Source organism: Podarcis filfolensis, assembly GCF_964270895.1.
Source record: "Podarcis filfolensis genome assembly, chromosome: 6".
NCBI classification, from domain to species: domain Eukaryota; kingdom Metazoa; phylum Chordata; class Lepidosauria; order Squamata; family Lacertidae; genus Podarcis; species Podarcis filfolensis.
In genome coordinates this window covers 5736294-5990911 of record NC_139609.1, presented here as the reverse complement: position 1 = coordinate 5990911, position 254618 = coordinate 5736294, and the positions used below count along the sequence as shown (strand labels likewise).

Below are 254618 nucleotides of genomic sequence, written 5' to 3'. Positions count from 1 at the left end.
TTGCCAACTCCCCTCTGGAGTCCGTTTAAAAAATCGACAGATGCTAACTGAGGAGTTGCTGCCAGCGCCCGCTGAATACGATTAACCAGGCAGCTCCGGCCCTCCCTTTGGCTGCTGTCCGTGGTGCTGAAAGCTCTCCAGTAGCTCGTTATTGGGGATAAAATCCTTTTCTAACCTCATTAGTCGGCGCTCATCAGCGGCGCGCATCCTGATCCTTCGCCTCAGTCATCGCAAATGAAGCTTTACGTCCGCTTGGCCGGGTTTTAATTATTATTTTTCTGACCTTTTACCTGGACCAAAATAAACGGATTTTCTTATTAACAGGATAAAGACAATGCGAGAAAGCGAAAGAAATGCTGGCTGCTTTGAGTCTGTGCATCCGCTACGTGCCTATAGGATCGCGCATGTTTCTTTGAAATCAAAATGCCCCATCTTTTTTCTGGCTGCACACCCAACAGCGGGTCACTAGTGTGCGTCAAGTATCTTTTTTAAGGGGGAGGAGGAAAAGCAGAGGGAAGCAGTGACCCAGTGCCTGCCGTTTGGCTCAGATACCATGGAACGTTCCCAAAAGGATGCAATAGGAAAGATTAAGTGAACAAATGAAAACTTGTCATAGTATTAAAAGAGAGAGATTAGTACGTGCACTCGCAACTCTATTATCCTCTTGCCAAATATATCAGACTTTTTGAGCATATTAAATCTGCACACCAAAGCCTGCTATTTTCTGCTTAAATCTCTATCTATGGAATAGACTACATCCCTGCTATCCCTCAAAGGTCCCTCGTGCTGTGAAAAGCCCCATCCAATCAGAATGCTTTGATTCCTCAATAAGGCAGGGTGAAAGAGCATGGCTACAGACCTCCTTTGTTTATTCCTTCCACTGTGGCATCTAAAGCCATCTAATACTGGCCTCTTCTCAATTCCCCAGTCCAGGCCAGTAAAGGGACCCAGAGCACTGGTTCCAAGTCTAGCTCAGCACTGCTTACTTAGGCATTCCTTGCAACACAGTGGGCTGAAGTGAGCCCAACAGTCATGGGCTGGTGGCTTTCCAGGTGTTGAGAGCAGCCTGTTTCTACAGTCCCTAACAGGGAGCAAAAACAGGTGTTTTTTTAATTTAGCTTCTCTTGGGCTCAATTGTCCCTAGTAGGCTAAGTTTGGCTCAGCGTGCCATAAAGTACAAGCCTGGTTTATTTTGATTGGTAGTAGTGATGTATGGAAGTGAAAGCTGGACAATAAAGAAGGCTGATCGCCGAAGAATTGATGCTTTTGAATTATGGTGCTGGAGGAGACTCTTGAGAGTCCCATGGACTGCAAGAAGATCAAACCTATCCATTCTGAAGGAAATCAGCCCTGAGTGCTCACTGGAAGGACAGATCCTGAAGCTGAGGCTCCAATACTTTGGCCACCTCATGTGAAGAGAAGACTCCCTGGAAAAGACCCTGATGTTGGGAAAGATGGAGGGCACAAGGAGAAGGGGACGACAGAGGGAGAGATGGTTGGACAGTGTTCCAAACTGTGGAAGGCAGTGGAAGACAGGAGTGCCTGGCGTGCTCTGGTCCATGGGGTCAAGAAGAGGCGGACACGACTAAACAACTAAACAACAACAACAAAGTTCTCCCAGGTCTCAAGCAATATACTTTCCTACCCCTACAATGTGAGGTGCCAGCAGTTTAATGTCCGTATGCCAAGAATCTATAGTGCTTGTGACTCTTCTAAATAGCCTTTCAGCCACTTTTAGGCCTATAATTCTGAAAGACCATCATAAAGCTTGAAGGCTCCTAAAACAGGCACGCAAAATGGAAAAGCACCGGCCATGCCAGATTGTAGCTCAAGATCACCAAAAGGGAGCTAGCAGCACAATCGCTTCTTTCCGTGATACAAAGGCAATGCTGCACATTAAGTTGGGTAGCTGGGCAATTCTTCTGGCTGAGACTGAAATCATGCCAGAGGAATGATAAATAGTTGCTGGGTACTGGCTCATTAACTCTGCCCTTTTGCTAAGGCAGAGTGGGAGAGGAGCCTCTCCAGAGACATTCCAGGAACGACCACCGTCCATTTGACATCATAGCTAGAAGCCCAGCCTGCACATAACTGACAACCAGCTAACTAGGAAGAGTTACTTTGACCTGAATTATGTCTGCCTCATTCACTAGCATCTTTTAATTTGTTTGGAGGCAGTGGAAGCAGAGAGGCTAACACACACCATAGCTTAAAGTCCCCTCCTTCCAGCGACTGAGGGGGAGCCGCAGAGCATTGCAACTATGACATAGTGAATTGAGCAGAATGGAAGGCCAGAGGTGGGAGGGCACCAAATTTTGGGCTCACACAGTGCCACTGAAATGTGAAAGACCAAGGCCTGCCCATGCCAGCTCTTTGGCAAGGCAGGAAAAATGGGAAGCCATGATCCCCTAAATCAGTGGTTTTATATATATATATTAGTAATTTCAACATAACATTTTATCAAAAAACATTTCATCCTTAAAAAAAATTCCCCTATTTTTCCCCTCCCTCCTCCCCCAAATATATCCCCCCTCCCCTCCCCCCTCCAGACTTCCCTCAGCTCCTCTCTGGTTTATCAACATATGTTATTTTCTGCATGTTACAAAACTGTACAGATTCTTAATTTATCTATCTAGATATTATCAATAAAAAGTTTGTGAATGTTTATTCAAAACCTGCCAAGGAGTCCAGTTCATTTTGTTGTTTCTTTAAGTTCTTTGTAAAGGGTTCCCATTCATCTTTAAAATCACAGTTATCCTTGTCATGTAGTTCGTGTGTCAGTTTTGCCAGTTCTGCGTAGTCCATCAATTTTTCTTGCCACAGTTCTTTGGTCGGGATTTCCTCGTTCTTCCATCCTTGTGCTATTAAGACTCTTGCTGCCGTTGTCACATACATAAAGATATTTTTCAGTTTCCTTGGCAGGTCCTTTCCTACAATCCCTAACAAAAATGCTTCAGGTTTTTTGACATATGTTAGTTGGAACATTTTCTTCAACTCATTATATATCATTTCCCAAATTTTTTTAAATTTTACTACAGTCCCACCACATATGATTGAAGGTCCCTTCTTTTTCTTTACATTTCCAACACATATTTGAACTGGTTTTATACATTCTTAAATCAGTGGTTTTCAACCAGTATACCAAGGCACCTTGGGGTGCCTTGAATGATGATCAGAGGTGCCGTGGGCAACACTGGCCTCTGTCCCTCTTTCCTTTCCTCCCTTCTCTGATGCACTCTCCCATCTCTGCCTCCCAAAGGCTTGCACAGCTGTTTGTTGCAGCAGCCCCAGCTACAAGCTCCGCAGGCGAATGGTGTCTCTGGGGCTGGCCAGGGGGTGCTGGTTGCCAGAAACTGAGGCCACCTTGGAGCAAGCATGCAAGCGGGTGATGGAACCCAGCCAGCCAGTCCACCAGTCCTTGCTGTTGGGAATGGACAGACAAGTCCCAGGCCCCTCTGGGGCAGTGTGAGGAAGCACCTCTCTTTGGGGCAGAAGGGGGCAGCTCAGAGACCGGGGCAGCAGCTGCCCAGATGACTCTCAAGGAGAGAGGAGAGGAGACTGAGGGAACACTCTACAAGGAAGGGTGTTCGAAAAAGGGTGAGAGGCTGCCAGCTCTGCAGGCAAGGGGTGACATAACTGGGCTCCTGAGCCCCACAGGGGTGCCGCAGAAAGAATGTAGTTGATCAAGGGGGCCATGGACTCAAAAAGGTTGAAAACCTCTCCCTAAATAATTGTGTATGGGGAGAAGCAGCACATTTCCAGAAGGGCAGGAAAAATCACCTGAGCCACTATCTGGGACACCCACATATAATCATAACTCCTGTTATCCTAATGGAACCACAATATCCCCCAAACCCAAGCAAGTGTAACCTAAACCAGGCATAGGCAAACATGGCCCTCCAGATGTTTTTGGACTACAACTCCCATCATCCCTAGCTAGCAGGACTAGTGGTCAGGGATGATGGGAATTGTAGTCCCAAAACATCTGGAGGGCCGAGTTTGCCTGTGCCTGACCCAAACTCTCAGCATCACTAAATGAAATTGGTCCACAACCAATCAACTACAGTGGTACCTCGGGTTACAGACGCTTCAGGTTACAAACACTTCAGGTTACAGACTCCACTAACCCAGAAATAGTACCTTGGGTTAAGAACTTTGCTTCAGGATGAGAACAGAAATCACGCGGCGGTGGCGTGGTGGCGGCAGGAGGCCCCATTAGCTAAAGTGGTACCTTGGGTTAAGAACAGTTTCAGATTAAGAACGGACCTCCAGAACGAATGAAGTTCTTAACCCGAGGTACCACTGTATAGCCTTAGTTGATTGGTTAGGTAAAGGGAAAGGTAAAGGGACCCCTGACCATTAGGTCCAGTCGTGGCCGACTCTGGGGTTGCGGCGCTCATCTCACTTTATTGGCCGAGGGAGCCAGCATACAGAGCAGTGCACAGAAACGCCGTTTACCTTCCTGCCGGGGTGGTACCTATTTATCTACTTGCACTTTGATGTGCTTTTGAACTGCTAGGTTGACAGGAGCAGGGACCGAGCAATGGGGGCTCACCCCGTCACGGGGATTCAAACTGCCAACCTTCTGATCGGCAAGTCCTAGGCTCTGTGGTTTAACCCACAGCGCCACCCCAGTTTTATTCAGTGAGGCTGAGAGTTTACGCTACATTTGTTGACTGATCTCATTTAAAGCCTACAGCCATATTTAAACCGCACCTTCATAAGGCTGAGTCATCTTGGGAGTAATGAATGAGCATATGTTGGCAGCATAATCCATTCCTAATATTTTGCTAGCCTTTCATGCCATTTGGCACCTCTAGATATGTTTAAAAATGTTGTCTAGTTGTAGTTCCTCACAGTTTAGCATTCTCTATCCTTCTCTCCTTCGCAATTTCAAATGCTTTAGCTAACACTTGTATCTTCTGCTGCCAAGAAGGCAGTGTGCGTGCGGGGGGCGGGGGAGGAGGAAGCACATGATGATAACCAGGAAATATTTCATCGTTTTTACTCCTAAAAGCCATAGGATCTCATTCTCAGCTGCTCAGGCACTTGCAGAGATATTTCCTACCAGTCAAAGCGAGTGCCAGAAAAACACAGAGAACTACTAAATCAGAATGACAGCAGTTCATAGCTGCTTTGTGCTGGTGTGAAGAAGTACAGAAAATGCAGGGTAATAAAGAATTAGAAGAAGTAAAGGTTTGGGGGGTTGCTGTCTTTTAAAAATTGGCTGGCATTCCGTGTACTTGTAGAGAGATTTCTTTAAAGAACAGGCAAGGAGGAGTGTGTTCATTTGAGATTTTGCGCATGGACGCACAAACACACATACACACAGAAGACCAGAGAAATAATGGAATAACTGCAGAGAACATGCAATAAATAACAAAATCTGGCTTACATAGAAACAAGAGCTGCCAATAGCCAGCCAGGTTTTCGGTCGCTTATGGTGGGCTGTTGGCACATTTCATATCTGTATAAATTTAAAAATGCTTTAATTTTGCATTCAGATAAAGGCTGCAATTCTGTGCATAGCTGATATGGAGAAAGTAGGCCCCCAAGTCACTTATTTCTGAGCAAACATGGTTAAGACTGAACTGCAAGGTGCTGGAACCTTTGGCTGGCTCAGTTTCTACATCAAAGGTCATCTTCTCATCAAAGGTCCCATATCAAAGGTCATCTTCTCATCACCCCTGACCACTGGCCATGCTGGCTGGAGCTGGTGGAGGCTGGAGTCCAGGAACATCAGGAGGTTCACAGGTTCCCCACCCCCACCCTAAATGAATGCATGAGTCAATATGCTCATTAGCTAAAATGTTAATACTTGACCACAATGGAATGTTTAAATTATTCTCCCAGAAGCTGCCAGTCTCTCTATGGATCTCTGAAGTTTTCAAGGTGGCTGGTTATACCATATTCTGCATTTCATTCTGCTAGTAATACCCTAAACAATACATAAAGAATTTGGGCTTTTGTTTATTGACAGGCATTTATTTCCATTAGTTGTTTATCTACCTCATCTTAAGAATCCTGCTGCAGGACAGCAACCTGATTTAAGATTTTCTGCAGCCTATAACAGCTGCTGGAGGGGTTGGGGTGGGGGAATCAAAGCTGCTGGGATCCACACACACCTACTAGGGAGAAAGTCTCACTGAAATGTCCTTCAGTGTAATCTTATAAAGAGGAAGGTGGAAGGATTCAGTGCAGCCTTCCTCCTTTGCCTAAGAGCTTCATGGCAGTAAATGGAAGCTGCCTGCTAGCAGTGTGTGGTTGACAACAGTACCCTTGAAATGTTTTCTTTATCCTGTTGAATAACCATCTAAGACTGAACCCAGTGGGACTTACTACTGTGTAAACATGCACAGGATCAGGCTGCAATGCAGAGTCTTTCCACCCTCAAACTGTTATTTACTGAAGTTCTCACCCTGGGCCAGCAGGGGGATACTGTAGATAGTTATGCAAATAAGGGATTGAAAGTGACGTTCAGTGATTGGATAGTTTTAGAAAATTGTTACAGTTACATTGTACTGGAGCTCTATATAAGCAGGCTGACTGAGCCCTGCAGTTCAGTTCTGTTCTGGCCTGTGAATAAACAAGAGCTGTTTGAAGAATCGCTGTGCCGTCTGATATGTTCACCCACAACTTAACACAAACCATTTTAATTTTGTTTGTTTGTTTGTTTGTTTGTTTGTTTGTTTGTTTGTTTTAAGGAATTGTTATCCTTCTTGCAACTCTTGCCTGTTGGTGAAAATTATCTCAGGGTGGAACTGCACCTCATGTCAACCAACAGGTCTTTGGCAGACAAGTATTTGCTGGTCAGCAGAAAATGCAGAGGGTATTTCACATCAGTAAGGGCTGTTTAACCCTTCCCCTGCCCAGTGATTCTCCCCCAAAATACCTCCACCAGTCCAGATCCTCCCCCCCCCCCAATTTTAGATTGTATGTGCATTTCCCCTCATAAACACACATTTGGAACTCTGGAAAGGTGAGGCAGCTGGGGGGGGGATTTCCTCTGTTGAAAGTCTCAAACATATTCAAGTGTAATGCAAATATTAACAGGAGTTTCTCACCCAGAGTTTTAGGCACACACTGGCCACGATACAGCTCAGAGTTATGCATCGCAAACCCCCTTTGGTTCTAACGGGACTAAAAATGTGCATACCTGTCTAGTGGGCTGGGACCTCTCCTGCCTGCTTAGGGACAACAAATCACAAAGATTTATTGAGAGATATACAGTGGTACCTCAGGTTACATACGCTTCAGGTTACATATGCTTCAGGTTACAGACTCCACTAACCCAGAAATATTACCTCGGGTTAAGAACTTTGCTTCAGGATGAGAACAGAAATCGTGTGGCAGAGGTGGGAGGCCCCATTAGCTAAAGCGGTGCTTCAGGTTAAGAACAGTTTCAGGTTAAGAACAGACCTCCGGAACGAATTAAGTACATAACCAGAGGTACCACTGTACCTTCAAGAATTCCCTTCCCTTCGGCTCTTGCATTGTCCTATCCACAATTCTTTACCGTCAAAGTCTATTCACTACCTTCCACCTCAGTAAGACGTGAATGCGATACACAGGCAAGTGGAGTCAAGAATTTTAAGGCCTGGGTGCTGATTCTTCCAATGCAGCCTCTCTGCTGCATGGCTTTCAAAAGCTACAAATACTTAGGGTGGAGGCATAGAATGAAGAGCCTTAAGTAACTGGTTTGATCCAGACCTGACCACTTACCATGAAGCTGAGTTGGTGCTTTTTTCCTGGGGAGGGGAGCTTCCGATCGCCTCTTGATTCTCATGCATCACGTATACCTTGAGAGGGAAACGTGTGTTTCTTTTCCCCGCTAACGAACACAGGCCTTAATATTTGATGAACGAAGAAGCTCTTTCCAGATCTTAGAAGGATGAGGCTAGGTTATAGAAGTGTCTTTGCCAGAGGGATGGCATAGCAGCCTCTCTTAATGGTGTGCAGCTGCCAAGAGAGGCATCCTCAAGCAGAATAGCCTGGAATTCAGGGATGCACCAACCAAAGAGATGGGGACCCTAAATCAGTAAAGCATAATTGCTCTCAAAACACCTCCCCACTTCCCACAGTCAATGTTTTTAAAGAGAGGCTTCACTTCTCACTGTTTATAGTTCTACCTTTGTTCTGGGGTCACCAGTAGTCAAAAAGGGGGAAAGGATAGCAAAGTATTGGAAGACGCAAGATTTACCCACTCTGGAAGAATGGCAGATGAAGTTGATTGACTTTATGGGATTGGCAGAAATGACTGGCAGAATCCGCGACCAGGGAGAAGAGTCGGCAGAAGAAGAATGGAAGAAATTCAAGGACTATTTACAGAAATACTGCAATACTAATGAATGTTGAAGGATGTTGGATTGAAATTAAGTGGTTTCTAGCTGTAATGGTATATAAGAATATGAAAAAAATGGTTCTTTTTTTTATATAAGTAAAAGTTTAAGCCACAATAATTTAAGATGTTGGATAAAAAATAAGGTGTTTTTTAACTGTAATGCTATGAGATAAGGATTTGCTGGACAAATAATTTGAACTGGAATACAAGAAGGGGAGGTATGAGGAGGTCAGGGAAATATGTTACTGAAAAATAAGTTGTGAACTTTATGTGTTTTTATTATTTTTTCTTTTTACTTTTTTTTCTTTGTTTGTATAAAATGGAAAACTCTAATAAATATCTTATAAAAAGGGGGGGGGATAATTGCAACTCCATTAGAACATAATGCCATGAGTCCCTTGGAGGTGTCATGGAAGGGGTGGTTGGACCCTGATGGAACCATAGCAATGTGGAATCGTAGAGTTGGACAGACCCTGTGGGTCATCTGGTCCAAAGCCCTGTCATTCAGGAATCTCAACACGCCATCCATCGTCCAACCTGAAACCATACCAGACCCCACTTAGCTTTGCAAATATGCTAACAGTTTTATTGCATGCAATCTGGGAGGGTCCCAGTGTGGTGGGGGTAGTAGGTTGCAAACCCCAAGAGATGTCTGATCCCAGGGAGACTTCCAGCCACCCTCTGAAGGAGGCTCAGGCAACCTCTCAGAAATGTCACCCATTACCCCACTTTCAGACACTCCCCTCAGCTTTTTCAGCCATAGAGCTGGGAGTAAATCTAAGCCCAAGCTGGCACCCATTCCACCTCCATCACCTGGGACACAGAGATCACAGTATGCACAAGCCTCACCTGGTCTGCTCACTAAAAGGAGTGCCCATTTGCTTGCACAAGCTCAGAACTCCAGCCACTAATAATAATACTAATTTATTATTTATACCCCGCCCACCTGGCTGGGTTTCCCCAGCCACTCTGGGCGGCTTCCAACAGAACACTAAAATACAATAACCTATTACACATTAAAAGCTTCCCTAAAGAGGGCTGCCTTCAGATGTCTTCTAAAAGTCGGATAGTTGTTTTTCTCTTTGACATCTGCTGGGAGGGCGTTCCACAGGGCGGGTGCCACTACCGAGAAGGCCCTCTGCCTGGTTCCCTGTAACCTCATTTTCTCGCAGGGAGGGAACCGCCAGAAGGCCCTCAGAGCTGGACTTCAATGTCCGGGCTGGACGATGGGGGTGGAAACGCTCCTTCAGGTATACTGGACTGAGGCTGTTTAGGGCTTTAAAGGTCAGCACCAATACTTTGAATTGTGCTCAGAAACGTACTGGGAGCCACGGACAGAGCAGGAGTAGGTTAGTTCGCCCCCCCCCCTTCATCAAGAGTTCCCAGACTCAGAAAGCTCGCAGGCAAAGGGAGGGGAGGAGATAGATGACATTGAGGGGGTTGCTATGCAACCAGAAGGGAGACAACATTTAGAGGATCTTTGTTTGATAGTGGGGGAGGGGAGTTCACCCACCTTCTCCCCAAACCAGAAGAGCTGAAAGGATTAAAATGCAACGGAAGTACAAGAGAGGAAGGACTGGACTTTGGCGCCCTTCGTGCTGCGAAAGGGGTGGGGACTCAGAATGACTAACTTGTAGCTAAGAGCGGCAGGCTCAGAGCCGCGCTCTGGATGTTAATTGTAAATAAACATACCATAAAACTGCCAGAGGCTTATAAATTCTTATCAGGGCTTGCTTGCCTGCCTGAAATCATTACACAATATGAGCACCATCCAAAAACGAATACATCTGGAAATTACAAGCTGGGTTCTGTGGGACTCCTAGGTAGGGATGGCTGAATATGTCCAGTTCCACTCTATTTTCTCATTCCTCCACCAGTTCAGTATTAAGTTCTGCTCTCCACATTTCCACATTAGTTTGCATTAAACAAAAAATAAAGCCCTCGTGAAAATTCATTGGCATTTTATTATTTGTTTATTATACTTATATAGCATCTTATCCTCAAAGGAGCTCGAGGAGGTGTGCATGTTAGTGTAATTTTCCTAGTATTTTTGCAAAGCAATTTCCTGTAATATAATGCATTTTATATGTTGGTTTCCTTACTATATGCATTCACATGCACACTTACTCTAGGTATTTGCATTTTTTGACAGATTACTTGGCTGGAGAAATGCACTGCAAAATTCAGAAAAGTGCAAATTCTGCAGGATGGCCACGCTTTGATATGCTTTTGGAAAATGCAAATGAGATAAATCTGCCTTTAAATGAGAACTGAATCAGATTTATCCCCCATCACTAACCCTAGATAACCCAATTCCTTCTCAGCCTTTCAGGCTGGAGACAGGTAAGGCTGAAGGCAGCCTGAAACAGGGACTCCTGCTCATGCACATCAAACTACCTTTATTTCTCTTGAAAAATGCTTACCTGAGAATGAATGGAATTCCTTTTCTCCCTCTCTAAAAAAAGAAGAAGCTCATTCATGAACTGGTCTGCATCTTGTCATCTTGTCAGGATCTCTTCTCGACTCTTGGTCACTGGGGTGAAATCAAATATTGATTTCTAATCACCCACTTCGCTGCTAAGTCATCTGCCTCTTCTCCCGCCAGAAACTCCTCTCTCCACCTAACAAGCATCACTGGAAATTTGCCAAGTCACTCTTTCTTCCCCCTCTTGTCCATGATTTCCCCCCCCCCCACTCTCTTCCTACTGCATCATAGGAAATAAATAGCATGCCCTTTCCTAAAACTCTATGAGTTTATTTCAGAATTCATAAATGCACCCCCTCTCTGGAAACCACAAAAGTGTCACATTTAGATTGCCCCACAGAAAGGTTCTGAAGAGGAAGATATATTGGTTGATTTTTCTTTAGAAGTAACTGTTTGGCCTAGTAAGAAATGCAATACACAATCTTCTAAGCCAGGGGTCAGTAAACTTTTCCAGCAGGGGGCCGGTCCACTTGTTTATATTTGGACAACTTTTCTGCTGTACTTTATTGTAAGGAGAAAAATAATCATTTCCTTAATAACAATTTAAACAATTTATTTAACTAAAACAATAACATTATAGCATATGTATATGTTAACTGATGTGGTTAAACAATTAAAAAAAAAAACCTTAAAACTTAAAACAAATCCTTATCTCCTGATGAATAGCCTTTGGACTATGCAGGGGTCAGCAGGGGGCCGGTCCACTGTCCCTCAGACCTTGTGGGGGGGCCAGACTATATTTTTGGGGGGGGGGAAATAAAATGAACAAATTCCTATGCCCCACAAATAACCCAGAGATGCATTTTAAATAAAAGCACACATCCTACTCATTTAAAAACACGCTGATTCCCGGACTGTCTGTGGGCCGCATTTAGAAGGCAATTGAGCCAGATCCCCCCTTAGTTTGCCTACCCATGTTCTAAGCTAAGTCATTAACCTGGGTGACCCACACCCAAATTTCGGATGAATCTGGCAGCCTTGGACAAATTGCCTTTCTCACATCCTCCGTTCCCTAATTGACCTGTCCCAAGGCAGGGACATTCTTCCATCTTTACTATAATGTAGGGAAAGGGTACCACGTGCAACACGGAAGCTGTGGACTTCCTAGATTAATTGATACAGAATTGCTACGCTTCGCATCTCACAGCTGTTTCTTGCAAGTTTTTGCTTGCTTGTTTGCTTAAACTTGTTAACACCGCCAAATGTCCAATGAGAACAGCAGAGGGGTTGGAATAATTGACCCCCCCCCTCTGCACAGTCCCTTTCCCATCGTGCCACTTCGTACCAAAAGCAGAATTAATCAAATATTCCAAAGTGCTGAGTTATGAGGGCAAGATGTCACTTTGTATATGCAGCCAAAGAGCTGGTACCTAAACGAATAGACTATCCCTCACATTAAGAACGCAGGTGGCACTGTGGGTTAAACCAAAGAGCCTAGGACTTGCCAATCAGAAGGTCGGCAGTTTGAATCCCTGCGACGGGGTGAGCTCCCGTTGCTCGGTCCCTGCTCCTGCCAACCTAGCAGTTCGACGACACGTCAAAGTGCAAGTAGATAAATAGGTACCGCTCCAGCGGGAAGGTAAACGGCGTTTCCGTGCACTGCTCTGGTTCTCCAGAAGCGGTTTAGTCATGCTGGCCACATGATCTGTACGCCAGCTCCCTCGGCCAATAAAGCGAGATGAGTGCCGCAACCCCAGAGTCGGTCACGACTGGATCTAACGGTCAGAGGTCCCTTCACCTTTACCTTTACACATTAAGAACAAAACACCCGCTTTGGAATCGGGGCAAAGGGAGAACTAAGGTACATAATTCACATGAAACCCACATGTAGCAGATGTACTGCAGTAGATCTGCAAATAATTTAAGGTACCATGCAATTCTTTGGTGCCTAAGCTAATTGGTATCAGCCTTGCTCTATCCCAGGACAATCAGGACCAACATTTCTGCCTCACCTTTGGCCAGGCTCAGGTGGGTGGCTCACGACTCTGCAAAGAGACAGAGAGGGAGTCATGACTAAACAAGAGAGAAGGGCTGTCTCAGTAAGGTCAACGCTGATCAGACAGGAACAGGCCCTTGGGTACGGCACTTTCTTTCCCTGTGCCTGCCAAGCCACAGATGTTATTTGGCTTGGCAGATTCTCATCTATCATCATTGAGAAACTTGTGGGCACAGTAGCTTAAATCAGTAACTTCAGGCAACAAGCCCTCTGGGACATGTGGTTTAATATGGCTTCAGTCTCTGCTCACATCCCAGAATGCACTACCGAACATGGTACTGGAGGGCAAGCAGGAGTCACAGAAATAGGAGGAGGAGGGGGGCTGCCAGACATCTGGGACTGACCCAGGGTGCAGAAGACTCGCTGCTTTGTACACTGTCAAGGACAAACACAACCTTTACTGAAAAGCATGGGGAATAAAGAGTGTGCAATGCTGTGACTCAGAGAAATTAAGGAGTTCCAAGTTGAGTGCTCCAGGCTGTCACTGTAGCTTCAGATTGTTCTGGGCCTTTTTCACAGCAGGCTACAGTTCACAAAGCTTTTTCTTCTAAGCTTTTAAAATGTGCGTATAAATATTACACACACTAGGGTTGCCATATCTTGAAGAGCAAAAAAAATAAAAATAAAAAAGAGCTGGTACCAGCCTGAGACAGCACGCCTCTTTCCCCAACTCGGGCTGGCAGCAGCAGCAGTGGCATGCAGAACAGCCTGAACCCAAGCCCCCCCCCCCACTCAGGTATTTCCTTTAAAATGTAAAAAAGACCCAGACAGGCATGTTGGCCTCCAAAAGAGGACATGTCCGGGTTTTCCCAGACGTATGGCAACCCTAACACACACACATTGCTCCCAGTTTGTTTCATGGAAACCAATTTCAAAAACAACAACTTAATTTCACACAAAAATCTTGAACTACACACATGATACCAGATATGGCATGAAGACAGTAACCCATTTGTGAAGTCAAATATCTCTATTTGCAAAATCAAACCCAACTTAGGATAGTCTCTTACAGCACTCTAGCTAATTTGTTGTGCATGGAACAGGACTTGCAGAAGTTCAGGGGTTTATAAAAACATAAGGCAGTTTCCTACACAACCCACACCATCTTTGGAATAACTTTCCCTCCCACCGACTAATACACTACACACACACACACTTTTGGGTTCACCTGTTTGACCCTCCTGCAGCCCTACATATTTCACTGCCTTCGGAAAAGGTTTCCTTCTATTATTACAAACCCCTTATTGCTCCCTCATATTTCTCTCTCAATACTTTCGGGCCTCTTCCTCCAATGTTTCACACATACCCTTAAAATCATCCCCATCAGTCCACCCCAATACACCTAATTTAAACCCTTAATTTACATAGCTGACAAGTATAAACATTGCAGAGGAGGCCCAGAATTCTGGCTTCCACCTAGTGACTGTGAATATTTTACTTGTCTTCCAGTAGCTTTGCAAACCGCTTGCCACTGCCTTGAAAGGAGGAAAACATTTGAACAGCTCTACTATATGCGTAATCTCAGCTATTGGGAAGGTTTGGCTCATAACGCCAATGTCATGTTGGTCCTTTTGTTTTTTTTAAACCTTATTTTATTGATTGCAGGTCACCTCCAAAATGACCATGGCTCATCAGTTACTTTTCAGCCAATTCCTGCGCAACTTTTGGAAACGGTTGGCAGGAAGGGGAAGGCATCAAATTGTGTTACAAAGCAAACCTTCCACTAATGCAAAATCCTTTGGCTGAGGTGGAGCTTATGTCACAGAGACTTCATGCCAACTGGAACTCCAGCTCCAAGCTTTTAATGGAATGTCCATCCAGATCCCATGAGCGACTGCTTCAAACCAAACCTAGGAAATGTGCAAACGTAGGAAGCTGCCTAGCGAAGCTCATGGTTGCTGTTTTTTCCCTCTCTTTCGAAGACAGTGAAATATGTGGGGCTGCAGGAGGGTAAAACAGGTGACCCCAAAGAGTTCCCTCTCTTTGCTATCCAAGACCCTTGCAAATGGAGAAGCTGTCGGCAAATCCATGTGCTCCACCAGTAAGCTGTGGGGACTCCCATGTTCAACGGAAAGTGTGCAGGAAGAGGGAACAAGGATCACTGTAGGTCACAAAATGGAGGTTATTATGCTACCTCTTCAGAACTGGGGCAATGCTGGGGCAGAGGTGCCCTCAGAAGGTACAGCAGAGCAACAGGGTCCAATACTGTTATGTACCACACTGGTGGGTCAAGTAGAGGCTCCAACATTTGCACCCAATGGGGGCTGCAATAGGGGGCAAGTGTTTATGTCTGATGGCTTTTGCCGCATTTGGGGAAGTTGTCTGTATGTTTTCTATTAGGTGGTTCTCAAACTGGGTTCTAGAGACCGCCATGACCCTGGGATCAGATTCCCATTTGTTAGGGGGTGAGATTGTGGACTCTTAGAAGGGAAATCAGCCCTGAGTGCTCACTGGAAAGACAGATTGTGAAGCTGAGGCTTCAATACTTTGGCCACCTCATGAGAAGAGAAGACTCCCTGGAAAAGACCCTGATGTTGGGAAAGATTGAGGGCACAAGGAGAAGGGGACGACAGAGGACGAGATGGTTGGACAGTGTTCTCGAAGCTACCAGCATGAGTCTGACCAAACTGCAGGAGGCAGTGGAAGACAGGAGTGCCTGGCGTGCTCTGGTCCATGGGGTGACGAAGAATCGGACATGACTAAATGACAACAGAAGGGGAACTGTCATCAAGGCCAGCCTGGCCCCAGAAGCAAGCCTGCCAGATGAGCCTGGAAGACAAAACCGGACCGCCCATGAGCCGGGGTGAAACAGCCATCTCAGGTGGCGGAAACCCCACCCACCCCACCACTGCTGGAGAAGCAACCCAGGTAAGGGAGGTTTGGGCAGTGGCACAGCAGCAGAGTATTCTGCCCCTTATCTCTGATACTAGGCAGGGAGACCTTGCTGAATCTCCTCCCCCTTCCAGGTGGGATAGTGAGGCTTTATAAGTGATACTACTTAGGGAGAAGCCCTTGCAAAGCATAACCAACCCACCAGGTGGGGAGGGAGACTCCACAAGGCTTCCTCTTGAGTTTGCCTGCACCCAGCAGCAAGGCTTTGCGAGGGCACTTCTTCAAGGGGAAGTCCTCGCAGAGCCTCACACCCCTCCTCCAATCATGGGGGCAGCAGCAGCAGCAAGGCATTTTGCTGAAACGTCTTGGGCCACTGATGCCCTTCCAACCCAAGGGTGGATTCCAGCACAGAGGATTCCAGCACAGTAGCCTTGGTACAAGGAGAGGCTAACCTTGCTTTGGCTGAGTTTAAAAGAACCCTGTAACAGAAAAGGCACCTTTCAGGAAAGGCAGAACCAAGAAAGGACTGCTCAGTCTAAGGTTCACTGAAGCAACTTCAAAACTTTGTAAAATTACTGCTTTTCTGGTGCTCTGTGGGTTTTTTTTTTTAAAAAAATATTGTGCTTGTATATATTGCTGTGCACCACCTCAATATTTTATATGAGTTGGGAGTACATAAATATTTTTTAGAAATAATTCCAGCCTTGCCTAGCATTCCACCTAAGCTCTACAGAAGTACCAGCCTCACCTGAGATGAGGTCAGCTCTTGCATCGTAACAGAGGCACCTAAAAGTCATCAGATTTGCAGATGACACCAAACTGGGAGGGGTAACTAATGCCACAGAAGGCAGAATCAGAATTCAAAATGATCATAACAGATTGGAAAACCGGGCCCAAGCTAACAGAATGAATTTCAGTAGGGACAAATGTAAGCTTCTGCACTTAGGCAGGAAGAACCAGATGCACAAATATAAGATGGGGGACACCTGGCTTACTAGCAGTACATATGAAAAGGATCTAGAGGTGAACCACAAGCTTAACATGAGTCAACAGTGTGATGGAGTCTAGTGTCCAGATCAAGGGAAGTAATAGTACCACTCTATTCTGCCTTGGTCAGACCACAACTGGAATAATGTATCCAGTTCTGAGCACCACAATTTAAGAAGGATGTTGACAAGCTGGAACGTGGGCAGAAGAGGGCAACCAAGATGATCAAGGGTCTGGAAACCAATTCTTACAAGGAGAGCTTGAAGGAGCTGGGATGTTTATCCTGGAAAAGAGGAGATAGCCATCTTCAAATATCTCAAGGGCTGTCACATGGAAGATGGAGCAAGCTTGTTTTCTCCTGCTCCGGCGGGTAGGACTCGAACCGATGGCTTCAAATTACAATAAAGGAGTTTCTGGCTCAAAATCAGAAAGAACTTTCTGACAGTAAGAGCTGTTAGACGGTGGAGCAGTCTCCCTCGGGAGGTGGTGGACTCTCCTTCCTTGGAGGTTTATAAGCAGAAGTTGGATGGCCATCTGTCATGGATGCTTAAGTTGGTTCGTTTTTGTCTCAGAAGCCAGAAGCTGGGCAATTACCAAAACTCCAGCCGTGCCCCTAGCAGACAAGAGGCAGGGTGCTGTTGCTTTAAGACCTCTTTCTGCATCTGTCCATCACTCTCCTGGACAAAGCACTGTCCTCATTTCAAGCCCGGCTAGTGGTAGGCTGGGCCCCAGAGGTAGGAGGATGATGCCCAAATCTCCTAATGGAGCTTGACAGCAGTGGGATTAAAAGCACAAGCACGCTGCCCAGAAAGTAGTGAGTAAGATCTCATCACCCAGCAATCAGCCTCTTTCTTTAAAGAGCTGAACCATAAAATAAACGTCTTGCTTGAGATAGGCAGGGGATGGGGGAGCCAACAGAATGATTAAAGAGGACTTTGCGGGGGGTTGGAAAGGGGGTATGTTTCTCTGCTGAAAAGCAGAAGAACGAAAAGAAGAGGAGACTTCGCCCTTGCCAAAATGTGTTAGTGGTCTCCTCCCCAAAGATGCACAGAAAGACACACCTGGCACAGGTAAGACTCAAATGAATTAGAGAGTAGAGACTCATCGCCCCATACGATTCAGTTTAAAATACAGTCATACCTCGGGTTACAGACGCTTCGGGTTGCACGATTTTGGGTTGCACAAAGCGCCAAACCCAGAAGTACTGGAACGGGTTACTTCCGGGTTTCGGCGCTTGCGCATGCGCAGAAGCACTAATTTGCCTTTGCGCATGTGCAGAAGCACTGAGTCGCAACCGCGCATGCGCAGACGCGGCGCTGCAGGTTGCGAACGCTGCGGGTTGCGAACGTGCTTATGGATCATATTCGCAACCCGAGCGTCCACTGAAATGGGCTTGACACCGTAATGCAAAATGGAGCTGGAGGGGGAGTACTGGCAAAATATTCAGGTGTTCCAACGCTCCAATTATGAAACGTGTATTTTGAAAGTAGAATGGGAGATATCAACAAGGCTCCAAACTCAAGGGCTTGAGGCTCAGTAGCATTTCTTGTTTTCACTCTGGCAGACATCAAAGGTCACAAACTACCAATGGTTAAATCCTAAATACCACTCCATGACTACATGAAAATATTGTGAAACACTTACTTTAGTGGCAGTGCATACACCCAGAGCCAAATTTAAAGTGGGTCACCAAGCTGATCTTAGGCCAAGGATCCCTGGCTTATTAACGTTATATGTAAGGACAATGAGACCTGGTTTGAATGAGATGGAGGAATGTGCAATGACGCAGAGGTAAAGTTCTTCTTGCTACTTCAGTGTAATTTTAAAAACTGAGCCTAGTTGGAAATGCTGTTGCAGAAAAGTGTGGCATGCTGACTCAGCCTTCCTTGAAAAGATGAACATCAACTGCAAGGGGTAACCGCTCTAATTCAGAGGTGTGGACACTGGTGACTCCTGTATAAGTCTCCATGCATATGTACTGCAATCTTTGGGACTAGTCTGGCAAAAAATATGGGACGCCAGGAACTAAGTAAGGTGATTTTTGGAGAGTTGCTGCTAGTTTCAGGGGACATCAGTGGGAGACACTTCTGGTGGTGGATGTTGGAGAAAGCATGGCCTCTGAGCATGACTATGAGGTCACCATAGGAGAGCCCCCCCTCCCCAGTGGTTGCTTCCCAAGGTAGTCTAGAAAAGATGGTCCCCGCTAGTCTAGAAGAGCTCTAGTAGTTTATGCCCCTATGTAGCCCTAGACTCCTCCTGTAATGTAGATGCATCAGGAGGTTTTAACAGTGCATAGTACTGGTAGAATCTTCATTTCTCTGCTGCCCACCTCTAGCCTCCAGCATTTTAAGGTATTTGGGACACTCAATGCATTAGGGCAGATGCCTTGAGCATCCTAGTTAAAGCTGCTGGTGTTCATATCTTCCAGGAATTTGCCTCCGTCTTTTAAAAAATGAGTCAGAGGCCTGGCCATTGCAACAGTCGCTCCCCTCTACGTACTTGGCCTCCAAATGTCCTGCTTCTTCCCATGTCACACACGGTTCCTATGAGCCATTAGACAGTTGGCAGGCCAAAGTTGGTAGCACTGCAAGTGAAAGGATACTTTTAAAATGTCACCTCAAAACCTTTTTAAAAAATACTTGCTCCATGTAATTAACAGCATATTTGGTTCAGTGTCGCCTTCTGCCCCATTCTCCCCACCCCCCGCCTCCTCCCACCACCACCTCAACACCTGCTGGTCTATCACAGGTATAGGTCAGAAGTTAAATTTATTGCCCTGCTAGATAATTAATAATAATAATAATAATAATAATAATAATAATAATAATGGGAAAAAAATTATTTATACCCTGCCCTCCCCAGCCAACACCGGGCTCAGGGCGGCAAACATCAGATATAAAAACAATTGATTGACATACAACTTAAAAAACAAGATTAAAATACAACATTGAAATGCAGCCTCCTTTCAGTAGAAACTCAAATCAAAAACTTTATTGGGGATGAAAACGTCAAGTCTTCACCAAGGCTAACTATCCAAACTGGTCTTACGTGGGCCAGAAAAAAAGCCAGGCAAGTCCCCAGTTAGGAGTTCCATCACAGGAGAAAGAAAAAAGGAAGAGAGGGAGGGAATCAAATTGGCTCCAAGCCAAAGGCCAGGCGGAACAACTCTGTCTTACAGGCCCTGCGGAAAGAAATCAGATCCTGCAGGGCCCTGGTCTCATGAGGCAGAGTGTTCCACCAGGCTGGAGCCAGTGTTGAAAAGGCCCTGGCTCTGGTTGAGGCTAATCTGACTTCCTTAGGGCCCAGGACCTCTAGGGTGTTGCTATTTGTGGACCTTAAGTTCCTCCATGGGGCATACCGGGAGAGGCGGTCCCGTAGGTACGAGGGTCCTAGGCCGTGAAGGGCTTTAAAGGTCTTTGAAGATGTCTTTGCCTTCAGAAACAACATACAGGCTGTGCTCCAAAATGCACTTACTAAGTGACCAAGCCCCACTTTAACAAACTGGGCTACTTCTGAGTAAACATGAGAAGGGCACAGTGGGGCAAATCTCTCAATAAACATGCCTAGGGTTGTACAGACAGAGGAGATACGTCCCCAGGTATAAACTGGATGTTAGAAACCTTCCTGGTGTAGAGAACCTCAGAAACAGAAGTGTACTTGTGGTTCACTGCCTGGCACACGGAGCAGGGGTCTTCGGCCTCATCAAACTCGCATACCCCCAATACAGTGGAACCTCCACTTACAACCATAATCTGTCCCAGAGGTCCGGTCATAACTAGAAACGTACATAAGTAGAGGCGCACTGTTCCATAGAAAGTACAGTGGTACCTCAGGTTACATGTGCTTCAGGCTACAGACTCTGCTAACCCAGAAATACTACCTTGGGTTAAGAACTTTGCTTCAGGATGAGAACAGAAATCGTGCTCCGGCGGTGCGGCGGCAGTGGGAAGCAGTGGTGCTTCAGGTTAAGAACAGTTTCAGATTAAGAACGGACCTCCGGAACGAATTAAGTACTTAACCCGAGGTACCACTGTCATAGAAAAGTGAATTGATCCGTTCTAGACGATGAAAAACACCCCCTAAAATAGCAATTTAACACAGATTTTACTGTCTAACGAGACCACAGATCCATAAAATGAAGGCAATAATCAAATAATTACTATAAAATAAATAAGACAGTATTGTAGATGAAAAAAATTAACATTTATTTATTTTCTTACATACACTGAAGGTGGGTGGGCTTACTTGGCTACAAGCTGGGGGTGGGGGGGCAAGGGTCAGTAAAGAGCTGATTCACTTTGGCCAGGGTCACTTTTTTTTCTTGCCGGGCCGTGTTCTTCTCTGGACTTCCTCAGGTTAGTTCCTCGGTGGGGTTTGGGGCTGCAGTGTGCCCTGCTGTGCCTGTTGCAGGCGACACCTCTTCCACAGCTTCGGGGGTGGGATGGGGGCCTCTCCCTGGCAGCTGAGGTCCCAGCGCTGATCTGCAGCTGGCCAGGCAAGCTCCGGGCTGCTGGCAAGGCCTCCATTCATATCTAGAGGAAGGTTCATAAATCGAAGCACCTACTGAAGGTCGTAACTGGAATTGTACGTAAGTAGAGGTGTACATAGAAGGCTGATCGCCGAAGAATTGATGCTTTTGAATTATGGTGCTGGAGGAGACTCTTGAGAGTCCTGTGGACTGCAAGAAGATCAAACCTATCCATTCTTAAGGAAATCAGCCCTGAGTGCTCACTGGAAGGACAGATCCTGAAGCTGAGGCTCCAGTACTTTGACCACCTCATGAGAAGAGAAGACTCCCTGGAAAAGACCCTGATGTTGGGAAAGATTGAGGGCACTAGGAGAATGGGACAACAGAGGACGAGATGGTTGGATAGTGTTCTCGAAGCTACCAGCATGAGTTTGACCAAACTGCGGGAGGCAGTGGAAGACAGGAGTGCCTGGCGTGCTCTGGTCCATGGGGTCACGAAGAGTCGGACACGACTAAACGACTAAACAACAACAACAACAGAGGTGTACATAAGTCGAGGTCCCACTGTACGCCTGAAATAGAGGTGGAACTTAATTTGCTCTCACATGGGTGGAACCTGGTGCATGTGGGTGGGGGGATGGGAGAATTGTCTCAAGCACCACTGAAGCATTACCTGGGGCCCCTCAAGACATTCTTTTTATTGAGCAGTCATGATGATTTCTGCTCATAAGGCTGTTGGGACAACCCGTTTCCAGTACTGTTGGTGTGTGCAAAGGTTTTGGGGCAGTCACACTGCTTCATTCTCAGTCAGTGCATATCCCGCAACTTCCTGCTGAAATCCCGTAACTTTGCATGCCACTAATGTTCTGATTTATTTTTGTCCCACTTCTGTTGCACTATAACCCCTCCAGACAGCAATAATGTGGCAGCATTGGGGAAGCACTGCAGAACGAACAGAAGCAGAATAAACCTACCACTATCATTGTGTCAATAATCTATCAGCCAGAAGACGTTGTTTGAGGAATAAGGAGTCATTCCAGATGACTTTTTTATTTCATCCTCATTTGCCTAAGCCATAGATATCCCACTTTTCCATTGAATGCCGGGATATGTGTCCTTTCTGGTGGTCTTGCTTTAATCTTTACAAAGGAAGGTTTTTGTTTTTTTAAGGGTACATAAAATCTCTCATTCAAGTGGCAAGGCAGGAAACCAAAAATAGTAGCTTTTCCTGAGGTGAGCAACGGAAGACGTCAAAAGGTATCTATTTATAATTCCATTCCATTTTTTACATCACTTCCTATAAAACATCTCAGAGTGATTTAACGATAGCATCGGCAATTAAAACAACTAAAACAATTCCATACATAAAAACGATTTCAGGTCCGAATTACATCAGGGATGGGGAACCTGTGGCCAGGCAGATCTTGTTGGACTCAAATTCCCATCATCATCAGCCGGCATGGCCAACGGTCAGGGATGACGGGAGGTGTGGTCCAATGTCTAGAATGCCACAAGTTTTGCATCCATGGATTACATGAGGCAGCTGGCAGCAAGCTGGGCCTTTTATTTTATTCTGTCTTAAAATCTGATATAGCAAAATGTATGTGTAGCCCCTGCTATGGTTTTCCCAGTAATGTATGGAAGAGAGAGCTGGACCATGAAGAAGGCTGATCGCCGAAGAATTGATGCTTTTGAATTATGGTGCTGGAGGAGACTCTTGAGAGTCCCATGGACTGCAAGAAGATCAAACCTCTCCATTCTTAAGGAAATCAGCCCGGAGTGCTCACTGGAAGGACAGATCTTGAAGCTGAGGCTCCAATACTTTGGCCACCTCAGGAGAAGAGAAGACTCCCTGGAAAAGACCCTGATGTTGGAAAAGATGGAGGGCACAAGGAGAAGGGGACGACAGAGGACAAGATGGTTGGACAGTGTTCTCGAAGCTACCAGCATGAGTTTGACCAACCTGTGGGAGGCAGTGGAAGACAGGAGTGCCTGGCATGCTCTGGTCCATGGGGTAACGAAGAGTCGGACACGACTAAACAACAACAACAACATGTGTAGCCCCTCCAGGCACCTGGCCTACTCAAGACAAGAGCTTAGAACTTTAGAAACTAAGGACCCCAAACTGAATTGTTTGAATCAGGGGATCACCCCCAGAGGACCCCCCACCACTACCACAATCTTCCCCACAAGCCAAGCAAGGGGAGCCCAGACTTCCTACAGCAGCAAAGGGATGAGCTGAGTGGCCTCCAGCGCTCAGCACTCAGAATTTGGCAGCAACAGCAGCACTTTGTTAAAACTGGAATGAGCTGTCATTTCCCAGCCTCTTTCTGCCGGTGCCAAATGCTTTCTGACAGCCCATTTAAAACTCAAAGCACTTCCATTTACAATATCTGCAATATAACTGCTGACTGCAACAGCAGAGGAAGAAACGAGTTAGATGGTACGAAGGCCTCTATCCTTTCCCAAGGCACCTGGCACCAAAGATTCAGCCGCTTCACTACATCCGCCCACCCCCAATCTCTCAACGTGTCTGCTACCTTGCCAAGTCCTCATACAGTCTTCTCATGCTGTTGCCAGTACACCCACCTCCAGATAGCCAGGACCGTCCCCTTGCTCTGCCATCCCAATTGCCATCTTTCTACCTCCCTCAAGATGCTAAAGAGGGCAAGCACAGAGACAGGCTTCTTTCTTCTTCTTCCTCTTCTTCTTCTTCTTCTTCAGCAATCACTCATAGCCGAGTAAGATTGTCTTCCATAAACACGGTTTTAACAACGAGTCCGTAAGTGACTGCGCAGGCCAATTCTGGATCCACTTGTCGTTCCACAGTGGGAACATAGGTTTCCGGGTGGGAGTTGATCACGGTGTGGATTCGCCAAGCGTGCCTTCCTCTTAGCATGTTTCTCCTTTGCGTCCTGAGTTCGAGTGTCTTCAAAGCCCATGACACCTTTGGTAGGGGCTGTTCTCCAATTGGAGCACTTGCAGGCCAGTGTCTTTAAACCTCTTTTGTTGACCACCAGCATTACGCTTTCCATTTTTAAGTTCGGAATAGAGTAGTTGCTTTGGAAGACGACCATCAGGCATCCAAACAACATGACCAGTCCAACAAAGTTGATGTTGAAGAATCATTGTTTCAACACTGGTGATCTTTGCTTCTTCCAGTACACTGGCATTAGTTTGCCTGTCTTCCCAAGTGATATGTAAAATTTTTCAGAGACACCGTGGATGGAATCTCTTGAGAAGTTGGAGATGGTATTTATAAATGATCCATGTTTCACAAGCATATAGTAAGGTTGGTAGTACAATAGCTTTGTAAACAAGCATTTTGCTTTCCCTGCGAATATCACGGTCCTCAAACACTCTGTACTTCAGTTGGGAGAAAGCTGCACTCGCAGAGCTCAGGCAATGCTGGATTTCGCCATCAGTGTCTGCCCTTGTGGAAAGAGAACTGCCCAGGTAGGAGAAATGATTGACATTTTCCAACATTACACCATTGAGTTGGATTTGTGGCGCTGCAGAAGCCCACTGAGCTGAAGTGGGCTTCAGCTCACTTCTCTCCTTGTTAGGTGGTGGCTGTAGGTGGCCTTATCCCAGCTAGATGTATTGAAGCCTACTGACTTCCATGGACCCTAAAATGGAGCTGTTAGTTGATTGCAGTCCAGGAGGAAGTAAGGGAACTAACTAGTGATGGACACAGCAATCCAAACTATGGTCTACAAGACGCAGCCACTGGAGACCCACCAGCACAAAAATTGGATCACCTGAACTCCATTCTGTGGCATCTCAGAAAGGCCACAGCAAACCTCGCAGCAGCCCAAAAGACACACCCAGAGCAAGCCCAATGCCACCAGGCAACCAGAGCACATTCACCCAGCAGGGACCTCAATCCCCCCATGTAAAGTCAATCACCATCGCACACATGCAACTCCCATGCCCTAGGATGACATACAGAAATTGACATGGCCCCACCAGCACCCAAAGCACACAGCACTTGCCCCTGCTCAGTGGTGACAGGTGTCCAAGGAGACTGGTAAGGCAGAAAGACAGGGAGGACAACAGGAGGTGGAGTCAGGGCACAGGACAGGCAGAGACAACTAATTCTAATTTTGTCCCTGTCTTCCTCCCTGTGGAATTCTACAAAGGGCAATACCAGGGCTGGGGAGAAAACTGACAGCCAGAGCCATCTATTGGATCTGGGCTTGATGGACCATTGGCCTGGTTCTGCAAGTCTCTTCTTGTTCATGGAGGCACAGGTCACCTCTGTGTCCAGGATCGCTGTCTACCAGCTCCATCTGGTATGCCGGCTGAGACCCTACCTTCCTGGCCACTGTCTCGCCAGAGTGGTACACATTCTGGTTATCTCCCACTTGGACTACTGCAATGAGCTCTACGTGGGGCTACCTTTGAAGGTGACTCAGAAACTACAATTAATCCATAATACGAATGCTAAAGCTCGGAGCAGCCGCTGGGACCATATAACACCTGACCTAAAAGACCTACATTGGTTTCCAGTATGTTTCCAAACACAGTTCAAAGTGTTGGGGCTGACCTTTAAAGCCCTAAATGGCTTTCGCCCTGTATACCTGAAGGAGCATCTCCACCCCCATCATTCAGCCCAGACACTGAGGTCCAGCTAGGCTGGAGAGCCTTCTGGCTGTTTCCTCACTGCGAGAAGTGAAGTTACAGGGAACCAGGCAGAGGGCCTTCTCGGCTGTTGCACCTGCCTTGTGAAATGGCCTCGCAGCAGATGTCAAAGAGTTAAACAATTATATAATTTTTAATAGACATCTGAAGGCAGATTCAGGTAGGTTGCCATGTTGGTCTGACCTTAGAGACCAACTAAGTTTGTTCTTGGTATGAGTTTTCGTGTGCATGCACACTTCTTCAGATATCGAAGGCAGCTCTGTTTCAGAAAACTTTTAATACAGTCGTACTTCGGGTTGAAGTAGCTTCGGGTTGAGCGTTTTTGGGTTGCGCTCCATGGTGACCCGGAAGTAATGGAACGCATTACTTCTGGGTTTAGCCGCTCGCGCATGCGCAGACGCTCAAAATGACGTCACGCACATGCGCGGAAGCAGCAAATTGCGACACGCGCAGACACAAGTTGCGTTCACTTCAGGATGTGAACGGGGCTCCGGAACGGATCCCGTTCGCATCCAGAGGTACCACTGTATTTGATGATGATGATGATGATGATGATGATGATGATGATGATTTGCTTTGTTTTATTTGTATTTTTATTTTTGTTGGAAGCCACCCAGATTGACTGCAGCAACCCAGCCAGATGGGCGGGGTATAAGAAATAGATTACTATTAAGTCCTTATTAACTAGTCTTCCTGTCCCTTGCTGGGTATTTCACAAATCCCCATTGCCTCTTCTGCTTGGGCCACTGATTCCACCTGGGGTCTAGGGGTGCAGAGCGTCAGCTCAGTGGAGACAAGTCCACTGGGTTTCACTGCTGGCCTGAAAACATACCATAGAAAACGATCACCATGACTGGGTTGCACATGAATGTCTCTCTGTGTGTGGGGGGTGGGGTAAAGGTAAAGGGACCCCTGACCATTAGGTCCAGTTGTGGCCTACTCTAGGGTTGCGGCACTCATCTCACTTTATTGGCCGAGGGAACTGGCATACTGCTTCCGGGTCGCGTGGCCAGCATGACTAAGCCGCTTCTGGCAAACCAGAGCAGCGCACGGAAACACTGTTTACCTTCCCGCCGGAGCGGTACCTATTTATCTACTTGCACTTTGGTGTGCTTTCGAACTGCTAGGTTGGCAGGAGCAGGGACCGAGCAACGGGAACTCACCCCGTCGCGGGGATTCGAACCGCCGACCTTCTGATCAGCAAGCCCTAGACTCTGTGGTTTAACCCACAGCGCCTCCTCTCTAGAAACCTGTCCACCAGTCTTCTCCCTTAGGGCATTCTGAGAAGTGTGAAAGGAACGCCAGACTTCCCTAGAAAAAGCAGCTTGAAAAACCACGGACGGAAGGAAGCAAAACCGGCTTCTCTAACACCCTCAAAATCCTTTCCCCACACAAGTAGCTTCAGAGGAGGCCTAGGATGGGCTGTTCACTGCGCACCTCTGTTCTAAGGCTACATCAATATAAATGTAGTGAACTACGACCCCACACATCACTGGATTCCATTAGACGCTCCCCTGGAGAACACACCTCACTAGGGGTTACCAGGCCCTGGCTTTCAGGAACAGCTGGAGTGAGAGGGAACACTCTATTGAAGTTCAATTTTTAATTCACTTTAAACATTTTTGTTTCCCCCCTGGGGAATGCCCATGCAATAATCCTGCTTGCTAAAATAGCACCTGTTACCAGCTACAGAACTAACTTGCTGCAAGTTTTGCCCATTGCTGATTGTTCTCACAATGCACCACGGTGAGTTCTGAGCATCAGTGCTGGCGTAGAAGACTATAACCCCAAATGGTCTACCGTAGAAGAGATTCAGCACCACTTTTGTTGGCCAAGGCCAAAGATGGAGGGCATTCCCACTCTCCTCTCTTTAGTGGTGCCAGTTCCAAACTGGGGGCCCAAGTGGATTCAAAGTACACAGTGACTGAGGATGGGTGAATATGCCAAATTTAAGTTAATTTTCTCATTTGCCCAATCCTAAATTCATCTCTGCACATTTCCACAGCAGTTTGCAATTAAAAAAAAGAAAAAGCACTTGTGAAAATTCACTAGCCTTTTAGCGCCAATTTCTCCCAATACACACATTTTTGTATTCAATTTTGCCTTACATAAAGGCGGCTCCCCACTTACCCGGGGTTACTGTTATGTACTGAGTTGAATAGGATCCAAAAGGCAGCAGTCTGATTGGTCCTAGAACAATAGGATCCAGAATGCAGCAGTCTGATTGGTCCACAGGAGCCACCCATTCCAGCTCCAGGTGGAAGTGAATCTGCAACCTGATTGGCCTACAGGAGAATCCCGAAATTAGCCAATCACGTGGGGCCCATTGTGTAAATAATGTATATAAAGCAGACATTCTGGGGGAACTTCCATTCCTCCTCACCACTATGAGCTGAATAAAGAGCATGAAATCCACTTTTTTTTAATTAAATATTTATTAAAATTTTCCGCATTTAATACAAAAAATCAGAAAAGAAAAAAGAAAGAAAAAAATTAAAAACACATAAGATTTACAATTCCATATTTTCAGTACCATATTTCCCTGACTTCCCCACACCTCCCCTTCTTGTATTCCAATTCAAATTGTTAGTTCAACAAGTTCCTATCCCCAATTTTTAACCTTTTTAAATTTAATTCATTTTAGAAAAACCAATTTTTAACTTATAGACATCAATATTTGTACCTCAGTACTCAAACCTTTTTCTAAAGTCGACCCAAGTTCCCTTCCACGAATTCCCCAATTTTCATATTAATAACCAAACAAAAAATAAAAAACAGATTATAATTGTACACCCTTTGGATTCCCAGACCCCACCACCCCCTTTCCCGGTTTCGATCCCCAGCAAATGTCCATCAGTCTTAATCTACTATCAGCCTGGAGATCTCACGTCCGAGGCTCTTAATTCTCTCTCAGTTCCTCTCTGCCGGTTTTTTTGATAGTCCTTAGTATTAAACACCAGATCTCGGAGGAGCTCTGTCCCAATAAGGTCCATGTTTCTTCCAGCCAGACCTCCATACTTAAAAGTAGGGCCCAAAAGTCCAATTGTCGCGAAAACTAAGAGCATGAAATCCACTCTTGACTCAGAGTATATTTCAGTTATGTTCCCGGGTACCCCATGTATACTGGCAACTTGCCATTTGCGCAGGGGTTGTATTCCATGTCACTGCACACATAGAGTGCATGTGAGCCTGTTCCACTCCCTTCCGGAGTCGGAAATGTCATGTGTGTGAGCAGTTGTGCACCAATCGAACACACGCAAAACGGTCACCGCCTGTACACGCAACCGCATATAGCAGGGAACACCATCTAAAAAGTCAAACGATGCTTCAAATCTACAAAAGCCTGCCAAACCCCACCGCAATTGTTCTTTCCAAACCTTCTTTCCCAAACTCCAACTCTCCACAGGCCTCAAAGGCTCCTGGGATTGCTACAGTTTTCCTGCTCTTTTTGTGCCAAATTTGCAGTTTAAATTAATGTATTTAATTATTTCATAGTGTTGCACAGATACACAGTCGAGCGCAAGTTAAGTAGAGAGATGCCTGTACACAGAATGAGGTACAGGGCTTTCCCCCCCCCCTCATCCCTCTGGGCACCCCATGCCCCCTAAATCTTTTTTTTTAAAAGATATTTATTAGGGTTTTACAAAAATCAGAGATTTACAGAATAAAAGAAAAACAAAAAAAAAGAAAAATACAAAAAATACAAAAATACATAGAGAAGAAAAAAAAGGAAAATACAAAATACAAAAAACAAATCCATTTTTTGATATCTTTAAGCTCATTTGCTTGTTTCCTTGACCTCCTCACACCTCCCCTTTTTGCATTCCCATTTACATAATCAATTCAGCAAATCCTTACCCTCTTTCATTTATCTTAACTCTATATCATAACATATTATAACTCTATATTTTCATCCATTTATCAATTCATTTTTGCATATTCTTATTAACTTTTGTTGCTGAATACCACTTATTGCCAATCCGAACATAATTTTAACATTCATTAATTTTACAATATTTCTGAAGATAGTCTTTAAATTTCTTCCAGTCTTCCTCCACCACCTCTTCTCCCAAGTCTCGGATTCTGCCAGTCATTTCCGCCAATTCCATATAATCCATCATCTTCATCTGCCACTCTTCCAGGGTGGGTAGATCTTGTGTCTTCCAATACTTTGCAATAAGTATTATTGCTGCTGTTGTTGCATACATAAAGAAAGTTCTGTCCTTCTTTAGCACCAATTGGCCGACAATGCCCAGAAGGAAGGCCTCTGGTTTCTTCAGGAAGGTATATTTAAATACCTTTTTCATTTCATTATAGATCATTTCCCAGAAAGCCTTAATTCTTGCCCATGCCCCCTAAATCTGCCCTGAAGGGTTGGGGCAATCCCCAGAGCAGGTTTGGGGAAGGGCACTCATTCCACTCATGAAGACCCAACTTAATGCGACATTGAATTCTGCTCCCAGTTTTGCAAAGCACTTCCCCCTAGAATAATCTGTTTTTGTATGTTATTTTCACCCATACATACTGTTTTTATGCACACTTTATGCTGGTAAAACTCTATGCATTTCTGAACACATCACTAGCCGCCGAACTGTAGTACAAAACTGTGACTTTTGAAATATGCCTGTGTGGCAATCCATATATTATTTCAGAAAGTGCAAATTAAGTAAGTTTGCCTGAAGGAGCGTCTCCACCCCCATCGTTCTGCCCGGACACTGAGGTCCAGTGCCGAGGGATTCTGGCGGTTCCCTCGCTGCGAGAAGCCAAGTTACAGGGTACCAGTGGCAGCGGCACAGGCGGTAGAGGCACAGGCGGTGGAGGCATCAGAGGCAGTGGCAGAGGCAGAGGCGGCAGAGGTACAGACGGCAGTGGAAGCGACACAGGCGGCAGTGGCATAGGTGGCAGTGGCACAGGCAGTAGAGGCACACGCGGTGGAGGCATCAGCGGCAGAGGCACAGGCACAGGTGTTAGAGTAGCGGCACAGCTGGTGGAGGTACAGGCGGCAGCGGAAGCGGACAGGTGGTAGAGGCACAGGTGATAAGAGGCACAGGCAGTGGAAGCACAAATGGCAGTGGCAGAGACATAGGAGGCAGAGGCACAGGCGGCAGTGGCAGCAGCTCAGGCGGAAGAGGCGTAGGTGACAGAGGCACAGGCGGTAGAGGAACAGGCAGTGGAGGCATTTAGTAGAGGCACAGGCAGTGGAGGCATCAACGGCAGAGGCAGAGGCATAGGTGGTAGAGGTACATGCAGCAGCGGAAGCGGCACAGACAGCAGCCGCACAGGCGGCAGTGGCAGTAGCTCAGGCGGAAGAAGCATAGGCGGCAGCGGCACAGGTGGTACAGGCATACTCAGTAGAGGTCCAGGCGGCAGTGGAAGCGGCACAGGCGGCAACAGCACAGGTGGCAGCGGCACAGGCGGTGGAGGCATCAGTGGCAGAGGCACAGGCACAGGAGTTAGAGTAGTAGCACAGGTGGTAGAGGCACAGCGGCAGCGGTAGCGGACAAGCGGTAGAGGCACAGGTGATAGAGGCAGAGGCGGTGGAAGCACAAGCGGCAGTGGCAGAGGCATCAGCGGCAGAGGCACAGGTTGCAGTGGCAGTGGCAGCAGCACAGGCAGAAGAGGCATAGCGGCAGCGACACAGGCAGTAGAGGCATTTGGTAGAGGCACAGGCGGTGGCGGAATCAGCGGCAGTGGCAGAGGCGGTAGAGGTACAGGCGGCAGTAGGAGCGGCAAAGGCGGTAGAGGCACAGGCAGTGGAAGCACAAGAGGAAGGGTAGCGGCAGAGATGATAGAGGCACAGGGGGCCGAGGCATCAGCGGCTGTAGCAGCAGTATAGGCACAAGAGGTAGAGGCATCAGTGGCAGCGGCACAGGTGGAAGAGGCCAGTAGAGGTACCAGCGGCAGCGGTACAGGCGTTACAGGCTACCCTACGTTCTCCTACAAATGGACCTTGAGCTTGTTTGGAGGTTCTAGCAGGGGAGCGCAGCTATCGTATACCCTTGACCGAAGAACGGTACACTCCTTCTATCTGGGATGGTCGTCCTCTTCCACCGAGCGCGCAGCTTCGGGAGGGACGCACATGGAGCGGTGAGGGAGGAAGGGGACACCCGCCTAGCCAGCCAGATCAGCCGAATCAACCCTGGCAATCAATGGGGTGACAGATGTCGCAGCCAGATCGCCCTCACATCCAGATCGCCCTATGCGTTACAGGCATAGGTGGTAGAGGTCCAGGCGGCAGTGGAAGCGGCACAGGCGGCAGCGGCACAGGCGGCAGAGGCAGTACAGACACATGTGGTGGAGGCATGAGCAGCAGCGGCACAGGCACAGGTGTTAGAGGCAGCAGCACAGGCGGTAGAGGCACAGGTGGTAGAGGCACAGGCGGTGGAGGCATCAATGGCAGAGGCAGAGGCGATAGAGGTACAGGCAGCAGTGGAAGCAACACAGGCGACTGCAGCACAGGCGGCGGCAGCAGCACAGGCAGTAGAGGCACCAGCGGTGGAGGCATCAGCCGCTGTGGCAGCAGTTTTGGCACAAGAGGAAGAAGCATCAGTGGCAGTGACATAGGCTTAGGCACAGGCGGTAGAGGTACCAGCGGCAGTGGCACGGGCGGTAGAGGCACCGCGGTGGAAGCACAAATGGCAGTGGCAGAGACATAGGTGACAGAGGCACAAGAGGCAGGGACAGCAGCTCAGGCGGAAGAGGCATAGGCGGCAGCGGCACAGGCAGTAGAGGCACGGTTGGTAGAGGCACAGGCAGTGGAGGCATCAGCGGCAGTGGCAGAGGCATCAGCGGCAGAGGCACAGGCAGCAGGGGCAACAGCAGAGGCAGAAGAGGCATAGGCGGCAGCAACACAGGCGGTAGAGGCACAGTCAATGGAGACATTTGGTAGAGGCACAGGCAGTGGAGGCATCAACGGCAGTGGCAGAGGCGGCAGAGGCACAGGCGGCAGTGGCAGCACCACAGGCGGAAGCAGCATAGGCGGCAGCTCCTTGCAGTAGAGGCACAGGCGGCAGCAGCACAGGCAGTACAGGCATAGACAGCAGAGGTCCAGGCGGCAGTGGCAGCAGTAGAGGCGGCAGCGAAACAGTTGCAGCGGGAGCGGCACAGGCAGTAGAGGCACAGGCGGTGCAGGCATCAGCGGTAGGGGCAGCGGCACAGGCATTAGAAACACTGGCGGTCAAGACATCAGCGGCTGTGGCAACAGTATAGGCACAGGTGGTAGAGGTACCAGCAGCAGCGGCACAGGCAGTAGAGGCACAAGTGGTAGAGGCACAAGTGGTGGAAGTATAAATGGCAGTGGCAGAGGCAGAGGCGGCACAGGCAGAGGCGGCAGTCGCAGCAGCTCAGGCAAAGAAGGCATAGGCGGCAGCGGCACAGGCGGTAGAGGCAGAGGTGGTAGAAGAACAGGTGGTGGAAGTATAAATGGCAGTGGCAGAGGCAGAGGCGGCACAGGCAGAGGCGGCAGTCGCAGCTGCTCAGGCAGAGAAGGCATAGGCGGCAGCGGCACAGGCGGTAGAGGCAGAGGTGGTAGAGGAACAGGCGGTGGAAGCACAAACGGCAGTGGCAGAGGCTTAGGCGGTAGAGGTTCAGGCTGCAGTGGCAGCGGCTCAGGCAGAAGAGGCATGGCGGCAGCGGCACAGGCGGTAGAGGCACAGGCAGTGGAGGCATTTGGTAGAGGCATAGGAAGGGGAGGCATTAGCGGTAGAGGCACAGGCTCAGCTGGTAGAGGCAGCGGCACAGGTGGTAGAGGCACAGGTGGTAGAGGCACAGGCGGTGGAAGCACAAGATGAAGGGGCAGCGGCAAAAGCGGTCAAGGAACAGGTGTTCGGGGCATCAGAGACTGTGGCAGCAGTATAGGTACAGGAGGTAGAGGCATCTGCGGCAGCCGCAGCCGCATAGGCACAGGCGGAAGAGGCACAGATGGTAGAGGCAAAGGCGGTAGAAGCACAAACGGCAGTGGCAGAGGCATCAGTGGCAGAGGCGACAGTGGCAGCAGCACAGGCCAAAGAGGCACAGGCGGTGAAAGCAAAAACAGCAGGGGCAGGGGCAAAGGTGGCAGAGGCAAAGGCGGCAGTGGCAGCAGCACAGGTGGAAGAGGCATATGTGGCAGCGGCACAAGCGGTAGAGGCACAGGTCGTAGAGGCACAGGCGGTGGAAGCACAAACAGCAGTGGCAGAGTCAGAGGTGGCAGAGCCACAGTGGCAGCACCTCAGGTGGAATAAGCAGAGGCGGCAGCGCCTTGCAGTAGAGGCACAGGCGGCAGTGGCACAGGTGGTACAAGCATAAGCAGCAGAAGTCCAGGCAGCAGTGGACGCGGCACAGGCGGCGGCAGCACAGGCGGCAGCGGCACAGGCTATGTAGGCATCAGCGGCAGAGGCACAGGCACAGGTGGTAAAGGCAGCAGCAAACGTGGTAAAGGCACAGGCACCAGCGCTTGTGGACAGGCGGTAGAGGCACAGGTGACAGAGGCACAGGCGATGGAAGCACAAGCGGCAGTGGCAGAGGCACCCTCTGCAGTGGCAGAGGCAGCAGCGAAACAGGTGGCAGTGGCAGGGGCAGTAGTGGCACAGGCGGTGGAGGCATCAGCAGCAGAGGCAGAGGCACAGGCGGTAGAGGCACAAATGGTAGGGGCAGCGGCACAGGCAGTAGAAGCACAGGCGGTTGAGGCATCAGCGGCTGTGGCAGCAGTATAGGCACAGGAGGTAGAGGAATGAGTGGTAGCGGCATAGGCACAGGCAGAAGAGGCACCAGCGGCAGCAGCATAGGCTTAAGCATAGGTGGTAGAGGTACCAGCGGCAGTGGCACAGGCGGTAGAGGCTCAGGTGGTAGAGGCACAGGTTGTAGAGGCACAGGCAGTGGAAGCACAAATGGCAGTGGCAGAGGCAGAGGCCTGTACCACTACCGCCTAAGCCTCTGCCGTTTGTGCTTCCACCGCCTGTTCCTCTACCACCTCTGCCTCTACCGCCTGTGCCTCCTCCGCCTGAGCTGCTGCCACTGCCTCCTGTGCCGCTTAAGCCTCTGCCACTGCCGTTTGTGCTTCCACCGCCTGCGCCTCTACCACCTGGGCCGCTGCCGCTGGTACCTCTACCACCTGAGCCTCTACTGCCTGTGCCGCTGCTGCTGGTACCTCTACCGCCTGTGCTTAAGCCTATGCCGCTGGTGCCTCTTATGCCTGTGCCTATGCCGCTGCCGCTCTTGCCTCCATCACCTGTGCCTCTACTGCCTGTGCCACTGCCGCCTGTGCCGCTGCCGCCTCTGCCACCGCCTTTGCCGCTGCCCCTGCCTCTTGTGCCTCTGCCACTGCCGTTTGTGCTTCTACCCCCTGTGCCTCTACCACCTGTGCCGTTGCCGCTGGTACCTCTACCTCCTGTGCCGCTGCCTCCTATGCCTTCTCCGCCTGAGCTGCTTCCACTGCGGCCTATCCCTGTGCCGCCTATGCTTTGCAACCTTCTTCGAGTGTTTGTAGCTGCCTAGAATGTGTCCTTGAACTTCAACCATGCTTCCTGATCGCCCGGATAGGGAAAGGTGTATGTGTGCTAACCTACTGTACAAAAGTAACATGTGTGCTCAGTTGGCAGAGCGTTAAGGCTCTTAATCTCAGGGCCATAGGTTTGAGCCCCAGGTTGGGCAAAATCTACCTGCACTGCAAGGGGCTGAACTATATGACCATTGTGGTACCTTCCAACTCTGCAATTCTATTATTCTAAGATCAGTTGCTCCAACCACTTTTGACCCTGTGCACCCCTCCAAAGGTCACCCAGAAGGGAAGATGACCCTGGAAAACGTTCCCCACCTCTGCTCAAGAGTGTCAGGTCGGTGTCCGTAAGCCATACTACCCTGTGTGTGTTTTAAAATGAGGATTAGCTGTATTCAGAGAAGTGTTGGCATCAACAACAGTTCCGAGGAGGTGGTAGGATGGATGCAGAGAAACCGCCCATGCTTTTCTTGGAAAGATAGTCTCTGCCGATTCTGAAAGCTTTAGGGGTTTCGTTTGTGTTTTTAAAGAACTTGGCAGACTGCTCAACTTTAATTAAATTCCATTCACCAAAGGCTACAGTGCATGTTATCTCAAATCCGTCAATAAGCTGCTGATAACCTTTGGAGAGCGAGAGCTTGGCTAAAATGTGAAGCTGCCCTGTTTGAAATATAGGATGCAGCCACGCTAGGAAGGCAGATAGACATTCTGGAAAGGAGTAATTTGAGCAAGTTGCGGATTGGTTGCAACAGCAGCAGGACAAGGGAGGCAGCAATTAAACACACTTCAGCACAAAGTGCAAGCAACACTGTGGAATGAGTACAAAGTAAGACTGACCTTCACCAACCTAAGTCTTCACTAGATAAAGGTAAAGGTAAAGGGACCCCTGACCATTAGGTCCAGTCATGACAGACTCTGGGGTTGCGGCGCTCATCTCATTTTATTGGCTGAGGGAGCCGGCGTACAGCTTCCGGGTCATGTGGCCAGCATGACTAAGCCACTTCTGGCAAACCAGAGCATGGAAATGCCGTTTACCTTCCTGCCGGAGCGGTACCTATTTATCTACTTGCACTTTGACATGCTTTCGAACTGCTAGGTGGGCAGGAGCAGGGACTGAGCAACGGGAGCTCACCCCGTTGCGGGGATTTGAACCACCGACCTTCTGATCAGCAAGTCCTAGGCTCTGTGGTTTAACCCACAGTGCAACCCGCGTCCCTCTTCACTAGATACTTTGGACTAAAACTCCCATGAACCCCACCCAGTGCTGGCTGGGGCCAATGAGTGCTGCAGTACAAAACATCTGGAGGGCACCAGGTTGGCAACTGTTGAGCTAGGAGGCACTATAATATTTTAGCCCATGAGCAGAGAAGATAGGTTTGGGTTATAGGTCAAACAGAGAGCCACCAACACGCAGCACCTTGTCTTTGACAAAGACCAACACAGTAATTATAGAGAAGTCACTGGGGTTTTTATCCATGGTGCTACAGCCCGACGTGGCAAGATGTATACCCCATCAAGCCCAGTGATGGCATCAGCCACACCCTTCCTTTTATTCTTCAGGTTGGTGCCCCTTTGCTGTTGTTTTCAGACCCCATTGTGTTAACATGTGCATATGTTCATCCATCACTTCTTCTCTTTAAAGGGAAGCATTTTGGGAAATGATTGCAAGATCATCTTCTGCGGCCCTCCTTCGTGTGCCTCCTCCTCGAGAGGTCCAGAGGGTGGCAACACAAGAATGGGCCTTCTCTGCAGTGGCTCCCCATCTGTGGAATGCTCTCCGCAGGGAAATTTGCCTTTTAACCAGGTCTTTGGTTGATCTGATTTACATCCTATGCCCTTTTAAAATGTGGCTCTTTTTTGAAGAGGGGGTGTTATTGGGTTGTTGTTTTTACTTTAATTATACATATATATTGTAGTTTTATGTTGATATTGTTCTGTGAACCGCCCTGAGACCTCCGGGTATAGGGCGGTATATAAATTCAATAATAAATACAGTGGCGCCCCGCAAGATGAATGCCTCGCAAGACGGAAAACTCGCTAGACGAAAGGGTTTTCCGTTTTTTGATCTGCTTTGCAAGACGAATTTCCCTATGGGCTTGCTTCGCAAGACGAAAACGTCTTGCAAGTTTGTTTCCTTTTTCTTAACACCGTTAATACAGTTGCGACTTGACTTCGAGGAGCAACTCATAGAACGCAGTGTACATAGTAGCCTTTTTTGAGGTTTTTAAAGACTTTGGTGATTTTTGAAGCTTTCCCAAAACTTCTTTTGCAGCCATTTGGTAAGTTAAGCTTTTAAAACTTTGGGGGGGGGTTGGATTTTGGGTTGGGGTGTTTGGAATTCAAGGACTTGGTGTTGGGGAGGGGTTTGCAAGAATCTGGAAGCTTGTTTTTTTTCTGCATTTTTCTGATTTTCTGTGACCACTGGGGCACTCTGCTGTTTTTTTAAAAAAAAATCTGGATTTGAATTTCTGTGTGCTGGGTGACTGGGGGAACAGTTGGGGAGGGGTTTGCAAGAATCTGGAAGCTTGTGGTTTTTTTTCTGCATTTTTATGATTTTCTGTGACCATTGGGGCACTCTGCTGTTTTTTAAAAAAATTTCTGGGTTTGAATTTTGAAATGCTCTTTACAGTACGTGTGACTTTAAAGAGCACTTAATAAACTCTTGTTGTACCAAATTTGGCTTTGTTTGGACTTTTTTTTACCATAGGAACGCATTAATTGATTTTAAATGCATTCCTATGGGATTTCGTGCTTCGCAAGACGAAAAATTCGCTAGACGAAAAAATTCGCAGAACGAATTAATTTCGTCTTGCGAGGCACCACTGTAAATAAGATCACACATCCATCAACACTCTCTGCAGCTGCCTTTAGGTCCCCTCCCCTTTGGAAAACAAAACAAAATACAAGCTTCTCTCAACCCTAATGAGAAAAAGGTTTGTATTAAATGTTAGGACACTTCCCAATTGGGCCATCTTTTCACATTATCTCCTGAAGTGGCAGGGAGATAATATCCATGTATGAGCAAGTGTGCACTGCTATTGTAGCTAAACCAAAAACCTGTATGCAGCAGAGAGCGAGGGAGTAGGGATGCCTTCACACACACTCTTGTTCACAAAGCTGTCATATGCATATGTGCAATAGCTATCTTAAATGTACACACCATGGCTTTACTGTGAAGTGAGTATGTATTAAATTTTCAATTCAGGTGGAAGCTGGTTTCAGGCAAAACACATCGTGTAGAGTTTTTCTTAAGAAACTACAGAGTACATATGGATTATGGCTAAGAGCATGCGTAAACAGCTCCAAACACCAGCAGTGAAAGCACACTGGAGCCAGAGTAAACTGTAATGTGTGCACAACCTTAGAGACAGAAAGAAGAGACAGGGAAACGAAGAGGAAGGAAACGAGGGTTTAGGGCACTTAAGCCTACTACTTTATCACTAGCACTGAAAAACCATCTTCCAGCTGGCGTTTCCTCATGAAAAAATGGGTCTTCCAAAAAGTTGGTGCACTGTATTTACAAGGCACCTTATAAGCTTCAGAGTAAGCTCCATTTGGGTGGCGCTGTCGGTTAAACCACAGAGCCTAGGACTTGCTGATCAGAAGGTTGGCGGTTCGAATCCCCGTGACGGGGTGAGCTCCCGTTGCTCGGTCCCAGCTCCTGCCAACCTAGCAGTTCGAAAACACGTCAAAGTGCAAGTAGATAAATAGGTACCGCTCCGGCGGGAAGGTAAACGGCGTTTCCGTGCGCTGCTCTGGTTCGCCAGAAGTGGCTTAGTCATGCTGGCCACATGACCCGGAAGCTGTACACCGGCTCCCTCGGCCAATAAAGCGAGATGAGCACCACAACCCCAGAGTTGGTCATGACTGGACCTAATAGTCAGGAGTCCCTTTACCTTTACTAAGCTCCATTTAACTGAAGTGGGATCTGCTTCTGAAGAGTTTTAGGATATTCAGATTCTAAAGGCTGCTTTTACACATGTGCGTGACTGGATGGCCACAACCCTATTACATTTTCATCCCTTCCTCTAGCAAGTCAAGGCTGCACATGTGGTTCCCTTTTGCTATTGTCTCAACAACCAAGAGAGGTAGGCTAGGCTCAGAAAGCACAATGTACAAACAGTCTCCTACTTTGGTTCATGGATGAGCGAGAGTTTGAATGTGGATCTTCTGGTCCAATCTTGACAAGTTGGTATAAGGCAGCTTCCTCCATTCCCAAGTTAAGTCACTGGTCCACCTAGCTCAATATTGCCTATAGCAAGGGTGGGGAACGTGTGACCTCCAGATGTTGTTTGGCCAGCACTCCCATCATCCTTGACGACTGGCCATTGCTGGCTGGGAGGTGAAGCCCAATAACATCTGGAGGACCACAGGCTCCCCCATCTCTGGTCTACACTGACTTGCAGCACGTCTCCAGTTACAGGGGTCCTTCCCAGACCTACAATGACTCTTTTGTACGTTAAGCATACGGCCAATGGCTAAGCTATAGTCCTTCCCTACATGGTCTGTTTCACACATCAAATACGTATGAGGCACCTCTAAGCACAGAGCAGATTGAACTTTATCCCATCTTAATTTAACGCAATGCCTGTCAGAGAAGTCAGGTCACAAATTCAGCCGCTGGACATCAAGCTAATTGTGCAGCATCCATCCATATTTGATCAAGCCCTAACTTGCAGGCAGGATATTCCATAGGAAGATGATTAACAGAGATTTGTAACATCTGCCTCAAATGAGCTAAACTATGAAAGAATGAAACAGTTCTAAACACAATTTTCCTGACTTGCTTGTAATGTTAAGTCAACTGCTTTCTCCATCTGAAAAATACCCAGCCATTTGTTTCCCATCTTCCAGAACAGGACAACTAAAACCACAGGTGGAAACCACAAAACAGCACTGAACACCCTCCATGCAATCCTTACAGTTCTAGCTCCTGGTCTTATTACTACTTGGAACATCAATATGCCAAAGTAAAGAATTCAGTTCTTCCCTGAATTAGGTTTTTTAGGTTAAACATTTTAGCATATCCTTCAGAAACCTTATGACAGCTGTATAAAGAGGGGATCATCACACCTGTGGCTGATAACCTGTACATGAGTGCCATCTAGTTGCCAGAAGCTGGAGCACAAGTAGTCCTGACAGATCAGAATAGAAGTCCATGTTGTCCCATGTTCTGCCTCCAACTGTGGCCAGCATTTGGCAAGGTCATGGCAACAGCCCTATTTAAAGGCTCAGATTCCAAAATCTAAAAGGAACCTGTCAGCCAATTTATATATTACCTGTGTTGCATGGATCCACACCACAGCAGTAGCTGTGTCTAAATCTAGTAATCATGTGTGATGGGTGCATCACATGGGACATTTCCATGGCAATGGGTGCTGACATGTTAACATGTATGTGATCTGCCTGTTGTTGTTTAGTCGTGCCCGACTCTTTGTGACCCCACGGACCAGAGCACGCCAGGCACTCCTGTCTTCCACTGTCTCCCACAGTTTGGTCAGACTCATGCTGGTAGCTTCGAGAACACTGTCCAACCATCTCGTCCTCTGTCATCCCCTTCTCCTTGTGCCCTCCATCTTTCCCAACATCAGGGTCTTTTCCAGGGGGTCTTCTCTTCTCATGAGGTGGCCAAAGTATTGGAGCCTCAGCTTCAGGATCTGTCCTTCCAGTGAGCACTCAGGGCTGATTTCCTTAAGAATGGATAGGTTTGATCTTCTTGCGGTCCATGGGACTCTCAAGAGTCTCCTCCAGCACCATAATTCAAAAGCATCAATTCTTCGGCGATCAGCCTTCTTTGTGATCTGCCTACCCAGTGCTATCTTTCCAGAAAAAAAGCTGCCAAAACCCTTGTTTTATTCGAATGTCAGTGGTGCCTACCTGAGAGGTGCCAGAACCCACCTGAGAGGTGCTGAAAAAAAGCCTTGAGCCTACCCCCATGGGATTCAAGCTTCTATATAGAGGCAGAAACTGCCCCTACAAAGTTAACATAATTTGGCTCCAAGTGAAATCTCAGGCTGAAGAATGGTTGTGGTAGTTGGGAGAGGGGCAATGTCCATGGCCTGCCTTGGAGATTATTTAAGCAGCAAACTGACAATTTTTAAGGATAATTTTATCACACTGAGGGAAACCTTTTGGCTTTTCCATCTCAGCTACCAGAATTATCTTAGGTTCTCTCTCATCCTATCTGTATTCATCCAAATAGCTTAAATCTGAGTGTCATGCATGGGGTTATCCTACTGTTTACTTGTAGTATGCTTATGCACACAGACAAAGCGCACATGCTCAAGATGCTCAGGTAACTTTTCTGACATAGGGAGAAAGAGGGTGAGCAGATTTCAAATTTGCTCCAGAGGCCATGTAAGCTATCCCTAAAGATGGTAAACACTGCCCCCAGGTGAAGGATGTTAGGAATTTTTTCTCTGCATTTGATTGGAAGCCGTAAACACTATGGTCATGAGGCGCCCCACACTGCTCCCTTAAAACCCTAAAAATTGGAGGCTTAAGGACTATCATGGGGGTGAAGTGGCTTCCAGTGAATGGAAACCACTCCCCCCACTCCTTGAGTAACGCATGCTCCTAAAGCACATCAACTGATGGGAAATTGGGAGTGTGCCTTTCTCCAGCAAAGGAAGAACCTGGAGCCCACTTTAAGCTCCCAATTCCTCCTTTAAAGTCTCACGCAACACCAGCTGCCATTTATTTATTTACTGAATTTATATCCCACCCTTCCTCCCAAAGCAGTCCAGAGCAGCAAACACATCCACACCATTTTTTTGTTTGTTTTTATTTTCCATAGGCCCCTAATCAACGGAATCAGGCTCATAACAAGGAACCTGGCCTGACACTTGGCGGGTAAAACTGTAACTTCTGACTGTGTCCTGGTTGCTGCTGGACTCTGCGCTTATACAGCCAAACCTCGGTTGTTGAATGTAATTCGTTCTGGAAGCCCATTCGACTTCCGAGGCGCAGCTTCCAATTGGTTGCAAGAGCTTCCTGCACTCAGGCAGAAGCCGCGTCAGACATTCAGCTTCCAAAAAAAATGTTCAAAAACCGGAACACTTACTTCTGGGTTTTCGGTGTTTGGGAGCCGAAACGTTCCAAAACGGAGATGTTCAGGAGCCAAGGTTTAACGGTACATCAAGTTATGAAAACATACAAACAAATCCTTTCTGAAATAGCCTGGAATAGCTCCCTTCTTTAAATGCACTCAATACTTCAAAAATATATACAGAACTGTCTAGCTACAATAAAATATCCAGTTTAAAATAGTTTGGTGCAAACATGACAATAGGACAACTCACTGATTACTTTTGGAACAACTCTATTAAGAACAGGAGAATCAACAAAGCTATACAAACAGGGGAGAAGTTAGCACTCATTGCCGCATTTAGTCCAAATTGAAACATAGGTAGAATTCCCACAGCCTTCAAGCCTTTTTTTTTTTTTTTTTTTTTTTACCAATGTGTACAAGAAAGCAACCAGCCACTGAAGTCTTGAACAGCCATCCAGCCACTCCTTGGGCTTTCCTCATATCACCATCTTCTTAAGATGAAAGGAGAAAAAGCCACCAGATGTAGCTAAGCGTGCTGAGGCTCCAAGGGCTACACTAGGGCTGCAAGCGACGCAGGATGCCGGGGAACCCTGAAGTTTGGCGGTGAACACCAAGGCATTGTGGCCTGTGCCCCCTTGGTTAGGGCAGCTGCGAGCGGTATACAGGGTTATTACTTGGGTCCTGGATGCGTCATCCACCTTCCTCTCTGAAGGAACATTTCCTGAACAGCAAAGAGAGAAAAAATGACCTTGGTGGGCTATGTCGTTCACAGGATCCGGCTGGCCCAAGACGTTTTGGCGCCTGAGGCAAAGCACAAAATGGCACGCCCCCCTACCCCCACGAAAGAAGGGGTGAGTGAAGATCTACATCAGGAATAAACATCGGGATTGGGATCTGCAGATCCTACCACCTAAAGCGGTTGCCTCGCTTTGCCTCAAGCTGGCCCTGACTGAAGAAAAACTTTACTGGGGAATGAACAATGTAGTCCCATCCCCACTTTTTATTTCATTTGTTAGTCACCTTACACAAAAACATCTCAAAGTTACTTAACAGATAAAATAAAAAACGATAAAATCAACTTTAGAAACCAAATTAAAAACAATGTACAATACAAAATTCCTAAAATGCTCACCCAGTGATACAATAAGAAGGGCAAATCCTACCCCACCCCACAAAAAGATGAGCACAGCAGAGGCTAACTTAGCCACGAAATGCCTGAGTAAATCAAAATGTCTTAGATGGGCACCTAAAAACTGATAGTGAGGATGCCAGGCATGCACATTTTTATTGGAATACTGTGAAATTGAACCATGGGAAGCAGCTCCCATGTGGGTGCAGTAATGCACCAACTGCGCCTCGATATGAGCTGCAGGGTCCTCCCACATTGTTTCAGTAGGATATGCTGTGCACAAGAAAGCATTCAAGGCACTTGGGGAGTAAGGTTTCCACACTTCTCTCTCTGCTGCAATTTTAACGAGGAATGAGGTGTCCACTTCGCCGCTCAGACTCCAAGTGGGACTCTGCGCAGACATTCTTAGGACTTGCAGTTTAATGTCAATAGAGTAGTAAGGGTACTACTTAAACAGGATTAATATAGCCAGATTATGCACTTGAACAGTTTTTGCTTTAAGCAGCCCACAAGTACCGTGTATGGCAGATGGTGATGGAAGTGGTTGGGAACCGTAGCCAGATAATTTCAGATCCAAATCTAATTTGTTCTCCTCTGCTGATTGCTTGGAATGGACAATGGAGATGTAAAACTCTTGCAGCGTTTGTGACAAAGAATCAGATGTAGCTCCAAGAGTGTTTCTTGCCTGTAGTCAAATGGACAGGGAAGAAACCTGATTTAGGGCAAAAGTAAACCCATGTGACCCATGCCACTGTCACAGGCCACTGAAAAGAACTGAGAGTTTATTTTCCTTCATACACAAACAGTACCTGCCACAAACACACCGCTATTTGGCAAACTCTGTAAAAAGCAGAGGACATGCAGTGAACACATGTACCCAGACACCAGGAAGGGCTAATCACCACAGGTCTCTATGTGTTTACACTGCGTTAACAAATGCACTTCCTTTTTATATTTTATGGGGTTTTTTACTGCTAATTCACTGGCATTTGTGGAAGCAAGCTAGTCCTTTTCTCCTATTTATCATCTCAATCCATATTTCGGCTACAAAACAGGTTCCCATGACAGAGCTAAGAACACAGAAGCAAGGGGATTGAATTTGTAGGGCACTACTGGTATAAAAAATGGGAGACAGAACAGAGGCACTGCAACCATGGTTAACAGGATTCACTCAAACACAGCTGAAAGAATCCATGGCACTGGGAAAGTAGAACATTCAGGGACTCTTTCTTCCCTTAGTTTGTACAAAATATGCCAGCCTGCACACAGAAGAAAGGTATGGCGCAAACTTAAGCAAACCTGAATACCCACCTCCCATCTTGATGTTTAGCACAACTTCCATTTGTCCCTCCTTGCCAGAAGTAGTCTGGAGGTGATGTTCCTCTTAGCAGCCAGATTGGCTTCTTCTCTATGTTAGAGAACTGGCCTCACTACCAGCTGAAAGGGGGGTCTCTTTGCCAGGGATGCAAGCTGTGCCCCCTTGCCAGAAAGTAGCCCAGGAGCAATGCTCCTGTTATGGTCATAAGATTACTTTCTTATTCACAGGAAAGTTGACCTCATTATCATTCCTCAAGGAAGGATCGTTTCTGCCTGAAATGCTTGTGACTACTTGCTGGACACTAGTTCAGGAGCTATGCCCCTCTTTGCAGTCAGTTCCAGTTTGCTTTTCCATGGGGGAAACAGCAGTAATGTGACAGAAGCTTGTCATCAGGGCCAGATAAGTTGTCAGGTAAACAAATGCTGAATCAGGCTGCTAGCACAATAAAAAAAAATGTTCAAAAGGGCTGGAAAATCCCAGCTACCTTGCAGCAGGCAAGATGGGACTGGGGGGAGCCTCCTCTCACAGAATGGGACCAAGCACAAAGCCATTTTCATAGCCTTGCCTTTCAAGCTAGTGGGAAAAGTAACCCACTCCTGGATAACTACCACCATTAAAGGAGTCAGACAAGAAGAGAATGAAAATGCAAGAGCGGCAAGGTTTGCACAGCTAGCATTCTGGGGCAATGAAATAGTTGTGCAGGCTCAAAAGCTGTAGCTCTGATCTTGGAAAGCCTCACCTAGAATGTTAGCAGAGGACTCACAGGTTCTTTTCTTGGAAGCAATGATGCTTTCAGAAGGGGTGGAGGAAATGTTCATGCCAAGAAGCTGCGTGCTCTTGGAGGGGGTGGGCAACATGCCAGTGGGGGGGCAGGGCCAGAGGTGAAAGTGAACACATGAAAATGTTGTATTTGTGAAGTGAGCTAGTTTCCACATGCACTCCTCTCTAGCCTCCATCCAGGGAAACAAGAGACATGATCAGAGTTCAAGGACACATGCTAGTCAGGCAGTAACACCCAACATGCGAAGCAGTCAGTGAAGGGTATAGCCTGGATAGAGTGAAAGAAAAAACAGACTTGCAGGTCCCCATTAGACCTCTAGGTTCTCCACAACCACGCTAAGATTCAACAAGTATGTAGGGTCTGACAATGTATCTTGGGTTATGCAACCATGCATGCCATCCCAATAATGGAATTCATCTATGTTACTTTAAAGCCGGAAATCAAGTTTACAAGGTAAGCCAACGGAAATGACTTTACCTCCATTCTTCCAGATGACTCCACTTTTCTGTTCAGGGGTTCCAGACTCAGACAGTTTCTTCTCTCAACAGGAATGGAAATATCCACATTCTGCCAAAAATGTGTCACACATTTGGTAAGTAAAAGGGCCCCCAAAAAGTGATGCTCATTGACAGTAAAAGCAAGAGGGATAATGTGAACATAGTTCAGCAAACGTACTGGCAGAAAAAAGTGGTTCAGATAACTAAGATGAAGAAGAAAAGAACTTTCTCTGGTAAGTACAATGGGAGTGGCAAGGAAGGGCTTTATCCTCCCTAAAACTGGCATCTAGCAATAGCCATAATTTATAATTTTTAAAATAAATCTATTGTGCTGGAGAGCATTGCCACTGGTCTCAGACTTTGGGATAATGAACGGGCTAGAAAGACATGGCTAAGGGATACGAAAAGGCTTTGAAACTTCACCAACAACCCACCTGACCATTTCCCTCCCATCAACACTGAACAACCACCACCTGTTGTGCCAATTCCTGGCTGTGCTGAGTCTCCTCCTTATTCCCTTCATAACTCGAAGAATGGCGGGGAAACACTGTGTTGTCAGGGGACAAAGTATCACCATTTTTCTCTTCTTCATAATGCTTGGAAGGTGTCCAGTTCTCATCCCAGATTTCATCGCACATATATACTGGCTCAAGGAGCGGCATCTCAGGGTCTGAGCGTGAGCCTGCTGTACCCTAGAAAACGATTCAGGGCCAAGTTACAGTACCGTCAACTTTTAAAAGGAATATTTTTAATTCAATGCACTTTGTTTTAAACAATTCACTTGCTGATAAAACAAAACTGTCTGCTGGAAGGAAAAGAGAGAGGCAGCAAGGTGGCCACCCAGTCCTTTTAAAGGTACCCACCCCAAACTTTTCACAAGAATCTCACCGGGCCACATGAGATGCTGTAGGACTCCCAAGAGGTACTCACCTCCATAACGGCAATATTGGCCACCACACAAAACAGCTGCCAGCATCAAGAGGCTTGTTTAACACCTTCACCACACACCCCTTTAAACTGCAGTGCAGTTTAAGTTACATGTTAGTGGGATTAGATTGTCCCAATTAAATCTTTGTTTAAACAAATAAACAAATGGAAGGTATTTGTTGAGGTCTCCAAACGAAACTAGTATGGTATCTAAGGTCAAAGCGATTCCATTACCCATATTATGTTCTAATGGGTCTTGGAGAAACTCTCCCTGCTAACTTTGCTCATGTACTTATTTTAACTGCTTGGATATACTTCACTAGATGCAACATCAATGCTTATTGAAACAGAAAAACTCAAAAATCTCCACCTGGGAAAGCACTTCATTGTAGCAAGACCCTGAATCTGGTACTTCTGGAAGGTCACAAAGAGATTCCTGCTTAAGCAAGGGCGTTTCTGCCTTTGTCAAACCAGACTGCTGCTCCGGTCCAGGTTTCAGATACAATGTGGAAAAGAATGGCTCTCTGAAATTCTGTTAAGGCAGGAGAATGAAGAATTTTATTTATTTAATAAATTTGTATACAGTTTAAAGAAAAACTCTTACCAAAGTAGTTTACAAGTCGTTTGCCAATGCAATGTTAAGATAATATGAAACAAAAAATGCAGGAATAGCAGATGAATTTTGAAAATTATCAGAAAGGATTGATGGAAGTCATAGGCTAACTATAGCCACAAATGTATAAGATGGGGTGGGATGGTTGTTTTGTCTGGAAAGTATGTTAAAACCAATAAAAAAATTATTTTAAAAAGAAAAGAAGGAATAGTTCCAACCAAGGAGGACGGTAGATAAAACTGATAGAATATGCAGAGACAGCCAAACTTACAGGAAGAAATCAGGAAGAGGAAAAAAACTAATAAAGATTGGGCTGCATTTATTGACTATTTAAAAAGTTATTGTAAACAACTTAAAGCTTTAGCAGGGTTAACTTAAAACGAACAGTAAAGAATATGTGAAGAAAGTTTACAGGAAACAAACAATTGAGGCATTTTGTGGATATGCAGAAGTAAAGATAAACCGAAGGAACCATGAATGGGGTGGGGGGAAAGTTGATTTGTTCTTATTTTGGGGTTTGTTAATTTGTATGCATTGTTGCAAAATGAAAAATGATAAATAAAAATTATTTTTAATAAGATTTAACAACCTGGAAATTAACTAAAAATAACTAGTTTGTTTTTTAAAAAAAATGTAATAATGCAACTGAATTAAATATAATAATAATCATGTGGGCTTTTTCTGGGTCACTGATTTTTAACAAACTTATAATCATCAAACTATGTTTCCCATGCTTTCACATGGTGCTCTCTTAGAAAAAAAGCATACCATGTCATTCTTTTTATCATCCTTCCAGACTTAATATTTAGTGCGCATTCTTACAGATAAAAATATTTTTTGGTTTGGTTTAGTTAGCACTAAGAACACTTGGGACATCCCCATCCCCCCTCGGTTTTCAATGGGTCATCACCACAAATCAGTTTAAGAACCTCATGCCCTTAAGAGATACTTATCCATTTTAACCTTCCCTTAGTGCCTCCGGCAAATATTTGCCCTCACCTTGGAAGGAAGGTTTTCTCTGCAGATGAATGCATGGCCCTTTAATCTCAGTGCATTGTGCAAGTAGACATCTTCGTCTGAGCTGGTGTCACAGAGGAAGAGGTAAAGGATTCCATCTATGTATTCATCCACAACTCCCACAAGCAGCTTCAGATCACACAACCTTTGGAATTCATGTATGTCACTGGCAGTCCAATTGTCCTTGATAAAGAAAGGATAAGGTACAAAGTCAAGCAGAGTTGAAAAACTAATTTCATTTGCTCTGCACATCAAATTCTATCTGATTAGTCTTAATACATCCCAGCTGCTTTTTGTGTTCTCCTTTTGTATCTCGATTTTTTTTCTAAAATAGCACTTCAAATCTTACTTATCTTTACTTTCCAAAACACATTTTTCTTATTCACTTATTCTTTGAGCTATTCCACCTTCTGAACTTTAAAATTCTGATGTTATCATTGCTCTTAATCCTTCGTGACTCTTCTTCCGCCCTAACATCTTGTGATATACAGATATAACTGACAAGCATACCCTTGGTTGCTCCTTTCACTCCAAATAATATGCAGCAAGATAGTTCAGTTGATTAGAGCATGCTGATAATGCAAAGGTTGCAGGTTCGATTCCCATGTGGGAAAGCTGCATATTCCTGCACTGCAGGGGGTTGGACTAGATAATCCTCAGGGTACCTTCCGACTCTATGATTCCCTCATCCACTAGATGTAGGGCATGAAGAGAAGCAGTCTCATCAAATACCTAACCGTTATGAGATTTCCTTCCTTAAGTATTTGGCAAAGCTTGAGCACTTTTTGGATGCAACATAAAAATGCTACAACATTGGTAAAAAATGTGCAGTAAACAAATGAACACATACGTTAAAGTTTAAAACAAGAACAGAAAACAAAAGCCAGCTTATTTTTAAGTTGTTCCCAAACATCTAGGGTAAGGTTAGTTGAAAAAATAATACATATATACATACCTCTGTAGGTCTCACCCAAGCTAAGGAACAAGGGATTGCTTGAGCAGGAAGCTTTGCATAACAAGACCTGCAACAAGAACAAGGTAATTCACACGGCCACTTTTGACTTGCTGCCCCAAGCCAAGTAGTCTTGCATCAAACTGGATAATGAACAAAGCGTTGACATTTGGCATTTCCCACGAAAGAAAGTAAGCAAGACTGAGTCCACACAAAGGTGGATTTGATTTAAATCACGATTTAAATCACTAGTCAGTAAGACTTGATTTAACTCACTTTCTTTACAGAAAGACTCATTCTTGCTGGTATCATCTTAATATTTACAACTAGAGGAAGGTTTCATTTTTTGTGTGATAAATTTTCAGAGTAGTTTTTACAGTTATATCAAAAATTACTGATTTGGTTATACTATTAGAAGTACCGTATTTTTTGCACCATAACACTCACTTTTTTCCTCCTAGAAAGTAAGGGGAAATGTCTGTGCGTGTTATGGAGGGAATGCCTACGGGTGGCATGCCTACGGATTTTCCTCTAAAAACTATGTGCGTGTTATGGTCGGGTGCGTGTTATAGAGCGAAAAACACGGTACATAGATAATTATGAAATTATTGTGTGGGTTAATAAGTTAACTGTTTATATTTGGACTTTTTAAACAATTTATTTAACTAAAACAATAACATTATAGTATATGTATCTATGTTTGTAAACTGATGTGGTTAAACAATTTTAAAAAAACTTAAAACTTAAAACAAATCCTTATTTCCTGATGAATAGCCTTTGGACTATACAGGGGTCAGCAAACTTTTTCAGCATGGGACCGGTCCACTGTCCCTCAGACCTCGTGAGGGGCAGGACTATATTTTGGAAGAAAAAAAAAAATGAATTAATTTCTATGCCCACAAATAGCCCCGAGATGCATTTTAAATAAAAGCACACATTCCACTCATGTAAAAACACGCTGATTCCCGGAACATCCGCAGGCTGGATTTAGTAGGCAATTGGGCCGGATCCGGCCCCCGGGCCTTAGTTTGCCTATTTAGCGTAAGTGGATTTTCACCCACTTATGCTAAATAGCAAGAGTCATTTTGCACTGTACTGTCTGTGTTCCCAAACGTTATTTTACTGCCTATGACAGAGGGCAAGTCAGTTTTGAAAGAACTTTGGATTTTAGGTATGAGATGACAAGATGTGGGAACTGATACGTAAGTGCTACCTTTGAAATCAGCCTTGGATGGTGTGGGTATGTGAGGGGGGGGGCAGGCAGACAGGGAGACAGAGAAAGTGAAAAGAATGTTGAGTGAATGGACGTGTGTGTGTGTGTGTGTGTGTGTGAGAGGAAGGAAGGGTGCGTGGGATTTGCGTATGAGAGCATGAGTCATCTCTGCTGAATGAGGTCAATGACCCATCTAATGAGCATCCTGTTCTTGCAGTGGCCACCTAGAAGCTTTTGGGAAGTCTGCAAGCAGGACCCGAGTGCAGCAACTCGTATCGAGGAACAGACTGCCTCTGAAAGTGGAGGTAGAACATAATCTTATCCTCCATTAATTTTTCTGAGAGCAAGAGTAGAAAAGATCCACCAGCTCTCAGCAGATAAGCATTCCCTGCCTAGCACACGATTTACTTACTTCAGAAACCTCAGCGAGGATTTCTGGGCAGTCCTCGTACTTCCAAAGTCCGGGTAAAACACTTCCACTTCCTGGTCATTGAGCACTCGATGAATGATAACTCTGTACCACCATTTGTCTTCCGAATTTTTTATACAACAAAGCTGGCCAGGACTGATTGAGGCTTCGGGCATGATGTATCGGTCAGCTACATGTTTACTAGAATAGCATCGTCTGAAATACAGGATCCAAGTGGGTCACTAACAGTACAATCCTAGGGCTAAGTAGCAGACATTTAAAGTCTTAAAAAACTTTTGAGTCTCAGATATCCCTATACCATTATTAATCTGCATTGAGATCTGCAAGAGAAGTCATCCCTGTGGTCCTGTTGATGGGACAAGTACACCATGCAGTGACCACAGATAGGGTCTTATCTGTGGTGGCTATAGAACTCCTACAACTGGCATAGAAGCAGATCCGGGAGCAGATGACAGGGTGGGGACATTTGTGCTTTGCAGGGGTTGGACTAAATTATTATTATTTCTTATTTATACCCCGCCCATCTGGCTGGGCTTCCCCAGCCACTCTGGGCGGCTCCCAACCGAATGTTAAAAACACAATACAGCATGAAACATTAAAAACTTCCCTAAACAGGGCTGCCTTCAGCTGTCTTTTAAAAGTAAGATAGTTGCTTATTTCCTTGACATCTGATGGGAGGGTGTTCCACAGGGCAGGCGCCACTACCAAGAAGGCCCTTTGCCTGGTTCCCTGTAACTTCACTTCTTGCAATGAGGGAACCACCAGAAGGCCCTCGGCGTTGGACCTCAGTGTCCGGGCTGAATGATGGGGTTGGAAATGCTCCTTCAGGTATACAGGACCGAGGCCATTTAGGTCAGCACCTCCTTCTTCTTCCTCTACAATTTCATGATTCTATGATTCATCTGATGTTCAGTTGCTTGTGTCACTGTTGCACTCTGGCAGGTAGGTAAAGGGGCAAGGAGGCTGTAATGAAAACACTAGTGTGTTTGCACTGCACTGACTTTGTCCCTCCTCTTCCGTGCCTGAGTGTGCAGAGCAATGAGGACAACTGGAGGACAGGTGAACACTGCTGACTCTCCCTATGATTACATAGACTGCTTGGGTGGCAGCTGAAAATGCACCTGTTCACCCAGGCTTTTATAGGGGACTGACAAGATGGCACCAACCCAAAGAGATATGGGAAGTTTCATTGGTTGGATGCATTAAACATCTGCTGAAACCCCATTTGTTTGTTCAGCCCTATTTTGATGTTTAGAAGGGTTTTCTGTTCGGCTGATTATCGTGCTGCTTCAATAAAATAAAATACTAAAACCATGCACACTGAAGTGTATACATCAAAGAATACCCTTGCCAAGAAACAGGGTAAAGTTTTTGCACATGAGTTTCGACAGACCACAAGCACACCCAATACCAAACTGGGTTCTCTTTTCTCCCTGCAATCCTAGCTCATATACAACGAAAAGCCCAGACCGAAATGGGTAAGTTCCCCCTCACCTCATTTCCAACATCATGTTTTCTAACTTCACTGACGTTTCTGCACTGTAGAGTCGGACGTAGAATTGCGAAGGAGAGACAATGTATTCCACAAATAGTCCCACTAAAGCACTGGTGTCCAGCTGGGGAAGGCTGTAAAGGCTTCTGTCCTGGACGGCATCTGGCGGGATTTCATTTTCCATGATCTCTTGAATAATGTGAGTATCCTCCATACCCAGGTGCTGCAAACATAAGGAAAGTAAAAGAAAGTCATTCTGATCCAAGCAGTACAACAGATTCATCCGGGCCACTCAAGAGATTTCCAGGGCTGGAAAATCCCAAGTACTTGACTACATGGGAATCCAAAACACTTTCCTAGTCTTCCAAGTCTCCATCCCAACTCCAAATGAGATGTGGCAGTTGGCTACATCTCAGTGGTAGCACTCACTGTAGAATTATCTTCCCAAGGAACTTTACCTGAAACCTACTGACAAAATGTGCATTCTTAAACTATATTATACTTTTGGTTTTTAATTTGAATTTTTTGTTGTTGTGAGTTGCCTTAAGCACTTAAATTGCAGGATGGCTTGCAAAACTCTGTTAGCAAGTAATAATTAAATAAACAAAGCTAATATATTAAACAATAAGGCACATTTTAATATCACTGGTTAAAGGAAAGCCTTAAATCTAATTTTGGTAACAAGTTAATAAATATTTGTTACAAGTTCCTATTGAATGAGTTTTAAAAAAACTAAAATAAGGAAGCGGCTGGGATCTATAGAGATGGATAACCACACAAGGGGCTTGGGCTTCTTAAGCAGAATTTTGAATTTCTTCTTTGAAAAGTCTTTCATCTCATGTCACAGCAATCTGCTTTTCAAACTCTCCTTAGTTTCAGAGTTTGCCATGCAGCAGTGGAAGGGAGCAGACTACTCTTCAAGAAAATGAATCTATAGCCCCTGAATCTACTAAGTCAGAACTTGTACAGTTCCTTATATCCTAGCTAACAAAATTCGAAACACTGAAATCAATGTAAAAATTGCTCTGACCGTCAAGACGGGAGAGTAAAAGCAGGTATTTACAGCCCTAGAGGTAAAGGATAGAAATTAGTTGCGTTAGTTGCTACGGATATTATGCTTCTTAATATATGTTTATGTGTTATGTTCTGATCTGGATGAATTCTAAGGTTAGTATAGCTCATCCATGTTTCTTGTGTGGGTGTACTAGAGTAAAGATATAAAACCTTGCTGCGATCTATAAGCCAGTAGGTCGTGGAAGCAGGTATTTTAATGGACATCTGGACTTGGGAGTAACTCACCTAGTGACCTCCTGGAAAAAACGCCTTGTAAGGAACCTTGGGGAGACCACAACTGATTTCAAAATAAATAAAATATTTTAAAGCTTGTTAAAGTCTCAATGACACACTGGGCAATAGATATAGGACACAATGTGACTTGAAGTTTACAGCATTGTTATGTACTGAGTTGAATAGGATCCAAACTGCAGCAGTCTGATTGGTCCTAGAACAATAGGATCCAAATGGCAGCAGTCTGATTGGTCCTAGAACAATAGGATTCAGAATGCAGCAGTCTGATTGGTCCTAGAACAATGCAGCAGTATGATTGGTTGGCAGGAACCACCCAATCATGCTCCAGATAGAAGTGAATCCACAACCTGATTGGCTTACAGTAGAATTCCGGAATTAGCCAATCATGTGCAGCCCATTGTGTAAATAATGTATATAAAGCAGATACCTTGAGGGGACTTTCATTCATTCCTCCTCACCACTATGAGCTGAATAAAGAGCATGAAATCACTTTGCGACTCTGAGTATATTTCACTGGCGACGAAGGTGGTTGCTTCCCCATAACATAACATAATATGGCTGCTTTCCCATAACATAACATAATATGGCTGCTTCCCCATAACAGGCACCCCTTGTGGGCCGACAGTTCAAGCACGTTATTCTTTGAAGACGAACAAGCTGAAAATGATTCACAGATGGTATTTAACTCCAAGTAGGCTTGCAAACATGTAGAAGACTGAATCAGATAAATGCTGGAAATGCAAAGAGGTGGAGGGAACCTTCTTTCATATGTGGTGGACTTGTAAAAGGGTAAAATAATATTGGGAAATGACCCATAATGAACTGAAAAACATGTTTAAAAGTACTTTTCCAAAAAATCCAGAGTCCTTTCTGTTGGGGATAATTCAGACTGAAATTCCCAGGTGTCAAAAAAAGGTTATTTATGTATGCCACTGCTGTGGCCCGTGTTTTGTTAGCCCCAAAATGGAAAACGAGCGAGTTCCCAACTAAAGAAGAATGGGAACTTGACAGAATATGTACAACTTGCAGACTTAACATATAGAATAAGAGAATAAGAAGAGCATACGTTTAGGGGGGCCACTAGGTGGCGCATCGGAAGATGGCTGACAATAACATCTCTCCGACCCACACGAGGTAATTTGGAGGCTATGATGGGGGTAATTAGCCTCCTTAACCCCCCCCCCCCAGGATTGTGGGGGGGACGGCCCTTGCCTGCTGTGCCCTATACCACCCCCGAATTTGTGGGGGTGGGGGCACTAGGCACAAAGCCCTCCTGTGGGATTCCGGCACTCCTGGACGCCGTCCCTGATTCGCACCGCTAGTTGCAAGCATCTTCAAAAGAAACAATTTGGACGAGATAAATTGCACATGCTTCAAGGAAAAAGGGGAGTAAAGACTGCTGACAGAAGAGATCTCTGATAACAAGACAAGAATAAAATATGAGAAGATACGTCAAGATACGGTATGACTGAGGGGGGGGGGGAAACGTGCCTTCCTTTTTCTTATGTGATTTAACAAGAATCCCCTCCCCTAATGAGTCAGAAACTAAGGACTTAAGCTGTGGATTTAAGGCTGTGTGGAGATAAACTTTCGAACCAAAGCAATGTTTCAAGATGAAGCTGGAAAGCTAAGAGTTTTGGAATGACGCAGTTAAAAATGCCGTCGCCATTTTGGGAGGCATTGTTGGAGCTCTTGGGTCTGGGAGGAGAAAGAGAGAAATAGAGTTGTTTACATATCGTGGATCAACTTCTCGGTGGGACTTAAGAGCGACAAATGCCAAATTTATGATGGAAAGAGCGATGTTATCTACGAAGGAGATATATGGAAACCATCTGGACTTAGTGGAGGAACGGGAAATCCACACAGGATTATTATTTTGCTTATCGGCTTAAGAAGACTAACAGAAGAGATCGTAAAGGAAAAATAGAAATTATATGAACAAAATATGATGTGGAAACACCAAGGTAAGACTGGATAGAATTATGAATTTTGTTTGGACTGATTGGGACTGATTTGGACATTAACGCAGTAATAAGAAGATGATCTGAATCCCCCTTTGGATCTTGAAGTATGGGTTCCCCCAACAAAATTTAAAAATTTGGCTTTGTAATTTGGAATTTATGTGATGTGATTTAATTTGATGTGATTGGCCAGTTAATAAAAATTATTAAAAAAAAAAAGAAGAGCATACGTTTAAAGAAGATTGGAAAATGTTTACTGAATATATGGGAAATAATTGTGTACAGCTGAAAACGCTGGCAGCATTAAGTTAAATTCAACAATGTAAATGTTGATGGAGGCAATAACGGAATACTGAAAGGTATACTTTTTGTAAAATATGCAGGGATTTATGATATGTACAATGAACCAGGGAAAGAGAAGAAGTCACATCACTGATATCTTAAGGATGTAAAATGAGTATGTTAAATTGTAAAACAGAAAAATTAATAAAAATTCTATACAAAAACAACTGATTTCAAAATAAAATAAATACAATCCACTGTTAGTCATCTCTTGATATCTGTCCAACAGTTGTAAAACATGACGCTACTTGTTAACCATGATACCACGGCAATGTCAGCCTACCGGTGTCGTCATCTTCGTTACTACACTAAGTTTCACATCTGGAGCCTTAGATTCCTCCAGAGCAAAATTCCAGCTGAGAACCTCATGCACATCTGGCGTCTCTTCATGGGCTAAAGAGTCAGGCTGGGCAATCTTATCACTTGAATGCTCATCTGTAGGAACAACAGATACTTATGTTTAGAAGGCAAACACACAACCTTCATTTTTAAAAGTCTGAATTGGCAGTTCCCAAAGTTCAAGCCCAAAGAAGGAAGTTTGCATTCAAGAATCATACATCACAGAGGCAAGGCCAAACTACATGTGACGATAGTTATATGTTTTAAAGAAACATGTTTCAACTGCCATTTTCACACCTGGGAAAAACCAACCAGAGTGCCCAGTTGGAATAGGCTCCCATTCTGAATCAGGGCAGGGTCCTGACCTGCTTTTCTGCTCAAAATTTCCCCTTTGTTGTTGTTTAGTCGTTTAGTCGTGTCCGACTCTTCGTGACCCCATGGACCAGAGCACGCCAGCTACTCCTGACTTCCGCTGCCTCCCACAGTTTGGTCAGACTCATGCTGGTAGCTTCGAGAACGCTGTCCAACCATCTCGTCCTCTGTCGTCCCCTTCTCCTTGTGCCCTCAATCTTTCCCAACATCAGGGTTTTTTCCAGGGAGTCTTCTCTTCTCATGAGGTGGCCAAAGTATTGAAGCCTCAGCTTCACGATCTGTCCTTCCAGTGAGCACTCAGGGCTGATTTCCTTAAGAATGGAGAGGTTTGATCTTCTTGCAGTCCATGGGACTCTCAAGAGTCTCCTCCAGCACCAGAATTCAAAAGCATCAATTCTTTGGCGATCAGCCTTCTTTATGGTCCAGCTCTCACTTCCATACATCACTACTGGGAAAACCATGGCTTTTACTATACGGACCTTTGTTGGCAAGGTGATGTCTCTGCTTTTTAAGATGCTGTCTAGTTGTGCCATTGCCTTTCTCCCAAGGAGCAGGCGTCTTTTAATTTCGTGACTGCTGTCACCATCTGCAGTGATCATGGAGCCCAAGAAAGTAAAATCTTTCACTGCCTCCATTTCTTCCCCTTCTATTTGCCAGGAGGTGATGGGCCCAGTGGCCATGATCTTCGTTTTTTTGATGTTGAGTTTCAGACCATATTTTGCGCTCTCCTCTTTCACCCTCATTAAAAGGTTCTTTAATTCCTCCTCACTTTCTGCCATCAAGGTTGTGTCATCTGCATATCTGAGGTTGTTGATATTTCTTCCGGCGATCTTAATTCCGGCTTGGGATTCATCCAGCCCAGCCTTTCGCATGATGAATTCTGCATATATGTTAAATAAGTAGGGAGACAATATACAGCCTTGCCGTACTCCTTTCCCAATTTTGAACCAATCAGTTGTTCCATATCCAGTTCTAACTGTAGCTTCTTGTCCCACATAGAGATTTCTCAAGAGACAGATGAGGTGATCAGGCACTCCCATTTCTTTAAGAACTTGCCATAGTTTGCTGTGGTCGACACAGTCAAAGGCTTTTGCATAGTCAATGAAGCAGAAGTAGATGTCTTTCTGGAACTCTCTAGCTTTCTCCATAATCCAGCGCATGTTTGCAATTTGGTCTCTGGTTCCTCTGCCCCTTCGAAATCCAGCTTGCACTTCTGGGAGTTCTCGGTCCACATACTGCTTAAGCCTGCCTTGTAGAATTTTAAGCATAACCTTGCTAGCGTGTGAAATGAGTGCAATTGTGCGATACTTAGCGCATTCTTTGGCACTTCCCTTCTTTGGGATTGGGATGTAGACTGATCTTCTCCAATCCTCTGGCCACTGCTGAGTTTTCCAAATTTGCTGGCATATTGAGTGTAGCACCTTAACAACATCATCTTTTAAAATTTTAAATAGTTCAGCTGGAATAGCATCACTTCCACTGGCCTTGTTATTAGCAGTGCTTTCTAAGGCCCATTTGACTTCACTCTCCAGGATGTCTGGCTCAAGGTCAGCAACCACACTACCTGGGGTATACGAGACATCCATTTCTTTCTGGTATAGTTCCTCTGTGTATTCTTGCCACCTCTTCTTGATGTCTTCTACTTCTGTTAGGTCCTTTCCACTTTTGTCTTTTATTATGGCAATCTTTGTACGAAATGTTCCTTTCATATCTCCAATTTTCTTGAACAGATCTCTGGTTTTTCCCATTCTATTGTTTTCCTCTATTTCTTTGCATTGCTTGTTTAAGAAGGCCTTCTTGTCTCTCCTTGCTGTTTTTTGGAAATCTGCATTCAATTTCCTGTATCTTTCACTATCTCCCTCGCATTTTGTTTGCCTTCTCTCCCCCGCTATTTGTAAGGCCTCGTTGGACAGCCACTTTGCTTTCTTGCATTTCCTTTTAATTGGGATGGTTTTAGTTGCTGTCTCCTGTATAATGTTACGAGCCTCCATCCATAGTTCTTCAGGCACTCTGTCCACCAAATCTAAATCCTTAAACCTGTTCCTCACTTCCACTGCGTATTCATAAGGAATTTGACTTATGATACAATCTATCTTACTGGCCCAGTGGTTTTTCCTACTTTCTTCAGTTTAAGCTTGAATTTTGCTATAAGAAGCTGATGATCTGAGCCACAGTCAGCTCCAGGTCTTGTTTTTGCTGACTGTATAGAGCTTCTCCATCTTTGGCTGCAGAGAATATAATCAATCTGATTTCGATGCTGCCCATCTGGTGATGTCCATGTGTAGAGTCGTCTCTTGTGTTGTTGGAAAAGAGTGTTTGTGATGACCAGCTTGTTCTCTTGGCAGAACTCTATTAGCCTTTGCCCTACTTGGCTGCTATTCCCCCCCCCCCCAAGGTGTTATTAAATTCGAAAATAAAAGTAGTCTATTAAGCATGCATGCTTAATGCATCTTCACACATCACAGAAAATTAGGAAGGATCTAAGACAGACATAGGCAAATTTGGCCCTCCAGATGTTTTGAGACTACCATCCCTGACCACTGGTCCTGTTAGATAGGGATGATGGGAGTTGTAGTCCCAAAACATCTGGAGGGCCTAGTTTGCATATGCCTGATCTAAGAAGAGGGAGGGAGGCATCTGAAGACCATCTCAGAGCCTGCTCAGCTGGACATTCCCCCGACCTGTGAAAAGAGCCTTGATACAAACATAGGAAGCTGCCATATACTGAGTCCATCTACTTGTTCCATCTTGCTCAGTACTGCAACTGACTGTGGTTCTCTAGGATTTGGGGAGGGGGGGGCTTTCCCAACCCTACCTGGAGATGCCAGAGACTGATCCTGGGACCTTCTGCTTGCAAGACAGATGCTCTACCACTGAGCTATAGCCCTTCTCTGCTTTGATAACTTTGATATGTTGGTATTGTTTAGTGCAATTTGTAAAAATACAGTTTAATGTTTCTTGGGATCCACCTTGGAAGGATCTGTAAGCTGGAAAGTAAAACAAGGTCCAATCTGCCAGCCTTTCTGAGGGCTAAAAGTACAAGCTGCAACCATGGTTCACCTTTGTCTCACCCCTGCCAAATAATCTGGAGCAGATCATCCCGCTTATAAGGACACTATTATCCTGAGCACACGCAGCCAAGGAGGACAAACAGCTGGTGGTTTAATTCCTTATTGACAAAAGCATGCACTTACAGCAGCTCCTAGGGGGGCACAGAATGCACACACAACACCACTTCTGGCCTCTACATAGCTGGCACCAACTTTTTCAGGCTTGTGCCCCAGTTGAACAACTGGCACATTAGTGGGACACTAACCCCCCCCCCGGCTTAAGCACCCTCATCAGACAAGAGTGCACACAAGCAACTGGCAACTTCCTGGTGAGGCAATAGCCTGGGTAATGGGCCATTAAGGGAAGCAAAGGAAGGGGCTCTGTGCCATACAGCAAATGGGTGGAGGCCTCTTCCTCAACTCGTGGGTAGTTGGAAGGACAAAGGCAGAGTGGAGAGTGTTAAGTGATGTAAGATAGAAGCTAGAAAGTGAAAAGCAACAGGCTAGGAAGCCAGAGTCAGAGCGATGTTTGATTTCTCTTTGAATCCAAGGCTGCAGCTTTGGAAGAAGCAAAAGCTCATTGGGGTGTTAATGCTGTGAATCCTGCCATCCTAGACTCATTTTGTATATATGTGTAAATAAATCTCATATTATAAAGACACCACAATCTCCACTGTGCCTCATTCCAAGGAAACTGAACCTTGGTAAGCACAGTGGTACCTCGGGTTACAGACCCTTCAGGTTACAGACCCTTCAGGTTACAGACGCTTCAGGTTACAGACTCTGCTAATCCAGAAATAGTACCTTGGGTTAAGAACTGTGCTTCAGGATGAGAACAGAAATAGCGCGGCGGCAGCGGGAGGCCCCATTAGCTAAAGTGGTACCTCAGGTTAAGAACAGTTTCAGGATAAGAACGGAGCTCCAGAATGAATTAAGTTCTTAACCCGAGGTACCACTGTACTTGGAAATTGGGATGGCATGCGATAATATATTGTGTGCCAAGTGGAAAACAATAGGGGCCTATCAACACACCTTTGGTATGAATTAGAGTCTATTGCAACCCAAATGCAAACTTGCTTTATTGAATGGCATGGGTTAAGCAGTTTGTTTGTTTGAGCCCAATCCAACCTGCCACTGTGGAAGTATCTGCAAAGGCAGTGTTCCCCACTTACCATCTCTTAAGCGCTGTGACTCAATGTCAAAGATGCGCCAGTCTTGTTCCCCTTCTTTGCATTCAATATGGAGAACATCACTAAGGGCACCAACCAGTTCCATAAGGTTTAAGAAACCTAGTTTCTTTACTGCCAATATTTCTTTAAAATGTCGCTAGATATAAAGAAAATCTGATTAATCAAAGCAAAAAGGACGCCCTGAAATATTCTTCCTTTGGACTTGCAATAGCTATACTAACAGCAATAAAAAATAGGTACTTTTTGGAAGCTAAAATGCTCTCCAAAACATTTAGCTCAAGTGCTGGTCAGGAAGGAAATGGGCAGCGAGGGGGGTGGAGAAAAGGGAAAATAGTGAATTTGGACTTTTCGTAGGAAATCTCTTTGAATCTGGTCCATAAAAACTGGAAAGCACCTCCATTTTCACCCAGAGAATATAACCCAGCAAAATTTATTGTCTGTTTTGTTCACTTTTTGTCTACGCTGAACAATATTTTAGCCTACTAAATTGAAATTCGAATCAGAGATTTTTGTTTATCTAAGCAAAAGAAAAGGAAGATTAGAAGAACTTCCCTCACCCCACCCCCAAAAGTAGAGTAAGATTACAGGGAGGCAACAATAAAACCAAACCAGGAGCAGGCAATGCTTTTTCTGCTGAGGGCCACATACACTTAGAGGTACAGTGGTGCCTCGCAAGACGAAATTAATTCGTTCCGCAAGTTTTTTCTTCTTGCGAGATTTTCATCTTGCGAAGCACGGTTTCCCATAGGAATGCATTGAAAATCAATTAATGCGTTCCTATGGAGACCGCTTGCCAGGCTGGCGGTGCGGAGAAGGGCTTTTCTCCCCACCGCAAGCCTTCAGGACAGGTACGGGAACAGAGGGAAAGGCGCGCAGCGCTTCTCCTCTGTTCCCGGGGCTTGCGGTGGGAGGAGGGTTTTTCCTCCCCACCGCCAACATTCAGAACAGCATTCTGAATGTTGGCGGTGGGAAGGAAAACCCTCCTCCCACCGCAAGTCTTCAGGACAGCCATCCGAAGGCTGGCGCGGGGAGAAGGTCTCGCCGCCCCACCGCCAGCCTTCGGAGGAGCCTTCTGAAGGCTGGTGGCGGGAGGAGGTCTCGCCGCCCCACCGCCAGCCTTCGGAGGAGGTCCGAGGACAGTGGGGAAGACGCGCTGCGCTTCCCCGCTGTCCTGGAGATTTCCCTATGGGCTTTCGTCTTGCGAAGGAAGCCCATAGGGAAATTCGTTTTGCGAAGCGCCTCCAAAACAGAAAACCCTTTCGTCCAGTGGGTTTTTCGTCTTGCGAGGCGTTCGTCTTGCGGGGCACCACTGTAACCTGTTAAGGGCGGAACCATCACTTTCCCCCCTGCTCCCCTTCTTCCCACCACCCGTTACCAAAAGACCAAAGGCTATATAATATTAAGACAGGGGGTATATAGACTGTGCACTAATGTGCTGAACCATGGTTTAGAAGAGTGTGCTTGAGCTGGAACAAGCCCAAGCAAACTGTGGTCTAAGCATGCTGAGCTATTGGCTGTCTCTCTGACTCAGGTGCCAGTATTTGTTTCAGTAGAAACTTACACAGAAAAGGACAAGAGCAAAAGCAACTTCCGAAAGGAGGAAACATACCTCAAATTCACCAGGTAACTTAGATACAAGCAATCCTTCGGGGTGCTGCACTACAATCTAAATTACAAACAACATAAAGTCAACAATTAGTTGTCATGCAGTCTAAACAGCCAATAAGAATGTTGCGCATGAAACAAACATTTACAACAATACCCCCCAACTAGCCACTTGTCTTGCATCTAAGAAAACATTTGCAAAATAAAAATATACAGGCACAAAAGTTTATTTTCTATACACAGCTACATGCAATACGATTTCCCAATTTTTTTCTTTAAAGCACCCAGGACTCAGCTAGACTGGTTAAAAAAAAGTGATTTATGTGTGTTGTATGTGTGATATAACATTGTGCAACCAGATGGCAATGCAGAGTCCTATTTTTCTCCACCTGTTTTCCGTTTAAATTCACAATGCCTTAAACTGAAACGCTTCTTTGATGTGTCTAGATCCAGCCCACGTTTTCTGGAATATAAGAGGTCAAGGAGAGGGGCACACAGGCTGGGTTTTAAGATGATTAATTCAGACATTCTTCCTTAGTTTTCAATCCTGATTTGCAAAGTAAGCACAAGCCAGTCTGCCAGCTCAGGCAAATGGTCAAATCATCATATGCCTCACACCAGGAAAGAAGGTGGGAAGCATGGCAGTGAATGTTTGCCTAAGGCTCCAGAAAGGCTCCTTTGCATAGTTTTAATTAATGACATGCCTTTTAAAAAAAAACCAACCTAAGTTCCTTAAATTATGAACACTTACAGTTCTTATTTTTTCCTTAAGTTCTGAGCTGATTGTCCCTCCAGGTCCTTTCTGGGAAAGTGCTATCTGCATCTCCTTCTCTAGCTTTGAGAAACAGATTCGACAGATATGAAGAAAGTGAAAGGAAAAGCCAGTGCATAAAAATTGGCATCCATTCATATAAATGTGGCATTTACAAGTTTTGAACACCACGCATCAATCACTTCAGATATATTAATGGTAGATAACATATCAAGATCACATGATATTGTAAAAAAGTTCCATTTTTTAAAAGTAGCAGTCTTTACATTTCCCCGCCTTTGGTGCCCTCTTCTTCCTGCTCACTCTCACACAGCCTGACCTCCCACCTACATCTAAAATATACATAATATTGTATAATTATATAGCAGGAATGACATCATTGGACAAAATAGTTTCCAATACCCGAAAGTTAGAGGAACCTACTTTTAACAACAGCTTCTGTTTAGTGATAACCCTGTCCTCCTCTGCAGGAGCCAAATGAAAAAAAAAGTTATGCGCCCAATTCAAGGTGCTCACATTAGTGTTTAAAGCCCTAAACAATTCAGTCCCTAAAACTGAAATACCACCTCCTTCCCTACAGAATCTCAGGTACCAAGATTGGCACAGGGGTCACTCTTAGTTGCTCCATCGCCCTCAGAAGCGAGCGAGGGAGAAGGTGGTTCAGCAGAGGGCATTCTCCATGGTAGCCCGAGCTGTGAAATTTCCTCCCCACAGAGGTGCATCTGGCACCATCATTATACAGCTTCTAGGGAATGCTGAAGTTGCACCTCTTTACCCTGGCTTTCCAAAGTTGAGGTGTATATTTTTGGGATCCACATTATTTCTATGGTTTTAAGTTGTTTTCACCTGTTTGTAATATTGTGTTGTAATGATGCAACCAGCCTTGGGAACTTAGGGTAAAGGGCAGGTAATAAGGTGCCCTCAACCACCAAACCACTGCATCTTCCCCAGTGTAAGTGTAGTCCATGCTGCTGCTGCTACTTTTTTAATTCACTGGACACAAGCTTACATTTTTAGTGGTACAGTGGTACCTCAGGTTACAGACGTTTCAGGTTACAGACTCCACTAACCCAGAAATAGTACCTCGGGTTAAGAACTTTGCTTCAGGATGAGAACAGAAATTGTGCTCCGGCGGCGCAGCAGCAGCGGGAAGCCCCATTAGCTAAAGCGGTGCTTCAGGTTAAGAACAGTTTCAGGTTAAGAACAGACCTCCGGAACGAATTAAGTACTTAACCCAAGGTACTACTGTATAGGGTAAGGTGTATAGGGTAAGGACTGCAGCAATAACTGCCGACTGAACTCAGTCAATCCATTGACTGAGTCAGGCAAGAAGTCTCCTGCCTTGTTTTTTCAAAGACCTCTGCAGTTTGCAGTACTTTTTCACTGATAGAAATGCAAGATAACAATTCCAAGCCTGCTTCCAAAAGGCAGCTCCTAGAGGTAATAATTGCAGTGAGCTAAATATGGAAGAGCAATCAACTCTCCACACTATCAGGGGCACCGTGTGTTTCCAGTGTCTACATCCTTATATGTTCTGCCCACACAGAGCATGTAGCACAGCAGCTGTGGTTTGGGAGTGTCTAATTTGTCTGAGCAGCAAAAAGAAATAAAAATAAAAATCTAAGTGATCCTTCAAAAAAAAATTAATTAACACTAAGAGCATTCACTGAGACTTGATTGGCCATTGTACACTTCGGTAAATGCCAAAATGACAAGCAATTTAACATTTGTATGGAAACATAAGTGTTTAAATTGAAGGTGGGGGACAAAAGCATTGTTACAATAGTGGTGACAAGAAAGGCAGCAGGGTTCATTTTTAAAAATTGTATAGCTACAGCTTTAGAACATTTGTTCATTAAAAAGATCTATTTTAGTAATATTAATATTTTAATATAAATGCCTACACAAAGCTCTTCAGTGCTAATTAAAAGCTGGTTAACAAAAAAAGGTCTGGATGAAAAGCGAAGGGATTTTGAATGGCACTACTGTAATCTTCCGAAAGTCACTACACGCATCAAAACCCCTTTTTAAAAAATAAAAAATAAGCTGAACAGAAGCATCAAGGCTGTCTACACCTACAAAAACTGCACTGTTTTTCTGATCTTCCTCTGCTGTCTGAAAAATATGGAAAAACCACAGGACCGTGTAACAAGTGTGCCCAGTAAAAAGTGAGTGAAAAAGGCATGGCAATGCCACACCAAGTGCCTACTGTGGAAGCACCCAGATCAACAAATTTTCTATGCACTCAGTGAGCGTTCCTTTGGAAAACTCCTCTTTCGTCCTATTTACATTTTCCTTGCTGTGACAGTCATTTTGATTAACTTGTTTGCATTTGCTGCAGAAGCATATTATGCTGTTATGCTGGGAGGTAACCGTGAGAAAAGGAGCTGAGCTTCTCTATTTCAGCAAGTGCAGTAGCAATTCCAACTGATGGGGGGGGGCATGCCTGCACTATTCTGTGGTCTTCATTTTTTCTCTTTTAGATATGGCAGCTATTGTGTCATGACAGACCCCACAGGTGCCTAGTGATGTGAGGTGATGCTAGAAAATTCTCTGGAGAATATTCTCCACAAGCTGTAAATTCTGCATCGTCTACACAGCTGCTTTAAATGTACACACCTCATTAATCGAGATTATTCTCGAGAATTTAACATAACTAATTATGTCAAGTGCCCATGGCAGCCATTTTGTGACAGGCAGATTCCAAATATGCCCACTGGCCCAACCAAGAAGGCTGGCGACCTCTGTCCTCACCCAGCTTAAAGCAGATCTTTTCTCATCTTTAAGAACTTAGGTTTAAAATCCTTCTACAGGGACGATGTGCACTAATTAAGACACCAAACAATATGAAATGTGTCCATACGGATTCTCATTTTCTCATAATAACTAATTAAATATTCCCTTAGTCACCTTTGGAGTGCAATGTTTCTCTTACTTACTTGTTTCATCCTCTCATCAGTTCTCACTAACGGGGTTTCCACTGGTTTCAACTCTACTACTAAAGCATCAGATTCTTGGCTTGGAGATGGATTGTGATTATCCATAGGTAGGACAGGGGTTGAAGATTTCTTCACTGCAGGTGCTGGCAGAGTAGTAGGCAAAGTCTGCTTTGTCTTATGTGATGGAATCACGGCTTTGCCTTAATAAAGCCAAGAAAGGGTTTACAGACATGATTTCACGTGACAGTTTTCTGTTTTCCCTAGGTAGGCAATGCTGGAAGGCTCACACTCATTTCCAAGAACACCTCCAAGAGCAGTGGAATCTCAATATAAGCCAACAGCACAGCACAAAACCCCTTACTATATTGTTTTATTTATCACTTGCATGTTTGAGCAGATACAAGATGACTCACTCATCAGCTCAAGTGCACAAGGATTAGAACAAGGATCACCATTTTGCTTAACTGACAAAGCAGAAAGGAAGAATGAGCTTAATGCAGAGCCTTCATGAATACTTACAGTCATGGGGGGGGCGGAGAGAAAGTACACCCTCTTTGAATTCTGTGGTTGTACATATGAGGACATAATAACAGTCATCTGTTCCTTAGCAGGTCTTAAAATTAAGTAAATACAACCTCAGATGAACAACATCAGATGTCATATTACAACATGCCGTGATTTATGTAACAAAAATAAAGCCAAAATGGGGAAGCTATTTGTGAAAAACTTACTGCTTCCATAGGAATTAAGGGGCTAAGTAGAAGACAGGTGCTGCTAATCAAATGCGCTTGCTTAATTGATCATCAGCAAGTGTACTCACCTCTATAAAAGCTGGAGTTTTATCAGTTTGCTGGTCTAGATAACACAATGCCAAGGAGGAAAGACATCAGCAATGCTCCTAGAGAAGCAGTACTGTATTTTTCGCTCCATAAGACACACTTTTCCCCTCCTAAAAAGTAAGGGGAAATGTGTGTGCGTCTTATGGAGTGAATGCAGGTGGGAGACTCTGCTCAGCGCTCCCTTTCACGAGCCACGTGGATCGTGTGTGCGGCTCTTGGGGGCCAGTGACGGGCTGCCCTTCTCCCTCCTTGGGGAAAAGCCCGCAAGCTCCGCACACACGTTCCACGCAGCTCATAAAAGGGAGCGCTGAGAAGAGCCTGGGATGCATACAGACTCTGCTCAGTGCTCCCTTAAAGAATTTTTTCCCTTGCTTTCCCCCTCTAAAAACTAGGTGCGTCTTATGGAGCAAAAAATACGGTAATTGCTGCCCATGAAACTGGGAAGGGTTATAAAGCCATATCCAATTTTAATTCCATCATTCCACAGTGAGAAAGATTATTCAAAAGTGGAAAACATTCAAGATTGCAAGTAACTCAAGAGTTACATCTCAGAGTCTACAGGCCTTAGTATGTTAAATGTTAAAGTTCACAACAGTACAATCAGAAAAAGACAGAACAAGTATGCTTTGTTTGGAAGGGTTGCCAGGGGAAAGCCTCTTCTCTATAAAAAGAATATGGCAGCACGGCTTAGGTTTGCAAAGTTGCATCTGAACAAAGCACAAAGCTCTGGAACAATGTCCCTTGGGCAGACGGTACCAAAGTGGAGATTTTGGGCCATAATGCACAGCGCCACATTTGGCGAAAACCAAACACAGCATATCAGCACAAACACCTTGTATCAGTTGTCAAGCACAGAGGTGGAGGGTTGATGATTTTAGCTTGTTTTGCAACCACAGGACCTGGGAACCCTGCAACCATTGAGTCACCATGAACTTCTCTGTATATCAAAGTATTCTAGAGTCAAATGTGAGGCCATCTGCCCGACAGCTGAAGCTTGGCTGAAACTGGGTCATGCAACAGGACAAGGTTCCCAAGCACACCCGCAAATCTACAACAGAATGGCTGAAAAAGAATCAAGGTGTTGCAATGGCCTAGTCAAAGTCCAGACCTCAACCCAATTGAAATGCTAGGGCAATACCTTTAGTAAGCTGTGCATAAACAGATGCCAGCAAACCTTAATGAACTGAAGCAATGTTGTAAAGAAGAGTGGGTCAAAATTCCTCCACAATGATGTGGGAAACTGATAAAGTCATACAGAAAACGCTTACTTCAAGTTATTGCTGCTAAAAGTTGTTCTACAAGCTACTGAATCATAAGGCTTCTCCATTTTGGATTCATTTCTGTTAAATAAATCATGACACGTTGTGATATGTCATTTGTTGTTCATCTGAGGTTGTATTTACCTAATTTTAAGACCTGCTAAGGAACAGATGATTGTTACTATGTCCTCATATGTAAAACCACAGAATTCAAAGAGGGTGTACTCCCCCCCCCCCCCGGCGGTATTTCAGCATGGTTTTCAGTTTCAAATGCTACTGGAAAATATTTGGCCATTTGGTCATAATTTTTCAGTAACAAAGCCAAGCTCTCTGAACCTCAGACCACAACCTTTCCCCAAGTTTACTCTATTTACTGGCACCTGTGACAAAAACAAATCAATTGTCTACCTATAGAAGTGAGCACATAATTTATTTGTAGATTCTTGTCCACAGCTGTGTGCAATCTGCAGTTGGGTGCAAAATTCTACATGAATAGTACACACTAAGATTAATTATTTTAATAGAAGTGCACCAACGTCTTTGCTTCACCCCACTACTCCCACTCTCATGCTTGGCTGCTGTCTGAGAAAGAGAAAGACAGAGCACATGCTCTCAGAAGGGAATTAACTCTACCCAGTGCTACTCATTTTCCAGTAACAGATAGGTTTCTCAAAGTTCCTATATTTGTGATCCCACCTCTTCCAGCCATACCACTTGAGAGGGGCGCTTATCTACACGTTGGGGCAGAAGGAGTTTGTATGTTTAATGTGGAGAGAAACCATAAGGCTGCAAGGTAGTATTGGGTAAAGCAAACACGAGTTGTAGAGTCATCTAGGGTCAGCTAGTTCAACCCCTTGCAATGCAGGAATCTCAGCTAAATGAAGGTGCCAAATAAGAGCAATTTTCCCCTAGAGCTGAATTTAAGCAAACATAAACTTACACTCTGGCAGCTTTTCTGGATTTTTCTTAATGGAGGGCTTTAGAGTCAACAAGGAGCCTGCCCTTGTCTGCACAACCGTGATGATATCTGAAGCTGCATTCAGCACTTCTAACATAGAGAAGAACCCAAAACGCATAAATTCAAACTTCCGTCCAAAGTGCCGACTAAAGGCTTTGTCAAAATCTGAAAGCAGGACAGGTGAAGATCTCAGCAGTTCCTTCAGTTCACTTTTTACCACAGCTGGCAGAGTAGGAGAAACCTGACCCCGTCGGGGCAGAGAAATTTGGGGGGGCTGAGGCAGGCCAGAGCAAGATCTGGCATTAAAAGAGAAATTTGGCTTTCCCCTGGAAAAATATGGCTTCGGTTTGCTTTTCTGTCTGGCAACCAAGCTTGCAATCAACTCAGTGGACTCATCTGGAATAGCTAAAAGACAGAAGCCCATATGGTTAAAGTTGCATGTTGACACAGAAAATTTCTCCTCTCCTCCCCCCCTCCCCTTTCTTCTTGCCATCCTCTTACAACCAAATGGTACTGCCAAAGAAATACAGCTAGTTATCATAATGCACAATATTTGTAGATTTGCAAGCATAGGTATTTTCCCAGCTGTTCAGACCAGAAGATCCTTCTTTCCCTAAGTTATTAGAGCTCCCATACCTCTCTATTTAATCTCATGTACAACCCTCCATTTCTATATTTACATCCCTGCTTACCACCATCAAGGCAACCCAACCACCCACCCCAGCCTACAGTATTTGTGATTCACGTATGTGAAGGGAAACACCCACAACCATGAAATCTGTTGAAGATGCCGCATGGTGTGCTCTCTCCTGGAGTGCTGGCTCTTGTTAGGTAGACATTACACATCAAACATGACCAAAAAAAATATGCTATATACATAGAATTGAAAGTACTTTGGATGTCTTGGGCTATGTTATGTCCAAATCTGTACCTTCTATTTGTTGTGGGAATAGCTTAGTTCTGTTAACCCTGTGAGTGAAGTCTAAGTGCATTATACCCTGCAACATAAACACATTAAAAAAATACTCTTACATGCTGATTTCATCTTCTTAGGTTTAAAAACTGATTCATATTTAAACCATGTTTGGGGAATGTGTCACCATGACACAATACGGCAGAAGAATTGCCTTTATTGTAAAACAAACCGAACTCTGCGGGGAAATGCAAGGTAATGCCCTTGACTGCTTTATGTTCAGAGGGACCTCAAAATCAAACTACAGGACATATTTATAATAGGCAACTTTTTGGCCAAGTTCCAGTCTTTCTTTTTTGAACCACCCAGCGTAAACTCCCTGTATGCCTGCCAAACATTATTCCCCATTTATTGGCATTCCCTGCTCTTGCCGACTAATCCAAAACCCACCTCTGAGGACAGTATTGCCATTTCCACTAGGGCAGATGCTAACAACATCTGGCATATCCATCACCAGCTCCATGACAGAACGGTAACCCAGGGCACGAAACGGAAGTGGTTCTCCTATCATAGACTTGTATTCTTTGTTTAACTCCATGGGGGTGAGGCCTTCCTTGACTGGTGTCAGCAGGGACCTCACTACTTTCTTCATCGAGTTCATCAGGCGTTCTTGATCGGACATGTTGACACTGGGGGAGGTGAGAAGGAAGTGTTAAAGGACAAAGAAATACTGCTTTTGGTGATGACCGGCTTAATAATCACCAGATAACGTTACTGTGAGATGGACAAGGGAGAATAAAGTACAGGTACACAAACTGAAAAAGATACACTGCTTGCCTTGGAAACCCAGAAGGATAAGAAAAAACAGGTGCTCAGAAAGAGCTGCTGCTTTGTTTTTACAACGGTAACCTTCGCATGGTTTTTAGGAGGGAGTGGGGCATATCCTGATCAGTTCTTTTTTTAATGACAGTGTTGGGATTAGTACCCCACCACAGAGCCTCAGAAGCACACAACTATAACAAACCCTTACGGTTAAAGTCTGAGCAAACTGGGTACAAGATTTATCTTTCATCTCATCTCTCTTTAACCCCATCATCCAAGCTCCCCCAAAAGCAATACTTGCAAGCATCAAGAGCACAATTCAGTCAGTCATAAACACTTTAGAGCTCTGTCATGGAAAATTGATGAATGTAATCCCCACTAAAACCTGCTGAATTTAGTAAATGCTGAGATTCTGCTAGATTGCACCCATAAATGGATATAACAACTTTGAAGGTTCTCATCTAGTGGCATCAAGATTTAGGGACTATAAAAAGGACCAGCCCTACCACTAGGCAAAGTCAACCGCCTAAGGCAGCAGCCTCCTGGCTACTCCTCCTATGTCCCTTGGCCATTTCCCTTTGTGGGAGGACAGAGCTGTGCAACTACACAACCTGTTCTAGCTACCCTCAACTATTATGTTGCCTTTGGTGCAGTGGAGGATGCTATCCTGCTGCCAGTGTTGAAGTCAAGTGCCACCCATTTAGTTTCTGTAGATAGAATGAGGCAGGGGTTGCCATCTGGCCCTAGCAAAACATCTTGGATCAGCCTTGGCTCGGTGCAATTTTAAGTTTTCACTATCCCATGGGGGAGTTTGGGAGCAGAGGGAAACGACGGTTGAATATAAACCTGGAAAGTTATCTTCTGATGACTTTCAGAAGTCCAATAAACCCTTTCCCCCCGCTTTTTTACAGGAAGGGGATGAGCTATACACAAGAGTCCATCCCCAAAGTCGGTGCCACTGCTCGCACAATCCATACCTGCCCTCTTAACAAAAACATTGCAACCAAGCCTGTCACCTCAACCTAAAATTTTTTTCCCTTCCAGTAGCACCTTAAAGACCAACTAAGTTAGTTCTTGGTATGAGCTTTCGTGTGCATGCACACTTCTTCAGATACATATCTGAAGAAGTGTGCATGCACACGAAAGCTCATACCAAGAGCTAACTTAGTTGGTCTTTAAGGTGCTACTGGAAGGAAAAAAAATTTTTGTTTTGACTATGGCAGACCAACACGGCTACCTATCTGTAACCTCAACCTAGACATACACGATTCTTGTAAGCTGTTTAATTTTATTTATTTATTTTATTTTATTTATTTTATTTATTTATTTTTAAAAAGGTGGGAAGGAATGTTTGTTTAATTAACAAGCAGGTAACGAATACGCCATCTTAAAATCAAACCAGAAAAATCCTTTCCACAAAAGCACTCCTAATGCAAGGACTCTAGACACCAAGGACAACACACCATAAAAAACCTGCATTATTCTATGCTATCCATGCAACCCTGTACCTTCCCACGTGTTATTTGAGGGAGGGATATTCGTGTAAGGAATTTAGGCCGCCCAACCAAGCTTCCATCCCACCCTTTCCCAAGGGCTAAAACAAGCCAGAAACAATAAATAGCCCAATCACGACCCTCCCTCCCCGCTGGGCTGGCCCTCTTTGGACCTGCACGCCTGCGACCCCCTCCTCACCACTTCCCTTCACGTGTAGGAGGAGGAAGCCCCTCGCCCGGGCAGCAGGGTCGCGCCCTCGACCGACTGACACGAGACTGGTCGCGTTCAGACGCACGCGCCCCGCCGACCGCCGCGCCCGAAGCCAAACTGCTCCGCCGCCCTCACTTTGAATCCCCTCCCTCTTAACGGCCACCCGAATTTATATCCGTGCCGTGTTTGTACCTCCACACGCGCAAACACGCAAGAGTAGGCCCGCCCTCTCGCAGGCGCCGCTCTTTTGAAAGGCTTCTCAAGCAGCCAGACCTCAAGGCGGCGGCGGCGGCGGCGGCCTTTTCTTCCCTCCCTCCCTCTTCCCAACGTCTCCTCGCGCCTTTTTCAAATAATCATCGAAATAAAACGAGCAAACAAGCACAGCCCACCCCCTAACAAACCACAGGCACCAGACCCGAGGGAGGAGGGCGGGAAAGGAGGGCCGCTCCCACCCTTGGGTGGCGGGCTCCGAGCGGGAATCGCCTCACGGGCGGCCGCTCCACGCGACGCCCTGGCCGGCCTGAGGAGAAAGCGGGGGAAGGAGGGGACTGGCCTGGGGGGGATACCGGTCAGTGTGTTTGTGAACTGGGCTGGGGGCTTGAGTGAGGGGCATGACGCAATAATAATAATAATAATAATAATAATAATAATAATAATAATAATGTGAAAAAGTTTGGAGCAGGTGAAGCACTGCAGCTATGCTGCCAAAGTAAATGAGTTCTCAGTATTCCATCGCCCCTCTGAAGCATTCTTTCCCTCAGATAATTCTGTTGTTTTTTTATATTTATTGAAGTTTTACAAAAACATAAGTTTACAAAATGTAAAAAGAGGTCATATAAAAAGAAAAAGATACAAAAAAAAAGAACGTAGAAAAATACATGAAAAAGAAAAAAAGGAATCAAAAGACAAACAGCTAAAAAAGAATTAAAAACAAATCCGTTTTTTGTAACTTTAAACTCATTAGCTTGTTTCCTTCTCACACCTCCCCTTTTTGTATTCCCATTTAAATAATCAAATCAGCAAATCCTTACCCTCATTCATTTTATCTTAACTCTGTCTCTTAACATATTATAACTCTATATTTTCACCCATTATCAATTCATTTCCCTCAGATAATTCTGGACAATGTAGTTTGTTAAGGGTTGCTGGGAATTGTAACTCTGAGGTGTAAACTACACGGCCCAGAATTCTTCAAGGGATGTTTTGCATGCGCTTCAAAGGCAGGATGAGGCTAATGCGGACCAAGAGGCAGAGCGACAGAGAGACACCAGCTCTATTCTCTGGTAATCCCTATCCCCACGGATAGGCAACCTAAGGCCCGTGGGCCACATCTGGCCCAATCGCCTTCTAAATCTGGCCTGTGCACGGTCCAGGAATCAGTGTTTTTACATGAGTAAAATGTGTCCTTTTACAGTGGTACCTCGGGTTACATACGCTTCAGGTTACATATGCTTCAGGTTACAGACTCCACTAACCCAGAAATAGTGCTTCAGGTTAAGAACTTTGCTTCAGGATGAGAACAGAAATCGTGCAGCAGCGGCGCAGCAGCGGCAGGAGGCCCCATTAGCTAAAGTGGTGCTTCAGGTTAAGAACAGTTTCAGGTTAAGAACAGACCTCTGGAACGAATTAAGTACGTAACCAGAGGTACCACTGTATTTAAAATGCATCTGGGTTATTTGTGGGGCATAGGAATTCGTTCATTTATTTATTTTTTCAAAATATAGTCTGGCCCCCCCACCAGGTCTGAGGGACGGTGGACTGGCCCCCTTCTGAAAAAGTTTGTTGACCCTGCTTGCCCCCAAGTGTACCATTTCATCTTTCTGACATAGCAACAGACCCGTTAATGTGCATAGCTGTCAACCTTCCCTTTTTTTGCAGGAAATTCCCTTGTTCCAGTGCCGTTTCCTGCTGCTATCCCGGATTGTTAGATATCCCATAGACTGTCCCCGGGACAGGTGAGGCTGCTGATCCCTTATTTTGGAGGCTGCTGATCCCTTATTTTCAAATCTGAAAGATGACAGCTATGGTTAATGTGTGTGCTGTTACGCTTTGTGTGCTGTGGCATGGAAGCTTGTGTGGCAGGCATGGCATTGTGCGGCTCACAGGTGAGACCTTTGTATTTTGTCAAAACATTCATTTTGACTAGGTGCAATATTTGTGGTCATGCCTTCACCTCAGCATTGCGCTCTGCACAGTGCTCAGTGCCAACTGCTTCGCTGTTTAAATTGCTTAGTCACCACCACCTGTAAGAGTAGAACTCTTTACTTTTTCTAAACTGCTTACACAAGGGGGTTTTAAAAAGCCGAGTCACTTGTGCTTACTTAGCAGAGTGGCACACATTTCTAATTACAAAGGAATTCAAGGAGGGGGCAAAAATAACACAAGGTTACCTCCTGCAGTCCCGTTCATTTTCTTCTGCACGCACCATGATGATTATTACTAAGCCAGTGCTAATTTCAAAAGCTTGAAGAGTAAACAAATACAGCAGGAAGAAGTAAAATGGGAGGTGGGGGAGGCTCAGGCCGTGATCCTTATAATAATGATTGGGGTCTTAGCCGCGTGCCTAGTCTCATCAGTGAAATATTTTTATTTATTTAAATTGTTTACAACTCTTTTTTCACACAATCCGAGAGCAAGAAGCATTAAAATACAAAAAAGCACTATTTCATGTAAATACAACATACGTAATTACATCACCCAAGTCAAAGGCCACATATCATGGTTTTATGTTTTTATGTTGTTGCAAACTGCTGTGATATATTTTTATGGTTTATTTATTTCATAAAATCTGCACACCGTTTGGTTGTAGGAAGCCTCAAGGAGGTTTTCAAAAATATAAAACAAGAAAATCAAGAAAAAAAATTGACCCTATTTCAAAACATACAAAAGTTAAAATAGTAACACAGATTAAAATTACCTCAATTTTCTAAGCACCTTGGTAAGCATGTCTAGGAAAGAATGTTTTTAGCAGGCATCTAAAAGAGTGCAGTGAATGCACCTGCTTGATCTCAATAGGCAGGAAGTTCCACAGTGCCAGTGCTGCCACTAAATGATCGAATGCGGAACAGGTATTATGTGGCACCTGTATAGTGCCGCTTCTGCCAATCAAAACAGTTGAGTGGGCATGTGGGGGGGTAAGGCGATCTTGTAGGTAAACTGGTCCCAAGTTGTTAAGTGCTTTTCATTCTAATGAACCTGGCCTGGTAGCATATCAGCAACCCATGCAGGTCTCTGAGCCCAGGTGTATGTGCTTACGAGGCCTCACTCCTGTCAGCAATCGTGCTGCAGCATTCTGCATTAGCTACAGTTTCCAGATCCAGCACAAGAGAAGCCCCACACAGAGCACATTGCTGTAATCCAGTCTTGAAGCGATCAGCAAATGAACTATTGTGGCACGGCATTCCCAGTGCAGGAATAGCCATAGCTGTTGAACCAGCCACAGTTGGTAAAAGGCACTTCTAGCCACTTCTAGCTACCTGAGCCTCCAGTGACAGAGCAGGATGCAGAAGCACCCCTAATCTGCAAACCTCCTTTTTATAATATTTTTTATTTGGCATCGGAAGACCGTCAATGCTGGTGCTACTTGTATCTGAGAGGAGAGGGCATTCTAGAGTTGAGGTATCACAGCTAAGAAACGTTGGACACTATTTCTTCTCCACATGGTTTACCTCAAGGAACTATATTCCTGACATGAGATCTGGGACCTGTAATTTGCATCAGGAACAACGACTACCCTGCTCTTGTGATTGTTCTTCAGCAACCCTTTGCAACCTGGTTTTCTCTGGCTGTTTTAGACTATAACTTCCATCAGCCCCTGTTAGCAGGTGCTGGCTAACCAGAGTGGTAGTCCAAAAAAACAAACAAACCTGGAGGACACCTGGGTTAGTGGTCCCCTATTTATCCTGTTCTAACACTGCTTCATGTCCCATAAAATCTGAAAAATTGATATATTTTTCCTAATGGTAATGTGCTTGCACCTCCAGTTCACCCCACCTACTCTGTGGGTTCTGCCTTTCCAACACCACATTGATTGGATTGAAAGGGGAGTTGCACACATATATAAAACAAATGATTTCATAATGGATCAGATTCAAGGCTGTGGAAGCATATTTGGAAGTTTAGGTCTTGTTTTGAGAGACCCGTCTCTTTTGTTTAATCTACACTTGTGTTTTGAACTGTTTTACTAATTTTTAAAAATGTAATGATTCTATTGTCATAACTCACCTTGGGACCTTATGGTGAAGAGCAGGGTAAAAAAGTCTTATACATAAATAATGTATACCACAATACATTGATATTAATGTGCAGCAGGATCCTCTCATTTTAGTCACAGCATATGATGCTCAAAACCTTTTTTTAAAAACTTTTACTGTATTGATAAATGCAATACTTACAAACACAAACCATAACACTAAACACACTTATTATACATAGATACATACACCTTCTCAACTTAGATTACAAAAAAAGAAAACAAACATACAAAGTAAACATACAGACATAAATTTTGACTTCCCTCCACCTATATGTGACTTCTTCCTTATTTTCTTCTTTTCGCTGTGTTATCAATATTATTTTTGACTATCTCATCTTATACCCATTTCTTCTTAATTTTTTACTCTATAAGTTTCATCCATTGCATATTGATATGTTAATACCTGAACAATGTTTTTTGATGTATTCCTTCACGCTAGTCCACTCCTCTATCAGTTTTTGGTCTGATTGGCCTCTTACCACTGCTGTAAGTTTTGCTGATTCTATGATGCTCATAATTTTGACTGATTTCATTGTCCAATAGCTCCAGTGGCGCAAATAAACATCCTCCTCCTGGGTAATGGCTTTCCCCTCTCTGGCCCTCCCTTTTGGACAGGATAAATGGCCAGGCAGCACAGACTCCCACATCCTCAGCGAAGAGTTGCTTTCCCTTAGCACAGGCTCCCTAAATGAGGGCAGAAAAGAAACCGCAGAGCTCTTCTAGGGAGCACCGCGGGAGAAGCAGAGAGCAGGCCACTCAAGATGGCAGGAAGAAGGACAAAGTGGAACACAGCCGGAAGGCTAGCAAAGAGAGGCAGCAGGAGTTAGGGAGAAGGAAGAGGGAAAAGGAGACCCAGAGCAGCCTTCAGGCAGACAACCAAGTCCACACTTCCACAGTGGTGGATGTGGATGATGTCGTGTCGTTTGAGGAGGAAATGGAGGTGATGGCCTTGCTTGAAAGCGAGAAGCAGGAGGAAGGTAAGGGGGGAAGTAGTTAAGGGGCATGCAAGAGCACGGGGAGCTCAGAAGGGCTCCAGAATGACCCCACTGAGCTTTTCTTACTATGCCAGAGTTTGAATCTACTGTGTCCTGCTGTAAAGGTAAAGGTACCCCTGACCACTAGGTCCAGTCGCGGATGACTCTGGGGTTGCGGCGCTCATCTCGCTTTACTGGCCAAGGGAGCCAGCGTTTGTCCACAGACAGCTTCTGGGTCATGTGGCCAGCATGACTAAGCCGCTTCTGGCGAACCAGAGCAGCGCACGGAAACACCGTTTACCTTCCCTCTGGAGCGGTACCTATTTATCTACTTGCACTTGACGTGCTTTCGAACTGCTAGGTTGGCAGGAGCTGGGACCTAACAATGGGAGCTCACCCTGTTGCGGGGATTCAAACTGCCGACCTTCCAATCAGCAAGCCCTAGTGTCAGGGAATCAGGAGCAGGAGCACTGGGGAGAGAGGAATTGGAGAGCGAAGGGGAAGAATCCGAGGGCAGCGTAGGGGAGTATGACAGTGGCCCGAGAGATTCCATGAGCTTCTCCAGCGAATCAGAAGATTCCCAGAAGGGGGCGCCGATGGTCAGGGCAAGGGGGGTCCCAGGGGGGACGCACCAGAAACAAGGAGCCAGAGGGGAACCCCAAAACAGCAGTGGAGGATCGGGACCAGTTTCCCCACCAGAGCGTAGTGGGGGGGAAGAGTCACATGTGTCAGGGCCAGCGTCTCCTCCAGAGAGGGAGTCAGGGCTGACCACGCCTCCATCGGAGAGTGGAGGAACGGAAGGGAGGTCAGTTGCAGCTAGCCCCCCCCCCCGAAGGGGGAAGCAGTGACAGCAGCAGTGAAACGGTCAGGAGGAAAGCTGCTGGCTGGGCGCGCGCGCCAAGTTCAAATGTGCAGGCGCGCGGGACAGCAGGAGACCCGGATGGGGAACCAGCTCCTAAAGCCCGCCGGAGGGAGGGAGAAGGCTCAGGGGAATCAGCGTCAGAGGAGGCTAGAAAGGGCGAGACCCCGGTGGGCAGGCGGACCCAGAGGAGGAAAGAGCAGCGGAAAAGGTGGAGCAAGGCTAGAATCTTAAATTGGTGTCAAGGGGGAGGAGACTCAGACGGAGCATCAGCGGTCTAACGGTTGAGACGTAGAGCTGCGCGCTGCGGCTCTGGAAGTGAAACTGAACTTCAATAAAGAGTTTTGTACTTAACAACGAAGCAGCGTTGGTCCTTTGTGAGCTGGGACCTAGGGTAGCTCTGACACCTAGGCTCTGTGGTTTAGACCACAGCGCCAAATACTAGTCTGAAGAAGACTGCGGCTGCATAAGGTGGCCACTTACATTTTGCCAAAAAAAGGTAGGAAATGCATCACCAAAAAGGGGGCACAAATAATCACAGAGTGTGAATATAACATTGGCATATAGATGTGCATTTAGAAATAACTGCCATAATTTAAATTTGGTACATCTCTCCATAGTAGGGAAGACTAGATCAGGTAACAATTGATGGCGGGGAACTTCAGGGCTTGCTCACCTTTCTAATGGTGCTTTAACTTCAAAACCAGGCCTGGAGCTGGGACCCTTGCACATACAGGGCACCTTCAAATAGAGAGCTATCCTCTCACAAGTCTTCAAACAGAGGATTGTCTTCTGTAAAGTAGGATACATGACCATAGTACCAACAACAGTGGCCTGCATCATCTTACAGTGTTTACCCAGTAAGATTAAAGGTAACACAATGCCATCACATTCCATTTATGCAAGGGTCCCACATGTAGTAGCTAATTAAGTACACTTCATATTGTTCACAGCGTCTCCTGTGAGTGCAAATTAGAGGCATTTTTTAATGGTAGGTCAGAAGTCAAATCTCCCAATGGAGTTGCCCAGGTGTGAAAATGGGAAGGAGGGGGCTCATGTATGGATTCAACTGTGACATTTGAACTTGACTGTTGGATCCATCTTCTGGGGCTTGCTCCAGGTTTGAGCTGGCCCCATGCAAAGCACCCTCTGGCAAGATCCCTTTCCATTGCTTCTGAGTCTAACTGCCTTTTTAAGTTCCTGCTGATGTAGTGCTGCTCTGAGGCATTGTGGGAAAATTACCGTATTTTTCGCTCTATAACACGCACCCGACCATAACACGCACGTAGTTTTTAGAGGAGGAAAACAAGAAAAAAAATATTCTAAACGAAGCAGTGGATGTATGATTTTTGTGGTTCATGCTGTGGCCACAGACACGTGATCTGACAGTGAGTTTGGAGTAGCCCAATGCAAAAATCCTGAGGATCCATGTGGATCCGTGCTTTGTAACCACGTTTTAAGTGGGGAGGGAAGGAAAAGCACTCAAGGGACAAGGAGCACGCGTGGGGTGTGTGGAGAAGGATGCTGCTAATAATGCAGAAGAGGGGTTTAAGGGGAGAAGGCTCCTCTCCTCTCCCGCTTTGCTCCTTTAAAGAAGCAGGCTCTCTGTCCCTCTCTCCTCCCCACTCCGCGGCTCTTCTCCCGCTTTGCTGTTTCAAAGCGAGCCACGGAGGAGGGAAGGAAGGGGAACCATGGATCCTCTGCTCATGACTGCAGCAGATCCCCGCCCCCCCTGCCACCCGTAGGCATTCCCTCCATAACACGCACAGACATTTCCCCTTACTTTCTAGGAGGAAAAAAGTGAGTGTTATGGTGCAAAAAATACGGTATATGGCAGCGAGACATAACTGCCCAGGCATGATCAGAACACTGGATAACATTTACTGCAGGGCTTAAAATATCAGGCATTGTGGTAGCGGCTGCCCAAGGATGCCAGGTGCTGACAACAGCCCTCCCCGCCATCTGGCTGCCTGTGATTAATTAAGCTTAGCAAAACAAGTAAGGAAAGGCTATTCTAGCAAGCAAGATTGGCAGAAAGCCCACCCAAGTCCCAGACTACACGATCAGGCCTCCCGGCACCAGGCTTCAGAAAGGAATAGGAAGCTGCTAGCTACCTGGCTCAGTAGTCTACACTGGCTGGCAGCATCTCTCTGAAGTTTTGACGTTGGGATCTCTCCCAGCCTCACAATCTCAAACCATCTGCATTCATAGCAGATGCTCTACCACCTAATTCTGGCCTTCCTCAGATAAGGGATGCTGCTGTGCTAATAGCTTCCATAGACATCTGGCTGTCTACCATGATAAACAGAATGCTATTATTACTTCTGTTGCTCTGTGTTTGTCCTGGTTTCTCTTTTGAAGCCCCCAAACCCAGCATGCTCCAGTTCTGGTCTCTTGGGAAGCGCAAGCAGGAACTCCAGTCCTGATTTTTAAAAGAACACTAGCAGATCCCCCCAAATCCAGGGATAATTCATACGGTCCCTCTCAAATGTTAATGTTAAGTCTCGCTGGGATGCTCAGAATTTGTGTCAGGTAGGGTTGCCTGGTCTCAGGAGAGGTCTAGCCAGAATCTAAGGGATTCTATATTGTTTTCTCATTGGGTTTGGATGTTTTGGCACTGACTCTGCCACACTGTACCCATTGGCTCTACCTGGTGGCACCACTAGGCTCTTCCCTAGACCAGGTAGGTGCCATCCACATAATCTTTTACCCTGCCAATCTGCCAGTCGCCACTTCCTTCATCTCCAAGTCTGGCTTCAAGAGACCAGACAATCCTAGGTCATCTGGACTTCCTTTGTTGAATTACTTTCCTAAAAGAACTACAAAGGACTGGGTCCTGACAGTCACAGTCTTGTATTAATATTATATTTCTATCCTGGTATTCCACCAGGTGCTGAAATGTATTGGGCCGGCCCTGGTAACAGGTGTGACACCCCCCCCCCCCAAAAAAAAGAGACTGAGATGGAGCTAGCATGCAGCACTTTCCAAATTAGCCTGCAGGTTCTGGATCTCTGCTATCATAAAGCTTTTGAGACGTCTATACAGTTCAAGTTGCCTAAGCAACATCTGGTGTTTGGGTTATATATCAGGGTCCCACCAGAGTAAGTCACAGCTGGTGGTTCGGGTAACACATCAACTTCCCACAAGAGCAAAAGACTGACAAAAATTTGGCAACCAAGTCAACAAAGATAATTTCCAAGGCTAGCCAGACTCCTTATTCAAGGTGTCAGCATGAGATTGGCAAAAGCTTACAGAGAAGGTAACAATTCTCACACAGCGATGTTTTGGCATAAGTAGGCATGAGAAGCTACCATTTTATAGACTAAATACAATTAAAGGCCTAGGCCAACAGGATTTTTCTGGGCTTTATCTGGGCATTTGAGGGGCAATTGCTGGCCACTATCTTATTTCTTTTGACATGACATCTTCCACAACCTGATAATGCATGCCCTTAGTGGAACAAAAGAGGCCATGCGCCATTTGCTTGGCAGTGGCTCCCTGTGTATGCTGTGGAATCAGCAACAGACCCACCCATTTAAAATTTGCAGCACCCATCGCTAAGAGGTGTGGTGAGTGGGCATAATTTAGCACACATGTTTAAGAATCCAGTACAGGTTTGGCTATTAGAATAAATAAATACTGCATAGAGGTGGCAAAGAAGAGCCTCCAACTTTACACAAGGGTTAATAAATAATTCTTAGTGTGAGAATAGAGCTGTTACCAAACATAAGGTGGTTCCCGTGGAAGCTGGGCATTTTATCTCAATTCTTTCTCCACTTTTTTACCCTATTTCCAAAATAGCCCAAGCCAGTCAGGCTACATTCAACCTCAATATTTATTGAGCATCCGATTTGTTCAATGACACAGGCAGGTTTCCATCTATGGGAATGACCCTGTTCCGTCACCTACTCTTTATCTGTTCCCCTGCAGGTACAAAGTCTCCAGGCCTGGGCATTTGTGAGTGGCTTCTTGTCATCCTTTCTCTGCTCCTCCTCATAGTCACGTTCCCCATTTCCATCTGGTTCTGCATGAAGGTAAGTCATTCGGGCTATTGCACGTGCAGGAACTACAATTTATCTATTTCCAGAGTTCGCGTACAGGCCCAGACAGAAGACCAAGCATCTCTCATTCACACACACTGCTATGTGTACGACTCAGTGCGAATGAGGTTTTACAAAGGTGCTGTGTAAGTAAACAAGTAGTTCCAAACTGATGTGAGTGAAGCATCCATATCTAGACCTCAGATAACACTAAACACTAATTCTTCCATAACTTACAATCTGAATACCAAAGTCTTCACAAAGCCAAGAGGTCTCCTTCCTGCTCACAGCAGTCTCCCTCATCTATTTTATCATGTTCTAAATTACCCATATTGTGAATAAAAGTACTACTGCCCACTTGTCTTCTTTCACCTCAAGGTGCATTTCAATTACTGCTACTTGGAGGCAGAGATAACGATAATTAATTTTGCTTCCGTTTCATTTATATGCCCAAGATCTACTAGAATTGTTCTCATTTGTAATCGTTTCTCCTTTCAGATGTAGAAGCTATTCTACACCACCTTACATAAACAGGGTACTTTGGAATAATCTAGGTAGGCTGAAAGAGCTTACCTTAGAAATAATGCCACTTGCATTTATTCAGCTTTCTTCTACATTTCCCTTCTGAGTTTAAAAAAAGTGAAGAGAATAAAAGAAGCTGGCAGAATGCCTGAAGATGAAAGGATGGGGCCTCTGTACCTTTAATAACTTTGCAGAATGGGGGATTTTTGCAAGGTGGAGTTTGTCATTCAGGAGCGCAATTAATTGTACTTGCCACGATTCCCCTTTCTGTACAACTCTAAAAAGATACAAAAGCCCTGTTTTCTTTTGCAGTTGGTCATGCAACTTACAAACATTCCTTGTGGTGGCTTGACTTGCAGGGAAGAAGATAGCATGTAGGTGTAGACTGTGGCAAACACTGTGCAAACACTCCCACAATCAGACATGAGGCATAACAATGTTTGGTTCCTTCCACTGCTGGCCCCTTCAGACAGCCAACTCCTCACACGGGCCAGAGCCTCTGCACATGGTGTTTTTAAGAAACTAAGCCAGAAACAGCAAGTGAATCTCTCTTAATCCTCAGTCACAAACACTGGTGGCCAGCTGGAGGCCCCTTTAGCCTCACATGCTACACTGATCCATACCCTACATTGAAAACATGTGCCTTCCCCTCCAAAATCCTGGGGAAAGTTGTTTGTTATGGATGCTGGGAACTGCATTCCACTTCCCAGGATTCTTGGGGGAAAGTCATGCACTTGAAATGTGCTTGAAATGCATGGTGGCTGTGAAACAGAAGATGATTCTTCCCACTCAACAAAGGCCCGTCATCACTTTATATTTGCTGCAGCAGGCGGCACCAGGCATTTCCGTTCTCGTGGGCTTTTAGAGCAGAGGTTTCCACACGGTACGTAGTTCCGCTTTATCTTACGGATTCCCACCATCCATTTTTCCATGACAGATTGTACGGGAGTATGAAAGAGCCATTTTGTTTCGATTTGGACGCCTTCTTCGCGGAAGGCCCAGAGGGCCCGGTAAGTATAGAACTATCAGCCTTTCAGGAAGCCTCAGGTTATGTACCAGCTGGGGAAGTTCTGGGGAGCCAAATAAAGGTAAAGGGACCCCTGACAGTTAAGTCCAGTCACAAACGACTCTGGGGTTGCGGCGCTCATCTCGCTCTACAGGCCAAGGGAGCCGGCGTTTGTCCGCTTCCGCAGACAGTTTTTCCGGGTCATGTGGCCAGCAGGACTAAGCCGCTTCTGGCAAAGCCAGAACAGCGCACGGAAATGCCGTTTACCTTCCCACCGGAGCGGTACCTATTTATCTACTTGCACTGGTGTGCTTTTGAACTGCTAGGTTGGCAGGAGCTAGGACCGAGCAACGGGAGCTCACCCTGTCACAGGGATTCGAACCGCTAACCTTCCAACTGGCAAGTCCAAGCGGCACACTGGTTTAAACCACAGCGCCACCCACGTCCCTCCAGGGAGCCAAATACCTTCCTCCAAACCGCTCTGCTTGGCTCTTGGAAGGCTTTCCAGGCAATTCCTCTCCCTAATCTGCACCTTCTGACCCCAGGCTGTGCCCTTTAGTAGACGTGCGCCACCCAGCTCTGGAACTGTTGTTGCTTGCCTGCTTGGAGAGATGTGTGTGGGTGCACACAGACCTCTCTGACATTTGAACAGCAGGCTCCATTTCAGTGAGGCAAAGGTCGGAACCCCACCTGCTGCTCTTCCCACTTTTGCCCATTAGGAAATGCAGCCCTCAGGCTGGAAAAGGTTCCCTGCCCCCATTACATGCCATTGCACATAGTGGCCTGCATGCGGATGGCACTATTGGTGCTCAAGAAGCTGAACTTGACATTTAGATGGACCCTTCCACGGCTGAGTTGAGAAACAATTGCCTGTGTAGTTTTGTACAGATATACCATGAGCATAGGGACGCGGGTGGCGCTGTGGGTTAAACCACAGAGCCTAGGACTTGCCGATCGGAAGGTCGGCGGTTTGAATCCCCACGACAGGGTGAGCTCCCGTTGCTCGGTCCCTGCTCTTGCCAACCTAGCAGTTCGGAAGCACGTCAAAGTGCAAGTAGATAAATAGGTACCGCTCCGGCGGGAAGGTAAACGGTGTTTCCGTGCGCCGCTCTGGTTCGCCAGAAGCGGCTTAGTCATGGTGTACACATGACCCGGAAGCTGTACGCTGGCTCCCTCGGGCAATAAAGCGAGACGAGCGCCGCAACCCCAGAGTCACGACTGGACCTAATGGTCAGGGGTCCCTTTACCTTTACTTTACCATGAGCATTGCGTGAAGGAAAGATACTGTCCCCTCTCCTCCTCCAAAGTCACATGCTGGTCTTTGTTAAATTCTCTACCTGGTAAGCTGAAGCGCACATCAGTTAGTAAAGCTTTATGATTATGGCTACTTCAAATGTTCATTACCTTTGGTCCGCATTTGTGAAGGGATGAGAGAAGAGGTGCCCCATGTATATATGTAGACTCAGGCAGGGGAAATGCAACAAGCTGGTGATGCCAGGCTGCTGTAGAAAGGCACAGGTGAGGAACGCACAGTTTAGGGAGAGTGCTTGGATGAAGAGACCAGGCAGGACAGACGATGCCCAGGCACTACTGTGAGCCCATTATGGGGCCCATGAAACCACTAGTTTCTTCAGGGCAAATAACACTCATTATAAGAAATAGGACAATCATGACTCAGGATTGTCAGACAGATGAATGAGAAAGAGAATTTTGCTGAGTGAGCCAGCACCGTTGGGTCAATTAAACTCAAAGACACAATTGAGATCAAGGTTATCAGCAAGGAGATCAAAGTTATCAGCATTTACCCCACGGGCTGGAAAAATAAACAGCTTTAGGTTCCTTTGAACAAGTCTGAAACTGGAGGCCAGAAAGTTTGTCAGAACATCTCCCCATTGTTCCTGTTCAGATTTGTAGCACTTCAGAAACCTGTTTGAACAGAAACAGCACCAAAACTAAAATTACTGTGTCTGTGTATACATGCATGATCAATCTCTCTCTCTCACACACACTGATGTAAAAATTGGGGATTGGCTTTTGCTGCCCAAGTCCCCTAAGTCCATGAGCGGTCAGAGAAGAATGGATGGAGGCAGGATCCAGTTGAAAGCAAGACAGATATTTATTTTTCTGTCGCAACAAAGTTCTCTCCCTTCCTGCCAAGGAGGAAGAGACCCTGAACAAAAATGTGCAGGAACCTGCAAGTACTTTTGACATTGCCCAACCCCCTTAGCCAAAGACCACCCCAAAATTATCATACATACATCATAGGAGGTGGTCTACAGCAGAAATTCTGTCTGCCAGGATACCTGATAATGGTCACTGATTGCATTACCTGGGCAGTCTGGCCATTCTTTTGTGATGGTTAATACTTTAGTTCCTGAAACCAGGTCACTGGCTAACCCTATTCAGACACAAATACGCCCTTAAGACAGGATGCATAAGCAAAAAGACAATGGGAAGACTTTCCCCACTTGCCTCCCTTACTGCAGAGGAATATCTGAGGTCATTGGGAGAGTCAAAATGGCTTCAGGATTGCTCTCTCTGTGCTATTTCAGACACATGGTTTATATATATTTAGATAACTGCGCATTTATTAATATTTATTCTATGTTTGAGACACATACCTCTGGTTCTGCATCTTCAGATTCCAAAAAAGCACTGCTGCCTAACTAAAAAGGCTGGATTCTCTACCTATTCAGTCCAGGCCTATTACCTTTTGCACGAAGAAATGTGAGTTATCTTCTTTATTTACACCATCCAGCTTGCAAGTGCTGCTGTTCTCTTTCTCCAAACAGGATTATTCCTTTTCCTGCCGTGTTTGGACACCTACCACAAAATAGACCTTCGCCTCAAAACCTTAGAGATCCCTTTCTATGAGGTAAGAGAGACACAGTCTGCCCCTTCTGCTCTTTGAGCTTGTTTGCAGGAGGCAAATGCAGTAGAAGTTTACTTAGGTTCACCATTCCAATTAATTAGGAAGCCCCTGGTTCAAATCTCACCTTGTCTATGAACTAACTACATTGCATTTCGGCATGCCATTTTGACTCAGCCTCACCCCCAGCCCCACAATAATTATACTGATCTACCTAGCGGGACAGTTGTAGGATTACTTAACGTAAAGGAAGGCTGTAAATCAGTGACAGAACATCTGCTTTGCATGCGGAACATCCCAGGTTCATTCCCTGAAATCTCCAGCGAAGGTTAGGAATCTACACAATCTGATGTTTATTTGTTAATACAGTGGTACCTCGGTTTACGAACTTAAGTCCATTCCAGAAGTCCATTCTTAAACCAAAACTGTTCTTAAACCGAAGCGCACTTTCCATAATGAGGCCTTCCGTCGCCGAGGCCCTTCCACCATTCAGATTCCGTTCTTAGACTGAGGTGAAGCACTATTTCCGGTTTTGCAGAGTTTGTAAGCCAAATCGTTCTTAAACCGGACTGTTCTTAAACCAAGGTACCACTGTACCGTATTGGCCTGAATATAAGTTGCACCCGAATATAAGCCACACCTTTAAATTTGGGGGGGGGGAGAAAAAAAGGACAATACCCGAATATAAGCCACTCCCTTAAAATTCTGTAGGCATTTACAGCCGTTCTGTTTTACCGTCTGTTTCAGCAGCAGTATCGTAAAAGCCCATTTTTGTAAGGTTGCAAATTTAAGCCGCACTTTCAACTTTCCACGGCTGGAATGTTTTGGGGGGTGAGGCTTATATTTAGGCCAATACGGTATGTAGAAACAGCTCAGTCCAGCCCAGGGCTGGAATCAGATTTCCTGTTATTTTTCGGTGTTATGTACTGAGTTGAATAGGATCCAAACTGCAGCAGTCTGATTAGTCCTAGAACAATAGGATTCAGAATGCAGCAGTCTGATTGGTCCTAGAACAATGCAGCAGTATGATTGGTTGGCAGGAAGCACCCAATCATGCTCCAGATATAAGTGAATCCACAACCTGATTGGCTTACAGTAGAATTCCAGAATGAGCCAATCATGTGCAGCCCATTGTGTAAATAATGTATATAAAGCAGATACTTTGAGGGGACTTTCATTCATTCCTCCTCACCACTATGAGCTGAATAAAGAGCATGAAATCACTTCGCGACTCTGAGTATATTTCACTGGCGACGAAGGTGGGATCCCGCTGAGCTGACTGCCACACACAGTACCGCAACACCGCCACCTGCCGCACCGCTGCCTCGCACCGTGTATCCAGGCTTCAGCTCCGGGACACAAGGAACTCAGAATGGCAACCGACAGCAGCTTCTCGCCGTTCAACCCAGCATCTGGAGACTGGGAAACGTACACCTCCTGTTTCACCTTCCTCCTAGAAGCCAAAGGGGTCACCGATGAAGAAGACGCCAAGAAGAGGGCAATATTCTTCAGCATCTGTGGAGAGGAGACGTTTGAAATCGCCCGGGCTCTCCTTGCACCTGAAGACGTCGCTACTGTTCCATACAAAACAATAATGGAACAGCTGAAGGGGCACTTTTTGCCGCAGCCCTCAGTGCTGGCTCGTCAAAATGCCTTCTACGCAAAGCGGCAAGCCCCTGGGGAAACCATAACTGGGTTTGTGACCTCTCTCCGCCAAGCCGCCCGGTTCTGCAACTTCTCAGAGCTGGAGAACATGCTTCGTGACTGCCTCGTCGGTGGCCTGAAGGATGAGAAGCTGCAACGACGCCTCTACGCTAAGAAGGACCTAACGTTCCAGGTCGCTCTGGAGGAGGCCCTGGCAACGGAAGCTGCGGAGAGGTCGACGCAAGAGACACGGCCGAGCCCTCCATCCCAACCGAGGGTCCACCACAAAGACCTCACCGACGACTCAGGATCTGACAAGGAGGAGGTGCACCGAGTACAGCAGCACGCTCAAGCAGCCCACATACCACAGCTGCCTCAACGAGAAGGAGGGAACTGCGCAAGCTGCGGGGAAAGTCACGAGAGGAGGACCTGCCGTTTCCGCAATGCAGAGTGCAGGCAGTGCAGAAAATTGGGACACATCGCCCGGGTGTGTCGAGCTCGGCCCACCCGACGCCAGGCATCAGATGACCAATCCAAGAGCCCCAGGTCCCGGGGCCCAACGCACCAAGGCAACTCGACGGAGCTCACGGACTTCCAGGTATACCAGTTGCCCCACCCCAACGTAGAGAAAATTTATGTAGAGGTACAGATAGAGGGGGCCCCATGCCGCATGGAGCTTGACACAGGTTCAACTCTATCCATAATCTCGGCAAGGACCTTAAGGAAACTGTGTCCTACTGGGGGTCCCAAACTCAGGCCGGCCCCATTCACCCTCCGGGACTTCCAGAAACGTAAGGTCCCCACAATGGGGGTGGGGACCTTCAGGGTGCAATACCGAGGGCGGACGCGGCAACTGGACTTGCTTGTGGTCAAGGGCCCCTACATTAGCTTACTGGGATTGGCATGGTTTGGACCACGGGCTAGCCATCACCGGGGTGAACCACACTACCTTACAAGTGGACGTGGACGCCATATGCAAGGAATTTCCAGGGGTTTTCGATGGGAAATTGGGACAGTATACGAGCCCCCCCATTGCTCTACAGCTTGACCCCGCAGTACGACCGGTCAGGCTCAAGGCCCGCCGGGTCCCGTTCGCCCTGAAACCCCATATAGACGAGGAATTGGACCGGCTCGTGGAGCAAGGAGTGCTGGAGCCGGTGCCTAATGCCCCCTGGGAAACCCCAATCGTCACACCCGTCAAGCCTAATGATTCGGTCCGCATCTGCGCAGACTACAAATGTACCATAAACAAGGCCCTCACGGCCCATGCATACCCAGTGCCAGTGGTCAGCCATGTCCTTGCCACCCTGGCTGGGTCGAAAATTTTTGGCAAGCTGGACTTGGCCCAAGCATATCAACAGCTGCCAGTAGATGAGGCCACAGCAGAGGCACAGACGATTGTGACGCACAGAGGAGCGTTCAGGGTAAAGCGGCTGCAATTCGGTGTCAGTGTGGCACCAGGCATATTCCAGAATCTAATGGACTCACTCCTTAAAGGGATTCCTGGCGTCACCCCCTTCTTCGATGATGTGTTGATTGCCGGGCCCACACCAGAGGAGTTTGAGGACTGCCTCCGCACCGTTCTGCACCGTTTCCAGACGGCGGGTCTCAAGGTGAAGCGGGAAAAATGTCTACTAGGAGTGCCTCAGGTGGACTTTCTGGGATTTATGGTGGACGCAGAAGGGGTCCACCCGACTGGGGACAAGGTACGGGCCCTTTGTGATGCCCCAGCGCCCAAGAGCAAGACTGAACTTCAGGCCTTCTTGGGACTATTGAACTTTTACCATTCCTTCCTTCCCCACAAGGCGGCGGTAGCGGAGCCCCTACACAGACTCCTGGACAAGCGGGCCCCTTGGGTGTGGGGCCAGCGCCAGGAGGCCGCATTCCAGGCAGTCAAAGACTTGCTTGTCTCAAACTCGGTCTTGGCACACTTCGACGAGAGGCTGCCGGTGGTGCTAGCATGCAACGCCTCGCCCTATGGCATTGGCGCTGTCCTGGGACACCAACTCCCGGATGGAAGAGAGGTACCGGTAGCATACTTTTCCCAGACACTCAACGCAACTGAGTGGAACTACTCGCAAATAGACAAGGAGGGGCTGGCAATCGTGAAGGGAGTAAAAAAATTCCATGATTTCTTGTACGGGCGGCCCTTCACCGTGGTGACTGACCACAAGCCGTTGCTTGGCTTGTTTGTCCCCGAAAAGCAGACCCCCCAAGTGCTGTCTCCTCGCGTCCTCAGGTGGTCAAATTTCCTTGCCAGCTACCAGTATGCACTGATTCACCACCCGGGGAAGGCGATGGGCCATGCGGACGCCCTCAGCAGGCTACCGCTACCAGAAACAGGCCCCGACCCAGCACCTGCACAAGAGGTTATGAGCCTGGAGCTGCTTCCCGACCGCCCCATTCAGGCACAAGAAGTTGCACACCATTCCAAGAAAGATAGGGTCATCTCCCGGGTCCTGGACTGGGTGTGGAGGAGATGGCCCAGCAGCAGCCCTGGACCAGAATTTGCTGGCTACACAACCCGCAAACATGAACTGTCGGCCCACAAGGGGTGCCTGTTATGGGGAAGCAGGGTCGCTGTTCCCCAGCCCCTCCGCAAAAGGGTCCTCACAGCCCTACACGAGACACACCCAGGGGTAGTAAGAATGAAGGCCCTTGCCAGGAGTTATGTGTAGTGGCCGGGGATCAACAGAGAGATAGAGGCCTGGGTCAAACACTGCCAGGCCTGCCAAGAATCCCGCCCCGATCCCCCAAGGGCCCCAGTCCAGTCCTGAGAGTCCACCCGAGCACCATGGTCACGCCTGCATGTGGACTTCGCTGGCCCCTTTCAGGGGAAAACATTCTTCATAGTGGTGGACTCCTACACCAAATGGCTGGAAGTCGCACTGGTACCGTCCACTTCTACATCCGCAGCTATCCGGGTACTACGCAGGCTGTTTGCAACCCACGGGCTCCCTGACACTCTCGTCTCAGACAACGGGACTGCATTTACGTCAGGAGAATTCCAAACCTTCACAGCGCAGAACGCCACCCGCCACATCTGTTCGGCGCCGTTCCACCCTGCCACCAATGGCCAAGCAGAACGCATGGTGCGGACCACCAAGGACACCCTTCGCCGCATGACGCAAGGGGATTGGGAGTACCGCCTTGCCACATTCCTGCTAGCACAGCACAGCACCCCCAGCTCAACGACTGGCCGGAGCCCCGCTGAACTACTAATGGGTCAGTGCCTTGCAATCAGATTGGACCGCCTTCACCCCAATAGAGCTCAGGATGAGGTAGTGGTGGGGGAAGGTAGGAACCCCCGGACCTTCGAGGCCCAGGACCCAGTGTACGCAAAGAATTTTGGGGCAGGCCCAGCATGGATACCCGCCACAGTCACCAGGGTCACTGGCCCCGTGTCGTACGAGGTGCTAACGGATGGGGGGCAATGCTGGTGCCGCCGCTGTGACCAGATACGGCGATGATTCCCGGGAGAAAACCAGGAGGAGGAAAGGTCAGAGGAGTCCCAAGGGAACAGAGGGGCAGTGGGGCCCATAGAGCAGGAGGGGCCAGCAGGAGAGGCAGAATCAGTAAATACAGAGAGGACCCGCAAGGCCGAAAGGACACCGGAACCAGAACCACGACTGAGCGAGCCGGTTGTGCCAGACCAAACAGGCCCATCACAGCCAGCATCCTTGGAACACGAGCCAGAACCTGAACCCCGGACCAGGGAACACCACAGGCCGCAACACACACGTAGGCCGCCGGCGTACCTCGAGGACTATGAATGCGACCTCCCGGGCAGGACTGGAACTTAGAGGGGAGGGGTGTTATGTACTGAGTTGAATAGGTTCCAAACTGCAGCAGTCTGATTGGTCCTAGAACAATAGGATTCAGAATGCAGCAGTCTGATTGGTCCTAGAACAATGCAGCAGTATGATTGGTTGGCAGGAACCACCCAATCATGCTGCTGCATTGTTCTAGGACCAATCAGACTGCTGCATTCTGAATCCTTTATTCTAGGACCATTCAGACTGCTGCAGTTTGGATCCTATTCAACTCAGTACATAACATTTTCCATTGACAAAACTGTACTTTATTGTTATGGATTTGGGGGGACCCTCCGAAAAACAACAACCCTAGGAATGAATAAATGCTAGGATTTTGATTAATTGGGATATGGATTAAAGAACAAGCTGCAGAGCTGTGCCAGACAGAGAATCCCTGGGCTGGCTTCTACAAAGCATCCTGGCTGGCTTAGTGAAGAACAAAAGGTGTTGTTGGGCCACTGGAGAATGAGAAGTTACCAAAGTGATGGGGTGTGTGTTTGAGGCAACAGGAAAAGGGATTTTTGAGCAAGGGTTGCTTGGAAGGAAAAGCAGGAAGAAGAGCTGAGATCCATCTTTGGAGTAGGCTGGCTGCAGGGCTGGCTACAGAGATGCCTTGGGCTATAGGGCCACACTGCTGTGGGGGACAAACCCCTCTTGAAATGACTGTGCAGTAAGACCTGGACTCCCTCCAGGCAGACTGAAGGTGTGAATAGGTGAATAAACCATATTTCTTAAAGCCACAACAGTCTCTGCTGCGTCTTCAATTCTCCAAAGGAACACAGACCCTGGGTGAGTACCTGGGACCCCATGGGCTCTTGCCACCACTTGGCAGACGGGGGCAGGCACCCAGCTTTCATAACATTCTGTTGCAGGGGTCAGCAAGGTTTACCTCACCTGGGCTGGTTCACTCCAGCAGAGATCCCTCTGTGGGCTAGATTGCGCGCGCAAGTACGCACGCCTGCGATTTCTGGCGTCTGCACAGACGCAATTTCCGGCGCATGCGCATATGTGATTTCTGGTGCCATCCCCGCGCCGCACTGCGCCCATTTAGTGCAGCACACCGGGACTCGTCGGTTGAACGACCCCCGTGGGCTGCTTGTGGCCCATGGGCCTTAGGTTGCCGACCCCTGTTCTATTGGATGGTCACACAATGCCTTCTGCTTGCCCTAGACCATAACCAAGGACATGGCAAGTCTAGAAATAGATACCATCTGTTACTATCGAATGGAGAATGCCACACTCGTCACGACCACCCTCGCCAACCACTCGAAGGCAATCCAGCTGCTCGTGCCGACCATCGCAAAGCGCTTTCTGGCACAGCGGTCGCTCACAGACATCCTGATGGAGAGGAAGAGCATCAGCCAGGAGATAAAGGTGGGTTGGCTATAGCGCTGTACAGAGGACATGGTGGGGAAGTCCATCACTCAAGGTGGGAGGCTTGCCCAGTGGCTGCTACAAGCAGAACTGGGGAAATGGTATGGTAGCCAATGAAAGGACTATTGGGCACCTTCTCCTTCCTGAAAGTGGCTCTACAGTACGTAAACTCAGAACTGCCTTGCAAGATCCACCCAGGGCAGCATTTCCTTTCAAACAACAACAACAGGCAACCAGACACTATACTGCCTCCAAACACAGGGTTGCCAACTGACCAGGTGAACCAGCTTGCTGTGGTCTCCTGCGCCTTTAAGAACAGCTTGGCTTGCAGAAACTAGAAAGTGATGCTTTGAATACCATGGTGATAAATGTAATGTTTTGTGAACTGCACATTGTCTTAGTCTATTCTGGTTGATAGGGAGAGACAATTTTATAAATATAAGATTAACTGCATGCCCTTTTAGTGAAGTGAGTGGCTAGAGAGGCCTTTTTCTCCCTATCATAGTAGACCTTTAAGTGGCCCAGTAAATGATTGGCAGTTAGGTTTGGGGCAGACAAAAGGTAATAGACTGTGCTCCAGTTTAGGTAACTTTAGAAAGGAATCTGACAAATTAAGGATTGACCTATGATCAGCTAGTAGCCAAGGTGGGAGAAAAGGGAACCTGTCTGAAAAAGCTGTAACCCTTTACTGAACAGCTCTTTGCTCACCTAACTCAGGGTAGCTTTACTCCTTGGTTTGCATCAAGGAGACAGCCATCACTACTAGAACACTTCTCACTGGAGATGTTAGGACACTGCTGTTTTTGCATTTTTAAGTTGCTCATCCATCATATAAAGCTGCTGCCAAATAAGAAGACATTTTTTTTGCAGGTGGCTGTGGACGCCATCACCTGTCAGTGGGGGATCAAGGTGGAAAGGACAGAAATGTAGGTATGAAATGTGAGATCTGCAGAAATAATCAGGTGACAAAATATCAGGAGAGGAGTCTCCGAGACGCTTCACTATTGTTAATGCCACTCCTACGAGTGTAATCAGTTTTTGTTATTTCTCCCCTTGAACAAACCCTGGGCATAGGGGTCACCCTGGTATATGCCACCATTTTGTGGGCCTCCTACTTTATCCCTCTGCTGCTGTCTCTCGCAGAGGCACAGCTAGCATTTTGCCCATCTGTTTTGACATGGCTGGGGTTGAAAAGGGTTGATTTCAATGACCAGTCATGTAAGAGGAGCTGCTTAAAAACTGGCAGCTCAGAGCACCAAAAGTTACCCCGTTCCTGCAGTTTTATGGATCTACATATGACCAGAAAGGCTACAGCTAACCATCTCTCCATTTGTTTAGAGTCACCTTGGACTAAACTTTTGAGGAGCTCCCATTTTGCTATGATATCCTCAAGGCAAGGGTGTCTGAGAGGAGTTTTCCTTGCCAGGTGGCAATTGGCTCCACAGCCCCACCAAGTGCGGGGAAGGGAGGGCTCTGGCCAATTACTCCCATCCCTTCTGGCAGCAAGGCAGCCTTGGATGTCTTCTCACTGATCACAGTGAGGGCAGAATAAGGATTGCCTCCTGTCCTGATCCCAGCACTGAATCAGTTTGGCGCCATCCAGAAAAGGCAGCTGTGAACCAGATGTATCGCTCAGCCTTCCTGGTCTGTCAGTTTTCCGCTGCTTCTGCAATCCTGCCGGGGAAGTGGAACAGAATGAAAAAAGCTGAGGTTTTATTGGGTTGGTGGGAGCCAGAGCTCAGCAAAAGTGGGAGGGCAACAGGTTCCTGATTCCAGAGCTATGAGAAGTGTCTGTGCATATATGCAGCCATGGAAGACATCCTAGGACCATTTAAAACTTCTTCAGGGCATTCCCACAGCAATGGCAAATGTCCCCCTTCCTAACAGAACAAATGAGAACGAATCTGACACAGGGATACATCCCACTGCCAATGTAAATGTCGCTAGAGTTGCTAACAAGTGACTAGGCCCACTCAGGAGTGGCAATGAGAGGGATATTCAGCCAATGACTAGCTTTTCAGCTGGCACCCAAGACAAAGGTCCCATTTAACCTGATAACTAGCTGGCCAGTTGGCCAGCCAACCATACATGGTTACAGCTAGCACTCTCTTCCCCCTGATGTAGTACAAAGTTTCCTTCCTGAGCTAAATGGTTGTCTTAACCACAGTGGCTATATTTCCCCTCCACCCTCTGCATACCAGCTGCTGGCAATCACAGGTGGGCAGAGTGCTGCCATGCTCAGGTCCTGCTTGCAGTCTTCGCACAGGCATCTGGTTGGCTCTGTGAGAAAAGGGTGCTGTACTAGATAGGCCATTGGTCTGATCCAGCAGCCAGGCTCTTGTGCTCTTAAACAGAAAATCATTTACAGTGGTACCTCTGGTTGCGAACGGGATCCGTTCCAGAGGCCCGTTCGCAACATGAAAAGCCCACAACCTGAAGCACCGTATCTGCGCAGGTGTGCAGCACGATTTGGTGTTTGTGCGCATGCGCGAAGCACAATTTAGCGCTTCTGCGCATGCGCAAGCGGCGAAACCCGGAAATAACCCTTTCCGGTACTTCCGGGTCACCTCAGGACGCATCCTGAAAAAAATCTATCATGAAGCAAACGTAACATGAGGTCTGCAATTTAGGTCTGCAGTCCCAGATTTCATTAATTTCATTAATTTCAGTAAAGATGTGCGGTTGCCAACGGAGCTTCAGGAGTCACTGGCTGCACAAGCCGAAGCCCAGAGACAGGCCAAAGTGAGGGTAAGGCAATACACTGACACGGTGTGTTTTTATTACTGGAAGCTATGGGCAGGAGGGAGCTATGGGAGAGAGATGCTGTCCTCCCAAGCTTGCTTCTCTTCAGGTCTAATCAGACAAGCGTTGGCCATGGTTCTGCCTGCATCTCACAGCACATGGGAGTGGGTCACCGGTCAAAACTAATTCTGTTGGTTATCCAGCTTTTGTTAATCTAAAGCAGGTACCCCCAAACTCAGCCCTCCAGATGTTTTGGGACTACAACTCCCATCATCCCTAGCTAACAGAGCCAGTGGTCAGGGATGATGGAAATTGTAGTCCCAAAATATCTGGAGGGCCGAGTTTGGGGATGCCTGATCTAAAGCAATGAGCCCTTCTTGTTTGCACTAGTTAATTTATAGGTACTTAATGTAAATCCATTTCCTTTGGCTGGAAACCTAAGAGATGGAAGAGGTACAACATGAAGGCTGTTTGGGAGCTGCACTGGAAAATGGAAGCTCCAGACTGTTTCAATTCTACACAGCACAAGAATGAAATAAATTTCTTCCACGCTAACCCTGCATGCTTTCCTTTGGGCTGTCGGAAACAAAATGGAAATTGAAGCGATGTGGCACCCAGGAAAATATCACCACATGTAACACACTTCAAAACATCCAATATAAAGTCAGGTAATAAGTGACTTTATATTGACTTTTCTTCCTTTAATAGATTATCCAGATTTTGGGAAAATCCAAATCCATTGACAGGGGAGTATGGGCTGCCACTTGAATAAGATATTGTCCGGATGCTCTCCTTTATAAGCCAGTTGTTCCCCTGTGGTAGGAATTAATTACAAGTTTCTTTTCATTATTCCCCCCCCCCACACACACACCATTTTATTACTTTTTATAGGAAAACAGTGCTATTTTACTAAAAAGGAAAAAAAATGCAAGGAAATAAATCACTTATCCCTGCCCTCCTCCGAATAGGAACAAATGCTGACTAATAAGAGGAAATTACCTCAGGAAGAAACAAACGCCCAGAACCTGCACATAATTACTATCTAATTAACACTGGAGGGCTTTTACTCAGTTGAACTTGCTTCTGAGGAAACATTAGAGGTGGTTTTTGGCCCTGAGGGTGAGCATTCAATGTAGCACCATTTTAAGTGCTGTGCAGAACGTGTTTTCGTTAGCTGACGAACAGCGTTGCTTCTACAACACTGAAGGGCACCATTATAGAAGGAACCACGGGCGGTACTCAACAAAGTTTTACTCAGAACAGACCTACTGAGATTATTGAACACATCAAAGTTAGTCCCATTGATATCAAGGGGTCTACTCTGAGTAAAACTTCATTGCCTCCTGCCCGAAAGGAAGATCTTCTAAATACCTTGTGTTCTAGGTCATAGCTGCTGAAGGAGAAAAGGCTGCTTCCGAATCGCTGAAGGTGGCAGCAGAGGTCCTTTCCCACACACCAGCTGCTCTCCAGCTCCGCTACCTTCACATGCTGCAAAGCCTGTCTGCAGAGAAGCCGTCCACCTTTATTCTTCCTTTCCCCCTTGACCTCATGAATCTTTCATCAGGAGACAACATGAAATCCACAGGCTGCAACCGCTCTTCAGATATCGCCAGCAACCCAGAGGCTCCAAAGGCGAAGGATTCCCCAATGTTGTAGGACTAAACCAGGTGCAGCATCTAGGCCTCTCTGTCTAGCTCCTCAGGCCATAACCTATTGCCTAGTCCATAATTCGTACCCACCTGCTTTGCACCCTCCTGAAGTGTTTTTGCCTGGCTGAAATGTGCCCTTGAACTCACCTGGATGGAGGATGAGAGAGGGGATGTTAGTCTGTGTAGGAACTGCCTACTGGATGAAGGCAAAATTCGTAGCTGTTGCTCTGCCCGCGTTTGCCCTGGGCCCCATTCGCTACTGGAATGCGGACCCTTGGAGGCTGCTTATGAGGCAATGTGGCCCTTGGTCTGAAAACATTTTGCCACTCCACTACAGGAATTTGGCAGAATAATCTGCATTTCAAACTAGCTGATGTAGCCATGGTTGATCCTCTATTGGGCCCCCTGTAATTAAATCTGCTTCAACTTTTAAACTCCTGAACTAAGAGGTCAGCAGCTGGGCTACATATGATGAGGGCGGCTGCTTTGCCACCAAGTGCATAAAACAGGGAATTGCAGCCAGTCCTAGCCGTGTGGGGGGAGTGCATCCCAGCCCCATTTTTTTCAAATGTGTATTTGTTTCCACATTATATTTTTAGATGCACAGTCAAAGCTTACTAGGTATCTAACCACCCCCATGTGATATTATTCCCAGTTAAAATCCAATACCGAGTTCAAATTATTATGCTGCTGAAAAGCTCACTGGGTGACCCTGAACCAGTCATAATTGCTCAGTAGAGACATCACCTTGCCAACAAAGGTCCGTATAGTAAAAGCTATGGTTTTCCCAGTAGTGATGTATGGAAGTGAGAGCTGGACCATAAAGAAGGCTGATCGCCGAAGAATGGATGCTATTGAATTCTGGTGCTGGAGGAGACTCTTGAGAGTCCCATGGACTGCAAGAAGATCAAACCTATCCATTCTTAAGGAAATCAGCCCTGAGTGCTCACTGGAAGGACAGATCGTGAAGCTGAGGCTCCAATACTTTGGCCACCTCATGAGAAGAGAAGACTCCCTGGAAAAGACCCTGATGTTGGGAAGATGGAGGGCACAAGGAGAAGGGGACGACAGAGGACAAGATGGTTGGACAGTGTTCTCGAAGCTACCAGCATGAGTTTGACCAAACTGCGAGAGGCAGTGGAAGACAGAAGTGCCTGGCATGCTCTGGTCCAGGGGGTCACAAAGAATTGGACACAACTAAACGACTAAACAACAACAGGGACGGAGAAAGTTATTGCATGTTTCCTTTTAACATCTTGGATGAAGGGCTGGATAATAAGCTCACCCGTTGGGCGTTCCTGTTCTCTAGTCATTCCGTTCCTTGTTCCTATTTCGAAAGGCAGGTACCATTGCAAGATACAAAGATAAGAAGTGTTGGTGGTGGAGCGCAAGAAGCTTAAGGCCAGTCCTCCCACCTCCTTGGGCCTGAAAATGGTGTGTCCTGCCTGAGGCAGTTCACAGAGTGAAAGTGAGCAGCACAGCACAAATGAAGTTTGGGAACTTGCTGCGAAAGCTCTTTGCTGTCTGTTTGCTTTAATTGTTAATTGGCTCAGGGAGTAGCCCTCCCTTCCCGTCTATCATTAAAGCCAACAGAGGTGGGACACCATCTGTGTCTCTTTCAGCAGAGGGACAAGGATTGGGCTGGGCCTGGACAAAGCAGGCTGGCAGTTCCATCAGCAGCCTAAGAGTCTCAGACTCAGTAGAGACGATTTAGTGGAAGGAGCAAAAAAACAAATGGGTGGTTTCTACTGAGCGGAAGGAAAACACAGGAGGACCGGAGTGGGGCTTCCTCACAAACACAACTTGAGCTTAGCCCTTGTTCTGTTGTTCCCATCAAAACGAAAGAAAAACTTTGAACACAAAATGGCAAATTCTGCAAAAGAATAAACTCAAGCTAGTCAACAAATTCATCTAACGTGTGCTAAATCCGACATATATTCAGGGCCAGGTGGAACCTTCTTACTTGATCAGCTCTTGCTAAGAGCTTTTAGAATGGTAAATTTTGTCTGCTGTTCTTATTGTCAGCCGCACTGCTACTTGTTTTAGTATTTTTTGTGGTTTCTACGTGCTCTGATATTATGTGAACTTTGTTAACATCACCCTTGGAGACTCTGGGCTGAAAAGCAGCCTATTATATTTTTTAAAGTAATAATAATAAATATAATCTGAATGTGCAAATTTCCTTTCTTCCTTTAACTATTTTAGTGGGTGGAGTGTGCTTCCTTTCTCCGGCACTGGCCTCTGGTATTAAAAAATATTTCTAAAATAAGCAAACAGGCATTATTTCCTATAATTTCCTATATATTTCCTTTTAGAAGACATCTGAAGGCAGCCCTGTTTAGGGAAGCTTTTAATGAGTGATGCACTATTGTATTTTAATATTTTGCTGGAAGCCGCCCAGAGTGGCTGGGAAAACCAAGCCCAATGGGCAGGGTATAAATATTATTACCATTATTATTATTATTATTACTATTATTATTATTGTAAGGCTCCTTCCTCCCTGACTACCACCATAGAAACATGGTCTCTCGCTTGCCTTCATTACAGTTGCCCAGCTTTTGAGGCAGGATTAAAGCTGCAGCAACCAAAGCAGTTTGGAAGGAAAAGCACTCTGAGAATCTTAAACTCTAGCCCTAGAGATGTTGTATTTCCTCCAGCATCTATATTAATCTCATTTTAAATGAAGTCTCCAACTGAGCAGCGCATGGAGCACCTATAGCTCAGTGGTGCAGCCATTTCATACATTTCCAATTAAAAGCATCTTGGGGAAAAGGGAACAGAAGACACTTCTGCCTGTGATTCTAGAGAGCTGTTGCCACTGAAAAGAGAGAATGCTGTGTCAGATCAGGGGCAGACTTTGGTAGTATGATGTCCTGAGCAAAAACAAAATTTAGTGCCTCCTCCAGTATTTCTCTCCCCTCCCTCACCTTCTGTTCTGTGCATGCTCTCAAGTGCACTATGTCACAGTTGTGGCAACTCAATCGCCTGTCTGACCAGGGCTTAACTGTGAGTAGGCAACCAAATAAATACAGGTATTATTAACATTGCTATTTTGCAACCATTCAGCTCAACGCCCTGTGTGCAACGGAAACTGCGTGCACCGATCTAGATCTAGATCAACCAATTATACAAAGCAGCTTCCTACGTTCTCTGCAGAAAGGAAAGTGGAACGTGCTTAAATAAATCAAGCTGCATTTCTGCTCATTTCCGCTAGATGGCGTCTTCTGGCCATGATTTTACAATGCCATGAACAGGTGTACGCAGCCAAACTTTTGCTTACTCTGCTTTCCTGTTCAAAATACCATGCTAGCTCTTATTTCCCCCTGAAGGAAGAATGGGGTGGCAATGAGGCAGAAGACGGTTCAACAAAGGGGCAAAATATGTTCCCCTATGAAGACACATTTCTTCAGAAAAGGCTGTAGAACGGATGCAGTGTTGGGACAGAAAAAGTACTGATACCAGATCAGTCTAAAATATTTGATAAGTCACCTTCCATTCACAAAGGATCAGGGTTTCACAAGTGCCACTAGCAACCACCAATCTCTTCCTGATGACTTGTGAAAAAGGACAGCAGCCGTGACCCTCCCTCTCACAGAGAACTTGGAAGTTGTGAGGGATTCTCTCGCTTCATAATAGGGACTACAAGTCCCATCATCCCTGACCGTTGGTCCTGCTAGCTGATGGGAGTTGTAGTCCAACAACAGCTGGGAACCCAAGTTTGAGGAAAAACTGTAGGGCCTTCCCCTTCCCCGAGTCCTCCAGCACAGGTACAGGATCTGCATGAAGTAATCAATCAGAATCGCATCTTGTGACAAGGTAAGATCTTCTCAGAAGCAGTTAGATTCCATCTGGCTAGTTCTAAGTGTCTCCAAAGCATGGTGTGATTTGAGTGAATAGCCTGCCCTTTGCAGAAGATTCCACAGCTAGAAGTCTTCTTTCTGTTTACTTCAGGCTTTATGAGTAGCCAGGAACAGTGGAAGTCTCTCACTGCTTCTGTCAACTCCAATACCTGCATGAGATTAGGGAACTATCCTTCCCTGCTCTTTGGAAGGCTGGGCTTGTTCATTCACCTTGTGCTATGCTTGGGAGACATTTGGAAGTGCTGCTTCTAAGTCTCCTACCTTACATAAACAAAGAGAACTACAGTGGTACCTCTGGATGCGAACGGGACCCGGTCCGGAGCCCCGTTCGCATCCTGAAGCGAACGCAACCCGCGTGTGCACAGGTCGCGATTCGCTGCTTCCGCGCATGCGGGTGACGTCATTTTGAGCGTCTGCGCATGCGCGAGTGACAAAACCCGGAAGTAACACGCTCCATTACTTCTGGGTCGCCGTGGAGCGCAACCCAAAAATATTCATCCCAAAGCATATTTAACCCAAGGTATGGCTGTACTAGAGAACTTGAGGGAAGGGAATCATGCCAAGTTATTAAAGGTAAAGGGACCCCTGACCATTAGGTCCAGTCGTGGCCAACTCTGGGGTTGCGGCGCTCATCTCACTTTATTGCCCGAGGGAGCCGGCGTACAGCTTCTGGGTCATGTGGCCAGCATGACTAAGCCACTTCTGGTGAACCAAAGCAGCACACGGAAACACTTTACCTTCCCACCGGAGCGGTACCTATTTATCTACTTGCAATTTGATGTGCTTTTGAACTGCTAGGTTGGCAGGAGCAGGGACCGAGCAACGGGAGCTCACCCCGTCACAGGGATTCAAACCGCCGACCTTCCGATGGGCAAGCCCTAGGCTCAGTGGTTTAACCCACAGCGCCACCCACATCCCATGCCAAGTAATTATCGGATACTAAACCCTCTGGTCCAAGATACTCCCAAATTCATCTACTAGTGAAAAACTCCTAAATGGATCGAGTGTTCTTTTGGGGGGGGAGGGGAGTTCAAACAAAACCCCCAAATATTTCCTATTGAGCTATTCTTAAATTCAACCTGTATAGGTAAACACAGTGAAATATCAGGGCAACTCCAACCTAGACCTTGAATATGTTCTACATAAATAACAGAAACTGGGAATCAATCCCACTTGGTTAACTCCTTTCCATGTACTGAACCAATAGTTTAACAGAGCTGGGAGAATTCCAAGTAGCCACTAATGCACAACCCTCCATCTGTGTCCAGTGCCAGCTACAAGCAGGAGCCAAAGGCCTTCTGGAGGTCACCCTCCTCTTCAGCGTTTGGGCTTGGGGAATTTCTTCGTTCGTGGCTTAGGAGTGCTGGGCTGTGAAGGTGATTCAGTTTGTTCCTTAACGACGACTTCTGCAACGACAGATACACAGCAAGAAGCACTTAAACACTTACATTGTCAACACCTAGACAATATGAGAACTAGTAGCTCAGAGAAACCTCATACTCTACTCTGCAACAAGTCCAGGTTTCAGTCCAAGCATAGCCTTGAGGGAATCAAGACCAAACCCAGCTGCCCAAAGAATGGTTATGAACAGCATATGCATCCACAAACCAATGTTTGTCATGTTCACACTTCATAAGTATACCTGTTCTCAGTGGGAACCTCATCCATAATGGGAATATTCCAACAGAGCATTATGTGCTCAACCCCACTTATTTCAATGATCTAAGACACACCGATCTCTGACATGTACACAGTACTTTGTTCAAAGTAAATCAACAATCCTGATACGGCCAGTATCACGCTGCAGATGAGCAGCTTAGGCTGATAAAAGCTTGCTCGGACCACCAATTGGGTTAGGTAAGAGTTCAACTAGGACTTCCCTGCTCACATTCTGAGCCAGTGCAATGCAGTTTGCTTCTTCAGCTCCCTGGGTCGGTTCATAACATGCATCTTCATTACTTCATGATTGCAGCATCAAGTGAATTATGACATGTGAATTATGAAATTATTATGCAACGAAGAACTTTCCTTTCACCCCACAACACACTGCTTTTCAACAGAAACATCACCTATTCAGGCCAGAGCTACACATGTAGCAGATTGAGGATGCATAATGGGTTGTGCCACTTCAGCAATGCAGATGGAAGAATGGTCTTCTTCTTCTTTGGCGATCACTCATAGCTGAGTAAGATTGTCTTCCATGAACACGGTCTCAACAGTGAGTCCATAAATGACTGTGGAGGCCAATTCCAGATCCACACGTCCTTCCACAGTGGGGACATAGGTTTCCGGGCGGGAGTTGATCATGGTGTGGATTTGCCAAGCATGCCTTCCTCTTAGCACATTTCTCCCTTGCGTCCTGAGTTCGAGTGTCTTCAAAGCGCATGACACCTTTGGTAAAGGCTGTTCTCTAATTGGAGCGCTCACAGGCAAGTGTTTCCCAATTGTTAGTGTTTATACTACATTTTTAAAGATTTGCTTTGAGACAGTCCTTAAACCTCTTTTGTTGACCACCAGGATTACGCTTCCTATTTTTAAGTTCGGAATAGGCTTCTGAAAGTGGAAACCTAACACACCAGGGAGAAAAGTTCTAGATTAGTCCATTCCCTGCTGTGCTAACATTCTACTTACAGGATACACTTTATAATAAAGACCAACCAAAAAGGTGATTTTCCTGGCTGCAGTTTGTAGTGGCACAGTCCAGTCTACTACCTCACCCTCCTGGGCAGACCAGGTGACAGCTGCCAGTCATCAAACACTAATCAAGAACAGATAAATCAAGCAACCGATACACAGGTGTGAACTAGGCCTCTGTTTGTTCCCTGTGTGGAAAGGATCCCCCTATCAGACTCAGGAGATGGACTGGGCAAGTCAGCTAATTCTCAAGTTACCATTTTTAAATGGAGAAATAAACAGCCTGCTGTTATTGAGGGGGCGGGAATGAAAAGACCTGCAAACAGCAAACCATCTCTCTCCCCAGCCTGCCTTAGGTACAGCCTATCATTTTGATTCTTGCAACCTTCAGGGAGTAGTAATGATGGGGAAGTGGCTACACATATTTACTTACTAAGAGCAGAAACAAAGGAACAGAAAGGCATCTGGGACAACTTTTGCAGTAACATTCCATTTCTGACTACGGGTGGAGAAGGGGGAAGATGGTGGGTTGTATTCAAAGTAGTGCCAAGCCAAGCATTCTGCCAGAGCCTGTCCTCTAGTTCCCCCCAACCTTCCAGAGCAGATTTGGGGGTGTCAAGGGGAGGAGGAATCCCATTGCGCTAGCACAACATATTTAGCACAACCTGTATCTGGGAATGTTCTCCGCTCTCCTACAAAAGCACACTTCCTGTACATTTTTTCCCCATTGCGTGGTAGGCAGCGTGGAAATATAATACATGTAGTCTGAAATGGCACAGCTCAGCAAGAGCTGCAACACGTGACTTCCCTATGCCTCTTTTGTCTATTTTGAGCCATTTCGCAGCAGCATACTCAATTATACCACCCAAATGTATGCTTGAGACGTAAGTGCAGCCAATCCTGGTTCTCCGACACATTTGTACCTTGAACGCACGTGAGCCTGCAAACCAGTTTATCACATTCACATTTTATGTTTCCAAACGTACGCCTAAACGTGTGGTGCATGAAATTGCTCTTAAAATTCCAGGGCATTTTTTAGAGTCTACAATTCCACCTTTCAAGTCTTTAGCCATACCTGCTTTGAGTTTTGTTTCTTTTTGTTCAGAGTCCTTCAGCTTTGGTTGCTCACCCTCCATGTTCTGGATTTTTGCCAGAGCTTCTTCCAAGTCCTCATGAAGGACTTCAGATTTTTCCTCAGCTTGCTGTGCTCGCTTTTCAGCCTCTCTGAAAGAGCAGGTGCCAGAAAGAACTCATACCCCTGACCAGGCAGGAAACCAATTAAACTAATGTGATTTACTCTAGCTGGTCGCTTCCTACTGTGAAAAATACATTTTCTCTTGCTTCTTCATTCCCCAAAATGTTCCTAACGGCCAATATTACTGCAACCTATGTAAGAATCCACACCTGATTACTACATTGCAAGTCTATAAAACCTACAGGAGAATCTATTCCTAGCACTGCAAAACTACATGAGAACTCACATATCACTAAAGGTAAAGGTAAAGGACCCCTGATAGTTAAGTCCAGTCACGAACGACTCTGGGGTTGTGGCGCTCATCTCGCTTTACTGGCCAAGGGAGCCGACGTTTGTCTGCTGACAGTTTTTCTGGGTAATGTGGCCAGCATGACTAAGCCGCTTCTGGCGAAACCAGAGCAGCGCATGGAAACACTGTCTACCTTCCCGCCGGAGCGGTACCTATTTATCTACTTGCACTTTGATGTGCTTTCGAACTGCTAGGTTGGCAGGAGCTGGGACAGAGAAACAGGAGCTCACTCCATTGAGGGGATTTGAACTGCCGACCTTCCGATCGGCAAGCCCAAGAGGCTCAGTGGTTTAGACCACAGCGCCACCTGCGTCCTATTTTTGTTTAAAAATGGAATGTGTTGTGGCAGAATAGACACCTGCAATCACATAGGCCACCTGTTCAAGATACCCTGTAGTCTCTAGTCTGCACAAGAATGCACACATCCATCCATCTCCTCCCTGTGGTTCTATACTCACACGAGTCGCTCTTCCAGAATTTCCAGTGACGCTAGCAACTCAAATTCCTTCTTTGAGGCCTTTGTGGTCCACTGGCTGGCATGCAACTCCCTCTGGAATAAGAAGAGTGAATAACTTATAGGAAATGAAAGGAAATAAATCCACAGGCTACTTTCTGTCTCAGAACTGGCATACAGAAGTCCCTGGCTCAAATCTTGCCTCAGCTATGAGCACACTAGGTAGCCTTCGACAAGTGATGCTCACTCATCCCTTACATCTTCAGAATGGGGATAAAGATAATTCTGGCCTACCTTACAGGGTCATTGCGCTGTTTTATTTACAGAGACACAGAGTTGGAAGTTGCCATTACTCTGCCTCTGAGAAGAAAAGGTTTATACAGGGCAGAATTGCCTGAGAATATCTCCTGTAAAAACCCCATAACGGTGTCCGTGCACCACTGCCGTTCTTTTCAATGGGGCCAGTGCAGGAGAACTTGCCAGATCTGTTTCCTGCTGTAATAGTGTGTTGTAGTGGCCATAGAGTTGGACTAGGACCTGGGAGTGTTAGGATATAGTTCCGTTCCACCTTAAATGGTCAGGCATGATTGTTGTGTATCACATGCCTGTTTCGTTCCAGCTCTCGCTGGGAACTTCCGTTTTATATATAGCTTTTGTTCCGGCTGTTTTCCTGGACACGGAGGCAAGCAGTCATGTTTTTCCTTTGTTCTGATCTACGTTGAATAAAGCTGTAAATATGCTCTCCTGTCTGTATCTTCCGTTGTGGAGACTTTGCTGAAAGGGTGTGCACGGGTCTTGGAATGTCTTTGAGGCTCGTGTCGCTAATTGACTGATGCTGTTCCACGGGAGACCGGTGATCGTCCGGAGACGACTTGGGGCCTGCTTGATGCCTCCGTCTCCCTGGCAGTATCCCAACAGGGAGTCCAGAGTTCAAATCCCCACTCGGCCACGAAGCTCACTGGGTGACTTTGGGCCAGTCACTGCCTCTCTCAGCCTAATCTGTCTCATAGGAGTTTCGTGGGGATTAAATGAGGAGGGGGAGAACCATCTATGCCACCTTGAGCTCCTTGGAGAAAAACGGTGGGATACACTGGTCTACTGCCATTAGTATTGCAAGATTGTCATGCGAGCACTTGGACTAAAATTGTCAACCGAAAGCTCTACTTTTCTGGTTTATCACCACAACAGTTATTAACATCTGGCTTCAGTAAAGCAAATAATTTAATTAGACAGCGCCTATATGACACTGAGCGACAGAATAATCTGGCCAAAATAAGGAAATTTTGTCCATGGTATGATTATTTCCCACCTAGTCACTTTTGCACCCTATTTGCAAAATGTAACAATTTCAAAATACAGACACTCTTTCACTTTCACAAGATTGAATATACTGCCTTTGGCTGTACCCGAGGGTCGATTTCAAAGAATTCCACTGGAAAAACGGTTATGTCCCTGTAGAGATGGCAGTATTGAGTCAGTGGCTCATGTGCTTCTGTCTTGCACTCTTTATAAAGATTTGAGGAGTGAGGTTATTACCCCTCTATTACTGTCCATGCCAGGTCACTCAACCGTTCCTACTGCATCCTTTCTTTTAGCAGATCAAGATGATCAGGTGACAGCAAAAACTGCAGGGTTTTTAGTGGGGACAATTAGAATAAGATCTATTATTTGATTATTGATGTAAACCCCCAAATGTATTTTCTACAGTTAAGTTTTTACCTCTATCTTCAGTACATTTTATTTGATTTTATTGCTATGGCTAGTGGCTGATGCAAATAAAGATTCTTCTGCTGCAAGGTGGGATATAAATAACTAACACTGAGATCCTCTCCTCTAAAGCAGCTGCCACACCTTGTTCCAAATAGACACACCTCTCCAGAGAAGTTCTATCTATTTATACATACATACATACATACATACATACATACCCGTGACACTGTGATTTCTTGCACTTGCATGGTTTTGACATACACATTAGAATCATCTCCAATGTATCTGACTGGGTAAGTGACCGCAAGACTCTTGGCCTGCTCACCAGTGCTGGTGCTGGGCACAGGCGGCTGTTCCTGCAAGGACAAACAGAAGGAGCAAGGGAAAATGGAAGGACCACACAATGCAATGTTTATTTCCTCATCATCAAGGAAATTTCTCACAGAAGAGACTCAGATAGTGTATGGAAGGATCATGATGATCAACGCCAGTCCTTTTTCCCCCCTGGGGGTACTCAACAGTATGCAGTACCGCCAGCTTTTTAATGGATATGTTAAAAGTGTGGCACTTAACTGTAACAACTTCATGGTGAGTGCCGGCACCATTTTTTCTAGAAAAAAAGCTCTGATCAACACAATCTTCAACTATTTTCATATTCCACATAAGGCTACGCTGTCAGTTGTGGTTCAGGAGCTCCTGGAGTCAGTGTTCACAGCAGTGGCGGAGGAACCCTCTCCGGCACCAGGGTCAGGGCAGCCCGTACAAAGTGCGGATGTGCGGCATCCCGTACAGACTGCGCATGTGCGGTGACCGTATGGGATGATGCACATGTGCAGTCTGTACGGGCAGCCACTTCCACGCAGCATCCATACGGGCTGCTGCTTGCACGGCGACCGTACAGGCTGCCATATGGAGTGTGCACGCGCGGCAGTCTATACGGACACCCGTACAGATGTCGCGTGAGAGTGGCAGCCCGTATGGCCACCGCGCAAGCGGCGCCCATATGGACTGCGCGCGCCCTTGGCCGCTCTACAGCTGGGGGGGCCAGGGGCCATCTTGTCACCCGCCCCTCCTGCCCCCCCTTCCTATTCCCCTGGTTCACAGACCATGCATGAATTCTGGGGCTGATTCTCTGCTGCTGGAGAATCGGAAGCATATACACTCTTGGCTTATCCACTTTCCATATTTAAACATGCTCAACCACACCTGAAAAGAGAATCCTCAGCACTTCATCAAACTACAATTCCCAGAGTGCTTTGCGAGAAAGCTAAGACAGATAAAGCTGTATACAACTTTGTAGCATAAAGTTTCTGACTCAAGCAGACACTTTATGACCGACCAACAGCTGGAGAAAGGGGGGCCTTTCCTTTGTGCTGCATTGCGCACAGTCCTGCCTATGTTCTGCACCAGAAGAAACCAGAATCCAGAATCTGTAGCAAGGAATTCTCAGTTCAGTGACCAGTATTTACTGGCATCAAATTCCAATTCCTCAGATTTTTCAAAGCTTTTGCAATTTTTCAGGAAGTGATCAAAGAGGGAGGTGTTGGATGTATGATCAGAACAGCAAGGAATTTAAGTCACAGAAGGGGAGAACACAAAGCATTAAATGGGCAGTTCACACATATCCAGCAATGTGATGCAGCCAACGAATACCCCATTGCTCCTGATAATATGTAAAGGAAGCTTATTACGCGGGACGTAGTTGTAAGAAAAACAGCCACGTTGCCAGCCCCATCCATGCAATCTGCTTCCTCCACACTGCCAACCCAGGGGCCCAGCAGTGATGCCACTCCTGACACCATTAACAACTTCTGTGTGGCCTACTGGAAGTAGCTTCTATATATTATGACTTTTCCAGGTAGCATCCACAATATGTCTCCAATCTCTTCTCCATAGTCATGAGGGATAGATACATATATTTCTTCTGTTTGTAAACTGCAGGCTTCCCTTTTCATGATGTCAAAAGTTGCACCAGATAGCAATAAACACACGGCCATGAGCCCCAGCGAAAAAGAAAGAAGCCCTGAAAGAAGAGGGACAGCTTTGTGCATTTGCTAATGGAGATGCTCACCTCTGCTTCTAACACTTGCTTCTGTTCCACTGCTTCCTGATCTTTTAGAACATCCACAGCTTCTTTGTCTTTTTTCTCTTCCTCCACAGGTACATCTGTGGTGGAAGAGCTCTCCACTCTCTGCTCCGGACGAGGAGGCAGCTGTCGTTTCAGCTGAAGCACCTGCAAAACGGTTGCTAGTGAAATTCTCCTTCTGAGCTATCGCCCTGTGCCAGAAGAGAGGTGGAGGGCGGGGGAGAGAGGGAGAGAAAAAATCCCCACCACCACCAGTCACACCAAAGGTTATTTCTGCCAGTACCTCTAATCCAAACAGGCCAACGAGGTCTTCTTGGCTGATTAACGTGGTGGGAGTGGTCTTCATCCCAGACAGAAGGAGGTTGCAGGTTTCAATCCAATCCAAGCACTCTGTCTGGAAAAAGACAAAGTGAAAGAAGCAAGCAATCACCAAAAAGGAAATACAGTGGTACCTTGGGTTACAGATGCTTCAGGTTACAGACTCCGTTAACCCAGAAATAGTACCTCGGGTTAAGAACATTGCTTCAAGATGAGAACAGAAATCGTGCGGCGGGGGCGGGAGGTCCCATTAGCTAAAGTGGTACCTCAGGTTAAGAAGAGTTTCAGCTTAAGAACGAATCTCCAGAACGAATTAAGTTCTTAACCCGAGGTACCACTGTAAAAAATTGCCCTGTGGTGCTCTTCCAGAGGGCTCAAACAGAGCTGCTTATGTTGAACTATGCTTAGAGGAAGTTGTACAGTGTTTTGCTTAGCATATGGCTCTCCATTTCAGCTTCCCAACCCAAATGGGCAGTAGGTGGAGCTGGATTTTGTAGGGGGCCAAGGATTTTTGAGAGGTCCACCATTAATCCCAGCCATTATCTTCCCTGCAAATGCATACTGTGACCTGTCATTCACACCTGTACTATCATCGATAGGTCCATGTATTTGCTGCCTAGGGAGTAACAGCCTTTGGGCTGGGAAAACCTTGCCCTAATTGCAGGTGTGCTGTGGTTGCTTGTGTTTGTGTAACACCCACCAATGAAAAACACTATTTCTTACATTCTCAGTGGTACTGTTGTCATAAATGGAGATTAAGAGGGATGACTATTCAAGGCCCGCTAAAACCTTAAGTCCCATTGGGCCAATGCCCTGCCCCTATCGCTATCACTATGCAACATCTCCTCCAGAGAGCCCCAGCGTTCCAAAATCCCAGTATCTCACCCGGGAATTCAGTCTTTGTGAATTCTGACATGAACTGCACATCTATCAGACCAATTTGATTACTAGAACCTATTTCTTTGTTATATTTGTTTCCTGCCTTTCCACCAAATGAGGCTGGCTTTAACACAATAGAGTTCAATGCGACTTACCTCTGAGTAGACATAGTTAGGAGTTTAGCCTGTGCTCCTAAGACTCATTCCAACTTCCTTTTTGTTTGGAACCAGCTATTTCTCATATCACAGGGCTTATGAATTTGCTGCCCTGAACTCCTTTGGGAGGAAGGGCAGGATATAAATTCAATAAATAAATAATCCCATCTAGAACCCACTTGCCTGAGAGCAAGCCTCATTGAACTCAATAGGACTTACTTCTGATAAGACGGGATTAGGCCTGCTCTGTTAGGCTTCTAATGTCAATGTGGGCACACTTCTGCGCCCTTCAATTCCCAGCATGCAGTAGCAGCAGCAGACTGTATAAACACACAATATTGCGCAAAAAAAGTTTGCACACTGCAGAAGACATGACTGGCAGGGATTAAAAGGCTTAGAGAAACTCCAGGTTATGGGAACTGTTAAGAAACAGTAGGTGCCTTGCGGAAGTGAAGTTGCAATTGCCTCACAGAGATTTACAGGGTAATCTCATGCATGTTTATACAAGAGCAAATTCCACTGGGTTCAAAGGAGCTTGTACGCGAGGAACGTGATCAAGTTTCTGTAATGTTATTACGTAACGTTCACAGCTTTGGAACAAACAAACAGTGGTGTCAGTCAATGCTGCTTTCATTCACACGAAGTGAACCTGGTCCTGAAAATGAGAGACGATGTGAAGAGCAGCAATTTTGCACCTGTTTCCGTTTCCATAGGAATCCTCCAACATCCCTAGTGATGTCGGAAAAGGGACATGGACCAAAGATAGACATGATTGTCCAAACCCTACTTGAGACTTTCCAGACAACCCAGCCTCAGCCTACTTTCCCGCTCAGCCTGAAGCGGCCCAGACCTTACTGCATGCCTTCAAACAGCCCACACGTCTCTTTTCCAATCTATTTCACAAAAATGGCTCACAGAAACATGAGACTCCTATCCTCCCTTGCTGATGGCTGCCATAATTGACACTACCACAAATTTTCGGCCTTTTCTTCCTCCTGCCTAGGGAGGAACATGAAATATTGGGGGTACCTTCCATGTGCCGTCATGATTTCTGTGACACTACTGGGCTCAACTGCAGACTTTTTCTCTTCCTCTCCAACTAGGTACCCACTTAACAGCACCGGCCCAGGCTGGATCCTGGAACTTCCTGAACAAGAGTCACCACAGCCCGGATTGGCAGTGTTAACGGAGTTCAAATTTCACAATGCGTAAGAAAAACCACTTAACTGAAAATTGGCTGGGCTTTAAAAAGTACGCACGGCATTGCCCATGAGCAACTGTGAGCAAGCCATCTTTAAAAGTAGGCAAGAGGTACATAATTTACCAAGATGTACAGAAATTTTGGTGGCAGCTTGTTAACCGCAAATGTAGAACCCTCTGGCTTTTGTGGGGCTGGAATGATGCCTATTCTGCAAAAGTTAAGAGTCACAAGAATCCCACTTGTCCTCTTTCGCCTGCGGCCCCATCCACCCCTGGAATGCGGACCCCGGAAAGCTGCCCACAGGAGAATGTGAAAAATGTTTCCCTTTGTTTACATGCAGACATGGGGACCGCAGAACTATGCGTGCAAGGACCCTGGCCCAGAAGCAGCACTTGGCACAGTGGGGCCATGAGCTCGAGAAGGCCCGTCAAAGCGGCTGATCCTCTCTTTTCTGTTTGCTTAATGTTTCCTTTTTGGTCCAGTGCTCAGCAAAGAAGTGACAGGGTGAAGCTGCCAAGAGAGACACTGACATCTTTATCACCCCAGAATGCCCCGGGGTTCTGATGTCGTGCCCAGGGGTATTCTGGGACAATAAAAATGGTGGCGGCTGAAGCCATATCACACAGCAACTCTCTTCTCATGGCTGGACTGGCTGCCATCCGACATCCCCATCTGACCTAGAAAGCTCACCAGAGGCTGCGAATGAGGGACAGCTTTAAGCCCCACACTGAGAAGTGCCCAGCAGCTGAAGTCATCTCCCTTGCTCCAGAGAGCCTTTGCGCATTGTGTTGAGGCTTGAAGGCATTCCAGGGTAATAAATAAGGCAGTGTCATGGAAAAAATACTTAATTTTGAACAGCAGCTGATAAATTCACATCATCACCATCACCATAATCAATACAGCAGCGGTAGCAAACAACAACAAAGACCATCTCAGGGTTTGAAATATTGTGAAGGCTTTAGAACAAGTAGAGTGACCCAATCGAGGAACTATTTCACTTATTCAATGAGCAACTTCAAAACCAAAAACAGTAGGATGGATTTGGAAAGTGATGCACAAATGGCAAGAGACCACATTTGGTCTCGCTTACCTTGATCCTCTCTAACTGTTGCAATTCATGTTCTGCATCTGGTTGAAGAGTTACCATCTTCTGGCGTGTTATCGTCGCTACCATCTCCTTGCAACAGCTGAGGAAATACATGATGTCACTGTACCCACAGCAATAGGTTACGTCACAGCAATGCCACTTTGATATGAGAAAGCCAGTTTCATCACGTTCCTTCTGTCATGAGGACCATTTGCATTTGAAGTTTACAAATGAGAAAAGTGGGGCAACTAACTGTAGGCAAGGGGGGGGGGGACTACTATTTGAAAGCCAGGAATTACTTGTTTCAAATCTTATCTCTGTGAATTCTCTAGGAAGCCCTGAAAAATGTCAACCCATTATCTCAGCCTCCGTCCCCATTCTGCCTTCTGAAATATGAGAATGATAATACTAATCCTAACTAACAGCATCGATCAGGATTACTGAGAGAATGTATGCACGGAGTACTCTGTCTGACGTGCTCAGTGCCGTTCTTATTGACATCTTTATATGCTCAGTATAATTATAATTATAATTATAGTGATAATAATCATACATTAAAATGTCACACATTAATAACTTCCCTAAACAGGGCTGCCTTCAGATGTCTTGTAAATGTCAGGTAGTTGTTTATCTCTTTGTTATCGGATGGGAGGGCGTTCCACAGGGCGGGTGCCACTAGCAAGAAGGCCCTCTGCCTGGTTCCCTGTAGAACCAGGTGGAACAGGTGGGGCTGAGGCACTAAAACAAACCGGGCCACAAAAACCTCCTTCAGTATTTGGTCATGTCATGATCTACATCTATACCACATATAAATAAAAATGTGCGTTCATCCTTCAGCAGCCTTGTGAGGGAAACATTACTATTCATTTACTGTGCGGGTAGCTGAGACAGAGATATCACTAGATGTGCCCTATCATGTGCTGTCTGTTATTACCAGAGGTCATTGCCACACAGCTTTTCTGTCATGGCTTCCTTCCTGCCTGGTGGGATGACTTTATGAAGTGGATGAGATTCTGTGGGATCAGCAATACCTGACTATGTAGCAGGAGAATGTGCTCAGCTTTGCAGCCAGGCCTGTGGCTTCCCCTTCCAGCTTGAAAATGTTCAGCAGCTTCCTTTCCGCCTGCCTTGCCGCTTCTGCATCAGTCAAGGGGAGGGTATCACGAGAGATGTGGTCTGGAGCCATGTGGATGAGCAGGTGGACCATCCACTTGCTCAGAGCGTTGTGGAAGTCGTTCAGCTGTGGGAAGTTTAGAGCAAGGTGGATTCAAGCTATACCACAAAGTCACAGCATGAACACTACGGCTGAAATCCTAGGTCTGCTTGCACAGGAACAAGTCCCAGGGACTTACTTCTTTTCTCTATACATCTATACATCTCTATACATCTGTACACATGTACAAGACAGACAGAAGAAAGGGGAGCTTTTCAGATCCAAGACCTATCATTAGCCTGCAACAAGACCCACTTTTTATGTTGTTGTTTTTTAGCTTTGCTATAGAAATCTACATCTCTCCAATTCTGCATCAGCTGCAAGTTGACCATTTCAACTGCTCTCAATACAGACACGCAGCAGAACTGCTGGCCTTCAAAAAAGGCTGCTTCTTCTCTCTCTGCCTGACTTACTTCTTTGGGATTGGCTGCTTCTAATCAAGACACACGCTCGGAAGAGTGACGCATGCAGAAACACAAGGAGGGCCTCCTCTGAGCACAGGTAATTATTACCTTACACATAAAAAGGCTTACATTTAGAGTGTTTTAAGAGTGAAGTTTGCCCTCCATTTTAGTTTGAAACAAGTGTGCCTCTGCTGTTAGAAGTTGGAAAAACACCAGGACACCTACTTCATGGCTGAGCTGATCATTTTCTTTCTCGGAACCACTAGTGGTTGTCAGGATCCACTGCTGAATCTTCTTGAACACATCCTCAGGTACCAGCCTTAAGGGAAACAATTCAGTCAACAACAACAACAACAACAACATAACCAATCAGATCAGGACCAGACGCTACCTTAGACTCTTAACTTCCAAAATCATTATTAAAATGGGCTCAAAGAACCTCCAAATTCTGAGCTGAGAATAAAATTCCACACACTGGTCAAGCTGAAAGTATAATTTCAAAGGGCCAATTTCAAAGGCTGCAACACTGATCTGGCAAGGGCTGCTAAACTCTCTTCCTCATAACGGTCTTCTCAGAATCACATCTTCCAGACTTTTTTGCATTCATGAGAGAAAAGACATGGAGCTCTTCTATCTTTTCTTTCATGGTAAGAAAACTAGAGATGAGCCAAGATTACAGGGGAAATCATTTTTGGCAATGACAATACTTGTCTTCACCAGTTGCCATCTGTCTGACAGGTTCAATATTATGGGGATTGATGACAATTTTTTTGCTGGACCCCAGCAATCCAAAGACGCCTTGTTGCTCTCTCCCATACAAGCCAAGACATGGATAAAGGACTTTTAAAATTGCATTGCGTAACATAGGTTTTTGCTGTGCCTCCCTGTCTATTTGTCCTATTGACTGCTCTTGAGGGGCCTTGACATATGCAACAGAATGAGGTGGGAATGAGGTTGTGGAGAGCTGAGCGATGGAGCAGACAGTTCCATCTGAGCCTAGTAGAAATTTGACACTGCATAAAAATGAATCCTCTTGCAAATAGAAAGCAAAGGTGTCAGGGACAGAGGTTCTTGCATGTGTCCACCAGACTTGTGACACAGCCAAAGCAGGAGGGTGTGTTGGGGCAGAGCTGTGGCAGGGTAGGGCAGATTGGCAGTGAGGGCGGGGCTGAGCAGCTGGACCAATCCCCCTCCAGGTAAGGTGTAGCAATGGCATCAGGAGGGGGGCTCCACACGGCTGACCCATACTGATCCATTACTGAGCCAAAGGGCTCTTTAATCCAAGCCTCAGTGTGACCAGCAGCAAAGGCTCCTTCAGATTACCAGCAGAGCTGCAAGGAAAGGGAGAGCTCCATCTACCCCCCTCTCACTGTTCATGCCGGAGGGAGGGGTTAAAGAGCCCCTGCCAGCTTTTTGATTGGGGCAGGAAGAGGTCAGTGGTTGGTGCCAATATTGCTGCACTTTAAACTCTTGCCGAATTCAAAATTCTGTTCAAATTATTAGTTAAATGTGTTTCCACCCAACCATCTGATCTCAACTGATGACTCAGAAGTGAAGGGCTCTGTCATCTGAAAGTGTCTATCAAAAGATTGTTATCTGTCCAGATACAAGTGCTCTACAGAAGCAAAGCAAACAGCTTTGAAAATCATCTTATCTTACAAGCTATGAAATGCTCTAAGCCTTCGGTCCTCTACAGTGTCACCAGAACCAATGAAGCTCAAGAGATCGTCTATCTGGGCTATCCATTCAGAAACTGTCTGGAAAAATTTTATCCACTCCGTTTCATGCATAGAACCCTTTTGCTTGTTGGCAAGCAGCTTGAAGCTCCAGTCTTCCAAGCTGTTGATCAAAGACGTTAAAATTCTAGCAGATCCTGAAGAGAACAAAAAAAATGTAAAATAACAAGAAATGATGTAGGAAGGCAAATCGAGTTAAACATAAACCTAAGGGGTGGAAAACACCATGCTAAGGTTTCATCAGTGCAAGCTAGCGTTTCTGCTTCCCTGACAGAACGATGCTGTTACAAATCTACAGTGAAACCACAGTTGGAGTACTGATTACAGTTCTGGTTGGCTCATCTTAAAAATAAAAAGGATCAGAAAAAGGTGGGCAAAATGATCGAAGGGATAGAATGACTGCCCTACGAAGAAAGGCTGCAGCCTTTGGAACCTTTTAGTTTAGAGCAGGCACCCCCAAACTCGGCCCTCCAGATGTTTTGGGACTACAACTCCCATCATCCCTAGCTAACAGGACCAGTGGTCAGGGATGATGGGAACTGTAGTCCCAAAACTGCTGGAGGGCCGAGTTTGGGGATGCCTGGTTTAGAGAAACGCCGAGTGAGAAGCAACATGATAGAAGTTTATAAAACAATGCGTGGCATCGGGAAAATGGAGAGAGGAAGTTTATTCTCCCTCTCTCTTGTAACTTTAGAACTTGCGGCCATTCAATGAAACTGAATGTTGGAAGATTTGGGATGGGCAAAAGAAAGGACTTATTCAAACAGTGCACAAACTATGGAACTTGCTCCCCAGGAGGCAGTGATGGAGGGCTGTCAGTGGCTACCAGCCGTGAAGACTATGCTCTACCTCCAAGTTGGAGGCAGCAATTCTTCCAAATACCACTTGCCGGGAACCACAGAACAAGAGAGGTGACCTTGTGCTCATGCTCTGCTTGTTTCCCATGGGCATCTAGTTGGCCACTGTGAGAGCAGGATGCTGTACTAGGTGGGCGACTGGCCTGATCCAGCAGGCTCTTCTTATGTTCTTATGAATCGTATCAGGAAAAGGTTCTTAATTTCCTTTGCCAGAGGTGCTCAAGAAAATCTTTTTGGAAAAATCCAGCTGTTTCTCACCGTTATCTCCACAAATCCTTATACGGTACTGCTCACAGAGAAGAGTGGACTGCTTGTTGATTCTCTCCAGCATTTTCAACTCAACAGGCATCCTTCCCTTGAGAGTCTTGTGACGCCCATGCACAACAAGTCCCAGATCCACCCATTGCTTCTGCAGATTAGTAGTCACCGTGAGGGGCTCTTGTCTCAGAAGGAGGATTTCTCCACCAAACTGCGCCAACTCCTCATTCAACATCTAGCAGGAGAAGGGACAAATGCCATAATTTCCTGAAACCTTTCTCAGGGACTGTATGCTCAGTTCAAGTCCACGCAACAAGGTGAGCTCCCATTGCTCTGTCCCAGCTCCTGCCAACCTAGCAGTCTGAAAGCACACCAGTGCAAGTAGATAAATAGGTACCACTGCGGCAGGAAGCTAAATGGCATTTCCGTGCGCTCTGGCACTCGTCGCGGTGTCCCGTTGCGCCAGAAGCAGTTTAGTCATGTTGGCCACATGACCCGGAATGCCTAACGATTTTAGGACCAAACGAGATGTGAAATCGTGGGCACTGGAAGGGTACCACTGTTTATTTATTTATAACTTACAGAAAGTCAACCCTTGCTCCTTCTAGACGCTCCAAATTTGATTGAAGTAATGAGTGATGTGGGGATACTCAACCTTTTCCCCGTGAGCAATTTGCCTGGTAAGACTTGCTCTGCCCTCCCCTATGCTGCTTTTCTCCACACAGAAGAAAAAAGATAACAAATAACTTGTGTCCTTTCACACAAACTGGAGAGGAGTGAAGCAGCAGAGGTAATTTTGGTGAAAACACACACAAACAAATCCGAGGAGGAACATGAAATTCAACACCAGGCTAAGACTGCTGCTTTCCTTGAATTCAGAGCCCTGCCCTACAGCTGCAGTAAGCAGAGGAATTTCACACTCTTCCTATGCCATATCAAGCTTGCCCTTTACTGGCTGCAGTGATAATATGAGTCAATGAATGCATTGATAAACATTAGCAGAAGCAGTCCTAATTAGGGACTGAATGGCTGCACAAGCCACTTTTAGCTTCCTAAGGCAGAAAAACATTTAAGGACAATAAATAAAGTGATGCATGATCGGTTGCCTACAAACAAGCATGTTACCTGCAGGGAAGACATCTAAATACCCAATACATAATAATATTTAATACCGTGTTCGTTGTGATTGGTACTGGAAACCCCTTACCTTTTCCCAGACCTTCAGATCCACAAGGATTTGATCCAATAAAGAGGCTCCTTTTGCAAAAGTGTAAGTTCCTTTTCCACTGGGAAGTCAAAGAGAGGAGGTGGGAATTATATAGCAAAGAATACACTCTCTTGTCCAGGGTGTCTAAAGTCGGAATAAACTCCTGCTGTGTGCATACCTTGCTTGAGACACAAAGGAAGAAACTGAAGCACCTTCAAGAGCCTATTGTTTGGAACTTACTCTGAATGGGTTTATCACTGTGGCTTTGCTTAATTCAAGGATGCCACAAAGGGTCACCATCCCTAGCTTAATGCATCGCTTGGTCAGTCTAAGGATTTGACAAATGAACTTTAATATTCATTGATGGCCTTTGCAATGCAGCACCTATCAGCAATTAGGAGAGCACAAGAAATAGTTCAGAGAGAGCTTTCCAGTTTGAATTTAGGGAGAAGCAACTTGACTATGAAGCAACTTGTGTGAATATATTCTCTGAGAAATACAAGCAGGTATGGTGGATTCGCTGCCTGCTGCAAGGTTATCTGTTTACTTCTAATAGGTTCTGCTTCTATAACTGTAAATAAACCAGGTATTTCAAAGATAGCTAAGGAGTAACCCTTGCACAAATTTCAGGATTGACAAGATAGATCAGCTGTATGTGAAATCAGTGTTAGCTCAGTGCTGATGGCAACCTGATGTTTAAATCAAATACACATAGCGGCACCCTTAAAAAATTAACCTTTTTTTTTAAGGAATCAGAGGAAGCTGAGCTGATAAAAAGACAGTTGGAAAAATATATGCTAACAAAGCTATATTCGACGGATGAAAGTACATTATGTTTGACATGATTGAGAATCGTGGACTCAGGGACAAAGAATTATGAAGCGTTAAAATCGAGATGTGGAAAATATGGAAACAACGAGGAGAAGCAGGACTAAGATGTGGAGACATGCTTCAGAGATCCAGACCATGGGGAGCTCTGAAAAATTAATACATATAATTTGGACATAATTTGGTCTTTTTTATTTTAGTTTTTTATTTTAATTGGAGTAATATGATTGGATATATTAAATGGATGTTTTTAACTGGACAATCAATAAAAATGATTTTAAAAAATGATCTTTGACCATGTACTGCTCCAGTGAATGTGGAAGGCAGCACAGAGGCCCCCCAATAATAAAGGATCATTCCTTGAGACTCACAGAACATGATTCTGGAAATAACTGAGCCAACCAGCCAAACCATTCTGAATACTCCTAGCCCTGTCCCTACTGGTTTCTTCAGTTTGTTCCACTTCTGTGCCAATTTGGCTCACGCGTTCCCGAAATTCCTGTGTCAGCTCCTGCAGAGTGGAAAGATCAGTCGCATCCTGAATGAATCACAAGAGAAAAATGGGATTGGGGGGTAGAGAAAGAATCCATAAGAAAAATAGATTTTTAAAAAGCCATAAAGATCAAAATAATCATAAAAGCCTGCTTACAGCAGACATGTAAATTGCTAAGCAAATAATACTATGCATATTTCCACAGTAAGGTAAAGGGACCCCTGACCATTAGGTCCAGTCGTGGCCGACTCTGGGTTTGCACTGCTCATCTCGCTTTATTGGCCGGCGTACAGCTTCCGGGTCATGTGGCCAGCATGACTAAGCCGCTTCTGGCGAACCAGAGCAGCGCACGGAAACGCTGTCTACCTTCCCACCGGAGCGGTCCCTATTTATCTACTTGCACTTTGACGTGCTTTCGAACTGCTAGGTTGGCAGGAGCAGGGACCGAGCAACGGGAGCTCACCCCGTCGCGGGGATTCGAACAGCTGACCTTCTGATCGGCAAGTCCTAGGCTCTGTGGTTTAACCCACAGCGCCACCAGCATCCCTTATTTCCACAGTACACACAGCTAAAATCTTACAAGTGCAACACTGACATTCAAACATGCATCGCTGGACATATTTAGACTGGGACATAGACTTTTAATCATATGAAGCATTAGACACACTGCTGCCAGTCAACACTACCAGCTTTTTAGCCATTTTGCCAGCCTGGGCCCAACTAACATGGAGTGTCATAAAACTGTTCTAAATATACAGTCGTCCCCTGCTCCCTGCCCCACTTCTCCATGAGTACTCGAGCAGAGATGTAATCCAGAAAAACAGACTGTGCAATGGAGACACATATGCCCAGAAACAATATTGTTGCTATGCCGCCCTTCATTCAAGATCACAGAGCAGAAAAATACAACACGAGAACACAAACTACATTGGAAAACAAAAGCAAATCAATAATCCCCCCCTCCCACAAACACATTTTAAGGGCCATAAAATGTTTAATCAGCCAAAAGCCTGGTTACGGAGAAACATTTTCAGCTGGTGCCTCCCTTGGGAGAGCATTCCACAAATGGGGAGCCACCACAGAGAAGGCCTGTTCTCATATTGCCACACTCCAAGCCTCTCATGGAGGAGCCACATGAAGAAGGGCCTCAGATTATGATCAGAGGGTCCAGGCCGGTTCATATAGGAAGAGGCAGTCTGTGAAGTATTGTGGTCCTGACCATTTAAGGCAGGGGTCCCCAAACTAAGGCCCAAGGGACTCGTTTATCCGGCTCGCAGCGACCCCCACTGCTGCAGCCCGCTCTTACTGGTGCTGCGTTGTGTGGCTGCCCACGTCCAGGTCAGAGGAGCACCAGAAATAGCTTGTGTGCATGCGCAAGCGTTATTTGTGCATGCACAAGCATTATTTCCGGTGCACATCCAGGTCGGAGGAGGCCTGTGCACATGCGCACAAGCTATTTCTGGTGCACATCCGACCTGGAAGTGCGCTGAAATAGCGGGTGCATACGTGTATGGGCACGCGCTCCCCCACCCTCCGGCCCGCCACGTGATCGGCGCTGGAAACACCGGCCTGAGGCACGCCAAGTTTGCTGACCCCTGATTTAAAGCTTTATAGGTCAAAACTAGCACTCTGAATTGGGTCCAGAGACTAATGGGCAGCCAGTGCAGTCATGCCAGGATCAGTATAGTATGCTCAAACCATCTTGCCCCGGTGAGCAACCTGTCCACTAAATTTAGCACCAGCTGAGGTTCCTGAACTGTCTTCAGAGTTTAGATTACACATTGCAGTAATCTAACCTAGAGGTTGACAAAGCACAGGTGACAGAGATTAGGCTATCCTTGTCTAGATAGGGGCACGGCTGAGTCAGCAGCTGAAGCTGATAGAAAGTACTCGAGCCTCAAGTGACAGCAAAGGATCCCGGAGTACCAGCAAGCCACCTTTCCCACACAGCCACCTTTCCCACACAGGAACAAACGAACAAAACTAGCTGACATCCCTTTCCCAGTTAGGTGCTCTTAAGCAATTCTACCTGTGATGACAACATCATAATGAAATGCCTCATGCCTTTGACCCAAGCCTTTTCACTGTCATACATTCTGCGAGCCAAGATCAGCTTGTTCTTTTCAATTACCTGAAATGGAACATAAGATGATTAACGGGATGGAGCGTGCCCAATTAAGTATGCACAGCACAGCTTACACGTTTGAGGTGTTTCGTCAACAAAGCTGTGAAACTAAATGACTGGCTTCACATGATAACATTGAGACAGCTTTTCAGTAATCTCCTTGTTTCGCAAAAGGATCTAAGGTGTGTTCCCTCAATACAGCTTTCTTCATCAAATGGCATTCAAGATTACAACATGGAGGAGGAGGGAATTGTGAATTTCACTGGCCAGGAAGGTGCATTGCAACAGCAGTAGAAGAGGGGCAAAACCATCACCGTTCTCTTCCCCACCCACCACAAAAATAAGAAGCAGTTTGCACTCTGCAAATTTGTACTTTCTAATTAGTTTGAAATTAAACTTAGTGCATTGTGCTATGCACCACATATGCACAGGGATGTTTTGAGTTCTGGTGGATGCCTACAATACCAAGGTACCAAAATATATTCCCCTGCCAGTGAAGATCCATTTCCAGAATTACAACTAACTATTTCAACACAATATTTATGTTTTTAAGGAGAATAATGGCTGGTTAATGCTCTAAAACAACAGCAACAACAACTGCTGTGTTACATTCATATGGAAATCTTCCCATCAATTAAAATTAATACAAACAAACAACTTTAAGGCACAATCCCTTAATCCTTGAGTTTTTCAGGATTTGATTGAAGGCCCCTACACTAGCGTATGTTGAGCTATGCCCACATTCTGCCAAAATGGGACAGTGGCATGTCTCGGAAGGAGTGGGACTATGTCAAACTCTGAAACTCCTTCAGATGTTGTTCTTGGCCCCTACTCCAAAGTCACACAATTCAAACCAAAGAAATGGTATTCAGTCATAACACTGCCACTGTTGCAAAGGTCACTGGGTGAGTGGCTGCTTTGTGTTTTGTACTGCTTGTCTTTTCTCCTCATTTTTTGTACTGGGAGTACATAGGATGGCAACTAACTTTTGCCAGCATAAGTGGGTCATTGGCTGGAAGGCCCACAAGATTGCTCAACCAGACTTTTCAATTGTGTAACAGCTCTATCAGGAAACTGATGTCACAGAAATTAATGTTCTTCATGCCTTTCACCCCTCTGTTCAAAATGGGACGGTGGGTGTCCAATCCTGGCCTCCAATGAAAAGGGGGCACGTTTGGGGAGTTGTCTGTTGTAGAAGAGGCTGAATCAGTTCAAGCAGGACATAACAGGGAGAGAATAGCATTTTCAGCAAAAGCAAAAGCACGCAATGCCTCTTTTGCCAGCTACCTTGAGAGCCAACTCATACGTAGCATTGCTCCACAGCTCTTTTTCTTGGGTTAACTGGTGGATCTGGGCCTCAAGTCTTCTTCTCTGCAATTCATACAGTTCGCGATATTCATCCAAAAGGCTGAAGGGGTAATGACATGAGATATAAATATAAAGGCCTTCTACTATTCTCCTACGGCAACCCTAGCTTCCAATCTTATCTGGAACTCACTTTGCATTCATCTCGGAATCCTGGACCGCCTTTGCCAGCTCCTCATAGGCTTTCTCTGCTTCAACAGTGACTCTACGGTCATGTTCTCGGATGGTATTAAGCTCCCTGCAGTTGAACAGAGCAATATCCTCAGCTGCCTTGTACAATCACAACTTTTTTTGGCAAATTTGAATACAAGCACCAGTCAATATCATCACCTTGTCAGTTTTCCTATAGCTTCCTTGAAATGGAATAATTCATCTGTAATGTGTTTGTCCATTACTCTCTGTGCCATCATTTCTCTGTAGAGATTTCTCATCTGTCTTGGAATTCGTTCTAGCAGCTCAACATACCTTTGTCTGTAGGAGAGACGATGTCAGAAAAAGTGAGCCAGGTGGTGGTGGTGGAATAGCCCTGTTTCACTCAAGCATATTTGCTAAGCAATCATTTAAAGAGAGAATCCTTTCTGAAAATAGCTGGGGAACAATAAATATAGAATAAAGCTTTTTGCACACAAGCAGTTAGAACTCTCAATGCGCTCAGAATGCTGAAAACAAGTTGACACTACACAGCAAAACTGCCTTATCTGTCCTGACACCCATTAATATTATAACCTCAGGAAATATATTGGTGTATGAGGGGGTAGCCAACATAATGCCCTCCATATGTCCTTATGGGGAAACTAGCGCTAGTTGAACTCATGCAAAACCAACATTTAAATTCCATTTCCAGCTGACTGCATGCTTCAGCGCTGCAAAAGAGCCCTAGTGCAGAAGTCAGCTATCTTTGTCATCGTGTGGATTGGAATAATCATGCAGCATTATTAAAATGTAATAATCCCTGAGATATGTGTTAGGGTTTCGTTTCCTACTTTGCTAATGTTTGGGCTTGCTTGCTCTTTGGTAAATTAATAGATTATTAATGCATTTATTGAGGAGCATGGGAAGACAGCTTGAGTCAAATCTCTCTGCACAAGGTGGAAGGTTTTTATATTTAAAAGGCGTCAAAGAAAGATGACAAAGATAGCTGACTGTGCAGTGCTGCAAAATGCTGCAGCTTCATAATTCTTCTTCTGCTATCCATGGGGATGGCATGCAGGGCAACGATGTCCTGCCTCCTGACCCCTGGAATCATATTCAGACACCCCGGCTCTCTCACATTTCACCAGGCATTTCCCGCACACTTTCAAGCACATCTTGAAAGAGGAAATAAAGAATGTGGGATGTGACATCACATGGACTAGCAAGTAGTTTAAAAAAAAACAAATCAAAGGCAACATTCCCAGAAAGCTGACTTCTGTGTCTAGTGCAGTACCACAAGCTGTGTTTTTTCTGCACTTGCATATAGAATCATAGAATCATAGAGTTGGAAGAGACCACAAGGGCCATTGAGTCCAACCCCCTGCCAAGCAGGAAACACCATCAGAGCACTCCTGACATATGGTTGTCAAGCCTCTGCTTAAAGACCTCCAAAGAAGCAGACTCTACCACACTCCTTGGCAGCAAATTCCACTGTTGAACAGCTCTTACTGTCAGGAAGTTCTTCCTAATGTTTAGGTGGAATCTTCTTTCTTGTAGTTTGGATCCATTGCTCCGTGTCCGCTTCTCTGGAGCAGCAGAAAACAACCTTTCTCCCTCCTCTATGTGACATCCTTTTATATATTTGAACATGGCTATCATATAATTGTACAGACACTCAAACCTGCAGTGCAGGCCAGAACAATCACATACTCCTCTTCTTGCAGGACTAATTTTAAGGTGTTGAGCTCCTTAGATCGCTGACCTGAGCTTGGAAAGGAGCTCTCCCCGTTCTGCGCAGTCCACGCTGACTTGCCGGATGATTTCATGAAACACTATGTTGTAGATGTTCTGCTCCACCTTAAGCACCTCCAGGACATTGTGCATCTTGGGAAAGAGGCAAGAAAGAAGTCGTGATTTTTGTAGAGCTAAGCATGAGCTGTTTCATACTGCCTTTATTGTCATCATTGGGGGTTTTTATTGCTTTTATTTCTAGGCACCCTTGAAAGTATTTTTATTGAAAGGAGGCATATACATTATTTAAATTAACAAATGAATGCCAGTCAGTTAAATGCTTCAGTCATGTTCTTCATTTATCAGGTGGATAATATTTTTAAATCACAAATGTGTTTGCTTGCATATATGTTTGTCCCTTATCTTAAATACTGTATTATTAAAGAATTTACAAAGCAGTGAAAGTGCTAACAAACCTCCCCTGCCATTCTTAAAATGCTATGTCTGCCTTTGCCCTAAATACTAGGTTGCATGTTGTACTCCAGTATATTAATTCTCTCCATCTGATAATCTAAGATTACTCCCACTTATTCTTTCAGTTTGACAACACAACAACAAGTCTCTTAATGGCAACAAAGCACCTGGTAAGTCAGGAAAGAACTATGTACAAACTCCACAGCAATATTGTGTCATAGTACATGAATCCAGGACAAGGCCAGTGAAACACAAGACTGCCTCAGTGACACAGAAAGCTTTAAACCAGGAAGAGCAAGATGAGCAACAGCGTTAAGAAATCAGTAACTGGGGAGCATGGATCGTATCAGGATCCTCAGGACATGAGCACCCAATGCATTAGTGGCTACTATTTCTTGACACCTTAAAAAGCTAAAGGTAAAGGGTAAAGGACCCCTGACAGTTAAGTCCAATCATGAACGACTCTGGGGTTGCGGCGCTCATCTCACTTTACTGGCCGAGGGAGCCGACGTTTGTCCGCAGTTTTTCCGGGTCATGTGTCTAGCATGACTAAACCACTTCTGGCGAAACCAGACCAGCACACAGAAACGCTGTTTACCTTCCCACTGGAGCGGTACCTATTTATTTACTTGCACTTTGACGTGCCTTCGAACTGCTAGGTTGGCAGGAGCTGGAACCGAGCAACGGGAGCTCACCCCGTCGTGGGGATTTGAACCACCAACCTTCCAATCATCAAGCCCTAGGCTCAGTGGTTTAGACCACAGCGCCACCTGCATCCCACCTGGACACCTTAGAGAACTGCTAATAGAAAACGGCGTTAGTCAACCATGCTGGCAAGCTGCATGTAAGTTCAAAGTATGCAGGAGAAGAATGACATTATGTATCATATGCAGTCCCCCTGCGTCTTGGGGACTTCAGTGAAGACCTGCATCACATACAAAAGGTAATCAAATGAAAATGTGAATAATTTAAGCTAAAAGTACACAAGTCTCTGGAGCGCCCGCAATGACCAGGGCCATGGTATGTGCCACGGCTTGCTCTTGGAGCCTCCATTTCTTGCTATTACGTTCCCAGTGACTGAAGGGACATCAGCTGCCTGCTTTTGCACTACCCTGCCTTTAAATAAATTATGTTATGAAGGAGCAAATCTTTATTCTTTGCCTTCTCGGAATCCACACGAACCTCTGTTTCTGACAGAACAACTGGCACAAAATGTTCAGGAATAGAGTACTCGACTCTGATTTTCAACCTGCTGATTTTCAACCTCCCAGTCAACTGTTCCTAGTAAGCATGTGTAGCCAGAGTGGGAACCCTAAACCTATTCCCAGTGTCAACCACTTTGTGGGGTGCATGGCTGATTCTTTCAACTGATTCTGCTTGAAAGCAAAGAATCAAGAGTGCACCAGATTCTTCGTAGCCTGGCTTTAATTTAAGCCATGGCTGCAGTAGAAAAATGCTCCCTTGCAGGTGCAACTTAAATCTAAGCCAGGGATGCAAAGGAAGAATTGGGAGTGCCCTGAGAGTGAACTCCTGCTTCTTTCTTTGCATCAAAAAGTCAGTTCTTTTTGAATGTGGCACCTTTTTCCGTTGTCATGGCAAGGCAATAAAAAAGAGTGCCAAGTTCAAAAAGCGATGATGACTTTGATGCAAAGGAAGAATCGGTAGCATACTTAAGAGTGCATTGCCAATTCCCCTTCCTTTAGCCAGAGCTGCAGCTTGAACTCTCATATATGACGTCAGATCTAGGGGAGGTGGGCATCACTTGCCTCAAATGGCTGGGGGACAGCCTCTAAGGTCTGGCAGGCCTAACGGGGCCCATAAACTAGAGGTTCACCAGCAATGATGTACAGTATAACTAGAAGTGGGCAATATCAAGGAGGATGAGATTGAATCAGGATTGGCAGGAATTATTTACCTGTGAAACCCCTGTTACGCCAACATCCTTATTATTTGTTCCAGCCCTTTCCAGCATGGTGTCCATCACCTTCATCAGCTGCAGGACCTCCAGCCTCCCAGACGGCTTCCTAACAAGGCAGCAGGAAAGGGACACGCCTCTGATTCACAACACCTTCTATAGCATGCGCTACAAAAGCATCTTGATTCAGAGTGTCACTCACATGGATGGGAAAACCCGCAGTCTGTTTTCATCGTCTTCAAGTAGGGTTGTATATTTACTGCAACAGATTAATAATGATGATGTTAACAGCAATAGACTACTGTACTTGAAAAATCTCTTTGGACTCTAGGATTCAACCATTTATTTTATTTTTATTGTATAAATTTAAAAATACAGTAGACTAAGAGACGGGCCACTCTGTTGCAGGCAAGTGAATTAATTGAAGAAGTTCTCTCTTACAATGAGACACACGGTGACATAAAACAACTACAATGAACCTGAGTAAGTAAAAGAGTGGGGCTGGGGAATGGTAATCTAGTATATATTTCTCATGAAGATGGGGCCCAAATGAAGGGCTAGGCTAGATGAGATTATGCATCCATGTTTGTCTTTGTTCTTTTCCCACCTTGTGTCATTCAAATTTATTTTCCTTCCAGTCTAACTCCAGTACAAGAAGTGAATCAGGCTGGGAGAAAAGTGCCAGATCAGAGATGCCCAATGGGCAGAGTGCAACCCTGATTCACGCTTTCAAGCCCTAATTCAGATTTCTGGCCTCTGGGCTCTGTTAATCAATCCATAGTAAACAAATCTGCTTGCAGTTTCCCTCGTTCACATCTATGTTTGAGATTTTTTTATTTAAAAAATCTAATTCTGACTGATGCAACGCAGGAGCAACTAAAAGAAGTGCAGGAACACTCACTCATCATAACACTCCAAGCGCAGGACACCTCTGTTCTTTAGAATATGAAATTCCTCTGGAACAAGACTGTCTGCTATACCTGTTGGCTAAAGACAGAACAGACAGAGAAGGTCTTAAAATATGCTACTATGAGACATAAGGAATCCACATACTCCCAAGAGGATATATAGAGCTGGGTTTTTATACAGGCACACACACCTCCACTTAATGTGCATCCCACTCGCACACGACCGTGTTTATGTGAATCACCACGAAATAAATATATAGACTTGCTTTCCCTTGCTGGAGGCCTTGGCTTGGTTTACAACTGCCTGCTTGTTTAATTGCCTGCCTGCCCATCTGCATGCCTGCCTTCTGGCTGGGGCAATTATTCAGATTAAGTGCTTAACCATCTTTAAGAAAAACTGTGATTAAGTGCTACAACTGCACAGGACTATTATGTACAGCCTAGAAATCAGTGGGTAAATGTTTTTTTTTTTTTTCAGCCAAGCAAAATAAATAGGCAAATGCCATCTCAGACTCCTTGTGGCTTTGGGGAGTGAATTTAGCAAGCTTAGAAAACCATGGCACACAAAAATGGTAAAGTCCTCATTTTCAATTCCCACTGCTCATTCCAGATTTAAAATATTATGCTGGGTGGGGGAAAAAATTCAGAACACTCTAGTCAATGCTCAGCTCAAAGTCCATCTTGTCTCTCAGCATTCTGAAAGAATTTGTAAAAGCTGTTTCCTGTGTTTAAAGTTATCACAGTTTCTCGATACAGAGTCAGATTCAACTCACAAGTTTAGTTGCAGTGGGTTCCTGCTGCTGCAAATTTGTTGAAGTTTTGTGAGAGACAGGAGTTGGGGGAGGATTCTTTGCCTCTTTCTCAGCAGCGAGGTCATACAGAAAAGAGACATCCCTTAAAAACACAAAGAAAACTATCACTCAGTTATGAAGGCGAAACTGGTCCACTGTGCAGCCGCCACCTCTCTTCTGGTTATCAAGAATTCACTAAGTATCTGATCCAAAGGCAAGTCCTTTGCTATTTCAACCCAATATTTCAACCCAATAGTGTGTCTACCACTTTCTGCCAGCGTTCTGCCTCAAAACCCTCGCTGCAGCAACAAACTTCCCATTTTCCCTGAGTACCCTGATTACGGTTAGCCACCCTCATATAACACAGAATCATAGAATTGTAGAGTTGGAAGAGTCCATGAGTTCTTTCTGATGTAGTCAGAATCTCCTTTCTTGTAACTTGAAGCCATTGGTTCAGGTCCTACTCATGTGACAGCCCTTTAGATATTTGAAGATGGCTATCATATCTCCTCTCAGTCTCCTTTTCTCCAGGCTAAACATACCCAACTCCCTCAATTGTTCCTCATAAAGCTTGGCTTCCAGACCCTTGATTATCTTGGTTGCCCTTCTCTGCACACATTCCAGCTTGCCAATATCCTTCTTAAGTTGTAGACGCAGTACTCCAGGTGGGATCTGACCAAGGCAGAATAGAATAGAATGCGGGTGGTGCTGAGGTCTAAACCACAGAGCCTAGGGCTTGCCGATCAGAAGATCGGCAGTTCAAATCCCCGCAACATGGTGAGCTCCTGTTGCTCAGTCCCAGCTCCTGTCAACCTAGTAGTTTGAAAGCACGTCAAGGTGCAAGTAGATAAATAGGCGGAAGGTAAATGGTGTTTCCGTGCGCTGCTCTGGTTTGCCAGAAGCGGCTTAGTCATGCTGGCCACATGACCCAGAAGGACCTTACTTGTTATCCAATAACCCCTGGCTATTACCAATGCTGGCACAAAACATTTTGCTGCCTGAAATGAACCCCAAAAGGTGTGCCAATCAGATGCTTATGGAAAGACCACATGCAAGTTATGAGTACAGCAGTCCTCTCATGTTATTGTTCCCCGGTGACTGGTATTCAGAGACATCCTGCAGGAGAAATGGGGCAGGGAGCCAGATGAAGTGATGGGAGAGAGAGGGGGGAAGCAGACTCTGCAAGTGATCAGTTGAGAACTCTGGCAAGGAGGAGGGAAATCATGGTGGTGGTGGTCTCAAAACGGACAGTACATGGAAAAGAGGGGGGAAGTGCACTGCAACCAATCAGTTCAGATCTTTTCCAAGAGCAACAGATTGCTTGATGGGAAGAGGTGGAGAAAGAGAAAGAGGATGACAGAAAAAAAAGAGAGAAGATCTGCCTGCTTCTTGCCTCTGCTCCCAGCCACTTTTGGTCTACCAACCACCAACATCTACCCTCTAGCACAGTGTTCCCCAACCTTGGGCCTCCAGCTGTTTTTGGACTACAATTCCCATCATCCTTGACCACTGGTCTTGCTAGCGAGGGATGATGGGAGTTGTAGTCTAAAAACAGCTGGAGGCCCAAGGTTGGGGAACACTGCTCTAGCGGATTACTCTCAGCGGAAGGCAAACTCCTTCATGGTTCCCCCTATCCCTGAGTTAAAATGGAGCAATGTGTTGACAAGGAGGGTCTTGGGGTCTTGAAAGGGCTGGTTTTCAAACAGTGGTGGCCACCGCTTTTGCCAAGTGCGCCACAAGTTAAACCCATGTGTGAAACAGAGCCAGCTTGCTGAATGCTGAGCAACATATGCAGCCTCCCGTGCACTGGAATGGTTTGGCTCTGCGGGTGCAGGCAGCAGCATGAGGAAACAGGCCGAAGTGCAAACTCTAGGCCAGTCTTCCCCAGCCGGGTACCCTCCTACGTTTTGGAGTACAACTCCCATCATCCCTGATCACCAGCAGAACTGGCTGGGCCTGATAGGGGTTGCATCCAACAACATCAGGAGGGTGACAAGTTAGCAAAAGCTGCTCTAAGGTCATAGCTTGGTTCATGGGCATTCCTGCTCATCTCCAAGCACACCATCACCTCGGGTTAGCCACTCTTGTCTAACATACTTAATGGACGTTTCCCTAGCACTCTCCTTCAGCCTTGCACTGTGCCTCCCAAATCCTAGGACTGCTACTGGTTACTGCAGAGAGGCATGTGACGTGCCAGGGCCCTATTCATTCCATTCTATTACCTTCCAGCTCCTGTGAGGCAAATCGGATTCTCTATCAGATATCGAAACTTGTTTCTGCGTATGGGATGTTGCCAGACCCCATCAGTAGTACGAATGCACCCCTGAAGAGTGAACAGAAAAGACTAGTTCAAGAGGTTCTTCGGGATCAGGTGGGTAAGCACAGACTACATCTCCAATACTGATAAGCCTAATGACACATTACACACAAATGCACGTAGCAGAGAGACCCTGTCAGCTGTTTCTTCTAAGACTTAGATGAAGCCTTTTCATGAGCTGGCGAGAGATGCATGTGAAATATGCATCAAAAACAGGAAGGAGAACATGCAAAAGACAGATGCGATAAAGGGATGGGTTCTTTATTTATACAACATGCCCAAAGCATGCTTATTTTTTCTTACTGAACCAATCTCAAAAGTTTCTGCTGCTGAAAGTAGTTTGTGATATGTATAAGTAACAAAAGCTGAAGTACTAAAATCTCCCTAATAAAACTCTAAGTTGCCTTACAGTGCCAGTTCTTTGGCCCAACTACTGTTTCTTGCCTCCCCCACCGTTCAGTGAACTTCAGGTTCTGAAGCATTTCTCATGCCACCATGTTCCAAATACAGGAATGCTCCCTCTTGCAAAGTGTTGTCCTAAAATACTGATGTCTATGTGCACCTGGCATAATTCGCAGTCACCAGCAGACATCTATAGCAAGTGGGTTTTGTGGCAAATTTTGTATTTAAAAAGCAAATATTCATAGACTGGAAATGAACTTATGCACCTGAAAGTCTTTTATACTTTTTGTTTTCTTGGGGGGTCTTAAAACACTGGGACAGGGGACTGGGTTGGCAGCAGAGGTCAGTGCAACAAAGATCTCTTCTGGGATGAAATCACGCTGTAAAGATGTGGGAAGAGGCTTTGAACTGTCTAATGCAGCTGACTTGTCTCTTAACTGAGGGAGTTCTAGAAAAAAGAAAGAAACAGCAAGAGTAACTGTTAATATTTGGTGGTAGCAGCTGATTATCTCTACCCCCCCCCCCAAAAAAAACCCATTAAAGCTGACAATTCTGTCACACACATTTCATGTTAGTGCTCAAGAATAACATTAAAAATCCGTATTAATCCCTAATATAAACTGGCCTTTGAATAAAGTTACAGAAGCCCCTGCTGTAACTGTTTAGTAGGAGCACTGCTAAAGGAGGAAAGAAGCAACAGCAACAGAGAAAATATCCACTTACATACCATGGGCGTAGCCAGGGGGTGCAGGGGAGTGCAACTGCCCCCCCATCAAGTAAATAAATAAATATACTTAACTAACTGAACAATGGCATCACAGATAACTCAGTTCTACCTGCCCCCCACATAAAGACTGCCACCCTAATATAAATCCTGGCTACGGCCATGTTACATTCGCAGAGTTCTTACTTTACCATAGAGCTTCCCAAACTGTGTGTCGCAACAGGTTAGTGTGTCAGTTGTAGTGTGTCATGTAAGCAGTCCCCGCGCTCCTCCCAGGGCTGGAAAGGGGTCAGTTTAACCTCTGGTTTGCTAGTAAAACTGAATTACTGTGTCATGAAATGGTGCACGTCTAAAAAATGTGTCACCAACATGACTAGTTTGGAAAGCTCTGCTTTACAGGTACACGATACTCAGAATTTTTAAAAGGTGCTTGGAGCACTCAAAGACTCACATGAGAGATACATTGTGATATGCGTTTAATTTCTGTTCTTTGATCAAACTGCAACATCTATGCACTGAAAACAGCCATGTGGCAGGACTGAGAGGACCGGGCAAAGCGCTGCCCATGCTACCATAGACCCTCCATTGCCAGTGCACAACTGTCCCCTCTTCTTTGCCACTGTCATCATTCTGCACTCTCCCAACACCACCACAGGTTGCCAGATGTTCTGAGGAAAGGATTCCGTTTTGTTTATTTTCCCCATTTCAAAATGTTGTGCAGCAATAGATTTTCTGTTCAGCTAAGCATCACCCAAACTGGCTCCAGCCAAGCATGCAGGCTCAGCAGCACACCTGCTGCCAAACTGTCTGTGCTTTTTAGATAAGAAGAAAGGCACGCTTCCCAACGCTGCCTGATAAGCTGGCAGGGAATGGTGGAGCAAATGCCAGGGCTGCCCGCTGCCCTCTTGGTTTCCACAGAAGAAATTCTGAGGAAACCGCGGAAACCAACATGGCAGCAGGCGTAACTGCAGCTGGCTCAGAAGGCACACTGACTCCTAGCTAAACGGGAGAAGGATGGGTGAGAGGTTGACAGGGAAGCAGAGAGCAAGAATGATGGAAGCAAATGGGGATTTTATTTTATTTATTTTGAGCACCACCTGCTCTTCCCATTTCTCCTCTCTCCTTGTTGACCAATCTTCTCTGTGTGTGCCTGTAACTTACAACCCATCCAAGTCTTTGTGAAACGATGGATCTACATGCAGAGACAGAACAATAACAACAAATCCATAGCACAGATATTAATTCACACAAGGTTGGCTTGTTGAGCTAGTAACCACTGGCTCCTAGTTCACACGCAATCATGGTTTTAGTTAAACCATCACACGCAAACACAGCCTGAAAGTACATCACTCTTCTCAACATTTTTTGCCTTTTTGCTCATTCCTACCGAGTAACGCTAAGGTGCGAGTAAGGCAGACCCTTATAAAATCCCAGACTATCAAATGAAACAGGGGGAGAGAAAAATCACTCAAGATTTAGAGGAAAATAATTTGATATGGGACCAGTGGAGACTGAGAGTTTTTCAAGCCTATCATAGGGACATAGGAAGGTGCCTTATACTAAGTCAGATCCAGTGGCCCATCTAGCTGATACTGTTTTCTCGGACTGGCAGCAGCTCTCCAGGATTTCAGGCAGGTGGCATTGCCAGGGAGATGGAGGGAGTGAGCCTGGGTTCTTCTGCATGCAGGGCAGATGCTCTACCTAACTACAGCCCTTCCCCAAATTATATCAGTTTTTAATCTGCAAAATTTGTGTGGTTTTTCTCAAGGAAGCAATTTTATTCTAGAAACTCTATTTCCTCAGCACTCATTGCTTTGTGACTCCACCTCAAGCATTGCATCCAACTGCAGTTTTGTTTTATTTCTGTAAACTGCTTCAATATTTTTAGATGACAGCGTGGTATATAATTTTTGTTATAAAGAAATAGTGATGTGTGGAACATGGTTACCAGACTCTAACCAGGTCACTTATTACATAGCACTTTTACCCACACTAACAGCAAGCAACAGATTGGCCTCCCCGATGCCCGCAACATTTTGTGACCATGTGTTTCATTCCAAGGGTTTTTAAATTCTTTAACAAATGAGCACCCTGCCACTAATGAAGAATTGTTTTTTTAAAAAAATTATTTTTAAAAGTGTTAAACATGAGTAGCGCTTACCGTTCCTGGCTTCAACACCAACTTGGCATTTCATTAATTATGCCCCCACTAAAAGTTCAAAGTTGCTTAATGCCTCCTTTACCAACGCTAAAGTATTATAATTTGATTTTTAAGTCTGCAGCAGGGCTAGTTTCCTCACTTAATCCATGGCATGGTCAGGATTTTATAGTGATGATGGACTCACTAAAGGTTTAGGACTACATACAAAACCAAGGGAAGATAGCCTTAGTTAGACATTTTCTCCTCCAGTTATCTTAATTATTGGAAAGCCACTTCTTTAAATGATAAGCAACCATATGTAAAGAGGCATATTAGAAGATACCTATAGAAGAGGTGGAAGAATTGATATTCCTGCTATAGGCAGTAACAAACAGCAGACACAAGGGATTCAGGTCCAACCACTTCTTCTTAACCTGATCCCCACATGTCCTACTTCCTTGTCTCTGATACACTCCTGAAGGACCTGTTCTCCCCATGCACTCGGATGGCAACAACCGCATATCTTGTTAGGCCCAAAATGTGCTTGAACTGAACCAAATATTAACAGTCCTACTCCTACAAATACATCACAGTACTTTCAGGAATCCAAACACTGCAGACAGAGGCAACAAAACTCAACCCTGGCTGCAGCTATACGTTACTGAACAACCTGCTGCAAGATTTACCGTTACTATCCTTGCTGACAGATACTAAGGAAGAAGCATCTCTCAGTTTTTTGTTTTCTTGCTTTGAAGTAGATGGCGGCACTGGAGCGAGTCCTTTGTTTGCAGACATGCTGAAATGTTGATTTTGGCTGGCTTGCTCACAGATTGTTGGCTGCTGCATATATCTGGAAAGGATATATAACCCACATGGTTGGACTGTATGACTGTGATGGACGTGTTCCAATTTCAGACTTGTTTTAAAGGTATGCTAGCATGGGAGAAAGGATATAAACTGCAGGAGGCACACACTGTGTTCCTACATTTCTGCTTGAGCTGCAAGCTGCTCCATCTGTGGCCCTTAACCCATTTACAAGGAAGAAGTTGGACTCCTGCAGTAGAGAGCCACTTGCCATCAAGATTTACTCCGTTTCAGACCACCTTTTCCCTGTAAAACTGAGTAGAAAGAGGCATGAATACTGTCTTAAGATACATGTATCTGTTTTGAAATGGTCAGTAGATTTAGGGAAACAGCAAGAGGAGGGAGCACTGAAGAATAGGGAATAGTGTGAGGACATTTGGTGGGACTGTTTTGTTTCTATTTTAGTGCTCTGTGTTTTGCTTTTAAAATACACAGAGCCCCGTTTCCCGAGACCGCACCTTTCCTTCTGCCAGGGATGGGGAAGTTTTTGGGGCTGCCTCTCCCCTCATCCCTGGCCAGGTCTGCCCCCCCCCCCGCCCCTGGCTCTGCACTCCCGACCCAGGCAGGCCACTTCGTCTGCTGCCTTCAGACGTGCTCTGGATCCGGTCCTGATCCCCATTCTCCGCTCTCACCTCCGCAGAAGCTTCGCGGCCTCGGGGCTGCCGGAGGGTCAGTCCGCCCGCTGCATGGCGACCCCGCTGTCCTGAGGGGGAAGGGCGCACGTGTGAATGGCCTCCCGGGCAGCTCCCCTTCTCCCTTCCCTCGCCCCCTTCCATGAGGACTAGAAGCCTCGCCGGGAACTGGCCTCGCTCCCCCCCCCGGAGCACCTCGGGGGAAGAAGCGGAGGAGAAGCGGCGGCTCCCTTTACCTCTCTCCCTTTAGCTTCCCCTCGGCGTCTGTTGCCATGGGAACCGCGCGCGCCTCTGGCAGGCGTCCCTCGCAGCGCCTGACAGGGCAGAGGCCGCTTCCGCCCAGAACTTGCGCCAGGCGCTCCCTGCTTTCATCCCCGCTATCCGCCCGCTTCTCTCTCACGCGCCCCATTTTAGAAAGGTGGTTTTGTTTTGTTTTACGGCACCGAGTTAGACGCCTTGACAACGGCGGTGGGAGCCGGGAAGGGTCCTTGCCCTAAGAAGCAACGGAGCATGCGCGCCAGAGAAGGCCGGTCCGCCGCGCTTGCGCCCAAAGAGAGAGGAGGGCGGGGCAGTGACGTGTCCGCCTCCCTGCCAGGCCAAGGATGCGCGCGCAGCGGGATGGGTCCCTTTTATATTCCCCGAGTCGAAGCAGAGCTGCCAGCTTTTCCCTTTTCTCGCGAGGAAGCCTATTCGGAATCAGGGGATTTCCCTTGAAAAAAGGGGAAAGTGGACAGCCATGGCACGAATAGCAAAAGCCAATTTAGAAAGTGCTTTGCGTCCCCTTGCCGGTCAGTCGAGCCCGTGGCTGGGAAGGCAGCTGACAGCCGAGGGACGCCTTAAGGAAGGCGGAGTGGCCCTTCCTGGATCGGAGGGGCTGGAGATCGCTCCCGCTGCAGCCCCACGCCTGACCCTACTCAATGTCACAACCCACACTCGCCTGCGGTCCCCTAATTTATGAGGGGGGGATGCCATAATTGCAGCATGCAGGGGAAAATCTGTCCTGAGACCTGCCTATTGAGCAGTGGTTGCTTTTACTAAGATCGAACAGATGCCAGTCTTGATGTCTGCCAGTTGTAATGATGTGAGTCTTGCCCAAGGATATTTTTCTGGAAAGAGAGGTGCCAGAACTGGCCAGGATCGCCTTCTTCGTTCCCTTAGAATTGGCCATGGTGCCCCTTGGAGCATAGCTGCCAACGTTTCCCGTTTTTTAAGGGAAATTCCCTTATTCCGAATAGGATTCCTCGCAAGAAAAGGGAAAAGTTGACAGCTATGCCTTGGAGAAGTGCCAGAACTGAGTTCTGGGGAGTTGCAGCAGGAAAAAGGCCCGGTCTTGCCCCTTCCCTGCATTTGACAAGACAGAGAGCATGACCTGGGTTGCTTGTGGGCCCCTCCTGCCCTCCAAGCGCAATAGGGATAAAACACAGGGTATTGCTGGGTCCTCCAGGGCTCTGCCCCACCCTGTCCCCCAAACTGCAGTGTAGGGATAGCAACACTGGAGGACACGCCAGGGTTTTGCCCTGATCTTTCCACTGCTACTCATCTCACCCTTGAAACCTGCAAAAATTATCAGCGGGTTATCTTTAACCCTTTTCACCATAGCCCACCCCCAACCTCCCATTTAGGGATAATAGGTGACTGGTTTATAAAGGCCAACTCTTCATGCTAGGTTCTGCTATGAATCCAGATGGCCCCTTATATGGGTGACATATAAAAGCATCTATCACTTCTGCCTGGAAAAGGGGAATCATAGTAGGGCAAACTCAGCCTGTTCAGTGGGCATCATAGGAGCCTACGCCTAAGGGCAAAGGTCCCTTCACTACCCCCAGTATTTGAGGTGGCCACCCTCCACCCCCCAGTTGATGGGCATTCAAATAGTATGCGTGCACCACATCATGTGATCAGTTTTGAAGCATGGGGCTTACCTTCCCCCCCCCCATATTTTATTCAAGGCAGCACCTCTGGTTACGTACTTAATTCGTTCCAGAGGTCCATTCTTAAGCTGATGCTGTTCTTAACCTGACACCACTTTAGCTAATGGGGCCTCCCACTGCTGCCACGCCGTCGCCGCGCAATTTCTGTTCTCATCCTGAAGCAAAAGTTCTTAACCTGAGGTACTATTTCTGGGTTAGCGGAGTCTGTAACCTGAAGCATCTGTAACCTGAAGCGTATGTAACCCGAGGTACCACTGTACCACACTTTCAACCAGTTCGTTGTCTAGGTGCAGTACATTGAGGCTGGAATGAATGCAGGCAGACAAGTGTCATGGATAGCAAAATATATTTCAATTTCTGTAGTACAGTATAGATCACATAATCCCTTGCAAGTAACAGAATAGGTCACAACAGACAGTTCGATACATTTTGGAATCGGTTAACAATTCTATATCCCACCATCAACAACCTTCCCTGACCCACAATGTTCTCCATATTACAAAAGATGCAAGTGAGGCTTGGTAAGACCATATCAGTGTCAGGTACAGTTTGTCCTCTTCTCACCACCATCTGTGCAAGAAATTTTTTCCATTGCTCACTCTGAGAAAGAGGAAAACTACAGCCTTGCAATCCAGCACCTTCCAGGTTAACAGGATGCCTCGTCACAGAGGTACAAAGGTTACAATCAGCTGTGTAGATAATTCGCAAGAGATTTGCAACCATGTTGTGCCCATTCAGTTTACATTCACAGATTCAGTCCCAAAGCATGAGGTTGATTACAATTAGTATATTGATCTTCCCACACGTCCCCCTTAGAAAAAAGTACACATATTTCCCAAAGACAACAGGATTTATTTGATAAAATTCTCAAATTATATTCTGAAGATGGAGGTTTGGGGGGGGGCGTTTTCTCTTTAAACAAGCAGCAGAAAAGGACACAATGCAATGAAAATTCTTTGGGTGGATCCCGGCCATCTTATAACGACAATTACAGTGCCATCATAGACAATTTAAAAACAAAAGCAAAAAGCTTTTTGGAATGGATGAGTCGACCATGTTAACACTGATTTAGCAATACTACAATCTGCACATATAGTTTGTAATGTTCTAGGAACAGAAATCTCCCTCACACCTCTATCTAGAACCTGCAAGTGAGTAGCCTCTAAAAACAGTGTGTTTGTTAAGGGTACTTATCAGACTCCTTCAGAGTTTACACAGGGTGTTGATCCAAATTCAGATGCTCATATTTCCTCATCTTTCTCCAAAAGTGGATACTGTTTCAGTGAATTTTTAAAGTTTTGAACTAGATTAAATACTGTACTTGACGTTTGGCATCTTGAAACTACTGTTCATAATATTCAATCCAGGTGGCACTTCCCCCCAAATCCACAAAAATTATCAATGACACACCCACCTTAGTCAAATAAACCTGGAACACATGGCTTAGCTAAATGGCAATACACTTGGGTCATATCAAAGTACTAATTAAAATTAGCACACTTATCACTTAAGCTGTTTTCTGCAGTATAAATCAGAATTAAGTTTCTTTTAAATTTTTGCTGCAGTTAGATGACATGAGAAAAGCCTCCAGCACCTAGAATTTACTAGGGCACCAAATTTAGGACAATACAAAGGACAGCAGCTCAAGAACACAAAAAACTTGCATTTCCCCTATGTGCCTACGCTAGTATATAGCCCCCCCCCTCCTTTGCACTCTTAGAACATGTCAGAAATGCACTTTAGGGCGGCTGAGAGAAAAGCTCCAGATTATAGACTACACAGTGAACAGTCAGCAATATAGGGGCATTGTTTTTCACAATGACACAGTCCCTCCTTCTGTAGCTCTAAGCACACCACCCACCCAAGGCTGTCTCACAAAGTAAACCAGCATTTTAAGTGGAGCAGCATGATCACTGCAAGCCAACACACTCTCTAGGTTCTTCAACACAAACTGCATTTGCCCTCCAAATCGCTACAGTAATCATCAGTGAGGAATACAAGAAACCTAAAACTGGACATGTAGCAAAGGCCACCATTTCACTGCTTATAAAAATTTAATCCACATAGCACTGTGGGGATCCCCGTGATCAAAACTGGCAGCCTATTACTAAAGCTCCTCAGCCCTATGCCTCAATTCCAGTCCACATTGGGGCTCGGCAGATGCTATTTATTTTCAAAAGAACTAATTGCATAAACAGCATCAGGTCCGCTTGGGTCCTTAGCTAGAGAGCAGGAACCCCTGAAGACACTGGTTCTGGTTAAAATGGGAATGATACAGCCCTTTGTAGCAGACAGCACCCACTTTTGCCATAGCTAAAGACAGTTTCCCTTTAAAAAGTCTGCAGTCGTTTTAACACACTAGCCCAACTTGTCATTGTTTAAAAGACAAGCATCTTCTGGCCTTGACGCGGAGCGATATCCCAGAGGGTGTCAGAACTTAAGATGGCAAGTCCAGGAACGCGGGTTCACATAGTCAAGGAAAGTAGGCTATAAAACACAAGAGGAACAGTAATGTTAGGCAGGAAATGCTGGGCACTTTCACTTCCGTAGAGCTATCCCTTAGCCATGTGAACAAATGCCAGTGATGAAACCAAAGTGTTTTACTTTGCTGTCTCTCAAGCCTGGGCGGCCACCCAACTTACAACAGCCAATCTAGGCAATTAGAAGTGGGGTGTGTGTGTGTGAAGGCTTGCCCTTCCCAATAAGACCCCCCTTCAGGGCAGCTTCACCCAAACACTTTAACTTTCTGAATGACAGGTCTTCTAGGTCAAGCAGAACTGCTGTCTGCAATCCTGAAACTACAATCCTACTTGGCTCCAGCTACTATGAGTCCAAGAACCAGCCCCAGGGGGTTATGCATATGCATGTGGGCTGATTTGGCACTGCATATTAAATAAGGAAAGGTAGTGGGCACCGCATATTAAATGCGGCAAAGATGTAGTGAATTCTCTCTGTTTGAACCCAGGAGATCCAAAGGTGGCAGTTGAATCAGAGAACACCAAGTAGAATGAAGAAACCACTGTGCTCCACTAAGGCCTTTCACTCTTTTCCATTACCTCCCTCTCCCTCCCTTCTTTACTGCCCCCCTTCCATCCTCTAAGAACCTTTGGCTTTCAACCCTCCAGAAGGGCAGAAACTCACTCAGAGCTTTACATTATTCATATAAAAAGACATGGAGGAAGTTTCAAAAGTTTCTTTTCCTGACCCTGCTGCTTGTTATTCTTGTTAGAAAGAAACCTCTACAGTAGCTATTCTGGGCAGAATGCAACCTTCTAAAAATCTGGTTTTCGAATTTTACGTTCACATCTTAGGGCTTGAATGAATAGTCCAGAATAGCAGCTCAGCTCTGTTCCTCTTATTTCCAATGACAAGTGGGATACTCACATTTTTCAAAGGGCAGTGCTTGTAAGCATACCATTCCAGGCTGTAGAGGTAATGTATCATAGTCACACCAAGCCCAAGCGTAAGCCACAGGATCACATTCCAAATGGGGCCTTTCCGACGGTCGCTGAGAATGAAGTTGAAAAACGCTGACGGAAGAAAATTAAAATGCACTCAAAATTCATGTTAAGGACACCAGCAGCATTCTTTCCTCGATCCCCAGTTAGCAAAGTGTCCGTATCAGTATGACACGTTGTACCTCTTTCCATAGAAATAAATGGCTCTCAACGGTTTTTTGGAGTTACAGTGGAAACGAGACAGGGTTTCCCTTTAAATCACACAGAAAAATCAGTGGGCCACCTACTCATATAAAACAAAGTTGGCTATATGATAGGAGAAATACTTGTCCACCATGACAGATGGTTGATACTGCCAGTGTCAAGCAGGGGGAAAGGGCACCTCTTTTCAGGCTGCAAGCTGAAGACCTCCAAAGCAAGGATCATCTCAGAAGTCTTTGAGAAAGCCGCATATTACAGTTTGGAGCATTATCAGAACTTATTCCTCAGCCAAGCCAAGGAAGTCCTCCCTCCTACTCTGGCCATGATCAGTCTCAGAAAATGGAGATTTAACTAGGGTCAGGAGAGGCTTCTAGGTTTAGAGGGAGCAAATGGTAAGGCAGGCTGCAACACAAGCCCCTTGCATCTTAGAACATTAAGTACAGATGGCAACTAAAAGCTAATCCTCAGAATTTACAGAAACTGCTGCTGCTGGAAGGTAAAGGGACCCCTGACCGTTAGGTCCAGTCACGGACGACTCTGGGATTGCGGCACTCATCTCGCTTTATTGGCCGAGGGAGCCGGCGTACAGCTTCTGGGTCATGTGGCCAGCATGACTAAGCCGCATCTGGCGAACCAGAGCAGCGCACAGAAACACCGTTTACCTTCCTGCTGGAGCGGTACCTATTTATCTACTTGCACTTTGACGTGCTTTCGAACGGCTAGGTTGGCAGGAGCAGAGACCGAGCAACGGGAGCTCACCCCGTCGCGGGGATTCAAACTGCCGACCTTCTGATCAGCAAGCCCTAGGCTGTGTGGTTTAGACCACAGCGCCACCCGCATCCCCTGTTACATTTGGTACTTACTTCCAAAACACATGTAGAAGAACAATAATACTGGATAGAAGAAACCAAAGGTCATCGCCAGGATGTATTCATGCACAATGGCGGAAAGAGTGAAGACCGACAGCATAGCGACTGCTTTGAATTTCTTCCCAAATAACTGGTGGTGAGAGAGAGACACAGACAAACAAGGGGAAGGGTGACTCTCTGATAGGTGAATGTATCGGAGGAGATCCAATTTTCAAAAACAACAGTGAACAGCTTCTGATAACCACCCTTAAATTGCCCATTCACATTTATTGCACAGGGAGGGTTGTCTCCAGTGGTGGCCTTGCTCTGTCAAAAGGACTTCTACTTGCACAAGGCAGGGCAGCTCATTTTTGCTGATCCCTCCTACTCAATGCAGCCCCACAAACACTTAACGCGAGAGCTGGAACAGTGTGGGATATGGCATAGAGGGGTGAAATTGGTGGTAGTCTGGTAAAAAAAAAGTGACTTCCCAAATACTGGATACAAACCAGACTGCATAAGTACAAGCTTCTCTCTTTCCACCTTCTGTCAGATCTCTGCATGAGTAAAGTGACTAGGTATTTTACATGTTGTGTAATTCACCTTTACATTAAAACTTTAATAAAATCATTTTGTGGGGGAAATGTAAAGATCTTTGCCATTCCTTTTAAATAATGGCTTTCTTTTAGAGCTGAAGCAAGGGGGTGCATTAAAAGATGGTTGCTTACCCAAAGGACATCTCTGTATGCATAGTAATATAGCCAGTCATGCACCACCACATTCATGGTTCGGAAATACCTTGCATAAGATGTAGAATTCCACCAGTCCTGCAAGAGAGGATCAGGGAAGTAAAAAGAGCAGAGACCTTAGAGTCAGTGTTTAAAACTGCAGGATCAAAGTGCCAAGTGCATTCCTGCTATTCAAGTGTTTTAGAGCAATTGGCTATACAATCTCTGTGAACATCTGGTGTACTGTTGCAATGTATAACTGAAATTCCCCAAGAGCTCATTTGCAGGCATTAAATCCTAACCTCCTCCTTCCCAAACAGCCACCCTGAGAATAAGTCACTGGTGTCCCAGTATTTGTAGCTACACTAGGTCTCCAAGGCTCGGATCCAAAATGATCAGAGCTAAATCAAATGTGACATTTTCTCTACATGAACAGTAATTCAATGTAGGTGGGGGCAACCTGCAAACCACATTCAGAAAAGAGAAATATAGAAGGTAGCTGAAATTCAGAGGCCTTTTCTATCACTGTCCTCTAAACTGCTCAAACTAATCATTAATGGCCCCAAGCGGAAGCAGCAGCAGGATCAGAACACACATTTGTATGATCCCTTGGAATTATTCATTTATTTAACAACATGTCTATATATACTGCTTGACTACAAATAGAACCTCTGAGCACTATACATAAGGCATTAAAATTGCCAATAAAAGTTTAAAAAGATTATATGAAGAAAATAATAAAAATTTATCTGGGGAAAAAAATCTGTCTAAAATGTATAAGTTACTGTTGGAGTGGCATACAACGGATGAACAAGTTAAATCAGTAATGATAGATTGGGCAAGAGATGTAGGACATAACATAATGTTTGAGGATTGGGAAAGATTGTGGAAGAAACGGGTTAAGTTCACTGCATGTACAATGTTAAAGGAGAATATAATGAAAATGATGTATAGATGGTATTTGACCCCTGTTAAATTAGCAAAGATATATCATATTTGTGATAATTTATGCTGGAGATGTAAAGAAAAAGAAGGAACTTTTTATCACATGTAGTGGACCTGTCCCAAGGTGAAAGACTTCTGGGAAAAGATTTATAATGAATTGAAAAAAATAATGTTGAAATATACATTTATAAAGAAACCAGAGGCCTTTCTTCTTGGAATAACAGGTTTGGAATTACCCAAGAAAGATGTTAAATTATTTTTGTATGCCACAACTGCCACTCGAATTTTATTAGCAAAAAAGTGGAAAACGCAAGAATTTCCTACGGTGGAAGAATGGCAGATGAAGGTGATGGAGTTTTCGGAGCTGGCTGACCTAACTGGAAGAGTCCGCGACCAGAAGGAGGAGGAGTATCAGGAAGAATGGACAAAATTTAATGATTATTTAGTTAAATATGTAAAATTAAATTAATTGGAAATAGCTTGCAGATATTTAATTGGCTTAGGATTTCATATAAGTTAAGTGATGAATCAATAGGTTTAATTTTAAAATTAAAAGATATAAGGATGTTAATGTTTTAGTTAAATTTCATAAGAACTTTGATTTGGAAAACCGTTAAAAGGAAGTGCATGAAAATTCAACCAAGGGGAAGCGAGGAAGTCACTTAACCATGTTAATAAGTGTAATTATAATAAGATTATGATCCATGTTTGTTTATTTGTTTTGTTTATAATTTTGTGAAAATCAATAAAAAATAATTTAAAAAATAAAATAAAGGCGCCAGTATATGACAACACTAAAAGAAGGCTGCAGGTGAGTTCTGCTATTTATAGAGTGGACATACTTTTCTTCCATGACGCCATACCCAAAACTATTTACATTTGTTTAAAAGTCACAGCAAGGTTAAAATTCTATCCAAAAAGCCCAGTAACACAACACATAACAACAAATGCTTTTGAATCAGGAATGTCAACAGAAAAAAGGCACAGGTTCGCTTTTTCACCAGAGGTAAAGGAATGTATTAACAGGTTGTCCAGAAAAACTGATGGTATCTGATCGGCCTCTCTAGGCAGGAGGAACCTCATGAATGGCAAAATGACACACACACACACACACACACCATTTCTATCAAATGGAGCATTCCACGAACCAAGGTACACTCTAAAACTGACAGCAAATACTTCTTTGCGTGTTGTGTTTTGTGCATGTGTGTGTGAGAGAGAGATATATCATGAGCCTTGCACATCAATTACCTTGTAGAACATTCTGTCAGCAAAGCGCAGCATCTCAGCAAAAGCATTCTGCCAGCAGTGAAGGACTAAATAATATAAGATTAATGTCGACAATACACCTGTGGAGCAATGAAGAAAACATGTATTTCAGGCTAATTTATTTCATTCATGTGGAGGGGGAAATGGCTTGCCCTCCCCCCTCTGTATTGCTCCCCAAGTTTCCATAAAGGCTCTAGAATAGCAAACACTTGAAATAGAAGCAATGAAAGTATTGATTGACCTTGCTTAGGACAATATCTGAGGATGTTTGCTCTTGACCATTTGCTAATACAGTGTTGGGCAAAGGTTTGTTGATCTTATGCCACATATACTGTACTGCAAAAGCTCTGTGAGGGGCAAATGGCAGCAAATAAGCTAGCAAGGATAAGAAATGGGCCTAGCAATAAACATCATTAAAGATTGTTAATGTGTAAATGTAAAGCTATGTATTTTAGTTGCTTTGGTCATATTTGCTAAAGTATTAGTTAGCTTGAACCTTTATATATATAAATAGAAGACATATAATGTTGTGCTTCTGTTTTCAGGCCACGAACTGAGCAAGCAGACTTTCCCATCTCTCGGGGGGGGGGGGACGGGACTCCATGAGGAATTTAAAAGATAAAAAATAGTTTACCAAAAACAAAAAAGCAAACAAACAAACACTGAAGCCTTTCTGCTAGGAGTTATATGGTTAGAAATTCCAAAAAAGGATGGTTAAGTTGTTTATGTATGTAACTACAGCTAGGTTTTCAGCTAAGAGCAACAGAAAAAATTAGAGCCTATTGTGTTATGATTATGATAAATGAGTGACAATAGGCTGCAGCAAAGGGGGGGATAAGGAAAACATCACAGAAAATGGGCTGAGAAGTCAAGAACAGAAAAGAGATCCCTTTTTAAAAATGCATTGGAATGTTATGTGTAAAATGTTCAGAAATTTAATAAAAGTATTATTTTAAAAATTGTTCATGTTTTAGATAATTCTGTTGCTTTAGTCATATTTGGTAAAGTATTAGTTAGCTTGAACCTTTATATGCCTGCATATATAAATAGAAGGTATATAAAGTCCTTTACCAATATCAGACTATATAGACTAGAACCAAGGATAAAGAATCTGCTGTTTGAGTTAAAGATTTACTTTTGTGTCATCTGTTTATTGTTTGACTTGGCTGTTCTGGTCTGAGGTTAGTTTGTTGTACTAAGTGATGACTTGTAAGGGGGTCTTGACCAGAGCATGGAGGTCATGACCAGAACATGAGGATGTCATGTCATCGCTAATGCATAATGGACAACGTAGAACTCGTTATATATTTAGCATGATGTAAACTGTATGTGAAAGAATACAAAAGTGTCTTGAAATCTGTACAGTACAGGATAAGTACAGTACCCACCATTTTAGGGGACTGTCCTTGACTGCAGTAAAGTTAATAAAAGGGTACTGTCTTGCTGGAATCCTTGGTTGAATTTCTTATTTAATGCCCTACCTGGGACGAACCTGGGGAGTGATTTTGGCCCCTCGCTTGACAATGACCATGTAAATAACTGATTACTCTCCCATTAGGAACCATTGTCTGTTTTTTGACTGGCATCTAAAACAGACAATGATGGAGCCAGGCACTCTTCCCTGGGGACCGCATTCTCCAAGCAGGGAGCCACCACTAAAAGAGTCCGTTTCCATGTTCCACCCTCCACTCCTCCCTAAGATATTTATGCAATGACCAGGCTGGTTCACCAGCAGAGAGGAAGCCCTTCTGGTGTTGGGATCCTGAGCCACATGAGGATTTATAAGTCAAAACCAGCACTTTGAACTGAGTCCAGAAACTAACAACTGCTTGCATCCCCAACACAAGACTAAAAAGCAGAGTTGGATGAAGCAGGATCGCACCTTCTCCAGTCTATCAGGACTGATGTTACTAAGGAACATACTGCAAAAGGTGTTCAGAGAGAAGAGCAGTAGCTCAGTGGTAGTGAGTGCATGCAAAAGGTCATTCTGCAGCATCTCCAGGTAAAGCCAGGAAATGTTCCCTGTCTGGAAACCCTGGAGATCCACTCCTGGTCAGTGTGGACGACCCCGAGCTAGATGGACCAATGGTCTGATCAGTGTAAGGCAACTTCCCATGTTCTCTCTCAGAACAGTGAGATTCACGCTCAGCTTCAGCTGTTGCCCCAGTAACAGGTTTTCAGGAACCCTACAAGTCAGAGAACCCCAAAGCTAAGATCATATATCCAACAGGCCATACACTGCCAGTTGTTGCCAATATCACCACTGTATCTGATTATTTATTTGTTGCTTAGAAAAATTCCAGAATTAAAAGGGGCCAGGGTGATACGCAAAAGCACTCACATGGAAGCATGGTGTGCAAGATGCAAAGGGTCAGCCCTCGTACATAGTGCTCTCGACTATATTTCCGAAATGCAGGAAAGATGTATAGTTCACTTATATAGTGCAAATAGAAGAGTGACGCAAGGACCTAGAGAGGAGTAAAAACAAAAGCCCCTGATTATAAAAGTAGCACAGGAGGAATCCATAAGAGAGCAAGCTGATCCCAGTTACCAATATGCACAGATCTAAGCTGAGTAAAGATGATACATTTAACGCACATGACATTCCCCAAAGAATCCTTAGACATGCACTTTAACCCCCCCCCCCGAGCTCTAATTCCCAGCACCCTTAATAAACTGCAGTTCCCAAGATTCTTTGTGGGAGGAGCCAGGTGCTTTGAATGTCCGGTGTGTATGCAGCCGTAGGCAACAGCTGACCAACCGTTTCAGTGCCACTACGATAGTCTGTGCTTCTTTCAGATAAACAGCATTCCACGTGAGCTCCACCATGTGCAGAATTACTATGCCAGCAGTTGGGAGGCCTGGGTAGGTGCGCTGCTGGCATGTGTATATGTGGAGGGGCCCAGGTAGAACACCTGCTTTACCGACAGCAGCTGCCGTGGTAGCGGTTTCATTGTCCTGCAAGGAGCAGGTCCCACGAGTAGAGTAGAGTAGAGTAGAGTAGAGTAGTCTTTTTATCCAAGATTGTCCTTTGAACTTTTAGGATCTGTGACACTGCACGGCTAGCCCAGCCCAGGGAAGGACTACGTCTCCATTTGAGAAATACGACCGTGCTTGAAATTAGCTGATCTGCTCCACTCGGCAAAATAAAAATACACTATACAGATTGCTGCACTGTTCATAATTTCCTAAACTCTGGAAAATGTTTACAGATGATAAGAGGAGAGGACTAGCACACAGACATTGGTTAAAAGTTGGTTATGGAAGGCTTGTCATTTAGTACTATTGTATCCTGAGAAGTGAAACTGTTTTATTTATCTTACAATGGGAAGGTGTGTTTGTCATTAGTTTAGGGGTAATTATTCATTCAGTGATCCAAATCTAAGGGAATAGGATGCAATTCCAGGTGAACAGGTGTCAGGGAACTGCCATCGGAACTAGAGGAGGAGGCGAGGCTCCACAGTGATGCTGGAGAGGGGCCAAGCAGGGAGAGAGGCAGGTCTCCGGTTGGGGAAGAAAATCAGCGCAACACCAGGGATAGAGGGGGGCCAATGGGGGAAGCAGAGAGCACGCTCTGGGACTCTTCACTGGACACCAGCGGGGAGAGCACAGGTCCTCCGCTACCCACGCCCTCCCTGCGCAGAAGACTTCCGCGCAGGGAGAGTAGGAGGAGACTGGGCGTCAAACAACTTTTATGTTGGAAAAGGTTTAAGAAACGCCCACTGACGGATTCTGCCAGCGACTGAACAGCCACGGAGTGGATGGCTGTCCAGCGAGAAATGGTTTAACCAGCCAACCTAGCCCAGAGCGGCGGCAACTTACGCACAAGCAACCCCTAAAGCCATTACAACAGGCATGGAAGCTTCAGAAAGCATTGTGTCTATTTTTTTAATGCCAAAATAAAAATAACTAATACAGGCTTGTGCAGTCTGGTAGGCTAGTACATATTTTTATGAACCAGTAACTCTTATCAGCTTTCAAGGCTGTATAATTATCTGCAGAAACACAGAAATCCCCAAAGGAGCAGAAATATCTAACCTCTGCAAACATGGTAGCTACATAGCTCCATCTTATTGTAGGATTTCTGAAAAGAAAAAGAAATCACAGTCATTACACCTAAATCAAGATAAGAACTTGCTTGGCATCAACTGAAACCCAATTTGCAAGAATTTTACAAACAACTGCTAGACAGCAAATCACTTTGAGTTACTTTCCATAATAAAAGCAACTAATAAGTGCAAAAGAAATAATAATAGCAGAGCTGATGTAGTCTGCAGTAAACACAATCCAATTTCTATTCCAGAACAGCAAATATTTAAAGTAAGAAAGTCTGTATGCTAGTTATGATTTTGCTCAAATGACATGTTTTACTAAATGTGCAGCTGCACTATTATTTTTTTAATCAGTTTGTTATTTTGCATAAAGAAGGAAAGGAGTAGTCGAGGGCAATAGGATATACAGATTGGAGAATGTGGAATACCATGGAAAATAGAAAGACAACCCTGTATAATACAGCAACTTCTACAAAGGAACTCTAGAACCTATATATAAAAAAAACCATCAAAACCCATGAAGTGTAGAATATCTTAAAGCCAAAATGGTCAGACTCAGCACCTGTCATTGGAACCAGAAGCAAAAAGTACTAGTGTGCTCAAAAGAGATATGCATTGAACCAATGCATTTTGGATCCTACTAGGCCTGCTCTGGGAAAATTCAGAGAAACAAATGGTTTTCTTCAACTAACCTTTACTCAGAGAAGACCCACTGAAATTCAGGACCATGAGTTAAGTTAGAGACCCAGCAGTGGGTAGGGTCAGAGGCAAAAGTGGGTAGTGCAATAGAGAGGCTCAGAGGCCAGTGGTGTAGCATGGGTTGCCTGGGGCCGTGCGGAGAGGTTGGGTGGGAGGGGGGGAAACACATTCAACTGCCTAATACTATCTGCATCACCCAGGAGACATAAGAAGAGTTGTTCTATGGTCTGGAGAGGTCACTCCTGGTTCGCATGGAGAAGCTGTTTTCAATGGATCCCAGCGACAGAATGTGCAGTTATATTGAGGCTGCCCTGAGTGTTAAACTTTTGCATCCATAACAATTTTACGCTCAGGGCAGCTGTGCCTGTGACCCCACCATGCTACGCCACTGCAGAGGACTGCACCTGCCCCCTGGGCCTGAGGTCCCCAACCCGTGTGTTATGCCCTCCGTTATGAAGCATGCATCCAGTCCAACCTTGCAATCACAATGGCTATAAGAATTGCCAAGTCACAATGGAGCAACTACATAGACTACATACCGGGGATAGGCATCTCTGTAAATAAGGGTGGGAGCAAAGAGGAAATACAGGTACTGGGAAACTTTAGGAACTTGGACGGTGTCTGAAAAAGCAGAAGGGAGAGAGTCGTTTAGTACCAGATAATGCCACACAGTAAAAAATAAACCCACAGGGTTCCATCCTATTTTCTATGGGTCTCAAACTGTTCATTAATGCTTGAGTTTAGCAGTAATAAATTTATACAATTTCTCAGTCCAAGGAGATCGTTTGTATGCCATTCTTATTCTACTTTTTTTTTTACAATGAGTAAGGCAAGTCTGTGACAAGCCCCTCATCTCTAGTCCACCCCAGGTTTAACGCCCTCCCACCCCAAATAAGCCCCCTATTGTCAGAGCACTTTCCCCTGTTCCACTAAACCCAGGATTCTCTTATATCCTTTGCAAGATGTGTACTCCTATTCCAATAAGCATTAGAAGACTGACAAGTTGCATGGTATTGGTAATCTTGCAAAACATGGGGAGGCCCATACATACATTCTTCTAAACTAGAACAGGTATTTGAATTGTCTCCATGTCACAGAACCCAACTCTCAGAACAGGAAGAAGGGAGGGTGCCATCATCACCACAGCTGTACAATTATTGTAGGAAACAGTCACTCACTTGTCTTCTGTGGCGTAAAGGAAAGTATTCGAGAAGTATTCTCCCTAATGAAAGAGTAGCCTTTCATCAGCAGGCGCACCTAAAGGAGTGGAATAACAGATAAAATGTATTTGACATCTTGCAATTAAGTGAGAGATGGTCCAGAAGGATACCATGGTCAATAGCATCGAAAGCTCCTCTGCCCCTCTTTTGATGAAGGTGAGACCAAAGCAGATTCAGTCTCAAGCCAGGTCTGCACCCAGAATGCAAGAAGTTGAGAGAATCAGTATCCTCCAAGAATGCTTCCATTCTCTCTCCATCACCATGCTCAAAAAGAGGGTGTTTGCAGCAAGTTATTAGTGGTTTAAACCATCAGCGTATCTGAAAACAGAAGTACCTACTCAAACCTTAACAATTATGGTGCGTTTCTTTTTGCATCTGACCATTTCTAACACCCTTAGGTTCAATCTCTTGGAAAAAATGAAAACTTGCCACCATTAATATTTCCCCAAGTCAGGCAGAAGCAAAAGTAGAATGTGTACACAAAATTACAGGTTAGCTAAGGACTCAGATCCTGGCATAAAGCAGCATTTTGCTAATTCAAGCTTTGTGAAATGACCTTGAGCTACATCCAGAAGAAACATCTCCACATGAAACTCACCTGCTCAAAGATCACTATGGCAGCAGAACCTGGTGGTAAATTGTAGGCGACGGCTATGTAAGCTGGTCCCACTCCAAGCGCAAATATTTGGAAGATCATGAGGAGACCCCCAAAGAAAGCGGAGCGGATTGTCTTGTGGGAGGAACCATGGTAGCCCTGGGCCCACAGCAGGAAGAGCCCATAGGGCACAGTCAGGGTGGACAGGAACATGTAAAGCCAAGTGGAAAAAACGACAGAAGATTTGCCAAAAGCGTAGACCAGGAGATCAAACTTCAGCACCAACCTTCAAAAGAAAGTTAAAATCATATACTTGGGTTAAAATATATATTCCATCAGGTTAAATCAGTAACAGCTAAGTAATTCTATAATAAAAGTTGAGGTACTTTTAATCTTTTTTAGTATTTTAAGTTTTGTATGTTTTAGAGTATGGTTGTGATTTTTTTCATTGTTTTCTTGTTTTATCTTTTGTAAACCACTTTGAGGTTCCTTTTAGAATCGGGCAGTGTATAAATCTTATGAAACAAATACTGAACTTAGGTATACACCCTAAGGTTTTATACTGCACAGAACAGTGTAAAGCAAGAAAGCAAACACAGATACAGACAGAGATACAGACAGATACAACCCCTACAGAGATCCAGGACCCCTTGGATAAGCACACGCATGTGGGAAAACTTGTAGTTATTGTGGCATAGCCTGCAGCCCTTCAGTTAGTACTGGGAGGGCTCCACATCTTCCAAGACTTTGCATGCAGATACATTTTCATTGGTTCAGGTATGAAATGACTCAAGTCCAACACTAAAACAAAACAAAAAGAAACAAACCTCCAGCTGATCCCTTCAATATTTTCCTACCTTCCTTCATCAATGGAGTCTACTATGAGGGTGCTGAGAATGATCATGATGAAGAAAGAAATGAACGCATGATGCATGGTCCGGATCTCTTTCACTTCAAATAGCTCGCTGAGGAAAATAATTGTAAGAAGTACATTAGAACATTTCGGGGGGTGGGGACAAACTCCAGGACTTCCAGTGATTAAACTTAAGAGCTGAAAGCAACAGGAATATGGTCAGAAGATTCGGAGGATATGGCCATGGCTTCCCTGGGCCATTTGCTTTTTCTCCTTCAAATGTAACATGTGATCACTCTTTTCCAGTGCAATTTCTCTGCATATGTTCTGCAAAATTCATCTGCCAACAAATATAAGACTTTCACCACTTTTTAGAGGGGGTAGTATGGAAAGAAGTGCCGCTGTACAAGAGAAAGAGATTCCCGAACCAGCAGCACTGGCGGAGCTTCATGCTCCGGCACCAGGGGGTGGAGAGCAGGTGGGGGCGTAGCTGGCGTGTGTCCTGGGGGGGCGTGGCACGCATCCCAGGGACGTGACGCGCTGCCCGCAGGGGCGTGGTGCATGTCCTGGGGGCATGGCACACCGTTTGTGGGGGCGCAGCCGCAATGGCACCCCACCGGGATCGCTCTGCCTTTTAGTCAAATTACCTGTATATGGTTTACATCTTTGACTTCCAAAAGCCCCAATCGCTGGTTCAATAGTATTAGCCGCAATTTTATTAAAATTAGGAGGATACGGCCTGATTCGTATTTCATCCATATTAAACCCCTACCCACCTACCCTCATATTCCCAATCATAATTTTAGCCCTATGAGGTATTGTAATAACTAGCTCAATTTGCCTATGACAAGCAGACCTGAAGGCTCTCATCGCCTACTCATCCCTAAGTCATATGGGCCTAGTAACCTCTGCTATTATTATACAAACACCATGAGGCTTGACCGGAGCCATAACCCTAATAATTGCACATGGCCTAACTTCCTCAGCCCTCTTTGCTCTAGCAAACACTAATTATGAGCACGCGCACCCCCAAACTTTACTTCTTGTACGAGGCTTACAACTTGCCTTCCCATTAATATCAACTTGGTGGTTATTCATTAACTTACCCAATACAGCCATGCCCCCCTCAATCAACCTACTTGGTGAGTTATGAATTATTACTGCCCTATTTAACTGATCATCCCCCACCATCATCATCACCGGGGTTGAAACCCTCATTACTGCCACTTATTCCCGATACATATTCTTAATAACCCAACGAGGAGCCGTTTCAAATCAATTTTGCCTTCTCCCTCCCACCCATGCTCGAGAACATCTTATCCTTATCCTACATTTGCTACCCCTAGGACTTCTAATTCTAAAACCCACCCTAATTTCAGGATTATTCACTTGTAAATATAGCTTACCAAAAACACTAGACTGTGACTGAGATAGAAGGTTCTACCTTCTTGTTTACCAAGAGCTGTATAAACAATTAGAACTGCTAACTCAAATAACTAAGGATGAAATCCTTAGACCTCTTACTTCTGTAGGAAAGTAGTAATCCATTGGTTTTAGGTACCACATGACCCGGAAGCTGTACGCCGGCTCCCTCAGCCAATAAAGCGAGATGAGCCCTGCAACTCCAGAGTCGGTCACGACTGGACCTAACGGTCAGGGGTCCCTTTACCTTTACCTTTACTATGGTTGTAGCTGGCGTGTTCCTTTTAATCCGACTTCACCCAATCTTACAAAACAACAAGACAGCCTTAACTATTTGCCTCTGCCTAGGAGCACTCACCATACTATTCACAGCCCTATGTGCCCTAACACAAAACAACAACAAAAAATTATTGCTTTTTCAACCTCTAGCCAACTAGGCCTGATAATAGTAACTATTGGCCTAAACCAACCTCAACTCGCCTTCCTTCACATCTCAACCCATGCCTTCTTCAAGGCTATACTATTCTTATGCTCCGGCACAATTATTCACAACTTAAATAACAAACAAGACATCCGAAAAATAGGGGGGCATACAAAAAATATTACCAGCGACAGCTACCTGTTTAACCATCGGAAATCTTGCCCTTACAGGAACTCACTTTTTATCGGGCTTCTATTCAAAAGATACAATTATTGAAACCATAAATAACTCCCACCTAAACACCTGAGCCCTTATACTTTCACTTTTTGCAACAATACTAACCGCCACCTACACCTTACAAATAACTTTTTACATCCAATTAAATACAGCACGAACAACAACATCCATTATAAATGAAACACCCCCGACCCTTACTAACCCCCTTATTCGTCTTGCCATTGGAAGCTTTCTAACAGGCCTAACCCTCATAGCCACTGTTTTACCAACAAAACCAACTCCAACTACTATGCTAACCTCTATAAAATTATCCGCCATCATGCTGCTTTATGCGGCTTTTTTGCCTCCTCCTACAACTGCCGCTTTACTTGTACTTACTACATGTGACTATTATGTATATAGTGCATTAACTGATTTACCCCATGAAAAATTAAATATACATTATCCTATAAATAAGACATAATACATATATGTTTAGTTATGCATTAATATATATACCCCATGAATATCCTAATATATACTAGTACCTATAAACTTCACATAATACATAACTGTTTTTTGTACATACTATTTCATACCATACGAGTATTATTTAGGTATTATATCCTGTTTATCTGATTTAAGAATGTTATATATATATATATGGTGCATTACTGTACAAACTCATGAATATCCACTAATCACTACTCTCCATAATCTTACATTCAGACATTACCTGAAATATTTCTCTTCAGTACAGAAGTGTATTTTATACCTGGTTATTTATTGATCTGGCTTCTCACGTGAGAATCATCAACCCCTGTATGTAAGGCCCCCCTCCCTAGTTTCACATCCATAACTTGAGGTTGTGCCACTTTCTCACTTTTTCCAAGGCCTCTGGTTGTTAGGTCAGGACCATCCTACTCTCCATCACCACTTTCTCACCTTTTCCAAGGCCTCTGGTTAATGGGTTAGTTACCCTCGTACCCTTGCTCATAGCATAACTGGTTTTCCCGGCGGCTGGTATTTTTTATTTCTCTTTCCCTTCAGACCTCATCTCAAGTGCTCCTACTGATCTGATTTCTAGCCTGTAGTTACAGTGCAATGGACTTTGCGCAAGCTCTCTATATGGTAAAGGTAAAGATAAAGGGACCCCTGACCATTGGGTCCAGTCGTGGCCGACTCTGGGGTTGCGGCGCTCATCTTGCTTTACTGGCCGAGGGAGCTTCCGGGTCATGTGGCCAGCAGGACTAAGCTGCTTCTGGTGAACCAGAGCAGCGCACGGAACCACAGATTACCTTTCCGCCAGAGTGGTACCTATTTATCTACTTGCACTTTGATGTGCTTTCGAACTGCTCGGTTGGCAGGAGCAGGGACCGAGCAACGAGAGCTCACCCCGTCGCGGGGATTCAAACCACTGACCTTCTGATCAACAAGTCCTAGGCTCTGTGGTTTAACCCACAGCGCCACACCGCGTCCCTCTATATGGTATTATTCTCTTAATGCTTGGTAGACATATTTTTCAACAACAACAACAACAACAACAACAATAATAATAATAATATAATATTTGTTATTTATACCCCGCCCATCTGGTGTCAGCTTCGTTCCAGAGCTGACAGAGGCTGGGAATCTAAGCAAGCCGAGGGAGATAAGGGAGACTCTGGATAAAACAAGACGGAAAATCGATCTCTGATTGTATAACCGTTAACAGAATTAATATAAAGAGCACCAATTTTGAATGAATAAGCAACATAAAGGGCTACACTGCAAATATTACAGCACAAGCTCTCTTATATGGTATATACTGACGCAGGGGAAAACTCATATTTTATTTAGATTAACAAATTACTCCTCCATGAATGCAATGATCTTGAGACTCTTAAATCATTCATATGTTCGACCATATGGATAAAACAAGACGGAAAATCTATCTCTGATTGTATAACCGTTAACAGAATTAATATAAAGATACACATGAAGCAGCAATTTTGAATGAATAAGCAACATAAAGGGCTACAACTGAATTATTTCTAATGCCTCTTGAGTGATGAAGGAGGGTCACAACAAGAGCAGAACATTGTCTTCCCTCCCTATGAGATTTACCGTATTTTTCGCCCTATAGGACGCACTTTTTCCCCTCCAAAAATGAAGGGGAAATGTGTGTGCGTCCTATGGGGCGAATGCAGGCTTTCGCTGAAGCCTGGAGAGCGAGAGGGGTCGGTGGGCACCGACCCCTCTCGCTCTCCAGGCTTCGCGGACCTCTCCGCAAGCAGCGGGAGTGCTCCCGCTGCTTGCGGAGAGTTGCCAGCATGCCGAAGCCTGCGTGCGCTGAGATCAGCGCGCCCAGGCTTCGCGGACCTCTCCGCAAGCAGCGGGAGCCAGCTCTGGGTTCCCACGGCTTGCAGAGAGCTGCCTGTTTGGGGGCTGGGGTCAGGGGAAGCTCGGGCCTCCCCCGCCCCAGCCGCGCGCCTGGGGGGGAAATAATTTTTTTCCCCTTTATTTCCCCCCAAAAAACTAGGTGCGCCTTATGGGACGGTGCGTTCTATAGGGCGAAAAATACGGTAAATGGAATGTGAGAGGGAGGAGGGGCAGCCCAGTGGCAGTGTTTCAGAGAGCAGACAAGCAGAAGATAGCAAAGCCCTAAACACCAATCTTAGCTCAAAGACAGAAGGGGAGAGGGCAGGAATAGCTAGCCCAAAGACTCGAAGGCGGGAAAAGGTCAGTGAGAGGAGGGGAAAAGAACGGAAGCGGAAGGGGTCTTTCCCCTGTTGGAAGAAGAGGAAGGGGCGGAGTTTAGACTCCGCAACTGCTAACTTGGAGTCAGACACGGAGTGAAGGAGCTCCGGAGTGATGCAAAAGAAAGAGGGGGGTTTGCCCTGCCGGACTTAAAATTGTATTATGAATCAGTGGCTTTTTGCTGGCTGAAAAACTGGCTGCTTCTTGAAAACACAGACATTTTGGATTTGGAAGGGTTCAATAACAGATTTGGCTGGCATGCATATATATGGTATGACAAGGTTAAAATCCACCAAGGTTTCAAAAACCATATTGTCAGGAAAGCATTATATAATGTTTGGATTCGGTATAAAGATTTGTTGGAAAACAAAACCCCTAGGTGGTTGTCACCAATGGAAGCTAAGGAAGTGAAAAAACTTAATATGGAATCCAAATGGCCAAAATATTGGGAAATTATAGAACATGAGGAGGGAAAAGTGAAATTGCAGAGTTATGAGAAATTGAAGTCTAAAGTAAGAGACTGGCTTCATTATTACCAGATAAATGAAGTTTTCAAACAGGACAGGAAAATTGGCTTCCAGGTGGAGAGGTCAAAATTAGAAACAGAGCTTTTGGAACCCAATACTAAGAATCTGTCAAGAATGTATAACTTGCTGTTGAAATGGAATACACAGGATGAGACGGTTAAATCAGCTATGATTAAATGGGCACAAGACATTGGTCATGACATTATGTTTGCTGACTGGGAACAGTTATGGACTACCGGTATAAAGTTTACGGCATGCAATGCCTTAAGAGAGAACATTATGAAAATGATTTATAGGTGGTACATGACCCCAGTCAAGCTTGCAAAAATCAATCACACGCCCAATAATAAATGCTGGAAATGTAAGGAAACTGAAGGTACTTTCTACCACCTTTGGTGGACGTGCCCAAGGATCAAGGCCTTCTGGGAAATGATCTATAATGAAATTAAGAAGGTACTTAAGTGTACTTTTCATAAGAAACCAGAGGCCTTCCTCCTGGGCATGGTAGGCCAATTGGTGTCAAGGAAAGATAGGACGTTCTTTATGTATGCTACAACAGCAGCAAGAGTTCTTTTAGCAAAGTATTGGAAGACACAAGAACTACCCACGCTGGAAGAGTGGCAGACGAAGGTGATTGACTATATGGGACTGGCCGAGATGACTGGCAGAATCCGTGACCAAGGGAAAGAGACGGTGGAAGAAGATTGGAAGAAATTTAAAGTTTATCTTAAGAACTGTTGTAAAATTAATGAGTGCTAAAATGTCATGGGTAACATAAAACAGAATTGCAGCGATAAATGATTGGGTAAGAGAAAAAGGATCAAAGAAATTGAATCATAAGTAATTGAAATTAGGGGTTGCTGAAAAAGTTTAAAACAGGGATGCAGAAAAGGGAGGTATGGGGAAGTCGTTGAAATAAGGTTTAAGAAAAAAAGGTTATGAAATTATACGTGTTTACATGTTTGTTTGTTAATGTGTTATGTTGTGAATTGTTAGTTTTTGTGTGTTAATATATGTTGTAAAACCAATAAAAATTTATTATAAACGGAGTGATTTATGGGTTTGAGCAATAAACCTGAGATAATTACTGCCGGTGTCTCGCTTCTGTGGGAGAGCCAAGCCATTACATCTGGCTGAGTTTCCCCAGCCACTTTCAACAAATTTTAACTAAATTTTAACAATTTTTACCTAAAAATTTCTAACACAGATTTTTATATACCACTCTCTGCGTTCCATACTCATCACAAAAAAACCAAAAATTTTAATGACATTTTTTCTACAATAACTAAATTAACTACAATACTAAATTTTACCATACACATTAAAATTTAACTAAAATAAAATATACTTTTTTATGGCAAACCCCCCTACCAATAATTTTTCTTGTTTAATCAAAAAAAATTTCTCGCCAAACCCCTAAAACGAGATTCAACTAAACTGATCAATTATCGGTTAATCGCAGTCAACAATACACTTTATGAAGAATGTGTACAACTACAATTTTTTGTTTAAACCCTTGTTAAAATTTGATAATATGAACTCCAATACCAATACCAAACGCCCTAGCAGACATAAACTTAGGCCTTCTATTTCTTCTTGCCCTCTTAGGCATAATAGTCTACACAATCTTATGGTCCAGATGAGCATCTAACTCAAAATACGCCTTAATAGGGGCGCTACGAGCCATTGCACAAACAATCTCATATGAAGTTACCCTGGGCATTATTCCACTTTCAATTATTAGACTGACTGGCACCTTCACACTACACACCCTTATCATTACGCAATAACACATTTGATTAATCTTACCCACATGACACCTCGCAATAATATGATTCATATCAACCCTAGCAGAAACAAATCGCGCACCATTTGATTTAACTAAGGGGGAATCTGAACTTGTCTCAGGGTTTAATGTCGAATATGCAGCAGGACCGTTTGCACTGCTCTTCCTAGCCGAATACATAAACATTTTGATGATAAACACACTCTCATGTATTTTACTCTTTAGCCCTACCATAACCACAGGGACTCGGGTGGTGCTGTGGGTTAAACCACAGAGCCTAGGACTTGCTGATCAGAAGGTCAGCGGTTCGAATCCCCACGACGGGGTGAGCTCCCGTTGCTCAGTCCCTGCTCCTGCCAACCTAGCAGTTCGAAAGCACGTCAAAGTGCAAGTAGATAAACCTTCTCCGGCGGGAAGGTAAACGGCGTTTCCGTGTGCTGCTCTGGTTTGCCAGAAGCGGCTTAGTTATGCTGGCCACATGACCCGGAAGCTGTACGCCGGCTCCCTCGGCCAATAAAGCAAGATGAGCGCCGCAACCCCAGAGTCGGCCACGACTGGACCTAATGGTCAGGGGTCCCTTTACCTTTACTTACCATAACCACACAAACAGAATTATTTACAATTAACCTAACAGCAAAAACTACCACTGGATTCTTATGGGCTCGAGCCTCTTACCCACAATTTCGTTATGATCAATTAATACACCTCCTATGAAAACAATTTCTCCCTGCCACACTAGCACTATACTTGTGGTATATCTCACTTCCAATCTCACTATCAGGGTTCCAGCCACTAAATTAATAACTATTACCAAGATGTGTGCCCGAGAAATTAGGGATTACTTTGATAGAGTAAATCACAGGGATTTATAATCCCTCACCTCCTCTAGAAGAATGGGATTCGAACCCACACCTGAGACTCCAAAACCCTCTGCTCCCACTATACTACCTTCTAGTAAAGTCAGCTAACAAAGCTCTTGGGCCCATACCCCAAAAATGGTGGTTAAACCCTTCCTTTACTAATGAGCCCCTACATCTTATCCATTTTAATTTCCAGCTTGGCCCTCGGAGCTACCATTGATTTCTAGCCTGAATTGGACTAGAATTAAACACCCTAGCCATTATCCCAATCCTGGCCAAACAACATCATCCACGAGCCACTGGATTTTATCATTCAAGCAATGGCCTCATCCATCATTTTATTTTCAAGCATTCTTAATGCAGCACACTGGAATTTGAGATATTACTCAACTCACCACGCAACCAGCCCCCACTATATTAACAATTGCCCTAGCCATAAAATTGGGCCTGATTCCAATACACTTCTGACTCCCAGAAGTCATATAAGGCATAACAACTGCTCTAATTATTGCAACATGACAAAAAACACCACCAATATCTCTACTATATATAACTTCTAATCAACTCCCAACAACAATTTTATTACTACTAGCTATTTCCTCTACCTTAACTGGAGGATGATCTGGACTAAATCAAACCCAACTACGAAAAATCATAGCATTTTCGTCAACCGGACACCTAGGCTGAATAGCTGCCATCTCCCCTATCTGCCAGAAACAACTTCTTCTAACCTTAATAATTTATCCATTAATAACTACCTCCATGTTCCTAATTTTCATCACTTCAACTGCAAAAACTGCCAAAGATTTTGGAACAATATGAGTAATCTCTCCAACACTCTCCACCATCACAATAATTACCCTTATAACATTAGGGGGACTCCCCCCATTAACTGGCTTCTTACCTAAATGATTAATTCTTGAAGAATTAACTACCAACCACCTCATCCCACTAGCAACTGCCCTCGCCTTAACCACTTTACTAAGCCTAATATTTTACATGCGCTTAACTTATACTAAGCTTCCCTTCTTGGCCGCAGGAATTACAATGCTACTAACAGATCGAAACCTAAACACATCATTTTTTGACCCAGCAGGAGGAGGATACCCAATTCTCTACCAACACCTATTTTGATTTTTTGGTCATCCAGAAGTATACATCCTCATTCTCCCTGGCTTTGGGATAATTTCCCATATCGCCACTTACTATGCAGGAAAAAAAGAACCATTCCGCTATATAGGTATAGTGTGAGCCATAATATCAATTGGCTTTCTAGGCTTCATTGTATGGGCCCACCACATATTTACCGTAGGTCTGGACATTGACACCCGAGCCTATTTTACCTCAGCCACAATAATTATTGCCATTCCTACTGGAGTAAAAGTTTTTAGTTGACTCGCAACCCTTCACGGTGGAACAATTAAATGGGATGCCGCTATATTTTGGGCCCTGGGATTCATTTTTTTATTTACGGTAGGCGGCCTTACAGGTATTATTTTAGCCAACTCCTCATTAGATGTTATTCTGCATGATGCCTACTATGTAGTTGCCCATTTCCATTATGTCCTATCAATAGGAGCTGTATTTGCAATTATAGGTGGATTTGCCCACTGATTTCTGCTCTTTACAAGTTATACTTTGCATTCCTCATGAACAGAAATTCAATTTGGCGTAATATTTACCGAAGTCAACATAACATTCTTTCCACAACATTTCCTCGGATTAGCGGGCATGCCCCGACATTACTCCGACTATCCAGAGGCATACACCCTCTGCGATACTATTTCATCAGTTGGCTCCTTAATATCACTGACAGCAGTAATTATAATAATATTTATTATCTGGGTGCTAAACATTAAGTACTTACCCTCGAATTAATAAACACAAACTTGGAATGACTTCTCGGCTGCCCGCCCCCATATCATACCTACGAAGAATCAACCTATGTACAAACCTCAAGGGAGGGGGGACTTGAACCACCTCTAACCACTTTCAAGCCAGTCACACAGCCTCTTAAGTTTCTCTCCTTATGAGGTCCTAGTAAATAAATTACATAGCTCTGTCAGCGCTAAATTATAGATCAATCAAGCCTATGTGGCACACCCAGCACAACTAGGCTTCCAAAATGCAGCCTCCCTCATTATATAAGAACTTCTTCACTTCCATGACCATGCATTAATAATTGTTGTTTTAATCAGTGCCTTGGTACTATATATTATTAGTCTTATATTATCAACAAAACTCACACTAATGCTATAGATGCCCAAGAAGTGGAAATGATCTGAATTATCCTCCCCGCAATAATTTTAATCCTAATTGCACTCCCCTCCCTCCAAATCCTTTATTTAATAGATGAAATTAACAACCCTCTTTTAACTACTAAAGCCACTGGCCACCAGTGATACTGAAGCTACAACTATACAGACTATGAAAATCTGCTGTTTGACTCCTACATAGTCCCAACATGCAACCTACATCCCGGAAATTTCCGCCTACTAGAAGTTGATCATCGAGTTGTAGTCCCAAGAGAATCCCCCATCTGAGTTTTAATCTTAGCAGAAGATATCCTGCACTCATGGCCAATTCCAGCACTCAGCATTAAAACAGATGCAGTCCCAGGTCAATTAAATCAAACAACCTTAATTACATCTCACCCGGGCCTATTTTATGGCCAATGTTCAGAAATTTGCAGATCAAACCACAGCTTTCTACCTATTGTAGTAGAATCAACACCCCTCAAATACTTCGAAGCATGATCTAAAATAACAATCTCCTCATCACTAAGAAGCAAACTTACAGCACTAGCCTTTTAAGCTAGAGAGGGAAATCTGCTTCCCTTAGTGACATGCCTCAACTTAACCCAGACCCCTGATTCCTAATTTTCATGCTAGCCTGAGCAACCCTTATTGCTATAATAATGACATCAGAGCAAGTCCTTTGCCCATGCAGTTTGAAATCAAAACTGGAACAAGGCTTTGCAGGCACCAATGGTCAACTGTGCCAGCAAACCCAGTTTCCTGTGCCTGCGTGGTTTGAAATCAAACCACGTAAGCAAAGGCACAGGACTTCATTGGCACTGCCAATCAGCTGACTGGTGGTGCCAGCCAACCTGCTTTCAGTAGGGAACTGCATCTTTACCTATCCCACAGGTCGACCTGGTTTGGGGAAGGTGGCCTTGCAGGTCAAATTAGGATGCCTGAGCAGGCCAGAAGCTCCACAGAGCTGCTCTAGACCTCATTGCACACAGACATTCTGCCATTTTGCACCAACTGAAGCCATTTGTAATCCACACTCCATGCTATGTAAATATTAGGGTCTCAGAGGTTTACAGTGCTTTTTATTCATTTATTATTAAATTGATAATCCCACCTGGCCTCCAAAGGAGCCCTGGAGAACACAGGACTGTTTTGGGACTACAATTCCCATCATCCCTGACCACTGCCCCTGTTAGCTAGGGATGATGGGAGTTGTAGTCCCCAAACAGTTGGAGAGCCGAGATTGGGGATGCCTATTCTATTCTGTAGACCAGTTTCTACAGAAAAGAACAGCCTCTGTGAATCCAGAATCCAGCCACATCCAAGTTAGAATTTGGGATGTGCAATAGCCAATTGGCTAGAACACTTATAAAGGTTAGGAGTACCTACTTTCAGTCTACACAGTATAAAAATGAATGGGATCTACTGGGAGGGAGAAGCGAGATGTGCAGATAAGCCACCCACCGGATGAAGGCAACTTTAACTTTAGCAAGGGCACTAGTGAAATTTACAATCTGATTAACATACTCACTCCAAGACAGACTTTCTAGCAACAAAAACTTTTCCATGTTCTGGAGGTGCTCTTGATCCTCTGTGAAAAGAACAAATATTCAGCAACAAATCAACATATCAACTCAGCTTCAGGCTCAGCCAAGAACCAACATACTTGCTTTTGAAGCCATTGTCTTTCTCTGAGCACACGGCTGAGAAGGCAGGGGGCGAAGTCTCAAGCTGCACAGACTTTGCAATCAAGCCATTTACGAATTCTGTAAAGTAGCTGTTGATCCGCTGCCCCTGACTTAAAGAATGGCGGCTTGGAGTTTTACGGAAATATTGGTGGTGAGGGAAATAAAATTTAAATACCTTCTGGATTAACATGGCAAAATCTGGTTTTGTAGCAAGAATTTGTTTGTGTTTTCCACATTTTATTAACAAGATCTAAATAAAAATACACTAAAAAGAGAAAGAAAGAAAGAAAGAAAGAAAGAAAGAAGCCCAAATGAACGGCCGGCAGAAACAACAGTTTTGGATCAGGAAAGCCCAAACAATTGCAAGTACAGTCACACCTTGGGTCTCGAACAGAATGCGTTCTGGGAGTTCGTTTGACTCCCGGAACCAGTTGAAAACCAAGGCACAGGTTCTGATTAACTGCAAGAGCGTCTTGCACCCAATCGGAAGCCGTGCCAGACGTTCAGCTTCCAAAAAATGTTCGAAAACCGGAATACTCACTTCCGGGTTTCGATTGTTTGGGAGCCAATTTGTTCGGGAGCCAAGGCATTTGAGATCCAACGTACGACTATATTGGAAATTTTGTTCCCAAATCAACAAAATATCTTGGTAGGCATCTTCTGGAACAAAACAACAACCTGATAGGACCTTCAACTGAGCCAAGTAAAACAACCAATAACGTTCTTATCTACCAGAGTTGGAACAAGGCACATCTTAATGCTCGCCTAGACCTTGAGCATTTGTGCTGCAGGACTGTGTCCCTGAAATGTGATGGATTTCCAGAATGGAGGGGAAACTGGCATTCTGCTCCCAAGGAAAACAGACAAAACTGAAGTGCTTTTCAGCAACAATTCTAGCAGACTGCTTTGCTTAGAGCTGGAGTTCCAAGTATGGATAGTTCTAACTAGTATCTGCTCTTCCTCCCAGACTCCTCAAGCAGTAGTACCAAAGTTTAATGTTACATATTTGCATTTGCATATAAAGCTCTTGCTACACCTTGGAAGAGGAACTCAGGGACAGGTGGCCTCCAGAAGGTCCTGGGTCCAGCCTCCAGCTTAAAAGGATCAGGTAAATTGCCATGGGAAAGGCCAGTGCAATAAGCATTGGAAAGCCACTGCCAGTCAGAGTAGATAATTATGGGCTAGATGGACAGACCAGCCTGGTTCTATTAGGGCACCTGTTTGCTCATTGTGAAGCCCTTACTACTAGATAGGCGCAAACCTTACTGGAGAACCAGACCACCCATGAGGAGGCTGGATTGCTTAGCAATAGACACTTCTGGTCTGTAGATCAGTTTCTACAGAACAGCCATATCCATGGAAGAAGCAAGGTATGAAGATAAGCCACCCACTGGATGAAGGCAATTTTAACTTTAGCAAAGGGCACTAGTGAAATTTACAATCTCATTAACATATTCACTCCAAGACAGACTTTCTAACAACAAAAACTTTTCCATGTTCTGGAGGTGCTCTTGATCCTCTGTGAAAAGAACAAATATTCAGCAGAGTAGCTGTAGTTTTTTTAAAAAAGAAAGAGAAATCAACAAATTGACTCTGCTTCAGACTCAGCCAAGAACCAACATACTTGCTTTTGAAGCCACCGTCTTTCTCTGAGCACACGGCTGAGAAGGCAGGGGGCGAAGACTCAAGCTGCATGGACTTTGCAATCAAGCCATTCACGAATTCTGTAAAGTGGCTGTCGATTCGCTGCATGAAAGCTGGCTTCATTTGCTGATAAAATTTGAAGGAAGGAAGGAATAGAAAAGAGAACATCTTAAGTATACAGTGGTACCTTGGGTTACATACGCTTCAGGTTACATACGCTTCAGGTTACACACTCCGCTAACCCAGAAATAGTGCTTCAGGTTAAGAACTTTGCTTCAGGATAAGAACAGAAATAGGGCTCTGGCGCGCGGCAGCAGCAGGAGGCCCCATTAGCTAAAGTGGTGCTTCAGGTTAAGAATAGTTTCAGGTTAAGAACAGACCTCCGGAACGAATTAAGTACTTAACCTGAGGTACCACTGTAATTGATAAGTATTGCCTGGAATTTGCCTGCTAAAATGGCATGTTACTCTTTACCTTCAAATGCAAGGCTGACTTCCTAACACCATGCTAACAACAAATCATGAACGTGTCTCATTTCCTGACAACTGACGACATATTCTTGGACCCCAGTCAAAGTCACGGCCAGTGGGGACAATGGTCAGCGCTGAAGGGATTTCCTAGTCCAGCAACATCTGGTTCCCCATTCCTGGTTTAAGCCACCTATCAGCAGCTCCCCAAGAATGAGGAAGCAAAGTAGCCAACTGCAGGGCCTTTCTAAGAAAACCATAGTTAGCCTAGCTGCCTCCCATCTTGCTTACAAATAAACACACTCAAATATATCTGACAGAAATCTGACCAGAAAACTGACTTGTTCTGCAGGAGCTTTTTGTTTTGTTTTTGTTATACTAGTCAAATACCAACCGTATGCAAAACATACTCTTTTAGTCTCCAGTTTATAAGTGCTCACAGGAAAGTGAGCATTGTTTATAATTTTTGCATTTGAGGAAATCTTTCAGCAGTCCCAGTTTCAGTGACTCCCAATTTACAGGATTTAGGATTTCTAACAGGCCCATACTATGCATAGATCTGTTACAAATGGGAGGTTTCTTTTGCTGTCTAGGGATTCCTCCTTGTCAACTCGTATTAACTACAATTCAGATAAGTTTACCTCAGCCTCCACCAAAAGCTGCATCTTTCGAGTGACCGAATGGTCAATGTCAACATGACCTAAGAGGGGAAAAACAAATCATTGCTGTATTTTCAGTGATAAATACAATAAATAAATAAATATAAGTTGTCCGCAAGTATGAAAGGCAAAACAGGAAAAGTATGCAAACTGGAAATTTAAAGTATTTTAATATCAGTGCTGCAAATAAGTCCACAAAAGTTACTAGCCCTCAAAACTTTCGCTTATTCCCCGGCCCAGATGTACCTGTATTAGTTGTCCGCTACTGACCAAAAGGAAAAACAACCTATTCCAATTTCCAAGGCTTCGCTTCCTAGAGTGCATTAAAACCATAGTTAATCGGGGGGGGGCACTAGGGGCGCCTTGAAAGATGGCTGCTAATAACATCTTGTCCAGCTTGCAAGAGGTAATTAGAGGCTGATATGGGGAGTACATCAGCCTCCCTTCGTCTTTTCAGGGAAGGAAAAGACGCTGCCTCACCTGCTGTTGCCATAAATCACCCCTGAGTTCGGATGAAGGAGGGGGTGAGAGGCACTAGGTGGAAAGCCCTCGGGCAAGCTTGGAGCTCCCTGCCAGCTTCTTTCAGGAGCGAGCCTGGCTGCGATGTTTAAAAAGAAGAAAAGAATTGGACCAATAAACGCACATGCTTCAAGAGAAACCAGGAATGCTTTTATCTGCTAAGAAATTTACCACTGAGTGAAGAAGATCGAGACGGAAGGACGAAGGACGAAAGGAACAGAGATAACACCAGAGAACTGACGACATTTTGGTATGTGGACAGTACGAGAGGGGGGGGGAAGACTTTTTTATTTTATTTTTATGTGAGTACCTGATAACCCTCCCCCTCAAAAAACCATCTCGACGACTAATTTACAAGTGGGAGTGAAAATGAACTGTGTGGAAATAATTATGTCTGTGAAAGATTTGGAAACAAGTGAGTCTGTCTCAGTGACACAGTAAGAAATGCTTCGATGCGGGACTTCCGGGTTAACGCAATCGGCTAATGGCGGATTCCCTCCGAGCTCCGGAGGGAATCGGCTGCGCAGGAGCTGGGTCTTGCCGCTGCGGCGACGCGGGGACCCTCAGAAATCACAGGCGCAGAAGCCTGTGAACCTGGTGACTCGGCGGGCACCATTTGCGCCCCCCGACCTGCGAAGGAGCCTTTTTAAAGGCTTCGGAACGGGGGACAGGGTGAGCGGCGCGGTGCTGAGAGTCGACTGCTCCTCCTGCGGAGTGAAGCCGCATGCCATGGTCGGAGAGCGCTGACTTCTTCTTGTGAACAATTGGATTCTAAAAGTAACAACCCGTGAGTAGTACGGAAATTGGACTTGTAAAGGAAATTTTTTTTGTTGAATTTGGCACGATCGGGGAAGGTGCAAACAGGAAGTCCGCCTCCCCGTCTTGTAAATAATTTAAAGCAAGGACTAGTTAACTAAGGTCGAGAGAATTTCTTTTTCTTCATTGGGTAAAAGATATTAATTTCACGATTTGGCAGTATAAGCTTAAATAACTTTATCGGAGGATAAGAGCTAATTTTGAGAGCTGAAGTGCCACCCCCCCGGACCCGGGAGTGATCCGTGAGAGAGCCTGTTGAGGAGATATAGAAGAGTTTGGCAGCTGTCAAAATTAGCTGTCAAGAAGGAAAAAGAGAACTTTGTTTCTGCTGTCTCTGCTGGAAATATTTGTTGCAAGTTGGTTATATTTTGTTGAAAACAAGGAAGAACTGATACAAACTAACTTGACTTTTGGATTTGAACTGGAAAGAATACTAAGTTACCAAAATCCCTCTAGAGGGGGATTTGGGACATTACAAGAATGGCTGGAGGAGGGAAAATTCAAGCTGGGTTGGACAGAGCTTTTGTTCTCTTGGGAAAGTTACAAGGCCAAATGGATGTTTTGCCTACAAATGTTGCAACTCTGAACTTAACAGTAAATAATATCATTGAATTTGATAAGGATTTGACTCAGGAAGCCCATGCAGCTGGACAAAAAGAGAAACTTGAGAGTTTTGAGAGTGTGGAGAAGGAGACATATGTTGTTTCTGAAGGAAAGGAAGGAGGAGCTGTAATTTTGCAGATGACAAAGGAGAGCCAGAGGCCTGACATGATGGTTACAAAGGAAAATAAGAAATCGAGCCAGAGGCCTGACATGATGGTCACAAAGGAAAATAAGTACTGGATGATGAAAATCTGGTTTGAATTGGAGATTGAAGAATGGAGAGATCTCCTTATGTGGAGATCTGAAGACCTATGGATTACAAATTTGATCAAGGTGGAAGTTGGAGCTTTCGGGACAATTGGACTTAAAAGGAGTAAGAAACAAGATTCGGGCTCCACTTTTAAGTATGGAGGTCTGGCTGGAAGAAACATGGACCTTATGGGGACAGAGCTTCTCCGAGATCTGGTGTTTAATACTAAAGACTATCAAAAAAACCGGCAGAGAGGAAATGAGAGAGAATTAAGAGCCTCGGATGTGAGGTCTCCAGGCTGATAGTAGATTAAGACTGATGGACATCTGTTGGGGATCGAAACCGGGAAAGGGGGTGGTGGGGTTTGGGAATCCAAAGGGTGTATAATTATAATCTGTTTTTTTTATTTTGTTTTGTTATTAGTAAGAAAATTGGGGAATTCGTGGAAGGGAATTTGGGTCGACTTTAGAAAAAGGTTTTAAGAATGAGTACTGATGTATAAATATGGATGTTTATAAGTGAAAATTGGTTTTTTCTTTAAAATGAACTAAATATAAAAAGGTTAAAAATTGGGGATAAGAACTTGTTGAACTAACAATTTGAATTGGAATATAAGAAGGGGAGGTGTGGGGAAGTCAGGGAAATATGTCATTGAAAATACGGATTGTAAACTTTATGTGTTTTTTAATTTTTTTTATTATTTTTTTTACTAAGATGGAAAATATTGGTAAACATTTATTTTTTAAAAAAAATTTTTAAAAAATGCTTCGATGCGTAGGCAGATCTTGGCTGCAAGATGGATGGTCTAGGGAGGAAGAGCCGCTTGGATATCAGGCTGGAATCGTAAATCAGAAAGGGCTGTTATCCTCCTGGAAGACTAATTATGAGGCAGCGGGTCTGGAAAATAAATGAGTGGACATTTAGACTGTATTTCACCGGAATGACAGGACGGAATGTCTGCTCGAAAACATGATGGTTGGATTTGTGGACATATGAGAGAGCATTATAAAACCCACACAGAGACAAAATAAGACTGTTCCTTTTAATCCACTTGTGGAGAAAACTCGGAGGTGACAGAAAAGGAAAATGAATAAATGACAAATATGAGAAGATGGGACTGGAAACATCATTGCAGTAAGGAAAGCAGCACGAATTTGGATCTTTGGATTCCTGACGATCGAAGAGCATGGGTACCCCCCCCACAAAAAAAAATAATTTGGAAAACATTTGGACTTTATGATGTGTATTGATATAATTTGGACTAATTGGTATGATATGTTTAATTTGGCAAATGGAAACTTAATAAAAATTATTGAAAAAAATAAAAATAAAACCATAGTTAATCGGGGCAGATCATTTAAACTTATCTACCCAAATACTTCCTGCCAATCTAGCAGTTCGAAAGCAGTCAAAGTGCAAGTAGATAAATAGGTACCGCTCCGGTGCGAAGGTACACGCCGTTTCTGTGCGCTGCTGTGGTTCACCAGAAGCGGCTTAGTCATGCTGGCCACATGACCCGTAAGCTGTACGCCGGCTCCCTCGGCCAATAAAGTGAGATGAGCGCCGCAACCCCAGAGTCGGCCACGATTGGACTTAATGGGCAGGGGTCCCTTTACCCAAATACTAAAAAAAGGAGGTGCTAGGGAGAAGGATTCTAGCCTGGCCACCTGCCAGGCATCTGTAGGATTCAACCGTCCATGCACCGCTTGCCCCCTGCACCCTCAAGTGGTACAGCCCAGGCACCAGTTCACTAGCCAAGTGAGAGCAAGACGGCAGAGACGGTGCACACAAGACATTCAACTGTGACAGCACAAGTGTACAATGCATAGAAATAAGTTTTTCTGAAAACAAAAACAAATTTGTTTCTGCAGAATTGCAGTTAGATGGTTCTTCTTGAAATTCCTCTCATTAAACAATCATTCAGCAATTGTATTTGGGCATATCTTGAACAAAATTCCAGCCAAACTAGGGAAGGGAACATTCATATTAATCAATGAAAAATAAAAATCCTTTTTATTGATGAAATCCCCTTTAGCTTGGTTTTGCTGAGCTCTAAGTAAGCGTGTAGGAATGTGCCAGGAATGCCTGAGGTTCTGCTTAAACCACCAGCTTGATAAGTGAAGAACTTGCTATGTGAACTATTGGGCTTGCTATATTACTGGAAACTAGGATGACAACTTGGACAATGCTTGCTTAAGCAATGTATGACAAAATAAGGAGTATCAAAGTGCAGCTGCCTACAAGTTGATCACGCAAGAGCATGTTGATCACAATGTGCATCCCTCAGGAGTTGGCATGATGGGTGGAATGCTATAACTGGAGGTATTGAATTTTTCTGTGTTCTGTGAAGCTATAACTGTTTCCTTTCACATGTTTGGGTGTGGTCTGAGCTTCCTGCACCCCACAATAAACTGTTTTCTCCTCCAAGTGTGGGACCCCAATCATCAAACAGTAAATATCAAGTAAACAATAAAAATACACTAGATCACTAAACTCTGGCTGGATGTAGACACATCAAAGAAGCGTTTTAGTTTAAAGCATTGTAAATTTAAAACAGGTAGAGAAAAACAGGACTCCACGTCGTCATCTGGTGGCAAAATGTTACATTGCACATACAACACATATAAATTGCTTTTTCTCTGTCAGTCTAACTGAGTCCTCTGATAGCATGCCCTTTTGAAAAATCAAAAACACCATCCCTGGAGCATACTGTACTTACCGGTTGTTAAATCCCTGGTTATGGCATCGAAAGATTCATTAAATACAGATCGCTTAAGATGAAAAGATGGGCTTGGTTACTGCTCATTACACCTAACGCTCACCACCTGTCATTGAGATCATACCAGGTGATGCTTTGCTTTCAAAAAGTGATTTCAGAACCACAAACCACAGTGATGAGCTTTGCAAACCAAAGTTTCATACAGTTTCATACTGGGCTGTTTGAAAACTGTCTCATTTCGTTTGAAAACTTCCAGATTTTGGAGGTTCAAAGGGTAGCACTGAGTTGTTTGAATGCCCTTCCTTTCAGTAAGATTCCAATGCCAACCATCTCCTAAATCAGGAAGGGGTTTGCATTGGAATCCCTTGCTAAAATAAAGCAGGGAGTTTTCATGCAAAGCCCTTCCTGAATCCAGAAATGGCCTTGCAAGCCACATTGGACCCCTAATGGGCAAATCTTATTCTACAGGCTGAAAAGATAGAGGCGGTTCTGCTCTCCCAGACTTTAAATTATATTATGAAGCTGCATGTTTGGTATGGATTAGGGACTGGATGAAGTTGGAAAAGCAAGAAGCATTAGAACTGGAAGGACATGACAATAGATTTGGTTGGCACGCATATCTATGGCATGGGAAAGGGAAAGTACATAAAAGTTTTTATAATCACATTATTAAGAAATCACTAATGAGAGTATGGGAGTGATATAAAGATGTATTAGAACAGAAGACTCCTTGGTGGCTTTCACCACACGAAGCTTTACTGCTCAAACCACTTGGAAAGAAGGGAAAGTGGCTTACGTATGCTGACTTGTTAAAGGATCAAGAAGGAAAATGGAAATTAAGAGATCATTTTCAGAGTTGGTTACATTATTGGCAACTACACAAGATATACAGAGAAGATAACAAGAAAGGATTCAGTTATACGACATCTAGATTTCAGAAGGAAGTTGTGGAAGGGAAAGTAAAGTTGCTGAAAGGCACATATAGTATTCTGCTAGAATGGGAAACAAGAGATGAGGAGGTGAAATCAGTCATGATTAAATGGGCACAAGATATAGGCCATAACATAATTGTAATGGTTCTAGGGGTTGCTCGTGCGTAAACCGGCGCCACACCTGGCTGGGTTGCCTGAGTGAACCTTTTCTGTCCGGACAGCCACTCGCCCGTGGCTGTCTCAATCGCTGGCAGAATCCGTCAGTGGGCGTTTCTTGAACTTCTTCCAGCAAAGAAGCTCTTTGACGCCTAGTCTCCGCCTACTCTCCCTGCGTGGAAGCCTTCTGCGCAAGGAGGGTATGGGCAGCGGAGGACCCTTACTCTCCCCGCTGGTCCCTGGCAAGGAGTCATGGGACCGCCTCGCCGATTCCCCCATCTGCCCCCCTTCTCCACTGGTGCTACGCTGATTCCCTTCCCCAGAAGATGGGCTGCCTCTCCCCATCCCGGGACGCTCTCTGGAATCCCTCTGGAGCCCGCTCTCTTCCTCCGGCCCTGATGGCAGTTCCCTGACAATAATGTTTGAAGATTGGGAAAGATTGTGGAAAATTGATTTAAAATTTACAGACTGTTCTTTACTGAAAGAAAGCTACAGTGGTACCTCAGGTTACATACACTTCAGGTTACATACGCTTCAGGTTACAGACTCCGCTAACCCAGAAATAGTACCTCGGGTTAAGAACTTTGCTTCAGGATGAGAACAGAAATCGTGCTCCGACGGCGTGGTAGCAGAAGGCCCCATTAGCTAAAGTGGTGCTTCAGGTTAAGAACAGTTTCAAGTTAAGAACGGTCCTCCGGAAGGAATTAAGTACTTAACCCGAGATACCACTGTATATGAAAATGATGTATAGATGGTATATAACACCAGTACAGATAGCAAGAATGTACAAAACTGGCTCAAATATATGTTGGAAATGTAAGAAAAAAGAAGGGACTTTTTATCATATGTGGTGGGATTGTAGCGAAATTTAAAAAATTTGGGAAATGATATACAATGAATTGAAGAAAATGTTCCAATTAACATTTGTAAAAAAGCCTGAAGCATTTTTGTTAGGGGCTGTAGGTAAAGACCTGCCAAGGAAATTGAAGAACATATTGATGTATGCGACAATGGCGGCAAGAGTCTTAATAACACAAGGATGGAAGCATGAAGAAATCCTGACAAAAGAACTGTGGCAAGGGAAATTGATAGACTATGTGGAACTGGCGGAATTGCCGCACAAACTGCATGATAAGGACAACTGTGACTTTAAAGAAGAATGGGAACCTTTTACAAAGTACTTAAAGAAACAACAAAATGAACTGGACTCCTTGGCAGGTTTTGAATAAACATACACAAATTTATTATTGGTAACTTATAGACAGATAAGTTAAGGATCTTTACAATTTTATAATATGCAGAGAATAACATGTGCTGAAAAACCAGAGAGAGGAGCTGAGGGAAGTCCGGGCGGGGGTGGGTGGGACGGTTTATCCTGGGGAGGGGGGAGGGGAAATTAGGGGGAAAATTAGAATGATATGTCTTTGATAAATTGTTATGCTGAAATTCTTAATAAAAATTATTCCAAAAAAAAAAAAAGATTATTCCACAGGCTGGAGCTTCACCACCCCCACATACCCTGTAAGGGAAAAGGTGTTTTTCCCCTCCTAAAATTAAAAATTTTAGTTGGTGAAAAGCATTTGAATTATACTTTTCTTTATACAGAGTGATAGGTAAAATAAACCTATCAAGGCAATAAACAACTATTTTACTTTTAAAAGACAACTGAAGGCAGCCCTCTTTAGGGAAGTTTTTAATGTCTGATGCCGTGTTGTTTTTAATATTCAGTTGGAAGCCGCCCAGGGGAAACCCAGCCAGATGGGCGGGGTAAAAATAAATTATTATTATTATTATTAAATAGCACCAAGTTTAGCACTTGTTTTTTGTGCAGTTTTATATAAGAGTGTAAATCTCAATTTTAGTTTTCTTTGCTGTTCTTTCCTCATCTTCCTCTACCTCTGGGTATTGAAGGTTGTCTTTCACAACAGTCAGGAATCCAGTGGCCTCAGCAATTAGCACCAAGTCCTCCATAAAATGTACTGTATCATTGGCACTGTGACAAACATCTTTGAACATCATTTATTGCTACATCACATACATTGCCAAAGGTAGGTCTTAATTATTGCAACAATTATTACCATAATTAATTGCTGCAACAAGCTCTGCAGACATGTGCAAACAGGATGGGTAGCCACTGTTAACACACTTGTAACAGGGAAGACGTGCCAGAAATGTGCGCACATGATGCCTCCCTCTTCATTAGTTTCTGATGGGCATAGTTCCAAGAGGCAGGAGGAAAGAGGCTGCTTATTTATGTTCCACTGTGCATACAAGACACTCCAAGCACCATACGCCTATGAAAGCTCATTTCTACATATCCCTCTTTATCTCCAAGCTCAAGAGAGCTGCATCAGGGACACTCACCTGGAACAATGATGCAAGTGCGTCAGGTTACAAACACTTCAGGTTACAGACTCTGCTAACCTGGAAGTAGTACCTTGGGTTAAGAACTCTGCCCCAGGATGCATCCCTGCCAGCCATGCCTCTCACCCTCGGAGCCCTTTGCAGTGATTTTTATCCATACAAACAAGATGGGAGCAACTACACGTCATCCTTCTGTGACAGAAGGATCTAAAAAGTCACGTACCTTGGCAAGAACCTTTGGGCAGGCATTGCCAGCAAGGGCTTCCCCTCTGCAACAGCTAATTGCTCAGTTGGAAGGTATCATGCAGAGACATCAGCACACACACACACACACACACACACACACGCAAAGACACTCTGCAAAGCCCTTTAGCCCTTGTAGAATGAAAGCTTTAAAGCAAAGCACACAGACACCATTCAAAGAAATTGTTTTGTGAGATTTGAGCCTGCTCCTACATTTTAGAGATTTTAGCCAATGAGTGAAGTCAGAGCTGTAACTGGCAAGTGCTGGAAAGATATTTATCACACAAGCAATATCCATGTTGCAGAGGGAGTACTGTGCCTGAGGAAGCATGGGCTACTACCGCCCTGCAGTGTAGCCTATTGTTGCTATACAGTGCTAAAATTACAGGGGAATCATAGAATTGTAGACTTGGAAGGGACCACGAGGGTCATCTAGAGCAGCCTCCTACAATGCAGGCAGGAATCTTTTGCTCAGCACGGGGCTCAAACCCACAACCATGAGATTAAGAGTCTCGTGCGTTACCAACTGAGGAGAAGGCAGAGAAGGAGGCAGAAGTGCATGACAACCCTCCAGACTCTTGTGGGGAGGAATTTTGGGAAAACCAGGCAGGGGACTGTTAAACAGATTGCAACAGCAACATGGGGGTGGGAGGAGGTGATTAATTGCTTTCCCACCCATGGAGGGAAGCTTGGGGTGCTTGTTGCTTGTGTGAACACTTAAACGGGTATATTCACATCAAAGGCACAAAGGCTTTTTTTTACTCAAGAAAAGAGTGGCCTGTGACCTGAATTAATAACATTGCTAAAGTTTTTTAAACTTCATAACCAACAAGAAATCCTAATGGAATGCACTGGTTGCTTTTTATCAATTTAATCCTGTGTTTATCCAAGCGTACAGAGGAGGGCAACCAAGATGATTAAGGGTCTGGAAACCAAGCCTTATGAGGAACGGTTGAGGGAGCTGGGTATGTTTAGCCTGAAAAGTCCTTTTACATCATGTTTATTTCTGACCGTACAAGCCTACAAGAAAACACGTCCGATCACTTCAGACTCCTTCAAGCAAGTCACAAAGACTTTACAAACGCAACAGGAAGGTCTCATATTACACACTGAGGAGGAGACTGAGAGGAGATATGAAAAACCTTTTAAAATGTGGGCAGTTCCAGAATTTACATCATGTAAATGCCAGGGAAAACCATTTTAAGTTGGCACCAAAAGGAAAGGACTATATGTGTCCCACTGTTACTACACAATGCGCTGTTCCTGGCTGTGGAACCTCAAGAAGCACCTCTCCTAATCTTTACAACTGGAGATAAGATACATGGAGATAAGAAGATTCATTATGCATGACAAACTGAATATGTCCCAAAATGGGATTCCATAAACAATTATTTTGGAATTTGCATTGATGGGTATTCCCCGCCCCCCTTTACACTGCCCTTCAAGGCCTAACGTGGAGTCTTTCAAGTCTATTTTGTTTAGGACATCAAGTCAAGGAATTTGTAAACAGAGTAGTAATGATACAAAGGAGTACTTAAGAGAAAAGTCTGTGAGGAATGATATCAATTTTCTGAGCAAGGTGTCAAGCGGCTGCCAGCGACTTCCGGCTGCTTGCCCAGGAACGTATAAAGACAAGGGGATATTTCTTACCGTCTGCTTTTTATTCAGTATTTACAGAGAGAGGCTATAGAACCCAGCCTCTTGGATAATGGCATTGTCCCGAGTGAATCTCCACCCCACCCCCCTTTCTCCCACTTCCTCATTCGCCATTCTCATCGTCTCTCCTACAGGTGCTGCTATGTGCCCCCTGTCTTTGAGCTCTTTGCTCTCCTACTTTTAAGGCTCACCAGGTTCTGGGAGATGGAAGGTCTGGGATGCTTTCTAATAACAACCTGTCAGCTGGGTGTTGTTCTGTGTCTCCCATTATTTCCCAGCTTTCCCCCTCATCTGCCTCTGAACTGTGACCTCCTTCAAACCCCTGTTGTAAATCTATACTGTCTTCCTCTTCCTCTTCCCCGGAAGGGTCAAGCTAGGGAGGCGGTCTCCAACATCCTTCTCTGACCAGTCTCTGACACAAAGTTGGTGGAACATTATGCTGGGGAGATGATAAAAGATGTAAGAAATCATATCTGTGATTGAAGATGGGAATGAACTGTATGAGATGTATATAGGGCACTGGTTAAATTGTGGAGTAGGCACATGTTTCTTCCTCCTGTGGTTTCAGCATCCCATCGCTGGCAACATTTCCTTCTGATGCTACAGCCTTTGCCAACCTGGTGCCATGACAGGTTTTGGACCACAACCCCCCATCCAAGCACCTGGAAGGCACAAGGTTAGTGAAGGCTGTCATAGTGCAACAATGCACATCTGTACACATAGCCCACCAGAAGTAGGACACTGCGCAGGCTTCACATGCAGCACAGAAATTTGTAGGAGCAAAAGCAGTCCAGAGAATGAAGTATGGAGATGCAGAGGAGTCAGCTGGGGAAGCCTGGGATGAGAATCAACATCCTATACCCCTTTGAAATGTGTTTTATTTTCAAATTGACAGACCACAATTAGGGCCATCGCTCAGCCTCCCAAAGGTCCTGTTCCCTGGAGACAGGGTCTGAGCTTTCAAACAGGACTGAGCTTACAATGTTGAGTGCTGTGAGGCTAGAAAACAGGAGCAGCTTGAAAACACAATTTGCCAGCTACGCAAATTCATCATAACTCACTTTGTCACTTGAGTTCTAAGCTATGGTTAGAATCCAGTGGTCATCGATATGACGACCCTAAGTGCACGAGTCAGCAGAGGCCATCCCAGGCACCCACAATATTACACACCCACAACCCACACACCAAAACTTGGCTTGAAAGCAGCATTTTTTCCTATCACAAATGATAAAATAGTTTACAAGATGTGCTTTGTCGTAGGGTGTGTGTAGCAACACAACAATCAATCCACTTTACAGATGTGCTAACAGGTCCAGAAAGATTGGAAAGCCAAAATACATGTATTGGGTTGTAACAAAGTTTTACTCATAGTAGACCCATTGGACATGGTGAACACTGGACACAATCCATTATTTAAGACCTGAGGAAGAATTCGTATTTACTGTACTTCAGAACTTTTGCTCATTTGCAGATTCAAAATAAATCCACTGATAAAATCTTTTATTTATTCAGATAGGATTTCTGCAGTTACTGATGAAGAAATCTCATAAATGCATCTACACCAGGGATTGGCAACCTAAGGCCCAGGGGCAGGGAAAGGCTGGTTGGGCGAGTGGACCTCATTTTGCGCACACAAAGACTTGGTGGAATCCCACCTGATCACAGTAACGTGGCCTGAAGAGCTACTGCCTGCCAGAGAAAGCAGTACTGGGTCAGATGAACTGCTGGTCCAACTCAGTAGAAGGCAGTTTCACACCCAGCTTGAATTTGAGTAAACAAGCTTAGCAATGAATGCCAGTATTCACATGTTGAGGCAAATATCTGGTAGCCGTTGAAACAAAAACTACAACACGGATAATTTAGGTATAGATACGTTTCCTAGTCAGGTCATACTAGTTCTCTAGAAGAATCCCCTCCGCTGGCTTCACAAATTTGGCACACAGCTAAAAGAAAACAAGTCAGGGAACAAATACAGTGCTAAGGTCAAGTTATTAGCACAAGGCAAACACACTCAGAACTGGCTGAGTACCACGTTGAACTACACCACCAAAGATACATGCACTCGGTTGTAGTCAACAAAGTTTGATTCAGAGTAAACCCACTGAACACGGTGGACACTGGTAACAATTGGATTCATATTTACTTCAGATCTTTTGTTCACATGCAGATTTAAAATCATTCCACTGCTTATCATTTCATCTGCTAAATCAGGTAAGATATCTGCAGTTACTGATGAAGAAATCTCACCATTGCCTGATTGTGGGAAAGACCTGTCTGCTTCATGCCTCTTTGACAAGTCTTCTTTCTCTTCTGCAGTCTCGTAAGTTGAGCGGCGATTCCTTACGGAGATATTTTCTTCACCCACCATGGTGTCAGGCTAACGCACTGCAGAGGACAAATTTTACTTGTATGAAGTACTTCAGCTTTTTATGACCATGCGCTTATCATCTTTATTATATGATGTATAATTATAATCATTCTAAGAAGCAAAGTGCTTCTTTCTTTTACAAAACAAGTCCCTAGGCCTCCTGGCTGCCAGAAAACATTTCTAAATACACCACTTCAGACTGATGAAAGTTGTGAAAGTAGAGGATAGGGTTTGTTCAAAACCACAAACTGTTCCCTTCACTCTCTGAACCAGCTTTACTCAATCTTGGTTGGGTCCCCAGATGTTGTTGAACTACAATTCCCATCATCTTTGACCACAGGTCTTCCTAGCTAGGAATGATGGGACTTGTATACATCTCAGGATGTATGGTTAAAAAGGCTGCCTTAAACTTGTATCTTTCAAAAGATTTGTTTTGGTTGATTATTAATGGAAGTTAAAGTTGCAGGAAATGTTATCTGACCCGATCTTTGTTCCTTTAAAATCTTCCATAAGGATAAGATTTCGCCACTTGCAGCCCTTGTGTTTAAGGTGATATCTCAGTTTAGAGGGATAAATCACACATACACAGCACTTCTTTGCTGCCAGTTCTGATGATCCTTAACAAACCTTTTGCCCAACTACACAGCCCTTTCCCCAAGCTGTAATTAAACCAGAAATCGTACAAATAACCATAGTTTTCCATTTCATCCAAGTTTGAAAACTATGGCTCCCACTTCCCAGCTTGGAACCCGGTGGGCTCAGCCTTTACGCACGGAAAGGAGAGGAGGAAAAGGGGACCAGCAGGCTTCCTTCGCTCCTTCTCCTCTCCCCTCGCACGCCATCGCTCCCTCTCGACGGCGACCGGGGAGATTCAGGAGGGGTACCTGCGCCCCCTCTCCCGGCCCTTCGCCGCCCCTCGCCCCAGTCCGAGTCCCATCGCCACCGTCCTCGGAGCGCGCACCTGAGTCTCCGTGTCTCTCTCCTCCTTGCGTCTTTTGCAGCTCCGCAAGCGGAGGGGAGCGCTATATGGCTTGGCTCCTCCTCTGCCTTCGTCAGGGCATGTAGGCGAAAGAGGAGGCGAAGTCGGAGGAGGAGATGGGAACAAGACACGTCGCTGCCCCCTTTGGAAACAGAATGGTGGACTAAATCACGTAGGAGGAACCTTTGGTCCTCCAGATGTTGCCAAAGGATGTTCCCAGCATCCTTGGACATTGGCTATGCTTGCTAGAGCTGATGGGAGGTTGGGAGCTTTGAGGATGGGAGGTTGTTCAGCAACATCTGGAGGGACAATGGCTCAGCACACCTGGGCTAGTTAGCTAATCCAGCAGTGCTTATCTTTCAGTCGAACAGTGCCACCTAAAGGCACCTTGCAGAAAACTATACAGTTGGGAGATAACGGTAATGATTCAAAGCAAGCTGACGCAGGAAACTGTCCCACGTTTAATACAATATATTAAACAATATTAAACAAGCGTTTAATACAGCTTGTGCCAAGGGAAGGGTTCGTAGGATGGCAGCCAACCTCATGAGATTTTTTGTGGAACTAGAATATGGCAACCCCATTTTGGAACCAGGATATGGCAAGCACCTTGTCACACGGGGCAGCCAAAGAGGGCAGTTTTAATGGTAGAAAACAGCAGACCCATTGCTAGTCTGTAACATGGGCACAAGGGCACTAACTTGTGCAAGCAGTTTTTATTTCTATTTTCGATTAAGATATATGCTTATTGTAAACCACCCTGGAATCTACTGGATGAAGTGTTTTAAATAGTAAATACAGGCTCCACACACACCATATGTGGGAAATGACTTAACTGGTTATCTTGTATGTCTCCTGAATCTTGCCTTCTGTGTATTGCATGGAAGCCATTCTTTTTACAGGAGGTCATCATCATCAACCTTTTATTCGACCGTCAGTCAGAAAAAAAGTACGTTTGTCAATACACAGTTAAAACATCCAGGAAGATTTTAGAACTTAGCCAACACTAAAATGGGCTAAACAGATAGCCCCATATCAATACAGTCAATTATAGTCTTGCGACGCTTAAAAGCTAAAAAAAGAAATTTGGCCACCAAGGAAGGTATAGCTCTATTCAGCAAGTGTAAAACCTGGTTTTCTCCGGGTAGGAAGCTAAATTGACATAGGTGTGGGTCTATAAAATTTTGTCTAAGCTCTGCATATGAAGGGCAAGTCAAGAGAATGTGTTCGGTGGACTCAACCACACCCATGGCACAATGACAGGTTCTCTGGGCGTATGGTACTCCCCTGTACCTTCCCCACAATATCGCAGAGTCAAGGACATTTAATCTAGCCGCTGTAAGAAGTCTGCGGTATTCAACATAGTGGATTTCTGCAAGGTAGGGGGCTGGTATGGTCCGATAAATCTGGTCCCCTAGGAACATCCCTGGTTTTACCAGGGCTATGTCCTCTTGTCTGGCAATGTCACTCAGTCTCCGGGAGATCACAGCTCTAGCTTGATTGTACGTCATAGACTCAAAGTAAAGGTGAGACAATCCACAGGATTGAACCTCGTTAATGACCTCCCTTTCCCACGATGATTGGAAATCGTCCCTCAATATCAAGGGGGCAATACCCACTGGTTTAAAACAAAGCTTGAGCCATAGCCAGAGCTTCGTCTTCAAGGCCACATACCGTAGAGCTTGCCAGCCGACCTCTAATCTCATAACCGCACCCGCTACTGAGGGGGGAATCCTAAGGATGGCTCTAAGGAATCGCGTTTGGATAGAATCCAGTTTCAAAAAATCCCTACGGGAGCCTAAAGAGATGCCCACCAAAAGAAGGGAGAGGACTTTCATTTGAAAGAGTCTCAAAGCTATCTTCACTGATTGAGCCTGATTCTTAGCATATAGAGATCTAATCTGGATGGCTGCTTTAGATGCATTAGTTGTTATATAATCTCTATGGGCCAGAAAAGACCTATTTGACCGTATTACTTGTCCCAGATATTTAAAGCAGTTAACCTGCTCTAGGGGGATCCCATTCATTGACCATCGATGGAGTCTCGGTCGGGCAGAGAAGACCATGATCTTGGTCTTAGCATAGTTGGGTTGGAGCTCATGCTGATCACAGTATTCATGTAGAGCTTGCAACATTCTCCTCAGTCCAATAGGGGATCTGGCAAGAAGTGCAGCGTCATCCGCATACAGAAGAACATTCAGAGATCAGCCTGCTAATTTGGGGGGGGGTGGTTTACAGGAGGTGATAATTAAAGTTTGCTGGTAACACAAAAACCCTGTGCTTTAGGTCTTAAGAAGTCAGGAATGTCATGCATGCCTTCCAGGTCACATTTAAGATAAAGACTAGCACCAGGGTCAAGAGAGTTCATTGGGGAATGCATTACATATCAAGTTATGCCAACTTTGTAAACACCATGAAACTCCACATCGTCTTCCTTCAGGAAGTATACAACCCAATTATAGGAAACAAGCTCCCAAGTGAACCCTGCTTCAGCCAAAAAGAGAACAGCAAAGACCTGGTGAAGAGAGCACAGCAGAGGTTATATTTTCTGAGAATCCTCCGGAAAAACAATCTCTAAAAGGACCTGTTGATGGCATTTTACCATTGCACTGTGGAGAGCGTACTAACTTATGGTCTGTGTGTCTGGTTTGGGAGCTGCACAGCCAGGGAAAAAACAATGCTATCCAGGGTTGTAAAGACTGCAGAGAGAATAATTGGGTGCACTCTTCCCACCTTAGATCAAATCTATGCTGCCAGGTGCCATAAGAAAGCGGCAGAGATAGCACATGACAGTACGCACCCCGGAAATGATCTCTTTCAGCTTCTGCCTTCTGGAAGAAGGTAGAGGGTTATAAAGGCCAGGACTAGCCGCCTGAGAAACAGTTTCTACGCTAATGCAATTCTGGTTCTAAACGCAGCATAAGGGGTCTCTGTAGTATAGTGTATTTTAAAATGGGGTTTTAGAGGTTTTAGGGGGTTTTGAATGTTTCATGTAGTTTTATGTAGTTTTTATGTAGTTTTGTGGTAGTTTTGTGGTAGTTTTATGTAGTTTTTCAATTTCATTGTTCCGCAAGGGACAATGACAATAAAGATATCGTAATCGTAAAATGGGTGGCACCAGGATGAGGAAAATCTTGCATAATACTCAGTAGAAGAGAGCTGAATTTTAAAGCCACAACAATACTGAAAGTTATGCCAACTTTAATGATGCCACAGTCTACAGAAATAAACCACAGAATAAGTTCAGATTGGTGCCCATCATGACAGGCCAAGCAAAGCCGTTTTACATATACAGTGTATGCCTGCACATATTGTGTCTCTTTAAAGCAAAACACAACTTTCCAGGCTTGTTTTGTACCTAGCCAGCACAGAGCCTTTGGTAGACCCACAGGTTGGCAACCCCCCCACCCTTGTTTTGGTTCCTATTCCTTTAACTGTAACATGGCATGTAGGAATTAAGCATAAGAAGCTTTCCACATTGCTCTGCAATTGCATGATAGGCTGGTAGCAAGAGGAATCATAGCAGTAAAAAAGGGGGGAAAGAAAAGAACAAGGAGATGGCAACCCTACATATCTCAAGAAGGGGGCAGTGGAGCTCTTACACAAAGCTTGCCTCCACCCCAGGCCAAATGATCTCATACTACCACTACAAATTTGTCTTCCCAAAGCATTTGGCCTCCACACAGAGCGGCAGAAACAAAGGGGGTTTAGTGGGGGGAAACCCTGATATATTGGCTTGCCATCTGTTGCCATAGATGAAAACATCTGAACTAGGGCATTCTTGCCCCAATCTCTTTGCACTGCTGTTGCATTCTTTTCCACTATTTGAGCAAAAACCGAACCTACTACCACTACATTTAGAGCAACAAAGCCTGCAGAAGAGCAAAGAATGAAGCAGCTAGGTAGCCAACAGACTAGGACACCCATCTTAAAACATCTGCACTGGTTGCTCATTGGCCACATGTATCATTCTCTCTCAAGTATACATATAGTTTTCTGCAAGGTGCCATTAGGTGGCAGTATTTGACTGAAACATAAGTGCGGGTGGATTAGGTAAAGGTAAAGGTACCCCTGACTGTTAGGTCCAGTCACGGAGAATTCTGGGGTTGCGGCGCTCATCTCGCTTAATAATAATAATAATAATAATAATAATAATAATAATAATAATTTATTTGTACCCTGCCCATCTGGCTGGGTTTCCCCAGCCACTCTGGGCGGCTTCCACAAAGACCAAAAATACACTAAGATGTCACACATTAAAAACTTCCCTGAACAGGGCTGTCTTAAGATGTCTTCTGAATGTCAGGTAGTTGTTTATCTGATGGGAGGGCGTTCCACAGGCCGGGCGCCACTACCGAGAAGGCCCTCTGCCTGGTTCCCTGTAACTTGGCTTCTCGCAATGAGGGAACAGCCAGAAGTCCCTCGGCGCTGGACCTCAGTGTCCGGGCAGAACAATGGGGGTGGAGACGCTCCTTCAGGTATACTGGGCCGAGGCTGCTTAGGGCCTTAAGGGTCAACACCAACACTTTGAATTGTGCTCGGAAATGTACTGGGAGCCAATGTAGGTCTTTCAAGACCGGTGTTATGTGGTCTCGGCGGCCGCCCCCAGTCACCAGTCTAGCTGCCACATTCTGGATTAGTTGTAGTTTCCAGGTCACCTTCAAAGGTAGCCCCACATAGAGCTCATGGCAGTAGTCCAAGCGGGAGATAACCAGAGCATGCACCACTCTGGCGAGACAGTCCGCGGGCAGGTAGGGTCTCATCCTGCGTACCAGGTGGAGCTGGTAGAAAGCTGCCCTGGATACAGAATTGACCTGCGCCTCCATGGACAGCTGTGAGTCCAAAATAACTCCCAGACTGCGCACCTGGTCCTTCAGGGGCACAGTTACCCCATTCAGGACCAGGGAATCCTCCACACCAGCCCGTCTCCTGTCCCCCCAAAACAGTACTTCTGTCTTGCCAGGATTCAACCTCAATCCATTAGCCACCATCCATCCTCCAACCGCCTCCAAGCACTCACACAGGACCTTCACTGCCTTCACTGGTTCTGATTTGAAAGAGAGGTAGAACTGGGTATCATCTGCATTTTGATGGACACCCAGTCCAAACCCCCTGATAATCTCTCCCAGCGGCTTCATATAGATGTTAAAAAGCATGGGGGAGAGGACGGAACCCTGAGGCACCCCACACTCATCCCCCACCACCACTTTCTGAACACGGCCCAGGAGGAAGGAGCGGAACCACTGTATAACAGTGCCCCCAGCTCCTATAGGCCGAGGGAGCCGGCGTTCGTCTGCAGACAGCTTCCGGGTCATGTGGCCAGCATGACTAAGCCACTTCTGGCAAACCAGAGCAGCGCACGGAAACGCCGTTTACCTTCCCGCCAGAGTGGTACCTATTTATCTACTTGCACTTTGACGTGCTTTCGAACTGCTAGGTGGGCAGGAGCATATCGATGTATGTAATTTTTATTTCTTAATTATATTTAGTGGTAGTATGGCTGTATTGTTTTTTGTAACATAAAACCATTCAGTAAAAATTATTTTTAAAAAAGGTGGGCAGGAGCAGGGACCAAGCAACGGGAGCTCACCCCGTCATGGGGATTCAAACCGCCGACCTTCTGATCGGCAAGTCCTAGGCTCTGCGGTTTAACCCACAGCACCACCCGCGTCCCATCTATAATCCTTAAGGATTACTATAAATAATCCTTATAGATTACTTTGTGTTTTATTATGTTTCAAAAACAGTGTTTCTAGTGGTGCGAGCCGCCCTGACCAACATTTGGTGGACAGGTGGGCTATGTGGGCAAGAAATGATAGAAATAAGATTGATAAAGCTGCCTTTCTTTCAGGGCACTAAGAGAATTTTTTTAAAAAGAAACATTTAAAAGATAATGAGAGAAACAGAGCTGAAATATTGCTGGGGGACAACAGGATCCTGGAGACACGATTTCAGCGAAACCATTCCAGCTAGAAAGCACTTTGAACAAAGTTGCATGAACCCACTCGGAAGTTCTCCATCCAGCAATGTATTTCGAGCAGTTTTGTTGGCAGGGTTGGGTTTCATCTCATCCGCAGCAATGTGTGTGGAGAGGCTAAGACGCCTTCCCGATGCCAGTGGCTCTGCTTATCTGAATAGGGAAGGGGTGAGGTTGAGGCTGTGCCGCTGCACCAGTGGAACTGCCACCAGCAATTCCGCACTCCTGTGCATCCTCCAACCTCACTGTCACCCGGCCGTCCAGGTAAACAGCAGAATTGCTTTGGATGCAACAGGCATGTGTTCAGACAGAAGGCTAACTACAGTAGATCCTTGTCTTTGACAAGCTAGTCTGTCTGACAAGGTGTAGCCATAGCTGTCAACTTACAGATTTGAAAATAAGGGACCAGCAGCCTTGAAAATAAGGGACCAGCAGCCAAAATAAGGGATTTTAGTGAACCAGTTAAAAGGGACCAGATAATTTTGGAGAGCAGCACCGGTTTTTAGCCCTTCGTTTCCAGAGGTTGCTGCTCAAGACACCAGCCGATGAAATACTGCAATTAAATAACTACAAGCAGCAACCACTTTGCACGCAAAACGAAGTCCAAGCTACGAAGATACTGCTGCAGTTCTGTATCTTTTCTCTCGTGCTCCATCTGCAGCTCTCAATTCCATCAGGTGGGGCGGGAGGAAGGGGGGGAATAGCACCCGAAGTAAATCCGCAGATCAGACCATCTATGCTAGTCTACCACTACAAATCTATGGGAGAAGTGCTTGCAGTCCTTCCCTTGGAACACCTGCCCACGCCTCTGAGAGCCAGTGTGGTGTAGTGGTTAAGAGCGGTAGTCTCGTAATCTGGGGAAGCGGGTTCGCGTCTCCCCTCCTCCACATGCAGCTGCTGGGTGACCTTGGGCTAGTCACACTTCTCTGAAGTCTCTCAGCCCCACTCACCTCACAGAGTGTTTGTTGTGGCAGAGGAAGGGAAAGGAGAATGTGAGCCGCTTTGAGACTCCTGAAGGGGAGTGAAAGGCGGGATATCAAATCCAAACTCTTCTTCTTCTTCTTCTTCTCTGCCTCCCCCTCTTCCTCCTCTCTCTGAACTTTCTCTATGGTTGCCCTCGCTCTCCTCTCAAGGCTCCTCATCAATTCATAGACCTTGCCAGGCTGCCCATCTCATTCGGGTCCTTCGGTGGCACAGCCGCAGTACGGCCTAGCAGGAGCGGGAGCAGCGGTGACTGGCAGAGGGGAAGCCCCAGGCAGAGACGCTCAGTTCGGTGGCCGCGAGGAGGATGGTGGCGGAAGGGTCCGAGGCTCCCACCAGTCCCGGCGGGGAGGGGTTCCCGGGGGCCGAGGCTGGTGAGAGGAGGCCGGAGGGGGGCGGGCTGGGCAGCCAAGCAACACAGTTGGAGCCTCCCTCCTCCCTGGCCGGCAGGGAGGGAGGGAGAAGAGCTGCTTCCTTTGAAACCCGGGAAATTTAAGGGACATCCATCAATAAGGGACAGCAGCGGGACATGGCGCTGGGATAAGGGACTGTCCCTCCAAATAAGGGATGCTTGACAGCTATGGGTGTAGCCAGGCTCATCCGGATAGATGAGCTTATGCAACGAGATGTGGTGATGATGTTTGATGTATTCATCCTCCTCTGCTGAGTTTTAGGATCAGCACTGGGCATAGCAGAATCGTAGAACTGTAGAGTTGGGTCATCTAGTCCAACCCCCTGCAGTGCAGGAATCTCTGCCGAATGTGGGTCTCGAACCCTCGACCCTGAGATTAAGAGTCTTGTGCTCTACTGACTGAGCTGGGCAGTGGTTTTGGTATCTTTCAGAAAGACTTTGGGGCAGATTTATGGAAGGTAGGTCTATGAACAACTTTCAACCATGAGAGGAAATGGAACCTCCATGTTCAGAGGCAATGTACCCCTGAGTGCGGATGCCTGGGACCTTTATTCTGCTGATACCCTGCTGCTTGTGAACTTATGGAGGAACCTGACTGCCCATCTTTGTGTTGAGATAATCCACCAGTGCGAGTAGATAAATAGGTACCGCTCTGGCGGGAAGGTAAACGGTGTTTCTGTGCGTTGCTCTGGTTTGCCAGAAGCTGCTTAGTCATGCTGGCCACATGACCCGGAAGCTGTCTGCGGACGAACGCCGGCTCCCTCGGCCAATAAATTGAGATGAGCGCCACAACACCAGAGTCGGTCACGACTGGACCTAATGGTCAGGGGTCCCTTTACCTTTATGAGGAACAGGGTTTTTCCCACACGGGCCTGCTCAAACCTTACGGTCATCTTCAGAGGCCTTCCTGAAAGGCCCCCTCCCTCGCATTAGGTAGTGACTACCGGAGCAGGGCTTTCTCTGTCGTGGCCCCCGGCCTTCATACAATCCTCCCCACCACCACCACCCTGCCAGGAGGTTTGCCTGGTGTGACAGACAGCAGAGCCAGAGAAGATTGTCTGGTGAGGCAGTGCCTCAGAAATCCCACCAGACGGCTGTAGCCTCTTTCTGATTGGCTACCAAGGCATCCAGTTGGGGGAGGGGGAGGGGGAGCAGCACTTTTGGAGGGAAAACAAAAGGAACCGTTTCTGAGGGAATGTCCAGCCAGCATGGGCAAAGCCAGAATGTATGTTTTGGGGGGGCAGAACCTCAGTTTGTATTGATTTAATTGATTTATTTGAAGGGGGGCAGCTGTCCCTCTCTGCCACACACACACACACACACACACACACACACAGCTGCGCTCCTGCCAGATAGATATAGATAGCGATAGGGAGGTGGTTTAAGAGAAACCGTGAGGTAGAGTTAGGAAAAGTGTGTTTCACATCCACCCTGAGGGAAATATCTACAGCTAGAGAAAGGAGTCTCTGGACTGAGTGTCTAGGGAGAGGATTCAGACAGGAGTGAACTGGAGGAGCTGAGTTCGAGTCAGGAGGGGAGAGATCTTCTAGAAAGAGAAGACTCCCAAACCGGTTAAGGCAGGGGTGTCAAACTCAAATTCATCGGGGGCCGCATCAGCAGTTTGGTCACCCTCAAAGGGCCGGTTGTATCTGTAGGACTTACATACAGGAGAGAAGGGTTCAGGCAGCCGTTGGATCTGTCACATCACAGGATGGCATGCACTCAATATAAAAACAAGTGGAGGTTTCCTGTGTAGAACGGCTGGCGCCGCTAGAGGGCAGATGTTCCCTGGCTTGCAGGCTGCCGCGCATGCGCTGAAGAGGCGGCTTTCTTGTGTCAAAAAAAAAAAAAAAAGCGAGAATAAAAGGTGAAGGCTGGCGGCGGCTACACGGGCCACATGACGAGGTCTGGCGGGCCGGATTTGGCCCGCGGGCCTTGTGTTTGACACCCGTGAGTTAAGGGATGGTGTGGGGAGATCCCCTGGGTCCACAGTACTATTTGGAGTACCTCAGTGAAGGAGGTGAGGACAGGTGACCCCACCTAGGACCAAAGTCAACCCCCCCCAAAGCAGGCTCATAGCTTTTCCAAATCATTTTCTCAGCAGCTAAAAGGCATTAGCTAAGCATCAGAAGCATTTCGCTCTGCTGTAACAAAGGTCGCTTCTCAGGCTAGCTGACCTTGCCAAAAGGTACATTCAACTGGCCACTTTTCTTTGCGGGAACTGTGCCAATAGAGCAAGAGAAAAGAAACATATCTTGGACACGATGGAACGCCAGGCTTCTCATCCCTCTTTCCTGGGAAGAGTCCAAAAGAGTCCCAAGACAGGAGCTTTCTGTACATGCTCAGGGGAACTCCTGGGGCAGGACTCTTGAAGAGGAGGAGAAAGGGGAGGGAACTGGAAGGGGAATATACGCTCTGTGCAAATGGCTGTGAAGCCGTGCTTGTTTTGTGAATCTTGCTCCTTTTGCCACCCCGGATGGCAGAATAAAGCTTTTTCTCCGAAACTATTTCTTGAGTGTCTGTTGACTCCCATTTCCGTGTCCCGGGCGCAAAGCTCTTCTCACCCGAGGCTAAAAAGGCTACATCAGGAAGTGTGAATGTCAAAAGGCTGTCTAAGAAACCCAATTATGAATCTGCAACACCTATGCAACAACTGAGGGAACTGAAGTCAAGTGTAATAACCACCCTGAGACGTGAGGGTATAGGGCGGTATATATATTCAATAAATAATAGTAGGAATAAAATAAATGGAAATAAGCTGAGCCTTTTACCATCTAGTCTAGGAGCCTGTAGCATCTCCCTGAAACGTAATAACGGAACATAAGCAACTGAAGTTTAAAAGAAGCTGTGCTTGATGAGAGGCCTGTCATATCCATTCAATTTAGTATAATTATTAATAGGCTAACTGTTTCCTGAAAGAACATTATCTCCTAAAATATTCCTTGTTTTAGCCACTGTGCTCTGTCAAATAAATTTTGTTCAACTTCTGTTTGAGTCTCCAAACATCTGATTTTTACCTCACACAAGAACCCAAAGGCGTAGCCAGGATTTTTGTTGGGAGGGGGGGGAACCTCAGATTTGTATTGATTTTGATTGATTTGGGGGGGCAGCTGCCCCCTGCCCCCCCCCCCCGGCTATGCCCATGCAAGAACCAAAAGATAACCTATGGTGGTTGAAAATCTATATAATAGAGTGTTGTACGTAGTTTGAATCCGCTGTAATTCGTAGACAGAGGTGCTAGGCAAATTATTTATTTGCCGGGTCTTTTTCTTTCTTTGAAATAATTTTTATTTGGTTTTACAAATACTGTATAGAATTATAACAATACAAAATATATATTTAGAGATTTTTCTGAATCTCTGGACTTCCCACCTTCCCCTCCATGGGTCCTATGGTCAACCTTTTCAACTGCATATTATTTCATAATCCATATTTTATGTCTCTCCATTTTGTCCATAATATTTGCTACATTACAACTGTTATTGCAATCCTGTTAATGTTTGCTTACAGTGGTATCCTAGATAAATTATAATTCCCCCCCATTCTTTATTGAAGTTTTGGTCTTCTTGGTTCCTGAGCTTTCCGATCAGTTTTGTCATTTCGTCATGATCCAACAGCTTAGTTTGCTATTCTTCTCTGGGAGGGACTTTTGTCTTCTTTCCATCTCTGGGCTAGTAACATTTGTGCGGCTGCCAGGCCTTTTAACATACCACTAAAGCTGTCTTTAACTGATTGTGCCCAGGGATCCCACTCACTTTATTATTCTTTTGTTCTGTGTCTCTTGAGTTTTGAAACCGTGTGTGCATGGTATTGTATGAATTTGTGAGCTGCCCTTGGAGTTTTTAACTGAAGGGCAGCATAAATAACATCTTGTACTTGTGGCCATGAACATTACGCTCGTGTCCATGACTATTCCAAACGCTCAGGAAAACATTCAGTCAGGAACAAAATGTTCATATACCAGCTTTTGTGGGAAAGGATTAGCAAACGCACAGAAGAATGATCTGTATGGGGAAGGCTAAGGACTGAGAAATTATACACAAAGAGACACTAGTTGTGGTGAATTGTAAACAGTGAAGCCAGAAGGAAAGGAAATGTCAAAAAGTTTGGACAATGATTGTAATAAACAAAAATCTGCCCTTATTACCTTATAGGGGACACAAGAGCCCTTATAGAGTCCTTTGTAGGTTCTCCATCGGTCAGAGAAAAGAACAGAGACCAACCAGAGAACATTGAGAAGCAAAGTAGCTCATAAGCCTGATCTTTATTGATCTGTTGCAACAGGGTGCTCCCCTCACACGCAGGAAAGAAGGAGGACCCAGAACCCAGGTGTGCCCACCCTTATACAGACATTTTTAATTCCCTCCCTGGAGTCCAAGGCCACCCCCAGAAACATCATACATACATCACAGAAGGGGTGTAGCTCAAGACCACCACTCCAGATACATCATACCTACATCACAGAAAGGGTGGTTTACAGCAGAAATCTGAGTGCTTTGTTTACCTCCTGTCTGGCAAGTTACCTGTTAATGCTTACTTGATTGGATACCCTGGGGAGCCAGGATACCCTGGCCAGTCTTTTCTAATGATAAATACTTAGTTCCTGAGCCAGGTCACAGGCTCACCCTATTCATACACAGACATACGCTTAAGACAGGATTTGTGAAAGAGGAGACAATGGGGAGGCTTTTCCTTTGACTTTGCAGAGAAAACATATGGTCAGTTTGGGAGTCAAACTGGTTCCAGGGCTGCTTTCCTGTGCTGCTTCAGACATGTGGTTTATATATTTATGTACGTGTTTGCTTGGTACATTTATGAACATTTATTATATGTATAAGACCTTAATTTTTTTTATTTCAATGATAATTAAAATAATTACAGGCTCCATTTGCAAGAAAGTCATTGATAACACAGATATCTTTGACACTGGTCAGCCAAATTACATGGAGGAAGAAATATTGGGAGTAATCAGGTAGCCAGCTGCTTGAGCAAGCTGGTATGTATAAATTATTGGGTGCGATGTTTAAAAGCTCTGGTTCTTGGTTTGCACATTTGAAAGCCACATTTGCCACAGCCAGTGTAACTGCTAATGCTATTTTTCAGAAGGATCGGGTGGGAAGTTTGTTGTCCTGTTAGAGCTTTGTAAAACTAAACTATTCTCCCAGATGTAATATGGGGCACTTGTGTTGGCAGTACAGTGGTACCTCAGGTTACATACTCCGCTAACCCAGAAACAGTACCACAGGTTAATAATAATAACAATAATAATAATAATAATTTTTATTTATACCCCACCCTCCCCAGCCAGGGCGGCTTACAAGCAATAATAAAAAACAAGTTGAATGATTGCAACTTAAAAACAAAATTAAAATACAACATTAAAATATTAAAATGTAGCCTCACTGCAGGAGGAGAAGGAAAAGAAAAAAGAATGAGACTTTAAATGTTGACTACAGCATACGGAAAATTAATAAATGGACACACAGAGAGAACCAACCCAAACGAGGGCGGCACAAAAAGAAGTGTGTCACCACCCGCTCTCTTCTCCCCCAACCTTACACAGGGATTTCTGGTTTGGCGTGGCCAGAAGAGACCGCGCGGCGACCTGCCCTCGGAAGCGCCACCTCCCCCGGCAGCACGTGCGCGGACACCGCCGAAGGCTCCCTCGGCCGGCCAGTAGCCGGAGCCTCCTGCCGACGCGCAGCGCCGTTTCCTGTTCCCTCCGCCTCCCTTTTCGAAGGCGGAGGAGGAACCCAGCCATATAGCGGCCGCTCCTGCCCTTCCCCGCCGCGGGGGGAGCTGCAAAAGCCGGAGCTGGAGGCGACGGCGCAGGCTGGAGAAGAGACGCGGAAACGCAGGTAGGCGCGCCGGGGACGGTGGGGATCCCGGGGATGGAGGGACTCGGAGTGGGGTGAAGCGCAAGGTACCCCTCCTGAACCCCCCAGCTCGCCGTCGAGAAGAAGCGATGGCGTGCCCGGGGAGGGGGAGAAGGGCAAAGGGAGCCCCTTGGCCGCCCCTTCCTCCTCTCCTTCTCGTGCGTAAAGGCTGAGCCCACCCGCGCCACCGGGAATCCAGAAGGGCATTTGCCGCCCCCTCTCTTTACTCACGAGTCAGCCCCGTTGGATCCAGGGGGATTAATGGGCCAAATCAGTGTGTAAACGAGGATCAGGGGTCTGGCGAGGTTTCCGCGAGTCCTCAAGCTTTCCTGATCCCCGCACCATCGTTTTTGGTGCACGGCCCATGGCGAGCGCATGTGGTCCTTTGGAACAGGAAGCTTAATGGAGGATGCGGATTTACTCGGGAGTGAGGCATGGGAGGCAGAAACGACTAGGGGGAAACCGGGGCAAAGGGCTTCCTTTTTTCCACCCGCGTTGGAGAATTATTTACGTAGTTTAAGCTTTATAGAATAAGAGCTTAGTGGGGGCTTTTTTTTGTAATTTTTTATGATTCCTCCCAAGAGGTTGCGGTTCGAAAATGAATGATTGTGTACCCAGAGTGGGGAAGATGTCAGAGGGAAGGGAGAAAACTTAGGCAACGATGAAAAGAGGGAAAACAGCAGCCAGTTGGTGGCACCTTAAAAAGTAACATATTTATGGTGGGAGAGGCTTGCCGGACCGGACACCAGAGGCCACTTTTTATCAGGTGTGAGACTGAAGATAAGCAGTGGCATCAAATGACAAAGCAATGCAGAAAATACAGTCTGTGCTGATTTGATCCAAGCTTTAATTCAGTTGCCGACAGCCTGTGGTTTTTTGCATTTCGTTGCCATTTTAGATCACTGCTTACCACACTTTCGCTCTCCATGCCAAACTGAGGATAACACTTCATGTGTCTATTCCAAGACAGCTTATGCACTGTTAATCTATTACTCTTTAAGGGTCATGAGTGGGGGCAGGGGATACCTAATCTGCTCCCTTTCTTTCTCAGGAAATGGATCAGGAGGACCCTGGGGTGGGTTAGAGGTCCTGGATTCCAAACCATTAGATATCTCTGACCCTGGGAGGGTCCCAGAAGGATGGGAGATGGGAGACACTGGGGAAGGCAAGAGTAATAAGGAATGCTTTGCTGTTGGGTCACAAATGCAATTCAAAGCTGATGGGCTGGAGACACAATGGTAAAAGAGATATCTGGAGGAGTTATAATATAGATCTTGGCTGAAGTACAGTGGTACCTTGGTTCTCAAACTTAACCTGTTCCAGAAGTCCCTTCCAAAACCAAAGTGTTCCAAAAGCAAGGCATGTTTTCCCATAGAAAGTAATGCAAAATGGATTAATCTGTTCCATACTTCGAAAAACAACCCCTAAAGCAGCAATTTAACATGAATTTTACTATCTAGCAAGACCTTTGATCCATAAAATGAAAGCAGTTAACAATGTACTGCAGTCACACAATCAATCAGTAGCTGTACTGGGTTCCACATAGTCACAAAAACAAAACAAAAAAGCCACGAAAACAGCAAAATAAAGTTGTTTCAGCGCCGTGGATAACTAGAGAAGCTCATGAGTGGGAACTGAACCTCTGAAAGGGGTTCTTCAAAAATCTGACGCAAAATGCTCATTCCCTTTCCACAGAGGAATTTATAGGTTAGGTGATTCTACAAATTGCAGAGTAACTTGCTCTTGGCCATTTTCTTAAGGACTGCTGTCCTAAGATCTAGATTAATTTTGCTTTCATGGAGTTCAAACGCTCTTTGTGATTGTAAATCCCCAGAGGGCGTAGATTTTGAGACCCGTGCCCCTCCTGCTCCTTTAAAAGTTCCTCTCTGTTTCTGAGGTGATGGCCAGCAGTTGACCTTTTTGTATCTGTTTTAGTCATTTGGAAATTCATCTAGCTTCTTGTTCCTAAATTATACACTGTCACATCTTTTTGTGGTTTAATCACATGGCACCCTATGACTACCAGTGCATTCTGTTACACTTATCCCTCCCTTGTTTCTGTAATATGCAGGTTTCCTGGAGTTCTTTCAACTTCTCTGGTTCTGATTGACTGAAAAATCCAAATGGTCTAATCTAGCACCTGCATCAAATTGGAGCTATCTCAAATCTTTGAAATGCCTTAAAAATCGACTTTTGTGGCTCTTAAAAATTAAATTGTAGTCAAATTTCCTTGTTTAAAAACAAAGCTGCTTTAAATGAAATTTGAATTCAAGGCAGGGGAGTTCAAAGTTTTCTTCCTTCTATGTAGGAAGCGTCTGAATTACAAATGGGAAACTTTAATTAAATCAACTAATGCTGAGCTGGTGTGGTGTTGTAGTGACCATGGAACTGAACTACCGTATTTTTTGCTCTATAAGACTCACTTTTTCCCTCCTAAAAAGTATGGGGAAATGTGTGTGCGTCTTATGGAGCGAATGCAGGCTGCACGGCTATCCCAGGAGCTGCACAGTGATCCCTCTTGCTGTTCTGGCTTCTGGGATTCGATTCAGAATATTTTTTTTCTTGTTTTCCTCCTCCAAAAACTAGGTGCGTCTTATAGAGCGAAAAATACGGTGTATGGTCCGGGAAATCCCTGGTATAGATCTTGGACCTGCCATGAGCTTACTTTGGAACCTTAGACAATCATCAGTCTCTTGCCCTTCACTTCTCATATGCAAGACATGGGATAATAATACTGACCTACCTTAAAAGGTTGTAGAATAGGAGCAAGAAAATGTATGTGAAGTATTTTGAATATTCTAAAATGTTATTTTGATGGCTACATAATTGTTATAATTATAATAATTGGTCTTGAATTGAATCCATCCTGAACTAGACAGCACAGTGAATTTCCAGAAGTGATGCTAAATTCCACACAACACCAGGAGATCTGTGGTTGGGTCCTCCTGTTTTATTTATGTATGCATCCATCCATTTATATCCTGCATTTTAAAATGGGGCTATGGTTTCTGGTCGAAGCACCACCTCCAGAGGATGGAGGGTTCCCACATGCTGTTTTCCAAATATAAATCCCTCTCCCCACCCTAGTTGCTGGTAGCCTAGTGTGAAGTAAGAGCGCAGGTAGAAATGGCTAGTGGCACCTTTGTATCTCCAACATCTTGTTGTTTGAACGGAAAGCTGTGAGGCATGCAAAAACTCCTTTAAGCTCAGTTATTGCCCTTGGATTTTCTGTGTAAAGTGAATGTCTGTAGTTGGCAGTTAATGGAGGTATTGTAGTGAGTCAGATGGACCATTGTTTTATCTTCTTAATGTATGGCTACATTAGTAGTAACTGGGGCCACCTGGTTCTATAGCCTGACATGCAAGAGAAGTGGTTTTGATGAAACTGGGCTAAGGAACGTTCCACGTTGGCAGCTTTTATTTTTCTTAAAATATTGTTTAAGGGAGTCTTTTAAAAAAATAAAATGCAGATAAACCTGAGTCTGAGAAGACAAATTAAAATCAACAGACTTAAAAGTCAGTCGTAACCCTTGATTTCAGTGGGTGTACGGCCAGTGTGACTTGGTTAGATATAGCCTCTTGTTTTGACCTCAAGTTTCTAAAACAATTAAGTGATGCTTGGTAAACTATTCTGAATAATAATACTTGCAGATAAGTGTGGAGAGTCTGCTGAATGGAGTTTGACATCTATCATAAGCATAAAACACGACTCTTAAATAGGCTTGCAGTAAACCATTTGCCTGACTGCATGTGGCAAGTAAAAATTGCTTGTAGGGGAACTGGTGTACTTTTCCTATGGTAGGAAAGGTGAGATAGTGACCAAATATGCATGTCAATAACTTGTTTTCTCCTCCTCTTGTGGTAAGAGCTAACAAAGCTGGAAACCTTTACAGTGGTGCCCCGCAAGACGAATGCCTCGCTAAACGAAAAACGAAAGGGTTTTCCGATTTTTTAGCGGCTTCGCAAGACGAATTTCCCTATGGGCTTTGCTTCGCAAGACGAAAGCCCATAGGGAAATCTCCGGGGACAGCGGGGAAGCGCAGCGCGCCTTCTCCTCTGTTCCCGGACCTGTCCTGAAGACTTGCAGTGGGAGAAAGGTTTTCCTCCCCACCGCCAACATTCAGAAGGCTGTTCTGAAGGCTGGCGGTGGGAAGAAAAGCCCTTCTCCCGCCGCCAGCCTTCAGAAGAGTTCCCCCAGGGCTGCCTAGGCTGCGGATAGCAGCCTGCTGCCCCGCGCGAGGGGCGCTCTGCTTCAGAGCGCCCCTCGTGCGGGGCAGACATTGGCAGCTTGGGGAGCCCTGCAGGACTTCCCCGCAGGGCTCTCCAAGCTGCGGATAGAAGCTGCTGCCCCACACAAGGGGCGCTCTTAAGCAGAGAGCCCTGCGGGGAAGTCCTGCAGGGCTCCCCAAGCTGCGAATGTCTGCCCCGCGCGAGGGGCGCTCTGCTTAAGAGCGCCCCTCGTGTGGGGCAGCAGGCTGCTATCCGCAGCTTGGAGAGCCCTGCGGGGAAGTCCTGCAGGGCTCCCCAAGCTGCCAATGTCTGCCCCGCGCGAGGGGTGCTCTGAAGCAGAGCGCCCCTCGCGCTTGGCAGCAGGCTGCTATCTGCAGCCTAGGCAGCCCTGGGGGAACTCTTCTGAAGGCTGGCGGCGGGAGAAGGGCTTTTCTTCCCACCGCCAGCCTTCAGAAGGCTGTTCTGAAGGCTGGCGGTGGGGAGAAAAGTCCTTCTCCCCCCGCCAGCCTTCAGAAGAGGTCCGGGGACAGACTGTCCCCGGACCTGGTCTGAAGGCGGTCTCCATAGGAACGCATTAATTGATTTTCAATGCATTCCTATGGGAAACCGTGCTTCGCAAGACGAAAAACTCGCAAGAAGAAAAAACTTGCGGAACGAATTAATTTCGTCTTGCGAGGCACCACTGTAGTTACGTAATCACATTTTCTGGTTTTATCTGAACTAGGAATTTCTGGTTGCCAGCTTTGGAACAAACCAGCTTATTAAACTAGTGTCAAACTTTGACTTAATTAATATCCCGGTGTATTCTGAGGTAGTTTTCTTATTTGGATGAGATAGAAAACTATCGTTATTTGGATGTTTTATGTTTTAATCACAGCTTGGGCAAAGGGCTTGTTCATGTTTTGCTGATTAAGCAAGGATCATCAGAATTGGCGGCAAAAAAGTGTTGTGTATGTGTGATTTATCCCTCTAAACTGACATATCACCTTAAACGCAAGGGCTGCAAGTGGTGAAATCTTACCTTTATGGAAGATTTCCTTGACGGCATTAAAGGAACAAAGATAATGTCAGAAAACATTTCCTGCAACTTTTACCTTCATTAATACTCAACTGGAACAAGTCTTTTGAAAGATACAAGTTTAAGGCAGCCTTTTTAAACATACATCCTGAGATGTTGTTAGACTACAAGTCCCATCATTCCTAGCTAGAAAAACAAGTGGTGAGAGATTATGGGAGTTGTAGTCTAGCAACATCTGGGGACCCAACCAAGATTGAAAGAGGCTGACTCAGAGAGTGAAGGGAACAGTTTGTGGTTTTGAACAAACCCTATCCTCTACTTTCACAACTTTCATCAGTCTGAAGTGGTGTATTTAGAAATGTTTTCTGGCAGCCAGGAGGCCTAGGGACTTGTTTTGTAAAAGAAAGAAGCACTGTGCTTCTTAGAATGATTATAATTATACATCATATAATAAAGATGATAAGCGCATGGTCATAAAAAGCTGAAGTACTTCATACAAGTAAAATTTGTCCTCTGCAGTGCGTTAGCCTGACACCATGGTGGGTGAAGAAAATATCTCCGTAAGGAATCGCCGGTCAACTTATGAGACTGCAGAAGAGAAAGAAGACTTGTCAAAGAGGCATGAAGCAGACTGGTCTTTCCCACAATCAAGCAATGGTGAGATTTCTTCATCAGTAACTGCAGAGATCTTACCTGATTTAGCAGATGAAATGATAAGCAGTGGAATGATTTTAAATCTGCATGTGAACAAAAGATCTGAAGTAAATATGAATCCAATTGTTTCCATTGTTCACCGTGTTCAGTGGGTTTACTCTGAATCAAACTTTGTTGACTACAACCGAGTGCATGTATCTTTGGTGGTGTAGTTCAACGTGGTACTCAGCCAGTTCTGAGTGTGTTTGCCTTGTGCTAATAACTTGACCTTAGCACTGTATTTGTTCCCTGACTTGTTTTCTTTTAGCTGTGTGCCAAATTTGTGAAGCCAGCGGAGGGGATTCTTCTAGAGAACTAGTATAACCTGACTAGGAAACGTATCTATACCTAAATTATCCGTGTTGTAGTTTTTGTTTCAACGGCTACCAGATATTTGCCTCAAGATGTGAATACTGGCATTCATTGCTAAGCTTGTTTACTCAAATTCAAGCTGGGTGTGAAACTGCCTTCTACTGAGTTCGACCAGCAGTTCATCTGACCCAGTACTGCTTTCTCTGGCAGGCAGTAGCTCTTCAGGCCACGTTATTGTGGTTGGGTGGGATTCCACCAAGTCTTTGTGTGTGCAGAATGAGGTCCATTCGCCCAACCTGCCTTTCCCTGCTTGCGGGCCTTAAGTTGCCAATCCCTGGTGTAGATGCATTTATGAGATTTCTTCATCAGTAACTGCAGAAATCCTATCTGAATAAATAAAAGATTTTATCAGTGGATTTATTTTGAATCTGCAAATGAGCAAAAGTTCTGAAGTACAGTAAATAGGAATTCTTCCTCGGGTCTTAAATAATGGATTGTGTCCAGTGTTCACCATGTCCAATGGGTCTACTATGAGTAAAACTTTGTTACAACCCAATACATGTATTTTGGATTTCCAGTCTTTCTGGACCTGTTGGCACATCTGTAAAGTGGATTAATTGTTGTGTTGCTACACACATCCTACGACAAAGCACATCTTGTAAACTATTTTATCATTTGTGATAGGAAAAAATGCTACTTTCAAGCCAGGTTTCGGTGTGTGGGTTGTGGGTGTGTAATATTGTGGGTGCCTGGGATGGCCTCTGCTGACTCGTGCACTTGGGGTTGTCATATCGATGACCACTGGATTCTAACCATAGCTGGCAAATTGTGTTTTCAAGCTGCTCCTGTTTGCTTTCCTCACAGCACTCAACATTGTAAGCTCAGTCCTGTTTGAAAGCTCAGACCCTGTCTCCAGGGAACAGGACCTTTGGGAGGCTGAGCGATGGCCCTGATTGTGGTCTGTCAATCTCAAAAAAATGCCAAACCATCTTTATATTTCCTTAGCCATGGGTTGGCGTGATGTCTGAAGAGAGCCAAAAGAGGCTTTTTTCCTGGATTGATTGATCGATTATTTATTTATTTATTTGACCACTGATTCCTAAGCGGGCCTAACTAATTATTAAGCCGCCCTGTTCTTAATTTAGCACCTTTTTTTTGTTCGGATAAAAGGTCTAATGAGTTTTTAAAAATCCAAGCCTGATGTGAAGAATCTGACTTGGTTCGCATCTCGTTTTATGTCATTTCTTGGGTTTTGGAGCAAAGAAGCCTTCATGGAAACGGAATGTTCTGCCCCTGGAGTTTGACTGGGGATTGGGCTTGTGTACCACTAAAGATAATATCCAAGGGTATGTGTTCCTGGAAGGGCTTTGAAAATGCCTTTGTCCTTCTCTCAAATAGTGTTGGATTTCAGCTGTGACTAATCTGTCTTGAGGAAAGCATGTGGGATCTTTGTCTTGTAGTCCGGGACTTGCAAGGCCGTGGTAATTTCCCAAGGTGGAGGTTACTCCAGGTCATTCCTTAGTGTTGCAAACACAAATGATATGTCAGAAGAATGAATGTGCAGGGGGAATTTGAAGCTGAGGAGGAAGAGGACATAGTTGGTTAATATTAAACACAGGCTCATTTGTTTTTTTTCTTTGGAAAGTTACTTTTCTTTCTCGTTTCCCTCCTGCCTTTCCCATCCGTTCAGTGGCTTGTCATTACTATTTACATACGTCACAATTTATCGTTATGTTATTTTTAGCCTGCTTTTCAGGCAGTGGGGGCTCCCAAAGTAGCTTTCATACACTCCTCAATTAAAAATGAGCGTCACTGAAATGCTGTTAAAATGACCACAAACAGCTAATCAAATATCAAGAGAAAGTATAGGTAAGTCTTTTTATATAACTCATTAAAGCCAGAGTTTCCTTAATGCTTGGGCTATACTATAAACACTTTGGCAAAGAAGAGAGATATGTGATGTTCCTTCAGATAATGCTGTGTGTTGCAGGTAACTTTTCAACTTGATACGCAGCCAGCTCTGAGCATGTTTGCCTTGTGCTAATAATCTGACCTTAGCACTGTATTTTCCCCCTTAACTGAATAGTTTCTCTCTTAGCTGTGCTTCAGCTCTGTGAAACCACTGTAGGGTACAGTGGTGCCTCGCAAGACGAAATTAATTCGTTCCGCAAGTTTTTTCTTCTTGCAAGTTTTTCGTCTTGCGAAGCACGGTTTCCCATAGGAATGCATTGAAAATCAATTAATGCGTTCCTATGGAGACCGCTTGCCAGGCTGGCGGTGCGGAGAAGGGCTTTTCTCCCCACCGCAAGCCTTCAGGACAGGTACGGGAACAGAGGGGAAGGCGCGCAGCGCTTCTCCTCTGCTCCCGGGGCTTGCGGTGGGAGGAGGGTTTTTCCTCCCCACCGCCAACATTCAGAACAGCATTCTGAATGTTGGCGGTGGGAAGGAAAACCCTCCTCCCACCGCAAGTCTTCAGGACAGCCATCCGAAGGCTGGCGCGGGGAGAAGGTCTCTCCGCCCCACCGCCAGCCTTCGGAGCAGCCTTCCGAAGGCTGGCGGTGGGGCGGAGAGACCTCCTCCCGCCGCCAGCCTTCGGAGCAGCCTTCCGAAGGCTGGCGGTGGGGCGGAGAGACCTCCTCCTGCCGCCAGCCTTCGGAGCAGCCTTCCGAAGGCTGGCGGCGGGAGGAGGTCTCTCCGCCCCACCGCCAGCCTTCGGAGGAGGTCCGAGGACAGTGGGGAAGACGCGCTGCGCTTCCCTGCTGTCCTGGAGATTTCCCTATGGGCTTTCGTCTTGCGAAGGAAGCCCATAGGGAAATTCGTTTTGCGAAGTGCCTCCAAAACGGAAAACCCTTTCGTCTAGTGGGTTTTTCGTCTTGCGAGGCGTTCGTCTTGCGGGGCACCACTGTATTCTCACTAGTGCTCTAGTTTTACCTGACCAAGATACAAAACCATAGCTTACTCATCTGCATTGTACTTTTTATTGAAACAGGTACCAGACATTTGCCCCTGGGTGTGAATACTGGCATTCATTGCTAAACATGTTTACTCAAATTCAAGCTGGTTGTGAAACTGTCTTCTACAGTGGTTCCTCAGGTTAGGTACTTAATTCGTTCCGGAGGTCCGTTCTTAACCTGAAACTGTTCTTAACCTGAAGCACCACTTTAGCTAATGGGGCCTCCCGCGGCTGCCACGCCACCGGAGCACGATTTCTGTTCTCATCCTGAAGCAAAGTACTTAACCCGAGGTAATATTTCTGGGTTAGCGGAGTCTGTAACCTGAAGCGTATGTAACCCGAGGTACCACTGTACTGAGTTGGACCAGCAGTTCGTCTGACCCAGTACTGCTTACTCGTGACAGGCGGTTGCTCTTCAGACCACCTTATTGTGATCGGGTGGGATTCCACCAAGTCTTTGTGTGCGCAGAATTAGGTCCACTTGCCCAGCCGGGCTTTCCCTGTCACGTAGCACATTAATCTGCTCTGGAAGGTTGGGGGGGGTCTCCTCAGAACAGGTTTAGGGGTCATGCAGGGGGAAGAGAGAGGGAAAAGTGTCATTGCACGAGTGAACCACATACCCCACAGACATACCCAACTTAGCACTATGTTGAATTCCACCCATCATTTGCAACTGTAGATGCCAGAGCTTGAACCTGGGGTTTTCTTCTTGCAACACATGCATCTTCCAATGACCTGAGCTGTGCCCCACTTTCCAGGTCCCTCTGTCAGGTGTACTCTCTGTCTGGGCTCAGTAGACTGTGTATGGGTTAGACCCACCACCCCATTCGCAAAAGAGGACACCAATTTGCATGTGCTTTATGTCATATTCCAACTTATGTCCCACTCTGGGTGGGGTGGAGACCTGAAAAAATAGGTTAGGGGCTAAACACAAGTAATAAGATGTCAAACAAACAAAATGTAAGCTTCCTCCAGAAATGTATTTTCATACTAGGCAAAGTTTGACTTGTTGAGTTTCTGCAGGGAGAGTATTGTGCCTGAGAAAGCATCAGCTACAACAGCTCCAGTCTCTTGTGGGAAGGAATTTAAGGATGTGGGGGGGGGGGTGCAGTTAAGCAGATTGCAACAACAACATGGGGTGTGTGATCAATTGCTTTCCCACCCTGGGAGTGGTTGTTGCTGGTGTGAACACTTAAATGGGTATATTCACGTCAAAGGCTAACCCCCTTTTTAACTCAAGTAAAGAAAAGAGTTGTCATGTGACCTGGAATAATAACCTTGCTATAATGATTTAAACTTCATAACTAATAAGAAATACTGATGGGATGCTCTGGTTGCTTTTTGTCAGTTTAATTCTGAGTTTATCCAAGTATATTGTTTCCAATTTGAACCATTTTGTCTCATATAGCAAGCTAAATAATTCACATAGCAAGTTCTTCATTTAGCAAACCAGCAGTTTAAGCACAACCACAGCCATTCCCTGCACCTTCTTTCATACTTAAGAGCACCTCAAAACCAAGCTAAAGGGAAATTCATTAATAAAAGGGATCTTTATTTATCCTTTAGTAATATGAATGTTCCTTTCACTACTTTGGCTGGAATTTCATTCAACATGTGCCCACTAAACTGATAGAAAGGTCAAGAGTTTCTTCTTGTGATGATGTAATAATAAAATAGACCACGGGTTCTGCAGTTTGTCATGCTGGTTTAGTGACTCATTTCTGACAAATCTGGAAGAACATTAGTCAATTCAACTTTCTATCCTGTGGTTCCATCCAAGTTTGGCAATAGGTTGACTGTGCAGTCTTGCATTACAGAGTTTGAATTATATATACACGACATGTAGCACATATTAACGCTGACCTGGCACAAAAGCCCATTCTATATGTACTCTCTGGGTTGCTGGTGTAGATCAGGCATCGGCAACCTTTCCTTGCCTCGGGCCGGTGTCTCCAGCGATGATCATGCAGAGGGCGGGTGAGCGCACACCCATATGCGTGCGCACACGCTATGTTTGGCAGACTTTAGGGTCGGAGGAACACTGGAAATAGCTTGTGCGCATGCGCACGGGCCTCCAACCCAGATCTGCACCGGAGATGGCATTTGTGCACACATACAGGCACTCCAGGGACGCGGGTGGTGCTGTGGATTAAACCACAGAGCCTAGGACTTGCTGATCAGAAGGTCGGCGGTTCGAATCCCCGCGACGGGGTGAGCTCCCGTTGTTCGGTCCCTGCTCCTGCCAACCTAGCAGTTCAAAAGCACGTCAAAGTGCAAGTAGATAAATAGGTACCGCTCTGGCTGGAAGGTAAACGGCATTTCCGTGCACTGCTCTGGTTCGCCAGAAGCGGCTTAGTCATACTGGCCACATGACCCGGAAGCTGTACGCCGGCTCCCTCGGCCAGTAGAGCGAGATGAGCGTCACAACCCCAGAGTCAGTCATGACTGGACCTATCGGTCAGGGGTCCCTTTACCTTTACCTTTACAGGCACTCCAAGCCTATTTCCAGTGCACATCCGGTTCGGAGGAGGCCCATGCTCATAGGCACAAGCTATTTTTGATGCTCCTCCGACCCAGAAGTGGGTCCCCGCGCCATGCCGGTAAGAGCGGGCAGGGCGGCGGGGGTCACCATGGGCCGGATAAACCCATAAAGCCTTATCCAGCCCGCGGGCCTTAGGTTGCCGATCCCTGGCGTAGATGCAATGATGAGATTTCTTCATCAGTAACTGCAGAAATCTTATCTTATTAACTATAAGATTTTATTTTTGAATCTGCAAATGAACAAAAGTCCTAAAGTATAATAAATACGAATTCTTCCTCAGTTCTTAAATAATGGATTGTGTCCAGTGTTCACCATGTCCAATGCGACTACTATGAGTAAAACTTTGTTACAACCCAATACATGTATTTTGGCTTTCCGATCTGTTGGCACATCTGTAAAGTGGATTAATTGTTGTGTTGCTACACACACCCTACGACAAAGCACATCTTGTAAACTATTTTATGATTTGTGAGAGGAAAAAATGCTGCTTTCAAGCCAGGTTTCGGTGTGTGGGTTGTGGGTGTGTAATATTGTGGGTGCCTGGGATGGCCTCTGCTGACTCGTGCACTTGGGGTTGTCATATCGATGACCACTGGATTCTAACCATAGCTGAGAACTCAAATGATGAATTGGGTTATGATGAATTTGCATAGCTGGCAAATTGTGTTTTCAAGCTGCTCCTGTTTTCTATCCTCACAGCACTCAACATTGTAAGCTCAGTCCTGTTTGAAAGCTCAGACCCTGTCTCCAGGGAACAGGACCTTTGGGAGGCTGAGCGATGGCCCTAATTGTGGTCTGTCAATTTGAAAATAAAACCATGTATTTACATAACTCTCCTCCTTTGTTCTGAGTGCATGTAATGTTCTCTTTATTTTTCGGTCTTGAATTTAAAGATTTTCCTACCCCGGGCCATTTTATGATAAAAGCGCAGGCATACCTTTCTGAATGCTTTTTTTTAATGAGAGGAATGTCAAGAAGAACCATCTAACTGCAATTCTGCAGAAACAATTTTGTTTCTGTTTTCAGAAAAACTTATTTCTATGCATTGTACACTCGTGTTGTCACAGTTGAATGTCTTGTGTGCGCCGTCTCTGCCGTCTTGCTCTCACTTGGCTAGTGAACTGGTGCCTGGGCTGTACCACTTGAGGGTGCAGGGGCAAGCGGTGCATGGACGGTTGAATCCTACAGATGTCTGGCAGGTGGCCAAACTAGAAACCTTCTCCCTAGCACCTCCTGGGTTTTTTTAGTATTTGGGTAGATATGTTTAAATGACCTGCCGCAATTAACTACAGTTTTAATGCACTCCAGGAAGGGAATCCTTGGAAATTGGAATAGGTTGTACATATTTCCTTTTGGTCAGTAGCGGACAACTAATACAGGTACATCTGGGCAGGTGAATAAGTGAAAGTTTTGGGGGCTAGTAACTTTTGTGGACTTACTTGCAGCACTGATTTTAAAATACCGTATATACTCGAGTATAAGCCAAGCCGAATATAAGCCGAGGCACCTAATTTTAGCACAAAAAACTGAGAAAAGCTTATTGACTTGAGTATAAGCCTGTTCACCACACCACAAACCTGGTGGCGGCGGCAGTGGCGGAGGAAGAACATTCAGCCTGAAAGTGCTCCTTTTGGGCCACTCATCCCTTCGCCGCCACCTGCCTCACTCGAGTATAAGCCGAGGGGGGCTTTTTCAGCATTAAAAAATGTGCTGAAAAAATGGGCTTATACTCGAGTATATACGGTACACTAAATTTCCAGTTTGCATACTTTTCCTGTTTTGCCTTTCATACTTGTGAAAAACTTATACCCAGTATTTATTGTCTTTATCACTTACATTACAATAACGATTTGTTTTTTTCTCTTAGGTCGTGTTGACATTGACCATTTGGTCACTCGAAAGATGCAACTTTTGGTGGAGGCTGAGGTAAACCTGTCTGAATTGTAGCTAATATGAGTTGACAAGGAGGAATCCCTAGATAGCAAAAAAAACCCCACAAACCTCCCATCTGTGATGGATCTATGCATATTATGGGACTGTCAGAAATCCTAAATCCTGTAAATTGGGAGTCACTGAGTCTGGGACTGCTGAAAGATTTCCTCAAATGCAAAAATCGTAAACAATGCTCACTTTCCTGTGAGCTCTTTTAAACTATCTAATCATGCTTCCTGAGAATATCAAAACTAGGGCTTCTGACATTTTATTTTATTTGAACCATTACAGTCCTTTGTACTTTTATTATCCCCAACCCTTCAAATGTTCATGCTTTTCTCTGATGCCTTAGAAACCTTCAACTGCTGTTGTAGGGCACAGGAGGCGGCTGGGCTGCTTTCCTCCTCTAGTCTGTTAGCAAGTGGGATGCTTAAGGAATTCATTCTTTGTGAATTCCAGTATGAATAACCTGATTTGGTTTGATCCCCGGAGGCACACTCCATTGTCTCTTGAGACAGATGGATGCCAACAATAACAGCCTGATCTGCACCTCCTGGCCAGATTGAAACTTAAACCATTCACCCACTTCCACCTTTCTCAAATATTCCAGCTCTTCGCTAAGAAAGCATATCAAAATGCATTTAGAAATCTTGTGAAATGTGTGTTTAAATGCATTAAAAGAAAAAGCAGGACAAAAGAGAATTGTGAGTGCATGAGAAAGCAGATAAGTTCTCAGATATTTGCTGTTGTATGTGAAAAATAAAAGTCTTTTATTTTAAGAAGAAGAAAGTCTCACAGACTGGCTATCCATCACTAGCCAAAGCATTGCTGCTCATATTTAGTGCAGCTAGAGCCACAAGAGCTGCATATCCATGTTTTGGTCAACTGGGACTGGAAGGCTGTGGGATTAGGCTGTTCCTGCATGCTACTGCTTTGGACTGTAGGGAGGATTCACATGTGGCTCTGGAACTATTGCTGGGTACCCTTTTGAGTCGTTGAACTTATCAGGAATTAATTAGTGGGAGGATGGTGGAGAAGCTTCCCTGGGAATCTGCTTATCCACCTGCCGACTTTTTCCTGGTCGTGAGCAGATAGAGAAGAGCAGGATACATCTTCCTAGTTTCAGGTGGGGCAGCAGTGAAGCCCAACAGGTCTTGCCAGCATGTCAACTGCCTCAGGGAAAAGGAGCCGCAAAGTACGCACAGTCCTTTCCTTTTGGGGCTGTGTCTGCAGTATGTGAATGGATAACAGCAGGTGACCTCTTTCCCCAGGCAAATTCCCAGAGCTACATGGAAAGCAAGAACTCTGTTGTTGCTCAGGTGCTGTTTGCCCTGTGCAGCAGAAACCCTGTAGCTTGCTTTCCCTTCTCTTGGTTCTTTCTCTTTGTTTATTTTTCACTCTCTCTTGGCATCATTCTTTGTTGACTGTGTGGAGCTTGGCAATGGCAGATCAATCAGCCCTTTAATTTGTAAACAAACAAACAAAACACCCTGTGCTTTGTGAACACCCTGTGCTAAGCAAAGCAGCCCGAAAACTTCCTATCACACTTGTTTGCTCTTCTTGCTTAATGTTAGCCATCACAGCTTCTGTTTCTTAATAACTCTGGAAGTACAAGAGTATTCCTCTCTGCTGTTGCTGCCCTTGCCTTTTGCCCCCCTTTTTTTTGGGTTCTGCTGGCCAGGGCGCCACCTCTGAAGCAACTTCATTAGCTGTTCATTTTTAAAGAATCTTTGTGTGTATGGTGGGGAGTTAACCAGAGCTGAGCATTTTGTGGGTGACCATGGTGCCTTCTTATATCCTGTTCTTGGACTTCTCAGCTTTCCTTAAATTTAATAGACTAATAGAATGTGTTTTGCATACGGTTGGTATTTGACAAGTATAACAAAAACAAAACAAAAAGCCCCTGCAGAACAAGTCAGTTTTCTGGTCAGATTTCTGTCAGATATGTTGAGTGAGTTTATTTGTAAGCAACATGGGAGGCAGCTAGGCTAACTGATTTTCTTAGAAAGGCCCTGCAGTTGGCGACTTTGCTTCCTTATTCTTGGGGAGCTGCTGATAGGTGGTTTAAACCAGGAATGGGGAACCAGATGTTGCTGGACTAGGAAGTCCTATCAGCGCTGACCATTGGCCACACTGGCTGTGACTTTGACGGTCCAAGAATATGTCGTCAGTTGTCAGGAAATGAGACACGTTCATGATTTGTTGTTAGCATGGTGTTAGGAAGTCAGCCTTGCATCTGAAGGTAAAGAGTAACATGCCATTTTAGCAGGCAAATTCCAGGCAATACTTAACAATCATACTTAAAGTGTTCTCTTTTTTATTCATCCCTTCCTCCAAATTTTATCAGCAAATGAAGCCAGCTTTCATGCAGCGAATCGACAGCCACTTTACAGAATTCGTGAATGGCTTGATTGCAAAGTCCGTGCAGCTTGAGTCTTCGCCCCCTGCCTTCTCAGCCGTGTGCTCAGAGAAAGACGGTGGCTTCAAAAGCAAGTATGTTGGTTCTTGGCTGAGTCTGAAGCAGAGTCAATTTGTTGATTTCTCTTTTTTTAAAAAAACTACTCTGCTAAATATTTGTTCTTTTCACAGAGGATCAAGAGCACCTCCAGAACATGGAAAAGTTTTTGTTGCTAGAAAGTCTGTCTTGGAGTGAGTATGTTAATCAGATTGTAAATTGCACTAGTGCCCTTGCTAAAGTTAAAGTTGCCTTCATCCAGTGGGTGGCTTATCTTCATATCTTGCTTCTTCCTCCCAGTGGATCCCATTCAGTTTTATACTGTGTAGACTGAAAGCAGGTATTCCTAATCTTTTTAAGTGCTCCAGGCAATTGGCTATTGCACATCCCAGATTCTAACATGGATATGGCTGTTCTGTAGAAACTGATCTACAGACCAGAAGTGTCTATTTCTAAGCAATCCAGCCTCCTCATGGGTGGTCTGGTTCTCCAGTAAAGTTTGCGCCTATCTAGTAGTAAGGGCTTCACAATGAGCAAACAGGTGCCCTAATAGAACCAGGCTGGTCTGTCCATCTAGCCCATAATTATCTACTCTGACTGGCAGTGGCTTTCCAATGCTTATTGCACTGGCCTTTCCAATGGCAATTTACCTGATCCTTTTAAGCTGGAGGCTGGACCTTCTGGAGGCCACCTGTCCCTGAGTTCCTCTTCCAAGGTGTAGCAAGAGCTTTATATGCAAATGCAAATATGTAACATTAAACTTTGGTACTACTGCTTGAGGAGTCTGGGAGGAAGAGCAGATACTAGTTAGAACTATCCATACTTGGAACTCCAGCTCTAAGCAAAGCAGTCTGCTGGAATTGTTGCTGAAAAGCACTTCAGTTTTGTCTGTTTTCCTTGGGAGCAGAATGCCAGTTTCCCCTCCATTCTGGAAATCCATCACATTTCAGGGACACAGTCCTGCAGCACAAATGCTCAAGGTCTAGGAGAGCATTAAGATGTGCCTTGTTCCAACTCTGGTAGATAAGAACGTTATTGGTTGTTTTACTTGGCTCAGTTGAAGGTCCTATCAGGTTGTTGTTTTGTTCCAGAAGATGCCTACCAAGATATTTTGTTGATTTGGGAACTAAATTTCCGATATAGTCGTACGTTGGATCTCAAATGCCTTGGCTCCCGAACAAATTGGCTCCCAAACAATCGAAACCCGGAAGTGAGTATTCCGGTTTTCAGACTTTTTTGGGAGCTGGACGTCTGGCACGGCTTCCGATTGGGTGCAAGACGCTCTTGCAGTCAATCAGATCCTGTGCCTTGGTTTTCAACTGGTTCCGGGAGTCAAACGAACTCCCAGAACGCATTCTGTTCGAGACCCAATGTACGACTGTACTTGCAATTGTTTGGGCTTTCCTGATCCAAAACTGTTGTTTCTGCCGGCCGTTCATTTGGGCTTCTTTCTTTCTTTCTTTCTTTCTTTCTTTCTTTCTTTCTTTCTTTCTTGTTAATAAAATATGGAAAATACAAACAGATTCTTGCTACAAAACCAGACTTCGCCATGTTAATCCAGAATGTATTTTGCAGTTTAAATTTTATTTCCCTCACCCCCAATATGTCAGTAAAACCCCAAGCCTCTATTCTTTAAGTCAGGGGCAGCCAATATGGTCCCCTCTAGATCAGGCTTCCTCAACCTCAGCCCTCCAGATGTTTTTTGGCCTACAACTCCCATGATCCCTAGCTAGCAGGGCCAGTGGTCAGGGATGATGGGAATTGTAGTCTCAAAACATCTGGAGGGCCGAGGTTGAGGAAGCCTGCTCTAGATGAATGCTGGACTCCATCTCTCCCATCAGCCCCAGACAGCATAGCCAGTGGTCAGGGATGATGGGAATTGTAGTGTGGAGGGCACCATGTTTGCTACGCTTACTTTAGGTGAAGGTTGTGAATCTTTGTATAAAATGCAGTGGGTTTAGTGTTAACTTGTGTCATTTTCCAACAGGCATAGTGTTCCACATAAAATACAAAAACAGTATTGGGGACTTTAAAAAATGTTTTGCAAGCTGTAAACATGCAGCTCCCATTTGGGAAATTGTTAAGTTTTTCTTTACATCCTGTGTAATTACTTCATTTTTCCAATTCCCTTTTGTTAAATATATAGAATAATTGTATGAGCAACTGCTGAACCAAAACTCCCTATCCTCTGGGATGTGAGACAAGGGCAACACTGTGGGAGACAGCTTCTTGTGACCCATGGGGCATAATCCACTAGGAAGTTATCCTGTGCAAGCCCCACATTAGGGGCTGAGGAAGAACTGCTGTTGTGCAGCTTCCATTCATCTGAGCAGGAGAATTTTCCAGTGGGTTATACTGCACAAATAAGGGGTGTGTGCCTGTGTGCCACAGAGATTTTCTGTCTCTCCTGCAAAGTGTTCCTCAAGACAAGGCTGGTCATGATCCTAGTTACTTTGGTAGATGTAATGTGGAACCATCAACCAACAATATAGGTTTCTCACTTCTTTTATATATTGCCTAGGAGAACCCATGGTGTAATGGTACCTTGGACCATGTAGGTTCAGACTTGGATATGATACAGTCCTGTGTTCTCCAGGGCTCCTTTGGAGGCAGGATGGGAGATCAATTTAATAATAAATGAATAAAAAGACCTGTAAACCTCTGAGATCCTAATATTTACATAGCATGGAGTGGGGATTACAAAAGGCTTCAGTCTGTTGAAAATGGCAGAATGTCTGTGTGAAATGAGGTCTAGAGCAGCTCTGTGGAGCTTCTGGTCTGCTCTGGCATCCTAATTTGACCTGCAAGGCCACCTTCCCCAAACCAGGTCGACCTGTGGGACAGGTAAAGATGTAGTTCCCTACTGAAAGCAGGTTGGCTGGCACCACCAGTCAGCTGATTGGCAGTGCCAATGAAGTCCTGTGCCTTTGCTTACGTGGTTTGATTTCAAACCACGCAGGCACAGGAAACTGGGTTTGCAGGCACAGTTGACCATTGGTGCCAGCAATGCCTTGTCCCAGTTTTGATTTCAAACTGTACGGGCAAAGGAAAAGACTTGCCCTGATGTCATGGTTATGACAGAAGATTCACAGTTGAATGCTTCCCCCCCCCCGTCTGTCAGAATGGCCCATGGGGGTTGGGGGAACCAAAGCACTCACCTGCTGGTTCGAAACAATTCTAGAATCTCCTTGTCCTATACAGCGGCACTTCTTCCCACGGTTAACCCCCCCCCCCCAAAAAAAGTGGTGATGGTCCTATGTATGTTGACAGATGGATTTTGTAGAAAATATTCAGAGAAATTGTACACTGAGAGTGCTCACACATTACATTTGAAGGTGGAAAAACTTTCAGCTCCTAAATTTAACCACTGGAAGTCCTGGACTTGCATCTGGATTGAGGGGAGTTCGTTGTCAAAGTGAAATGTTCTAATGTATTTCGTATACTTTTTTCCCCTCAGTGAGCTATTTGAAGTGGAACACATCCGGACCATATATCACATGTTCATCGCTCTCCTCATCTTGTTCATTCTCAGCACCCTCATAGTAGACTTTATTGATGAAGGAAGGTAGGAAAATATTGAAGGGATCAGCTGGAGTTTGTTTTCTGTGTGTTGGACTGGAGACATTTAATAGATAAGATAAACTTTATTTGCATTAGCCAACGGCCATAGCAACATAGGGACACGGGTGGCGCTGTGGGTAAAACCTCAGTGCCTAGGACTTGCCGATCGTATGGTCGGCGGTTCGAATCCCCGCGGCGGGGTGAGCTCCCGTCGTTCGGTCCCAGCTCCTGCCCACCTAGCAGTTCGAAAGCACTCTTAAGTGCAAGTAGATAAATAGGTACCGCTTTATAGCGGGAAGGTAAACAGCGTTTCCGTGTGCTGCGCTGGTGCTGGCTCGCCAGCTGCAGCTTCGTCACGCTGGCCACGTGACTCGGAAGTGTCTTCGGACGGTGCCGGCTCACGGCCTCTAGAGCGAGATGAGCACGCAACCCTAGAGTCGGACACGACTGGCCCGTATGGGCAGGGGTACCTTTACCTTTATAGCAACATAAAACAAGCAATATATACAAATAAAAAGACAGCAATGGGTAAAAAGGGCAATCAAATGACCAAGTTTATCGTTCAGATAGTGGCCCTTAATCTCATTGCACATTTAATATTTGAACCAATGAAAACGTATTACTTTGTTTGGGTACAGGGAGGTGGAGGGGGTGGAGAGAGTCCTGTTGCACAAGAGGGAATCCTTGCGGTGATGGGCTGCTTATTTAGAGTTGCGTTGAATATAAGCCTCAGTGTTTTATTGAAGAAACCCATCAGGCATTCAGATGATGATAATACCTCACCCATCTGCCTGAGTTTCCCCAGTAGATTACAGCACATAGGAAAACAGCAAACATTAGAACCTTCCTGATACAGGGTGGCTTTCAGGTGTCTTCTAAAAGTTGTATAGTTCTTTATCTCATGACCGCGGATGAGAGGGTGTTCCCCAGGGAGGGTGCCACTGCAGAGAAGGCCCTCTGCCTGGTTCCCTGTGAGTTCACTTCCTGCAGTGAGGCAACCACCAGAAGACCCTCGGAGGTGGACCTCAATGTCCAGGCTGAACAATAGGGGTAGAGATGCTCCTTCAGATATTCTGGTCTGAGGCCATTTAGGGCTTTAAAGGTCAGCACCAACACTTTGAATTGTTCTCGGAAACGTACTGGGAGCCCGTGAAGCCCCTTTAGGACCAGTGTTACATGGTCCTGGTGGCCGCTCCCAGTCACCAGTCTAGCTGCTGCATTCTGGATTAGTTGTAGTTTCTGAGTCATTGGTCAAAATCAAGCAGCACTTACAATCCAAGTTCTGCATCCAAAGTCTTGGAAGATGTGGAGCCCTAACTGAAGGGCTGCAGGCTATGCCACAATAACTACAATTTTCCCACATGTGTGTGCTTATCCAAGGGGTCCTGAATCTCTGTAGGGGTTGTATCTGTCTGTATCTCTGTGTTTGCTTTCTTGCTTTACACTGTTCTGTGCAGTATACACCTTAGGGTGTATACTTAAGTTCAGTATTTGTTTCATAAGATTTATACACTGCCTGATTCTAAAAGGAACCTCAAAGCAGTTTACGAAAGATAAAACAAGAAAACCATGAAAAAATCACAACCATACTCTAAAACATACAAAACTTAGAATACTAAAACAGATTAAAATTACCTCAACTTTCATTATAGAATTCCTTAGCTGTTTCTGATTTTACCTGATGGAATATATATTTTAACCCAAATATATGAATTTATCTTCCTGTGTTGTTTGAATCTCTTTTGAAGGTTGGTGCTGGAGTTTGATCTCCTGGTCTACACTTTTGGCAAATCTTCTGTCGTTTTTTCCACTTGGCTTTACATGTTCCTATCCACCCTGACTGTGCCCTATGGGCTCTTCCTGCTGTGGGCCCAGGGCTACCATGGTTCCTCCCACAAGACAATCCGCTCCGCTTTCTTTGGGGGTCTCTTCATGATCTTCCAGATATTTGGGCTTGGAGTGGGACCAGCTTACATAGCCGTCGCCTACAATTTACCACCAGCCTCTGCTTTCATAGTGATACTTGAGCAGGTGAGTTTCATGTGGAGAGCTAGTTTCTTGTGGATGTAGCTCAAGGTCATTTCACAAAGCTTAAATTAGCAAAATGCTGCTTTATGCCAGGATTTGAGTCCTTAGCTAACCTGTAATTTTGTGTACACATTCTACTCTTGCTTCTGACTGACTTGGGGAAATATTAATGGTGGCAAGTTTTCATTTTTTCCAAGAGATGGAGCCTGAGGGTGTTAGAAATGGTCAGATGCAAAAAGAAACACACCATAATTCTTAAGGTCTAGTAGGTACTTCTGTTTTCAGATACACTGATGGTTTAAACCACTAATAACTTGCTGCAAACACCCTCTTTTTGAGCACGATGAAGGAGAGAGCAATGCCAGTACAACTGGAAGCATTCTTGGAGGATACTGATTATCTTGACCTCTTGCATTCTGGGTGCAGACCTGGCTTGAGACTGAATCTGCTTTGGTCTCCCTGCTCAGAGAATTGTAGAGTTGGACGGGACCCCAAGGGTCATCTAGTCCAACAATGCAGGAATCTTAGCTAAAGCATCCATGACAGATGGCAATCCAGTGTCTGCATTAAAGCCTTCATGGAAAGAGATTGCACAACCTCCTAAGGGAGACCATTCCACTATCAAGTAGCTCTTACTGTCAGAAAGTTTTTCCTGATGTTTAGTCCGAAGCTCCTTTCTTGTAACTTGAACCCATTGGTTCTAGTTCTGCCCTCCAGAGCAGGAAAAAATAACAAGCTAGCTCCATCTTCCATGTGAAAGCCCTTGAGATATTTGAAGATGGCTATCACTCTCCTCTTTTCCAGGCTAAACATACCCAGCTCCTTCAACCGTTCCTCATACAGCTTGGCTTCTAGACCTTTGACCACCTTAGTTACCCTCCTCTGCACACATTCCAGCATGTCAATTTCCTTCCTAAATTGTGGTGCCCAGAATTGGAAACAGTATTCCTGGTGTGGTCTGACCAAGGCAGAATAGAGTGCTACTGTTACTTCCCTTGATCAGGACGTTATACTTTTGTTGATGCAGCCTAGAATAGCATTAGCTTTTTTTGCTGCCGCCGCACACTGTTGACTCATGTTAAGCTTGTAGTCCACCAAGACTCCTAGATCCTTTTCACCTTTACCAAAAGAGGTGCAGGGGAACTGTGACTCTTGGTTATCTTACTGAATCTCTCAGCAGCTTTTTATACTATTGACCATGGTATCCTTCTGGACCATCTCTCGCTTAATTGCAAGGTATCAAGTACATTTTATGTGTTACTCCACTCCTTTAGGTGCGCCTGCTGATGAAAGGCTACTCTTTCATTAGGGAAAATGCTCCTCGAATACTTTCCTTTACACCACAGAAGACAAGTAAGTGACTGTTTTCTACAGTAATTGTACAGCTGTGGGGATGAAGGCACCCTCCCCTCTGAGGGTTGGGTTCTGTGACATGGAGACAATTCAAAGACCTGTTCTAGTTCAGAAGAATGTGTGTATGGGCCTCCCCATGTTTTGCAAGATTACCAATACCATGCAGCTTGTCAGTCTTCTAATGCTTATTGGAATAGGAGTACACATCTTGCAAAGGATATAAGAAAATCCTGGGTTTAGTGAAACGGGAAAGTGCTCTGACAATAGGGGGGGTTATTTGGGGTGGGAGGGTGTTAAACCTGGGGTGGACTAGAGATGAGGGGCTTGTCACAGACTTGCCTTACTCATTGGGGGGGAAAAGTAGAATAAGAATGGCATACAAACCATCTCCTTGGACTGAGAAATTGTATAAATGTATTACTGCTAAATTCAAGCATTAATGAACAGTTTGAGACCCATAGAAAATAGGATGGAACCCTGTGGGTTTATTTTTTACTGTGTGGCATTATCTGGTACTAAACGACTCTCTCCCTTCTGCTTTTTCAGACACCGTCCAAGTTCCTAAAGTTTCCCAGTACCTGTATTTCCTCTTTGCTCCCACCCTTATATACAGAGACGCCTATCCCCGGTAATGTCTATGTAGTTGCTCCATTGTGACTTGGCAATTCTTATAGCCATTGTGATTGCAAGGTTGGACTGGATGCATGCTTCATAACGGAGGGCATAACACACGGGTTGGGGACCTCAGGCCCAGGGGGCAGGTGCAGTCCTCTGCAGTGGCGTAGCATGGTGGGGTCACAGGCACAGCTGCCCTGAGCGTAAAATTGTTGTGGATGCAAAAGTTTAACACTCAGGGCAGCCTCAATATAACTGCACATTCTGTCGCTGGGCTGCATTGAAAACAGCTTCTCCATGCGAACCAGGAGTGACCTCTCCAGACCATAGTACGACTCTTCTTATGTCTCCTGGGCGATGCGGATAGTATTAGGCAGTTGAATGTGTTTCCCTCCCTCCCACCCAACCCCTCCGCACGGCCCCTGGCAACCCACGCTACACCACTGGCCTTTGAGCCTCTCTATCTATTGCACTACCCACTTTTGCCTCTGACCCTACCCACTGCTGGGTCTCTAACTTAACTCATGGTCCTGAATTTCAGTGGGTCTTCTCTGAGTAAAGGTTAGTTGTAGACAACCATTTGTTTCTCTGAATTTTCCCAGAGCAGGCCTAGTAGGATACAAAATGAATTGGCTCAATGCATATCTCTTTTGAGCACACCAGAGCTTTTTGCTTCTGGTTCCAATAACAGGTGCTGAGTCTGACCATTTTGGCTTTAAGATATTCTACACTTCATGGGTTTTGATGGTTTTTTTTATATATAAGGTTCTAGAGTTCCTTTGTAGAAGTTGCTGTATTATACAGGGTTGTCTTTCTGTTTTCCATGGTATTCCACATTCTTCAATCTGTATATCCTATTGCCCTCGACTACTCCTTTCCTTCTTTATGCAAAATAACAAACTGATTTAAAAAATAGTAGTGCAGCTGCACATTTAGTAAAACATGCCATTTGAGCAAAATCATAACCAGCATACAGACTTTCTTACATTAAATATTTGCTGTTCTGGAATAGAAATTGGATTGCGTTTACTGCAGACTACATCAGCTCTGCTATTATTATTTCTTTTGCACTTATTAGTTGCTTTTATTATGGAAAGTAACTCAAAGTGATTTGCTGTCTAGCAGTTGTTTGTAAAATTCTTGCAAATTGGGTTTCAGTTGATGCCAAGCAAGTTCTTATCTTGATTTAGGTGTAATGACTGTGATTTCCTTTTCTTTTCAGAAATCCTACAATAAGATGGAGCTATGTAGCTACCAAGTTTGCACAGGTTAGATATTTCTCTTCCTTTTGGGATTCCTGTGTTTCTGCAGATAATTATACAGCCTTGAAAGCTGATAAGAGTTACTGGTTCATAAAAATATGTACTAGCCTACCAGACTGCACAAGCCTGTATTAGTTATTTTTATTTTGGCATTAAAAAAATAGACACAATGCTTTCTGAAAATTTCTGAATTGCATCCGATTCCCTTAGATTTGTATTGCTGAATGAATAATTACCCCTAAACTAATGACAAACACACGTACCCATTGTAAGATAAATAAAACAGTTTCACTTCTCAGGATACAATAGTTCTAAACGACAAGCCTTCCTAAACCGACTTTTAACCAATGTCTGTGTGCTAGTCTTCTTATCAACCCTGAACGTTTTCCTAAGTTTATAAAATTATGAACAGTGCAGGATCTTTATATTGTATTTTTTATTTTGCCGAGTGGAGCAGATCAGCTAATTTCAAGCACGGCCGTATTTCTCAAATGGAGACGTAGTCCTCCCCTGGGCTGGGCTAGCCGTGCAGTGTCACAGATCCTAAAAGTTCAAAGGACAATCTTGGATAAAAAGATAGTCTGTTAATCAGTCTCTACTCGTGGGACCTGCTCCTTGCAGGACAATGAAACCGCTCCCACGGCAGCTGCTGTCGGTAAAGCAGGTGTTCCACCTGGGCCCCTCCACATATACACATGCCAGCAGCGCACCTACCCAGGCCTCCCAACTGCTGGCATAGTAATTCTGCACATGGTGGAGCTCACGTGGAATGCCGTTTATCTGAAAGAAGCACAGACTATCGTAGTGGCACTGAAACGGTTGGTCAGCTGTTGCCTACGGCTGCATACACACCAGACATTCAAAGCACCTGGCTCCTCCCACAAAGAATCTTGGGAACTGCAGTTTATTAAGGGTGCTGGGAATTAGAGCTTGGGGGGGGGGTTAAAGTGCATGTCTAAGGATTCTTTGGGGAATGTCATGTGCGTTAAATGTATGATCTTTACTCAGCATAGATCTGTGCATATTGGTAACTGGGATCAGCTTTCTCTCTTACGGATTCCTCCTGTGCTACTTTTATAATCAGGGGCTTTTGTTTTTACTCCTCTCTAGGTCCTTGGGTCACTCTTCTATACTTACTATATATTTGTGAGACTCTGTATACCTACATTTCGGAACTATAAGGAGAATTTAAATGTACGAGGGCTGGTCCTTTGCATTTTCAACTCTATTCTTCCAGGTGAGTGCTTCTGTGCCCCTTTAAATTCTGGAATTTTTCTAAGCAACAAATAATCAATCAGATACAGTGGTGATGTTGGCAACAACTGGCAGTGTATGGCCTGTTGGATATATGATCTTAGCTTTGGGGTTCTCTGACTTGTAGGGTTCCTGAAAACCTGTTACTGGGGCAATAGCTTAAGCTGAGCGTGAATCTCACTGTTCTGAGAGAGAACATGGGAAGTTGCCTTACACTGATCAGACCATTGGTCCATCTAGCTCGGGGTCGTCCAGACTGACCAGGAGTGGATCTCCAGGGTTTCCAGACAGGGAACATTTCCTGGCTCTACCTGGAGATGCTGCAGAATGACCTTTTGCATGCCCTCACTACCACTGAGCTACTGCTCTTCTCTCTGAACACCTTTTGCAGTATGTTCCTTAGTAACATCAGTCCTGGTAGACTGGAGAAGGTGCGATCCTGCTTCATCCAACTCTGCTTTTTAGTCTTGTGTTGGGGATGCAAGCAGTTGTTAGTTTCTGGACTCAGTTCAAAGTGCTGGTTTTGACCTATAAATCCTCATGCGGCTCAGGACCGCAACACCAGAAAGGCTTCCTCTCTCCTGGTGAACCAGCCTGGTCACTGCATAAATATCTTAGGGAGGAGTGGAGGGTGGAACATGGAAACAGACCCTTTTAGCGGTGGCTCCCTGCTTGGAGAATGCGGTCCCCAGGGAAGAGTGCCTGGCTCCATCATTGTCTGTTTTAGATGCCAGTCAAAAAACAGACAATGGTTCCTAATGGGAGGGTAATCAGTTATTTACATGCCCTTTCTTGGGCTCACACTTTTCAGTGGGGTAGGATTTGTTGCTTTTTAATACAGTGGTACCTCGGGTTACGTACTTAATTCGTTCCGGAGGTCCGTTCTTAACCTGAAACTGTTCTTAACCTAAAGCACCACTTTAGCTAATGGGGCCTCCCGCTGCTGCCGCACCACGGCAGTGCGATTTCTGTTCTCATCCTGAAGCAAAGTTCTTAACCCAAGGTAATATTTCTGGGTTAGCGGAGCCTGTAACCTGAAGCGTCTGTGACCTTAAGCATCTGTAACCCGAGGTATATAGATTGTTGCATGGGCACTTTGGGTCATGTTTTGTTACTGCTTTTATATTTGATTTTAATGTTTTTGGTTCTATTTTTCTTATGTAAGTTGCTTTTGAGATACTTTGGTGTAAAAAGCGACAACTATGATAAATAGTAATAATGTCATTATGAATGATATTAACCTAAAATACATATTTTCCTCGCTGCTCTCCAGGTGTATTGATGCTGTTCTTGGTCTTTTTTGCATACCTTCACTGCTGGCTGAATGCTTTTGCTGAGATGCTGCGCTTTGCTGACAGAATGTTCTACAAGGTAATTGATGTGCAAGGCTCATGATATCTCTCTCTCTCAACACAACACACACAGAAGTATTTTCTTTCAGTTTTAGAGCTTACCATGGTTTGTGGAACGCTCCATTTGATAGAAATGTTGTGTGTGTGTGTGTGTGTTATTTTGCCATTGATGAGGTTTCTCCTCCCTAGAGAGGCCGATCAGATACCATCCTTGTGGTCTTCTTGACAACCTGTTAATACATTCCTTTACCTCTGGTGAAAAGGGGAGCCTGTGCCATTTCTTCTGTTGACTTTTCTGATTCACAAGCATTTGTTGCTATGTGTTGTATTTCTGTTGCTGGGCTTTTTGCATGGTATTTTAACCTTGCTGTGACCTTTAAACAAATGTAAATAGTTTTGAGTATGGTGTCATGGAAGAAAAGTATGTCCGTTCTATAAATTATTTAGCAGAACTCACCTGCAGCCTTCTTTTAGTGTTGGCATATACTGGCGCCTTTAAATGTCTGCAATAAAGTGTTGCTATATTCCTTTTGGCACCTGCTAAAAACATTCTGCCTATCCAGACATGTAGAAATTGAAATGTGTCTTAATATGTTTTAGCTTATCTGCTGATTTAATCTGATGTTTCAAACTTTTATTGGCAATTTTAATGCCTTATGTATAGTGCTCAGAGGTTCTATTTGTAGTCAAGCAGTATATATAGACATGTTGTTAAATAAATGAATAATTCCAAGGGATCATACAAATGTGTGTTCTGATCCTGCTGCTGCTTCCGCTTGGGGCCATTAATTATTAGTTTGAGCAATTTAGAGGACAGTGATAGAAAAGGCCTCTGAATTTCAGCTACCTTCTATATTTCTCTTTTCTGAATGTGGTTTGCAGGTTGCCCCCCCCACATTGAATTACTGTTCATGTAGAGAAAATGTCACATTTGATTTAGCTCTGATCATTTTGGATCCGAGCCTTGGAGACCTAGTGTAGCTACAAATACTGGGACACCAGTGACTTATTCTCAGGGTGGCTGTTTGGGAAGGAGGAGATTAGGATTTAATGCCTGCAAATGAGCTCTTGGGGAATTTCAGTTATACATTGCAACAGTACACCAGATGTTCACAGAGATTGTATTGCCAATTGCTCTAAAACATTTGAATAGCAGGAATGCACTTGGCACTTTGATCCTGCAGTTTTAAACACTGACTCTAAGGTCTCTGCTCTTTTTACTTCCCTGATCCTCTCTTGCAGGACTGGTGGAATTCTACATCTTATGCAAAGTATTACCGAACCTGGAATGTGGTGGTGCATGACTGGCTGTATTACTATGCATACAAAGATTTCCTTTGGGTAAGCAACCATCGTTTAATGCGTCCCCTTGCTTCAACTCTAAAAGAAAGCCATTATTTAAAAGGAATGGCAAAGATCTTTACATTTCCCCCACAAAATGATTTTATTAAAGTTTTAATGTAAAGGTGAATTACACAACATGTAAAATACCTAGTCACTTTACTCATGCAGAGATCTGACAGAAGGTGGAAAGAGAGAAGCTTGTACTTATGCAGTCTGGTTTGTATCCAGTATTTGGGAAGTCACTTTTTTTTTTACCAGTCTACCACCAATTTCACCCCTCTATGCCTTATCCCACACTGTTCCAGCTCTCGCGTTAAGTGTTTGTGGGGCTGCATTGAGTAGGAGGGATCAGCAAAAATGAGCTGCCCTGCCTTGTGCAAGTAGAAGTCCTTTTGACAGAGCAAGGCCACCACTGGAGACAACTCTCCCTGTGCAATAAATGTGAATGGGCAATTTAAGGGTGGTTATCAGAAGCTGTTCACTGTTGTTTTTGAAAATTGGATCTCCTCTGATACATTCACCTATCAGAGAGTCACCCTTCCCCTTGTTTGTCTGTGTCTCTCTCACCACCAGTTATTTGGGAAGAAATTCAAAGCAGTCGCTATGCTGTCAGTCTTCACTCTTTCTGCTATTGTGCACGAATACGTCTTGGCCGTCTGCTTTGGTTACTTCTATCCGGTCCTGTTCTGCCTCTTCATGTGTTTCGGAAGTAAGTACCAAATATATCTTTCAGCAGCAGCAGTTTCTGAAAATACTGAGATTTGGCTTTTAGCTGCCATCCGTACTTAATGTTCTAAGATGCAGGAGATTTGTGTTCCAGCCTGCCCTAGCATTTGCACCCTAAAACCCGGAAGCCTCTCCTGACCCCAGTTAAATATCCATTTTCTGAGACTGATCATGGTCAGGGTAGGAGAGAGGGCTTCCTTGGCTTGGCTGAGGACTTCTAATGCTCTAAACTGTAATTTGTGACTTTCTCAAAGTCTCATGAGATGATCATTAACATGCATTTTGAGTACATTTTAATTTTCTTCCGTCAGCGTTTTTCAACTTCATTCTCAGCGACCGTCGGAAAGGCCCCATTTGGAATGTGTTCATGTGGAGTACGCTCTTCCTTGGCCAGGGTGTCATACTTACCCTCTACAGCCTGGAATGGTATGCTTACAAGCACTGCCCTTTGAAAAATGTGAGTATCCCACTTGTCATTGGAACTAAGAGGAACAGAGCTGAGCTGCTATTCTGGACTATTCATTCAAGGCCTAAGATGTGAACGTAAAATTCGAAAACCAGATTTTTAGAAGGTTGCGTTCTGCCCAGAATAGCTACCGTAGAGGTTTCTTTCTAACAAGAATAACAAGCAGCAGGGTCAGAAAAAAACACCTTTGAAACTTCCTCCATGTCTTTTTAAATGAATAATGTAAAGCTCTGAGTGAGTTTCTGCCCTTCTGGAGAGGTGAAAGCCAAAGGTTCTTAGAAGGTGGAAGGGGGGCAGTAAAGAAGGGAGGGAGAGGAAGGTAATGGAAAAGAGTGAAAGGCCTTAGTGGAGCACAGTGGTTTCTTCATTCTACTTGGTGTTCTCTGATGCAACTGCCACCTTTGGATCTCCTGGGTTCAAACAAAGAGAATTCACTACATCTTTGCCGCATTTAATATGCAGTGCCCACTATCTTTCCCTATTTAATATGTAGTGCCAAATCAGCCCACATGCATATGCATAACCCCCTGGGGCTGGTTCTTGGACTCATAGTAGCTGGAGCCAAGTAGGATTGTAGTTTCAGGATTGCAGACAGCAGTTCTGCTTGACCTAGAAGACCTGTCATTCAGAAAGTTAAAGTGTTTGGGTGAAGCTGCCCTGAAGGGGGTCTTATTGGGAAGGGCAAGCCTTCACACACACACACACAAACACACCCCACTTCTAATTGCCTAGATTGGCTGTTGCAAGTTGGGTGGCCGCCCAGGCTTGAGAGGCAGCAAAGGAAAACACTTGGGTTTCATCACTGGCATTTGTTCACATGGCTAAGGGATAGCTCTACGGAAGTGAAAGTGCCCAGCATATCCTGCCTAACATTACTGTTCCTCTTGTGTTTTATAGCCCACTTTCCTTGACTATGTGAAACCGCGTTCCTGGACTTGCCATCTTAAGTTCTGACACCCTTTGGGATATCCCTCCGCGTCAAGGCCAGAAGATGCTTGTCTTTTAAACAATGACAACAAGTTGGGCTAGCGTGTTAAAACGACTGCAGACTTTTTAAAGGGAAACTGTCTTTAGTGATGGCAAATGATGGCATTTTGTCACTCAAGGCAGCTAGGACTGCAGGTGGCTTGGCAGATTGTCCTCTTTCCTTCGGCAGCTCCAACCTGAGCCATTTCCATGCTGGTCATGAAACCTACTGAAAGGTTGGTGAAGGAATTTCCAGTGAAGTTTTTTGCCTATTGCAAACAGTACTTTTATGTGTCACTACTTTTCTCTCTTAACTGTCTGAAATTGGCAGTATTGTGATTGGGGTTAGGCTTGCCTGTCTGACCGTAACCTTCCGAATTGCCTTTTGAAACAGGACACTTGCTCAGTATTTGTATGCATTCTTTTGCTTGTTGCTACAGCACAATATGTGATGGAGCCAGTGGCCCACAAACACTGACTTTGCATTTTATTTACTGTCACCAGCCAACCTCATTTCCTCCCCAATCCCAAGTATAGGGAGATGCAGGACTATTTGCATTGGGGTGTGGAAAAGGTAAGGAGAGTGGGAGAGAGACTTGGGGTTTCTTACCTTTCCCAAACCACGGCCAAAGCGAGGAGGGCTTGAGTCTGGAGATGTGTGTTACTGGACACTTGTCTTGCTGGAGGGCCAAGTTCACTTGCCACTTGTATGTGACTTTGTGGATACCTGGTTGGAGAAGCAGTAAGATGTTTTACACACTTTTCCGTGGAAGTAGCCTTAATGTAAGCATACGAGTTTTGATTCACCCACAACCTTTAATTTGCTACAACAAATAGTTGTTGAAATGTAAATTGGCCTAGGATATATGGAATCTGTTAACTTCTGCTTTGAAGGATAATATTATTCACATTTCATGTGTCATGAAAGGTACGTCATAATTTTTGCCTCTTAATAATATGAGCAGTAAAGGTTGGTCTTTTCCTTACCAGGCTCACTTTGCCCTTTGGCTTCTGATCCAGTAAAACAGGCAGCATTAAATTAAGTCCCACAATTAAGGTGCGACTTAAATTGCAGACATGTTGCACTGTGAGTAACTTGCATCCTCTCTGCCACGGATGGCTATTTGCTGCTTTCTTGTTGGCAGCAGCGCAATGCACACAGTGGCCCATGGTCCAGAAGCCTTGGTGCACACGTGGGACTGTTTTCTATACCAAAAGTGGGTGCTGTCTGCTACTAAGGGCTGCATCATTCCCATTTTAACCAGAACCAGTGTCTTCAGGGGTTCCTGCTCTCTAGCTAAGGACCCAAGTGGACCTGATGCTGTTTATGCAATTAGTTCTTTTGAAAATAAATAGCATCTGTCGAGCCCCAATGTGGATTGGAATTGAGGCATAGCGCTGAGGAGCTTTAGCAATAGGCTGCCAGTTTTGATCAGGGGGATCCCCACAGTGCTGTGTGGATTAAACTTTTATAAGCAGCGAAATGCTGCCGTTTGCTACATGTCCAGTTTTAGGTTTCTTGCATTCCTCACTGATGATTACTGTAGCGATTTGGAGGGCAAATGCAGTTTGTGTTGAAGAACCTAGAGAGTGTGTTGGCTTGCAATGACCATGCTGCTCCACTGAAAACGCTGGTTTACTTTGTGAGACAGCCTTGGGTGGGTGGTGTGCTTAGAACTACAGAAGGAGGGACTGTGTCATTGTGAAAAACAATACCCCTATATTGCTGACTGCTCACTGTGTAGTCTATAATCTGGAGCTTTTCTCTCAGCCGCCCTAAAGTGCATTTCTGACATGTTCTAAGAGTGCAAAGGAGTGGGGGGGGGCTATATACTAGCGTAGGCACATAGGGAAAATGCAGTTTTTTGTGTTCTTGAGCTGCTGTCCTTTGTATTGTCCTAAATTTGGTGCCCTAGTAAACTCTAGGTGCTGGCGGCTTTTCTCATGTCATCTAACTGCAGCAAAAATTAAAAAGAAACTTAATTCTGATTTATACTGCAGAAAACAGCTTACGTGATAAGTGTGCTAATTTTAATCAGTACTTTGATATGACCCAAGTGTATTGCCATTTAGCTAAGCCATGTGTTCCAGGTTTATTTGACTAAGGTGGGTGTGTCATTGATAATTTTTGTGGATTTGGGGGGAAGTGCCACCTGGATTGAATATTATGAACAGTAGTTTCAAGATGCCAAACGTCAAGTACAGTATTTAATCTAGTTCAAAACTTTAAAAATTCACTGAAACAGTATCCACTTTTGGAGAAAGATGAGGAAATATGAGTATCTGAATTTGGATCAACACCCTGTGTAAGCTCTGAAGGAGTCTGATAAGTACCCTTAACAAACACACTGTTTTTAGAGGCTACTCACTTGCAGGTTCTAGATAGAGGTGTGAGGGAGATTTCTGTTCCTAGAACATTACAAACTATATGTGCAGATTGTAGTATTGCTAAATCAGTGTTAACATGGTTGACTCATCCATTCCAAAAAGCTTTTTGCTTTTGTTTTTAAATTGTCTATGATGGCACTGTAATTGTCATTATAAGATGGCCGGGATCCACCCAAAGAATTTTCATTGCATTGTGTCCTTTTCTGCTGCTTGTTTAAAGAGAAAACGCCCCCCCCCCCAAACGTCCATCTTCAGAATATAATTTGAGAATTTTATCAAATAAATCCTGTTGTCTTTGGGAAATATGTGTACTTTTTTCTAAGGGGGACGTGTGGGAAGATCAATATACTAATTGTAATCAACCTCATGCTTTGGGACTGAATCTGTGAATGTAAACTGAATGGGAACAACATGGTTGCAAATCTCTTGCGAATTATCTACACAGCTGATTGTAACCTTTGTACCTCTGTGACGAGGCATCCTGTTAACCTGGAAGGTGCTGGATTGCAAGGCTGTAGTTTTCCTCTTTCTCAGAGTGAGCAATGGAAAAATTTTATTGCACAGATGGTGGTGAGAAGAGGACAAACTGTACCTGACACCGGAATGGTATTACCAAGCCTCACTTGCATCTTTTGTAATATGGAGAACATTGTGGGTCAGGGAAGGTTGTTGATGGTGGGATATAGAATTGTTAACCGATTCCAAAATGTATCGAACTGTCTGTTGTGACCTATTCTGTTACTTGCAAGGGATTATGTGATCTATACTGTACTACAGAAATTGAAATATATTTTGCTATCCATGACACTTGTCTGCCTGCATTCATTCCAGCCTCAATGTACTGCACCTAGACAACGAACTGGCTGAAAGTGTGGTACAGTGGTAGCTCGGGTTACATACGCTTCAGGTTACAGACACTTCAGATTACAGACTCCGCTAACCCAGAAATAGTACCTCAGGTTAAGAACTTTTGCTTCAGGATGAGAACAGAAATTGCGCGGCGGCGGTGTGGCAGCAGTGGGAGGCCCCATTAGCTAAAGTGGTGTCAGGTTAAGAACAGTTTTAGCTTAAGAATGGACCTCCGGAACAAATTACGTACGTAACCAGAGGTACCACTGTATTCTCCATTCTATGTTTTTGTTTTATGGTGTATTTTGTATTCTCATTTTGTATTTTTCTGCTGTGAACCGCCCTGGGATTTTGGGATGAAGGGTCAGCTACAAATCTAAATCATCATCATCATGATCATCTATGCGCATCTGTGGTGTGCATCGAGACGTGGAGTGTGTCTGTTCAGTGTGCTAGTCCAGCAGGGCTTCAGCCATTAACATTTAGTCTCCCCTTCAGTTTTCTCTTTCTCTGCTCCCCTCCCCAGACACTCCACATTCTATGCCCACCGGGGTGCTGCCTTGAAGAAAATATGGGGGGGGCAGGTAAGCCCCATGCTTCAAAACTGATCACATGATGTGGTGCACGCACACTATTTTAATGCCCATCAACTGGGGGGTGGAGGGTGGCCACCTCAAATACTGGGGGTAGTGAAGGGACCTTTGCCCTTAGGCGTAGGCTCCCATGATGCCCACTGAACAGGCTGAGTTTGCCCTACTATGATTCCCCTTTTCCAGGCAGAAGTGGTAGATGCTTTTAGATGTAACCCATCTAAGGGGCCATCTGGATTCATAGCAGAACCTAGCATGAAGAGTAGGCCTTTATAAACCAGTCACCTATTATCCCTCAATGGGAGGTTGGGGGTGGGCTATGGTGAAAAGGGTTAAAGATAACCCGCTGATAATTTTTGCAGGTTTCAAGGGTGAGGTGAATAGCAGTGGAAAGATCAGGGCAAAACCCTGGCGTGTCCTCCGGTGTTGCTATCCCTACACTGCAGTTTGGGGGACAGGGTGGGGCAGAGCCCTGGAGGACCCAGCAATACCCTGTGTTTTACCCCTATTGTGCTTGGAGGGCAGGAGGGGCCCACAAGCAACCCAGGTCATGCTCTCTGCCTTGTCAAATGCAGGGAAGGGGCAAGACCGGGCCTTTTTCCTGCTGGAACTCCCCAGAACTCAGTTCTGGCACCTCTCCAAGGCATAGCTGTCAACTTTTCCCTTTTCTTGCGAGGAATCCTATTCGGAATAAGGGAATTTCCCTTAAAAAACGGGAAACGTTGGCAGCTATGCTCCAAGGGGCACCATGGCCAATTCTAAGGGAACGAAGAAGGCGATCCTGGCCAGTTCTGGCACCTCTTTTTCCAGAAAAATATCCTTGGGCAAGACTCACATCATTACAACTGACAGACATCAAGACTGGCATCTGTTCGATCTTAGTAAAAGCAACCACTGCTCAATAGGCAGCTCTCAGGACAGATTTTCCCCTGCATGCTGCAATTATGGCATCACCCCCTCATAAATTAGGGGACCGCAGGCGAGTGTGGGGTTGTGACATTGAGTAGGGTCAGGCGCGGGGCTGCAGCGGGAGCGATCTCCAGCCCCTCCGATCCCAGGAAGGGCCACTCCGCCTTCCTTAAGGCGCCCCTCGGCTGTCAGCTGCCTTCCCAGCCACGGGCTCGACTGACCGGCAAGGGGACACAAAGCACTTTCTAGATTGGCTTTTACTATTCGTGCCATGGCTGTCCACTTTCCCCCTTTTTCAAGGGAAATCCCCTGATTCCGAATAGGCTTCCTCGCAAGAAAAGGGAAACGTTGGCAGCTCAGCTTCGACTCGGGGAATATAAAAGGGACCCATCCCGCTGCGCGCGCATCCTTGGCCTGGCAGGGAGGCGGACACGTCACTGCCCCTCCCTTCCTTCCTCCTCTCTCTTTGGGCGCAAGCGCGGCGGACCGGCCTTCTCTGGCGCGCATGCTCCGTTGCTTCTTAGGGCAAGGACCCTTCCCGGCTCCCCCCGCCGTTGTCAAGGCGCCTAACTCGGTGCCTTAAAACAAAACAAAACCACCTTTCTAAAATGGGGCGCGCGAGAGAGAAGCGGGCGGATAGCGGGGATGAAAGCAGGGAGCGCCTGGCGCAAGTTCTGGGCGGAAGCGGCCTCTGCCCTGTCAGGCGCTGCGAGGGACGCCTGCCAGAGGCGCGCGCGGTTCCCATGGCAACAGACGCCGAGGGGAAGCTAAAGGGAGAGAGGTAAAGGGAGCCGCCGCTTCTCCTCCGCTTCTTCCCCCGAGGTGCTCCGGGGGGAGCGAGGCCGAGGTCCCGGCGGGGCTTCTAGTCCTCCTGGAAGGGGGCGAGGGAAGGGAGAAGGGGAGCTGCCCGGGAGGCCATTCACACGTGCGCCCTTCCCCCTCAGGACAGCGGGGTCGCCATGCAGCGGGCGGACTGACCCTCCGGCAGCCCCGAGGCCGCGAAGCTTCTGCGGAGGTGAGAGCGGAGAATGGGGATCAGGACCGGATCCAGAGCACGTCTGAAGGCAGCAGGCTAGCCTGCCTGGGTCGGGAGTGCAGAGCCAGGGGCGGGGGGGGGCAGACCTGGCCAGGGATGAGGGGAGAGGCAGCCCCAAAAACTTCCCCATCCCTGGCAGAAGGAAAGGTGCGGTCTCGGGAAACGGGGCTCTGGGGGTTCTACTCGGCTGTATTTTAAAAGCAAAACACAGAGCACTAAAATAGAAACAAAACAGTCCCACCAAATGTCCTCACACTATTCCCTATTCTTCAGTGCTCCCTCCTCTTGCTCTTTTCCCAAATCTACTGACCATTTCAAAACAGATCTTAAGACAGTATTCATGCCTCTCTCTACTCAGTTTTGCAGGGAAAAGGTGGTCTGAAACAGAGTATATCTTGACGGCAAGTGACTCTCTACTGCAGGAGTCCAACTTCTTCCTTGTAAATGGGTTAAGGGCCACAGATGGAGCAGCTTGCAGCTCAAGCAGAAATGTAGGAACACAGTGTGTGCCTCCTGCAGTTTATATCCTTTCTCCCATGCTAGCATACCTTTAAAACAAGTCTGCAATTGAAACACGTCCATCACAGTCATACAGTCCAACCATGTGGGTTATATATCCCTTCCAGATATATGCAGCAGCCAACGATCTGTGAGTCAGTGAGCAAGCCAGCCAAAATCAACATTTCAGCATGTCTGCAAACAAAGGACTCCCTCCAGTGCTGCCATTTACATTATCTCAGCCAGAAGTTAAGAACTTACTCTGAAACTCACTCACAGATGGTACCTAACACCACAGAAACTAGTGCTGATATGCCCAGGAACCTCACCAAAATGCTGGAGAGGCTGCACCTCCACATGTGGTGGGAATGCCCCAAAATCCAAGCCTTCTGGACAATAGTCATACAATAAATATGCAAAATAACTAAACAGATATTAGAAGTCACCCCAGAACTGGCCGTACTGAACATCTTCCAAGATAATAATACCCACTCACACTATAAAGAGCTCATAACGCACCTATTCTCAGCAACATGAAGCATAATAGCTGGACATTGGAGAGACCTGTCAGGAGTAAACATGGACCTCTGGTATCAAATTGTAAGGGAAACAGCCTTACTAGAAAAGCTAATCAATAAACTGATGCTGACACAGGGACAAATAGAAGAGGACTGCAAAGTATTGGAAGACACAAGAGTTACCCACCCTGGAAGAGTGGCAGATGAAGGTGACGGATTATATGGAATTGGCGGAAATGACTGACAGAATCCGAGACCTGGGAGAAGAGTTGGTGGAAGAAGACTGGAAGAAATTTAAAGACTATCTTCAGAAATACTGTAAAATTAATGAATGTTAAAATGATGTTGGATTGAAAATAAGTGGCATTAGCAACAAAGTTAATAAGAATATGCAAAAATGAATTGATAATGGATGAAAATATAGAGTTATAATATGTTAATATACAGAGTTAAGATAAACAAAAGAGGGTAAGGATTTGCTGATTTGATTATTTAAATGGGAATACAAAAAGAGGAGGTGTGAGGAGGCCAAGGAAATAAGCTAATGAGTTCAAAGTTACAAAAAACAGATTTGTTTTTAATTCTTTTTTAGCTATTTGTATTTTGTATTTTTATTCTTTTTTCTTTTTCATGTATTTTTCTATGTTCTCTTTTTTGTATCTTTTTCTTTTTATATGACCTTTTTTATTTTGTAAACTTATGTTTTTGTAAAACTTCAATAAATATCTTTAAAAAAACAAAAAACAAATAGAAGAGGACACCATCACCCCAGTATGGCTCCTCTTTAGCACATACACATCCCAACAAGACAACAAGAATCCACCAACAGCATGTGAATCAATATGGCTAACTTGACCCATACACACAAACAAATCTCACTGCAGCCAACCAAAGACAACCAACCACCCCCTGGGCCACCCCCCCACCCCCACTTCTCTCACTACCAAGGAAATATAACAAACGGATAGAAAGAGAACCTACCCAAGTGCTGCTGACACAACCCCCCCCCACACACACAAACACTAAGTAGAAGAATATTAGCTACCGCATCCCACCCACCCCTTTTCTTTCCAACCTTATGCTGCACACAGCACTTCATTATCTCACAATAAATATAACTGATCTGTAGAAAACACAGCCTGAAGATTGAATCTTCCAGAGGGTGGCCCTCAAGCACTCCCAGTGATCAGGGAAATGACCTGGGAGTTATGGTGCTGTTACAAAGGTGGTGCATCACCCCAAATTTCTGCCAAGCAGTAGGAAGATTCCAAGGGGTCCCAGGCACTCACCCAGGGTTGTGTTTCCTTTGAGAAAATCAAGGCACAGCAGAGGCTTTAGGAAATATGCTTTATTTTATACATATTAGCACCTGGAGGGGCTGCAGAGTTTACAGCAGGCATAGGCAAGCTCGGCCCTCCAGATGTTTTGGGACTACAACTCCCACCATCCCTACCTAACAGGACCAGTTGTCAGGGATGATGGGAGTTGTAGTCCTAAAACATCTGGAGGGCCGAGTTTGCCTATGCCTGGTTTTTACAGCATTTGCATCTGAATAAGTTCTTGCCCTGATGGTGGTTTTCATTAATGTGTTAGTGGCAGAGCCACCATCTCCCTCTGCCTTACAGAAAAACAAACTTAGCCTGTTTGCTCACCATGATTATCAAAATCTCTGATTAAAACTCCAGCACCCAAAAATCTAGAGGGGAAAACCTTGCACCTGGGGTTTTTTGGGGGGGGAGTCCCTGTTCCCTCGCTAACCCATAGCAGTACAAAACACCTTGGCAGAACCAACAAGAAATCTTCTGGTAGCCTAAAACTGATTTTGGCAGGATTTTCATGGACCTCAGTCCTCTTCGTTTTCACTTTGTCTGTGCACATTGATTTTTGTTCAGGGTTTTGAATAGAGATGCTAGGCAAAAGAAAGGAGTGTGCATACCTTGGGCAACGATGATGGCTTCAATCCGTCCTCCCCCACTGATTCTTTGAAGAAATACAATAAACCTGTCACATGTCTCTGTCGTTGCCCTGTGGGAAATGGATTACAGGAGCATTTCCTCTCTGACTTAAGCTTTGCTATGTGTCTCTCCCAGTGGTCTAGCTAGAAAGCATGTTGCAACTGTGTTTGCATAGGCAAGTCCTTCCTCAATGTCGGTGTGTCGTCACAAGTAAACAGGCTGTACCCAAGGAAACCCCAATGGGAAGCAGATAGGAAGTGAGGTCACTGTTCCCGGCAAGCAGATTAGGAAGTTAAGTAGCTGCAGGGCTAGGTTTGGTCACAGCAGCTGCCAGAACAAGGCGAAGGGAACCGGCTTTGTGGCTAATGTGCTCCTGTCACCCTCCTTCCCAGCGCCATGGTGTGCAGGGCTTTGCATTACAGCCCTTTGCTGTGTTTCTGCCTCTGCTTTTTGCTGACAGGAGCACAGGGGCAGGCGAGGCAAAGCAAGCCTTGGGAGCGCAGAGACGCAGCTCATAGCTCAGCTTTGCAGGGCAGTGAACACTACGAGCGGCTGAGGAGTCACCTGGGGACCATGAGGGCCCTGTCCAGGAGATATTGGCAGCTCCTGGCCTGCCGGCTATGGCAGGAGGACTGCGAAGAAGAAGTGGCAGAGAAGAATGAGAAAATGAGGACAGTGATGATGGAGGAGGAGGAGGAGGAAGAGGAAGAAAGAGGAGGCACGGTCATCGTGGAACACCAAGGTAACGAGATGTCACAGCCTTTCCTCTTCTTCCTGACAGTTGCTTTTGCACAGATTAAAGAGGCAGCTACTGCTTCATAGAATTTAGCTCACTGAGCAAGGACAAATATGTGTGCATGTAGTGGATGGTCTGAGCGGTTCTCTCAATTCTTAGTTTTGGGCCACATATTAAGACTGCAATCCTATACTCACTTCTCTGTAGTGATTCCCATTTTAACCTAGTGGGACTTGCTTCTAGCATTGCACTGCGTGCTAGTCTCCCTGTGAGTATTGTGTTTCAGAGCTGTGTATTATGATCGGGGTTAGGGGTTCGTTGCTTTTTAAAAACTGACTTTTAATCATTTTCATATGTTCATCCTGATGTTGTTTTGCATATATTGTACATTGCACTGCACATTTTATAAGGGGAGCAGTGATTACTGTAAGCAAACAATGACCTAATTTGGCTCTGGATAATATCACTCCTGCCTAGTGGCTAGCAGAAATTTAAGAGCGCATATGAAAAGGCAAGTTTTAGTATATAGTCTCCTTTTTCTGTTAATGTATGCCTTTTATTACACAGGTTTATGATTTTTGTAGTGGTTTGTAGGTTCCCTTGAACGCAAGGATTACAGAAATAAATCTGGCTAAGAAAGTTTATATAGAATCCTGAACCATCCACATCTCACCTACCTTGGGCTCTGCACTGCAATCTCCTCAGTTGAGCTAGGCTGCACAAGTTGGAGAGTAAAGTGGCAAAATCCTGTGTAGAGTGGGTCTTACTACTTCAGGCAGCAGGTGCATACTTTTTAAAGTATGTTACCACATCCGTAGCCTGAAGTGGTGAAGTCCTTGGCAGGGCATTCCCATCTCCTCCTGCTGCATGCCAGAACAGGCCATTATTAGTTGTCATACTTCTCAAACACCTGTGATGATAAATAATTGGATGGTGGGGGAGGCCACCCACAGATATGGAAAACTTACAGACTGCTTGAGTCTCTTGCTGGACTAGCAGAGGTCTTCACATGTGTTGTTGCCTCTTAATAATGAAAGCCCTAGATGCCTTTTGTAGGGACGCGGGTGGCGCTGTGGGTTAAACCACAGAGCCTAGGGCTTGCCGATCAGAAGGTCGGTGGTTTGAATCCCCGCGACGGGGTGAGCTCCCGTTGCTTGGTCCTTGCTCCTGCCCACCTAGCAGTTCGAAAGCACGTCAAAGTGCAAATACATAAATAGGTACCGCTCCGGTGGGAAGGTAAATGGCATTTACATGCGCTGCTCTGGTTCGTCAGAAGCAGCTTAGTCATGCTGGCCACATGACCTGGAAGCTGTACACCGGCTCCCTCGATCTATAGAGCAGGATGAGCACGCAACCCCAGTGTCATCCGCAACTGGACCTAATGGTCTGGGGTACCTTTACCTTTAGATGCCTTTTATTAGCACACAGTGTGGCATCCAACAGAAGTGCTAGCAAGGACGTCCGAGGAGTGGAGCTGAAAGTTTTTGAAAAAAAGGCAAGAGCAGACAAGTGTCTCTTGTGCCTGCCCTACAAACCCTTGCCATTTCTGGTAGCATCAATGGAAGTGGGTGGGGAGAGTGCACCAGCGGCAGAGGTTGCTTTGGGCAAGCCCATTTCAGACACACTTCTTCCATCAAAATATTAACGGCCAACTTTGCAAAATAGTTGTGAGGATGAATGCAGGGCGGGGGTGGGGGTGGTAGAGAGACGTGGCCTGCTTGAGTCGTGGGCACTGGGGTAGCTCCCGGCTTTCTTTCCCAAAACTGGCTTGGCTTTCTCCTAGGGTGGAGCTTGCCCATGGTGAGGGAGATCGTCTCCAGCTGGTACTGCAGCTTTGGCAAGTGCTGCGCAACGGGAGACTGCAGAGTGACCAACAACATCACAGGTGAGGACTGTGTTTCACCTGGCACCCTGCGTAGTTCACATATACGCTGCATGAACTGCCTTCGGGACACTGGCACCTGGTGCCCATCAGAGCTACTGGGGCAGCCCAGCCACAAAGGAGGTCATGTGGGGTTGGGGTGGGCAGGGGCAAGGCCATAGGCGCAAGGCCAAGGAGCTCAGATTTCCTCCCCTTCCTTCTTTGCAAGGATAGTCTGGACACTGAAGCATTGCAGTCGTACTAATACTTAGCACCTGTGTCAACATAAAAAGGAGGGCAAGACCCACAGTACAAGTGGAGCTCATTTCAGAATAAGATGCAGACAATTCCATTAGTAAACGCAGCTATGTCTTTCCTGTAAAATAGCTGGAAACACCACAAAGCAAGCACTGGTTTATTTCCCTTGTCTGAGAATAAATCACGTTAAGGCTTCACTCCTCATTACCGCTACACCAAAAAGGAGGATGACAAACAATAGTAATGGTAATAATCGTCATTTATGAAGATTGTAAATAGAAAAACATTTGCTCCCAACAAAAATAATGAACACATTTATTGTGTTCTGGCTAGAGTGGGTTTTTATGCCACAAAAGTCATGTCTACTCAGAAGAAAGTGCCAAGGAAGTGGTGCTTAGGATAGCAGCAGAAACTGCAACTCTTAATTTTCTCTGTTTAATCCTGTGAGCTCTGGTGAGTCGGAAGTTCTAAGTCCCCAAAATAATTCCCGGATAGAAAGAAGCCTAGCAGATAGAAGGCACCCTGGAAATATTCAGCTGCAGTGTCTCGGTTCAGCCTCTTAGAGGTGAAGAAAAATTACATTTTTCAGAAATGCAGATGTGCTCCAGATGTTGCTGAACCCGAGCCCCAGCCAGTGGGGTCAGTGATCAGGACTGATGGGAGTTGTAGTTCAGCTACACCTGGGTGGCTGTTTCATAGGATACCCACCTCTATTTTGAGTCTCACAATGAAAGAATTAAGTACAACCCAGTCTCACTAAAACCTGTGGATTATATAAAAAATCTTAAATTATGACTATCATTTTCGGGAAAGAATGGTTATAGGAAAGATTCAAAATCCCATACCCAGTTACATGGAAGTAAGTCCCACTAAATTCAGTGGGGGCCACATCTGCGCAGATATGTTATAGAGTTGCACAGGAAGACAGAACTCTATTGTGAGGAAGCACCAGCATATATTTGGGGCAGGCAGATTCCAGACCTGAAACCTTTTTGCCATACAGTGGTGCCTCGCAAGACAAAATTAATTCGTTCCGCAAGTTTTTTCTTCTTGTGAGTTTTTCGTCTTGCGAAGCACGGTTTCCCATAGGAATGCATTGAAAATCAATTAATGCGTTCCTATGGAGACCGCTTGCCAGGCTGGCGGTGTGGAGAAGGGCTTTTCTCCCCACCGCAAGCCTTCAGGACAGGTACGGGAACAGAGGGGAAGGCGCACAGCGCTTCTCCTCTGTTCCCGGGGCTTGCGGTGGGAGGAGGGTTTTTCCTCCCCACCGCCAACATTCAGAACAGCATTCTGAATGTTGGCGGTGGGAAGGAAAACCCTCCTACCACCGCAAGTCTTCAGGACAGCCATCCGAAGGCTGGCGCGGGGAGAAGGTCTCTCCGCCCCACCGCCAGCCTTCGGAGCAGCCTTCCAAAGGCTGCCGGTGGGGCGGACAGACCTCCTCCCGCCGCCAGCCTTCGGAGCAGCCTTCCGAAGGCTGCCGGTGGGGCGGAGAGACCTCCTTCTGCCGCCAGCCTTCGGAGCAGCCTTCCGAAGGCTGGCGGTGGGGCGGAGAGACCTCCTCCCGCCGCCAGCCTTCGGAGCAGCCTTCCAAAGGCTGGCGGCGGGAGGAGGTCTCTCCGCCCCACCGCCAGCCTTCGGAGGAGCCTTCCGAAGGCTGGCGGCGGGAGGAGGTCTCTCCGCCCCACCGCCAGCCTTCGGAGGAGGTCCGAGGACAGTGGGGAAGACGCGCTGCGCTTCCCCGCTGTCCTGGAGATTTCCCTATGGGCTTTCGTCTTGCGAAGGAAGCCCATAGGGAAATTCGTCTTGCGAAGCGCATCGAAAAACGGAAAACCCTTTCGTCTAGCGGGTTTTTCGTCTTGCGAGGCGTTCGTCTTGCGGGGCACCACTGTACTTCCTGCTTGCAAGAAGAGACCACTGCTCTCATTGTGGTTCCCTTGCTCCAGTAGAGGTTTCTGCTCATTCCATGACAAACTGGAGGGTGGGCGAGTAAGAAGCATTTGCCTAGGACTGACCACATACAAAGTAACCTGCCCTGCCAATTCCCAGCTAAATAGATTTTGGGAGGTGCTTCCTCCAGAAGCCCTGGACCTCAGGATCAAACACACTACAAGCCCTGCCATCTGTCTCTCCCTCTGTTGAGCAAATACAAAGGGAATCCTCCTTTCACTGGTAAGAAGGGATTGAATGAGAGGCCTGCCGTTTTTTGAAAACTGTTTCCTCACCCTGCCAACCAAGCCTTCATAACTCAGTTGGTTAGTGTGTGGTACTGATAACGCCAAGGCTGCAGGTTCGATCCCTTTATGGAACAGCTGCAAATTCATTCATTGCAGGGGTTGGATCCTCAGAATCCCTTCCATCTCTACAATTCTGTGATTCTATTTCTCTCCCTCTAAGCCCCTTATTAGGGACGCGGGTGGTGCTGTGGGTTAAACCACATAGCCTAGGGCTTGCCGATCAGAAGGTCGGCGGTTCGAATCCCCGCGACGGGGTGAGCTCCCGGTTGTTCGATCCCAGTTCCTGCCAACCTAGCAGTTCAAAAGCACGAAGTGCAAGTAGATAAATAGGTACCACTCTGGCGGGAAGGAAAACGGCGTTTCCGTGCACTGCTCTGGTTCGCCAGAAGCGGCTTAGTCATGCTGGCCACATGACCCGGAAGCTGTACGCTGGCTCCCTCGGCCAATAGAGCGAGATGAGCGCCGCACCCCCGGGGTCGGCCACAACTGGACCTAATGGTCAGGGGTCCCTTGACCTTTAAGCCCCTTATTTATTTCCCCTCCCCGCAAAAAAACAACAACACCATAGATAATGAAATAAGTATCAAGTCTCTGCTTGTGTGTAGCCGGCACACTATGTCACCTAAATAAAATAAAACATGATAATGGCCAGCTAGCCTGCACTCAAAAACATTCTCTTCTCCTCATCATATGCAAGGTAGGACTTAGAAAAAGCCCCCACCCTATGCCCAAAGACTGCCAAGTCATTGAGGGGTGAATTAAAACCATTTTCATCCCTTCTGCCCCATGAAATCTTTCCCTCCTCCCACCCCCAAAATATTTTATTGACTCACAAAACAAGTTGTTTCCACACTCATTTGTCTCCTTGCCTTCTGCGCCACATATTGATGTGGGCTGATGTACTCTTGGTCTCTCACACACTCAGGAACGTCAACCTGTTGATGTTATGAAAGCAGCAAGGCTGCTTTTGGCTTAACTCAACGGGGCTTGCAGCAGTGGAGGGAAAAGATGGTTGTGCAGACTCAGGAAGAACCCATGGTTGTGACCGGGTTTCAAAGACAAAGCCCAGCTGATTTTGGTAATGTTAATTGTGTTGCATGTTAATTCCTGTACCCTGAATGGCTGGATTGCCAATCAGGTTGGGAAAACACACCTGGTTTACCATTTGCCTCCTACATCCTAACAGCCTGGGAATTGCAGTGAACTTGCTGTTGCGATTTTGGCCAACAAGTGAGTAGTTTCCTTGGAGCTTTCTGTGGCTACAAATAACCCTTGTAAAACACAAAGGCTCCAATTCAGCTGAAATCAGCTGCAATTAAATCCCAAGGAAATAAAGGGACAAGGTTTTCATTATTAACTTTGTCCCACTGGGAGCAATGGGCCCTAATTCAATTGCATTTAAAAAAAAAACCAAAGTGGAGATTCTCAAATGAAGCCTGTTGTGGTCTTTCATCTTTTTAGGACTGAACAGATACCCCTTTGAATATCTCAAGTTGTCTAGCAATACAAAGGATTCTGTGACAAAGAAGGCCGGGGGAATTATACACATTTCCCGGATCTCCTCTTATTTTGCATGAATTAGTCTGCTGCTGTTCTTTTAACAATTTTACACTTATCCTCCTGCTGCTAATCACTGGTAAACTCAAGAGATTACAAAACTCAGAGAAACACCATTACTAACCACTGGACTGGAAGCCTGTTTTCTGCTCACCTGCCCTTGCCTAGCTGCCCAGCCGTAATGGTGTAACTTCTTTAAGGAAGGAAGGTGAAGGTCTTTGAAAGGTGGAGTTTGTGACTTCTCTACAGTTCTATGGAATCATCACACACTTGCGCCCAGAGACCTCCTCTTAAGGGATGAATTTCTAGCAATACTGCCCTCCTTCCATTGTGCCTTTTCTCCCAACCACAAAATGATATGCAAAGGATTTCCTGCCCTTTTATTCACCACCAGGGTTGGAGCTGGAGCTGGGCAGGCGACTCCACGGGCAACACTTAGCAAAAGATGTTGTCCTGAAAGCTGTTCAAGGCTTCCTGGAAACCCCTCAGCCAGAGAAAGCCTTGGCCCTTTCTTTCCACGGCTGGTCTGGCACAGGCAAGAACTTCGTGGCCAGGATAGTGGCAGAACACCTTTACCAGGATGGCTTGAAAAGCGACTGTGTCAAAGTCTTCATCTCCCCATTTCACTTCCCTCATTCCAAGTATGTGGATATTTACAAGGTGAGGGGAATTTTTCTCAGAAGTTAATTAACCAGTGCACTGATTGTTTTGATGTTTCAGTATTGAATGAGTGTCCCTCTTTGCTCCTCAATTCTTAACTTTTGTAAAGTGCCATCATAGAACTGTGGCAGAATTCTAACCTTACAATGCAGCCTCCCCCCACCCCCAAGGTGATGTGGCTTGTAAGTAAAACCATTTTGTGCCACTCAGCTTTTTATTTATGATTTTATGCTGGCTTCATGACATGACTGTCTTTCTTTTTAGTTGCTCAATTTATTGGCTTCAAGCTTTTATAGTTTGATAGCTTCTACTGCAATAACAGGGACACAGGTGGTGCTGTGGGTTAAACCACTGAGCCTCGGGCTTGCCGGTCGGAAGGTTGGTGTTTGAATCCCCGCAACGGGGTGAGCTTCCGTTGCTCGGTCCCTGCTCCTGCCAACCTAGCAGTTCGAAAGCACATCAAAGTGCAAGTAGATAAATAGGTACCACTCCGGCGAGAAGGTAAACGGCGTTTCCATGCGCTGCTCTGGTTCGCCAGAAGCGGTTTAGTCATGCTGGCCACATGACCTGGAAGCTGTACACCGGCTCCCTTGGCCAATAAAGCAAGATGAGTGCCGCAACCCCAGAGTCGGCCACGACTGGACCTAATGGTCAGGGGTCCCTTTACCTTTTACTGCAATAACTGGCCATGCAAGGTTTATTTCTTAAAACAGAGGAGGAGGGGAGCCTGCAGTCCTTTAGATTTTGCTGGACAACCACCACTTCCTTCCCCGACCATTGACTGGGGCCGATAGGAACTGGAGTGTAGCAAAATCGGAGAACCAAAGGCCCTCCTCACCCTGCCCTAAAAGGTGGGGAATTAATCTTATTAAATTCATTTCCCGTCTTCTTTGGCCGCTCAGGTTCAGCTCGCAAAACAGATCAGTGAGACGGTCCAAGAGTGTGAGCAGTCACTGTTCATCTTTGATGAGGCAGAGAAGCTTCACGATGACCTCTTAGATGGCTTAAAACCCTACATGGATCACTACGACAGCATTGATACAGTGGATTACCGGAGATCCATCTTCTTATTCCTTAGGTGATTACCTCCCCTCTTTTTTTGTAGTCGATGTACCAAAGAGGGGTCTCTTTTTCCATATGTGAGTTTGAAGAGAAGTTTATAAGCTTATTCAGGTGAAAACCTTGGGATGCATCCATCTGTCACAAGCAGTTCCTCTCCCTGCCGTAGGTGACATGCTGCAGATCCTGAGGAAAACCTCCAGTGCTGGCCAGCTTATCAGTCTGATGCAATAAGCAATATCTGCTGTGAAATATCCAGTGGGTTCCATCCCAAAATATGCAAGGGGAAGGACATGCATTTCTCTGTTTGGGGTGGGTGGGGGAAGAGTTGTATCAGCCTCAAAAGAAACTGCTTTTCTGAATCCATATCCAAGGCGAGGCCTTTGAATCTCATTGAGAACTTTACCTACTCTCGCTGAAATCTGAATTGCTCTTGGTACTCATCCTTATCTACGAAAAAGAATGTGGAAATGTCTGTTTTGATAGCTTGTTGTCCCTTGATGTCTGGTACTTTGAAACTGTTGGGATTTGTGCCAATTTTTTTGCTGACTTTTGGGGGTAGATTGGAGGAGGGCCAAGAGTTGCACGCTGTTCAGCATCTCCTGCAAACATAGCTGGGGATTTGCTGACGTGCAGCTGCCCAGGACTAAGTCAACCTCCAGCCGGGGCAGTGGAACCATATCACTGCCATGTCCTGTGTCCTTCTGGCTGCATCCCCAATACAAAAGGGGATGTATTGCAATGGCTGAAGGTGCAAACAAGGTATTGCTGGTTTAAATCTCACTTCAGCCTTCATTTTCTCACCTGCAGGCTACGTTAAGTACCTGCAGGCTAAGCTAGCTGTACCATTGTGTAGGCTGGTTCTCTTTTCCTCTGCACAGGGGGTGGTCAGGTTGGCCACCACCAAGGGCACAGGCCTGGCAGGGGGAAATTGCGCCTCTCCGTTCTGGCTCAGAGTGGCTAGGAGCCTGCCTGGCCCACCCATGCACTCTTCTTGCCAAGGCTCGCAAGGGAGCCTAGCTCCACCTCTGCACACTATGTGCTCCATGCTAGACTTTCCATGACCCTCAGGGTAGCGAAGGGGTCTACTGAAGCCAGGGAACAGGGCGTGGCTCCTACCGCAAGTATAAGCCGGGAGCAACCGTTTCCAACATAAATTATTACACAGAAAGCTGCTGGCAATTTTTTAAAGAGATGTAGCCCCTCCATGCAACATGCTACAGCACCTTCTGTTCTTGCATCTGTGCATGGAAGTTAACTAGGACTTTCCCAAAGTTGCTGATCTCTGGTTTGGGACCTTTTTCACAATGGCTGAACGCAGAACAGGTTGTGTGGCAAAGTTATTTTCCCTAGCTGTGGCCTCCGCATTCTGTCGGTCCAACTCAAAAATAATTCTCTCTCTTCCATCTCAGTAACACCGGCAGCAACATCATTAATGAGGTGGCTCTTGACTTCTGGCGCGCCGGTCGAGCCAGAGAGGAGATAACCATGGATTCCTTAGAACAGTACCTACGGACGGAGCTGCTGGAGTCTACAGGTGAGACGCCCTTTGATCCTGACACAGTAGGCAGGATTTGCGAAGTTCTCTTTCCCCGTTGTGTTCTAAGGGACTGCTTCACGCATCACCAAAGAATCAACATTTTCCTGTAGACACTGCATTGTGAACCTGTATCAAAGCATTTGTTGTAAAAACACATGCTTCACGCGTGATGATGGCTTACATCAAGGGTGGGGAAGCTCCAAGGTTGCAGAATTCGTCAAGATGGGGCTGATGGGAGCTGCACTCCCCCATCCCTGGTTTGTGTGCATCTGAAAATGCAAGGAGATGGCGTATCCTGTCAAGGACACATGCTGTGGTCAGCCGGTGTCTACTGACAGGGTGAGCTCCTGTTGCTCTGTCCCAGCTCCTGCCAACCTAGCCGTTCAGAAGCACGCCAGTGCAAGTAGATAAATAGGTACCTCTGTGGCGGGAAGGTAAACAGTGTTTTCGTGTGTTCTGGCTTACGTCACGGTGTTCTGTTTGGCCAGAAGCAGCTTAGTCATGCTGGCCACATGACCCAGAAAGCTGTCTGTGGACAAACACCTGCTCCCTTGCAGGGCCATCTTTACCTGGGGGTGCAGGGCACCAGGGCACCAAATTCTGGGGGGTGACAGGCGCCCGCTTTTCGGTGACTCCATCTCCAGTGCCACCACCACCTCTGAGACCGAGCAACAGCTGCCGCCACTACTGCCCAGAGTCCCTGCCAAGGGAGGAGGACAAGGAAGGAGCGCAGGGGAAAGCTGTGGCTCCCGTGGAGAAGGACAAGGGGCGGCAGCAGCAGCGGGGGCCATCGCCACACCTCACAGCAGCAGTGGTGCCTCGGGCCCATTCCGGGTAGGGCTTGGCGGCAAAGCAGCAGCTGCTGGCGCAGCAGATACCTTGGGAGAAGCTGCGCCTGGAGGAGCGGGAGGCGGCGAGACGAGTCCCATCTCAGCCTCTCCCCTCCCTGCCCTGCAGAGCCCGCCTGCTGGGAAGGGGCAGCTCCTTTGCCCGCCCGTCCAACAGACGGACCCTTCAGGCCAGTGAAGGGCCGCACTGTAACCCCTCCCCTGGCGCCGGGGGTGGGTCAGCTCTGCCAGCCGCGCACGCTCTTTTCCTGCCTGGGGAACCCACCACCCACCACAGTGCAGGCTTCCCTCCCTCCAGGCCGCCCTAAATTTGGGGGAGCTGGGCAGATCTTTGCACCCCGGCACTGCATATGCTAAAGACAGCCCTGCTCCCTTGGCCTGAAAGCGAGATGAATGCTGCAACCCCACAGTCGCCTTTGACTGGACTTAACCATCCGGGGGTCCTTTACCTTTTTTTTACCTTTACTGATACATAATGTCAGGAGCTCCTTTGGATAAAGCAGTGCTTGCTGCAGCAGCTATAAATTCACTGGAAATGTTAACTGCATTTGCTAACATCCATGCTTCCTTCCCCGCGGGTGGCGTTGTGGGTTAAACCAGAGCCTAGGGCTTGCCAATCAGAAGGTCGGCAGTTCGAATCCCTGCAACAGGGTGACCTCCCGTTGCTCGGTCTCCGCTCCTGCCAACCTAGCAGTTTGAAAGCACATCAAAGTGCAAGTAGATAAGTAGGTACCACTCCGGCGGGAAGGTAAACGGCGTTTCCGTGCGCTGCTCTGGTTCGCCAGAAGCGGCTTAATCATGCTGGCCACATGACCCGGAAGCTGTACGATGGCTCCCTCGGCCAATAAAGCGAGATGAGCGCCGCAACCCCAGAGTCGGTCACGACTGGACCTAACAGTCAGGGGTCCCTTTACCTTTACTTTTTATGCTTCCTTCCCAATGTCTCTCCTGCTCTTTCCCTTCCCTTGTCTCCTCCTGCTGCCAAAATTTAGACTGTTAAGATCCTTGGGACAGCATTCTATCTGTTTTGTTACTCCACTAAAGGCCACATACGCTGATGTTCCTGTACAAACAACCCATGCCCAACTCAGCTAGGAAAGCAGCAGTCTTTCCTAGCCAGCTTCTGTGGCAACCTGGAGACACAATACCTTGGAGGAAAGGGAGGAAAATTGTCTTATGCACCCCTTCCCCTTCTTTTCCTCCAGATGAGGGTTATGCCCACAACCGCCTTCTGGAAGAGAATCTCATAGACTTCCTGGTACCCTTCCTGCCCTTGGAGTACCGCCACGTGAAGCTGTGTGCTCGAGATGCTTTCCTTGCCCGGGGCCTTCAGTTCACCGAAGAGGCACTGGATGAGGTTGCAAGGATGATGGTGTTCGTCCCCAAGGAGGAGAAACTTTTCTCAGCCCAGGGTTGCAAGTCAGTCTCTCAGCGTATAAACTACTTCCTTCCCTGATGTTGTCGGAGTTTGGATGCACAAAGGGCTGCAATGCAACCTGCTCTACTTCCTCTTGCACAGGGAGCAAGAGGTGTTTACTTCACTGACACCGGGCATTAAATCCCCTACAGTGTGGGGGCTGCCGGACTGGGGAAAAGCAATAATTCTGAAATCTGTGGAGGAACATGCGTCAGCAAATAAAGACATTGCCAATGAGTAGACACTATGCAGCTGGAATCAACATCAATGGTGCTGTTAAAAAGGACATTTTCATGTGCTGCTTTGGAATAAATGGTGCTTCCAGATCATCCGCCCTCGTTCACAGCACTGAGTGGGCATTTAGGCAGGTCCTGAGGCAGAGAAACTACAGCAGCAAGTAGAGTTGAAGGCTGCTTCCTTTTTGTTTTGAAGACTGAGATTTCTTTTGGCGGTTGTCTGAAAGGAGACATGACTTCCTCCTCTGCCCCTTTAGGGGTGTGACTGAGCAAGGAGCTGGAATATTTGCTTACAATGCAAGAAATGCCTCCGAGTTATTGCATGAATGAGGGGACTTGCCCTGAACTTGGAGAGGTAGTACTTACCTTCACAGTACTTAATAATCGGCTTTTAAAGGATGCGGGGATACTGCAGCAAGTAATCTGCTGCAAAGTTTTGGCTAATGTGCCTCCTTGTATATATGTACACTATGAAGAATGCACATTTGCAATTTTTAATCTGCTAAGGGACTTAAATCCAGGACACCATCAGGGTGTACTCAACTCAAAGTCTGTGTTTGTGTTGGATGGGTATTGGGTGGGAGGCAGCGACAAGTGCCAAAATTGCGGTGCACTTCCAGCCCAGCGCGGAAGTTGAGCAATAAAGCTTAGTCAGTGCGAGATAAAAAGCAAATACTGTTTGCATGAACCAATGTTCACTGGTTTTGCAAACCTGCATCTTTATGAATTAAAACTTGGCACCGTTACCCATTTCTGCTACAATACAAAGCACAGAGTGGTCAAGCTTGGCACCCTGGTGCTTGTTCTGGCCCACTTTGGACATACTTTAGAGAGTGCCGCCTCACATTGGCCAGGTGTGTCCTACTGCATAGCCCACCAGAAAGAGATGCAGTGCTTGCTTAGCAGGGAGGAACACAGGCCAGAATGATACAGGAATTTAGTAATGAGCTAACATTTCAAGCCTCCACACATAAGCCCTAGGCAAACATTAACCCATGCATGGACATCAACCAGTCCTAGAGGCAGCTTAAACATGCCTGGTGGGTGAGGCTGGTACAATTTCATTTCCTCACAATACAAACTTGTAAACTAATCCAAACTATTCCTCTGGTTTAGGGTGGGCAGCAGGAGAGGCTAACCCATGGCTTGTATGCTGACTCTACCAGTAACTCCTCTTGAGCTATTTTAGTGCCCTCAAGACCCTCAATAATTTGGTGCCAACCTTTTATTAGGTGTTTTTTGTTTTTGTTTTTCAAACTGTTCTGCTCTGTGCCATAGTCTGCTGTGGTTTGCAGCTTCCTCATTCTTGAAAACTTGCATCTGAAGCACTTGCTAAAAATAAAACAGCAGGAACCACCCGAATCACCCTTTCTTCTGCACTGGAAAAGTCCCTTTTGCTCTCATGGCGAAGCAGAGCTGTAGAATCACTGCAGTGCTCTAAGAAGGCTGCCTTAATGCTGCAAGGTTGAATGAGACAGAGAGAGGGCTCACCACAATTAAAGTTGAGACATGGCTATGGAAAGCCCAGGCAAGCAAGCTTGCTCATTGGGTCAGCACTTCACACATACTTGGGAAATGAACAGAAAACCACACTCCTGCCCAAGCGCTGGTTGCTACAAGATGAAAACAATCGTCCAAGTCCTCTTCCATCACTCTGGTTCTTCTCTCTCTCTTGGCAGGGAAAATAGCTTGTCATTAGTTAGTCTCCTTGCTTTACCAGCACATCATGGTTCAAGCTTATTAGAACAGAAATGTGCATTTTACTTCTCATAGGGCTGGAAAATCCAACTGCTTTCCTGAGCACAGACGAAATGTGAGAGCCACAGCAGGAGTGGGTGGCAACGATGACTTGACAGAGAAGCTTTAAAAGCCTCAAAGTACAACAGCTGGAAAGCACACTGAGATAGCCCCCAAGATGAAGAGTTGGTCAGGCATTCTGCTACAGGAGGTACTTGTGGAAAACGCGGGGAGGGGGCAGAATTAACATGTTCAGACAACTTATCATTGTAAAAGCAACAAATCCATGTTTATCCCTTATACGGAAGTAAAAGGTGAAAAAACCCACACTACTACTAGTTTCTAATTATGAATTATTATAAACACCATTAAATTATTTGAATTGTGAAAATAATTCCAGGGTCATCATTTCTGTTAACTCAAATTCGTTCTAAAAATATTTGTCACAAGAACTGCCGCTTGGCTTGGGCTTAGCCATTTCTGGTTCTTCGGCCATGGTCACTTTGGCATGTGGCTGCTACAGAGCTTGCAATGGGACAACATAAACTCTGAGACGTGGCAAACAGATCTAGCACTGACATGTCCCGATGCGCCACAATTTGGCCGAAAACCTGTGGGTTCAATTGCCGCTGCACCTCTGGCACCACTGAATGGCAGAGCCAGTCTGCTACCACATTGTTGACTCTGGCCAAATACTCTGCTCTCAAAGACGCTAGATGCTTTTCTGCCCACATGGTTTTTCTGCCTCTAAATTCTGCTTTTCTGACCAGGTCCTGGCTTCCTTGTTGACATAGGCATGGGCAGCAGTTTTGTAGGTCCACACCAGCAGGTGCTGATCCTAGAACATCCGAACAGAGGCCCTGGATCACTTACTCCTCCAGGTGTGCTCCTCAGGTAATGAGACTGGCATCTGTCATAAGAACCAGCCTCTGTGGCTCCTGTAGACTTACTCTTCAGGATGGGGGTGCAGTTAGCAGTGTAGCACCTCCTTCAACGTAGCAGGTATAGAGAGCAGTATCCGTTCTTTCTGGATGATCTAGTTCTGAAAGGAGAGCAGTTGCTGCAGCAACCTGGAGTGAAGTCTTGCACATGGCATTAGATTGTAGACGCTCACCAAAAGGCCTTGCAGATGAGCCAGAAACATCAGATCCTCGGGGAACCTGCAGAGCAGGTCTCCTCCACGCTCTCGTCATGATATGAACCTTTCCATGTTCAACACCACATCCTGGAGGGGAAGGTTCTGTAGTAGACAAACCTTAGGTAACTATTCTGGTGGCAATGTGGAGACAAGCCTCAGAGAGGTCTACATACCATCCAGTCACCCTCTTTTAGTGCCTCTATGGTTGACCATATCGTTTCAATTTCGAATAGGTGTTTTTTTTACCCATTTGTTTAGCTAGAATTGTGCAAGTGTCTCCATGCTGTTTGGCACCAAGGACGCAATCGAAGATATTCTAGATCTCCCAGAAGAGGGAGGAGCAGACCCTAGGGCTCTGATGTCCAACAAGTGTTGAGTGGTCCATCAGTAAGCCTGATATTTTACTGGATTTCTGGAATGAGGGGTTGGGACAAACTGATCCTGAGGTCAAATTGTATGGCATAACCTTTGGATACCGTCTCTGTCACTCACCTCTCTGTTGTTATGTGGGACCAGAGATGGGCAAAGGAGAGGAGCCACTGGGCCCTAAGACACCCCCCTGTTGTAGTCATGCTGAGCTGGCCTTCTTGGCCCCTTTCTGGAACTTGGGGGACTGGAAAGGGTGGGCAGGTGGATCATTGTCTCCGCCCGCCTCCCGCTGTCCTGCCTCTCCCAGCTGTGGAAAGCTGGGTAAACTACAGCAGCACTATTTGCTTGAAGACTGCTGCACACAGAAAACAGTAAGGTTATGTTTGCTGTCTAGGCTTGCTTGCCAAAAGATCAAAAAGCACGTGCAACCAAAGCAATATGACACAACATGCAGAGTAACCACACTCTGGTCTATAGGGTCAAAGATACCTTCCAACGTTGTCATCCTTGTGAAGAGGATTTGCAATACTACACACAGAAGTGTGGCCAGCTGCTCAGCCACTGGACTTATGGACCTTTGGCACAGTTTCATGGTTGAAAACCTCAAATGGAAAATAAGCACACAACTTCCATTCTGTTCAGAGAAGGGTGACTTGGCAAATCGGAAATGTCTGAGACTGATGCACAGTTTGTGTTCCAATGTCCCATGTGCCAATGCTGGGCAGAGGTCGTTCAGAGCGATGATTTGGCCAGACCTGGGTCATGGAAACTAGGATTTCCAGTCAGGAAACTCACAGAGAGGCCTCAGGTTTACTTACCGCACTTTGCAAGGGTAACACAGAATGCTATTTATGCTGTCTTGAACTCCCTTAAGGAACAGCAAGATACAAGCATGATAGATAAGATAAATACCAGCATTGCTTTTTGAGAAAAGCTCCCCTCTGGAAAAAAAACAAAGCACAGGATTTTGGAGAGGATGAACAAACAAAAAGTCTTTAAGGAAGAGCAGCCCTAAATCAACAGCAGGTGACATCATTTGCAGACTCAGGTGGCCCATAAAAGGTATTGACATCCTACGTTTATTTTGACAGCTTGAGGACTGGCTTGATATGGCGACACTTTTTAAAATCTCATGCTTCAAACTCCCCACTTGTTTTTTGTTTTGATTTTTAAATCAGTGCAAAGAGCAGTGCTGCGGTGGGGGAAGAAAAGTGCTTACTCCTCTGGCGGGCCTGAACTGGATCAGGACCCCATACTGCTGTTTTAAGAACTTGCTTGTACAGTATTGTTTTTCTAGATAACACTAAAATATAGACAAAGAACACTATTTGTGGTCACCATACAGTGTGAATATAAGCCCAATGGCCAGTCATATGGATATTCAATCCCTACCTCTATTCTGCAACTTAATAATGTGTCCTTTGCCAGTTGCCCATTTGGTTGCTTAGTTTTTTTTTTTTGGGGGGGGGGAGGTTACAACATATGAAATAAAGCAATGTCATATTATAAAAGAACACAGATCATTTCTGCGTCTCTAATGTATGTCCTTAGTTACTTTGTCTTTTTTCTTTTTAAAAAAGGATATAGATTCCATATCTAAAAATACCAATGGTTGATTGTGGACTTGGCATATTATTTGTAGAACCTATGATGTGCTGTCACTACTCAAAACATTAGTGATTCTTTGCGCAGAGGATTTTCTGTGACAAACAAAAGATAACAACAGTCACACATGCCATTGTGCTGGTTTCTTTTTGGTTAGTAGTAGTCTTCAAGTTAGGGACGCGGGTGGCGCTGTGGGTTAAACCAAAGAGCCTAGGGCTTGCCAATCAGAATTTTGGCGGTTCGAATCCCCGTGACGGGGTGAGCTCCTGTTTCTCGGTCCCTGCTCCTGCCAACCTAGCAGTTCGAAAGCACGTCAAAATGCAAGTAGATAAATAGGTACCGCTCCGGCGGGAAGGTAAATGGCGTTTCCGTGCGCTGCTCTGGTTCGCCGGAAGCGGCTTAAGTCATGCTGGCCACATGACCCGGAAGCTGTACGCCGGCTCCCTCGGCCAATAAAGCGAGATAAGCGCTGCAACCCCAGAGTCAGCCACGACTGGACCTATTGGTCAGGGGTCCCTTTACCTTTTAGTCTTCAAGTTCTGTTTGGCTAGGCACCTCTATCACACGTGGAAGAATATACCTCTCTGCACAGCCACTCAGACATTGGAGGTTTACTGAGCTGCACACCATTCTCAAGACCTATGGAGACAAGTACCATCTCTGCACTATTTTAAAGGAATTTCCCGATTCTTACCACACCAACGTAAGTGTCATGGGCTGGCTGCATCGGGATAATGCAGACAGGAGTGTCTGCAGATCACCCAAGGGAGGGTTCCAGCAGGATGTGGGAGGCCTCTGCTGGGATTGGGACAGCCTGATAGTGAGGATCGGGTTGGACGGGTCCCCTCAACCTGCTTTCTTGTCTCCATCTCCATGACGAGAGTTGTGAGCCCTACCACCTCCTCCACAGCTGTGCCACACTGCCGACCCTGATGCTGTCAAGACACTAGGACAGGCATCCCCAACCTGCAGCCCTCCAGATGTTTTGGCCTACAACTCCCATG

At 45.4% G+C, this 254618-nt stretch overlaps 6 protein-coding genes and 2 long non-coding RNA genes across 27 annotated transcripts; 4 read left to right on the top strand and 4 right to left on the bottom strand.

The window, feature by feature from the left end:
• Positions 1–42532: 42532 nt before the first annotated feature.
• Positions 42533–73453, bottom strand: TDRD5 (tudor domain containing 5). 9 transcript variants are annotated; one of them, XM_083621590.1, is made up of 17 exons: positions 73432–73453; positions 70946–71184; positions 69565–69987; positions 66527–66726; positions 63567–63650; positions 62820–62876; positions 61193–61346; positions 56543–56694; positions 52651–52871; positions 51139–51351; positions 49517–49583; positions 48544–48744; positions 47302–47463; positions 46478–46696; positions 45985–46074; positions 43925–44093; positions 42533–43000 (listed from the first exon to the last, which is right to left on the bottom strand). In XM_083621590.1, exons 2-17 carry the CDS (start codon positions 71175–71177, stop codon positions 42756–42758), a joined length of 2889 nt encoding a protein of 962 aa, XP_083477716.1. In that variant the 5' UTR covers positions 71178–71184; positions 73432–73453; the 3' UTR covers positions 42533–42755. The 9 variants fall into 9 exon arrangements, with proteins under 9 accessions (XP_083477716.1, XP_083477715.1, XP_083477711.1 ...); XM_083621589.1 differs by lacking the exon at positions 73432–73453 and adding an exon at positions 73411–73429; XM_083621585.1 differs by lacking the exon at positions 73432–73453 and adding an exon at positions 73214–73397.
• Positions 73454–74665: 1212 nt separating this feature from the next.
• NPHS2 (NPHS2 stomatin family member, podocin) lies at positions 74666–100680 on the top strand. Of its 5 annotated transcripts, none has more exons than XM_083621644.1 (9): positions 74666–74976; positions 77892–78253; positions 83040–83143; positions 84609–84681; positions 87470–87552; positions 94176–94379; positions 95250–95305; positions 97049–97127; positions 98505–100680. In XM_083621644.1, exons 2-9 carry the CDS (start codon positions 77965–77967, stop codon positions 98775–98777), a joined length of 1161 nt encoding a protein of 386 aa, XP_083477770.1. In that variant the 5' UTR covers positions 74666–74976; positions 77892–77964; the 3' UTR covers positions 98778–100680. The 5 variants fall into 5 exon arrangements, with proteins under 5 accessions (XP_083477770.1, XP_083477769.1, XP_083477772.1 ...); XM_083621643.1 differs by having other exon boundaries at positions 77820–78253; XM_083621646.1 differs by lacking the exon at positions 74666–74976 and having other exon boundaries at positions 77583–78253; positions 98505–98788; positions 99562–100680.
• A 3126-nt stretch (positions 100681–103806) lies between these two features.
• AXDND1 (axonemal dynein light chain domain containing 1) lies at positions 103807–138761 on the bottom strand. 5 transcript variants are annotated; one of them, XM_083621565.1, is made up of 28 exons: positions 138451–138662; positions 138215–138285; positions 137704–137836; positions 137405–137568; positions 134121–134302; positions 133358–133458; positions 131118–131238; positions 130338–130423; positions 129639–129695; positions 129437–129545; positions 127079–127200; positions 125515–125655; positions 125318–125422; positions 125107–125227; positions 123724–123825; positions 121573–121739; positions 120374–120452; positions 119167–119401; positions 117975–118188; positions 116541–116634; positions 115730–115938; positions 114702–114798; positions 111342–111452; positions 111044–111205; positions 109191–109328; positions 107267–107358; positions 106340–106488; positions 103807–104036 (listed from the first exon to the last, which is right to left on the bottom strand). In XM_083621565.1, the coding sequence occupies exons 3-28, from the start codon at positions 137730–137732 to the stop codon at positions 103948–103950; spliced, it is 3276 nt and encodes a 1091-aa protein (XP_083477691.1). In that variant the 5' UTR covers positions 137733–137836; positions 138215–138285; positions 138451–138662; the 3' UTR covers positions 103807–103947. The 5 variants fall into 5 exon arrangements, with proteins under 5 accessions (XP_083477691.1, XP_083477693.1, XP_083477694.1 ...); XM_083621567.1 differs by lacking the exon at positions 137704–137836 and having other exon boundaries at positions 138451–138761; XM_083621568.1 differs by lacking the exons at positions 123724–123825; positions 138451–138662 and having other exon boundaries at positions 138215–138347.
• Positions 138762–140474: 1713 nt separating this feature from the next.
• Positions 140475–183493, bottom strand: LOC310765934 (sterol O-acyltransferase 1-like). Of its 3 annotated transcripts, XM_083621607.1 has the most exons (18): positions 183285–183493; positions 182203–182340; positions 169680–169738; positions 168552–168697; positions 166906–167052; positions 166771–166830; positions 155018–155125; positions 154164–154446; positions 153524–153602; positions 152885–152966; positions 151633–151678; positions 149936–150062; positions 147577–147674; positions 145381–145479; positions 144668–144803; positions 143530–143675; positions 142329–142632; positions 140475–141024 (listed from the first exon to the last, which is right to left on the bottom strand). In XM_083621607.1, the coding sequence occupies exons 2-17, from the start codon at positions 182321–182323 to the stop codon at positions 142576–142578; spliced, it is 1794 nt and encodes a 597-aa protein (XP_083477733.1). In that variant the 5' UTR covers positions 182324–182340; positions 183285–183493; the 3' UTR covers positions 140475–141024; positions 142329–142575. The 3 variants fall into 3 exon arrangements, with proteins under 3 accessions (XP_083477733.1, XP_083477735.1, XP_083477734.1); XM_083621609.1 differs by lacking the exon at positions 166906–167052 and having other exon boundaries at positions 183285–183490; XM_083621608.1 differs by lacking the exons at positions 182203–182340; positions 183285–183493 and adding an exon at positions 173321–173402.
• LOC310765996 lies at positions 162292–166066 on the bottom strand. The gene is made up of 2 exons (XR_014549911.1): positions 162714–166066; positions 162292–162351 (listed from the first exon to the last, which is right to left on the bottom strand). It is a non-coding gene; the product is annotated as an uncharacterized lncRNA (long non-coding RNA).
• Positions 183494–196133: 12640 nt separating the features above from the next.
• Positions 196134–230803, top strand: LOC310765937 (sterol O-acyltransferase 1-like). The gene is made up of 16 exons (XM_083621615.1): positions 196134–196530; positions 202316–202453; positions 210164–210222; positions 212576–212721; positions 212818–212877; positions 216141–216248; positions 217993–218275; positions 219547–219625; positions 220172–220253; positions 221463–221508; positions 222613–222739; positions 224030–224127; positions 225351–225449; positions 226026–226161; positions 226490–226635; positions 227542–230803. The coding sequence occupies exons 2-16, from the start codon at positions 202333–202335 to the stop codon at positions 227596–227598; spliced, it is 1647 nt and encodes a 548-aa protein (XP_083477741.1). The 5' UTR covers positions 196134–196530; positions 202316–202332; the 3' UTR covers positions 227599–230803.
• A 2422-nt stretch (positions 230804–233225) lies between these two features.
• On the top strand, positions 233226–234325 carry LOC310765975. 2 transcript variants are annotated; one of them, XR_014549889.1, is made up of 3 exons: positions 233238–233361; positions 233741–233873; positions 234009–234325. It is a non-coding gene; the product is annotated as an uncharacterized lncRNA (long non-coding RNA). The 2 variants fall into 2 exon arrangements; XR_014549888.1 differs by lacking the exon at positions 233741–233873 and having other exon boundaries at positions 233226–233361.
• Positions 234326–235915: 1590 nt separating this feature from the next.
• On the top strand, positions 235916–250893 carry TOR3A (torsin family 3 member A). Its single transcript, XM_083621635.1, has 6 exons — positions 235916–237095; positions 238873–238974; positions 243400–243665; positions 244568–244743; positions 246137–246261; positions 248318–250893. Exons 1-6 carry the CDS (start codon positions 236750–236752, stop codon positions 248566–248568), a joined length of 1266 nt encoding a protein of 421 aa, XP_083477761.1. The 5' UTR covers positions 235916–236749; the 3' UTR covers positions 248569–250893.
• The last annotated feature ends 3725 nt before the right edge of the window (positions 250894–254618 follow it).

Bases quoted from the DNA above. Each gene is read 5' to 3' on its own strand.
- TDRD5 (XM_083621590.1), bottom strand. From the start codon at position 71,177: ATGTCCGATCAAGAACGCCTGATGAACTCGATGAAGAAAGTAGTGAGG. The intron at 69,988-70,945 runs GTGGGTTTTGGA...TCTGTCTTTTAG, and splicing joins TGGCAATACTGTCCTCAGAG to CTATTCCAGATGAGTCCACT. The intron at 66,727-69,564 runs GTAAGTTTATGT...GGCTTTATTAAG, and splicing joins TCCAGAAAAGCTGCCAGAGT to GCAAAGCCGTGATTCCATCA.
- NPHS2 (XM_083621644.1), top strand. From the start codon at position 77,965: ATGAGGGCAGAAAAGAAACCGCAGAGCTCTTCTAGGGAGCACCGCGGG. The intron at 83,144-84,608 runs GTAAGTCATTCG...TTTCCATGACAG, and splicing joins CCATCTGGTTCTGCATGAAG to ATTGTACGGGAGTATGAAAG. The intron at 94,380-95,249 runs GTGGGTTGGCTA...TTTTTTTTGCAG, and splicing joins GCATCAGCCAGGAGATAAAG to GTGGCTGTGGACGCCATCAC.
- AXDND1 (XM_083621565.1), bottom strand. From the start codon at position 137,732: ATGGAGCAGCTTGCAGCTCAAGCAGAAAT. The intron at 133,459-134,120 runs GTGCATAAGTTC...TTCACTCTTCAG, and splicing joins AAAGTATAAAAGACTTTCAG to GGGTGCATTCGTACTACTGA. The intron at 125,228-125,317 runs GTGAGTTCCAGA...TTACCCCTTCAG, and splicing joins GATTCCGAGATGAATGCAAA to CCTTTTGGATGAATATCGCG.
- LOC310765934 (XM_083621607.1), bottom strand. From the start codon at position 182,323: ATGGTGGGTGAAGAAAATATCTCCGTAAGGAATCGCCGCTCAACTTAC. The intron at 147,675-149,935 runs GTGAGTGCTTTT...ATTGCTCCACAG, and splicing joins CTTGCACACCATGCTTCCAT to GTGTATTGTCGACATTAATC. The intron at 142,633-143,529 runs GTGAGTATCCCA...TGTGTTTTATAG, and splicing joins AGCACTGCCCTTTGAAAAAT to CCTACTTTCCTTGACTATGT.
- LOC310765937 (XM_083621615.1), top strand. From the start codon at position 202,333: ATGGTGGGTGAAGAAAATATCTCCGTAAGGAATCGCCGGTCAACTTAT. The intron at 218,276-219,546 runs GTGAGTTTCATG...CCACTCCTTTAG, and splicing joins TCATAGTGATACTTGAGCAG to GTGCGCCTGCTGATGAAAGG. The intron at 220,254-221,462 runs GTAATGTCTATG...TTTTCTTTTCAG, and splicing joins TACAGAGACGCCTATCCCCG to AAATCCTACAATAAGATGGA.
- TOR3A (XM_083621635.1), top strand. From the start codon at position 236,750: ATGGTGTGCAGGGCTTTGCATTACAGCCCTTTGCTGTGTTTCTGCCTC. The intron at 237,096-238,872 runs GTAACGAGATGT...GCTTTCTCCTAG, and splicing joins GGTCATCGTGGAACACCAAG to GGTGGAGCTTGCCCATGGTG. The intron at 246,262-248,317 runs GTGAGACGCCCT...CTTTTCCTCCAG, and splicing joins GGAGCTGCTGGAGTCTACAG to ATGAGGGTTATGCCCACAAC.